Source organism: Oreochromis aureus, linkage group 15 (genome assembly GCF_013358895.1).
Source record: "Oreochromis aureus strain Israel breed Guangdong linkage group 15, ZZ_aureus, whole genome shotgun sequence".
NCBI lineage: Eukaryota > Metazoa > Chordata > Actinopteri > Cichliformes > Cichlidae > Oreochromis > Oreochromis aureus.
Window position 1 is genome coordinate 325,001 of NC_052956.1, and position 272,500 is coordinate 597,500.

At 43.5% G+C, this 272,500-nt stretch overlaps 11 protein-coding genes, 1 long non-coding RNA gene and 1 other non-coding gene across 42 annotated transcripts in view; 6 read left to right on the top strand and 7 right to left on the bottom strand.

Moving 5' to 3' along the window:
• Positions 1-56,774, bottom strand: part of disp1 (dispatched homolog 1 (Drosophila)) — a 114,903-nt gene extending 58,129 nt beyond the window's left edge. The window contains exons 1-3 of one of the 5 annotated variants that reach the window (XM_039598813.1): positions 56,748-56,774; positions 51,899-51,972; positions 25,728-25,805 (exon numbers count right to left, since the gene is read on the bottom strand). The gene's annotated coding sequence lies outside the window, so the exon portion shown is untranslated. Of the gene's footprint in view, positions 1-25,727; positions 25,806-51,898; positions 51,973-56,029; positions 56,186-56,747 lie in introns of those variants that run through there. The other 4 variants (XM_039598812.1, XM_031734163.2, XM_039598814.1 and 1 more) reach the window with 4 other exon arrangements.
• Positions 56,775-61,624: 4,850 nt separating this feature from the next.
• Positions 61,625-88,936, top strand: hmbox1b (homeobox containing 1 b). 11 transcript variants are annotated; one of them, XM_039598923.1, is made up of 11 exons: positions 61,627-61,946; positions 63,908-64,600; positions 73,800-73,885; positions 75,321-75,431; positions 78,980-79,133; positions 79,349-79,431; positions 79,822-79,917; positions 81,182-81,276; positions 83,120-83,203; positions 83,359-83,420; positions 84,948-85,059. In XM_039598923.1, exons 2-10 carry the CDS (start codon positions 63,921-63,923, stop codon positions 83,380-83,382), a joined length of 1,413 nt encoding a protein of 470 aa, XP_039454857.1. In that variant the 5' UTR covers positions 61,627-61,946; positions 63,908-63,920; the 3' UTR covers positions 83,383-83,420; positions 84,948-85,059. The 11 variants fall into 11 exon arrangements, 10 of the variants coding, with proteins under 10 accessions (XP_039454855.1, XP_039454856.1, XP_039454857.1 ...); XR_005608375.1 differs by lacking the exon at positions 83,359-83,420 and adding an exon at positions 85,719-88,936 and having other exon boundaries at positions 61,629-61,946; positions 84,948-85,578; XM_031734153.2 differs by lacking the exon at positions 83,359-83,420 and having other exon boundaries at positions 61,629-61,946; positions 84,948-88,936.
• Positions 88,937-96,871: 7,935 nt separating this feature from the next.
• LOC116315762 (kinesin-like protein KIF13B) lies at positions 96,872-129,728 on the bottom strand. Of its 6 annotated transcripts, XR_005608429.1 has the most exons (43): positions 129,587-129,728; positions 129,377-129,472; positions 129,028-129,110; positions 128,072-128,165; positions 122,588-122,600; positions 122,416-122,476; positions 121,974-122,066; positions 120,852-121,032; positions 120,626-120,713; positions 120,386-120,520; positions 119,703-119,815; positions 118,959-119,070; positions 118,387-118,599; positions 118,179-118,289; positions 117,288-117,422; positions 117,015-117,145; positions 116,316-116,402; positions 115,993-116,183; positions 115,253-115,466; positions 114,989-115,151; positions 114,623-114,769; positions 113,669-113,818; positions 113,387-113,509; positions 112,997-113,170; positions 112,755-112,912; positions 112,282-112,414; positions 112,034-112,177; positions 111,923-111,952; positions 111,748-111,847; positions 110,385-110,520; positions 109,764-109,819; positions 109,566-109,684; positions 109,265-109,441; positions 109,078-109,170; positions 107,815-107,967; positions 107,498-107,575; positions 107,249-107,305; positions 105,552-105,648; positions 105,261-105,340; positions 100,422-100,487; positions 98,377-99,709; positions 97,933-98,239; positions 96,872-97,808 (listed from the first exon to the last, which is right to left on the bottom strand). XR_005608429.1 is itself a non-coding variant. In XM_031734160.2 (42 exons), the coding sequence occupies exons 3-42, from the start codon at positions 129,095-129,097 to the stop codon at positions 97,986-97,988; spliced, it is 6,054 nt and encodes a 2,017-aa protein (XP_031590020.1). In that variant the 5' UTR covers positions 129,098-129,110; positions 129,377-129,472; positions 129,587-129,728; the 3' UTR covers positions 96,872-97,985. The 6 variants fall into 6 exon arrangements, 5 of the variants coding, with proteins under 5 accessions (XP_031590020.1, XP_039455170.1, XP_039455171.1 ...); XM_031734160.2 differs by having other exon boundaries at positions 96,872-98,239; positions 110,385-110,511; XM_039599236.1 differs by having other exon boundaries at positions 96,872-98,239.
• A 258-nt stretch (positions 129,729-129,986) lies between these two features.
• elp3 (elongator acetyltransferase complex subunit 3) lies at positions 129,987-150,561 on the top strand. Its single transcript, XM_031734158.2, has 15 exons — positions 129,987-130,150; positions 130,624-130,723; positions 132,433-132,571; positions 132,895-132,965; positions 133,122-133,185; positions 134,021-134,089; positions 134,636-134,790; positions 139,360-139,521; positions 139,637-139,763; positions 144,556-144,749; positions 146,097-146,187; positions 148,068-148,133; positions 148,222-148,449; positions 148,582-148,663; positions 149,718-150,561. The coding sequence occupies exons 1-15, from the start codon at positions 130,129-130,131 to the stop codon at positions 149,807-149,809; spliced, it is 1,662 nt and encodes a 553-aa protein (XP_031590018.1). The 5' UTR covers positions 129,987-130,128; the 3' UTR covers positions 149,810-150,561.
• A 3,556-nt stretch (positions 150,562-154,117) lies between these two features.
• Positions 154,118-163,936, bottom strand: si:ch211-63o20.7 (uncharacterized protein LOC566836 homolog). Of its 3 annotated transcripts, none has more exons than XM_031734173.2 (4): positions 163,751-163,936; positions 162,629-163,393; positions 161,312-161,537; positions 154,118-155,539 (listed from the first exon to the last, which is right to left on the bottom strand). In XM_031734173.2, the coding sequence occupies exons 2-4, from the start codon at positions 163,367-163,369 to the stop codon at positions 155,295-155,297; spliced, it is 1,212 nt and encodes a 403-aa protein (XP_031590033.1). In that variant the 5' UTR covers positions 163,370-163,393; positions 163,751-163,936; the 3' UTR covers positions 154,118-155,294. The 3 variants fall into 3 exon arrangements, with proteins under 3 accessions (XP_031590033.1, XP_031590032.2, XP_039454342.1); XM_031734172.2 differs by lacking the exon at positions 163,751-163,936 and adding an exon at positions 163,538-163,709; XM_039598408.1 differs by lacking the exons at positions 154,118-155,539; positions 163,751-163,936 and adding exons at positions 160,770-160,944; positions 163,538-163,716.
• An 8,967-nt stretch (positions 163,937-172,903) lies between these two features.
• On the top strand, positions 172,904-199,391 carry pnocb (prepronociceptin b). Its single transcript, XM_031734152.2, has 3 exons — positions 172,904-172,977; positions 191,054-191,309; positions 198,531-199,391. The coding sequence occupies exons 2-3, from the start codon at positions 191,172-191,174 to the stop codon at positions 199,182-199,184; spliced, it is 792 nt and encodes a 263-aa protein (XP_031590012.1). The 5' UTR covers positions 172,904-172,977; positions 191,054-191,171; the 3' UTR covers positions 199,185-199,391.
• Positions 199,392-201,073: 1,682 nt separating this feature from the next.
• Positions 201,074-216,235, bottom strand: znf395b (zinc finger protein 395b). 2 transcript variants are annotated; one of them, XM_031734171.2, is made up of 10 exons: positions 216,091-216,235; positions 213,734-213,912; positions 210,794-210,921; positions 210,062-210,174; positions 208,996-209,198; positions 208,774-208,874; positions 207,382-207,667; positions 202,736-202,828; positions 202,434-202,540; positions 201,074-201,937 (listed from the first exon to the last, which is right to left on the bottom strand). In XM_031734171.2, the coding sequence occupies exons 2-10, from the start codon at positions 213,863-213,865 to the stop codon at positions 201,826-201,828; spliced, it is 1,275 nt and encodes a 424-aa protein (XP_031590031.1). In that variant the 5' UTR covers positions 213,866-213,912; positions 216,091-216,235; the 3' UTR covers positions 201,074-201,825. The 2 variants fall into 2 exon arrangements, with proteins under 2 accessions (XP_031590031.1, XP_031590030.1); XM_031734170.2 differs by having other exon boundaries at positions 207,382-207,670.
• A 4,852-nt stretch (positions 216,236-221,087) lies between these two features.
• paqr8 (progestin and adipoQ receptor family member VIII) lies at positions 221,088-230,554 on the bottom strand. 2 transcript variants are annotated; one of them, XR_005608441.1, is made up of 3 exons: positions 230,168-230,497; positions 224,802-224,935; positions 221,088-222,986 (listed from the first exon to the last, which is right to left on the bottom strand). XR_005608441.1 is itself a non-coding variant. In XM_031734168.2 (2 exons), exon 2 carries the CDS (start codon positions 229,202-229,204, stop codon positions 228,140-228,142), a length of 1,065 nt encoding a protein of 354 aa, XP_031590028.1. In that variant the 5' UTR covers positions 229,205-229,236; positions 230,168-230,554; the 3' UTR covers positions 227,984-228,139. The 2 variants fall into 2 exon arrangements, 1 of the variants encoding a protein (XP_031590028.1); XM_031734168.2 differs by lacking the exons at positions 221,088-222,986; positions 224,802-224,935 and adding an exon at positions 227,984-229,236 and having other exon boundaries at positions 230,168-230,554.
• Positions 230,555-233,302: 2,748 nt separating this feature from the next.
• Positions 233,303-240,115, top strand: mcm3 (minichromosome maintenance complex component 3). The gene is made up of 17 exons (XM_031734157.2): positions 233,303-233,530; positions 233,773-233,885; positions 234,902-235,110; positions 235,214-235,344; positions 235,434-235,672; positions 235,767-235,875; positions 235,964-236,117; positions 236,860-236,991; positions 237,301-237,509; positions 237,599-237,773; positions 237,854-237,980; positions 238,063-238,213; positions 238,481-238,621; positions 238,707-238,810; positions 238,904-238,977; positions 239,395-239,488; positions 239,582-240,115. Exons 1-17 carry the CDS (start codon positions 233,456-233,458, stop codon positions 239,778-239,780), a joined length of 2,436 nt encoding a protein of 811 aa, XP_031590017.2. The 5' UTR covers positions 233,303-233,455; the 3' UTR covers positions 239,781-240,115.
• A 3,661-nt stretch (positions 240,116-243,776) lies between these two features.
• On the top strand, positions 243,777-247,203 carry il17a/f3 (interleukin 17a/f3). The gene is made up of 4 exons (XM_031734169.2): positions 243,777-243,862; positions 244,186-244,391; positions 244,481-244,624; positions 246,701-247,203. The coding sequence occupies exons 1-4, from the start codon at positions 243,854-243,856 to the stop codon at positions 246,822-246,824; spliced, it is 483 nt and encodes a 160-aa protein (XP_031590029.1). The 5' UTR covers positions 243,777-243,853; the 3' UTR covers positions 246,825-247,203.
• A 2,348-nt stretch (positions 247,204-249,551) lies between these two features.
• The window catches only part of stmn4 (stathmin-like 4), a 28,241-nt gene continuing 5,292 nt past the window's right edge, over positions 249,552-272,500 (bottom strand). For 2 of the 5 annotated variants that reach the window (XM_039598617.1, XM_039598616.1), the window contains exons 3-7: positions 254,113-254,186; positions 253,797-253,892; positions 251,953-252,158; positions 251,167-251,358; positions 249,552-249,696 (exon numbers count right to left, since the gene is read on the bottom strand). In XM_039598617.1, the coding sequence (XP_039454551.1) occupies positions 249,637-249,696; positions 251,167-251,358; positions 251,953-252,158; positions 253,797-253,892; positions 254,113-254,125 (567 nt within the window). In that variant the 5' untranslated portion in view covers positions 254,126-254,186 and the 3' untranslated portion in view covers positions 249,552-249,636. Of the gene's footprint in view, positions 249,697-251,166; positions 251,359-251,952; positions 252,159-253,796; positions 253,893-254,112; positions 254,187-255,520; positions 255,622-261,445; positions 261,564-268,083; positions 268,103-272,500 lie in introns of those variants that run through there. The other 3 variants (XM_039598619.1, XM_031734165.2, XM_039598618.1) reach the window with 3 other exon arrangements.
• trnas-acu lies at positions 253,167-253,248 on the bottom strand. Its single transcript has one exon. It is a non-coding gene; the product is annotated as a tRNA-Ser (tRNA).
• LOC120433079 overlaps positions 267,000-272,500 on the top strand; it is a 10,862-nt gene continuing 5,361 nt past the window's right edge. The window contains exons 1-3 of one of the 3 annotated variants that reach the window (XR_005608303.1): positions 267,000-267,479; positions 271,192-271,239; positions 271,389-271,557. This is a non-coding gene — a long non-coding RNA (uncharacterized LOC120433079). The remainder of the gene's footprint in view (positions 267,480-271,191; positions 271,240-271,388; positions 271,558-272,500) is intronic. The other 2 variants (XR_005608304.1, XR_005608305.1) reach the window with 2 other exon arrangements.

Sequence of the window (272,500 nt, forward strand, 5' to 3'; positions counted from 1 at the left end):
GTACATTCTGTTGCTCTTGCTGGCATGTTGAAATAAGACGTGTAGTTTAGTCGTATACAGCAAAAAAAGAACAAAATAATCAGGAAACATGCTCCATACGAGGACGCTTTTTATTTAAAACCCAGGTTTGTTCAGAGATTAAACACAATGGTCAGCACCATCTTCACTTTCTATTTGTGGTCTCCAGTCTGAGAAGATGCTTTGTGATCAAGATATGGAGAAAGTTCTGGAAATGCTTTCATGTTTGCTTGCAGGCAGCTGATTCTTCTCAGCTGCCTGCAAGCAGATTATCGCAGGGGATGCTGGCAAGGCAGAGGGTCGTACCTGGCTTTAATTTCAGCTGTCCGACAGGATTAGGCCACAGTTCATATACTGAGCTGTAATCATGTGCAGTAGTGATGTGCTGGCTCACAGCCAGCCCTGGGGCCAGACAGGGCCTAAGCCTTCAGGGCTTTGGAGTCATCATCTAATAACAACTGTTTACTAGTTCATTGTTCACTGTCATGTACTGCACCCTATCTTTTGTGAAAACGAACCTCACTGTTGCCTGATCGAGTCCAAAATGATTTAAGCAGAAGACAGCACCGATCCATTTAAGCACTGACACTCGGTTCAGATTCTACTAAGACCAACATTAATAAAAATGTGGAGTAGAAACATGTTAAAGTCCCAGTTTGGGGTTTCTTTCCCAGCCGACGCCGAAGCCTCGTCTGCCCACATGGAGCTAAAGACGGAACGACATCAAAGCCTGCTTTGCACCAGGAAGGACGGAGGCCCCGGTGTGGCCCCTGAGAACACTGCACACAACTCACTGAGGACAACAGGTTTAGAGGACGGGAGGGGAAAAAGGGGGTGGGTGAGAAAGAGAAGGACGCAATGTTTCCAAACCATTTACGGCTGTGACGTGACAAGATTTAAATTCACTGTTTCCCAAGCACTAATTATAAACGTGGGGGTCAGAATGACCATCATTTCCCTCCTGTTGTGGATCTGAAAGCAAGTACGACAAGGAGCAGCCCGAACAGCAAGCTTGTTGTCTCTCCCCAAAAACCTCAAACAGCTGCAATACAGAAAAAAAACGAGGGAAGAAGAAAAAAAAGCCTCTGTGCAGGCTTTGTCCCGTAAGTTTAAACATGATCCCACTCGCACCCATGTTATTTAAAAGAACATTAGGAGCGATCTAACAGCAGAGCATGCTGGTCATAATGAGGTTTGTCATACACGCAGGAGGTGGCAGGTAATCCTAGAAGCTCACTGCAGCTACCTACAGTGGTGACAATGTGTGGCTGATGGGGGAGAGGATGAGAGACGATGAAAGAAATATTAAGAAGTACTGGAGTGATGATAACAGAAAGAAGAAAAAGAAACTAAAAAGACTGACTGACTGGACACCTAAGATTGGTGGGGGGGGGCATAAAGTCTGAAGGACCCAGAAACCCAATCCCTCCAACACCCCGGCTGTGTGGATGGACATCTCCCACCCAATGTACAGCGAGGGTCCAGTGAGCCCTGATTCGCTGTACTCCAGCTGACGCCTTCACATTTAGAGACAAGAGCCTTTCTTCTCTGCTATCCACGGCTCCACATTTTACAAAACAAACCTCGATTGTGCGCTCGTGACGAGCCACATGTCGCACACATGTGCACTGGGCTTGTTGCAAGGACATGGCCTTTGGCAAATTGCTGTACATTTTCTTTGTAATGTTTCCAAATAAAGGCGCCACTGCAGCTTTATGTGTATATGCAAAGTTAGCTGCCTGATGGCTCAGTCACACTATGGTTAAAATAGAATGGAAACTGGAAAAATTGGTGGTTTGATTTTTCTGATTTTTCTGAGGAGCTCTGGAGCAGCCTTTGTCCTCCCCTGGCTTTTTTCTTTTAATGCTCCTTTCCACCACTCTGTCAATAAACTGTCAATAAAGTCCCTGAGAAACGTCCCAGCCTGGGAAAAGAGACACTTTAGTCCAAACTCCTCTCTGTCGTCGATCAGAGGGCGAAGAGCCGGGATAGCTGGGACAGAGTAAAGAAGGGAAAGCATGCAAACAGGTTCTTATGAAGGAGAAAGAAGCAGCAGCAGAGGAACAAGAACCTGGCAAATTAGGAGCGTCTGCAAAACACAGCACAGAGGAAGCAAAGAGGGCTTCGTTTGAGAGGACAGAACCATCGTCTGATCTCAGAAACAAATACAGCAATAAAGAAAAAGGGAAAGTCGGAGCACGGCTAGGAAAGAGGCAGAAACATACGTGTGTGTGCGTGCGTGCGTGCGTACGTGTGTGTGTGTCTTCCCCATCAGTATTGAAACTGTTTAATTCTTTCACATATTTCTGCTGCACCAGCGACGTCACGGCTGAATAAATCGGTCACTACTGATCGTCTTCATCACTGCAACAGAGAGCAGCCTTCACGATGCCGTCTGCAATGGAGGCGGCTTTCCAAGATCAGCCTTCTGAAAGAGAGACGATTACGGAGTCTCTCCATTTGAAAACTTCCAGTAATATTAGAGAGTTTATAGAAAAACACAGGAGAGGCCGACCAATCACAGCTCTGAAGTCTCAGGGTGATGTTTGAATAGCTGTAGCAGCAGTTTGTGGCGGGCCTTCATGTCAGCTTCTCTCAGGATCTTAATCCAAGACTACAGCAAGACTGTAACAGAGACATATACTCTCCATAGAACAACAGCTAAAGGTTCAAACTAACTGTTACAAAAAATAAAGAATAAAAACTACAGTGACAGAAGGAAATCAATTCTAAAACCTAAACAGAAAATAGACGACTACAGTAACTCCATTATCATTTCATCTTCATTCCTTACAATTAAAAGCTCATGTGACTGATGTTAATGTCTTGAACTATTGACTGTGTAAACGTGTAGTTTAAAACACCAACATCAAAATCATATTTAGTAATAATTAAGCTTTTAGCATATGATTTATAGGCAGGTCATTGTTTACCAGCATAGATGGATGTAAATAACAATCACAAACAAAAAGCTCATAATGACATGAACCCTACCAACCATCAGATGGCCACATTCAATTTCCTTCTAACACACACATCCCTATTGCATTTCTGATGGTTCCAAATTGTTGAGAATTTTAAAGAAAACGTTTTTAATTCGTAACTGTAAGTGTGACAAGTTACAGTACGGTGGTCAAAGGAGTTTGCAAAGAAAAGCGTCTGGACTTCTTTGAGTTGCTTGAAGACGTTTCACCTCTCATCCGAGAAGCTTCTTCAGTTCTAAGGTCAAATGGCCGAGAGTCCCAGATTTAAACCCAGTGGGAGTATCCCCCCAAAGAGGGACAAAGGACCCCCTGGTGATCCTCTAATCACATGCGCCAAGGTGTGAAAGCGGGTGTGGGACCTAATCAGCCAGGGTTTCGGGTGAGCTCATTGTGAAACCTGGCCCCACCCTATCATGTGATTTCCTGAGGTCAGATGGCCCAGGATGTGAGTGGGCGTTAAGGCGTCTGGGAGGGAACTCAAAACTGGATTATAGATGGCAGACAGTTGGTGTCGTAAACCACCGCCTCTGTTCAAAGATGGTCGCTCACAGTGGACATAGATGGCCTCTTTCACTCCTCTTTCAAACCATCTGTCCTCTCTGTCCAAAATGTGAACATTGGCATCCTCGAAAGAGTGACCTTTGACCTTTAGATGCAGATGGACTGCTGAGTCTTGTCCTGTGGAGGTGGCTCTTCTATGCTGTGCCATGCGCTTGTGAAGTGGCTGTTTGGTCTCTCCAATGTAGAGGTCTGGGCATTCCTCACTGCACTGTACAGCATCCACCACGTTGTTCAGTCTGTGTTTTGGAGTTTTGTCTTTCGGGTGAACCAGTTTGTGTCTGAGTGTGTTGCTGGGTCTAAGGTAAACTGGGATGTCGTGCTTGGAGAAAACTCTCCTGAGTTTCTCTGATACACCGGCTACATAGGGGATGACAATGTTGTTGCGTCTGTCTTTCTTATCCTCCCTCGCTGGTGTCTGATCTTCTTTTCTGTGCCTCTTTGCTGACTTTATGAACGCCCAGTTAGGATAACCGCATGTTTTCAGTGCTTCCTTTACATGTGTGTGTTCCTTCTTTTTCCCTTCAGGCTTAGAGGGAACATGTTCTGCCCGGTGGTGTAGGGTCCTAATTACTCCAAGTTTGTGTTCCAGAGGGTGATGGGAGTCAAAGAGGAGGTACTGGTCCGTGTGTGTGGGCTTCCGGTAAACTTACAGTACGGTGGTTTGTAAAACACAGTAAAATAATAGTGCTTTTAAAAGAACGGCGAGGACGAGCGTCGAAGCATTTTAACATGCACAGGCCTAAAGACAGAAACTGCGATCAAACTGCGTGATCACATCCATGTGTCAAATTTCTCCAGGGGCCTCAGAGGGCAGGACATTGGACGGCCTTGCAGAGGAAAAAGAGAGGACAAAAAAACCCTGACAATTTTTTGTACTGTTGCAAAAGCAGGAGGTGGTGTGAGATCACATCCTGCTGTTATAAACCTTTTGGCAGAGGTGAAGGTGTGGGGACGTGAAGAATGAAACAAGCTGTGAGAAAGGAGGGTGGAAATGCTTCAGTGGGAGAAGTGGAAGAAAGAGACGCAGTGTCACGGAAGTGTCACCGCCGGTCGCGGCCGAAAGGCAGACGGAGACGGCCCGGAAACTTCTTGATGACATCGACGGCTATCCTGTGCTCTGAGAAGCTTCATGCCGCCCTCCTCATCTCAATCAGCTGAGCTTAATATACGAGCTACTCTCCACAGAACATCTATAACACGCCCGTGTTTCTCCCACACTGGTTTCCATCAAGTGTTCACATCTTCCCTGCTCCAGTTTGTAGTTTTGTTTGCGTCTGACTGGAAGCCTATCCACCCAGGACTGCCACAGAACATATTTCTGGTAGCAACAGTCTGTTTTCCCGCTGTTGGTATGTTACTCGCCCAAGATGCAACCGCCGCAAATATGCAGACTTCTGAAATGTGTCATTGCAAGAGCTCAGTCTGCTACACAAGCCTGCCTGAAAAGGGGTATCGGTCCACTTTGAGCCATTTCCAGGTTAACTTATACGCTGACAGGCATAACTTCATATATATCACATATATTAGGGAGCCCTATCAACCATCTAGCTTCACTGCTAGTTTACTGAGCCTTTCATCATTTTCTGTAGTATGTGCTTACACAATGATGGATGCTCAAATTAAATCTGTTTTCTGCTTTTATGCCTGGATAGGCATTTCTTTAAAAGGTGATCACAGGCCGCACCACAGACCACCTTCCACAAACTGTATATAAAAGATGGCTATAGTAGGTCTAAAAAAAAAAGAAAAAAAAAAAGAAAAAAAAAAGACTGTTTTCATTCTGCATTCTTGCTAATGTCATCCCTGATGGACAACATCTCCCACCCCATGCATGAGACTGTGACAGCACTGAGCAGCTCCTTCAGTGGGAGACTGCGGCACCCACGGTGTGGGACGGAGAGATTTCGCAGGTCTTTCCTCCCCACTGCTGTCAGACTCCACAATAAAGACTTTGACTGATCAAACACACACATCCACACGTGCAATAATACTAATGTGCAATAATCCTTTCTGGCATCGTTGTATTTTTACTCAGTTGTATAAAGCATTTGTATTCTATTTTTATCTTATTGTATATTTTATTCTATTTTATTCTACTGTATATAGTATTTTATTTTATTCTATTCTGTACAGTTGTGTACTGTATTTATTCTTATCTTATTTTATTCTAATTTTTCCTTCACAACTTTTGCACTGTCCACTTCCTGCTGTGACAAAACAAATTTCCCACGTGTGGGACTAATAAAGGTTATCTTATCTTATCTTATCTTAATGGGCCCTAGGGGGCGACTCCACTGTTTGCAAAAAGAAGCAGCAGGACTGCCCCCAGGTTTATGTCCGAAATATTTTCACTTCAAGTATCCTGTAAGTGTTTACAGTTGTGAAGAAAAGTTACATGTAGATGACTTTCCCAAAGAAGAAAGCACACGCTGACGCTAAATATGGACTTTTTTTTAAAACAATACCATTCAAAGACGTACGTGTATATCCGTGTACGAAACTTTGCACACAGCAATTATGAACATGTTTTTGAAAAATGTTCATTATTAATTGCAGTTCTTTCGATTTTCGTAAACATGTTTATTTTTCATCCCTCTGTCACTGCTATGTTACCTTCTCCATCCTCTTTAGCTTGTTTAATGTGCATCACCTTCCAACCATAGACCGCAAGCGGAGGAGTCAGAACCACAAATACATTTTTTAAAAGTATTTAATAAATCTGATGCTAATAAATATTTATAAGATTCTCTTTATAGTCCTGCTAATTGTGGTAAGCTATTTTTTGTGTAAAAGCAGTTAATGCTGAGGCAACATTAGCTTAATAATAATAATAATAATAATAATAATAATAATAATAATACATTTTATTTGAAAGCGCCTTTCAAAACACTCAAGGTCGCTGTACACAGTAGAGTAAAAAGCAACATAAAAGCAAAGCGTTTACACAATCATAAAACATAAACAAAGTTAAAATAGTCGAATGGAGAGGTTATGTGGGATAAGCTATTTTGAACAAGTGGGTTTTGAGTTGGGACTTAAAGAGAGAGAGGAGGTAGAGATATTTCTTAAATCAGGAGGTAGGGAATTCCAGAGTCGAGGAGCAGAGCAGCTGAAAGCCCTGCTCCCCCCATGGTGACAAGACGGGGAGGGACGGAGAGTGAAAGGGAAGAAGAAGATCTGAGACAACGAGATGGGGCGGTGATGTTAACCATTTCAGAGAGATATGGAGGAGAGAGATGATGAATAGCTTTAAATGCGTACAAGAGTATTTTGAAATTGATACGATACTTGACCAGGAGCCAATGAAGCTGCTGCAGAACAGGAGTGATGTGGTGGATAGAAGGAGTCCTGGTGATGATACGGGCAGCAGAGTTCTGGATGCGTTGAAGCTTGTGGATGGATTTTTGAGTAAGACCAAAAAGAAGTGAATTACAATAATCAATCCGGGAAGTAACAAGGCTATGGACAAGGATGGCAGCGGCATGTGGGGTGAGAAAAGGACAGAGACGATTAATGTTGCGCAATTGAAAATATGCAGACCGAGTGACATTATTAATGTGTGAATTGAAAGATAGAGTACTGTCGAGGATGACACCCAAACTTTTCACAGAGGAAGAAATGGAGACCGGCGAGTTATTGATAGTAATAGAGAAACTGTTGGTTCTGGATAATGTTGATTTAGTGCCTACTAAGAGGAGCTCGGATTTATTACTATTGAGTTTAAGAAAATTAGAAGAGAACCATGAATTTAGTTCAGCTAAGCAGAGGGTGAGGGAGGATGGGGGAAGAGCAGAATCGGGTTTAGTGGACAGATAAAGCTGGGTGTCATCGGCATAACAGTGAAAATGGATATTGTATTTACGGAAAATATGTCCAAGCGGTAGAAGGTAGATAATGAAAAGAAGGGGCCCCAGGACAGATCCCTGGGGCACGCCAGTGGTCAGAGGAAAGGGCTGAGAAGTAAAGGATTTGAGTTGAATGAACTGAGTGCGATCAGACAGGTATGATTTAAACCAGGCTAGTGGAGTATGGGAGAGACCGATGGAGGCTAGCCTACTGAGAAGAATGGAGTGAGAAATAGTGTCGAAGGCAGCGCTCAGATCGAGGAGGATAAGAATGGAAAGTAAACCGGAGTCAGCTGCCATAAGAAGATCATTGGTTATTTTTATAAGTGCTGTTTCAGTGCTATGGGAGGGGCGAAAACCAGACTGGAACTGTTCATACAGATTATTATTAGTTAAATGTGAGTGGAGTTGTGTGGCAACTATTTTCTCAAGAATTTTAGAAAGGAATGGTAGATTGGAAATAGGCCGAAAATTCTCAAAATTATTGGGATCTAGACCAGTTTTTTTTAATATTGGGGTGATGGCGGCAATTTTGAGGGAAGCAGGAACAGTTCCAGTGGTAAGTGAAAAGCAGATGATAGAAGATATGAGGGGAAGCAAAGAAGGTAGACATGCCTTAACCAAAACTGTAGGAATGGGGTCTCGCTGACAAGTAGAAGGTTTTGACTTACAGGTGAAATCTGAAATATCAGTAATCGAGGGGAGCTGGAAAGCAGAAAAACAGTGTGATGGGAGAGGAATTACACAGGAAGAGTGAAATGGAACATCGGAAACCAGGTCTTGGTGTATTTTGTGAATTTTCTCGATGAAAAATAACATTCAAGAATCACAGAAGGAAGACGAGTAAAGGTGAGTAGGTAAAAAATCTGGTGACCTGAAAGAAGAGTTGAACAGTGAAAACAGTATCTTAGTTGAGTCATCATTTGAACAGATGATGGTGGAGTAGTAAGCAGATTTTGTTTGATTAATACACTCCTTATAATACAGAATGTGATTATTAAACATTTCCTTGTGGATATTCAGACCAGTTTTCTTATAAAGGTGCTCAAGTCGTCGTCCTTTTGCTTTCAGGAGCCTGAGTTCAGCTGTGAACCAGGGTGCTGACTGAGAGAATGATAGAGATTTGGTTTTGAGTGGGGCAACAGAGTTTAGGATACTATTGAGACTAGAGTTATAATAGGAAACTAAGTCCTCTTGGGTGAGCAGGTTATGAAAATGCAAATGGCTAGAGAAAGCAAAAGAAAGAGTATCAGGATTGATTTTCTTAATATTCCGAAAAGAAATGGTACGAAGGTTCTTGGTTATAGAAAAGGTCATTTTGACATTGAAAGAAAGAAGCAAGTGGTCAGAAATTAACAGTTAAAAGGAGTAAGTCCAGAGCAACAAACTAGGTCCAAAGTATGGCCCTTAGTATGAGTAGGAAAGTTTATGTGTTGTTTAAAGCCAAAACTATCGAGGCAGGATGAGAAGTCTTTGGTGAGAGGATGATCACTGTTATCCATATGAATATTAAAGTCTCCCAGGGGTATTATATTAGGGGAAACAGTAGCTATGTGAGTCAGCAGATCAACAAAGTCACTTATGAAGACAGAATTAGACTTTGGAGGGCGGTAAATAACAGTTATGACAGTTGGAACAGGTCCTGACAGTTGACAAACAATGGATTCAAAGGAACTGTAGACAGGTACAGACAGGTACAGCTTGGCTTTAAGCAGGAATTAGTGGATCGATCAGAAACAGTAACAGGCAGAAGCTGAACTCTAATTTTCAACAGGTTTAGTATTTGTTTTCAGACCCTCCACAATGGTAACCATCGACGCTCACACATAATAGGTCGTTTCATGGAAGTGACGGCCAATCAGAAAAAAGTCGTCTTTATAAAGTCGGAGTTCAGATTTTCTTATAAACTATAAATTGAAAAAGAGAAGAAAAAAAAACTGTCAATGAAAAAGTGAGGGAACATTTAAAACAACCAACTGTTCAAACACAGTCGGCTAGTAAGAAAGCAACGCCGCTGTACTGTGCAACATGCTGTGAGCAACAAACAAAAACTGTTTCCTGCCGTGCTCGGCTTTGGCACAGTGTGTCCCACACTGCAATTTGTTGAGCTACACAGAGGACACTTTAGTTTTTATGGCCTTGTCCCTTTCGTACAGCAGCGGGCAGAACACAGCCCTTGGCACATCACCGCAGTGCCTGAAACAAAGATCCTGGTGCCAAAGCAAGCGGAGTGACTTCATCCTGTGTCATCTTACTGAAGGACAAGGGAGCGCTTGGAGGGCCCTCTGAGGTTTGAGGGCTGTGCAGAGCTGGGTAGGAGGGAGCTGAAATGGACACAGAGTCCTGGCTCAGATAGCTGGTGTGCTGTATGTGCAGAATCAGAATCAGAAGACTTTATTTATTGGCAAGGGGCAATTAAGGGGCATGCATTCTCACGCACGCTCTCATGTTGTCCTCTTCACATCTCTCTCATTACCCGTCTCTTCATTTGTCTCGCAGCTTCTTTTTCCATGACCTGAGTGAACAGGACCAAACAAAGACGCCGTGTGTGAAGCAGCTGTAAGACAGCTGATTAATGATTTGATGAATTTTACATTTCTCTTTCTCAAATGACATTTCAGTAAATCTTGATTTAGCTGATCTAACTTAATATTTAAAAGTATTTAATAGTGTGAGTGTATTTTTTAAGCACTCTAGTCTGTTGTGGTGTTTTCATGACTGACTGTTTTCACTTCACTGGACTGTATCACTGAGGGCGGGAAGCGGGGGGTTATTTTGTCATAGTTTGTTTTAAATCTCAGTGCAAGCGTTTACATTGATGTTACTGATTCTTGTCTTTAATATGAATTTGACAAACCCAACACTCCAGGAGCCATTAATGTAAAAACTAAGAACCTGCACAGATACACTGCACACAACACAAATGTACAAAGTAAAGTGCTTTAAAGATGATGCTCATACACTAAAGACAAAGAAAGATTTTTGGTTGTGCTCGCACAGCTGCTGCCAGATAAGTGATGGGAAGTTTAAAGACAAGCACCGAGGGCAAAGGTGGGTCTAATTTACAGCTATAGTGTTTAAATGCTGACTAAAGAGTTTGATGAACGCACTAAATGGACCACACTAGTCGCCTACATAGCTGTAAGGTTTGTGAATGCATGTGTCATCTTAGATTTCTGTTAAATATATATTTTAAACAAAGAAAACCTCTGATCTGCTCGTCTGTACAAGAGTCACTGCAGCAGATAGCTTCCCATGTTTAATACTAACCACAACATACATCTGCTTTCTCTGTCACATTTGACTATTTACTGTATATAAAAGATAGAAGCAGCCACCGTGACATCACCCGCCACATCAGAAAGTCTCCGGTTGAGCAGCTTCAGTGTCAAAGGACAAAATAAACGAGTGAAAAGAGAGAGAGAGGGTGTGTGAACGTCGGCTTTGCCTGGTGGAATATCAGCAGAGCGTAACCATACCAAGGCTACTGCTGTTACTGCTGGATATAGTTATATTGTTACTTGTTACAGTTATTTGATATTATATTTTGCACTATCCTACTGTATATTACTGTACACTTCTATTCTATTGTACATATTGTATATCTTATTCCTCTGTTCCTCTGTCTCTCTTGCTGCATTGAGCATGTGTATGACAAAAGAATTTCCCTCGGGATAAATAAAGTTCTTATCATCTTATCTTACCACTAGGGTTAGCCAAACTCAGGCATCATATGCACGCCTGCAACATTATACACGGCGCAAAATGCCGCACAGCTCAGTAGCAAACATGCAGCGTTTTCTTATAAAAATACTAAATATATGTTTGACTTTGTTCACTTAAAATGTACGAAATGTTTTCTGTCATTTAGGATAGTTAATGAGCCCAAATTTGTTTCTTTCCTCTTTCTTAAAAGACCAGTAAATAATGAGCACGAACTGCTCTGTAGACTCGAGACAGTGATATACTCACTGAGAAAGCCTTCACTGAAAGTACTGGGAAAATACTTCTCACAGACATCGATACAGCTGAAGTTATTTTTCACTGGAGTTAAGCATTGACTTTACTTTTAAACCTAAAGCTAAATATAAGCTTTTCCCTCAGCACCATAGATGGAAACTTCTCTGCTCTGAACACCAGAGGTGAATCGATCATATGGACACTTGGTTGCCCGAGAGCACTTCAGCAGAGCAGATCTGCAGCCAGGACCGCTGTCGTGGTTGGGAAGTGGCTGCAGGATGGTGCCCAAGTTCCTGGTTGTTGGCCACAACACACACCCTGGGTTGCAGGGTGTTCTCCAACAGTCACTTAAGGCTGACACTAAAAGTGACACCCATGTTAAAGTTTCCAAAGGCAAAGCCTGATGGGAAAAAAAGAAAAACTAATTCTGCCATAATTTTGCCTAATAACTCACAAAAATGGATTAAAGCTTAGAGTAAGGGGCGTGGCCACACTGTTGTCAGTTTCACCTCTCAAGCACGCCCGTGATGTCACTCCCTCATTATCTGAGAAATAAATCTTCTGACCAGAACATCCAAACTTCAGATCAGGCTCAGTCTGTTACTGATGAACTTTACTCATTACTCTGGTTCACCTGTGGATCCAAAAATATGTCCAAAAAGCCACAGTACAGTCCAAAAATATGAATCTGTGATTTTATGGTTGCTACATCTATCTTTTAAGGCCATTCCCATCAAGGCTGACTGCGTTCCCCACCCAGGACTTTCGGCCTAGGTAAAACGCTGGAAGGATAGTAGCGGAGAGTGGAACCCAGTTTCTCACTGCAGGGACTGAATACAAACTATCCCACATTAAATTTAGTGCTTAGAAGAGCTCCTATGCATCCAGCCATAGTGAAACATGGGAAAGAAGACAAAAAGAAAGGCAGGAATTCTTTCATGGTTGGACTGGGAACTGTCTCTCTCTCAGGGTCATTCGTCTCTCCTCTGTTTGTCAGCCTCTCACATACGGGAGAGTGTGCACGTGTGTGTGTGTGTGTGTGTGTGTGTGTGTGTGTGTGTGTGTCAGGTCAGGTGTTGAGTGTCCAAGTGAGTACCAGCAGAGCGTAATAGAGACGGGCTGGGAAAGCAGCAGGTCTGACACCAGTGGGCTCCATGATAAATGAGAGCTTTGACAAATGGACCTTAATCCCATACATGCACTACTGCTTCTTTCATGTGCAGTGTAACACAGTGACTGCAATGCTGCAAGAGTGCATGATTTAAAAAAGAAAAAGAAAAGCGTCCATGCCTTACTGTACGAGATGCTTGTGATCACAGAGTTATGTTAAAGACAAACGTGCACTGAAACAATAACGGTACCCTGATTCCGCTCACGACAGCCGCTCTGCAGCCGCTCAGCCTCGACGGGCAAAAACAAGCTCGACATCAAAAGGAAAACTGATACAGTACCAAATGGTGAAGAAAGCCTACAGGTGTGTGTGTGTGCGCGCAGGTGTGTATCTGTCTGATACCCCTCAGCCCCATGCTGCTCCCACAGCAGACACGAGCCGTGGGACACATGAGGGTATGTTTATCTTTGCTGGGCATGTAGGCGCATACTCATTGGACCGAGGGCCTGTTTGCAATTTTTACACCCCCCTTTCAATGTGAGAAAACAAGTTGTTATTATTATGACTCAAATGGTGGGTACAGCTTTTTGGTACAGGGAAGCGGGGCAGCACAGAGGAACAGTAATGCTCAAAAAATGAAAATAAGTGGAAAGTTGTCCAGTTTCTTTTTGCCAACGCCGACTTTATTAGCTGTCTGTATGTGTCCATAAATATTTATAAACAGTGTAAAATTGCTATAAAAGCAGACAAGGTGGGGCCCTGAAAATGGGGGCCCAGTTTTGCCCCGGCATTAATCTTAGAGTCATTAACATTGAGGGGGAAATCATTAGTGACAGGCTTATGGAATTACATCATGCTTCAGGGTCAGTGGGGCTCCCCAAAGGCATAATAATGGGAGGAGAGGTACACCAATGATACCTGGAGCCTCTAGCTCTGTGAGCGCTCGAGTTGAATGTATAGTCAAACTGGAATGAGGGCTTTTTTTGTTTGGTTCAAAACAGCAGACAGGCAATACAGCAAGTTTACAACAGGGAAACATCCTGTATTAGGATGTAGCTGTGACAGTGTGGCCACTCTTCCAGTTGGTATAATATACCCAGTGGACTGTGTCTCCACTTTGGGAAAAACAAATATTAATAATACTGTGGTTTCAAAATTGTTTCATTTTTTCCTAATTTTGTGCCAGTTCACAACACAAAGGCACAATAATATAAAGAAACAACATGTAAAACCCTACAGTACTACAGACAAAGCATCAACGATCACAGGAATCACTGCTGGACTGGGACCCCATATTGGGACTAACATGTATCTTTATTGTGGTCGTATTTATTCTTTTTTCCCCATTGTAGGCAATAATGTGTTTTCTTACTGAGTCTAAGGATAATTGTTAAAGGGACTGAACTTAAAGTTGTACTAAGTCAACTAAGGCCGAACACATTTATTTAGGGGTTCTTATTCTATACTATCCTCCCTAGCAAAAGCATTGATTTTATTTCAGTTTATTGGAAGCTTCACTGTAGAGTGTTTACAGTGCTGACTGAAGTGAACGAGTCTCTTACTGTAAAAATATAAAACTGCTGTATCACGTTACAGTACACTACTGTCAGCTGTTTGGTTGTCATGCTGATTACCATGAATGTGTAAAGTACAGTAAATGAATACGATTCCTTCAGCTGACTGCGCTCTCCATCACAAACACACGAGTTTGTCGTATTTTCTAAACTTTGAAATAATCTGCTATCGTCACGATTGATCCGAGTCCTGCAGAGTTACATCAAGTTTTTAAACCACGTTGTGTTCTGAATGAGATCGACGTCTGCAGGAGTCCAAGAACAATTAAGGTTTTCTATTCTCGCATTTGTTTTCTTGGTTCTGTAAGCACCTGGAATTTTATCAGGTACCTCTTGTCTTTCACAAATTCTAACTTTTATTTTATTTTAGTCATCTATAATCATCATTCCTAGAATTAGCTTTGTGTCAACACTGGAAACCGCATCACACGTTCACAACAGAGAGTCAGTTACCACTGAAGCGTTTCCAAATGAATGATTTGAAAATTTATATTCATCAAGTCTTTGTGCTCATAACTGCAGAAACACAATCATTAAAGTAATTATCGCTGTTGAAAATGAAACAGTTTGTTGATGGACCTAATATCCTGCATCTTTACAGCTAATTGGTCCAATGTAGAATATACTGTAGTCCAACAATCCACAGATTTATAAAACATACAAAACATCAAGTCAAGATTAGCACCAAGAAAAGCCTTAAAAACAAAGTGTCTCATAAACTTGCAGCTCTCTGGCAGGCACCAGCCTGATCTTTGCCAACCATTCATACTCGGCCATTTCACACCATATCTGACATGTTAGTGTTTCATTATGGACATCTGCCAAGAAAAATCTTACTGGGCCAATTAACAAGCCTACAGAGAGCCGTGGCGTGCAGGCAGGCGAGCAGAGTTGATGATTTGATTTACTCGTTGCCTTTGTGAAATGTGCTGATTCACCAGTTTGATGAGTTTTCTGTCACGCAGCATCACATCAGCACGTGCCAGAAATGTCAGAAAACATCACTCAGCAAAACTCTTCAGCAAGCTTCCACATGTGAAGGAGCATTTTGACAGTGCTCACCGCAGATATCCTCCCCCTATATACTCAAACTCCACCATAAAGCACTCAAAAGTCCAACGTGTCCAACTGCAACATCCAAGTTTTTTTTTTTCCTTTTTACACATTAGCAAAACATAATGTAGCAACCAAGCACATCCAGCAACCCTATACAGAGCTGCGAGGAATGTTTAACTGCCTTCATTACTGCTCGTATTGAACGAGTGGGGAAGCACCTGCTCGCAATCCACTCTGTTACTCACTTAAGCAGGTGTTTCCTTAATCATATATTACGTGACACGGCTGTCCAGAATATTTCAGTGCAGCTGCATGCATGCTCCTTGAACACTGCTTTGTAAATGCACATCAAGTTCTACTTGCAACATGACGTGTCCCTTCAGCCGTCTGTTCTTTTCTTACTGCTCTTTTTCCCCTCCTCTACATTTTGCTCCGTCTTACTTCCTGAAACTACACCGCACAGCCAAACTATCGGCTATCTGTGTCACCAGCTTCAGGCCGTTTACGTCGCTCGGAGACTGATGGTGCACGGGAACAGAGACCGCCTTCAGCACCGTCTTGTTTTCTCACACCTCCCCCCAACATGTAGCTATTAATTGTAATGTAGTGTCCTGGAGTTTAATCTTAATGAGCAGAGATGGAAACAACATGAGGCTCAGGAGAAAAAGACAAATACTTCAAATCTTTTTAACTACACATTAAATAACTGTTTGTATACAGTGGCACCGTCAGCTGAACAAGTTGGCATTAAGCCTAAAACCTGGCGGTGCGGCCTCAGCGTCAGGCTTTCAGTCTTGGTAAGAAACACATGGAGAAGAATTAAGTAGAAACACCCTCCCACATATAGGATGCTGTGCATCACTTTTCCAGCCAATGGTTGGACATAGTCATTAACTCCTCACGTGTAGCATCTTGTATATTTACTGCATCGTTGGCAATTAACAGTTTTCTCTATTCCCACTGCTTCAGCTTCTCCTGTCAAAGTTGAGGTAAATTTAACTCAGATATGCAAAATAAGCAGTTAACTTTGGCTGCATGAATATGACGGAAAGGCAGAGTGGGTGTTTTTGACCATGTTGCAAGAGCCCATCGTCAACATCCACAGCAGGAAGAGACTTACAGCCACTTACAGCTCAGAACAGGACGGACACTTTGTTGTGACTAGAACAGAAAAACTGGTGGTTGCTCAATCACTGAGCTGCTCAGTGATTGTATTACATTTTTTACAACAACAAGCTGGTCACCAAAAAGCTGAGTGTGCAATAAACAGACTGCATACAAGAGCAAAGTGCACCAAAGTTGATTTGAAAACGACAGCCAGCTGCGAGCTTGCAGACCTGGTCCCAATCTTGAAGCAACCATTTCAAATGGCAACGGCATCACGAGCTCGATGCACACAGTCCAGATAATCTGGTCTCTAACTGCGGCTTTGGAGCCACACTGGTGATCCAGAGACACGCAGCTGTAACAGTTACAGATTTATGCACTGAAACCTTTTACAGCTTTTGCTGACTTTATTTATCTGGGCTTCAGCTGAAATACACTGTGAGCATATTTGAGCTTTTAGGGAAGAACACAGCTGTATTTGATGCGAGTGTTTGGCTCATAACGAATATTATTTGCTCCCTTTTGTCTTCAGTTCGACACTTCTTGGTAACAAAATGGAGAAACAGAGAGGAGCTCTATACCAATCTCTATTATTAACTAATGGTTAGTACAGAAAGACAAAACAGAACAAGAGTAGTTTGAGTAAGGCCTTCACTAAAGACAACTGTGAAGCACTGAAAACATCCTTTATGTCAAAACTGAAGATAAGTTGAGATTAGTTGATGGAGTTCTTAGACAAACTCCAGTTTTCAAAGATTTGAGTCTGACAGTTAGTCCAGCACAGCCGGACGTTCCTGTGATAGAACAACTTGCAGAGTGTTTATTGGCAAACCAGTCAGAGTCTTGTGCTTCCTGAAGCCCATCTTTAAGCCTCGACTGACATCAGCCGATCTGTCGGCCTTGCGTGAGCTCAGCTCAGAGCTTCTTTCTCCTCTGAGCTGGCCATTGTTGTGGGGGCTGATAAATATTTACTCTTCCCAGCTTGGCAGGGAAATGAGTGGGAGGAGAGAGGGTCCCATTGTGGCAGAGGGGTCAGAGAAGCTGACAAGACAGTGGGATCCTTCCTTCCCTACTGGCACCTACAATCTCAATACACTGAGCTGTGAGGCGGGACAGATCCACTGCCACTAATCGATTGTGCTGCGGATGTCTGTGGATGTGTGATGGAGAAAAGAAGGGGGGGGGGGGGAGGAGACAGTAAAGAAAGTGAGCACAGAAACAGAGAAAGAGCAAAAGGCCCGGAGGAATAAGAGAGAGGACAAGGGTCTGCTTTGAAAACCGTTTACATGACACCACCAGAGGAACTCACAGGACAATACAGCAAAGAGGATCCACAACAGGACACAATGCAGAGTGAAAGAAAAGAAGCACTGATGTTATTAATGCACATATCCCTCCAGGCTTCATCGCCACACTTACGGCCTGTATTTGTATAGCGCTTTATTTAGTCCCTAAGGACCCCAAAGCGCTTTACACGTTCAGTCATCCACCCATTCACACACTGGTGACGGCTAGCTACATTGTAGCCACAGCTGCCCTGGGGCGCACTGACAGAGGTGAGGTTGCCGGACACTGGCGCCACCGGGCCCTCTGACCACCACCAGTAGGCAACAGGGGTGAAGTGTCTTGCCCGAGGACACAACGACCGAGACTGTCGGAGCCGGGGCTCGAACTGGCAACCTTCCGATTACAAGACGAACTGCCAACTCTTGAGCCACGATCGATTACCCACTACTCAACAAAAGGAACCATCTTTCCAAGCCGAAACAAACAAAGAAGGCTTAGCAGCCCAACTTAAACTGTCTCTGTCAGAGCAGTTACAATGTAGGTGCAGTTACAGTACGAACCAAACAGGCAACAGGAACGGCTGCTGGTCTGTGGGAAATCCACAGAAAGGTCAAACCCCTACACCTGTTCATATTTGGATCATCTATGTCCATATATATCTATATCTGTAGGTATACAGCTGTACTATGTCTAACTGCTGTACAACTGCATATATGGGCTGTGTCCTGTACACCACATATGTTCACATACAGGTCAGCCAGGTGTCAAACACAGAGCTATAGGTTGAGTTGCCTGCTACAAAGCAAAAACCCCCTCAGTGCCTGAAACAATAAACAGAGCTGAGATTTGCACTGATCTGAAGCGCTCACTGTGCTTCACGCCATTTATCATTTCCTCTCCCGTGCCCAGGATAGAAGATGTCGGAAACCAACAGAGTTTGTGAATTTACAGCAACACTTGTTGGACTGAATTAAACATGAGACTGCTCAAACTAGGATGAAAGAAACAAAAACCACAAAGAGACTGAGTGAGTCTCACTTTACAGGCTTTCACTGATACACCAGCGACCTGCATTTATCGCAGTGGTGCTTCAAATCAAACCCGGTGAGCTGTCCACATGCTCGAAATAACACTTTGAACAGTTTCAAATTTTGAGGTATAATTAATGAACTGATCAACGTCAGAAAAACAGCGGTGATGCGGCTTCTCGCTCTCGTACTGCGGGGTCTTTTCCAATATAAAGCACCTTGAGCCCACTGTTTTTGTGATTTTGAGCTATATGAATTTAATTTAATTGAACTGAAATTTGCAATTCAAAACACAGCAACAAGGTGTGAGTGTAGGGGATTAACTGCTAACAGAAGGAAAACAGCGATTACACCAAGTGAATGTAGCCCAAGTTAAATTTAGGCCTGATGATTTTAAGGTCACAGCGGCGTAGCAAACTACTCGACAAGCGGTAGTGAAACTATTAAATGTCCAACAGACACTGGAAATGGAGAGCATTCCCCTTCAAAGTAAAAGTTGCAACTTTTGAATTTAGTTGCTCCATTTAAAGCGAGTTTGTATAGATTTTAAAATAGTTTTATGTTAAACTTAAGTCCACTTAATAGTTGTACAAACCATAAAAGTATCACCACAGACAGGTCGGAAAAGTCCGTGCTGAAGTAACTCAGATTTGTTTTTAATGAGGAGACTCCGTGTGGCCTATATGTTTGTGCACTCACTCATTTTAGGCCATCCTGAGTAAAACATCAAGTCTATTAAAAGTTAGAAAGATTATCCAAGCTATGCTCAGTGGCCAACAACATTTCACACATCACAAGTAGGTAGGATTGGGGTTTGCCAATAAGAGCCAGATGTTGCTCATCTTTCACCAAGATGGTGGCAGTGAAATGCGAAGCTTCAAAACGTTACTTCAGGTGATGTCACAGTGGCTACATCCATCTTTTATACCAGAGGCAGCACAACTAAAATGCCTATATATCCATCCTGAACCTGAAGCATTTGGGATTTTTGGGAACACAAATATCAAGAAACATCCATCAATATACAGATCCAAGTCTATGTTCTTCAGTATGTTTCGCCTCTGAAGCTGGACACTAGATGGACAGCTTGAAGATGCTGTCACACCTCATTGGGACAAGTACATCTGTAAGCATGTATTAAATGTGTACTACACATCCATTACTCTCTATGCAGACATTTGGCAGGATCCAACATCTGGTATGACTCCATCTGTACTGCTGATTTCATTTGCATCATTAAATTCCCATCCAGTAAATATAGTGTATGTTTTTCCTTTAATAACCTCATAAGATAAGCCCAGATAGGTCATGCCTCACATTTTTCATATTACTGCAGGAAATGCTCAGATATGAGAGTAATACAGTAACATAATTAGGATTTCATCATGATCCTTTTCAGAAGTGAATGTATGTGTAACATCTGATGTTAAATCTAATAAACACACATATTCTAAGGATTTATTTGTCTGATCGTAACAGGAATAGAAGACAACATGTTTCAATATTAGCAGTTTCTCACACACATCTATTTTCCTCTCAGATGTGGCTTCATTACACAGAGAAAGGTTAATCATTAATCAAACTCAGCATATTTCAGGAAAAATCATATTCTGGCTGGAGAGCTGCCTCCAGCTGAGCTTATGCACTGATGTCATTTTACTACACCTGCATCTTGTTATCGCAACAATTGTTGTTTTTCTAACGTGTCCCTAACAATCACATCAAGAAACACAACAGATTATTAAAATCAACAAATCATAAAGTTTAACGAAGACATCATCCCGAGCAATCGCAGCTGAAGCCTCTAATGAAGCCGACAGCAAGCGACTGGCTGCCAACGTGAGGCCATCGGGCACGATCTGGCTGCCAGAGGCAGGCGCATTGTAGCACAGACAAACATCCCCAAACCATTCATTAGGCTAATGAACCCCGGTGGATCACCAGAGGCCTCGGATGACGGAGCAGCAGTCGTTTACAACTCTCCACGATCAAAGTTAAGAAAGCTCTGTTTTGTGTGTTGGCCGAGGGAGACACAATGAGTTGGCTGCCAGGCTCAGCCCAAACGTACAGTCAGCCTAGTAATCAAGGGTTCCCATGCACGAGACAGTCAACACAGCTGCTCGTGCAGAGTGGGGAGGGTGGATCTGTCGCTGGTTACTGGAAGACTGAGTGAGCAAGCTAAGAAACATTAGTCCAAAGCACGAAAGGATTTTAACGTCATCTCTAGACACCTTTCTTTGGGTTGTGCGTGTCTAGTGTTTGGCATTCAGACAAAACCAGTGGAAAGTGCTGATGAATGGAATCATTGTTTTGGTGATTAAGTTTGCATGAGAGTTAAAGGTCCAGGTTTTCTTGCTAGTTTTTAAGGCTGGATGGCAACCATCCCCAAAAGACCGCTCACATTAAAAATAAAACTAGCAGTAACCAAATGAACCATCAGAGACACGTATGCCATGTTGAGACCATTTGGTTGGGTTACAGGCTAAGCTAAAGGATTAGCTACCGTCATCAATTATTACCCACACATCACAGTGTAAACATACAAATCAATAAAAACACGCCTAACTGACCTACATTATTGGGCCGGCCTTAACACACTGCTTTCAGCGGTGCAAAAGTATTTCATTTAAGAAAGCAAGATGGAGATAATGTTGTTAAATATATTCCAGTAAAATCACAATCAATTTCTTTCCACAAGTCAAAATGTAAACAGTACAGGCTCTACTCCAACTAGGGATGGGTACTGGTATCCGGTGCCATAGTTCTGACATAAACGGTAGTAACCAGACCGAAAAGCAGCCTGCAACAAGTGCTTTAAGGTGATACTGTGCAAAGGAGGTAACACCTCGAATCTGATGAAACACCTGGCGACGCATAGCATTTCTTTTAAAAGCCGAGAAATGCACCGTGTTTGATAGCTTGCTGCAAGACCTCACAGCGAGCACATCTACTGGGGGTGTGGTGCCTGTTATCGGAACCGGAGTTAGCAACATCCCCCAAAAACCCGAAGAGGAGAGTCCTGGCCCCTAGCCCTGTCAGCGTAGCAGAAATGATGAGGATGATGATGCAGCAGCAGCCGTTCTCCTCTGGGCGAGTAGCTTCATGTTGTTTGTGTGTAATTTACGTTGAGTAGGCTAACCACATTATTAAATCAATGCATGTAAGGTGAACTAGCAAACACCGTCGTAGTTACATGCGGCTGTCTTCTTGTTTGATAGAGTGATACCATATATGCCCTATAGCTGCAGAAAAGGCTAACATTGTTATCTTTTTACAAAAAAAAACAAAAAAAACAGCTAAACATGAGAAGTTTTAGGACAAAGGTTGTGTTTTCCATTGTTTAAGCACCGGTTCCAACCAAAGGAGGTGTGTTGTATCAACAGAAAAGGCTAACTTGGTTATCATTTTGCAGAAAAAAAGAGACTGCTAAAAATAAAAACATAAGAGGTTTTTGGACAAAGTTTGTGTTCTCTATTCTTTAAGCACCGGTTCGAGCACCGTTTAAGCACCGGCACCATTTCAAAAGTACCAGTTTGGCACCGGTATCGGATAAAAAAAGTAGCTCCTTGAAGGACGACAATAAAATAATATCAGTCCAAGAGAATACAAAGTTCTTTCAATATGAATTCAAAAATGTTTGTTTTCACTTTAAGTGATAACGCTGAACAAAAAGTAACAAGCCTTCTATTAAAAACTGCAGAAAGTACAGAAATTTGTGTAAATAAGAAGTTGTCAGGAAAAATAAATAATAAAGTACAGATTATAGTGTGGGGGTTGCTGGTGAATGGCAGATGACATTGTGGCAAATACTATGTTACAAAGCTACAAAGGAAATGGTTAACGCCAAAGTTCACAAAATGTCATTATGTTTCACAAGACACATCAAAACACATTTCAAAGCTTTCACAGTGCAAAACAGCCAAAGGCAGCTTCCAAAGGACAGTAATACCTGTCTCCAAATCATCATTTGTAATATCATTTTAATTCCCTGCCAAAGTTGGCAACACCGTTGTTTGCAGTTTGTGTCTGTATTGTACGGAGCCCCGCAGGGGACATGGAAGAAAAAAAAAAATTACGATGAACTTTTGCGAGATCTCGCAAAAGTTTTGCGAGATCCCGAGTTTGTTTTGCGAGATCTCGCAAAAGTTCATCGTAATTTTTTTTTCTCCCATGTCCCCTGCGGGGCTCCGTAGTATTGCACTGCCTTGAGGTAAAACTGAGCTGCTTATCTTGGTAATAAATCTTGAATAATAGCTCATTAACTTTTAACTTAAACTTTAATTTTTTTTAAATAACAAATGAGAGAGCACATGCACATACATCTACAAAGACAGAATGTCATCTGTTGCATTAGCAGAATGACTGAGCTACAATGGCAGTCTATTACATTTTGTTTCAAAGACATTTTATTCTTGTGACATGTATTACTACCAGAGTTGGCCACATTAAGTGGGATTTATACTTCTGCATTAAATCTGCACCATAGGTATGCTGTAATAGCAAACCCTTCAGAAATCCCTCATCACTGCTCCCTGAGCTTAGATTTACATGTCAACATGAAATCATACATTGGACAGTAAGTATAGATAGAGTTGATCCTCTGTCTATACCATTTTTCTCGGTGGGGATCCTTTGTGAACGGTCATACCCCACCACACAGTGCTATGACCACAAATCATTGCAAATGTTTTGAAATGAAAATTAAGTTTCATTTGCACATCAGCATAGCCAGAAAGTAATTTTAAAAATATCAAAAAATGAGAGACATGTTTTTCCCAAGAGAAACCATGAATCCATCGTAGGGGTGTATGGGGGCACTGTGAGCTGTGAGCCATGGATAAACAGCTCACTGACCCAGTTGTAGCGAGGTGAAGAACAAACATCCTCACCTTTAACTAGAGGCTTGTCAGAACTCGCCATACACAGGCAGGGGGAAAGGAAGAGGTCCAGCAATAGCTGCGTTACAGAGCAGTTCTTCACTCCGTGCATGTTTTCCTTATTAGACTGCTCGTGATTACAGGACACTGATGAAAGGGTCCCGACTTTTCCCATTATGATTGTTGGTTAGTTAGAGGTGGAGGGATTTTATCCTGGGATCAGGAGAAATGCTTTTAAATGGTTGCTGACATGATGACGTCATGTAGTAAAGCTGAAATTAGGACCTTATGAGTATGCCTTCTTAAAAAAGAAAATACTGCACTTGAATTGGAAAAAAGCCCTGATTAAACACCAGCTTACAGTTTTGTTGTGGACATTGTTAAAAAACTGAACATGTTTATAGGCAGTTACAAATAACAGTTTGGTTTATATCACTAACTTCCCTCTTCATCAGCTTCTTCATCAGCTGTACACGGCCGATAAAAAAACAGGAAAACAACTTGTAATATACAAAGACACAAAGTCTGTAGAACTGTATCCATGGTTTAACATTAACACCTGTGAGAATAGTGCTGAACCAATCATGTGGTTGTAATATAATTAAATATATTGCTATAATATCCGTGTGTGCGTGTTATTCATTAATGATAAAGTTCTATTATATGTTCAAGAGTATATTTATCATGTTCAACTTCTAATAAAGTTATTGTGATGACATTTTTCCATAATTACCCAGGCTCAGTCTACCAGCGTACTTTGAGTTACTCCCAATCTCATCATTTCAATGCTGATTCACTCTGAAGCATTTTAATGGAACTACAGAACAAATATTACTAATTACTAATGTGGTTATTTGAACTGTTTCATTTTCAGTGTGCAGAAGTCTTGAGACAGCCCTTATTGCTCTACATTTTGGGTGCCATACCCTTTTCTCATTTTTAAAGTGATCCCGAGCAACAGTTCTGCAGGATTTTCTTTGGAAACCGGCAGCTTTTTCACTCATTTATGGTCCAGTCCAGACCGTTTTCAGAGGAATGTGGGGTTTTCTTTTTGTTGGTTTAGCCATTTAACACAGACCTAAGAATCATCCAGACATAAAAACTACATCTAACTCATGTCTAAACACAACACTGTAGATTCTTCAGTTTAATCTATGAAAGGTAGAAGGGAGGCTGCAACAAACAGGTTTGTTGGAGCGATTAAAAAGGAGGAACGTCAGCACAGACTGAGCTCTACAGCAGTCTGTAAAACACAGTGGAGGCGTTTCAGTCAGAGGTGTTGGCGAGTTCAAAAACACTGATGTCATTATGAATGTACCATCAGATTTTGACACTACAAATCATCTAGAAAGTATCTGATTGACCCGTGGCTTCATTTTTTGACATAACAATGACCCCAAACACTCTGCGTGCAGTAAAGCACGCCTGGATAGAAAACAAGCACACCGTGCAACACCATCAGCCATGGATTGGCCTCCCCGGAGCCCGGACCTTTACATTACTGAAGCAGAGCGGGATCATCCTGACAGAGAACTGAACAAAAGCAGCCAAACAAAAACGAGCGTTGAATGTCCTCGCAGAGGAGAAGACAACTATTCCTGAAGATGACTTCACACATGAGAAGCAGAGAGTTCAGGCTGTGTTAAAGATCACAGATGATCGTACCAAATATTGACTTCCAAGCTCAGGTTTTTTCCTCATATGTATCTACATTCACTATAGCGCCACACCTGTTCCCGTCTTCTTAAGCTATAGCTTTTTTGCACACATCTCTGTTTCACACCTCCATTTTCTATCTTCAGTTCTATTTCTATTGTATATATTAATCGGCATCTGTGGGTGGGCAGCAAAGAAAGAATTTCATTGCACAGAGAAACGCCTTTTTCTCTTGTGACACATAACAATAAACTCTTTGAATCTTTGAATCTTGAATCTTAGCAAAACATGTTAAAGAAAAAACACAAACTGATGGATAAAACTTATTACAGGTCATATGTGTGATGCACCCACACAGTTAGTTTAGCCTGCCAGCCTTAACTCATACCTCTGCTTCTTGGTGGGAAATATTAAAATACAGACGATAATGAACATCACATTAGCCGAGTTAATAAAGCAACATTTGGCAAAGGGAGCACTGTGCAGACTGATCGTCACAGTCATTTTGGGTTTAAACCACACTCAGTTACTGAATGAACACTGAATGAAGGAAATGTACAACAGGACGTCCATCAGAACTACAGTTTGATGTGAACTTTATGGTGTGCAGCTTTGCACAGTAAATACACAATTTACAGTTAAAGGCAGTGCTACATGCCTTACCTGCAGGATGACAATGCACCGTGCTCTGCATTTGTTCATGCGGTCACACTCTCAAAGCCCTCAGAGATACCGGTCAATCTGTGGACACACAGACAACATTGACAACATTGGCTCCCTTTGGAAAGAAACGACTCCACTGAGTTAAAGATCAGCAGAGCAGCAAGTACGATCCATCTATGCCTTAAACAGGAAAGACCACTGGTGCCAGTTTTCCTTGAAAATCACTGCTGGAAATAAGCTTGTCAAGGAACCCATGGAAGAAAAAATGTTTTAAGTGTAAGACAATAAAAAAAAAAAAAAAAGTAAAACACAGAGACCGAAATAGGCAAAAGTCTATTCCTTCCCCTCGAACTCGAAGCTGAGAGGTCACACCACTCGCAGGTCTGTTAATAAGGTCTGCAAAGGTCACTTTACTGTGAAGATTAGGCCCACTGACAGAAGAAAAAATGCAGCTTCATACCCCGGAGATTTTAGGTGATGATTTAACAGGTACAGAGAAGTTTAGATGAGAAGGCCAGATAGCAGGAAGCAGGACAGGAAGGCATTATCCTGCCCCGTGACGCCGGTCCTGGGAGGTTAGCAGGTAGCCTAAAAACAAGGTCATGATATAACCTTGAGTATGTGCAAGGGCTCAGGAGAACAGAAGGCCATTCAAAGGCAGCATATGTTTCACATCAGCAGTTACTAAGGTGTGTGTCGATAGAGAGAAGAGAGTGGTCGCCACAGAGGGGGCTAAATATGGACGGATAAGGAGAGCAAGCTTTTAGTCCGTTTAGAGCAATGGCCTCGGGTTAGACGGACCCATTTATCCTAACATAACAGCTTAAAGTTTCTCCCCACACTCCAACAGTGGAGGGGTAGCAGCAGCAGTCTTAAAGAGAAAACTGTTTTCTACCTCAAAGCTTCCGAAAGGCTCAAAGACAATTAAAGCATCGCTTCTTTTCAATGAAGAATATCCTTCCTGTTTTTGTCATTTAAATACATTAGATATGAAGGCGCTTCACTGCAAATGTTAAAAATAAAAATCATGAGGTTGAGTTGGTAAATATTCTGCCCTTTGTCGCTACGCTGTTGCGTTTTTCCCTGTTGCTTACTGTGATCATGTGACAGCCTGTTGGTGTGGAAAGAGCTCAGACATGCAGACATGCATCTCGCAGACAGTTCCCATCAACCCCAGGTCGCTGCTAGGCTTTCGTCAAGCATGCATACACCAATTAATCCAATGGCTCGAGTCACAGTCAACTTTCATTTCCACAGAAGTCGCTCAAATCCAAGGGATCCAAGAATCTCCCTCCTAGTAACTCGCAATTTCTCCAAAATATAAAGGCAGAGGCGCGTTTGAAAAGGCACCCTTCCAACGTTCATCAAAAAAAACTGAGTCACAGCTTCACATAGAGGAACTAAATGGGACAACTCCCAAAATTCCTACCTTTTCACAAATGTGAAAATATTCCCTTTGAAGTGCTGAGGACACTGTGTTGATTCAGTGGCAGAATCCTTCTCCCTAAGCCGCTATTTGCTTTAGCGGCGATGACACAAGGGGAGGAATTTGAGCAATGCGTGAGCATCGTAGACTCATTTCCTCTGAGTGAAAACCATCTCCAGACAGACAAGTCGGCACTCAAGTCTTTATTCCAGCTTTGGTTCCGGGTCAGCCAGTCTCCGACTGACACAGTCAACTTTTGTGTTCCTGCATTGTGTAAGACAGACGTGCTCAAACTAGGACTGAACAGTTACAGTGAAAGAAAATGATTCTGGTCACCACCTAAAACTGAACTCAAAGCCCTTTATACATGCCACTTTGCTCCCTATCCAACATTCACACTCCACTGAACGCGTCAGGAGCAACTCAGGATTCGATGTCTCGCTAAATGTTACCCAAGGATGCTTTGGCAGGTACACTGCCCCCTCCCCCTATAATGCACTTTATTTAGAATATAAGACAAAATAATCAGGCCCCATCTTATCTTAATGACCTTGTAGTACCATATCACCCTATTAGAGCACTTCGCTCTCACACTGCAGGCCTACTTGTTGTTCCTAGAGTATTTAAAAGTAGAATGGGAGGCAGAGCCTTCAGTTTTCAGGCCCCTCTTCTGTGGAACCAGCTTCCAGTTTGGATTCAGGAGACAGACACTATCTCTACTTTCAAGATTAGGCTTCAAACTTTCCTTTTTGCTAAAGCATATAGTTAGGGCTGGACCAGGTGACCCTGAATCCTCCCTTAGTTATGCTGCAATAGGTGTAGGCTGCTGGGGGATTCCCATGATGCATTGGGTGTTTCTTCCTCACTCACTATGTGTTAACAGACCTCTCTGCACTGAATCATACCTGTTATTAACCTCTGTCTCTCTTCCACAGCATGTCTTTATCCTGTCTTCCTTCTCTCACCCCAACCGGTCGCAGGAGATGGCCCCGCCCCTCCCTGAGCCTGGTGTGAGATCAGCACAGTCTGATACCTACAGACACTGTATTGGATCAGAAATGTGAAAAGCTGGACTGGGTTTGCAGTTAAGTGAGAAGCCGTTTGAAAAGCTGCAGGTGTGAAATTCCGACCTCTGAGCTTCTGCTGTTAGTTTTGCAGCTAGCAGCTGGTCTGGTGCTACTGATGCTCAGTAAACACAACTAAATGTTGGCACTGATACCCAGTCCAGCTTTCTAAATCAGAATCAGGGTGATGTCTGATCCGTGTATCGGATTGGTGGAACCCTCACTGTGACCTTAAACAGACACTTTTTATTTGAGTTTATCAAAATTCTTTAAAAAAAATCTTTCCCAGGTTACAAATTCTTGTCCAACCTGTCGTGGCAGATGGCCCCGCCCCTCCCTGAGCCTGGTTCTGCTGGAGGTTTCTTCCTGTTAAAAGGGAGTTTTTCCTTCCCACTGTCGCCAAAGTGCTTGCTCATAGGGGGTCATATGATTGTTGGGTTTTTCTCTGTATGTATTATTGTAGGGTCTACCTTACAATATAAAGCACCTTGAGACAACTGTTGTTGTGATTTGGCGCTGTGTAAATAAAATTGGATTGAACTGAAAATTAATTATTTCACATTGATCAGCTTTAAAGAAAGGCCCCAGCACAGATCCACACTCACAGGCTGCTTTCTAAGCATTTAGCCGTAATTTTATTCACAATCACTTTGGGCCCAAAAAGGATGAATGCTGATCTTCGTGAGTGGTGCTCAATCTCAGGCTACCAATTCGACTGAACTTGTTCTGGAGGAACTCGTCTATCGCTTTATTTTCACAGATGAGTCTGAACCAACGCGTTCTGGAACGAATTCAGCCTTTAGTTTTAATCCCATCACTAAGTTTAAAAGCCTACCTTTACACACTCTGAATACTTTGACCAACGTGCTAGGGGTAAAAGCCACAGATGAATACCCACATGTATTGTACTGCAAAGTACAACAACAATAAAGGCCTTCTGATTCAGATTCTGACATGTACAGGCAAGCACGTATCCACCCACATACACACCTGTCACCACACTTTGGTGTGGGTGGAGCATTTATTCTAACATCTGGCCCACATAAACAGCAAGCTGGGATTCAGAGATCACAAAAGTGCCATTTCTATCAAAAATGTGTGCTCGAGGAGAGTAACAAAGAAACAGATTCCTTTAACTGGGTAAAAGTTACCCAGTTCATACCTTTGTTTTCATACTGCACAACTTTCATGACAGTTTCTGAACTTTTCATTTATGCACAAGGTGCCAGATTACGGTATCAGTGAGAGGGAACTGTCACGCTCAGCTCACCGTATACACCAATCAGGTATAACATTTTGAGCACTGACAGGTCAAATAAATAACACTAGTTAACACTAGTGGGTGGGATATATTTGGGACCAAGTCAACATTTTTGTTGACGTGTTGGGTTAGGGGTTAGGGTTAGGTGTTGGAAGCAGGAAAAATGGGCAAACGTGAGGGTTTAGTGACTTTGACAGGCAGACGAGCTTTAAATGGGTAACCTGTATTATGTTTTTTCAGGGTCACTTTACCTTTTAACCTCTGGCAGTTCACCACTTTTACCTTTGCACCCTTTCAAGCTATTCATTGGTCTGAACGACTTGAATTGCAATAAATAACTGGAAAAATTGGGGTGTTGTAAAACTTTTGACCACTAGTGTGTATTATATGGACTTTGCCTCTTTGGATTTTTAGTTCTTTCAAAGGTGACAGAACGAGACTGCAGATAAAAGTGGCAGAAATGAGCTTTCTCTGAAGGGTGGACGGGCTCTCCAGCACAGGGCGAGGAGTTCAGCCATTCAAGAGAGGCTCCACATTGAACAGAGCCAGCTGAGGTAGTAGCCTCCTGGGTAAGGTGTTCAGGAAGAGGCCCCTGGGTAGACCCAGGACTCACTGGAGACATCGTCTCTCTTGACTGGCCTGTAAACGCCTCAGGGTTTTCCTGGATAAGCTGAAATTTGTGCATCATTCATAATGCACCACACTTTTCAGTTGCAATCTATTTGTTTTTCAAATGTTAATTTGTCAGATTTTAATAATACGTGAACATATTTTTGATATTTCCTGCCATGTTTTCATATTTTTAACATCAGTTTTCTTCGTGGTCGATATAGTGGAGTCCATGCCTCGACATGTGACGTTGGCAGGAGACCAGCACAACATGAGACAGGTGGCCATAATGTTATGACTGATTGGTGCATCAATGCTCACAGATTCCTGTGTTAAGATGGACAACTTATAGCACGGTACAAAAAACTAGCTTTGCCTCTATGGATAGTTTACCCTCCATCACAGCTGAGAGGGGTGATTTTTGTTCTTATAGCTGGATGCTGTACTGAGGGCCACGGAGTCTGCGAGACCTCGTCCACTTCTCTGAGTCATTACAATGAGCGTCTTCTCTGTAATGACAGAGTAATGAGTCGATATGTCTCCACAACAGAAAGCAGAGCTGCTGTCAGCTGTCAGGGTTAAAGCCCGTATCAAACTAAGCTAACAGTTTCTGCATAAACACAGCTTTTACTTTATCTCCATCACGTGACAGAAACCACTGAGGATGAGTGCAGCTGAAGACGCTCTTTCCCTCATGCTTAAACTTGTCGAACAAGCGCTCCGATAAAAGGACCCTTGTTGGCTTTTCATCAGTTTTGCGAACCCAGGAAAACATCTGAGTTCACCATCTCTGTATCAGCCCCGTCTCTCAGCTGCTCGCTGTGTGTAAGAATGGTTCGAGCTTCATGTTAAACTAGCCTGTAGCATCTTCATGTTTACAGGAAAAAAAAAAAAACATAAAAACAGAGCTGGCTCATTGAAACAGGGAGAAAAAGTATATTTTAGCATTTCTGATTCCTTACTGGGTTAACTGGCGCATCCTGTGCCTGAAAGTGCTTATATACTCACGGGCAGCAGCATGCGCTCAAGGATCAGGCAGACAGAAATCAGCCCTCTGGTGTCACATGAGTAAAGGAGATGTGCTTCTTGTTTATATGTTTCTTTTTGATGGATGGGCAAAAGAACAGGCCAGACAATGCGACGTTGCAGCCGTGCAGCTGTTCCTGTGTGCCTTCGCAGTATTACTGTTTGTGTTCCCAGGAGGGACGAACAATGCGCTTCCAGGTCAGTCTCTAACCTGCCCTCTCATTACCGAAGGTCATCCTGTTGGAAACACAGTGCTGACCTCTCATGCCAAAGGTTACTCTCGGAAAACGGGGATTGGGATAAAAATGGGGGGAGGGTAAAAGGAAAGGCAGGAAGTGGAGAAAGAATTCCCTCACCTTGACTTCTTGGGAGCGGTTCATCCAAGTTTTATCTGGAGTTATTTGGCATTTCTTAAGGCCAACAACAACAATGTGATTTCAATTCTCCTCAAAAGCCCCTTTTAAGATTTTCTTCTGTTACAGCCCGCCGCCCCCCCCCCCAGGCTGGGGGTGAATGCCTATAGATGGCATTGCGCTTAGATCCCAGCGAGCTCATTAGCTCTGACCCGCTGTTGTGCTCACTCAAACCAGACCGACGACGTGATCGGGGGCTTGGAGCCTAAAAACACTTCCTGTAGTTAAGCCTGGAAGCAAAACAGAGCAGCACCACAGATGATGGTGAGAAAACAAGTGATACCCGAGAGTGCTGAGATGCTGTGAGTGCAATGTAATCGAGACTTACGATTATGTACAGTAGACATGAACATGATGGGGTGGGCTATTTGCTGGAGGGTTTCAACATCTGGATCTTGTATTACACGCCTCTGCAGTTTCTTTTTTTTTAACAGCCCTCCTCTCAGCTAAGCAACAACCCTGCTCCCTGTCCATCCACAGGGCTCCCCTCTTCTTCTTCTTTCCTCCCATCCTCTAATCTTTATCCTTCTCCTTCAGGCCCATGTGAAAAATCCCAATTATCAGAAACATGAGAAGTGCAAACGGTTGGACGTGAACTTGGAATATGCTTTAAAAAGAAGGGAAAAAAAGCCCTTAACAAGAGCCATGCTGAAATGTGATTGAATGCGTCAGCAGGTCATAAAAGGCCCCCTCAAGATCAATGTAATTATGAAAGCTTTATGTGGAGGACTTTCCGGACACGGGAATGACCAGCAACAGGATGAGGAGGAGGGTTCTGCCAGCATTATGTTCCACCAACAGAGCCCCAGCAAGTGAAGAAAGAGCAGCTGCCTCCCATCAGCAGCTAGAATAGAGAGGGGGGGGGCACACGAAGAAAAGAGGCTTGTAACACCTGCAGCAGGGTGCCACGAAATTTTCCTACGTTTGTCCGGCCTCTCCGTGATGCACTCTATAAATCCCTGTGATTAGCTACTGTAGCCGGGCTAAGGGCCACTTAAATCAAACTCCACAGGGGAAGTTGTGGGGTTAGGGTTAGGGTTAGGGGGTTAACCTGACCTCCTAGCTTTGGAAATGTGATTTAGGCCTAAGTGATTATTACAAAAACAAAGCCAGCACTGATTCTCTAACAGGAGAGGATGGGAGGAGGAAGGGTGTGATGGAGGTGTATGGGAAGAAGAAGTGCACGTGACAGCAGCGCTACAATAGTAAGCTATTATTTGATTCAGGAGAAATAACTGCCTGTTATTAAGCTATTAAGCAATGCTGAACCTACAGTCGATTATGCTCCAGCTTTCTGGGAAGGCCAAACAGCAAAACACGACACAGATGTGAATACAGGAGCTAAGCCAGCCAGTTTATGTAGGTAGTGTGGAAAGTGTATAGTCTGTGGAGTCTGAATACTAAATCAGCACATTATCAAGTTTTAAATGGGGCGGGGGGGCTTTGCTTTGTAAATCACACTCAACATGGGGGTGTTACAGAAAATTCCACAACATTAACCTGAAACGGTTAACAAACGAGAATGTGCTCGACCCAAACGACATCAAGTCCACAAATCACAATTAGGCCACCAAGTGAAGCGGCAAGTCTGCAGAGCTCTGTAAACCTGCTGGGATGGCACAGCTTAGGCCAGATCACTGCTGCTGACAGCTGACAGAGGCCAGACACAAGTGCACCCAAGTGGGACAGAGAGTAAACTGCATTTCTGCACAGTAAGAACAAAACAACATGACCAGCAGACGCCTGTGAAGAATATTTTGCAATAATTCCTAGATCTGTGTATATATGAGGAGACAGAGATATGGCAGAACAGTCTGTGCAACACTTCACTGTGTCTTTATCACAGTTTTTTATAGTGGGAGTTTTAGTGCATCCAGGCAACACAGAAAGCAAAGCAGATCACTTTTTGGCCATTTGGGTGCATGGCTCCTTTAAGGGTCTTTTAACATGCGCTCCAAAAGATTACAAAATGCATTTAAGGTCTTGAGTAATAGCACATCTATCATATTTATTGTCAATCAGTGACAATATGACAGCAAATGCAGGCGTAACGAGAAGGAAACTCAAAGTGGTGACACAGCCAAGGCCGATGCCTACTCAGCAGTTTTAGAGAAAGTAATCCAGATGCATCCAAATTTGATGGGCGCTTCCTGTCCACATGCTGCACCACTTCACCACGTTTACTACAAATTACAAACTACAAATACAGAGTCTGTAGTAACATTACTCTTTAGATTCAAGATTCAAGGTCAACAATATACACAGTATACAGCGTACCGAAATGCCCTTTCACCCCACCCCATGGTGCATTATAAGAATATAAGAAATATATCTCCAAGAGATATAAAACTAGAAATTACAAATAAATAATAACTTGCTAAATTTGGGTAAAATTAAGAGCTAAAAAGGTACTATTACTAACTATATCTATGTACAATACACAAAGACAGGACAGAGACAACACCAAGTGGATTGTGCAGTCGGTATTGAATACCAGGTTCAAGTCATGGTCAGGATATTGTAGACGAGACAGGACGAAGACATGTGCAAGATGCAAAATGTGCAAATATAGCATTATGTAGCTGTGTCCAGTAACTATGTGACTGAGTGTGCAAATAAGCATATTGTTCTCAGGTCTGTGGAAGTTTGTGTTGTTTTTGAGTCCTTCGGTGAGTAAACTAAAGCTAGTCAAACTAAAGCTGAGACAACAGAGTAACAGAGTGATTAAATGGTCAGAATTAATACTGAAAAGTAACTCATTCATTACATTTCTTAGACTATCTAAAATTGCAATCTTTTTGCTTTTATTACGTTGGAAACAAAGTATCTTTAGGTTTCAGATTCTGAAACATCACACCTGATGAACGTTACCAGTTTTCTGACATTCTGCAAAAATGAATGAGCCTATAGATGAACTGATAAAAAGGGAATAGTTGTACTATAAACTGGCTAAACCACACTACAGTGCTAATGTTAGTCACACTGAGAATTTTCTTCAACATTTAGGACATTAAGGGCTAGCTAGGGATACCGCTGTCTTCTTCCACACAATATTGCTGGATGACCTGTAAAAAATAGCTGCTGTAACAGACGTTGACATGTCAGTGAGTTGAACTGAATCCTAGTTAAAAATGTTACCCTCTTTCAAAACTTAAAACGTAGTTTCTTACTCGCAGTAGCGTTTTTCACGGCTCACTGAGCTCAGCTCCTTGTTCAACACTCAATATTTCCCTCTGGTGGCATGTGTGTGCACTGCGCTACATTACCTGATAATCACCTCCACTAACCCTACACTTTAATATGTCCTATATGGCCCATGACTTAATCTAATCCTTGATCTCTGTGGTCTTTCAGAAACACTTGCGTGCTGCTCATGCACTCAAAAAGTAGTCGTGCAGGCTTGTCGTCGATCTGAAAACAATACAAACGAACAAAATACCAGATCGACGTTAACAAGCCTCAACCCGCTAACTCAAACTTAGAAAAACACATAACTGTAAGTGTGCTCAAAAACTACAAGGACAGCTAGACAATCACGTATTGTCTCACACACTCACACACACAATGCAGTTGAATGCTCTTGACAGCAGAGGACATCCGGTGAGATGAGTGAGTCTGCGCTTGGAGACAGGGGTACTCTGATGCATTCACAGGCAGCTATCTGGCTTTAAGCCACATGTTGCAGAAAGGCTTTGGCTTCTAAAGATGACAGAAAAAAAACAGACTGGTCCCTTTTCTATGAAAAGGAATGATTTGATTAACTAAAGAGGACGATCTGAAAAAATGGATCCATATTTAGAGGATCATTTCTTTTGCTTCCATATCAAGTGACCCCATCTTCCACGGGACAATAAAAAGAGTAATCCAACATATGTTGCTTTTATTATAGATATGTTCTGGTCCAAACATTTATGTCTGCTAAGTTTGCAGAAAATTACATATTTTATGTTTCCAGTAAAAGCAATTTGTTTGGGGGAAAATAGGAAGACCAAGTAACTGGCATGGGAACAAAAATGAAAAAAAACTCCAACGTAGCACCGACAGAAAACACGGTAATGGACCTACTGTTGGACTGCCAAGTGATATTTATAGATAATGCAGTGCAAACCAGCAACAGCAGTGAAAAAAAAATTACACACACTGCTAAATACTGAATACCCTGGGGTAAAGAAAACGAGTTAAGCACTACCAAAAATGATGCCGTTTCTGTCACTTTGTTGTGGTTTCTGGGTCTAAATGTCACACTGCTCCCACTCTGGGTGGAGACATGAGGTGCCAGTAACAGCTGGAGTACAGTTATTCAAAAAAAACTCTGCATTTTAGTTCCCAACTCTATTAAACATTTAGCCTAAATGAACTTGAAGGCTGCCATTCAAATCTGCAGGACACACTGTCGGGTACCTCACATCACCTGCCCAATGTCCAATGTCCACTTCAAGCACATTAATTCAACTTAACATAAAATCTGACAGCAGATTAAAACCAGTGTTGTGACAATCTTTCAGCTAACTACATGTTATTTTATTCTGAATTTAAGTTTTTCCTGGAGCCAAGACATTAGGTTTGGATGCAGGGATAATAACACTTACAACCGTGGTAGGAAAAAAAGCTCACAGAACAACTGAAACAGGCAAAGTCTTTCCCACAAATAAACATTACCTGGGCAGGCTGCCCGTGTGTATTTAATGGCCATTGGCCACCCAAGAAAATTAGTTGTTTATTTATTTATTTTTATCTGTCTGAGAACAACGCGGTCTGTCATCGATTTCCGAGACATAAACAATCCCCGCACTCAAAGGTTCAGAATCCAAGTCACTGCTAATTACTGGCAGTCCTCAGCATTATTCAGCCGCATCCACCTCAAACTGCAGCTTCTTCTGCTCTGGAGATCCTGTTTCACTGACGCTTCAAAGCAGAACAAGGACTGCCGTCTCCTGCAGAGCAGGCTGATGATACTGCTCACAAAGTGCTTGTACTTGCAGAGGAGAATCGTATGAAGCCCAAAAGCTTTTCTCAAAGAGCACACATATGCCTGTATCTATGGTGACAGTGGGGAGGAAAAACTCCCTCCTAATAAGAAGTAACCAAAAGTGCCTTACTCTAAAACAACAGATTGGAGAAATTCATGCGGAGAATTGGAAAATATGAGAAAAAGATACAAGAGTTAGCAAGACAGCTCTTACATCCTACAGCCACCCAATACAAATCATGCAGTGCAAACCACAGAGCTCAAGTCGTGGGGGCTTAAGAGGTGCCAACACTCGAGTGAGCGGCATTAGTAAACCTTCAGATTCCACAGCTGCCAGCCTGAAGCCGACCAGGAGCACGCTGAACCACTCAGAGCTCCACTGCATCCACAGGACGATGAGCCTTAGTGAAACACTAGTTAAAACACAGAAGCTTACCTTTACCCTCATGGACTCCTCCTCAATCTACTCCACAATAAGCTGCCAAGGAACAAGGAAATGCAAGCCAAATGTTCCTGCAGTTCAGTTAAGCTGACATGTATGGTGTGCATACTGTATGTACATCCATGCCTGTGTGCATGCATATACTGTATACACCATATGTGATTGTTCGCATGCAGGTGCGTCCATATAAGACCTCGGCATGCAGCGCAATGAACATGCTTTTCGTCAGCTTTCATCCACATGGAAGACGGGAAACTCTCTGGCTGAGAAAGACAAATATCTGGGTCTTCAGTAGTGGGCTGCATAAGCAAAACATGATGTTTTTTGCCTGTGTTTGCTTTAAGTTCAACACAATTCAACTCTGATTTTTGGTTTTAAACAATGAAAGTCTGCAAAAACAATGACTGTCGATATCTAAAGCTAGCCCTAACAGCTCTAAAGCAGCACAGACAAAGAGAAGGAAAGAAATGATACAAAGAGCAGAAAACGGGAGTGCGTTCAGGAACGAGCAAGAAAGAGTGTGGCTGAGAAGGAAATGCACAGATGGATATAGGAAGGAGAGAGGCACTGAGATACAAAGAGAAGGAGGGCGTCAGGTTAACCCAGCCTGCTTGGCGGGAGCTCTGCACGCAGCCTTTTATTCCAGTTTATGGATGAAGTCAAGCCAAGCAAATGTCTTTGTCATGTGAAACAAAAGTAATGGATGGAGCTCACCCTCTGCTGTAGCCCTCTTCCATCAATTTCTCCACCCTTCCATCCGTTTCTGTGATCTGATCCCTACAACAGACCCTCCAGGGCTAGAAGCTTGGGCCCAGGCCAGGATTGCTCTCCCTGGGAGCACCTTCCCACCATCAGAAACCCTCTCTGGTCTGTGTCACTAATGAAGTCTCTCTCAGCTGTTCTATGGCAAGAAAGCAGATGGAACTCTGGGACGATATAAAACACGACAAAGAGAAAATAAAAGGGACCGATATCTCATCGGTGCAGCCTTTCTACACCACCAGCTCATCGTTGCATGTTTACGATACATTTCAGCTTTACCACAAACTGAGGTCAGCTGTTGGGAAATTATGGTGACATAAAGTCCTGTCATAGACTCAGCAACTCAGACTGAGATTAGCTAAAGAAGAAGCTCGCACTACCGTAAACTGAAAGCATAATCACTGTTAAACTGAGCTGATGTGAGACTAGTGAAATTAAATTAGACCTCAGTCACACAGGCCTAGAGACCGGTCAGTGACCTGCTTGTAATCAGCGGTCACTAAAGAGAAATGGCTGATGACTGGTTAGTATCCAATTATTTGGATTAAAAAAAAGAAAAACCCCGGAAAAATCAAACTTGGTGTGAAAAAAATTAAATGGTGCAAGTTCCTCAAGCACAATCAGTGCGAGTCCGAAAAATATTTTTAACACGCAAAGTATCTGTTCAGACTCTGTATGTCTGCTGTATAAAGACCTGAAGACACAACTTTTACTTTGAAGATCTTGGCATCTTCTCTGCAACTGCGAGCGAACAAAGCAATCACAACAGGATTCAGTCAGCGACAACCAGCAACCACTTGCCAACTAGTTAGGGCAAAAAATGTCTTCCTGAAGTCACCTACTGGCCTTTAGCATTAAAGATGGACGACCTGACTGCACTTCCTCCCACGGTACAAAAATGAAGCCAAAATTTCCCATTTGTGGGAGCTGCTGTGTTGCACTTTTGCAGCCAGAGTGTGCGCAGTAGGGACTTGAGTGGGGACATCGCAGTCCCGCCCACACACCCGCTGGGCGTCTGACCCCAGTCCCATCTGGGTTTATGACATGTACTGCAGCTAGACACCAGGGGGCGGTAGAGACATTTTGCCTTCATTTTTGCAGTGCTGTTAGGTCGTCTATGTTTTCTACAGTCATCGGTGTTTAGGTTTGTGTGTCTGAGGCCTTGGGTAAGCTGCTTCATTTTTTCTTTGAATAATTAGTGTCCACTGACCAAAACACGTCCAAGTGGTACACAGAGTATAAGTCAGTCTCTCTGGAGCCAACCACACAGTAGGTTTTTGTTTTTGTTTTGTTTTTTAAATTGGAGTAGCACCTGTAGGGTGGGGGCTACCAAAAATGGTAGGCTAGTTACCATGAGTTTTTCTTTATTTATTTATTTTTTAAATATAAAACCAGCCTGAAATGAGAACTGCTAAGCTAAAGGAGTTGTGCTATTCTGAACATCTTGGGGCATTAACGGTAAAGTTCACCCCTGAGAATGATCATTTCTGGAGAAGTGTTGCAGGAAGCTTGTGGTGCCAGTTTCTTTATAGCACATTATGACAGCCAACAGTTTTCCAGCAAAAGCAGTGCCGTGAAACAGCCATCAGGGCAACAGCACAGTCCGGGGCTAAGAACCTATCAAATGTACTGATGTTAAGGCAGTGATGAAAAAGCCAGATGAGGAAAGAGTTTGTCCGTCAGGATCTGAATAAGTTCTCCATCTGTGATCATTAAGTCCAGTTTTCCACTTGCACTGCTTCTCAGCTTGGCCTCAGGGCACAACAGGTCTCCATTATGAGTCTCTATAGGGTCCCTGACACGAACAGCCAAAGGTTCAGTCAAATAAAGTCGATACTGTGTGACGAGGTTGAGTAATGACCAAGGTTTCATAAAGGTGGTCAGCTGGGAACTGACAAAAATGACAATTTGAGTTTTGCAGTTTGGGAAAACATCAAAGTGCGAGTTGAAGTATTACAGGCCACACCCCTCGCATCCTGATTTTTTAAACAAGTCCTTCTTTGCATATCGGGAAACAAAGCTGTTCACACAGAACGGCTGATGGATTAGTCGCACACTGTTTTCCACTTGCAGTGGCTATCTTTGTGGTTAGTTGGGAGGTGAACTGTATATACTGATACTGGCACAGTCACCTGTTAGTAATGATTAAGGAGAGTCGAGCATTGGAGGAATGTGGCCTTGTGCTGTCCTTGGGCTTACAGGGTGTCCACAAGGTGGCACAATGTGTGAGGGGCAACTGTGTGCTAACCTTTTATCAGCTTAACTCTGGAGTTAAGTTCTTATCGACTGTGAGAAATATCCCTAACCACAAAACCCACAGTATCCAAATTCAAAGCTTTTAGAGTCTTGGCAGTGGGACACAAAGAAAGGTTTGCATGTCACCATCTCATTATGGAGGAAGTCTGGGGAAGTCATTCCTGGTTCTCAGGATTCAGAAAAAAAAAATCAACAATGACTTTTTGAATTATGACTTTTTTCTCCAAATTCCGGAGACATTTTTTTCCCCGGTTGTCTCTTCCGTAGTTGACAACTGGTAAGACTCAAATTCCACACCATAAAAATTCCACATATTCATCACTGTTTTACACTGGCTGATAGAACTTTCTTTATGAGGTTAAGGTGACATTGGACAGTTTTCCAATTCATCAGCTGTTCTTCCTTTTTAATCGCCAAACATGAATGATGTGGAGATGGCTGAGTAAAGAAACGTCTATTATAAGGACTGCAGTGGACCGGCCAAGTAATGGAATTACTTTAGCCATTTTGAGACATTTGGACATTGGCTGGCTTCAGTAATCAGCTAAAGTGACACCATTCTGTCATCAGGAAGTAGGTCACCTTCAATCTAAAACACTGGCAGACGATGGCAGCTATTAGTAATCAAGGAAATATGTCAGGTCGATATGACTGAATGGACAAAGAATGGTTAGGATGTCAGACCATGGAGCTGAAGCACTGAAAAGGATGAAAGATGCAGTGACCCAATATCAGGTGTGGGGGAAATAAATACATAAATAATCAATACAGCATAGCGATATTTAATTATCATTTGTAGAAACAAAAAACATATACATATATCTGAAGTGAGAGAGACTTTTGCAATATCTATTTTATCCAATAAAATTAATGTAAAAAGTTTATTACTCAGCATAAATATGAAAAATCGAAACAGAATAAATAAAAAGTTTTCCAATTCGAATCCTGACCTTGACCTCAATGAAATGCTCCAGTGTGACATGGACCTGGCTGTTCAATCAAAACAGAAATCCTGAACTGAAGATGGGGTAAGGGCTGAAACCAGGTAAAAAGTCTGAACGTGATCAGAAGACAAAGACGAAGCACGTAAAGCTTCTGAGGCCCTACTTGGAATCTGCAACAGGCAGGAAAGACCTCCCCAAACATCATGATCCTCTCCTCAACATGTTTTCATGTTAGCCTAGCACAGACCACCTGACTCACAATCCACACACCTCACATTATAACTTAATTCACTAAACCATCAACCTATGAGTAAGAGCACAGGCTGCCTCGTGAGAGAAACATGAGCACGGCGCTGTGTTTTCTCAACAACCTGTCCATGTTTCTCTCACTTTCAACTCAGTTTACCATTCAGGCCCCAGTGAAACCAGTTCAGAGGTAACTAAGCCCAACACTGGGAGGCATATGAGCCAAATATGATTCAACAAGGCCCAGAACTTCAGGGCCAGGCCACAGCAAGGAACACGTGTCCCCGGGAGAGGCCTGGTTGCTCCCTCAGCCGTTAACGTTCTCCAGTTTGTGCAACAAATCCTAATGAGACTTCTCTCTGTGGGGGAACTGAGGTCCTGTCTGTGGGGATTTGTCTGATGAGCTACACAACCAAGGAAAGATGTAGTGAAGAAACATCTCTCTCTTACACATGCACACTCACAAAATGAAAGACTGATGAGGTAAGCTAAATGGCTTTGTGCAGGCCAAAGAATGGCAACAGACTAAGAATGGGTCCAGTAAAAGAATGAAAATACTCACAAACAACATGTGTGGTTTAACGTCACCAGGAAAACACAAGATGACGCCGTACCCCCTGTAAGGTATTAATTCAGTTCTATTCTCTTTATACAGCGCCAAATCACAACAACAGTCACCTTCATATTGCAAGGTAAAGACCCAACAATCGCATGACCCCGTATAAGCAAGCCCTTAGGGACAGTGGGAAGGAAAAACTCCCTTTTAACAGGAAGAAACCTCCAGCAGAACCAGGCTCAGGGAGGGGCGGGGCCATCTGCCACGACAGGTTGGACAAGAATTTGTAACCTGGGAAAGATTTTTTTTAAAGAATTTTGATAAACTCAAATAAAAAGTGTCTGTTTAAGGTCACAGTGAGGGTTCCACCAATCCGATACACGGATCAGACATCACCCTGATTCTGATTTAGAAAGCTGGACTGGGTATCAGTGCCAACATTTAGTTGTGTTTACTGAGCATCAGTAGCACCAGACCAGCTGCTAGCTGCAAAGCTAACAGCAGAAGCTCAGAGGTTGGAATTTCACACCTGGGGCCCGTTCTTCGTACCTCGCTAAGTAAGTTAGCCGGATTTGAATGTTGACGATTTCGCGTGATCTTGGATCGTTCGGTTCTCCGAAGCTCATCCGGTACTTTCTGTCATAGCAACAGATCCGTAAGCGTAAACCTGCTCGGGAGCAGGTTTACTTTATGTAAACAGGATTAGATCGCGGCCACTCAGGTATGTCCGCTGCAGTTATATGAAAGCAAGAGCGATATTTCGCCACTGTTTTACCATAAATAAATATTATCAATGTAACTAAAGATAATGCAGCATTTGATTCTTTTATTGATTCCATACAGATACATACAGGTCATTTCGAAAAAAGGGAAATGTACTATTAATCATTCTATTACATGTAGTAGATCATGTCAGATGTAATTCATATTTTAGGGTAGTAATAGTAAATTACTACGTGCAATCAAGATGAGAGACCCACGACTATAAAAGCGAAGATGGATTTGGGAAGTCTGTCGCAGCCATGTCCTGTCCGTTTGTACGCGAGCAAGGAAGGTGCAAGATTGATAAGGAGAGTTTACAGAATTTAGCGTATATTGCGGGATAGACAGGATCCTTTAGCTCAGCGCGACGGTGTGCTCATAGGGAGATATTGATTCTCCGTCAGGGTATATATATATATATATATATATATATATATATATATATATATATATATATATATATATATATATATATGTATACAGTTAAGCCCATAATTATTCATACCCCTGCCAAATTTTGACTTAAAGTTACTTTTGTTCAACAAGTAAGTTCTTTTTGAGCAGAAATGACACAGGTGTCTCCCCAAAGATAATAAGGCGATGTACAAGAGGCATCATTGTGGAAAAAAATATTTCTCAGGTTTTATTGATATTTTAGCAAAAGTATCATGTACAGAATTATTCATACCCTTCTCAATAATCAATAGAAAAGCCTTTATTGGCTATTACAGCAATCAAACGCTTCCTATAATTGCAGACCAGCTTTTGCATGTCTCCACAGGCATTTTTGCCCATTCATCTTTAGCAATGAGCTCCAAATCTTTCAGGTTGGAGGGTCTTCTTGCCATCACCCTGATCTTTAGCTCCCTCCACAGATTCTCAATTGGATTCAAGTCAGGACTCTGGCTAGGCCACTGCAAAACGTTACTGGTGTTGTCTGCTAACCATTTCTTCACCACTTTTGCTGTATGTTTTGGGTCATTGTCGTGCTAAAATGTCCACTGGTTCCCAAGGCCAAGTTTTTCTGCAGACTGCCTGATGTTGTTGTTGAGAATCTTCATGTATTGCTCTTTTTTCATGGTGCTGTTTACTGTGATTAGGTTCCCTGGTCCATTGGCTAAAAAACACCCCCAAAGCATTAGGTTCCCACCACCATGTTTGACAGTGGGGATGGTGTTCTGTGGGTTGAAGGCTTCTCCTCTTTTTACGCCAAATGAAGGAAACATCATTGTGACCAAATAATTCAATTTTTGTTTCATCTGACCATAACACTGAAGACCAGAAATCTTCTTCTTTGTCCAGATGAGCATTTGCAAAGGCCAAACAAGCTTTTGCGTGCCTTATCTGGAGAAGTGGCGTTTTCCTTGGTCTGCATCCATGGAAGCCAGCAGTGTGCAGTGTCCATTGGACTGTCTGGCTTGAGACATTGCCACCAGCAGAGCCCAGATTCACCAGAATGGCCTTGGTGGTGATCCTTGGATTCTTTTTCACCTCTCTCACTATTCTCCTGGCCAACACAGGTTTCACTTTTGGCTTCCGACAACGTCCTCTGAGATTTTCCACAGTGCGGAACATCTTGTATTTTTAATAATACTTTGCACTGTAGCCACTGGAACTTGAAAACATTTGGATATGGCCTTGTAGCCCTTTCCTCACTTGTGAGCAGCCACAATGCGCAGCCGCAGGTCCTCACTGAGTTCCTTTGTCTTAGCCATGAATGTCCACAGACCACCTGCAGAGAGCTGCTGTTTTTCACCTGTTGAGTTGATTAAAACAGCTATTCCCAATTAATCAGGGTAATTGGGATGCTTTAGAACAGCTTTGACTATTTGGAATGGTATGGAACTTTGGATTTTCCCAGAGACTGTGACAGTTTGTGAAGGGTATGAATAATTCTGGACATGATACTTTTTGCTCAAATGTAAATAAAAGCTGTGAAATATTTTTTTCCACAATGATGCGTCTTGTACATCATCTTATTATCTTTTGGGAGACGCCTGTGTCATTTCCAGTCACAAAATAACTTGCTAGTTGAATAAAAGTAACTTTAAGTCAAAATTTGGCAGGGGTATGAATAATTATGGGCTTAACTGTATATATATATATATATATATATATACACATATACACACACTTACTGTACTGTATATACTTACTCCCGACTTACTGTGCATGCTTCAGTCACCCCTTGCATGGGAACAGGTAAAAGTGATGGAGTGTTATGTCAAACTACACACAAAAAACCCACAATGTCAATAAATGTCACAGTACAAAAAGGGGTGTGACGAGGGGTGCAGGACCACCACCTGTCTTTATTTGCTCTGCTTTTTCTTGGTTGCTGTTATAAACAAACAAACAGATTATTCCAGGGTCTCTTGTCATAGACTAAAAGCAATATAAGTGATAAATATTACCATTCTGTGGAATATTCTTATATTTCACTTTACTTGTTCCCATGTTCTAGTGGGTCCTGTTGTGGCTCTAATGTGAAAGAGGATATGATGTAATATAATATAATATGGTATAATATAATATCACATGATATAATGTAATATCATGGATCACTTACGAGTTTGATTTGTCAGCAACTTTCTGCCAGCCCTCTCTCCTTGCTTTTGCAGCCTTTGCAGTGTTCCCCTGCGTTTTAATTAAACTCTGAAACTCCTGATATCCCTCAATCAAGAGTTCTTGGTCTGCTGCCGTGAAATACTGAGCGCACTCCTTCGACATCTTCGCCGACCAATCACAGGGTTGCCGATCAATGTTTCTACTATCGATGCGTAGCCCCTTTTAAGCCACCCAGTGATCTCAGATTACTTCATCCAGCTATACTAATCGTCAACAACAGGTGTGTTCGGAGAACCGGATTAGCGAGCTCAAAGTTAGCGCGATGATTTGATCTTGGATGTGTTATTTTATCTTGCATGTAGTAAGCGAGGTACGAAGAACGGGCCCCTGCAGCTTTTCAAACGGCTTCTCACTTAACTGCAAACTTTAGCAAACAGGGATGACCCAGTCCAGCTTTTCACATTTCTGATCCAATACAGTGGCTGTAGGTATCAGACTGTGCTGATCTCACACCAGTGTCAGATTAATTATCCCTGACTGTGGGGAAGTGACTGGGAATCATTCCTTTATGTGTAAAGACACAATAACTGTTGGTATTTATTAGTGATATGATACATTAGACAGGCCCAGGATAAACAAAGAGAAAAAAATAAATGGTGCTGTTATTCATATCTTTTATTTGCAATGGTCTTATTTTGCTTCCAAGTAAGGGGCTGCAGTCTCAGTAGCTTCTTTCTTCCTCCTCTCACAGCCTGAAATACATGTTTTATTTATTGTGGTCCTCCTGACATTTAACACCTTGTTAGGGAGATGGACAGTAAATATGTTGTTGAATGCACTTTGTTCCACTTTATTTCATATTCATGAGGTTTTGGTAAAACCTGATTTTGCCTTATAAATAAAAGAATGATTCCCGGTCTACATTCCTAATTCTGGGAACACTGGCCTTGTATCAGAAAATAAAATGGCAACCTGGTCTTTCTGGTTCAAATCAGCAAATTTTTACAATATTTTGTGTTTGATGTTTTGTTTTTTTAAATGCATCTGTCCCAAATTACAGCTGCTGATTCATAATGATGATGAGACTCTCAGGCTTTTATCTATAATGAGACACTCAGATTTCAATCAGATTTCAATGTGCAAAAACAAAAAAGTTCTAAACTGGATGAAACTTAAAAAAAAACTAAAACATATTAAAAATATTTGACATAAAAGCTAAAATTATGACAACAATCTTTGGACCATGACACGAAGGTGTCAGAGAGCCCCTCTGTGAGTTATCATTAGAGTACCACTTGAAAACACTAGAATTTTGTTCTATGTGGATGAGTGAATAGAATACTAATGTTTCTGTTTTTGCACTACACTTTCTGTGGCCACAAATTTCATGTTACAAAGTATCCGACATGCTTTATTTCACAGGATTGTTAAATATAAGTACACAACATTGAGAAATGACCACTAGCCATCTTTTGAAATGTGAAGTTTTTTTTATTAATGTGCACTCAAATATGGGGCTTTTTTTCTCTATATTTTAACTAGCCAATTATCAGACATTTTTAATGCATCTGTCCCAAATCACAGATCCTAATCCATGAAGCTAGTAAGAAAGGCCAGTGAGAGCTCAGGCTTTTACCTTTAATGGGTTTTGAGCTAGTCGTGTTCAAACATGGCCTCAGATTTCAACAGTTTAAATGTGATATACATCTTGGAAGAGAACTCTCTCTTCTCTGCCAGCTAACTGCTTAAAACGACATGACGAAGAGCTGAAAGAGCTCAGGGAAAAGTTAACTGACCCATTTTCAAGAAGATACTTTTGTTCTTTCGTATGTAATATTGTAGGGTCTACCTTACCTTGTTGTGATTTGGCACTGTATAAATAAAACTTTACTGAATTAATTTAGAGGCACTGGTCCATGTGACTGTGGAGTAGTGCTATGATATACTGTACAAATGTCCATGTGGGGTTGATATTCCTGAAAACTCAACACAGACCTTACTGACGAATGTGCGCGGGATGGGAAAGGCTGCTGCTCGGGGGGGCTCACTCCACGTGAACCACATGACTTCATCCATCTTGTCGGTACCCTTCCTGTTTGTAGCAAACCTCAGTTTAAAAAGAAGAAGACAGACTGCCGTCCACTGCAGTGATGCACTCTGACAGCTCTATCGGCTACAGTCGGACTTTTTTCCTGCTCATAAACGGGTCAAATAAAGTAGTGGCACAAATGTGCAGCACCTGTTCCTGTTGCCATCCCTCAGTATGTCAAATATAAAAACAGTGACAGCTGTGCTGCTGGCAGTGATACGGCGACGCTCTGGGCTGATGCACGAGACTGGACTACTGTAATTGGACTACTGTAATTCACTGTTTACGTGTCTAAACAAAAACTCCCTGGAGCGTCTGCAGATTGTCCAAAATGCTGCAGCAAGGCTTCTGACAAAAAGATCTAAATACTCTCATGTAACACCGTTGCTTATACAGCTGCACTGGCTCCCCGTTGAATTCAGAGTCCATTTTAAGATACTGGTTCTGACATTTAAAGCTCTTCAAGGACAAGCACCAGCCTACATCATTGAACTTTTACAGCCCTATGTCCCTAGTAGGTCTCTGAGGTCTTGTGATCAGGGCCTACTTGTTATTCAGCATACTAGGCTGAAAACCAAGGGTGATAGAGCTTTTGCCACTGTGGCCGCCAGACTGTGGAACTCTCTTCCTCAGAACTTAAGATCTGCAGACTCAGTGATTACATCTAAAAAACAGCTAAAAACACATCTTTTTAGAATTGCATTTTGTTAACTTTTGACTGTTTTTGTTTTATACCTTGTGAAGCACTTTGTGATCTTTTATCTAGAAATGTGCTATATAAATAAAATTTTACTTACTTTTACTTACTGAGATGAGGCTCTTTTCTCTTTTTCAAGAGCACTTCTTCCCACACAGGGCTCTCTCCGGGTCAAATAGCTTAAAGCTGAGTGCAGTGGCCAGAGCCTGTAATATTTCATATATGCTTTTCGAGGCGCAGCAGGCGCTATCGATCTCTTTAATCTAAAGCCCGGGAACGAGAAGGAAAAGGGACCATCAGGCAGCCTGCTTTCAATTACGAGCTCCATAAAGACACGCAGATAGGAGCTGATGTGATGGATGGTCTGGGAGAGGCAGTGATGGGATCCACGCCTCTGTCTGCTGAGGCGTGAGTAACCCTAACAGGAAAGAGAAAACTTCCATTCACTGCTGCTAAATCAATATTGACTAACTTCTAAAAGTGGGCTATCATTCACTCAAGCATTAAAATACACTTTAGTTTATCAAATGAGCAGAAACAACAGGAAACTGCGCAGACTTTAACCTTAACTACATGTGGACCAATAGAATTACAAAGGCCCGTTCTGAGGCAGGAAAAAACGCCGCTATGTAACAGCTGTAGCAATGTGCCAACATTTCCAGCCCAGCCAACCAGAGAGAGGGAAGAAAAAGACCTACACCAATCCTTCTGCATTTCCACTTTTTTTATGATGTGCAAATTAAAATATCCCTTATAAGTAGATTCTGACCCTAACCCTAGTCATTCATGTACTGAGGAGATAAAGGCGGATGGTTAGGCAGCTGGAGCCTGCACGCTGAATTACTGAATAACAAAGAATGCATGAGCGAGAGGCTGCAATGGAGGAGGCTGGCAGATCAGCAGCAGCCATCAGACGGATGCTGTTTTAAAAAAAAGGTCATGTATCCAGACAGTACGAGACAAAACAAAATCACCTGATCAGACGCCACGCAGACGTTTTTCTACAGCGCTCTCCATCTTCTGCGTCTCAAGACAAACGACACACGGTGATGAACCCTTTGAAAACACGGACGTCGCAACAACTTTCATCATTCACTGCTTTTGGCATCTCCATTAAAAGCTCGGGCACATCTGTCCTCAGTTTAACCAGAGGAAAGAATTTAAACAGAACAGATGCATTCTGTTTAAATTTCATGCCGACATCTCGTGTCTTGTGAAATCCAATTTTACTGCAGCAGACATTATAAGATCGATGTAAACGATAAACCGTTTGCAGGTTTCAGATTTACGTAAAATCGTGTTGACATAAAAATCCAAAGGTAATAAAATATTACAGCGTCTCAGCATTAGCGTGTACAAAAGGTGAATTTAGTGTTTAACCTAAGAAGAATTTGCAGCTGACCTTTACAGCACTATGATGTGTGCATCATATACACTCACAGGCCATTTTGTTAGGTACACCTGTTCAGCTGCTCCTCTGTGCCATCCAATCACATGCAAGATGTGGCTGCTTAGCACCAAACAGACCAAACTAACCTGCTGAACACAGTTTAGATATTTCACTGTTAGTGGAGACCAAAAGAGCGTGAATATTGGACCAACGATGTAATGCCTACTAACATGACACAGAATCAGGGGTGTCAAACATAAGGCCCGGGGACCAAAGACAATGCCGCCCACTGGATGGCTTTGGGAAACGTGAAAGCGTGCATCAGAGGTTAAACAATTAAATGACAGAAACGTTCCCGTTTCCAGTAATACAGAACTTTGCAGTGGGGGGTGTTGTAGGTTATTTTTTGGGTGGGTGGGGTGTAGAATGGGTCCACAGTTTAAGTTTTCAAGGTTTTGCTGCTGTTTTTCCAGGAACGTCTTCAAATATAGTTTATGCTGCCCCCGTGTAGCCAAAAAAAAAGCCCATAGGTGAATCGTGCAGACCCGTCCATCTGATCTTTGGCTTGGATTTCATCCCCAGTAAAAGCAAAATACAGATCCATGTCTTTGACAGCCAAGATAGCAGAAGGCTTTTCCTCCTGAGAAACAGAACAACTACTCTGTCTGTTGGATATCTTCAGTGGATCGAGCCAGCCTGCCTGTCAGCACCAGGAGACACAAATCTATACTGTGCAGCAATCTGAAGTCTCTACAAGGCCAGACGAGAGATCAGGCACGCTGGTGCCACACGGTTCCTTGAGATCCACTAGTGTCTCCATCATTCAGCTCAACATCAAAGAAGCCAGCGCCTTGCGTTTGAATTATAGGCAGCAAGTGTGCAGTCATGCTTCCGGTGGCATCCAGCTCCCAGCCCGATTAACCCCTGTGCCACGCCGAGGAGGAAAAGCAGAGGATACGGCCCACAGCAAGGCAAGATAAATTACAGTGCCAACAACTGCACATCAGCAACGATGCTAAAGGTCACGCGTTTGTCATCGGCACATTTGACGGCTCAATCAACTGCAGCTCCAGTCTAAGGGAATGAACAAGGCAAGGCAGAGCAGGTTTAACCTCGGCCATGTTATCTGTATAACGTCATGATACAGAAATGAGCCCACCTCCAACCACCTGTCTTCCCTTATCCATCTCGTATCCATGTTTCCCTCCACACAGACTTCACATGCACAGGGTGAGCTATAACGGTGGCCGTCCATACACGCCGTCCTTTTTCTGCTTATAACATTCGGGGTCGTGTTGTGCTGAAGCCTGTTCCTGCTGCCACAGGCTGACAGGACAGCCAGTTTACACAAATGTAATTTAGCAGCTGATTAAGTAAAATGCAACTCATTTCAGGGGTTTTTGTCCAAGATCAGTTTATCGGAGCGTCCCTCTACATCAGTCCTAGTTTCTCGTGCGGCCCCTTGGGGTAATGAATTGCCCACCCCTGCTCTAAAGGAAATAAAGCAGTTTACAAGGAACACAAAGGCTTCAGTGCTCTTTGTGAAGATAGTCTTGTTACTTGGGATTACATTTTTTCCCCCATCCATGCATTCATGCAGCTCTACCATTTATTCTTTCGCCTGTTTGTGCATTACCTCACTTTCCCATTTCCCCTCTTAACTAAATGCCTGGAAAAATTCCAGCACATCATCAGCAAACAGACAAAAGATAATTCAGTCCAGCCTGTTACTGCTCACATGACACATGGGATTCATTCTGAGGCAATGACGATGAATCCTGGCGTTGTGTGCAGAAGGTAAGGGCAGTGAACAGAGAAAAAGAAAACAAAGGAACAGTGATAACATTACACATGCTGACGCAGAACACGGCTATTCTGTTAACTGATACTGGCAAAAGACAAAAGAGGAAGTAGTCTATTGATTTCCACATTCAAATCAAAACCACACGAGAAAACAGGGGCACGTTAAATGTTTCCAACACGGACAAAAAATAATATGCTGATACGGTGACACAAAGATAGCACAAAGACTGATTTAATAACATAAAGGTTGGCATGGAAAAGCTACGGGGAAAAACTTGCCCAAAGTGAGACAGCAAGCAGCTGTTACAGCCAGCTGTCCTGACCAGTTGTTCTTAAGAGTGGGAGGCCAGGATGGGGGGATTCAGAGACATTAAGGAAAGACGGAGGGATACAAGAAGCAGGCAGAGATGCTGATGGCTGACAGGGAAGGAGGAAAGTGGAAAAAGGTCAAACAGAAAGGATAAGAGTGTTCACCTAGACGCAAGATTTTGGAGCAGGAAAAACTCGGAAAACTCTTCTGCGACTTTTTAAATGGCAGAAAGAAGAGAAAGCTGTTTTGTGAAATCCAACAGAACTGATCCATAATGATCCATAAGCTCCGCCCACTTCAAATCCAGATATCTTCTGTAAGCGTCACAGAAACACAACAAAGACACAACCAAAGAAAGTATTGTTTACAGCCTTAAATCTCAGCAGGACATCACACACAAACCCTACAGAGGAATGACAAGCTGAAGAGTGACCCCTGGTGGCATTTTCTCCACTGTGCAAGACGACAATTCAAATACACACAAGTTAGTCACGTGATGTGTGAATCCTTGACATTAGAGCCTGTGTGTGTGTGTTCTTTGCATATTAGACTGTTCAGTGGTATGTGTAGGTACTTACTGTAAACTCCTGGGATGAGCACTGTGTGTTTCCTTTGCTTTCCTGATCACAAAGAGACGAGCTCACCTGGCTACCTAACGGGGAGAAGCATTGACAACCTGATTAAAATCAAATCACTTTTTTTTATTGTCACGTCACATGTGCAGGTACACTGGTACAGTACATGTGAGTGAAATTCTTGTGTGCGAGCTTCACAAGCAACAGAGTTGTGCAAAAATACAATAACGTAAAACAAGCAAAATATAAAAATGGCTAATCTAAAAAGTAATAAATATATGTACAATATATAAAGGTATACATGTGCTACTCGTGAAAAAATAAAGAAAAAGTAAAATTAAACACAACAAACAGCTGTTGCTTGGGGGAGCTCGCGACGAGGCTGCCATACTCGGCGCCATCTTTGATCTTAAAGAAGAGTACAGAGCATCCACAGCTCTTTACTTCAAAGATACCTCTCCACATTCTCCTAGAGTAACTTTGACGACTCACAGTTTAAATAAGTTATTGTAGATTAATAATAATCTACAAGCTGGGCCTCTGTACAGCCAATCAGTTCATCCACTGTCTGCAAAAATGCTGCAAAACTGACTGGACAGGGGTGTAAAGAGCAAATGGGCCAAAGCATCCTGCAAAGGCAACCCAAGCTTTTCTCAAGGCAAACATGCATTATACAAGGCTGCAACTGCTAAACTCTTAATGCATTACTTAAAACCACTGAAACACATACGACTGCTGTGTTGGTGCACAGAGGCAAACATCACAAAATAAATGAAATATTCCACTTGTCTTGCCATTTTACTTTCTGTGCCCTCGTCAGACAGTCCGTGCAGACGTCTGCATACCTGCTGATTCTTCCTTCGTTTGTTCCCGTCTGTGGACGTGGACCGTGGACTGTGCCACAGGCAATGGAATTCAAGCAGACTTCACAGGAGTTTACCAGGAGTGACTATTTAGCCATTGTTCCTGTGTAACCAGGGCTTTGAGCTTCTCTCTGACCCGTCTATCCCCCATGTTACACTGTCAGCTGCTGTCTCTGTACCCCTATTTAGGTCGAGCAATGGTTCCTAACCGAACATAAAAGATCTTTGCCTTTCACTTCCCTCTTGTGTTTGTAAAAAGTATTTGGCTCAAGAGCTCTTGGTCACGTTCATATGACGTTGAGAAGCTATAAAACAAGGATTAGCTCACTAATGCTCGTGAGAAAAACACTTTCACTGCAAACTGTTGACAGAGAGCTGGACAACCAGAGCATTTATACACACAGCATTAAAAACCTGCTTTCATAAATAAAAAAGGGAAAAGGGGGGATAGCTTAACATCTCAAATATTTCTGTTTTCTGCCACTAAGCCTAGACGGGCGAGGACTTATTGGGTAAGCCGCACATTAAAACTCAATGTACACATCATATTGTCAAAGGAATTTGCAAAGAAAAGCGTCTGGACTTCTTTGAGTTGCTTGAAGACGTTTCACCTCTCATCCGAGAAGCTTCTTCAGTTCTAAGGTCAAATGGCCGAGAGTCCCAGATTTGAACCCAGTGGGAGTATCCCCCCAAAGAGGGCCAAAGGACCCCCTGGTGATCCTCTAATCACATGAGCCAAGGTGTGAAAGCAGGTGTGGGACCTAATCAGCCAGGGTTTCGGGTGAGCTCATTGTGAAACCTGGCCCCACCTTGTCATGTGAATTCCTGAGGTCAGATGCCCCAGGATGTGATTGTAGATCAACACATTATATTGATCTACAATCACACTGACACACTGTCATTGTTATGTAGATGGTCTTTCCTACTTGAAATCAACATTCATGACAGAATATTTGGCTCATCTCAAAATTCAGGCATTTTCAAAGCCCCATAGTTATGCGCCACGTGCCACGTTGGTTTAGAAAGGTAAGGGAGAGCTCTTCAAGGTGGCACAAAATGTACTGTTTTCCTTCAAGTTCAAGGAGTTTATACGTTTCTTCCTTTTAAAAGAGTGTCACTGATTAATTGATAAATTAGCCACAATCTCTGAGACTTTACAAACTTAATCTTTAAGTTGTACATTTTTTCACTATTTTTCATATTTGCAGCATTACACAAAAAAAGGAAATTAACAAGCTGAGGTACACAGTAACATGGATTTCACTCAAAAGTCTACTTATTACATTTTTCCATATTTTTCTTTCGTGTTTCTCGTGGTTGGTCAAATTAAGAATCTCCAAAATTTCAAATGATGCACTCATATTTTGTGCTAAATTTATGCTCACTTTCAGACTATTTTTTCAACTCTTATCTCTGTCTGATGTCAGTGGGAGCAGATATTCCTACTATGGTCACTCACACAGGCATAAGGCAGCTGCTGTTCAAACCTTAAGTTTGCAATAAGCAGCCCAGCATCATAAAGCTGGCTCAAATCAAAAGGAGCTAAAATGGCTTTTTTCAGATGGGATCAGGCAGCTGCTGCTCCACATATTTGATTTGGAGACTTTTTTACACCACATGGCTGTACTGACACATCCTCCCAAAGGATCTGTGTCTCCACCTTTCATCAAATGTTTAAACCAGAGGAGCTTAAAGCAAATAAACTCAGGTGCAATGACACAGAAAATGCACTTCATTTCCCAGCCATACACTGCATACTTACTGGCCACTTCATTAATTACACACCGCTAGTACCCGCCTTTAAGCTTAATTCATTGCAGCAAAGATTCAGCATCAGAGGTTTTGGTCCACACTGACACCATCACACAGATTGCAGCAGATCTGTCAGCTGCACATGTGTGACGAGAATCTCGTCTTCCACCAAAGTTCTAAAGGTTCTCTACTGGATTGAGATCTGATGACTGTGGAATTTGAGTACAGTGAAGTGTGAGATGGTTTGTGACATGAGACATTATCCTGCTGGAAGCGGCCACTGAAAGATGTGCATATTGTGCTCATAAAGGGATGGAGGTGTGACCGATATCCCCATGCTGGTGTTGCTCCAGGACCAACATAGTCAATGCTGGCCCAGGTTCAAAGTTGCAAGTGATCAATCTCGTTGTTATCATGTCACAGGGGCTAAGGTTAGGTTTTGGTGTGATGGTGATTCCACCTAGCAAAACTGTGACATCACTATAATGTGATTGGTCACTTGCAATGTTGAATCTGGACCAACAATAATTATGATGACCCGGAAACAACATCAGGTCTCACTTGATGGGCAACAAACTCAGGCAGGCTGTGGTTTTGAAACGATGCTCGACTGGTCCAAACTGTTCCCAACAGCCCACATGACACAAACAAAGACAGTTAAATCACGCTTCTTCCTCACTTTGAGATTCGGTCTGAACTTCATCAGGTCGTGTTGATCATGCCTACATCCCTAAATGCAATGACTTGGTCTCATGTGATTGGATGACATATTTGCCTTAATGTGCTTTTGAACAGATGTACCTAATGAAGTGGCAGGTAGGCATAAACAGTCTATAAATGCAGGAAAGGCATTGTTCCTACTCTGTTGAGGTGTTCAAATAACTCAAGCAGCGTCTGTCAGACAGAGAGAGCATCATCAGTTTCAGTCTGCCAGCACAGTTCCTGGAACAACACGGCAAACACCGTGACAGTGTCCACGGTCCTCCGTGGAATGGAAAACACACCTGTGCTTGTACAGCTCGACTTTACAGACCAGCACACTAATAACAACCAGGTACACAAACACTTTGAACACGTTTCACTCCTGCTTCTTTCCCTTAGCAACAGCTAAAACTAACACCCCGTTTCAAATTTAAAGGGGCGGGCTTTACAGCTTTTATGGTCACCTCGGGCTCAGACCTGTCCGCGTGCACATTAACAGCCAAATGTGACGTTATCAGCACAGCCTCGGCCTTATGTCAAATCACAGCTGATCCCGCGAGCTAGCGTTAACCACAATGAAGCCCAAAGCGTGAACAGCTCGCTTGGCGACAGGCTCTGTCATCACGCCTGAGAGCTACGAACTCCACACAACCTCTCCCGAAACAAACACAGCACAGCGCCGGTGTTTGCCCCCTCGGTAGGCGAGTTAAGTTCACGTTAGCTGACTGACGCTGCTAGCCAGCTAACCTCGCTGACCAAAACAGCTGGCTAAACAACAGCGGCTTCTCCGTGGTTTCTCTCCCAGCCCCATACTCACTCGAGCACCCGCACGGTGTGAAGGCAAGGCACGGGGCTAGTGCTGACGGCCGACAGGAGAAGTATTCCCGGGTTTCTACTTTAGTTCCTGCGGATGCTGATGTATCCAATCTCCATGCATCAAACCATGTTGGGTGGGCAGCTGCGCACTGAGTTCTTGTTTGTACTATCAGGAGGTTTCTGGAAGGAAATGTAGGAAACTTGGAAGGGCACTAGGAGGCGACTGTGTACCTCAGCCTCCTATCTCCTCGGAGTATTTTATTTGAGCAAAAGTAGTTTTTCAGATATTAGTGTCTGTCCTTCTGTTGGGAGCTCAAACAAAACCGTTCAGAAGCAGTGAACAGAAAATGGCTCGAATAAAAGCGATCAGACAGAAGCGTTCACTTCACTCTGGACGCAAACAAAGAACGCTTCCATGCATGCTGACTCAGCAGGGACAACGTTTAATGAGAAAAGTAACAGAAAGCAAGAATGCGGCATTGCATCATATTCTAGTTTTTGCGAAGCCTGGTGGCTGATTTTGTTTTACATGCACAAACACATTATTTAACATGAACAGATGCACACATGGTACCAGTTGGTGGCATAAATATTCATCAGGATGTGCAGTTTTTCAAAACATTTAAAGCTAAATTACAGAAGCATCAATAAGCTGTATATAAAATATGGAAGATGCCATCGTTAGGTCATTTATAGGGTTAGAAAAAATGAAATCTTACTCTTTTGAAGTCAAGAGCACTGAGCTCTTGCCTGCCTGGACACTGTATGCTGTTGCCTAGTAAATTGTTGTTCCTATGGTAAAAAATATGTTCCTTTCTGTCTTTTGGTAAATTAGTGGGAACCCTGATTTACCAAATGAGCTTCATGTTGTATCCGGTTCCTAGTTTCAAGGCTTGAAAAGAGCAATAGGAAAGTGTTTCCTGATATCAGCAAAATGGAGATATCACACTTAGTCTACTGCACTGTATATATATGTATATATATATATATATATACACACATATATATACATATATATATATATATATACATATATATACACATGGTTTTATCCTTCAAGCTCGGGTCCTCTACCAGAGGCCTGGGAGCTTGAGGGTCCTGCGCAGTATCTTAGCTGTTCCCAGGACTGCGCTCTTCTGGACAGAGATCTCCGATGTTGTTCCCGGGATGTGCTGGAGCCACTCACCTAGCTTGGGAGTCACCGCACCTAGTGCTCCGATTACCACGGGGACCACCGTTACCTTCACCCTCCACAAATAATATGGAACATTTCTTCATTATTTCTTCACTCTTCATAAATAACAACCAAGTTCCTAACCGTCACAGCACTGGGTCTGTGACCCAGTGTTTTGTGTTTGTTTAAGTTATATTACTTGATTATTTGTTATTGATGGCTTTGGTTTTCTTGGTGGTTCGTATTATATTTGTAGTTCTCGCTCCTAGTTTCGGTCACTGCGTCTTCCCTGTGTTACAGTCAGTCATGTCTCAGTGTCAGGCCGGTGGCTCTGAGTCTGCATCTTTGCGAATGTGTGCTTCCTGTTTTACTTTGATAGTCTGTGTCTTATGTCAGTGTATTCCGCTTAGCTTCCTTTGTCTCGTTATGTCTGATTTGTCCCAGCTGTGTTCCCACCTGTTCCTCAGCTCCCTTGTTAGTCCCTGTGTATTTAAGCCCTGTTTTCCTTTACCCTTTGTTGTGTTGTACATGCTCACTGCTGTGTGTTTCTCCTCATGTGCTGGTTTGTTTTTGTATGGTCCAGGCTAAGTTCTAGTTTTCCAGTGTTTCAGTCCTTAGTTCATATGTTCAGGGTTTTTGTTTGTTTTTTCAGAGTTTATGTTATGGTGGATTTCCCAGCAATAAAGCTGGCATTTTCAGTTAATCCTCCTGTTGTGATTCCTGCGTTTGGGTCCTACGTCCTGCCTGCCACACAGCCAAACCGTGACACTAACAACAAATTGGGGAACAAATACCAAAAGAACTGTCTCAGTTAATGAGGACATCAATAACGATACACTTGTAAGCTTTCAGCCCATACCCACAAGTTTTACCATCTGTACTGAATCAGGTGGAAGCCAAGAATCATTAACTGTGGAGAAAACTGGCGAAAATCAAAGTACCTTTAATAAACACAAGCTTTCTTCTGCTGTACATCAGGGTCACCTCGTAATATACTTTGGATGCTTCAACTTGAGTACAGCTAGAATTGCTTGATCATCTGAAACCTGTTCACACCGTGCTTCAGAGTAGTGTCATCCTCATAACAATGTCATGTAAGGTCAGATCATTAGCTTGGACTCTGGAAGTTTTGATTTACATTATAAAAGACAGACAGTTTTTATTTTTCACCACACAGTGAGACAGAGTGACTCTCACGCAGCTGCAGCAGTCACTAAAGAACTTGTATTACATATACATAAGTACATATGTAGTATGGATAAGCCTTTTCGCTCAGAGAAACAGACTGGATTCCTGCAAGAATCCTGAGCTGTCAGGGTGACATGGTGGTGCAGTGGCTAGCACTGTAACCTCACAGCAAGAGTGTTGGTGGGTCAAGCCCGCTGGCTGTACTGTGTGGCATTTTCATGTTGTCCCCGTTCTGTGTGCTCCTGCCTCCTTCCACAGTCCAAAAACATACATATTAGGCTAATTTGTGATTCTAAGCTGACAATATGTGTGACTGTGGGAGGGAATGGTTGTCTGACTCTGGTTAGCCCTGCGATAGACTGCCGACCTGCCCAGGATGTACTCTGCCTATCGCTCAATCACATCTGGCAAGGGCTCCAGCTACTACACAATGCTGAATTGGATAAGCAGTAATGAAAATGGATGATGACTTTAGATATGTAGTTTTTATGTCCCAGTAACCATTAAAATTAGATTTCAATATACTTCAAAATAAGATACTCAAATAAGCTCCCTGAGACCTTTAAAAGTGGCTGATGAGAACTAAACAGCTTGTGTCAGACAGCGGGGGGACTCCATCAAGGCCCAGTATGATATAAATAAGGATTATTTTGAACTTTTGAATCATGCAAAGCTACTCTAGAGTCCAACAATAAAAAAGGAGCATCATAGATCTCACTTAAAGCAGTATTTCAACTTTGTTACAGCTCACATCAGTGCACTCATTATAATAAGACACGTTGAATGCATTTTAAAAATAAAATACAGACAAAAACAACATGACAACTACAAACTGATTCCTTCCTCAAGCTATTTTTGGACAGTAGTTGTCACATGGGGGCAGTGTGACTACCAGACTGTACAGGAAATTGCTCAGATTCTGCAAAGCAGCATTTACACTGCCATCTCTGTGGTTCTCCGGCTGTAGTGAAGCAGTAGTGCTCCCATATAGCTTGCTGTAAATATGCCAAGCACCTTACATGAGTCTGTTATGCATTATTCATGAATGGTAGGTCATAGACAACCGCTTTAACTGCATTAGTATTCATGCTATTCTATTGTGCAGCACAAAGGTTTCAAACAGCACAGACTATACTTAACGCCTCCACTGTGGCAGATCAAGTTTGACTGTCTTGCACAGAAGCACTCGTTTGTCTCGTTCCCAGCGTGACCACTCGGATCAAACTGTGCGTGAGCAGATTATCATATATGGACCTTTAGCTGACACAAATGGTGCTCTTCTGCGTCTTAGTTTGACACAGTCTAATAAATTTCTCTGATTAAAACTCAGAGAATGAAAAATGTAAGTGCATCTACTCTGCTGAAGCAAGGCAGGTGCACACTGAGAAGAAGAAAAACCCCATAATGGTTAACTTAAATGAGCTGTGTTTTTCAGACAAAGTGTCTAAGTGATGCACATGTCAGGTTAAACACCTGGATCCATTCCCCCTCCAGAATTAAGCAGCTTTAAATGTCCCTTTATGGCTAATCTTTAACTGTGAACAGCTTGTTGACATTCAGTTTGAATAAATTCTGTAATTTATCAATTTTGGACCAATTCTGTTGAGGAAAATTATTCAAAAGCACCTCTAAACTATATACTTAATGCAGTTTTGAGATTACACTCACCAGCCACTTTATTAGGCACATCTTTTCAACTCCTCATTCATGCAAATATTGAATCAGCCAATCACATTGCATCAGCTCAAAGCATTAAGGGGCTGTAGACATGATCAAGACGATCTGGTGAAGTTCAGACCAAGTATCAGAATGAGGAACAAAGGTGACTTTAAGGGACTTTAAACATGGTACAGTAGATGGTCCTAGATGGGCTGGTCCGGTTCAGACACTATTGTTCTACTGGGATTCTCCTGCACAGTCATCTGTGGGGTTTACAGAGAATGGCTGCAGTTGTCTGGGTGAGATTGTTCAATTCAGTTCAATTCAATTCAATTCAATTCAATTCAATTTTATTTATATAGCGCCAAATCACAACAAAAGTCACCTCAAGGCGCTTTATAAGTTGATGTCCAAGGTCAGAGAAGAATGGACAGACTGCCTTGAGCCAGTAGAAAAGCAACAGTAACTGAAATAATCAGTTGTTACAACAAAGACATGCAGAAGAGCATCTCTGAACACAACACATGTTGAACCTTGGACTTGATGGGCTACAGCAGCAGAAGACCACACCGCGTGCCACTCCTGTCAGGAACAGGAAACTGAGGTTCACACAGGCTCTCTGATATTGGACAAGATTGTCCAATTGATGAGACTCTACTGTGACCTTCAGATGGCATTTTCAGAAAATGATATAAACAACCTGAAAGGCTGGAAGCATTCGGCTTTGTATCAATGGCTCAGGATGGTGTGGGGGATGTTTTCACTTTGGACCCCTCAGGACCACCTGAGCTTCATAAAAATGTCACCTGGTATTGCTGCGGACCATCCCTTTATGACCACAGTGCACCCATCTGCATTTCTTACAGTTTAAGTCCAAGGCAGCATTTCTTTATCATGTAAAAAACAAACTGAGATGTATTGCTTTAATCTTTTTCTTTTTCTAAAACATCCCAGGGCTTACATGTGTGGTTGACCATCTTCGCACTCACAGAAAGAGTCTCACTGGTCCACCTCACTTCAGATCAACGCAGGCTGTTATGTGTCCTACGATGTAAAAACATTTTGATATCCTTGAAGCAGATTCCTGTTTTGCTCCACTCGCGTTGTTCCTGTCCTTTTCTATTCTTGCAGTTCTAAGACTGGATTCCACATTTCATATAATCTTGATTATTGAGCCTGCTTTCCTTCATCCTGGGTCATTGCTACTGATGTGTGCTCCAACCAAAGCTGTTTAATTGGCTACTCTTCTAATCCCTCTCCTTGGGTCTGATTACTGGCACCAACTTAATTAGGGGGGTTTTCCACTTCATTTAAAGACTAAGTGGCCTTTACCTTTTCTTTGATAGAGTAACAAGTAGGGGCCCCTGTATGGTCACACTGCAATTGAATTTGTGTGAGGTGTATGGAAACGCGTCGCAGCGGTAATGCGGTTAGATGTGCAGCCGGCTGGTGGCTGCCCGGTTGGCCGATGAGGTGGCACGGGTCGCCTGGTGCAGCTGCTGCGGGGTTAGGGAGAGCAGCCGTTGTGGCCACATTAAAAACTGCATCACTTTTTTTTTGTGACAACTGTAGATCAGCGAGCCATCAGCTCCCCCTCTCCCTCGTTTCAGGGATTTGTAGTCCTTAGCATGGGGAACGCCGCCGCGTGTTAGAGCCCTTTGCGGGAGTGAAACTACAGTTCCCTCAGAGCTGCTCGGAGGTGTTAGTTGTCAATATGGCTGTTGTCAGACAGACAAAGCAGAGAGGCAAATAATTCGCCTCTGATTAGAAATCCTTGGAAAAGGGTCGGACAGGGCACTGTTCCCAGCTGCTTCATTGCTCGGCTGCAGTAAACGACACCGCGCCTCTTTGCTTCCGTTACAAAGTTAAATGGTTAAGTGGACGATTTGAAGCCGAGGTAAGTCCTGTTACTCGGCTCTCTCGACACAGAAAGTGATGTTATTAATATCAAACGCTCGCTAGCCAGCGACGGCGGCTAACGTCCGCTAGTATCGGCGTTGGCACGGCTAGCGTTGTATGCTAATCATCGCACGAGCCCACGGCGACCAGCGTAGCCCACCTCAGGTGGCTAATCGCCCTCCGCGATGCCAGGGGGGCTGTTGTCAGTGGGGATTCAGCCTCGGGGGGCAGTGAAGAAAACGAGTGCAATCCTCGAGTGTTACGGAGGGCTCGCCGTGCTGGGTAATTTTGACGTTAAATCGGGGCGGTTTGTCCGTGTGCCGCACGGAGCGCTCGCTAACGTTAGCTTTCGGGCAAAGGGCGTGAAAGCTGGCATCAACAGCGCTTCGCCTGCAGCGCTGAAAGGCGCGACGGATCTGTGCTCTCACTGCGGGCCAGCAAAACAAAAACACATGGAGGGAGAAGAGATACCGCCAACTGCGGGGCGAAGCACTTTAAGACTGGAAGCGTTTAGAAAGCTGCGCTGTCAAACAAACTAGACTTTGGTTAGGAGCATCTGATGCGTCTGACCCGTGTTTAACGGCACGGACACCGTGGCTGTGTTTTTATTTTACTGTAGTTTTGCTGTTGGCATGACAAACACTCAATCTCTGAGTTCGTGAACTTAGCTGGGCTGTTAGGGGATATCGAAGCCCGATAGGAATGCAGACAAAGGGAAGTTTGCGTTAAAAGCCAGCTCCATCTTTAACTGATTTACTTACGTGCAGGGTGAACTCTGGCTTCTGGGTGAATGGGTAACTTGCCCACTTGGTCACAGTGGGCATGAATTCAAATGTTCTTGTTTGTTGGTTTGTTTGCAGCACACATTTTGCTTTCACTTGCATGTTTAAACTCACTAATCCAAATTCAGCGGTCTTCTGTTGTGTGCAGCCCGTCTTTCTGGGGTGTGACAGATTTTGACTCTGCTTGGTAATGATTTACAGCATTAGCAGCTCACCTTCTAAACACCAAGGACTAGTTAATGTTCACCTGTCAGCGCCGCAGAAATAATGTGCTTAGACTCAAAGTGACCCTTTACTGCACGTGTCTGAAATCCTGGTAATGGTTTACGTGTCAGTCTCCCCCCATTAGTTGTCCTTTATGATAACTTCAAATGCAGTCAGAAGTCATTTATGTTTCCTCCCCCCTCCCCTCTGTCCTCCGCACAGTTTGGAGAAAGACAGATGTAGAAAAATGCCAGTGACCCCTTTTAAACCGTTTATCATATCGGCACAGGTCGGGTTGGCACAGAAGATGGAAAATCTGCCGCAGTCTGATTCCAGTTGCATTGATTTTGAGCACAGCAAATTGCTCATGAAAAACATACAGCGTGGGTGGTGCGCAGAGCCGGGGATGTATTGTGGCTCTTAAAGACCGACAGACAGAATGTTAAGATAGCATCAGCTGTCAAGGTGACTCTGGCACTCTGCGCGTGTTGCCTGCTGCTTCCCAAAAATAGCTGATTTTTATGCCCTGCCCCTCCCCTCGCCTCTTTTTCTTTCACACTTCTGTCTCTCGCGCTTGTCTTCCTTTACTTCTCCGCTGCCTCTTTATATTTTCTTCCTGCAGTTTTTTTATTCCCCTCCCTTCCCACCCGTTTTATGCTTACTTTATCCCTCTAACTCTCCTCCGCTACCTTTATCCTCCTTCCCCATCATTCTCATGTTTTCTCCCCATCTGCGACTGCGTTCCTTTTCACTCTTTGCTACTTAATCCTCCCATTTCCTCTGTCACTTCACCATCCCCTCCACTGCCCGACTTGCTCCTCCTTTCCTCTCCTCCTTCCTTTCCTTCTTCACTTACTTTCCTAAGGATTCCTTCCTACTTTCCTCAACTTGCCCCGTCTGCATTTCCTGTTTCCTTTCCTCGCCTTGTGTTCCTCTGTGTTTCTCAGCCTGTCTGTATTGTGTCTCATCTCAGCAGCAGCAGCAGGATGTCTGAGTTCAGCGAGGAGCCGCGCTTCACTATTGAGCAGATAGATCTGCTGCAGCGGCTGCGTCGCACCGGCATGACCAAGCAGGAGATTCTGCATGCACTCGACACTCTGGACCGGCTGGACCGGGAGCACGGGGACAAATTTGGCCGCCGCACCTCTTCCTCCTCCTCCTCCTCGTCCTCCTACGGCGTAGGCGGGGCCAACAGCTGCACCAACAACTCTGCCTCTAATACTACTACTACCACATCATTCAACAATAACAACACTGCCTCGGCAACCACCACCTCTTCAGCGTCATGCAACGGTGGCGCCATCAACAGTGGCGGTGAGGGCGGAGCCGCCGATCACGCAACCGCTGCCACCTCTTCAACGACCTCCAAAATCTCCACAGCCACGCAGACGCAGTTCAACAGCGCCGGGGGACTCTCGCTGTCTCCCAGCAACAGCTACGACACGTCCCCGCCTCCAGGGCCGCCACCGCCCTCTGCCATCCTGCCGTCCCCGGTCTCGCTGGTGGCCCTGACACAGAACGGCCGCGACAGTCTAGCTGCCACCCCCAACGGAAAACTGTCTCCGCCACGATATCCGGTGAACAGCGCTGCAGCGACACGAGCGTTCGGGTTTGAATCTACAGAGGAAGATCTGGATATCGATGATAAGGTGGAGGAGCTGATGAGGTGAGTATGAGCAGAGAAACTTTGTCGAGTGTGTTTGTAGAACTGGGAAGAATAATGCGTTCTAGTGCACTGCACAAAAACGTCATCAGAGGGCCGTATGTAGTATTACCAGGCTGCTGAGCTCAGTAAGCTGTGAAAGATGGTGACGGGGAATAATACTGTGGGGTTTACTGCTAGTGAGTCGCTGCTAAGATGGTGAAACTTCAAACGGCTAGTCTGAAATAATCATCGACACGCCTCTCAGTCCAGCGTGGCGCCATCCACAGCTGACCAAAGCTTTAAGAATCTGTTTAGCTTGTTTATTTGTACAAAGCTCATTTGAGTGAACACACAGCAGTTAAGCAGTGGGTTCAAAGCTGCCCGGGTCCTTCCTGTGGAGAGTCTGCATGTTCTCCCTGTGCATGTGTGGCTGCTCTGGTTTCCTCCTGCAGCCCAGAGTTAATTGGTAATTCTAAAATTGGCCGTAGGTGTGGACTTGAGATGGAGAGAGTGTGTAAGTGTATAGAATAGAGCCCTGTGTGATTGTGGCTTGTAGTGTAAAGCTGTTTGAATGGTCAGGAAGACAACAAAAGCACCATGGAGACGACTGTCCTGTCCATAAAGCTTGAGGGCTTTTCCCCTTTAACATTCTGTACCTCTTATATCATATTGTGATGATCATGCCCACTTGAGGGGAATCTGGGGGCTCTATGGCATGGATCTAACATACAGCTAACAAAAAGTTGAATTTCACAATCAAAAGCTTATTTTAACAACTTGTGGTAGCAAGGTGCTGTTGATTCCTGAGACACCTAAACATAACAGTTACTCTGAGGTGTCCACACTCCACTATAACACACGTTATACACTCTTTAAAAAAACCTTGGTTTCACTTAGAAAATAGATAGATGGAGGTAACTTCCAACAGTGGGGAGCTGTGCCTCGTTTGGCCCACAGGTGTGGGAGGGCTGTCTGTAATGGCACAAATAAGAGGGTAAAACAGGCAAAACGGCACGGTTACACAGTAATGGGCTCATCCAGTGACGTGTGACATACAAATGTCGTCATTTTCAGGGTCAATTTCTCCAGTTTGTGTTGCAGCCTTTCTGCCAGCGGCGCTTTAAGGCGGTATTCATCTAAAGTCGCGAGTTTGTCTGGGATGGTGCCCAGGTACTAAACGGCCGTAAGCATGGACTCCAAAAACCTCTTCGGCAGTCTCGTGCCAGTAAGGAAAGTCTGAGAGTTGAGTTTGTGGTCTTGGCAGTCATTTTCACACACGCCTGATTGTGCACACTAGTGTGTTTCTTAGTTTGTCTTCAGCTCTATTTTTGTATTGAGCTCTATATTTGTCAGTGACCAAGTCAGTTCATCATCTGTTTATCTTCTTTACTAAAGTAATAACTGACCTGGAGGTGTTGAAGATGGCGTTCTTTTTTTTAAGGTTGCATGTGTGTGAAAGCGTCTCTTTTACACTGTGTCGGTTGGTTGCTCATTGCTGTTCGCTGTCACTGAAAGGATGAAATGACAGGGAGAAAAAAGTTGCTTCGGGCTGGATTTCACAGTGAAGGAAAGTAGAAGTATATTGAGACGAGGCATTCACTGCCAGGACCGGTGCTCCCTGTGTCCTTGCATCGTTCCCTCCTCGGTCTGCGCTCCTCACCGCGGTCGTTTTTATGGAATCTCGCTGACGCATAAACAGACTTTTCTTCTGCCTCGGCTCTGATGTTAGCAGGGAAATAAATCAAATGATTTTTTTATTGATAAGGATAGAAGGCCAGTGAGGTGCAGAGCCTTTTCTCCTTTATGGTTAAAAATAAAAACCCAGGCTGTGGGTTACATATAGTCAAACACAAACCCTTTAAAGCCCACCATAGACCCAAGTCTGCCGGAGCTTATCTTTATATTTTTACATGCTGTAGTGCCATTTCTGGGACCATGTCAAGTTGCTTTACATCAACTACATCAACAACTGTTATATCCCAAATTGTAATATATGTATGCATTAGGGTTAGGTAAGTTCACAGTAACTACATAAATTGCTAAAAAGTTCAATAAACTGCCAAATAATGTAAAATCGTTTTTGTTTTTTACACATATTTCCAATTACAGTAATTTCACAGGTAGATCCCTCAAAACTGTAAATGCAAAAAAGTTGCACAAAATAGTTTCCAACCACAGGAAATTTATTTTGAGCGTCTTCATAGTTTCATTTTTAGATACACCAAGGAGAAACAGAACAAGGAAAAACAAAAGTAAACATTATTGTGCACAATTTGCAAAAAAAACATCATCAAAATAAACGATTTGCAGTTTAAGTTCTAAGAATCCCAGAAACTATACAGAAAGGCAAAAAGTCAAACATGGTGGACATGCAATGGTTCGCGCTGACGTTAAAGTGCCGGGAACAGCTGATCGGATCGGCAAAGCGCGTTTCTGGAATATTATGTTTTTGTTGTTGCCGGCACTTTTTACACAATTTTTGCAAAGCCATAAAAACCGCGGCCTGGGACAGGCTGAATGCAACTAACTCCTCATGTTTCAGATGCAAAAGAAATATCGCGCTAGCTTATGTGGTTGCAATTGTACTGGCATTTAAAAATAGTTGTGCAAAACGGAGCGTGCGTGCTTCGATAGGCCTTAAAGGGTTAAAGCTGTCAAGTCTGGCTGTGTCTACGCACTGGAAACTGCACACACGAAAAGCCTTGTACACATGGGTTTCCATGTGCTTCTTGCTTTCTAGGAAAAGGATTCATGTTCAAAGATTTCAAATATGAGTTACCAGAATTAAAAATGTTCTTAAAAAAAAATCTCTTGTTACACAAATTTACCTTCACTTGGAGGTAATTTTAGAAAAATGGAGGCGGAGAGGGCAAAGACAGCAGTTCATGTGTCTCATCCATCTCATCTACTACAGCTACATCTAATCTTAGTTTACAGTTTGTTCATACAAAATGTTTTTATGGTGAAGTCTGAAGCATTTGCGAGCAGCGTTATCTAGAAATGTTTTTAGGCCAAATATCTGATATGATTTCAGGAACCTGGAATTTCAAAAGCGAAGCTAAAGTTTGACACAATCGTCTGAAAAATGGATGGTACAGACAGCAGCAGCGTACCTGACGGCCTGTGGGAAGGAGGCTGAAATCTGTAACACAGCAATACTATGAAACGTCTCAAACCAGAGAAATGCTCTCAAAGACATTAGAGCTCGAAAATGGAGAAAAAAACAAAACAAAAATGTGATATTTCAAAAAAAAAAAAAGTTGCGCTGGCCTCGTTCTCTCGTATTTAATGCAAAAGCCGTTTCTGTTTGCAGGGAGCATCCGTAACACTCTAATGATTCTTCATGCTGCACGATCTGTCTCGTGCACCGGAGCTGTTGTATCTGATCTCACTGAGTCAAAGGTGGTTTAGTCTGAAGGCTGAGTGTTCTGCTTACAGGAATTACGTTTTCATATTCAGTCATGTTCAATATGAGCATGCACCACTGTAACAGCACAACTGCAGACCAGTAGTCCTTGGACGAATTCTGGACGCTATACGCTCGTCACACAGAGATGCAGCATATAGACTGTTACACATGTACTAAGAAGAGTGTTGGACGGGGCTGTGACGGGCGCCGGGCACCGCGGGCTCTTCTATTTCTGGAGCTCTTCACGTATCCGTGACGTCGCCCTGTTGACAAAATCTGTCACTGACAGACTGACAGACGCACAACCACCTGCCGACGTACTCCAGATCTGTTCAGGGACCCGAACACACACACACACACACACGCAGTGAAAGCAGCAGCAGCTGCGTCATCACGACTGCTGCATGTGCCCTACATTATCTGGCAGCGCTGTTCGTTCCAGCACAGAGGAAGTGGAAATGTTTTAGCTGCATCACATACACCAAAGTTGTCGTCCTCCTCGATAATCCCCAGAATTTCAAAGGGTTCCCTGGGAAACAGGAGCCAGTCATATTTGTACTTTTTACTTTTTCTATAAGCTTGAAAAAAGATACCAGGGAGAAAGAGCCAACCCATCTCTGCATTTGTAATTCCAAGTGCATATAACCTGTTTCCCCAGCTTGAATATGAGAGTGCTGTGCTTGTCTTCATGCAGCCTAGCCTGCCGGGGTTAACGCAGACCGTGAAAGAAAACATAAACTTTGCAGTTTAGTCCCGTCTAAATGACCTCCCTGACTCGGGCATTTGCTCTGCTGTCGTGAAACTTGCCTTTCCAGCTCCCGTCACTTTGACATCTGACTTGAGGAAATGTTTTGCTGTAGCAGCGCACCCGTCTGCAGTTCAGCTGCGACACAAATGCAGATCTGTTCTCAGATTCTTACTATGAAGATGGCGGACTAAAGAGATCGGGTTTTAATACCGGATAAAGTAAAGTAAGTAAGTAAGTAAAGTTTATTTATTAAGCGCTTTTCATAGACGGGTAGTCACAAAGCGCTGCACACAAAGATTAAAATAAACAGTACAATAAATAGCGAAATGCACAATATACACAATATAGAGTTTAAATGTAAATTAAAAATGTAAAAATGTAAAAAGCATTGGTCAACAGAAAGCTTGTTTGAACAGTAAAGTTTTTAACTGCTTTTTAAAGGATTCCACAGAGTCAACCAAACGTAGTTGTAGAGGTAGACTGTTCCACAGCCTTGGTGCCACAGACTGAAAGGCTCCGCCCCCTTTCGTCTTCAGTCGTGTTCTGGGAGCAACCAACAAACTCTGAGTCTGAGAGCGGAGACGACGAGCAGCAGTGTATTTTGTGAGAAGCTTGGATAAATAATCTGGGGCTTGGCCATTTAGTGCTCTGTACGTTAAAACAATAATTTTAAAACGAATTCTAAAATCTATTGGGAGCCAATGTAAAGAACATAAAATAGGAGTGATGTGAGCTCGCTTGCTAGAGCGAGTTAGTAGTCTGGCTGCTGCGTTTTGTATAGCTTGGAGGCGAGAAAGAGATGATTTATCCAAGCTGGTAAACAGGGAATTACAATAATCTAAATGCGATGACACAAATGCATGGACAATTTTTTCCAGTTCAGCTAAGGAGACCATATGTCGCAGTATAAATATTCCTTAAATGAAAGAAACAGGAACGAGACAGAGATTTTACGCATGAGTCAAGGCCCAAAGAAGAGTCAAATATTACTCCAAGATTTGAATATTTGGCTTAGCAGAAGAAACAGAAAGGGCAAGAACCTGACTGATTTTAGAATATAGATCAGGAGGAGCTATGATCATGGTCTCTGTCTTGTTCATGTTTAAAACAAGGTAATTGTTAGAAAGCCAATCAGAGATTTGAGTTAAACGCTGGACTAGGGTGGACAGCCTATCCAGCTGATGAGGCTTAAAGGACTTGTATAGCTGAATGTCATCGGCATAGAAATGATAAGACAGGTCACTAAAAGACTGAATAATGCCAGCTAAAGGAAGCATATAAAAAGAAAATAATAATGGACCCAAAACTGAACCCTGTGGAACCCCGCAGGTTAGGGCAGCAGTGTTGGAGGAGAACCTATCAGTCCTAACAGAAAAGGTCCCGTCTGATAAGTAGGAAGAAAACCAGTCTAAGGCGGTGCCAGATATACCAGCCAGAACCTTCAGCCTGTTAAGTAGGATTTTGTGGTCGATGGTATCGAAGGCTGCGCTAAGATCTAGCAAAATGATCACGGAACAATTTCCTGCATCAGATGCCATTAGTAGATCATTATGGACCCTTAAGAGAGCGGTCTCTGTAGAGTGCTGCTTTTGAAAGCCAGACTGAAAAGGGTCAAAAATCTGCAATCGGCATAGTAGGACCTGAACTGATTTTCTACAATTTTTTTCTAGTAATTTACTTATAAATGGCAATCTTGAGATAGGACGATAACTACTAGGGGAGGTAGGATCTAGATTCTGTTTTTTAACAGAGGGGTTACCTCAGCATGTTTAAAATAGGACGGAGCACAGCCTTGCCTCAGTGAACTGTTGATGATGGATAGAAGTGTGGGACCAATGCTGGTGAGAGTCCCAGACGGGACAGAGGGAGGTAATATATCTAAGGAGCATGATGAGGATTTCATTTTACCTATTACTGCAATTAAGTCATTGAGTGTGATTGGAGAAAAAGAAGTAAATGACCCGGGACAACAACTGGCATCTTCATAAGGGGAGGCACTTGAGGAGATTTTGGATCTCAAGTCCATCACCTTATTTACAAAGTAATTGAGGAAAGTGCTGAAGTCTTCATCAGAAAGTAACACAGCATGCTGAGTTGGAGGAGAAACAATACTATTGATGGTATCAAATAGAATTCTTGGCTTATTTTTATGACGATTTATGAGATTATTGAAGTAAGAGGATCTGGCCTCTTTGACTGACTCATTAAATAAGTGAAGAAGAAGTTCTTTGAATTGTTCCCGATGGACAACCAGCCCAGTGGACTTCCAGAGACGCTCTGCTTTTCGACAGGAGCGTCGAAGACCACGGGTTTGATTATTTAACCAGGGTGTGCAGGAACTAACAGTGCAATGACTAGTTTTAAAAGGAGCAACCTGATTAAGAATGGCAAGACAGTGTTCATTAAAAGAATTAATAAGGATGTCAACATCATCAGAAGAAGGTTTAAAATTAAAAAGAGAAGAAAACTTTAAATTGACAGAGTCATCAATAAAGCGCCTGCGCCTAATAAAACTTTGGGGAAGAGACTCTGAATTGACAGATACATTAAAAAAGACTGACTTATGGTCGCTAAAAGCAACTTCATTTAAGTTCATGTGGTCAAGGGAAACACCACAGGTGAAGACCAAGTCCAGAGTATGCCCAGCTGTGTGAGTAGGACCTGATACATGCTGAACAAAATTGAAAGAGTCCATAATGCTCAGGAACTCCTTAGTGGTACTGTTTGATGAGTCCTCTGCATGAATATTGAAGTCACCAACAATGATGACCTTGCCCAGTTTAATCGTGGAAGTTAAAAATTCTTGTAGGTCTGACAGAAAAGACGCAGCAGACCCAGGTGGACGATAAATTAAAATGCCGTATATGGGCTGTTCTCGTCCAATTTTTATCATAATCATCTCAAAAGAGTTGTAACAGCTTGAGGAGATCATCTGGCATAAAAATGTCTTTTTAAAAATTAAAGCGGTTCGACCTCCTCGTCCAGATATCCGAGGTGCACAGAGAAATGAACAGTCAGCAGGACAAAGCTCTAAAAGATGTGAGACTTCATTCTCACGCTGCCACGTCTCAGAGATAAACATAAAATCAAGCTTCTCCGTACAGAATAAGTCATTTAAGATATAAGACTTGTTGGCAATTGAGCGGGCATTAATTAACATCCAAAGAGACGGCAGCATTCTGGTCTCTCCTTAGGAGCAGAGCACGTGATGGATGAGATTTTTGGCTTGTTCCCTGCGTCGCCCACAAAGATGTGCATCCTGTGAGGCTTCAGAGCAACCCGAGCCGGCATTTCTGTCGGGACGGTATCGTCAGAAAACCGCTCTAGTTCAAGCTGATCTCCTGTAAGAGGGAAGAGAAAACAAGCTTTCTGTTGTGCACCTCTGGAAACATTACATGAAACTGCATTTCAGTTTGATTAGCTTTTGAGAGCAGAGGCTCGGTAGTTTTTCAGGCCAGTTACATTGACAGGTACAGTGTTCATAATCTATTAAAGTGCGCGTGTTAGCCGCCTCGTCTCTTCCTCCTCTAAGCACTTCACACATGAGCTGTCTCCTCCTACTGCTGTGCTGTCCTGCTGCCTTCAGCTGCCCTGTGTGAACTGTACGAGTAAGAATAGGCCCATCGTCAGCGCCGCACCGACCGCCTCGCTGCTCATTCACGCTGCCTCTGCATTAGATTACACGTCCTCTTTAGAATGACCGAGAAGTTAAGTAGCGTTCAAAAGCCCTCGTCTGCTGCAGGGCTCTCCAGCTTCTCGCTCGGCAGGGCTGCGGGGGCGTGACACGAGGTCTCAGCCTGTCCACGGTCCCATGGTGCCCTTCCCCATTTTTCTCACTTTCAAAGTGCACACTTGCTTCTGTGCAGGAGTTTGGCCTTTGAGTTGGCACCCAAAACATCCCCCTCCTCTCTTCCCCCCTCATCCTCAGTCTTGTAGCTTGTACAGCAGCTCGTGCTACATTGATTCACTGGTGTCGATACAAGCAGCATTTTTTTTTTTCTTCAGGCTCTAATTTTAGCCCGCGCCGTGAGAGGCTGGTGTGGATGATATTGATGCTGGATGTCAAAGAGTCGTGACGCAGTTTCATTTCACAAATATGCCAAACAGAGCGCTTAGGACTTTGATGCGATTTCCATTTTGACTGTGTGAGCCTGGGATAGCGGCTGGTTCAAAGGCTGCTGTGATTGTATGGTTTGTTGGGTGGGGGTGGGGTGGGGGTGGGAGCCTGCTGGAAACCCTGTCATGTAGAGAGAAGGGGAAAAAAACCTGAATGCACTTTTAGATTTAGACATCTGACAAATGTTCAGTCTGTACTAGACGGGAATGAAGCTGAGACATACCGTGTGTCTGTGTGTATATATGTATGGATGGGAGGGGAATGGGCTTGATGCCAGAAAGCAGGGTGGGTACACTGTGTGACTACACATCCTGCGTTCCTGCGAGTCTCTGCATGCTTTATATATATTTATTTATTTTCCCGCTGCTGTGAAGTCAGATAGCGGAAACATGCCCTTTTAAATGCATTTTGAAAACATAGATTACTGGATTGCAGCTCAGCTCTTAGAGCCACTGCCTTCATGTTCATCTGAAATGCAATGCTGATTACGTGGAAGCCATAAAAGAAGAAGAGGGGAAAGCCACAGTACAGCGATAATGCTGTCGACGTGCGGGCCAGACCAAAGAGGAGCTGCGGTTTCATAGGTTGGCCGTGACTAGGTGCAATAAAGAAACACAGATTGAATCATCATGAATGTGTTATTGTGCAGAAAACCAGACGAATGGCTTGTTCTAAATGAGCACAGAATTGGTGACAAAAGCATTAAACATGTATGCATTTCCCCTTTTAAGCTGGGTAATTATGCAGCAGCTTGCCTGTGTAATTCCACGTGAATGGCACAACAATGAAAGCTGTAATTCACTTCATATATTTTTATAGCCGTCTAGCAGCCAGACATTGCCCCAGCTTCCCAAATGTATAATAATGAAGCTGTTTTCTTTGCATTTCTGCCTTGTGTCGAGCTGCAGGTCATGAAGCGCTATCACTGTGTGCTCTGTGTTTGCAGGAGGGACAGCAGTCTGGTGAAAGAGGAGATCAAAGCCTTCCTGGGGAACAGGAGGATCTCTCAGGCAGTGGTGGCGCAAGTTACCGGTTAGTAACTGACAAACTGACACGCTCAGCCACGTCACCCGTTTTCTGTTGCCGTGCCACGTTCGCTCCTCCTCACTTTTGACATTGACGTTTGAGGAGCTTTGTGTTATTGTGAAAAGCTTGTGTCCTGACCCTGAAGACATGTCCGCCTGCCGCGTTATCGTTAACTTGGGCTGCCCCCTAAACACTGACAAAGCGCCTGATTTCACACATCTCTGTCAGTGGACCTTTTTTGTGTGTCTGCGTCTTCTCACACAAAACAACACAAGATCACTTTTACACGTCGTGCTGTTTCTCACAGATTGGCGGGATGTTATGTGCACGCTTCCTGGAATTCATTATGAAGTGAGTCTGTTTGTAGGTTTCTTCTTTGAAAGTAGTTTGATAGCAGTATGATATGCTTCCTCTCATCCTCCACATGAACTCTGTCTCCAGCATCTTGTTCAGCAGTCCTTGTCCTGAGTTCGGTGCATGAACCAGATTTCCACCTGCTGCAGGTTCTCAGTGGTGACCCTGCAGTGCTGCTGCTGCTGTGCAGGACAGTGGAGCTGGAGTCTGACCGCAGCATCAGAAGCTCGTGGATACTGAGCCTGCACACAGCTGTTTAGCTGCAGCTGTAAGGAGAGTGAGGGGGTTAATATCTCAAATATTCTCAATATCTAAGGCCCGTTTCACACCCATGGTTTGGTTTCCCCTTACACAGGAATATGTTTGTGAACTTATCAACATGTGAGAATGTTTAGTCCTCTTATTGGCCAGATGTACCTGAGAAACAAAGTGAATATAGGAGGAAGGTGTTCTGGATTGGTGGAGAACATGGAGAATTTTACATTCATTTCATGGCTGCTGCCTCTGCAGAACTTTGCACCCTTTGGCATCCCAAAATGTAAAGGATACACGACTACGGGAAGTAACTTAAATTTCCACCGTACGCCTGTAGTTGGGTCAGATCGAGGTCGTATCACGTTCACACCACAAATAAAAAGTTCATTAGGAACCGCACCAAGAGCCTTTGGAGGAGTTAGTGTGGTTCCTGTATTACAGCTGACCTGTAGAAGAACACACCTCTGCCGTTGCACACATTGTGGGTTTGTTGTTTTTGTGTTTTTCTGCAGGTATTTATTAAACTCAGACAAAGGAATTTAACTAACATTACTGCATTACTCAATAACCAAACAGGTGCTGCAAAATCAGGCCAGAAACCCTGGCATTTAAAAAGTCATACAGCTCAAACTCTAACTCCCAGATCCAGCGTCCAGCAGCGTTTGATAAGTGATGGAGGAAGACGGAAATTCTGAACTTGTGTGAGAGGAAACGCTGTGTGGTCCTTTTTCTATTCTCCTCTGTGTCTGTTGAACTCTTCCAGTGCTTGTCTACACTTTGTGCTCTGTGCAAAAACCACTGTGTTGTAATTTGATGTCTGGCTGCTTTCCAGGCATCAGTCAGAGCAGGATCTCCCATTGGCTGCTGCAGCACGGCTCTGACCTGAGCGAGCAGAAGAAGAGGGCTTTCTACCGCTGGTACACGCTGGAGAAAACCACACCAGGTACATCTGGCTTGATTAACTGGCACAATATGTTTTGGCGCTTTGCCCTCATTCGACAGTTGGCAGTTGAGAGTACGTGATAGTGGGGGAAGGGGTGACCCTGCAGTTCATGTGTGTCGCTCAGTGGAAGTAAATCGGAGACGATCTCGCTTCCGTATAAGATCTGCTTTTCACATGTTTTGAATCTTTTGCGCCAACCGAATCTCGAAAACGGCCGTCTTAGCGATGCACACGTACACGAATAGCACATTTGACTGCGGCTGTTGCTTAGCAGCACACACTCTCTTGTTAATTTGTCATTTCTGCAGCAGTTATGAAGGATCAAAGCAAACGGAAAGGCTGTTTCACCTCCACTGAAGTAAGAAAATGAGGAGAGCAGAGTAGAGTACAGTCAGCACAAACAGCCTAAGTTGATGAGAATCGGGGAGGAGCAGCCGACTAGGAAATGAATAAATAATTGTTTTGACCTGAGCATCCTTCACTCAGAAGGCAGCAGAGAGGAAAAACGGAATGAAGATGGAAGAAGAAAAAGAAACCTCGTAGTGAGCTCCGCATCAGTGTGGATGCCCCATCGTCGCCTTCACGTGACATCGCTACATTACAAGCTGTTCAGAAACATATTTTCACTTCTTCATGAAGACGAGGTCATTGCACCGGAGATCGGTTCACCACCACTCTAATCTGAGATCTGCATTTGGCTTTGATTGGTGGACAAGGTGGGAGGGGCCAAACTTTTCTGTTGATGATGAAGCCATAGCGTTAATCTTGGTAGGAGATCTCTAAGAGCCTCGAGGTGCACCTTTCCTTTTTAAAACTTAAAAACCACACATCAAACAACAACAAATCTCTTTACTGAAAACAGGGGTCTCAAACTCGCGGCCTGGGGGCCACTTGTGGCCCACATCACCCTTACTGGCTTACTACTGTGTACACTTCTGTCTGCATATACGCACACAGTGGGAGTAGAAGTGCTGCCACGTGGGTTTATTTGGTCGTTCAGTGAAAGGCTTCAGTTTGTTCAAATCTGTGTTCACGTTTGTTTGTTTTACAATATTTGAAGTTTAAAAACACAAACACTGTTTTCTTCTACGTGAACACCAGAGTGGCCCTCACATGAGACGACAGTGCCAGCAGTGGCCCTCAGCTCATTTACGTTTGACAGCCCTCGTTTAAAGTGTTGAAAAAACTGTTTCGTATTTGGCCTCGTGGCTTTAAGCGAAGCTACAAATTAGCCTGAGTTCCCACACAGTTGTTGCCAGTGCTAATGGGGACAGAAGGTATGTGTATTTATGTGCACAAATGTCTCCCAACATATGTCCCAGTTAATTGTTTTCTTCAAAACTTATTTCATGAGTCGGTCCCAACAGCAAAGATGTAAAGATAGCAGCAGAGTTTGCCTCACTGAGCTCAGCGTGGAGGCAAAGAAAAGCAGCACCGTAGGAATAAAACTCACTGCCTCCACTGTTAAATGTTGCTGTGATAATAAAGTAGTGAACATCTTGTGGTATTTGCAGAAATGTTAAATGTTAACAAAAACCGTTTGAAAACTTGCCATTGAATGTGGAACTCGGAGGTGCTCTAAGAAAACTGGAAGAAGAGCTCCAACAAGAAGGGACTACAGGAAGTGACCCGGCGATCAGCCAGGAAAGTAAAAAATCTGCGTCCAACTTGAGTAATTTGTAGCTGTGTAGTATCAGTTACAGCGTCTGCCCCAATAATCTCACTCAAGTGCTTCTCTGTGCGACACAGTTCCTTTAATTATGAAGTTAAAGTAAGATAGAAGTACCACTGCAGTACGAGAGGCAGGAAGGTTTCCTGTGTCGTCCTAACTGATGACTATCTGTCAGTTCTTCCATATTATAGTGTTTTCATCACTATATTATGGAATCTGCTCACTTAGAGCTTAGCAGCAGTTAAAGATGTGACTTTATTGTGTTAGATAAAGAAATGTAAGAACCAGTGATGTTCATTTTAGAGAAATGTGGCTGTCAGCAGAACAATAATGGTAGTAGCAACATGTCCTGTGTACAAAGCTAGAAATGTATTTAGAGGCAAAGTTCTAACTTTTTACTTTATTTGAATTTTTCACATATTTACTGAAGTCTTCAACATTTAGTTTGCCATGTGTTATCTTTCACAGCTGTAGTGAGTTTGCTCTGTTTGCTTCACTTTATCCAGGCTAGATCTTTTTCAGTGACCTTTATTAGACTTTGATATACTCCTTTGTAAAATATAGAGCAGTCAGCCGGCGTGTGTTGGCTGTCCTATAGCATAAAATAGGCTAATTTGATTGGTAAATTATTATATACAAGCTAACTTCCCCCTAGCTGCTTCACCAGTTAATGGGCCCCACGATCGTCATTATCTGTTTGATGTTAAACAGCATCATTTGACTTCAGCCCAAAATCAGTGATGACAGCACCATAGATGATACAGAAGATGACCTAAGCTAACGTGGTGTTGGACTCCACATTTGAATGCTTTTTGGTGGTTTTTGTTTCTCAGAGCCAGAAGTGTGGATGAAGTAGTGGAGCACTACATGATCAGCTGACGCGCCTTAGCTCTCAGGTATAAACTGTATGGGTGCAAATCACAGGAAGTACAGTGCCGACGGGTTTCTATTGGCTAAAAGCTGCAAGAGAAGCACCAGATATGTATCTGTTTAGGAAAATCCCTGATTAAAATAATCAACATTTGTGTGGGCCAGTAAGACTAAACAGGAGCCCAGGAACAGTCTGAGCGCTACATCACACTACTACACCAAAAATGTTTCCAAATTCTCTGCAGATTTAAGATTTATCAGTTTCCTCGAGCTCTTGACCTTCAGGGAGGTCATCTTTGTGACAAAAAAACCCATTTGTTGTTATCAAGTAACTTTTGGTTTGCTGCTGTGTGCACAGTCATCCTGAATCCACACCGTAAAGGGTTAACAGGCGAAACGAGAGGCTCGACGCTTCCTTCAGATCCAGCGTGTACAGGCGTGCGTTTGCTGTATCGCCCTAACCCTAGGCAGCAGACGTCCCACGCCTTGTTCTCTGCAGCATGTTCCTCGGTGGAGCCCCGCCAACACCGTCAGCTCTGGAAACTGCTCCAAGCTATTTATGGCCAGACTGAGCCCGGCCGAGCCCAGCACCCCCCCACACACGCACCTCCATCGCTGCTGCAGAGAAAATTGACTCCTCATTCACGGCTTTCTGATAAACTGGCACCGGCCAGATGATCCGGTTCGGCCTTGTTAAGTGTCTGAGCTTTGAGTGTAATGTCGCGAGGTTTACGAGAGAGCTTTCTCACTCGGTTTCCTTTCTGCTGCGGTCGTTACCTGAGCTGATGTGACGCGAGTTTGGTGTCAGCATAACTTGTGAGATTAACACAAGACACGTTTTGCACGAAGGACTCTGGGCTCTGGCTGCCAGAGCGACCACGATCCTCACGCCATCACCATCTCTGCGCTGCTGTTCTGTCTTTCTGTCACTTGTGCTTCCAAACCACAGCGACACCTGCAGACTTGACACGCTGTCGGTTGTAACTGAGTAATCCTCCTGCTGCAGGTGCCACTCTGAACATGCGACCAGCTCCATTACCTCTGGAGGAAATGGAGTGGAGGCAAACCCCGCCCCCCCTCACCACCGCCCCCGGAACCTTCCGCTTGCGTCGGGGAAGCCGCTTCACTTGGAGAAAAGAGTGCCTGGCTGTGATGGAGAGGTGAGGTCCAGAGGAAGTGTGCAGAGATGATAGATGGTAGGAGCGCTTCATAACATCGCTCTTATTTCCTCAAGGAGTCAAAGAAACGGTGCAGCCAGCAAAGCCTCGCACGCACTCGGCTGCACCGCGTACACGGCAAACAGCAGCCGCTCCAGTTTGTTGACATCGTCCTTGTGAAATTAATTTAATCACTGTGACTCTTGTGCTATTTATAGCTACTTCAACGACAACCAGTATCCAGATGAGGCCAAAAGGGAGGAGATAGCAAACGCCTGCAATGCTGTTATTCAGAAACCAGGTAAACCAGCAGGTGTACAAAGCTACACGCATTTTGTTACCTGTAATGAGTGATGGCTTCGTTTGCTGGCTACAGAACTGCGTCTGCATTGTGCAGATATTGAAGCAGCTTGGCTGTAAAATGCATCATGTGTGAAATCTGTGCTCAGATTGACACAAACAGTCACTTGGACTTAAGGACGGGGTGATGTCCCGACGCTCGTTTTGAGACGTAATTCATAAGATAATTATGACAACGTTTGACACAAATGTCTTAAAGCATCAAATGACAACATCAAGACAAGTCATATCCAAACGTGGCCACACTCGGAGTATTCTTCTGTCAGAATCGGCTTCCTTATCCCAAAAAAAGGATTCAGATATGGTGACGCTGTGTTTGTTTTTCCTCCAGGGAAGAAGCTGTCTGATCTGGAGAGGGTCACTTCTCTGAAAGTTTACAACTGGTTTGCCAATCGTCGCAAAGAGATCAAGAGACGTGCCAACATTGGTAATGTAGCTCTGTTTAATTTAGTTAATGAAATGTGTGTTACCGTGTTCCTCCCAGCTCACCAGGTGTCTGCCATGACCTCTGCAGGAGGCCGGCAGTAAGGAGGACAGCTGTAGGCTCGGAGGATGTTCAGATCAAACTGCTCCAACCAAACTCGGGTTCTTTAAATATGCCGGCAGTAGAAAAATTTTTTATCAATGCGTTTATTTATTCTTTCAGATGTTTGAGCTTTTTAACATTTTGTCAGAAGCATTTTAATCAATGATGCAGTATTTTAGTTGTACGGTTTCTTTAGCGAAGCTCTGGGTGAGCCACCTGCTTTTGTTCGGTTGTTTGGGGTTTATGCACTGCTCCAATAAAGTCTGGACTTTGGTCACTGCAGCTTGACTTTATTTCCTCACTCCTTCTGTCATTGGCTAGATTCGCTGGCGTCGCTGGGGTCGCTGTGTGACCCAGTGTGGGCCGAGCTTTAGCTGTCAGACTGATGATGGGCAGCAGCAGTTGCTTCTTTCCTGATTGGCATTGTGTCACCTGAATGCTCCAGACTTGCAAACTGCCGACACTTGTGCTTTTATAGATGGGCTCACACCTGCTGTTGATCAGCACCTGGCTGCTTCTTACCGTCCTCATTACGATGGAGGCAGTAAGGCTGGACTCACACGCTGCTTCTGCTTTGGGGCTTAGTGTGTAGTTCTGTGGTTGTCTGAGTTTAAGATCTTCTAATGACCATTTTTATTATGACCTTATACGTAAAACCTTGGACTTAGAAGTGTTTCCTTCTTAGCGTGACGGCAGCTGTTCAACAGTGTAACGGTGAATTCGATCTGTCGCTCTTTTATATTTGTCAGCCACTTGTTATCTGTTAAAACTTTGTATTTGGGCCTTCATATGTACACAATATGCATCATTTATCTTTCAGTTTTGTTTCAGTTATCTACTTTCAACACATGTAAACACTTACATGATACTTTTAGCAAAATAATAATTCAACTATTAAGTTGTTTCAGCCAAATATTTGCAGTATTACTTCTTCCAGCTGTTTACTGCATCCTTATAGCAGCCTGGTGATGGTTTCTTCCTGAAACCATTTACTTACTACTTTCAGACAGGTTTTTTTTACTTTGGAGTATCGTTTCTTTCAAATGTATCGGGGCTTCTGTACAACCTCTCATTGTATCGCTGGGTTGGAGTCACTGCTCTCTCATGTTTTGTAGTGTTGTCAGTGATGCATCATAAGTCTAACGAGCCATCCTCTTTCTCCAAGAAGCCACAATCCTGGAGAGCCATGGGATAGACGTCCAGAGTCCAGGGGGACACTCCAACAGCGACGACATCGACGGGAACGACTTCTCGGAGCAGGTAGAGCGAGAATGAGCATGTGATCGTACTGAGAAAAGGCTGAGCAGCTTTCTGTCTTCCAGCTTTGTTTTCATAATTGATCCATTTTATTGTCAACAACAAGCACGTTGGTTTTATTTTTGAAGCTCCGAGCTGCTCTTGTTACTGAGCTGTGATCTTTTTTTTTTTTTACGTGCTGCTCATTTCAGCTCTGTTGACCGTACTGTCTAATTGGGCTCTGTCTCGTTAGTGTTAATAATCCCAACAGGCAGCTTGCAGTGCACCCTGAATATACAAAGCACTTCAAGTTCTCTGTTGTACATGATTGAAACTTGAAATGCATCAGTGAGCAAATGTTCTTGCCCTCGTTTTGTCCTGTTACCAATGGAAACATGTCTGCTTTGTCTGGATTGAACACACCAGCTTACTTATGATTGCTCAACATGCAAATCTCAAGCAAAAAGGTTACATTTCAAAATATAAAGTAGTGGTCCAGCGTTTTGGAACAGCCCAATTTTTCCAGTAATTTATTGCAGTTCAAGTCATTTAGTCCAGTGAACAGCTTGAAATGGTACAAAGGTAAATGGTGAAACACCTGAGGTTTAAAACAAAGTTACCCAGAACTGAAACATCCTACAGCTGCTCCAACTTTTCTGGATCACTTCCAGCCCCCTCTGTCTGCAGTGCTGGAGCACACCGTGGTACCAGACCCTCGGCAGCATCAGCTGAACAGTGTTGTACTGCAGAAAGTAGAGTGTTGCTACAGAAAAGGGGAATTAACCATGGAAGAGACAGACCATCATAGAAATGTAGGTCTTTGCCATTTCTCTGTAGGAAAGTCACAGTGTGAGTGAGTCACTCAGAAACTAACTGTGACAGGAAGAGGTCTGCAGAGCCAAAGACACACCTGAGTCAGAGGACAAGTGTCTGAGAGCTAACAGCCTGTGTGATAGGCGGCTCACAGGACAACAGCTTCAGGCACAGAGTAATAGAAAGGCTCAGTTTCAGCTGTGAGGGGAAGACTTCGAGCTGCAGGTTTGACAGGATGAGCTGCAGCAAGAAAGCCATCGGTAAGACGTCAGAATAAGACAAAGAGGCTTGGTTCCACAGTGAGTGGCATCAACTGTCAAACATGGAGGAAGTGTGATGGTCTGGGGCTGTTTGCTGATCCAGAGTCGGTGACTTGTACAGAGTGAGAGGCTCCCTGAACCAAAACAGCTACCACAGCATCCTGCAGCACCATGCAGTACCCTTTGGCATGGACCTAGTCTGTCAGGGGTTCATCCAACAGCTAGATGATGACCCACACATAAGTCCAAGCTGTGCCAGAACTACCTCAGGAAAAAGGAGGAGATGGTGAGCTTGGAAACATGGAGTGCCCAGCGCAGTCTCCAGACTTAAACGCCATAGAGCTGGTTTGAACTGGACAGAAGAGTGAAAGCAAAGCAACCTACAAGGTCCACATTTATGGGAACTTCTGCCACAGATATGGGAGAATATTTGATTTCTGTTGTAGACAGAATGAGACGGCTGTGTTCAGCTGTTATACCTGCCAAAGGTGCTACTCTGATGAGTCAAAGGTTAGAATACACTTTGGTCTATAAACTGATTCCATGATTTCTTTAACTCAAATTGCTTATCTGTCAGAGTGCAGTGAGACATTAAACTGCAGGATTTTCACAATAAAAGGCTGAAAAAGTCGGGGAGTTCTAAGACGTTTGACCGGTAGTGTGAATGTGTTCCTCCTGTGAAGCACCGCTGTAACAGTGGAAGAGAAGAAGTCATTGTGCAGATTTTACAGTGCTTCTCAGACTTCAGATGACCTGCTAGCTAACGCAGTAACTCTTTGTTGAAATGCCTCCAGGCCTGTGACCTCCCCTATTTTGACAAAAGACCTCTCAGCCGACCTTTTGGCCTTTATCGCCTGGAGCCCACCTCGCCCACACAGGTATCCCACACACAGCAACACGCTGAGGCGCTCATGTTTGTTACCATAGATTAGTGGATTGGATTTTGATTGAGGAGCGAATCATCAGACTTTGTCATGAGTTTCCCGTGTGTGTGTGTGTGTGTGTGTGTGTGTGTGTGTGTGTGTGTGTGCAGTACAGCGCTACAGCACAGCTGTAAATGAGGCCAAAGCAGAGCCACAGTTGCGTCAGACTGAGGTTAGAGAGGTCCCTCCATCTCCACAGTGCTCTCTCACATTTCTGATGAATATAGTAATCAGACTGCATGTCACTGAAAAGTTGATGACATGCTCGATGCCACTGATTTTCGGGCTCTTCTCAAGCCAAAGATGAACGTTTATTGTTGAAGCTTTAAAATATTCATTTTTTACAGTTAAACCTTTAATGTACAACAGCCGCGGTCCAAATCACAAACCACTCTGAAATCACAGTGACAGGTTTGACCAAGAAACATGAACTACATTTCAAGGCCAGTTTGAAATGACTGAGGACATTATGGATCAATTAATATTGATTGATTATTGTATTTAGCCTAATTGTTTTCACATAATACACACAGCAGAATCATTAAATGAATGAAGCTGACGGTGATATTAATGTGGGGATTTTCTCTGGATCAGCACGTTACTGAGTGACAGAAGGATGAGGTGTTGTAGACGATCCCTGCGTGTGATTAACCACATTAAACAAACCGTGAATTTGAATCCAGCTCTCAGTTCAGCACAGTTCACTGCACTGGCTTTGTGTCCATTTGGACGGGCATTTGGCTTCAGAGAGTGAAGAATCATGGGTACCAGCACAGACATGATTGCATGAAGTCCTTCCAAACAAAAGCGGCGTATTTAGCCCGACAGGGGTGACGCTGTGCATCAGTAGCTGATTGGTTGAACAGTGGGCTTGGACGAGTTCACCACAAAGGGGAAAGCTTAAAACAGCAGCATGAGAAGCTCAGACAGCAGCTGCAGTATTGCTCTGTTTCACTTTGCTCATGCACAAACTCTTCGTCTTGGATCGACTCCTCAGCAGGGGCCAAGCTAAAGAAGCAACAGCCCTAGCATGAAAGAGGAGCCCACAGAGCAGGTGTGGTTTAACAGTACGCAGCTGCACCTGCACGTGATGATGACGTGCAAAGGATAGCACAGGACCTGGGTGGTCCCTGGGTGGGGTGTGGCTGACAAAGCTGAAGTGTCACAGTTATTAGGAAATGAAGGGTTTCTGTCCACTAAAATGAAAGCTGGGGCTTAGTGAGCTGTGAATTAGTGCTGTAGTTGCTGAGGGGGAGTGTCAAGGGAGACATGGGGTCAAATGCATGCAGTTTCTGTCATAGTTCAGTTTTGTGCACACCTGTTTGCTTTGCCTCTAATTCAAATTGGCAAAGCTGTGAGTGCAGTGTGTTGCTGTTAGTGTGACTGTGTGGAGACTCTAGACTCTCTGTAGTCAGTTTGAGGCTGCAGAGATGAACATTACCTCCTAACTGGGGATAGACACCTCAAGCAAAAACACCAGGCTTTCCGTAGAGAGCCACTACTGTCACCTTGTGGTAGAAGTATCACATTACATGCTTTACTTACTAACTTACTAACTTACATACTTTTGTCTTTTTAAATGACTTCCTTTAACATGTCAAAATCACAGGTTTTCTTTCCTTACCTCTGAGGTAGACATTCTGTTTCCTGTCATGACCTTTGTCCTTGATGTTCCTCCCAATGCTCCTCCCTCTCCCAGGACGACAGCGCAGCGCACAGCGAGCACCAGGACCCCATCTCTCTGGCTGTGGAGATGGCTGCAGTCAACCACACCATCCTGGCCCTGTCCAGAACCGGAGGGGGGCCCAACGACATCAAGACGGAGTCCCTGGAGGACGAATGAACCGCACAGGACCTGGGACGGAGGAGGGGGGACGAGAGAAGGGGGAGTGTAAAAGATGGAGTTGGGGGACTGAAAAGAGACCAAAGTATTGCTACTTAGTAAAGCTTCAGCATCTGCTCCTCAGCCAGCCCCTTACCAACTCTTCCTTCTCTCCTGGCCTCCCCCTTCCTCTCCCCTCCTCCGAGTAATCCTTGTAAACAGTAATTACCCCCAACCCCACCTTACTCCATATATTGACACAGCTGGCAGAAATGGGTGACTGTAGGCCCCGTGATCTCTGTGGAAATGATCCACAGAAGAAAAGGCGGCTCCCGCAAACCCCTCTAAACGGCGGCTCTTGTCCGGGAGTGTGAATTCTCTCTTCCCCCTCAGTACAGGATACCTCTTCTTTCCTTACCTCGTCCTTGCTCCCCTTCTACTTCCCTCTCCAGCCTGGTCGTCTGAGCCGATCCTCAGTCTATCTCACCTCAACGTCAACCTCAGAAAAGTAATGTGTACTGTATATATATTATATACATGTTTTATACATATATATGTATATACATATATATGTATATGGTTCTTATGGTTCTCAGTCTCACTCACCTCATGGTGTGCTACCTATCTACCTACTTACCTGACCCTCAGATTCACCTCATCATTGTGCAATTCATCAGAAGAGCAACCTCTGGCCTAACATCTCGGGAAAAATGGACGAAGAGATCTTCCTCTTCTGCCTCTCTGGCCACAAGGAAGTCAGCAAAAATGATATCAGAGCTGCGCCGGCACTTTTGTCCTCTGTCCATTCCTCAGTAGAATAAATGGCTTTTGGTTTCCTTGCAGTAGAGCTGCTAGGTTGGATAGAAACGTATCTGAACTTTCTGTAGTAGCCTTACGTTCACGCAGACAGACGTTGTTTTTTGCAGTACAAGCAGGTTTTCATAAAACAGGGATGGGGACTGTGAATCACTGCACACACTGATAATGGCAAACGGTATCAAGGTTTATATCCAGCAGCAGCAGCAGTGATTCGAGGTTCCTTACTTGCTCTTCCTCTGGTTCTAGGTCAAACAGCAACTGGACTTTGTCATTTCTGTTCCCTGTGACACTATTGTTAAGTACTAAAGACTATGAGGATCAAGTTAAGGTCAATGTGATAATCGAGCAAACTTTGTAAGCTATCTAATAAGACGAGTTATGCTTTGTTTGAAACGTCATCCATGCCAAAGGAAAAGAGAGACGCTAAGCTAATACTGATCTGAAAACAGTGTTAAAGTCCATCCAAAGTTATTTATACCAACTCCTTTGGCCTACGCAGGTTTATTTCTTGACTCAGTATAGGCTTGACACTACAGCAGGCCTGTGTCAGTAAAGGTAGGTATTAGCAGCCAGGCATACAATGATAAAAAACCCTGAAGCTTTTTACTACTTCTGTGACGCTGCCTCGTTATAATAGTAATGTGCTTTTTCTAATATCAGAGAGAGCAAATTAGATCAACTCCACAGTGAAAATGGTTACAAATATCAGAAACATGTTTGAGGCTTCTTTCATCTCTGTAGCCTCGGAGAAAAACTTGCATCTCAAAGGGAATCAGAGTCACCGACTCCTAAAGAGGTGATTTTTCTTCTTTGCCCTGATGGAAGGATCTCCAAAACCATCTCTTATTGAATATCACTATGTTGTGAGGTGGGTTGTTCCTGTTCATTGCTGTGGGACTCGACTGTTTATTTTCTGTATTATTTTTTTAAAGAAGTTATTTCTGTATGCCAGATATGTCCTAGCACGAAGTAGAGCTAGAAGCTAGCTTTGCTCAGCTTAGCCACAGGACAGAAGCATTAAGGCCAGCGTTGTCTAACGGGGACAAACCAAATGTCTAAAGCTTATTCTTGAACGTGTGACATTTATTGCGGCTTTTCTCTGTGGCTACTTGTGGATCTTTTAACCCTCCGGTTGTGTTGACCCCCCACCCCCTTACTTTAGTGTTCCCGGTCAAAATTGACCGGTCAGTTTTAACAGCTCTTAAATTAACATAAGAAACATTTTTCACCACCAAATTCAGTTCAGTTGGTGGGTCAATGGGTCGTTCAGTAAGTCGTAAAAGGGGGTCTTTCATTTTGTCATTCAGTGGCCCATTCAGGGGGTCAGAGGCCAAAGGGGGGGTCGGATTCCCATTCATTTTCTATGGCGGTCACATTTGACCGGGAACACCACAGATGTAACAAAGTTGATTAAAACACTCAAAATTCAACGAAAGAGGTGCTCATCACTTTTATATGTTCAAGTGCATAGTCGTAAGGCCTCGAGGCAATCGGATGTAAAACACAATATTTATGAGGGTTTTTTTTAATTTGTAAATCAGTGAGATTTGATCCGAACATGACAGGAAGGTTAACTCCGGCCTGAATGCTAAACTGAAAACTAGCGTTAGCATTGACTGTTAGCTTAAAACATAGAAGAATTTTTGTATTTTTCTTTTTAAGTTTTTGCCATGTTTTATGTGTTTAATCAGTACAAAACGTCAACCAAGTGCACCTTTTTTCCCTTTTGGAAAAAGCCTGACTTTCTGCTAAGCTAAGTTAAGCTAGCTTCTAGCATTAGCTCCATAGAGTCATAACGAAAATTTTTTAATTACATTTCCCACGAAGTCAGACTAGTCCCTGCCTTAGCGATGGTTTTGGAGAAAGAAAAGAATATTCTACGAAGCGGGATTAAACAAAACAGTCTCCCAGAAATTTAATGCCAATCCTCAAGTTTGTGATAGTTTGATTTGGCTGTTGGTGATCATGCACCAAATAAGTTCACAGGTTTAATACTGTGGTTAATGTCTGGTTCCTGCTTGTACACTAACTTCCAGTCCTCAGCTGTAGTCTAGTAAAGCTTTATTTAATTGTCCTGCTTCAGTAAGTTCAAAGCTGCAATACAGTGACTCTCAACTGGGACCTGAAAAAGCTCAAAGCTAAAAACAGTATGTATTTATACTCATTTTTTATGGTATTGTACAAAAACAAATAATGTTTTGGAAATGAATCGTGCTTTTTTCCTAATTATTTTTCTCTTTTTTTAGTTCTTATTATTTGATTGTTTTGTTCATCCCTTATTTGACTGAACAGCAGTCTCCCCGTTTGTATTGGATATAGTAAGCTACTTTATAAAAAATAAACCATGATGCACCTTAATGAAAATTAGTATTAACTAAAATTAACTAAGTATTGATGTTAACTAAACTTGAAATGTAACTTTTAACCAAAAGTCCAATTTCCAGTATATGATGGGGAAAGAAGAGAAATTCCAGTCGAGCTGCTTCATGTCATTCTAAACTAAAGCCCCAATATGTTCCAGTCTCTTTGGTAAATAACACCACACCAAACTCCCTGATAAAATCTCCAGTTTCTGATTTGAACAAGAGCACAAGCGTGTAACCTGTGTGCCTGTTTTTTGACTCGGACAGATCGAAGCATTCATTCGTGAACTGAGCGTGTGTCTCATTAAACTACTTAAAATAATTAAACTACTTGAAACAAACACTTTTTTTTTTCCCTTCTAAAGATTTTTGGGGGGAGTTTGGTGTGATGTTCCCCTACAAAGAACTGGTGAAATTAGTCTTGGGTGATTGTGGGTGGGAGGAAGAAAAGTAAGGCATGCATTCAGAGATTATTCCCACTATGAGACACTTTTAAATGAACTGCCTTTGACAAGTTACTTTCCAATGCATTGGGCCACGGCATCTCGTGGCCCAATTAGCAAGTATGAGTTTTAATCCGCTAGTATTGAAGCTTGACAGAAAAGTTCATGGGGTGGATGGAAGAACCCTCAGGTGCTCACAAAGTAGATTGTGCTGTTTTTCCTTTTTTTTTTTTTTTTTTTTCCTCCAGAAGAAAACTGGAACCCAACTCGACACGGGCACTTCCCCACTCGCTGTCATGCATACTCAGTGGTAGTGCTTGCTTTGACGGGGCGTCCTCTCTCGTGGTTGTCAGGGTCAACATGCATATGTGTCCTTCTGTGTCCCCTAGTGCAGCACCATCCACTTCATCCCAGTATAGCTCAGAAAAAGAGGACTGAATGCTGTTGTATCAATCTCAAATCTAGTTGCGTTCAAAGTTACTGTATTGCCCATTTCAGAATTTAGTGCCTTTTTTGGACAGTAGACTGTTCTGTAATTAAGATGTAGTATATATACATTTTTTTTGTACAGTTTCTTTGTTCATTTTTTTAACTTGTGTTTATTTTAGTATGATATATATAAATATATATATAATGTACAAGAGAATAAAGCTATATCAATGAGAATGTGTGTTTATGGTCTTGCTGGGTGCATGTATGCAAATCTATACACAGATACAAAGTACATGAATCAAAGCATGCCACTGATGGATTCTTTTTTTAAAGAGTAAGTTGAAGGTGCAAATATCCCCATTCAAGAGCCAGTAAGTCTCAAACAGTTGACTTGTTTTGTGTTGGAACATGCTACCAGATAAGTGCCAGCTTTAAAAATTCAGTTTCAACTTGTTGCATGACTGCTGAAGCTTTGAACAACTACTGCTGAAACATCAGAAACATCTGAGTCATTTAGCAGAAAACTCCCTTACTGCTAACTAACTTTGAGCTTAGCAGTGTAGCATAAAAAGCTGGCAATGGCAATGAGGAAGGTCCAGAAACAGGACAGGGAAATCTGAGTTTTTCTCCAAAAGTGGATGGAAGTTTGGCAGCCACAGCAGATGTGAGGAAGATAAGAGACTGTGATGAACAGGTGTCACAAACAGAGCTTCAACGGCCAAGCAGATATCCTTGGGCAAGATGCTACAAGTTACTTTCCAATGCATCCATCAGAGTTTGACTGTGTGTTGATGTTAGATAGAAAGCAGCTATGGAGAAAAAGGACAAGAACAATGTGTTTGTATGAGGGGGAGAATAAAGTAAGTTGTATGTAAGCGCTGAACCACAGCATCCTTTAACCGCTTGCTCTTTAATGTGGAAAGTGATTGTTTTCCTATACAACAGGTCAGTTTAAACATGAAGGTTTGGCTGAGTCATGGAGACACTTCCAGGTTATTTCTTCCAGGTTAGTCTTTTTTCCTTAGGAAGGTTCCTATTGCAATGCAGCTAATGACTTTTTAGACCCTTAACTTCTCCTCGCAGAGCTTCAAGGGATCTTCCAGGATGGTGATGATATTTTCGTCAGACTTAAATTGGTCATCAGGCAGTGATTTCATACCTGTTGATCTCTAATGTGGAACTTGACCTGCACCAGCCTGAGTTGGCTTCACAGCATAAAGTTAGTGTGACGGTTGTCAGAAGTAAACCACCTTCATAGTACAGAAAACCCAGGATCAACCCTGAAGTTATCTGGATAAGTCAAAAATCCTGTTTCATAGGCCTCTATACGATGAAGAAAGACTTTAAGCCTCATAATGTCCTCCCGATTTCCATACACCTGTGGTCCTCAGGGGTCAAAAATGTCCCCACTTCATTTGAGTGTTTTTTAAAGTATAAAGTATAAATTGTCAATCAATTCAGTGTTACACCTTAGTTTTACTTAAGACCAACACATTAACACAAAATTTACCCAACATTTTACATTTGGGGGCCACCAGACCTTGTTTACATAAAGTACACTGTGTTTTTGAGCTAAAATAAAACAAGAAAATAAAATATTTAAATGTTCAGATAATTTTGACTATCTGACTAACTACAGAGTGCTGTATGTTGAACTTTAGTGAGAAAGTTTTTTTTGAACCATTTATAATTTTTAAATGGCAGCACATAATCACACCTGTGGTCCTCAGGGGTCAAAAATGTCCCCATCTGGTTTGATTGATACTTAATTACTATGAAGTGGATTTTTCCCCACTTTTAATTCAAACTTAATTCAAACATTCTGACACATTTTTTTTATTCCATTTCAAATTTAAGTCTGATAAAAACCTCATAAAAATGAATTTTTTCTTTGTTTTCGGGTAAAAAATAAATCAAATCATCAGTTATTGTGATTATCGTTTCACAACCAGAGTTAGTTGCTTTAACAGATGATCACAGACGGGTTTATGTCAAAGTTAATTTAGAAAGTTGTTTTTAAACTACTTCAAGTTTTTTACTGGCAGCAAATAATCACATCTGTTGTCCTCTGGGCTCAAAAATGACCCTGTTTGCTTTGACTGTTTATAAAGCCACAAGTATAAAATATCATCCATCTCTGTGTTTCAAGGTTTTATTCAACTTTATTCCAACTCATTACCTGACAGTTTTCTATATTTTGGCATGGTAGGACACCAGGGCATGGGTCTGAGTGAAGGCAAACTTTCATGTCCATATTTGACACAAGTGCAGGAGAAAGCTCAGGTTTATTCCTCTGTACTGGTCCCATCATGGACAGCTTTCTTTTCTGCAGTTGCAGGCAAGGGTCATATACAGTAAACAAGTTGTTACAGGTGATTGTTTTCTTTTGGAAACCTGCAATGTTAGGGGCAACTCGCGTGTCCTGACTGCAGGCCAGACGATTTGCCATCGTACACTAGCATGTTCCATGTACAGCTGGACCTGGCATCACATACTGCCCATGTTTTTATCTCATAGTTCCCGGTTTACTTGGGATGTTCTGTTGGAATGGACAGAGTCCTCTGAAGGGGACTAGGTGCTCATACAGTCACATCAGTACCAGGATCTTACATCACAGCAGGAGAAACACCCACTTGTTCCATACACCTCAAATGGGAGCACGTTTGTGTCATGAACGATGATCATCTATTGTGTCTTTATCAAGAAATTATATCCTTTTTGTGCTTCTATGATTAATCTCGTGTCACCTTTAAAACTTCTCTACCAGACTAAGGATGTCATAAACTGGCCGTAGCGACTCTACTGGATGCACGGCAGTAAGAATCAACATACCCACATATGCCTACAGCTGCATTCAATCCATTTTTCTTCCTCTCTCGTTGTCCCTCCTTGTTCGTCATTGAGTTGGCTGTAGAGCAGGTCATCTGCTAATTGGATGGTTGTTGGTTCAGTCTCTGTGTGCTCTAGTCTGGAGTTCTTACCAAGGTGTCCTTGGGCAAGTTACTGAACCCCAACTTGGTCTCTGATGCATCCATTGGCATGTGAACGTTAAAAAGCAGAATACAAGCAGAATACACTGTGTATAATGCTTTCTGTACTCGAGTAGAAAAGCCAATGAAGGAGTATGGGACCTGGCATATGTGCTTGGACTGTGGTAGATTATCTTTCTCTGTGGCACATGAGAGAGTCAGGCATCGTCTGTCACTGGGAAGGATAGAAGACCAGATCAATGTTTCCTCACATTACTGCAAATATGCCTCCGTCTCAGCTGACTCCTCTTTCCTGCTTGATTTTTGTCTTCATCATAATTGAAATGGAAGATGTGTAGTCCTCTGACACATCTCTATTTCAGTTTCACATTCTGAAAACTCAAGAAACTTCAAGAAGCCCAGTCACTTTCTTTCCAAGCTCCTCAGACTACCATGTCCTGGATGCTTGAGAACCTACTTGAACATAGTTCAGATTCTTCATCACTTTTCTTCACTTCATAGCCTTCTTCCACTTCTGCAGGTGGGTGATGTGCTTTTTCAGAGAAAGGGTAGCATGTGCTCTAAATATTGACAATATTTTCTATATCTTCTAACCCTGGATCTTCCTGAACATTGATTCTCCCTCCTCATTATACTAGAGGACAATATATGCTTTGTCCTACTGGTCATTGCTTTGCACAACATGGTAAAAAAAAAGTATGCTCATCAAAGTATGCAAATCTCTAGTGCAATGGAGGCTTGTGAGCATATTTTCTGTGCATGTATTATTGTAGGGTCGACCTTACAATACGAAGCACCTTGATGCGACTGTTGTTGTGATCTGGCGCAGTATAAATAAAATTTCATTGAATATAGAGCACCTGCCTCCTCATTGTGCTGCCTGTTGTTGTTGTTGTGGTTGTTATGACCAGTGCTTGACCCCACACATCAGTGATCCAAGATCAAAGATGTTTGAAAGCAGTATGGTGTGAAAATATGGCCTTTTGCAACACTTTGTACTTTGGGGTCATTTTTGTCCACGAGGACCACAGGTGTTATAAAATCCAATAAAAACCCCATAAATAAATCAAATTACTTAAAACTTATTCCAATCATGCATGGCATAGTAATAACTTCTGTTATTTTCAGACCATTTGATGAATAAAAAACATATTTTTGATAGCAAAAGATTTCTGTAGAGGACAAAAATGACCCAAGGACAACACAAGGGTTAAGCTTATCTGGGTAACTTCTGGGTCCACCCTGCGTTTTATTTTACAATTACTGTAATTTATTTATACACGTATAGAAACATTAATATTTCTATATGCTTCTTTAATGACATTTCAGTGTACTTGCAGACAGAACTCTGTAGCTACACTGAGGCTACTCCTGGCTAATCGATCTTCCCACCCTCACATAGTCACAGTTTTTCCATCAATTACATCGTCTAGTAAATGAATTCATGGTGTATGCCAAATTTTCCTAGTTTTGGTCATGAGTTATTTAAAAGTACATTTGTTCTGTCACACACAAAGAAATGACTTGATCAACAGCTGATAAACAAAGTAACCTTAAGAGCTTGAGTACTGCCTCATATTTATAAGATTGCACGTCTAACTTGACTTTTTATGCATCTGAAAAGAAAACAGAAGATGAAGTTCAGTGAATTGCATTATTTAGCCTGCTAAATAAAAAAGACAGAAAATAAAAAGAGACAGAAATACAAGTTAAAATTTTGAATTTGTTTTATTGATTTGGTATTTTTTAACAAATTGCTAATCAATTGTATTTAAATAGGACCCAATAACAAAAGCTGATTGAAAGTGCTTTATATTATAAAGACCCTACAGTGCAAAAGAGAAAACCCCAACAATCTGATGATCCCCTATGAGCAAGCACTTGGCGGCAGTGGGCAGGAAAAAACCCCTTTCAACGGGAGGAAACCTGCGGCAGAACCAGGCTCAGGGAGGCGGCCATCTGCCGAGACCGGTTGGGGACTTGAATCCACTTCTTATCAAATTTCTCTCTTGCTACGACATTTTTGATGTGATGTATTTAGGTATTGGTCTGAAAGAAAGAGATGAATACTGAGTTGGTGTTCAAAGCCACCATTTCAAGTTGTGCGTTTAAACGGCTTGGTGATGGCTTTGGCCAATGCAGTGAAAAACCTGACAACGGCAGACGACGTCTTTTTCGGTTTTGACAGATGTTCAATCAAGCTAGTCGCAATGAGTTTTACAGCTGTGGATTTCTGTAACTCCAGAGCAACCTGAACACTTTCTACACCCCCAAAGACATCGCGCAGGTCTTTAAGAATGTGCTTTTCAAGATTTTTAAGGTTTTGTGGAGTTATAATAAGTTCTTTATCCTGGAGTTCACCCCATACTTCTTCCAGAAGCCAACTGTGGATGTTCTCTGAGCAGCCACAAGTGCACATGGTGTTTAATTTCTTAGCTATACGGCTAAGTAATTTGTGAAGGATTATTTTAATGTAAGCTTTACGTGCAGAAGCATCTGGTACAACATGGTCAGGTTTTGGATGGGACGTTGGGATGCTTTCTGTGATTGACTGTGGTTCTGTCATTGACTGTGGTTCTGTCGCTGACTGTGGTTCTGTCGTTGACTGTGGTTCTGTCGCTGACTCTGTGCTAAGTATTGTGAGCATTATGCTCTGACTATGGCTCTCAGCCTGGGTGAATAACCACCATCTCATGAGTGCCATGAATACTTTGACCTTTCTGTTGACGTATGTTCTTCTGAAACGATCAGGTAGAGTTTCAGGTGCCACGCCCTGTAAAGCATGGTGGTCGAGCATCTCTGTGAGCTGCTTGGTGAACTTTTGCCAATAGAAATGTATTTAAATAGTTAAAGCTCAACGGTTTTATTTTCGCTCAGATCTTTTATGTTCTGAAGCAGAAAATCAACATCATGAAGTTTCAAGTTTTATTGTCATGTACAGATAAACAGTGTAGCCACATTTATCCATAATGAAATTCTTTGGCTCGTGCTCCTCAGCTTTACATAAGCATATAGAGAGTGTGCAGTTATATAAAGAAGAAAATAACAGAAAGTAGTAGTAATAATAATAATACTAACAATGAAAAGGAGAGAAAAAAGTATTAAATATTAGAGAATTTAAGAAAAGTTGGTATTTAGAAGAACAAGCTGCTCCACCAATTCACTGCTTTCATCTTTCCCCTTTCTCTGAAATGCTGCCCTCACGTTTTTGGCCGTGTGAAGAATTGTTGCTTTTGTAAACTGCTTCCCAAAGAATGCTTTGATATTACCCGAGTTGTTTTTTAGCGGTGGTGTGGTGGCGATCGACTTCAGATGGAAAAGAACAGCCGTGCGATGCGCATCTGTCTTGGGAGAGGACGTTGCTGAGGAGTACAGGTAATTTGGCATTCACATGGACAACAGGCTGAACCAGAGGGGGTTGAGCAGGCTCTGTTCCATAAGGAACCTGAGATCCAAAGTGCTGGAGAGTTTATGATCAGGAAGGCTGACTCTGTGCCTGGCTGCAAGCTGGATATTTCTGAGGCTGTGGGAGAGCGGAGGTGACTGAGCAACAACCTGTCATCCATCAGGCATAACCACGACCACCTTCTCTATCACCAAGGACTGATACAGGACATCTGTCATACCACACACAGTAACTCCATTTCTGTCATCACGTCTAGGTTTTCAAAAACATCTTATTTCGTTATTACTGTTTCATGTTCTCTAAGGAATTTCCCCAAATATGGAATAAAGTATTTTCTGCCAGAAGTAACAGTTTATATGGGCAGCGGTGCAGTCTGCGTAGAAACATGTCATGTGTGTTGTACACGAGAGCAGACCCAAGAACAAGGAAAACTCCAAACTGCTGTCAGTGTAAACACTGAGGTACTCGTAAGGCTGAACCTGTGCAATAGATGGACCGCAGATGAGGCGGCTGTGATCAGCGAGCAACAAAATTCCTCATTACAGAGAAGCAAATCTCTAAAAATGTCAGCATCATGCGTGTGTTTGAAAACGTGGTTCTGTGAACACTTTGCTGAGCTTTGGATGACGTGTAAAGAGGTGAGCTGACAGCCTGGAGGACCAGAGATAAGGCTACGTCCACACGTACCCGGGTATTTATGAAAACACAGATTTTTCTGTGCGTTTGCACCTTTCGTCCACACGTAAACGGCGTTTTCATATGAAAACGGAGATTTCTAAAAACGCCTGCCAGGGTGGAGATTTTCGAAAGCTCAGTTTTTGCATTTACGTGTGGAGGAGAAAAACGGAGAAAACGCAGCGTCAAAGGTGTGCGCCTTTTTTGACGTCACACTGTGCGCCACGTTATTGTTTCGGTGAAATGAATTTCTACAATACTGTTAATTGTACTTTCTGCAGTGTTTAAATGCTTACATATACACAGTTATTGTCCCTCCACACATACGACTCGGTTCTGCTTCTATGCCCCATCTTTGTTTACTATTCCCACCGAGGCTTCTAGACTTCTGATTGGCCAACATTTCTACACGGTTAGGAATATAGCGCCACCTGCTGCTTTGGCATGTTCCTAGCAGCGTTTTCCTTCATTTCTGCGTTTACGTGTGGACGGGATTATTTTTTTTTTTAAACGAAAACGGAAAGTCTCCGTTTTCAAAAATACCCGTGTACGTGTGGACGTAGCCTAAAGCTGCACCACTGTTTATCTCTCTCTCTCTCTCTCACACACACACACACACACACACACACACACACACACACACACACACACACACACACACACACACGTAGAGCAGAATGAAATTGATTTATTATCACTTATAAAAAAAGTTGATCTTTAAACAAACATTCAAGCTTGATTGTTTTAAATGCAAATGTATAAAACACCTTACTGCACAACAACTAACACGACATTAAAACCAACACAATCCTCACCAAACATCAACAGGGAAAGTCACGAGTAAAGTTCTCAAACACCTTTGCGTGAAACGAATGCAGATTCCTGCATCTGCTTCACAGGAAGAGAAAATATAGATTTAGAACTGTTGCAAAATTCCAGCAGTAGCATTTTTGACGAGTGCAATTATTTTAACCAGCGAGTCACACATCAGAATAAACCCCTTTATTCCTACACAGCGTGATGGGACGTGTCCAAGTCATTTTTCCAAAGGCTTTATTCAAAGCATTTCAAGGCACAAGAATAATAGGACACCATATAGTCATACATTACAAAACACACATCTGGATGTCTGGGCTCATATTTGTTTATCTTTGGAACTGCACAAAGGTGACAAGAAAGAAATCGGCTAACCTTTGGAGTTGGAAGATCTACTCACTGACGGGTGTGATTACTGCCTGCTGTACATCAATGTGGCTGGGTTTAGGCACTTGGGTAGTGTGATTGCTAGCTGAGGGGAAGCATGCTTCTCAATCAGCGGCTTGGCAATTAAAGGACAGGAAAAAAAATGTATCAGTGTATAAATGATGAAGCTAATTTTTCGTATGCACAGTAAAAAGGAGATGGTGCCTCCTGTGAATCTGTCTGTAGCCTACTTCATGCGTACTCTTGCTTCCTTAAACGACATGTACAGGTCGCAGTGCTTTGATTGCAATTTAATGCCTTTTGAATAAATACATTTATAAAAGGTTAGCGTGTAAGTATCTAAAAACATTCACATTTTCAGATAAAACATCCAATGTTTGCCAAGTATGTCACACAGGAATGGAGTCCTGTAACAGAAAAAGACAAATCATCCTCCAGACGAGAGCGTGGAGTGACTCATCCAAACTTACTGTCAAACCTCCAGTAAATCGGTCTAAAGTAAAGCAGATACCACTGTGCCAGTAGGCTTACCCTTTTGTCCCATATGGACAGTGATGTGCTGGTGATGCCCAGCAATGAACCATTTAAGTGTTCCACGACTTGCGGTTCTCCCCCCTGCTGCGACTGGTTGATCCGGTTCCACCTTCACCTTTGGCCAGAGCTGTAAGGGCTGCCAGGTTTGGGCTGGACCCCGACAGGTTGGCACTACGGCGTTTTTGTTGCTGCTGGCGATGGCGTTTGGCACCGCCACGGGTTACTCTGTCAGGTCTTACCAACACCCCGTAACCAGGGTTGCAGTGGAAGTAGTGCTTACCAGCCACTGACCCATCGTTCTTTCCTGAAAGATCGAGGAAAATACATGAATCGTAAAAATAAAAAAGCAACAATGAGGTTTTAATTGGCAGTGCATACATTTTCATGAAGAATGAGAACAGATCAGATTAATCAAAGGTGTTGGGTCTAATCTAAACCTACCTGCTGGTACTTCAAGTTCCACTCCAACCCAAATCCCCTCTGCAAAATCTGTGGGTCCCAAATATCGCACGGTACCACTCTTATTAGCCCCCACACTCACAAACTCCCCCTCTTTCAACCACTCGGGAAGAACAGCAGAAGCAGCTGTATCTCCATCCTCTGTGTCAGAGATGATTTCCAGATTTTCCTTCGGCACCGAAACGTTGGGTCCTGTCCCACAACTTGAGTGTTGGTCCACCAATGTGGGTTTATCATGCTCCTCCTCACTCAGAATCTGCAGAAATGACTTGAGGTCTGAAGACTTCACTTTCTGGATCTTGAAGGGGTTAGCTACTGAGGGACCTGATTTGGGAGAAGAAATGGGGCCTTTGGCAGGTTTGACAGAAGCTGCTGGCTGCTGAACCTCACTGGTGGCTGAGGATGAGGGTAGGAAGGAGGCACCATTTGTTTCTGGAACATCAGAAGTTGATTGTTGCTTGGATGAAGCTTGAGCACCCAGGTCTACAGGCGGTCCTGGATCAGGACCTGAGGCTTGGATCAGGCTTGGAGAAGGATCTTGAATAAAGTCTGAAGCCGTCTGATCTTGTGTGGGCTGCTGGGGCTGCGGGACGGTTGATTCCAAACGCCTCTCTCCTTCTTGAGCGGATTGTTGTGTCTCATTAGAAAGCGCCAGTTCACATTCTACTTTATTTGTGGCAGCCACCTCGAGATCTTCTTTTGAAGCAGTCTTTGGTTCACTGTGGTCTACATGGCGCACTTCTGTCTGATTGGTCCCATTTTTTCGTGCCACCTCTGAATCTTTGTGCGTCTCTGAATGATCTCGTTGCTCTGATCCATGGTCCTGTTTTTGTTCGGTCTGGTCTGGCAACTCTGCTTCTGCAGCTGGATCAGATTTTTCGGCCTCCTTTAGCTGGTCTGATAGGAACTGATTTGGTTCTTGTTGACTCGGCGTAACATCTGGTTTAGATGGCTCCTGATCCAAACACTCTGCATCTGCTTTCTGTTTCAAACTCAGTAATTCCTGAGGCCCTGATTGGTCTAAAATAAGAGTGTCCGATTGTGTGGTGTCAGAGAAAGGAGAGAACTTCTGTGTCACAACATTTTCCTCCTCGTGCTCATCGAGCACCGTTTCAAAGCCATCCCTGCTACCATATGACGAAGGCAAGTCCCAGCTCAGCGTGTAGACTTCTGACAGCGTTACTGTAGATATGCTGGTTGACATGTATCCACTGGAAGCCTCGCTCACTGGGCTGGCGGTGGAGTCTTCAGTTTCTGGGATGATTGGAGGTGGAAGAGGCACAGATCTGGGGATTTCTGTTTCATCAATGGGGACCTGGGGGCAAACCATAGAAACGTGGTCTTAGTCAAAGAGCGTCTTTAAAATTTGCCAGTTTCCAAAAATGGAATTGCCACAAATTCATTTCCAATTTCTGATTATAACCACTCCTGGCCAGCTCCTGGTTAGTCAAGCCTCAAGATGAATGTTCTTCACCATCTCTGAGGATCTGACTGAAAAACTTACCTGTCAATCACAAGGCCAACCTGGCCTCAGTTTCACTTTTTAAACATGGAAGCTACATCATTGTTATTCTACAGTCTTTGTACTTGGACCCAGGTTCAGTTGGGTTAGGGGTTAGGGTAGCAGAAATGTTTGAATAACAATGACCAGCAGATGTTACTGGTATTAAAAATGAATGTATTCCCCATATAATCACAGAGTCCTGTTATCGTGCAGGTGAACCTGTCGTGTTTTCAAAGTAACACAAATGTCTAAAAATATTAAAAGTGAAGATTCTAAAAAGACAAACAGCGCTGCCAGAAGCCGTGTAGGCTTTTTATAACTTCATCCAACGTTTTTGTACCACGGCATTTACAGGACAGCCGATGATGAACCATGGGCGAGATTCGGTTGACACAGACGGCATTACTGAATACACTTGACCAGTTTTCTGTGTTTGGAAGAACAGATCTACACAAGTGTTAAAAAAAAAAAAAAAAAAAAGCACCCACAGTATAACACCATCCGGGTGGGGGCGAGGACTCACCGCCTGCTGCTGTTTGCTCATGTCCTCTTCAACGCTGGCCGACTGCACGACGATGCGCGGCAGACTCTGCGACAGGGTTGGAATTTAAAAAGCAAAGTTAATGTGACTTCAGATAAAACATCTCAAAGCTGCTAATTAGCACTGAAGGCTTTTCAAGCTGATTTCAAGATGCAATCAGGGGCCAATCAGCTCTGTCCGCTTCAAACCTGAAGATCAATAGAAGTCTGTTCATGCTACAGTGCATGATGTGGTGATTAGCTGCTGTGGGAGCATCAGAAAGACAGAAGGACAGAAACAAGCACCTGCGAGAAAACTGAACCTGTGATGGTAACAATGAGGCAGAGAGTGTAGGCTGAACATCGACCTGCTACGCTCTCTCTGGTACTACGCTGCTAGGACTCATTAGGCCAGCTGACCACCTGCTGCAGCTGGAGATGATTAATCATAATTATAAAAGATGTGCAATCAGATTTGTATGTTCATGTGATAAAAGGAATCATATTTATTTCGATAATGGCGTTTCGAGATGTTGATACGAGATCAGACAGTGCAATAAAAACATTGGTTCATTAGACTCATAATCATGACAAACTAGTAAAACAATCAGTATAATTGCACCTTAATTATAATTGCACCCATCATCATTGATCCCTGCTCAGTATTCAAGTTACTGCTTCAAAACTCAACATGATCCGTCAACTGATTAAGCAGAAAGAAAACAAAACCCCATCTTGATCTTTAAAGGATATGTGTGCTTAGCAGACAGAGGATTTTAATCATGACGGCTGACTTCATGCACCCATCTCGGTTCATCAGAAACAAAGCTGCTCGATTTGGGACACGTGGAGCTTTGACTGGGAGCAGATCGACGACCTACGTGGTCCGCAGGTCTAACGTCAGAAAGTAGGTCAAACAGGTCTATCCTACCCCTCGCGTGCTCGGGAAAATAAACCTGCAGGTCAACACAACACATCAGGTGCACAACAATGGCTGCCTCCTTTGCAGCTAACACAGACGGATGCTTATTGTGCTTTGATTTCAATAACGAGTAAAGCAATCTCCATGTGTCTGTGTTCTCGACAGTCGTTCATCTGAAGCACTCCAAGCCAGGAGGTGCACTGCCGAGGAGTAAATGTAGTGTTTAGTTTAGGCTGTTGTTTCTGGCTGCTGTGCAGCAATCAGTGAGAGGAGCTAATCACCAGTCACCAGGAGTCACTGTCTAAAGTGTAGCAAAGTCACAGTTCAGTCATTATGTGAGCGCACACTCCTCTTTGGAAATAAATGTGCACCAGCTATGGCGTGCACATTTGCTGATGGTAGGCTGGCTTCACTGCATATCGTCTGTGGGAGTTCCTGTTTCAGGAAAATGTTGGAAGGAGTGTTTTTAACCGAATCAAAGAAACGTGATTTCCTAAGGTTTGCAGCACACAGTTTACTTGGAATTGTGCTTCATTTAACACAGCATAATGTGCATCAACTAATTGCTGAAAGCTGTGAGTCAAAGTTTTGTCCTGGAACTCTTCATCCAGTCGTCACCCTGAGCGTTTAAAGCCAGGCTGCCTGTGCTGCAAGATGCAAATAAATCCTTTTATTTTCAGGTTTTTAGCCACATTTCTGCACACAGTGCAGCAGTGCAAACAGCCACTTGTGTATTTTACTTCTCTTTTGTTGTTGCTGTTGTCTACTTTAAGGTATTGATGTGATGTGTGGTAGATCCATGTTCCAAATGTAACATTAAAACCTCTGCATCAGCAACAACAATGTGTGTATTTAACAGAGACTTCATTAAACTTCCAACAGGTCAGAGTGTGATCGTACAGCCGTAACACAGACTGAATAATTCCCGCACTCCCTCTGAGACAATTGTTTCATCCGGAGAGCGTAGACTTCCTGATTTAACAAACGGGCTTCGTCTTGGTTTAGAAATTACGACATTTCGAGTCGATGACTCAAACTTTCTACTCACAGCAGTTCAACATTTCAGTAGTTGGTGCTGGAAGTGCCGATCAATCTCACTGACAACCACAATTTTAGCCAACAGTACTTATCATCTAGACCAGCGGTCCCCAACTTCCGGGCCACGACCCGGTACCGGTCCGTGAGTCGTTTGGTTCCAGGCCGCGAGAGTTGAGGCTCAGCTGTGAAATTTATGGTTTTCAGGGTTTTTATTGTTAACTCGGTGTCCCTGGGTCTTTTCCCGTGTTTTATGAATAAATCTTCCTTTTTTTGGTACCGGTTTTATTTTGTTGTATTTATCTGCGACACCTTAAAGGCCGGTCCGTGAAAATATTGTCAGACATAAACCGGTCTGTGGCACAAAAAAAAGGTTGGGGACCGCTGATCTAGACTACGAATGTCTGCCGTCTAACAGGACAAACTCCATTTCTTTATATGAAAGAAATCTTTAGAAAAAAGTGTGAGTCATAGTTAATGAATAAACTTTTACGCAGACTTAATAAATTAGTTTTGTTGATTTTATAACATCAGTCACTTCTAAGGTCCAGAGATGTGCAAGCCGAGCATCAAAAGTTCAAAGTACAGCAGTGATTCATAGCAGTATGCAAACTAAATGACAGCTCTGCAATTCATTTAGAGCCCCAGACATATTCATACGGGCCATGATCATTGACCAAATTACCCTTTGGCAGCCCGCTATTATTTGCGTCACTCCAAGCTTTTGTTTTGCGTTGACCGTTGTAAACATCTGTGGCAGGAAGATGCTAATTAGTGCAATATTCTCAACAACGAGCACCAGCGAGGCCTGCCGGGTTTCCTTTCCAACAGAACATCACAGCACATTATTCCCCTGATTAGCTACTCTCCACAGCTCAAGGGCCAATCAGCCAAATGAGACGCTGGAGTGTTTGGCTGCTATGAAAAAGCTGCATGATTGCAGAAGAGCAGATGCTGAGCAGGTTGAAGGAGCAACATGTTAGGATAACAAAGTTCAGCGGCTCTTAATTAACCCTGATCTACGTACAGAGAGCGCCTGAAGCAGACGTGCTCACAAACATCATTCGGTACGCGAGTCGGTCGGGACAGCTCAGCTATTGTTCTGACTCAGACACAAGACTTCAGTACTTTAAAGTTATTGGCTGAAAATAAAACCATGTTCGTTAATGGCTTCCTTGTTCACTGGAGTCATTACAGTGCATCGCTTTGATTTGCCAGTTTCTTATGTCAGATGCTCTTCCTGACAACGCCCGAAGGATTTGTGGTTTACACACTCATCTGCCTTCACGTGGTAGACGAGTGTGTAAACCACTACGCTCCATTTTATTAGCACTTTATTATTAGGCAGTTGAAAGAAAGATGCGGCCATCATGGCGCCACATGTTGGTTCATTAACTGCTGCCTCTCGGGTAGTGGAGTACTACACTAACAGCTAGTGCTAGCTGGCTTATTAGCAAAGCCTGTCCATAAACTGCACACCACACGGTCACCTGGTAATTAGTGCCACTATGAGGATTTCACTAATTATATTTGTCACATAATTGCTTTACAATGTTCCAAAAAAGCATCAAGTCCAGTGTATTGACTTGAATTAGGTTTGTGAGGTGGAGCCAAAGAGATTACAGAATGATAAACACAGCACTGACAGAACTCGGACATCCTAATAATCATCGCTGTCCTAACCGTTCCCTAAACAGGAGACATGTTAGCCAGCTGCCTGAAAGGTGATGCGTCTCCTCTATCGGGCTGTAGTAATGTTGGCCATTTTAATATGGACGTCAGCGGGAATTTACTCTGTTTTGTCGACCACATTCCTGCCAAAACAAAACACTCAGTGTAGGGCAGGGGTAGGGAACTCCAGGCCTCGAGGGCCGGTGTCCTGCAGGTTTTAGATCTCACCCTGGGTCTACACACCTGAATCAAATGATTAGTTCATTACCAGGCCTCTGGAGAACTTCAAGAAATGTTGAGGACGTAATTTAGCCATTTAAATCAGCTGTGCTGGATTAAGGACGCATCTAAAACCTGCAGGACACCGGCTCTCCAGGCCTGGAGTTCCCTACCCCTGGTCTAGGGCGATCGTGGCTCAAGAGTTGGTAGTTTGTCTTGTAATCTGAAGGTTGCCGGTTCGAGCCCCGGCTCCGACAGTCTCGGTTGTTGTGTCCTTGGGCAAGACACTTCACCCCTGTTGCCTACTGGTGGTGGTCAGAGGGCCCGGTGGCACCAGTGTCCAGCAGCTTCGCCTCTGTCAGTGCGCCTCGGGGCAGCTGTGGCTACAATGTAGCTTGCCATCACCAGTGTGTGAATGGGTGGATGACTGAATGTAGTTTAAAGCGCTATACAAATACAGGCCATTTACCATTTAAAAACTATCAAAAGCTTTTATTCACAACATGCTTTTCTTCTGCCTCGAAATCTTAAAACAACGAGGCAAAAGGTGCACTTCTTGTTTATTTCCTTTACGTCAGGGGTGGGCAATTCCAGGCCCCGAGGGCCGGTGTCCCTGCAGGTTTTAGATCTCACCTTGGGTCAACACACCTGAATCACATGATTAGTTCGTTACCAGGCCTCTGGAGAACATCAGGACGTGTTGAGGAGCTAATTTAGCCATTTAAATCAGCTGTGTTGGTTCAAGGACACATGTAAAACCTGCAGAGACACCGGCCCTCGGTGCCCACCCCTGCTTTACGTCATCTACCGTACATTTCTGTTTCCACAGACATTAGCTCTGTTTCTATGGTAACAGAAGAACTCTGACTGTTGATGAGGAGATGGCGTGTTCAGATTCAGGTAGCAGCGATGCATAAAACTTTAAATCCCTGATAAGGATGCAGGCCGAAGACAAGCTTTAATGCAGAGCACAATAAACAGACTGAATGAGTCTACCTGCTGATGGACAGCTGTTTGGTCTCTGCCCTCTTTCCCACCAGGAAGCAGCGACTTCAGCAGCCTGGGTACGGCCTTCACTAAAGGGAGATAAGAAGCAGTAAAGCCTGAATGCTGTGCAGAAGAAAGAAGAAGAGATGGAGAAGGGGGGCAGAGAAAAACCAAAAGAACCAAACCATTTTTGAGAATAAGATTCTTAAAGAGAGAAATTTTGCCCCAGACTAAAGCATCAGATGCACAGCTGATGACACCAAAGGTCACACACAGGGCTTTTTTTTTAAATAGCTGTACCAGTCTCTGCGTTCAGATTCTGGGACAAGGAGCTGGGAAGTGTGCGTCTGGAAGGAGGAGGCGGCGCCACAGAGAGGTCCTGATGGCTGTCCCAGGCCTGCAGACACGATGACAGAAGAGCACTTCAGTCTCTGTGGGACCAACATCCACTGGCTACCAAACACAGCTGCAATACAGCTCCATCCATTCATTCATTACATTGAGCTAAATCTTCTATTAATACACAGAGTTTTAGGAATTTCAACCATTTTTAGTTCATGTTTGTTACCATTTGTCCACAGTGTTTAAGGCATAAGTCATTCACTGAGGTTAAACAGATTACTTTTATATCCTTAATAACAGTATGTAATAAATAGGGGTGGGTTTAAAAAAAAAAAATCGTTTTTATTTTGAATAAAACAATATTGATTTATTAAATCCTGAATCGATTTTTAAGTATAAATGTATTTTGGCAGAAACAGCAGAATCTCAAATTAAAGCTCACGGAACCATTTCATTAACCGCCAAACAGCTAAAACAGCAAACGATTAAAGAGCAAGTAAACGGAGCGTGGATCGTTCACCCGACGGCACGTACGCGAACACGCCGTCGCTGCTGAAAGCCGACTCACAGATTCTGAGCTGCAGGTTTCGTCACTCTCTGACCAACATTGACTGAACCAGCAGCAAAAGAAGATCCAAACATAAAACAGTTCAAAAAGAGTTATAAAAATATGATCTTCTCGAACTGTAAAGGAAAATATTGAAATTAAGTGAATGTCTCTATTTAAAAAAAAATATATAAAAAATTCATGATGTGATATTATAGTATATCAGAAATCTGTTCACTATTTTTATTACAAATTATATCAGTAAGGAAGCTGACTAAATATTAACTGATAATTTATGGCATTATTTTTTTTTCTCTTATTTTCTTTTCTAAATGTACCTGTATATTGTTTACATGTTTGAAATAAATTACCAATCAATCAAACTACGCTTCACGTTTGATAAACATCGCCATTGATTCTCTGACTTTTTTGCTTCCACCACGACTTCCTGCACAGCTCTCTCTCTCTCTGTGTACAAATTTACGATCAAATCTCTGTTTTCTGCGTTATTCGCTTGCTTATTACCCACCAGTCTACCGTTGTGTACAATCAGCTGCTGGTTTTATTTTTTCCCACAAATGACGTTTGACAAAAAGCCTCATTTCTGAACCTGATGCCAAATTGCAAAACTCTCAGCTGCGTCTCTGATCAAACCTCTGTCACTTTGCTCTGCTTCACGTCAGCAGCTTCACGTAATGCGCGACCTCGTGAACTGGAATCGAATCAGTTATAGAAATCAGTGACGATGCCCCAGTATTAACATACATACTGGTGTCAGGACAAGCAAGGCAACCACTGCTTGTCCATTGAAATCCTGTTCATGGTCATTCAAAGCACAATAAGGATTATTATCCCGGATATCCTCTTTAGGCAAGTGTATTAGTAAAAGCTCTGACGCACGTGTCAGCGCATCTTCGAGACCCAATCAGATTCCACCTTCTGTATTGCTGCAGTATGAATCCAGACATGCAAACTAGTGCTAGTATTATTAGTATCATCACAAACACGCAGTTAATTAGTATGAACAACTGGAGAGTAATGAGGTTGTATTTACCTAAGAAGTACAAACAGTTACCAAAGAGAAGGGTAGCTGACTTCAGTGTCTCACCTTGAAGTCCTTGAGCTTAAGAGGGGAGGAGCCAAGATCCAGACTGCTGCCTGACAGCTGGGTCAAAGGTTAAGTGGTTAGAGGTTAGTGAGGCAGATTAATGACGAGACTGGTTATTGACAAAGGCAATCAAGAAAGAAAACCCAGAATATAAACCAACCCCAGGTGATTCCCTGCAGCCAATAGCAGAATAAAGAGATTTAACAACGGCAACACCGAGTGAGAAGACAGTAATGTGAGCCCTCTTACCCGGTCGATGTTTGGAGAGCTCAGGCACCGTCTGGCAGCTTTTCCTCTGCCAGCCAGCTGTTCCCTTACAGCCACCTCCTACACACACACACACACACACACACACACACACACACACACACACACACACACACACACACACCAAAAGTGTGTGTAATTAGTGGACACAACGTCACAGACACACTGCTTTGTGTCAATGATTAATCAACTGGGAAATGTTGGATTTTAATTGAGCTAATGATGGATCCCAGTATTAATGTTTTAATATGTGAATTTTCAAATCTGCTTCACATCTCAGGTGAACCACATTTCCAGACCTGTCTGAGCCTGTCCAAAGTCAGGATGTTCTCCACAGCCAGGACACTGCGGAGGTATTTCTCGATGGCTGCCTCGCTGTCGGCCGACTGCTCGTCCTCTGCGCTGGCGGCCAGCCGGGCCAGCATCTCCCTGTCCTCTGGACCGTGGATGTCCTGTGAGAGCAGGGATTAATACAGTAAGAGGAGGAGGAAGCTTCATTCACTCTTTGTATTATAGTGAGAAATAGGGCAGGTATTTATTTAAACCCAAATAACATCTGATCTGCTCACACACAGGACACAAATCCCTTTATATTAAAAACACGTTGATCTGGTTGCACTGCTGTGGTAGCATCACGCCATGTTGATGTTTACACGTTTTAGAACAAACACCATACTCTACATAAATCGTCATGGTAACGTGCTACCCCAATTTCAAAATCCGATGTTGCCTTCTTCTTCTGAAGGCAACATCCGCACCCGCACGGCATCCACAATCATGCCCCGCCATCTTAAATATGGGACTGGGTCCTGACTGGAGGCTGTTGGTGTTGGATGTGCACAGAATAATAAAAATGTACAGAACACAACTGGGTCTGCCGTGCATGTTCACAGTGACCTCTGACGCTGAGGTCAAGGTCACAGAGATTTGAACCTATAGTATCAGTATGTAAAACACCAAATACATCTTCACCTCTTCCAGCAGTTAAAACAGCAAGCAGCAGGTAGATGCTGCTAATCAATACATCCGATTAACTGATCATCAGCAGGTGTGAGCACTTCTATATAAGCTAGTCTTTTGTCACTTTGCTGGTCTGGAGCTTTCCGGTGTGTGTTAACTGTGGAGGAAAGACTTCAGGAATGATCTTAGAGAAGCAACTGTGGCTGCTCATCAATGTGGAAAGGGTTCAAAGGTCACTCCCGAAAACTTTAAAGCGCATCACTCTGCTGTGATAAAAACGTACAGGACATTGATCCTTCCCAGGAGGAGCACATTCACCCCGAGGTTGGAATGTTTAAGTTCATGATAGGACAATTAGGAAAAGCGTGAACATGTTTCAGCTTATTCGGAAGAGTTTCCATGAGAAACTTCTCTCTACAAAGAATGTGGCGTCTACTTCTGGAACGCCGGGCTTCATTCATCCATGTGCGTCGAAATGTTCTTACTCTAAAATTACCACCAGATTCAAGAAATGTGCACGCTCACCATTTTTGTTCTCACTGCAGTTTAGCTGATTCCCTTTTCCTTCCCTCCTGAACACTAACATGAATCCTGGTACTTACTCCTGGGATGTTAGAAACCACTTCAAAGGTGATCCCACAGCCGCTGACGGTGCTCCGCTGAGACATTCTCTTCAGCAGACTCTGGGCAAAACCCTGCAGCACAATCACACAACAACACGTCAGCTGATCTCCTCAGGTGGAGGCTGTGAAGCATACCCATCACACCATCTAAGCTACACACACCCACCTGTCTCCCAGTAACACTGACACAGATGCGTTTCCTGAGGACCAGCTGCATGTGGGCCGGATGGCTCAGCTGCACCACCGTGCGCAGCGTCAGGTACACCCTCTGGTCAGCGGGCGCCACACGACTCAGCTGGGGGCACTCATGGACTGTGGAGTCCCAGGACGCCTCGGCCTTCACCTGTAATGCATTCACAAGGAAATGACTGGCTCAAGATTTCCCTCCATCTGCATCTGGTAGTTTTAATGCCCTCTAAAACAGGAAGAAGAAATCTGAGGGAAAAGTCCTTTTACAGCCTCCTCACCTCTGGATCATAGTGTTTAACAATATGAAGGTCAAAGAAGTCGTCTTCATCTTCCCCACTGAGCAGCGCGTCCTGTCCTCCGGCCAGCGGGGCCGACAGACTGGACTGGAAATCGTCGGCTGGAGGGAAAACGCACACGGTGAGGAGCTTCAGCGGCTGCTACGAGCACAGGTGGTGTTTACCAAGACAACAACATACCACTGAGATCCAGAAACAGGACAGGAGTGTGCGTTTCCATCCCAGGTACAGGGACCCTGTGGAGAAAGTGATCAGCTGCTAAAGTTTGTTCCCTGAGTGAAGATGGTGACCGCTCGATCTTTAACACCGTGAGGACCGTGGATCATTCGACAGCTTCTTGTAAAAGCAGTTTTTAATAGTAGGCTCAGTCACTTACAAACATGCTACAAGTAACCATTTATTGGTTGTTGTATTTGTTGTCATTAACTCAATAACTGAAATTCAGAGTAATCCAAAGAATAAACAGTCCGACATCTTCAGGATCAAAAGTCACAGAAAATAAAGACAGAATGAATCAATTAAATTGCTTTTTGGTCACATTAATTTAGATGAAGCTTTGAAATTTTAGCTTGTAAAATAAAACAATAACATTGAAGACTGTGGTCTGGGTTTCTGCTTGTTCCATCACATTACAGATAAATTCATTTTCTAAATACAGGAAAGCTTTTTGGAGCTGCATTTCTATATTTTACCAGAAAGTTTTTGTTGCTCATTTTCTTCTGTTTATTTTATTGTTAAAATTGTTGTTTAGAAAACACAGATCATGGAAATTGTTGAAGAAACCCAATAAAACCCACCCACCTCTCTACTGGTGCTCCAGGAATACCGCTGCCAGCAGATGGAACCATAACGGCGTTCCGTTCTTCGGTGAGGGTCAGACGACACTCCAACAGCTGCGATTCCCTTTCAACATCATCCTCCGACTTGTCTGCGCGCGCTCGCGGGAAACGAAAGCAGCAGCAGGAAAAACGTCACACAAACGCTTAGTGGTAAAAACACTGCTCCATAAGTTCTTCAAGGTTTTGCAGACAACAGATTTTTATCATTTTTTATCTATTAATTTAATCTTTAATTTATAGATTCACTCACTGGTCATTATATTAGGTACACCCTTCATATTAGTGCAATAATAATAATAATAACAATAATAATAATAATAATAATAGTAGTAGGCTAACACTGCAGCAACATATTTAGAAATGCAAACACGGTGAAGGTGACCTGCAGAATAAGGTCACAGCAAACATGATTTACATGACTGAAATGAATGTGCCATGCTTATTGGCTCATGGCTGGTCTGAGGATTTTAGACTTTCCTGATCTACTGGGCGTTTCCTCACACAGCCATCCCTGGAGTTTAGTGGCAGCTCTCTGGGTGATGCCCGACGAGCATGGACAGCGACCACCTGTGCCATCCCTCAGCTTGCTGGTGGACACGCCTATCGTATTTATTCTATACACTGCCTTGTTCTCCAGTTATTGCTCTCACAAGACTTTCAGAAATCATACTCTGACCTTTAAATTCGTCCAGTTTTTTAAGTAGATGCGTCTCACCCTAACCCTCAGCTCATTCTCGACACATTCACAAACAAAGATGTCCGTGCCACCCACCCAGCTGGGTGACAGCAGTACCCCATCAGCCTTTTACAGCTCAGGGGTAAAAACTATAGCATATCTGAATGCACAACACATGTAACCTGGATGTGCTACACATTCACATGGTTGGCTCAGAGGTGTGTCAGAGACTGTTGGCACACACCACATCCTACGTCGAGTATTACTGCTGCGTCCCTGTAACCATCACACAGCACCCATCTGCTGATAGATGCTTCCAACAGGTTAATGGTTCACGCCACGAACCTCAGATAATCTGAAACTGGCTTCTGGAACACAACAGCGGAGTTCACCATACTCAGTGACCTCCATGGTAACCAGATCTCTTTGCACGAGTTGGATGTGCAGCAGACACATAAAGAGCAACGGTGTGATGTCATCACGTCAGCATGGACTCAGATCTGTGAGGAATGTTTCCAGCGCCTTGTTGAATATACGACATGCAAAAGTTTGAAGGCAAAACGTGGTCTAACTCGGTACTAGCAAGGTATACCTAATAAAGTGGCCAGTGAGTCCCCTTTCTGCCCAGCCCTTGTGTTTCCAGCTGTACCTGCTTTACAGACGATCTTCTGCAGCTGTTGGTCTAAATACTCCTGTCTCTGAGTCAGCGTGACCAGCCACTGTTCCCTCATCCTCTCCAGGTCCACCTCCTGCACGCACACACAGGTGAGACAGACTGGAACAGTTTCCTCTCCATTGCACGCAGACTACACGACCTCTCTTACCTGATAGCTGTCCATTTCTTCATCTGTGCCCTAAAATATAAATTCACACACATTAACAGTTAAAAGGCTAAAAACTGAAACCGTACGCAGTCTGAAGAACGGCGTCCTCACCTGTTTTGGATCGTTTTTGGGGAGACGCACCTGTCGGACCTTTACATCTCCAATAGACACAGACAGGATGGAGGCAGCAACGAGTGGCATGGTGCCCGAGTCTGGCACTGGACGAACCTCCACCTGCACTCGCCGAGACTGTCCCTGTTCAGAAAACAACAGTTACAGGCGCTCGACTCCTTTCTTCAAACCTAATCCCACACACGCACACACACACATATACACGCACGCGCACGCACACCAACTACCTGTCTCAGCTGGAAGATTCCTCCTGTGCGGACATCTTTAGCAGGAACAACTTCTACAGCTGTGAACTCTCCCGCCTCATTCAGCTCCATCACCTTCACCCATAATTCAAGCTGACGGGTCACCTCACTCCACCTGTGAGAGACCGCACCATCAGGGCACAGCAACAAGGACACAACACAAGAAAGTTGCTTTAAAGGCATTAAGGAGCTGAAAAGGCTGATGCTGCACCAGATCGGTGCCTGAAATGTGCATTCTATCTGAAGGCCAGCAGGTGGCGACAGCTGTGGTTGCAAAAGCGCTCCCTGAAGTCGATGAGGCGACGACTTCCTGTTCTGACCTATTTTACATATAAAAAATAAACATATTCCAATTAAATGCCCTCTTGTGTTCATGTTTCTCCTCAAATCTCCCTTTTCAGAGTACTGAAGTTTATTTGCTGTAGATGTATGTAGATGCGCTTGTATTGATGCACCTCTCCCTGAGGGATCTGGTCTTGGCTTGGATCACTCCCAGGTCCCACAGTGCCAGATTCCTGCGATGGTTAGCCTGTTTGTGACCGTACACTTCGATGGCCACCGCCCCCTCAGCCAGAAATTCCACAAAATCTTCAGATACCGGCACAGATAATTCCTGAAGATGACACGAAGCACGTTTTCTGTTAGTGACAACTCACCTGCTGATCGCAGCTTTTACTTAACCACAGAAACGCTCCACCTTGGTGCTGTCAAACACTACAGTACACTGAGGGTCTCTGGAGGCGGACGCCGAGCTGGAAGAGGCCACCTCTGGAGCGGTGAACACCGGCTCCTCCTGCGCCCAGAAGTGATACTGGCAGAAGACAAAGTTGGACAGGTGGCGAGGAAGTCCGGTGGCCTGGAGGATTTTCACCTGGAAGAGATGGACTAGGATGAGCAGAAACGCACCTCATCCGGCTCCGACTCCATCATACGGGGCAGAAACACTCGCTTTAAGTGGAGAGCTACAACAGGCAGGATTATGACTACGTGTCCTGCAGAGGGGGCTAGCAGAGTTTCAGAGGGGTGCGGTGGGTTTCTGCAGTGTTTGCTGGACTTTGACCAGTTAAAGAAACTAAAATCATCTCACCACGCAGCAGAGTCTGCGCTCATCTCCATCTGTGCTGCTCAGCTGCTTGTCATGACCGCCTCCACCTTCCTCTTCGAGGCTCTCTGTACCGCGCCACACTTCGACGTGAAGCCGACCTGCCACCTGAAACACACACACGGGCATTTCAGCACCATCAGCTAGCTGCTAACTGTCCGTTTGGCGCTGTGCAGGTAGTTCCCACTTTTCTAGTTCATCAGAGGGAAAAAACATGGCTGCTGTGGTTGACAGCGAGATGCCGACGTAAACCCAAAGCAATCGTACCTCTCCCTTCTGGTTGATGATGGGCACCGCGTACTGCAGTTTGACGTCGTAGAACAAGCAGGCCAGGAAGACGTTGGCCACACCGATCAGGCTGTGATTCTCTTGCTCATCGAAAAATGGGTCGGCACGTTTGAAATAGGAGCGCATCACCTCGATCGGGGAAAAAGGAAGCAAAAGTTACTGAGAACGTATAATCCCTCAGGCCATCCACCCAAACATCTGTACAGAGGTGCACCAATCACAGAGAGAGACCACTCCTCAACATGCAGACTGGACGAACTACCCCCCCCTCTCGTTCTTCTTCTTCTGTGGTAACTCCTGTTTCATTTTACTCCAACAAACTGAGTGAAGGACGAAATTTGCTCCTTTAATCTGCCTACACCAGGCTTAGCCAACTCCAGGCCTCGAGGGCCGGTGTCCTGCAGGTTTTAGAGCTCACCCTGGCTCAACACACCTGAATCACACCTGATTAGTTCATTAACAACTTCAAGACATGTTGAGGAGGTCATTTAGCCATTTAAATCAGCCGTGTTGGATCAAGGACACATCTAAAACCTGCAGGCCCTCGAGGCCTGGAGTTGGACACCGCTGGCCTCCACTGTCACATCGACATCAGAGCGAGCTGCAGGCTCTAATACTCAGGTTATTGTTACCTTATTAGGTTATGAGACGTTCCACTTAGTGATAGTTAAAACTTTCACAGAGTTTTGTTGCCTCAATCACAACTTTCATGTAGTCTGTTGTTGTTAGCAAATGCTAAATTCAGCAAAAACATTCATATTTCTCAGTTTCACATATGTTGTGCATTTTTTTCCTTCCACAACTTCCCAGCTTTCCCACAAACGAGCTTATACTTCACTCTGATTAATGAGCGTTCCTGCTGCGTGGCTTTCATCAGTTTTTGATGCATGCTGCGTTCTATTTGTGGTCGTTCTAGTTCGTGTCTCCACTCACGGGATTGTCTTCGTCCAGCTCCTTCCACTCCTGGTAGAGCTCCCTCATGTCCACCAGCCTGTTCTCCATCTTCTCCAGAGCCCAGATCTGCTTCCCTTTACCTTTACGCCGCACCTGGATGGCCGGCTCGCTCAGCACTGCATCACGCTGCGGCGACAGGAAAACCAAACACGGCTTTAACAAACGTGACCCTGTCAGCATTTCCATCCTCACAGTCGGATGCTGCTTTACAAGTTCAATCCAAGAGGACTGAAATGTCATTTCAACACTTTTCCTCATCAAATGTTGCTGCGACTGAACTATGAAGCCTTCATCTTTATCAGATACCACGTTTGTTTTAAAGCAGCAGACGTCACCCTGCTGTACCTTTCTGTTGGCGTCCAGGTTGGCGGCCGGTATCTGCAGAGTGACCAGATACTCTGTCCTTTTGTTGAGCTCCTCAGCAATGAAGCCGGCCTCCTGGGCCAACAGCCTAGCCCGAACGATCTGCTCTTTAAGTCGTCGCAGGCTGCGGGTTATCATGGCCTCTCTGTAACACAAAGACACGATGACAGTCAGCCACACTGTGCAGAGGCTCCTAGATTTCTTCTTTGGGGACCTATCCAACAGAGAGAACAGCGGTAGCGCCACCTGTCCTCGCTCCAGCGCCGCACACGTTTGTTTGAGCTGGCTGACATCACGGCAGCAGTAGCACTGCCTGGGACGCCCGATGGTTTCTCGGGGGTGACTCGCTGGCGGAGCTGCTGCAGCTCCTGTTCATACATCTGCCTCTGGCGCTCCAGAGCACAGCGCTTCTCCTCCTGGTGCTGCTTCTCCAGGGTCTGCAACACTGACTGCAACGGGTCTGGAGGAGGACAGGGGGAGGATAATTGAGAGGACACTGATTATTCTGGCTTTTGATTACAGACACTCTGTAGGTGTGAGTGTGAGAGTCAGTGGCCTCTGGAAGTATTGCAGACACACAAACGCTGATAAACACTCAAACCAAATCGACCTCACTAACAGATAAAACCCTGTCGCAACTGGCTTTGCCTCCCAGTAAGACAGTAAAGGCACATTTTTTATTGTATTTGACTTTGTCTGTTCTTCACATTATTTATATTTTTACATTCATACTCTACACTGCATTCACTCCACTTCCCAGCAGCACACCTGCCAAGTTTGAAGTTACAGGGTATCAACAAAATGCTTCAAGATTTTTTTCCTCCTTTTAGGTCAAAAAATAAAAGAATTTTTCAAAAAATGCAAAAAAACCAAACAAACACTTTTATTAGCTCATCTAACAAATGGCTAACCATTTCTTACAACGACGTCACGATTTAAAGGTAACACTTTGAAAAAACCTTCGCCCCTCTGTTACTCTGACTCACCGTTGTTCCACACGCCTTTCATCATGACCTCGGCCTGGGCGAACTCGTAGCCGAAGCTCCTCTCGCTCGACACGTCGCTGTACGCATCCAGCTCGCCAACCTCCAGACAGTCGCTGCTCGAACACTTTGTCATCGCGGCGCCCTCCTCATCCTCGCCCCCCTTTTGCACCTTATGCCTGGGCAGGTTGATCCTGTGCTCATGTGTTGATTCGCACAGAGGAAAGAGCGAGCCGGACAAAGAGGAAGAGAAACAGTTTGTTACCACATGTAACAAATGTTGGTGTGAGAAATACGACGCCGCAGATCCAGGTTCAAACACACACCTGAAAAAGTGGTTGTTCCCCCACAGGATCCTGTCGCCATGGTGAAGCTGCACGGGATTCACGACCTCAGTGCCGTTCACGTACGTCCTGCAGAGACAAAGCACAAAGCAAACATTTGATGTGTATCTACAGAAACTGAAACCAATGAACTCTCCCAAAAACATTAAGTATAGTTTTAGGTTGTTTCATTATTATTAGAGCACACGGCTCTGATTCAACTCATAAAAACATTTTATTTTAGTCGGGTCTGGTATATCCTGGTGCTCTACTACACAGCACGTGGAGCAAACCCAGGGCATCTTTTCCTTAGATGGATTCACTCAGTCTAAGATCAGCAATGAGGGCGAGCAGTCACATGAATGCGGATTTAACTAAAATCAACCCAGGGTTTCCAAATGTAGCGTGTCCATATAACCAGACCGGAGTTTGCTGCATGTGATCAATAACCAACATGGACGGAAACAATAACATGATAAAATATGAAGCTGTTAAACAGAACACAGCTGCTGTCACCAAAGTGCTTGGTGGCAGCTCCACAATGCTCGTCACTGCTGCTAACATTTAAGGCATTTTGCAGGAAAGTCTGTTGTCTGCAGCTGTGAGATTGACCTGCAATCCAATTCAAATTGAACGCAGCTTTGTGAGCATTGCAATGAGCCGGTCTTCTGCAGTATTGTTTGTCACAGGCCAGCTACATACTTAGCATTGCGGTGAGGAGTGAGCTCCACGCCGTGGCTCTCTGTGACGTCAATGACACAGTGTTCTGCTTGGATGGCCATCCCACACAGCTGGATGTCCTGAGAGTCGGCTGAACCCACGCGTGTGTGATCCTGGATACAGGACAAATGGTCACTTAATACTCTGAATACAATCACAAGCAAAACATCTGCTGTTTGTTAATGCAAACATCTAAGCAGCCAATCAAATGGCAGCAACTCGATGTATTTAGGATGGATGGTGAGTTTTTAGTACTTTTAGGTAGTAGACCAGCAGCTCGTTGAGGGCAGGGTCAGCGTTGAGGTTGACCAGATAGCACTTCTCGTCGACCACTCGGATACCAGACGACTGCAGAGAAATGCCGAGGCTCTCCAACTGCCTCTGACGCTCCTGCAGAGAACACACGTCATGTTCAACACAGGAACTAACCGAGTGATTGTTCTGATCTGTCGCTGCTTGATGAAAGAAAAGAGAAGTGGCTGGGATACTTCTCTAAACATAATCTCCATCATGAACACAACAGAAAAGACTGATGTCATGTGTCAGCTCAACAAATGAATGCATTCTGAGTTCAACGAGAGTTTTTAAAAATATATTAATCTGGATAGAGATGGAAATTCAGCGCGTCCTGAAAACTGAAGCCAAGCTGAAGCGTTAAACTGCAGTTCCTCTAACGGCCACTTGAGGCTGCAGGTCTATGGGCTGGTACAATGACACCGTTACTACCACTTATGGATGCTTTCGGTTCATTTCAAATCGCTGCACAGTGGCTCAATGTATTTTTTTGCCTTATCCATTTGAATACTAGTAAAGCGTAGATGTTGGGGATGTGACCCTCTCCCAGTGAGGTGACAAACAGCTGACTGAGGTCACTAACCCTCTTAGCTGTGCTGTCGGTGTCTTTTGGCCCATTTTATGGAATGATGTGACCAACAGCATGGCCGTCTGTGCGGTACTGTCCGTCTCAGCATTGGTGAAATCCCATTATTTAATTAGTTTGTAGTTTCACTGTTTAACAACGTTTACACCTTCCTGTCAAAGCCTTTGGCGTTATCAGCTAACGCTCAAACACTGAGGATTTAAACACTATGAGAAAGTCACGGTGACGTGTTTTGTATGCGCTCTTGTGTGTTTGTGTGTTGTTACCTGTGCGATGGCCTCCGTTTTCCTAAGTTTGTCCTCCCAGGTGACCGTCATATCTTGGATGAGTTTCTCCGACTCCTCCAGTCGCTCCTTGAGCTCGGGGGCCTTCATAGACTGAGAGTGACAGCAGCTTCATTAGACTCTGGATGTATGTCACTGGATTATTACCCATAATGCTCACTGATCAGTCACAGGCTGAACAAGGCCAAACCTCCGCTTCGGTGAGCTGCTCCTTCAGCTTCTCCACTTCCTCTCGTAGCTCGCGGATGATCCTTGCATTGGGGTCTTCGTTCACCACGGCGTGGTTGATGATGTTCTTGGCCCGGTCGGCGTAACGAAGAGTGGACAGCGTCTCGTCGTAGTTGTCTGCTGCTGGGCTGATAGTGGCCACCATGGCGGTGCGACTGTTCCCTCCGAGGCTGTCCTGCGGGTACAAGCATTGCCTTAAATTCAGTTATTAACCCCAAACTCTGAGCGTTACAGTAATGTAATTAAGCACGATGACTTATGAGCACACAGTTTGAAATCTGGGATGTTGGGGAAACAACATTTCACACCATTACAATGCTGTCTGGAGCCAAATTACAGACTGATTTGAAAATCCCAAATTAAACACCCAAAGCTGGCAAATGGAGCCTTTTTCCAACTGAGCAGAACTAATGAAACAGCCGAGCCTTGAAACATCATAAAATGAATTCATTTGAGGCAAAAGAAATGCCTCTGATGTGAGTTTGCAGTGCGATCTGAGGCTGCATACTTGAAAACAAAGTTCCTTTCTTGTACCTTGAGCAGCCAGGTGAGCACAGAGTCTCTGTAGGGGACAAACTTGCTCTTGTTCTTCCCTGCTCCATGGTCAGCCAAGGCAGAGATGACTAAACCCAGAGTGCTGAGAGATCTGCAGGGAGGGACAGAGAGGGCGTGTGATGCTAAGATTAGAAGTCCACACATCACCTGAACAATCTCAGCTTCAAAAGACTGAGTTCATCTAATAATGTGAAGCACAGACTCAAAGACCGCTGCTATCAGTTTGTTAGCCAGACGCTTCTGCAAAACATCTTTAATTGTAGAAACTAAAATAAGCTTCCTATTCAGGGGCGTTCACACTGGTGACCCAATATCAGGCTATATCACACACATCCAAACCATTTCAGCACTAAAGATGCTCAGAGACGCAGAGAAACAAGACGTTTCCGGTAACTTCAAACAAACACGGGTGTCTGGATGCTCTAGAGCCGAGATGGGGAACTCCAGGCCTCGAGGCCGGTGTCCTGCAGGTTTTAGATCTCACCCTGGGTCAGCACACCTGAATCCCACCTGATTAGGTCATTACCAGGCCTCTGGAGAACACACACATGCTGAGGAGGTCATTTACCCATTTAAATCAGCCGTGTTGGCTCTAAAACCTGCAGGACAGCGGCCCTCGAGGCCTGGAGGCGGACACCTCGGCTCTAGACTGAAGATAAACCGCAGCAGGCAGTAAAACCAGCTGTGCTGTCAGTATCACAGGTTTATTTTTTGTGCACTCACTTGTTGATGTTGCTGCCTTCTTTCAGCCGCTCCCCTGCAGCTCCAGTCTTCGCTGCCCGCTCACTTCCAGCCAGATCCACCAGACTCAGCTTGCTCACCTTCTCCCCGCTCGTCTGCAGCAAACACACGATGACCCACAGGAACTCATCGAGCTAGAATCTCTCATAGCTTTTGAATGAGAACGACTTAGCAGACAAAAGACAAATAAAATACATCTGGGTATCGCAAATGTTGATGCAAATTATTATTTTATACCTTTTTTATAGATGTAACTGAAAAATAGGACACATGATGTGTTTTGGGGACAGAATGCTAACAGCAAAGTGCCAACAGATACAGACACAGACTGGTTTGAGTGTTTATACTCAAATACTTCATAATAGGTCAGTGTTGGTGGCTTAACAACACAATAAATAAAGAAATAAATTCCTCCTGACGTTTGCATCACTCTTTTTGAATCCAGTCCTGGGACCTGACCGTTGTCAAAGAAAGTGAAATATGAAAACACGAGGGCTGGCTCAAGACTTTTGCACAGTACCATGCCGGTCTGGCTGGTCGACTAACATCTGTTCAATGTGATCAGCTGCTTCTCTCAGTGTTACATGTTTGGACTTTAAATAAGACGAAACGAGTCCCCTTGAGTTCGGACGCGGTGTGCACATGCGAGCGAAGTGTCTCTTTACCCCAGACCGCAGGTCCGTGAGCGTGTGCGTGAGGATGATGTTGAACACGGCGTGCGACCTGCTGCTCTCTTCATTCATGTTTGTGGCCGCCACTGTGCGAGACTTATTTCCCTCTGACATCAGAGACTCGATGTCCTGTTAAACACCAACAAACACACACACGCTGTCTGCAGCCACCGTTATTACTTTCTGCTCCTCGGAAACCCGATACAATAAAAAAGAAAGAAACAGTTGGTTTACCTTGTAGCTGGTCACAGCCAGACGGGAGAGACCGTCCACGTAAGGCCCCAAAACTTTGTGCTCTCTGACTTTCAGTGCTTGTCGGCTTCTGCAGAAATAAGGAGACAGTCACAGCTTTGAGTCCTTCAGCTGCCTGGACTTGTTAAGGGAAGCACTGTGGACCCTGAATGTTGCATGTTATTCTAACATCCCAGCAAAATGACGAGGGAGGGTCTCAGTATCTCACCCCTTCGGGTCGAGCAGGTCTCGGACCTTCTCGTTGTAAATCTCCATGTAGGAGACCTCCACAGTGAAGCTCTCCCCTTCACGGGCCTCCTTCTCAGTCCTGCTGAACAGCGAGCTGCAGAGTCGAGGGATAAGACCGGGCTGCTCTGACGAGCCCATCATGGTGTACGACTTCCCAGAACCTGAAGACAAACAATCCAGACGCCAGTGAGAGACAGAATGAATCACTGGTAATTTAATAATCCTGGATGCAGCTAATGCTTGTATCCATGATTATAAGACTACAAATTTAATTCATTTGGGAAAATTCAGCTGGAATAAATGAAGCTGCCAAACTAGAGACAGGTGAGAGCGCTTCATGTCTGACATGTGAGTGTGAAGGTCTCAAACAGCATCCCATGTTATTCATTTGTAATCACACAGAGGGGACTGCTGAGCCAGGCTTGGTGTTTAACACTGCAGCTGGGCATTCACACTGTTTGACAGGCGAGGCTTATGGGAGCTGTGGGCAGGGAGGGGCTGCTGGGCCCAGCCTGCCCGAACCTGCGTCTGCCCATTAATCACAAGTTAATCTACTTGTTTTTGTTCAGCAGATGGAAAAATGGCAAAGAAAATGCCATCCTGACAATATCAGCCACAGCATAGTTACTTAATGTAATCAGAAGTAAAAAACACCAAATGCTGTTTCTGCTCCAGTTTAACTTCTGCTTAAACAGGCAGAGCTGTGATGGTAAGACGGACTGCGCCATCTCTTTCCTCCGGAGCCAATATGTGCAGCGCAACAACAGATCAGTACCCACGCGTGTGAGCACGAGTCTGCTCAGGAAACACTCGCCATTCAGACAGAAAAAGTGCGAAACAGGTTTCAGAGTATTCACAGGTTACTGCGGTGTGAAGTACAGAAACAACGCACAAAGCTTTGCAGTGACTGCATGACCCAAACTACTGAGAACTAAAATCCAAGTCACAAACAGTCAAATCCTGTTCAGATTAAACTCGCTTCATTCAAATCCAACCGTAGGAGGAGCGGCGATTCTTGTACAAATGGAAACGTGATGCTGCGGTAGGATGTGCAGTTCCTCTTATTTTTACTTATTTTAAAGTTGTTGTTCTGAAATGTTACCCGTCTGCCCGTAAGCAAAGATGCAGGCGTTGTAGCCCATGAAGGCATTGTCCAGCAGACTCTCCCCAAGGCACTGGAACACCACGTCCTGACCTGCACACAAAACTCAGACTGTAACTGCTGAAATCAGCAACGACACAGAAACAAAGCTGGTTTTCTGGAATGTTTCCGCAGCCCTGAATAGACACGACGAGCATTTTTATTCAGACTCCAAACATCTGACGCAGGCTGGTGAATTATTACAAACTTTTAACACGAACGAGATGCCAGAAAGAATAATTTTGCTCTGTTTTCAGACTAAGCCACAACCAGTGTGACGCAGTGTGTAACCCCTTCATCCCAGCCCCCCACAGTCACTTTCTTCAGCTCCATAAATAGTTCAGAATATCAGGAAACACGTTGGTGAACAGACTCACACGAACCACTGTGAAAATGTACCAACCTGCAAACTTGTCTTTCTGAGAGTCGTCCATAGACCAGAAACAGTAGTCGTACGCAAAGACCTGCAGAAAACATGCGACACACATGTCTGTAATGTGCACATGGAACCATAAACGTGTGATTAATAACTCCATCACATCAACATTGGAATTAAAGTTGGATTAAATATTTACCTTGGGCTGATTCCTGGAGACAGAAGAGAAGAAATAATATTGTTATTAATAACTTATTTGTCATAATTCTCTGTAAAATCTTTAACTATGGACGTGCAAAGGACACGATGGTGTCAAAATATTGATCTCACACACAGATGCATGTACACGTGCACACGCACGGTTGCAGGTCAAAGTCAGAGGAGAAAGGAGGTTTCAGGGTCTTTGCTTTTGTAGAAAGGTCTAAATCAGTCATCGGGTCACTAATCATCACTGGCCTCTGAGTCCAGTCACTGCCCGAGACGCCGGCCTCGGATCAGCCTCTGCATTCACAGCACTTTCCTTTCAAAACACTGTCACTGTGTTTACCTCAGCCAGCGCAGCATCACATGCATCAGCCGCCAAACACGTCATCGCGTTGCATCAAGTCCACGTCATATTTCATTACCATACATGACCCGTTCTCCAGTGCAGCCCTACACTCATGCAGCATTTCATCCCACGGCATCATCAGCTGAGCAGATGCTTCCAGCCTGCCCAGCTGTGAAAAAAAACATTCCAGGGTGAAGATGCGCTTCTTAATAAGAAAACTGCAAAATGTTAGTTACCTGCTGTTACTAATTTGCTCATAGTAATAATTTTGTGTTGACATCAGGATGTTTTTTGTGAAGCCATTTTGAGAACTGCTTCAGCTAGCTCATCCAAACCATGTCGGCCAAATATCCGTCGGGAATATGGAATTTCAAAAACGTAGCTGAAGACTGATGTGGAATTCTGAGAGTTTGATGGAAAACATGATGGCACGCGATCTTCTGTCACAGCAGTCCTCTGCATGTCCTCCTTCAGTGTATATTTGAATATTTAGAAAATCGACAGATGTTGTGATGAGAGCTTTGGCTTCATCTACAGAAATAATAAAGCATTTGTTTAAACACTCATTTGGAATAACCCATGAGACATTTCTACTAATCCAAGATAAAACATGAAGGTTTATTTTTCAATGTTATGCTCATTTTAAACCACATCACAGAGGTTCAGGAGACAAAGGCAGGGGGAGTATTACAGCTGAATGCTACTGTTGCCCCCAATCAGTCAGATATTTGCTCCATCGTCTTCATAATGGACCCGTTATTCTCGCATGATCGTAACTCCAGCACGCTTTTCACTCGTTGATTACAAATTTCTCCAAAGTCAATATTCCGTCTTCAGGGTTTATTCCTTATTCAACTTGTCCAGAGCCTCGGGGCTCTCAGCCAATCACGTGCGCCTGATGACATCACACACTGTGACATCACACAGACACAAGGGAAAAAAAAGTGTGAGAAACTGACCCTTTGAACTCACTGTAAAAAACAAACAAAACAAAGAATGAAGTACCAGAACTTTTCCTGTAATTGTACACATTCATCACGTCATTTCATTGGCCCCGCCCACTTAAGATCAAAGTAGCGTGTATGTCCGCCACCATGTCAAATGAGTTGGACATCCAAGGTTTAGGTCAGTGTGAGGCCCGAGCTGCAGGCTCGCAGGGATTACCGCCACATAAACTGACCTCATTCAAACCTTTGGTCATGTTTAATAAACATCCACTGAGTGTGTATGCATGGATATATATGTCATAGAGAAACACAAGAGCCTACTTTAAAAGCTTGTTTTTCCTGCAACCATGTGCTAAAAACACAAAATCAGTTTCTATCTGCTTCCTGTTATTGTCCTACTAGAAACAGGCTGACTACATATTTAAATGGGATTTGTGCTCTAGGCTGATGTCAGTTGAAGAGCTTCCACATTGGCTGTAAGCTTGTGCCGTTTTTCTGACAAAGCAGAAAAGCAGCAGGATTGTGAAGGAAAATTGAGGCTTTCCTGTCTGCAGCCAGTTGGAAGATGGATGTGCAAATCTCCAAGAAGAGGAAGTTCAGTGCAGATGGTATCTTCAAGGCTGAGCTCAATGAGCTCCATGCTGGGGAGCTGCTGAGCACTCTGGGGCAGAGGCGGGTGTGTGGACGGTCAGCTGATCAAAGGCAGAGGTCCCCCGAACAACTGCACCGAAACAGCAAAATCAACCACATCCTGCACGAACAGGATGCGGTGGGCTTTAAGGCAAAGCTCAAGCTACATCAGGACTCCGGCACAGACGTGACGCTGCCCCCATCTGCCAGACACGTGAGCTCAAATACAACAAACTGCTCACTGCACTCAAAACCAAAGCGTGAGTGTCAAACTCCAGGGAGCACATGTGCCCACCACACAGGAGGACGCAAAAGCCAATCATATAACAGCACAATCAAACTAACCCTATACAAACAAAACAACACACAAGTCTGTATGCAATAATCTGGCAGCAACTGCAGCCACACTGAGTCACTAAAAGTAAAGGTTTGTGATCTAAAACCACACACACACACACACACACACACACACACACACACACACACACACACACACACACACACACACACACACACACACACACACACACACACACACCCCAACGTGGGGTTGAACATGGCTGCAAATTCAGTCGTCACCACCCAGATTAAGGAGCTGTAGTGAAACAAGGCCTCCCTGTGAGAGACTTGGCTGATCCATAAAAGAGCAGCCTTTAGTCCCGCTCTCTCCTGGGATGGTGAGGACATTCCTGAGATAACTGGCCCGCAGCTCCAAGGAATCACTGAAGGAGGACGACGGTAGGTCAGCAAGTCTGTGATCAACAAAGTCTGGGTTTATACAACCGGTGATTTACAAATCAAAAAATGGAGACGTCATAGTGAAGACATAAAATTAAATTTTGTCATGAAGTTTGATGTTTTAAAATCCATCCCAGGTGGCATTTTCTTATCAGATCTTATATATTAAATGTCCTCTTAGAGCATACGAGGAAACTCATGAAAATAACTGTTAGTCCTCCCACGGTATTAATGCAGGAACAGGGTTTCATTAATCTGACAGGCCCTGCTGTGCTGCTGCCTCCCAGGGTGCTGTGACATTAACACCCCCTGAAGCAAATCAGCTGAACCATCAGGCAGTGAGCTGAGTAAGCACAAACTTTACAGAAGAGGCCGTCTGCTACTGCTATAACGCTTTACAGCAAACAGGGAAACTGCAGTAGCACAGACACGGATGCCTTCTGCTTTCCACACTTTGGCTAATCAACACGAAATGCACACAAAACAATCGGTTTGTTAGAGATGCTGATAGCAGAACACCTGCAAATGGCTAATATGATCAAATCAGCTGATAACGTCGGTCTGCCACTTTGGGCTTTTTAAACAGGCACTAATATCGCTTTACATCTACACCCTGTTTATTATGAATTCAGATTATGATCCTACTGTATAATGATGGTAGCATGTGTTTAGATGTTCTCTCCTACAGGAGCGGACCAATCATGATCAACCTTTGCATAAACACCCTGTGAGTGCCAACATCTCTGAGTTATACAGATATTTTATACAAATCCCAGAATCGTGTGCATTTGTACATTTGACAGTTCGATTAAGCACCAGACTGAACGTCAGGTCGTGTGTCACAATCCAACGTATTATAGCATCACACTACAATGTCTGCAGTGTTTGTAACGTCCCAGTGAGACAGCAGTGTTAGGACTGCAGACCAGCTTGTGCCACAGAGGCTAAAGAAGCAGTTTAACTCCAGTCGGCAGGAAGGTTTTGGAGAGGTCCGCGAGACTTGAGAAGATTATGTGAAATGCTAAAGCTATTGTATAGACCAAATTTACTGACTGGATAAATTAGGTCAAGCCTTCCATTAGGAAGAATAACATTTACTTCTATAGTAACAATATTGTTGATTCTTGTTAGTTTGTTAATGTAAAATCTAACTAACATGAGGTAAAGATGAGTTTACCACCTCCACCGTTCCCGTCTGACCTCTGTGCTGGTCTGGGACCATTTGTGCCTGTGCCGCACTGAGCCTGTAAAACATGTTCATACCGAGCCCCAAATGGGGAAACACAGCGCCGCTGAAGCGTGTCAGGACAGAAGAAACACACAGATACATACGCATGAAAAAATGCAAAGAATCACAGCGAAATATGAGACTCGAACCTCCTTACAAAGGCAGTGATTCATTTAGTCCATGTTTGCAGGGGACTGATTGCCCTAAGGCATAGTTACATGCTGAACAGGGGAACCTGAACAAGAGCCAGGACCTCCAGGGAACATCTCCCTGCACCGCTATCACTCAGTATCTGGCTCACTGCAACACGAGGAGAGGAGGGTCAGACTGTAAACTCAACCATCAAAACAAATACAGTTTAGTGTGTGAACAGCAACGCATTGCACCGGTGTGACTTCTGACATCATAAACACGACTGGAGTTACAGAAAACTCCGACACCATTTCCCTCTGCTTCTTCCTGCTCCTTCAAATGTGTGTCAAACTACCTGAGCAGGGCTGAGCCGGGACACACACGCCCTTTGTAAAGAGTAACGATGCAGAAGGAACAGACAGAGGAGGGAGATTTCCACGGAGCATGGGTGGAGTTTTAGATTTGAGCCCTATTCCAAACGACCGGGCACCAACCTGAAAAGCTGGTTAGATTCTCTCTAAACTCACCTGACGGTAATTAAATGAGTGAATCTGTGATACTGTCAGTCCTGTTGTTGTATACATATTACAACACACTCACAGCCGGGAATCTCACTGAACTGTCTGCACTTGTCCAATGCAAATAGCTACTCATAAAAAGGGAGAGATGGTCATTAAAATGGTGCAAAGATGAGGAGATGAGTGTTGTTCTGTAGTCAGAGGGCCTGATGAGGAGCTGTCACGGTTTTACCCTGATAGCATGAACGGTATGATTTCCGGCTGACCCAGGATATCTTTGCTTGTGGCTCCAAAAAAGTTGCAGCTACTGCAATGGCTTTGTGAGCCCACAGAGAGGTCACACAGAGGGGGGTCAGTGTAAGAAATGTAGGTGGCTGTATCAGTGAGGGCATCTGAATGTGATTTTGGTCATCACATTGACATATTACAACTTCTGCTTCTACAAACCAACAGCAAAGAAGTTCCAGCTTTGAATCATAGCCAAAGATTCAGTAGCTATCATCAGTCTACAGAAAAACCAGAGTTTATTAGATCCATGCTGCAAATTTCAATTTAAGACGCTCTGAATCACACCTATGGTCAAGCTCCAAGTCCTGCTCCAGCCACCAATACAGGTCCACGTCTGAAACACAGCTAAACAAGTTGTGGCGTGCTGCTTAACTAAAGTTTACTTTGTCAAGTGTGATGTCATCAGATTGATGATCCCCAGCAGCGTGACTCAAGCCGACACGTCTGCTCAACAATGTTTCCTGATAAAGAGATGAAGCTAAACAACTTGTGTGGCTAACCAGGGAGGCTCCACTGTGGACAGGATCAAAGCAGGATTACATGTTGTTGTGGTGAAAGTGGAACAAAGGAGAAAAAGTAAACCTCACAGCATCTGAAATTTAAACAGGTTGGCTTCAAACTCACGACTACTTTCTTGCATGTAACAGCTTACCGGGGGTCTGCTGTGTTCATACTAGTGACGGCTGGATGCAGAACTGTCTGATTCCCATCCATCTCCACCACACATTTGGTTTTCAGGTCTTTTTCTGGATAGTGGAGAAAGGCAAGATGTGAAATGTCCAAAAACAAGCTGCACAGTCTTCATAATGCACTGTTTAAAAGCAGCAGTTCATATACTGGGTGTCATAACTTTCCCTAAAAGTTACTGAGTCACTCTGCAGAGTAACAGGTGGCATGCATGCGCGTGGATGCGTGTGTGTGTGTCCATAAGCTCCAAACAGGCCAACAAAGGGAGGGAGGAAAGAGGTTTTATTGAGGGTGATTCATCCAGTCCTGCACAAACACTACGACCAGTTTAACTCCCTGTGCAGACATTAAGGAAAACCAGGGTCACACCTTCTCTTCCTCATTCCTACCTGCACTGGAAGGATTTTAAGGCGGAGACAGAGCAGCAACTTCCTGTCAGAGTAGGTGTTAGGGCATATGAGTCACAAGGTTGTATTTTATCTTTTAAAATGCTTTATTATCAGCTTTCATTTGAGGACTCTTAATCAGAAAGTGATAGCTAGACTTAAAAGTTCAAAAGTTGCTGCTGCAGTTAGCTGACACTCCAGTCCAGCTCAGCTGTTGTCAGAAGTATTTAGGCCAGTGACAGTGCACAAAACAAGTCTCTGCGATCTCGACATGCCTCCGGGCACTTATGTGGGAGGATATTTGAATTCAAAGCTTAAATTTAAAGACATAAGAAGTGCGTGTATACTTCAGAGCTTGAGGAGAAAACCTAACCCTGCACTGAGCCTTACTGTTTACCAAAAGTTGAACGAGAGCAAACACGGACTCAGATATGGGTGAAGTGCAGGGCTGATACTTCCCTTTGAAGGTGGACGGTTGCCTTTAAAAGGCTTCATTGAAACCAGCGAGTTAGCCATGAACGCCGTTTGTACTCACCTCTCCTGTTCATTGGCCGCACACGAACAGCCACCTTTACATTGGAGTCACTGAGACTGTTGTCATCCATGGTGGCACCTGACCTGCGTCACATGAATTAAAAAAACAAAAAAAAACAAAAAAAAAAACAAACACACACCCGTGAAATGACTTGGCGTGTACTTAATATCACACATTGTGAGATACCACTTATTTATCCGAGTGACACCTGAACACAGCGATTAAACTGCGTTCATTTTCTAAATCACTTTAACTCCAGTCAGTGACTGGTGAAGTCTTCCGTAAGAAGATAACAAGGTAAATAAAAGAAAAGAAATAAACCCTCCATAGTTCAGAGTAACAAACTAACCGTGTGCGCAGTGGTTTGCCCGTCCGACTCCCTCCTCTCCTCTCAGGCACCTTCAAGTAGTGACACACAGCAGCTAGCCGGACACGCTAATGAGGGCTGCATGACAGCAGCACACAGGGTTAAATACTTTCACATTTACCGCCGATAAAAGTAACCGGCACTTGTACACAGCACCGTGGAAAGCCCCTGTAAGGTCTAAGAAACACTTACGACAGTCCAGGGTTCACTCCCACAGCTCCTCCACCTGTTGCATTTCCTGAAGACTTCCCGCAGGAATCAGTCAAGCCATGTCAGCTCGCAGCTAAAGGGATTTGCTGCGAGACTTAAGTCAGAGAGCTTCCAAGTCCGTCAGCTGCTCCGCGCTCACGCGGACCACCGCTATGAGACGGAATTGAGCGCCGCTCTGTGGACGCACCTGTCGTAGAGTCTGCGCGCCTCCTTCCAGCTGCGCTTATTCAGCACATGTTGGGATGTTTTCGCGAAACAGTCCCACTCGGTATTAAATAAGGCAAACTTGCCGTTGTTTTACTCACGAACACATTTACACGTCAATAAATGACAGGTTAAAAACTGCGAAAGTGTGTTTACGTTATTTTGCGACAGCCGCTATCGCCGCACGACAGGTGCCGTGTTCGGTCGCAACGTGGAGTTGTTTACTGTTACTCCAGAGTGCTGTCGGGCTTTAAAGACAGATGAAGAACTTTTAACAGACCTCCTTTCGTAAATAATTGGACTAGGTGACTAACTGTGAAATGGGGAAGCCAAAGAAAAAGAGTGAGTGTGTGGCAAAGCGTTTAAAATATCGCAAACTGCTTTCTAAAGTGCTGAGGGTGATTGTAGCTTAAAGCTAATGCTAACTGCAGGTCCCATAAGATGATGACAGAAGCTGCATAACTCGGTAGAGAAGAGTTCAGGAACTTTTCTCGTTTTAATAAAGATCCGTTACACTGCATATTGGGCTGTAATTCACTCCGTAAAGCTGCATTTTAGAATTTAGACTCCTGCACATTATAAAGATGTGTATATACTGTATATTACTGTACACTATTCTTATTGTATATATTGTACATCTTATATCTATTTCATCTGTTCCTCTGTCTCTCCTGCTGCTTTGAGCATGTACATGACAAAAGAATTTCCCTCGGGATAAATAAAGTTGTTCTTATTCTTATTCTTATATAACCTGCGAATAAACCTTCAAACTGCGATGACAGGAATCTCACTATGCTGCTCTTGTTCTTGGTCAGGTGAACTGAGCCGAGCCGAGCTGATGATGATGACCATTGCCGATGTCATCAAGCAGCTGGTTGAAGCCCACGAGAAGGGAAAAGACATCAATCTTAACAAGTAAGTAATCTAAACGATACAGTAGACATACAGCATGTGCAACAATAGTCTGTAACCAAGACAACAATGAAATGGTCCCACTAACAGTCTACCACAGGCGTGGGCAATCTCAGTCCACGAGGGCCGCTGTCCCTGCAGGTTTTAGATCTCACCTTGGGTCAACACACCTGAATCACATGATTAGTTCGTTACCAGGCCTCTGGAGAACTTCAGGACATGTTGAGGAGCTAATTTAGCCATTTAAATCAGCTGGTTGGTTCGAGGACACATCTAGAACCTGCAGGGACACCGGCCCTCGTGGACTGAGATTGCCCACCCCTGGTCTACCGTCTGTGTATGTGATGTTGGATTAGTCTTAATGCTCTTTGGCACAGAGCTCCACTGAACAGCACTGCTGCACTGACACATGTCTTTATTCTAAAAAATGTGCACTGTAGTTTATTTATGAACAGCTCGACAACAACGACCGTTTTCTGTGTTGGGCTATTGCAAAAATGCACGTGTAAGCCATCCGTGTAAGGAATTAGAAATTGGTATCAGCTGCAGGAAACAGTCATGTGATTACTGTGTAGATTACATACGCTACATATTACAATAATTAAGAATCTACTATAGATGGTAGATTTCCCCCCCTTACATTTAAGACATGGTTCTTTCTCTGGGCCTGTGGCCATCTAAGTGCTGCAGTCCTGAGGTGTGAGGAGAGGAGGGGACCCAGTGTCTTATTATTCATGCAAACTTCACAACCAAACATCTGGTGTGTGTGCATTAGTGCATTTGGCATGGGTGACTTGTACATCTGTGAAGAGCCCCACAATGCAATATGATTTATGGAGGTTTTGAAGGAATCGATGCTGCCATCCAGATGTCAAACAAGACAATGCTAGACCACAATGTCCAAAAGACATAAGCACTCAGTAAGACATTAGCACATTATTGAACAATAAATATGACAAAGGAGCAGCTGAAACACAACATGTCGAGGAACAACGAGAAACCTCTTCCTGTCAACACCAGAGCCGTTGATCTCCTCAATGGGAAAGCTGTGCCTATTCCAACCTTTTTTAAAAGCTTTTCGTGGCATCAAATCAAGTTCAAGTTCAAATTTTATTCGCCACATGCAGGTTGCCCTGCAGTGGAATGCACCCGCCTCCCGACCTTACACACACAACACAGACATCACATTGGGATACAAGTCGGAGAACGGCTACATTACAGAAAACCACTGAAATGTACACTACAATGGGAAAGTACAAGAGGAAAAAAAGAGACCTCTACTCATGCTGAGCTCCTATGGGAGGACAGCATGAGAACAGGAAACAAAAAAAACTCCTCTGCACAGAAAGCACATAGATGTCCACAGCACACCATTATGGAGCACGTGACCAGCAACAGGGTTGGGTAGGGGGTGAGGAGTAATCCTAGGCAAACACAGCAGCCATCCTGCCACTGCGCCGTCTCTCCAGCGCGGGCCCAGACCCGCCGTGTTCTCCAGGAGGGAACAAGCATCGAAGGCGTTTGGAAAGGGAGGGGGGGATGAGTGAGTGCTTATCAGTGTAAGTGTATGTGTGTGCGTGTCCAGAGTTCAGCTGAGACAGTGTCCATCGCCCAAAATGAGTTTGCATTAAAGAACAATTTTAATTAGTTTTTTGTATAATTTTCAGTTGGAGGTGAGTTTTAAGTGAGTTGCATTTTGTGTTTTCAAACAGAGTTAAGACTCAGGCCTCAGCTAAATATGGACTTGAAGCTCAGCCCCGATTGGTGGATATCATTGCGGCTGTCCCACCACAATACCGTCGAGCGCTGGTGCCCAAACTAAAGGCCAAACCTATCCGCACTGCCAGCGGGGTAAGTTGTGTTTCTTCTGCCGTCTATATCTATTTCTGATATTTCAGGTTAAGGTTCAGTAAGGCTGAAATAAAATGCACTAAGTGTCATGTTGAGTAATAGTTTGGAGTCACATGTTAGCAGATTTGTGTGTGTTTATGTCTGGTATAGTCTGAACACAGCGTACAACACTGATGAGGTTTAATCCTTCAGCTCAGCTTTAGATGGACAGTGAAGATTACATTTGGAAATGCATGAACGTTCAGACTATATGGAATTATATCTCTCACAATACCTAACCACAAAAATAGGAGCAGATTTAGTAACTTGTGTTTTTACTGCAGATTGCAGTCGTAGCTGTGATGTGTAAACCTCATCGATGTCCTCACATCAGCTTTACAGGCAACATCTGTGTGTAAGTATATTTAGTGGTCATACTGTGGTACACAGAACAAACCCTAAAGCCAGATAGATGTGAAACCTTTGACATGTTTGAGCTTGAAGTGCTGACAGCAGTTTATTGATAATCAGATGTGTATTAATAATCAGTTTTTTGTTTTTACTCTGGCAGCTACTGTCCTGGTGGACCGGACTCTGACTTTGAGTACTCCACACAGTCTTACACTGGCTACGAGGTGAAGCACCTTGATTTCATCTACTGTGTATACCTGGATGGAAAGTTTGAAGCCTGATAAAGTAAAGTAGTTGTGTCCTCAACCCAACCTGGGAGCTGTTTCCACAGCAGCCTCCAGTCAGAGAGCAATGTGCTCGATCAGAATGAAATGTTATTGTCAGGTCTTTAAGATTTATGCCTGATCATCCAGGACTTAGTGAGGACAAAGATTTAAAAATGAATTCTGGATTTATCCTGGAGCCAGTTTAGAGAAGCTGCGGACAAAATCGAATCGTGTCAGTGCTCTCGCTGTGTTTGTGTAGAGACCAGAATTTATACACATGTGCATCGACACACACGTGTAGCTACATTTCTAGGGAAGTTCACATCACGTTATGATGTCGTGTTTGAGAATTGTCTTTGTTTGTTACTTCCCTACAGTGAAGAACCCAGAGGTAGAAATCCGTTATAATAATTACAGTAATCCAACCTAGAAGTAACAGGTACATGAAGTCGTACCTTCAGCATCATGAGGCAGGATGTTTGCAGAGATATTGTGCAGGTGAACAAGAGCATTCCTCCGAAACGGTTTAACATTCAGCTTAAAGGACACGCTCTGTTCAGAAATGACTCCCAGGTTCCTCACAGTGTTACTGGAGGCCAGAGTGATGCCACCCACATACATCAAGTTTTTATATTTTGTGCATTGATACGTTAAGTCATGTTTTTTAATTTAACCCAAAAAACAGATGTGTAAGGTTCTTAGCACAGAACCCTGTGGAACTCCATGTCTGTCTTTTGTATGTAAGCAAACGTACGTTAAACGTCCTTCCCGCTTCTCCCCTTCTTTCTGACAGCCGACTTCCATGAGAGCCATCCGAGCTCGTTACGACCCCTACCTACAGACCAGACATCGAGTGGAGCAGGTCAGTGATTTTCTACAGTGTACTTTTAAAAAATTGACATTGTTTTTATTTTTCGTGTTATTTTGGCTTTTCCTGAAATTACAGAAGCAGGAAGCACCTTAATCAGGTGTTTCGATTGACCCGCCTGCGTTTAGCACACGTGAAATGTGTCTCTGTATGTGGTCTCTAGATGAGCCGTTTCCACAAATCAGCCGGTGATAATATATTTAGTGTGCTGTAATGACTGTCGAGGCTTTCACTGACCCTAATTATGCCATTATTTAAATTTATGGGCTCATTAGTGCTTTGCAGCAGAGCAAAGTCATTCATTGGAACAGTTCATGTGGATCTTTTTTTAAACTGGACACAGTTTTCGTCTTTTCCATGGAGCTTTGCCTGTGGGAGGTCCGGTTTATGTGCACTAGCTGTTTAAAGTTTAATTCCAGTTCATTTTTTGAGGGAACAAAATGATTGTTCGGCTGAATAATGGTGCGTTGCTGCACTTAGCTGAAGTTGCAGATAAGTCCATTGCTTTAATGGTACCCAATCCTCGGGTGTGATTTGCAGCTGAAGCAGCTGGGCCACAGCGTCGACAAAGTGGAGTTCATCGTGATGGGCGGGACCTTCATGGCTCTGCCCGAGGACTACAGAGACTACTTCATCAGAAACCTTCACGACGCCCTGTCAGGACACACCTCTAACAACGTGGCTGAGGCTGTCAGGTATTTAATGAAGCGTTTAGCCTGTGTCCCTGTCTGTGTCTCACAATAAGACCAGAACACAATAGTAGGATCTCTCTTGATAACAGAAGAAGGATGTTAAAGCCGTCACATATGCTAGAACTACTGAGAATAACAACAGTAGCATGTTCTCGAGATGTTTGGACCCTTCCATGCTAGTGGTTGAAAAGTAAATGGCTGCTTTTGTAGCGTGAAAACATTTCCAATGAGATAATGTCGAATTTAAAGGTTGGATTTCATGTTGGTTTCAAAAGATCGCAGTGAATGATGCAGAGATTATAAAGCGGCCGACGTCTTTGACACGGGGATGTGTTGATTCCTGTAGTGATTATTAGAAAGAGGTTTTTGCTGTAGGCCCTGTTTGTACGTTCAGTTGTTTCCCTGAAGGCCACTCGCTCCTGCAGCCTCTGGTCTCAGCTGCAGTGTTTTTACCATCGTGTTTTGCTGGTTGTAAGGTTGTAACCACAAGAGGGAGCTACTTTACCATTTTCAGTATGTCCCTGAACTCACTGAGCTCTTCCCGCCTTCTGATCATCTCATTTTAGTCTTACTGTCCATTTGCTTGTTGACATCAGTCAAACTATTTCCCTGAGTCTTACCTGAAATCTTCTGTCACCTGTTGTTTGTGTTTGACCTCTTCTGTATATTTTGGTGGTGGTTTGAAACATAACTTTTAAATTTTGATTAATTACTTGATAAGCCAGTTTTTTTTAGTGCCGTTCTTGTGTCATGTGGCACACCTCAGCCTTTCCCCGTCTGTAACAATGGCTCCTGCTCTTTCCTGCCGTCTCTCAGGAAAGAAGAGACGGTCTCTTCCGCTGAGACCATGTCGGGGCAACAGTAGATGGATCAGCTGATTGCCCAGACGCAGCTCTGTCTTCTGACCAGTCCAAAGTGTGGACACAGCTTTTCATTTAATGGTTTTTCTTTATTTTCATGATTATTTACATTGTAGATTCTCTAGATTGAAACAAAAAATTGTGAAATAAGCCAGAACATGTTTTATATTATAGATTCTTTAAAACAGCCCCCCTTTGCTTTGATTACTGCTTTGCACACTCTGGGCCTTCTCCATGAGCTTCATGAGGTCGTCACCTGAAATGGTTTTCCAACAATCTCGAAGGAACCAAAGATCTCAGATGTGGACTCATCAGACCAAAGCACACTGGTTTCCCACTGGTCCCACTGGTCTAATGTCCACTCCTCGTGTTTCTTGGCCCAGACAAATCTCTTCTGCTTGTTGCTTTTCCTTAGTCGTGACCATAAAGGCCTGATTCACACAGTCTCCTCTGAACATGTAGAGATGTGTCTGCTGCTGGAGCTCTGTGTGGCATCTATCTGGGCTCTAATCTGCTGTTAACCCGTGATGAGGCTGGTGACTCGGATGGATTTACCCTCAGCAGCAGAGGTGACTCTTGGGCTTCCTTTTCATAAACATGTGAGCCAGTTTGGTCGTAGCGTTTGATGGTTTTTGTGACTGCACTTGGGGACACATTCAAAGTTTTAGCAAGAAACTCCACAAGTGATCCCTGACAGGCACACCTGTGAGAACCATCTCAGGTTTGCAGCGCTGTCAACCAAGCAAAGGGCGGCTGCTTAGAGGAATCTGAAATATAAAACATATTTAGAGTTATTTATCTTTTTTTTTCTTTGCTTCCAAAGATCTGGCTTCATATATTTGATGTCTTCAGTTTGTATTTACAATTTAGAAGCAATAAAACCACCAAACCTGTGACTGCTGCTGTACATCATCATGTCTGTTTCCTCAGAGGCTGCGCTGCACACCATGCTGAGGTTTGGCTGATCATTCTTTGGGAATCACCGTGTGTGTCACCAAACGTGTTAACCTTGATTACATGTTTATATAATCAGCTGAAAAATAAAAATAAAGCCAGTGCAGCATGACTGTAGTACTGAGACTGAGAAAAGAATAAGCGAGGCCACTCTGACGAGTCCTCTGCTTTTACTCCCATCGATTTCTCACTCAGCCACTTGTGGCCAGCTTTGAATGAAATTGTCCCGCAGCTACTCAGTATGGATGAGTAGCAACGCCAAGATGACTCGGAGAAGATTCAGAGTCAAGTTTATAGAGATGATTGGACCAAATAATGGGTTTTGTCTGCGGTCTGAAGCAGCTGCACCAACCTGTTTGTCTGCAGGAGCTATTTGCTTTCCTAAAGTCCGATTAGGCCCGAGAGGCTAGTTTGTGTGATTGCGTGTCTCTTCTGATATATGTCGCCTGTGTGTACACAAGTGTGTTTGCGGGAAGCATGTGAAAGTGTGCCTGAATCTTCCCTGCACTTCTATCAGCATGCTTTGTTAAGATGCTAGGATTACGGTAATTGCAGTGGCTGCGTCTGCTGCTCAGGAAGCAGGAAACACTCGGTTTTGCTGCCCTTATCTCTGTGCCTCAGTGTGTGTGTGTGTGTGTGTGTGTGTGTGTGTGTGTGTGTGCATTTGATGTTCACGTCTCTGCTTCTCACCATGCGCACCCTGCTCCTGATCGGATCGCAGCAGTGAGATACCTCGAGATAATCGCCCAAGATAATAGACTTTTTATTGATTCATCTCACACAATCTGATCATTCTCTCTGGAGCATAAACTCTTGTAATTGGTGTAAATCAGCCAGCAGACTGTAAAAGATGGACGTTTATTGCCAGCAGATACAGAGTCTGAAGGAATATGAGCCAGTGTGAGGGCAGCTAATCGTCATCAGAGCAGCTGGAGTGGAGAAAATGACACCTGGCCAGTGTCACGAAAAGAGATGTGTGTGTGTGTGTGTGTGTGTGTGTGTGTGTGTGTGTGTGTGTGTGTGTGTGTGTGTGTGTGTGTGTGAGAGATTTCACTCAAATAAGTTTGAAAGTAGCACTGGAGCCAGACTCGATGGAGCTCATGTTGTTTCTGTCTCGAGATAACATTTGTAGAAGACGAGTGAACGCGCTGCGTCACATATTGCTCCGTTCTCCGTCTCAGGCGTCCTTGTAGTTCTTTATTGCTTTATTAATCAGCCTGAGCCACATGGCATGCAGGGAGACATAGTTTAGTGAGCAGTGTGGCCTACTGTTAATATTTAATGGGTTAGCTTTTATGATCATTCTGCATGTTGTTCCAAATATTACTGAAATGGAAAAGTTACAGAGCGTATAGCGGAGTACGTTGGGGTGGGACTGACTCGGAGATTCGAGGTGTCACAGACCAGGGCGGAAACGACCCTGTCAAAACTGATGCATTGCTGGAGATCAGTCAGATGTGAGCAACAGTGTTTGGTATGATCACAAACACAGTCTGTCAGTGCAGTGAAAGCACACAGAGTCAGTCATGATCGGCCTCCTCAACATAGCTGGACAGACTGAGATCATCCTGACAGAGAACTGAGCAAACATGCTGTGAGTGAAGCCTGGAGAAGTGTTCCTGAGAGAGTTCAGGCTGGGTTGAAGAATAAAGGTGCTCATACCAAATGTTCACTTTGAAGACCATTAAACTTGTACAAACTCTGTTTTTGCCTCATGTACTGTATTTTCATGTTTTCAATAAATCACTGCACCTCAGAAAGAAATGAGGGGCAACTCAAGACTTTTCACACAGCACTGAAAATCATAAAGAAATAGAGATTATTCAGCATTCAAACGAAGGGTCTGATTGAATATGTTATACAGAGACAAAGTATTTAAATGGACGAGCCAGTCGGGACTTTCTAAAGTTTCTGCTTTTCTCAATCGAATGTGTGATTTCTGTTTGATGCCAAGACTGTTGACAGATTTCACTTAATATGAACGAGATGTTATCAGGTTCACTCAGATTTGAAATGGAAGAAGTCTCAGCAGGACTCTGTTTAGATTTCACTGAAAGTGTTTGTGGACTTTGCAGAAAGATTAGACTCACTGACTTTGTGGCAGAGTTGCAGACAGATCTGAATCCAGGTTTATAAGATGGAATTGTTTGTAATAAAGCAGATTTTCATCTGGACGAACCACGAGCTTCATTTGAGATGTTACCTGGCCAATGGCTGCTCTGACTCATGCAGTGCTCCCGCGTCTCCTGCCTCTCATAACCCTGAGAGCCTCAAAATATATTTTAATTATCTCAAAAGTTGGCAGATGTATTTGTTAAATCCATTTTAAAGGGGGTTAAAGACAGCTTCAAACAAAATGCTTGAATCCAGTAGGACCAAACACATCCCTTAATAAGTAAATCCTGATCATACCCAGTAAACAAAGTGTCAGTGACTTGCAAACAAAACACTTGTTAATGTCTCATTTAGCATTTTCCCCTGTCATGCATTTTCTTTATTGGATTAATCAGTGTGTCTTTAATGTGAGGTTAGTGTTAACTGTCGGGATAATGAGCCGAGCAAACTCGCAGCCTGTAAATTGATGTTGCTAAATGGTCCCAGTAATATGTTTCCTTCATATGGAACAGCTCAAACATTTAGACTAAATAGTGAAATTAAAAAGACATTATCACACAGACATGAAAGCGATATTTTAAAAACACCTAATGAGCAGAAACGACATCAGCACAAGTAACTGGGAGCGTTTTTTCTCCTGCAGGTACTCTGAGCGCAGTCATACCAAGTGCGTGGGGATCACTATCGAGACGCGGCCCGACTACTGCCTGAAGCGGCACCTCAGTGACATGCTGGGCTACGGATGCACCCGGCTGGAGATAGGAGTCCAGAGCGTCTATGAAGACGTGGCCCGCGACACCAACAGGTCCGTGGGTGGAGCAGGGAGAACGTAGAAGTAAAGTGACAGCAGCAGCAGCAGCTTTAACGGGGTTGCAGCCTGCAGGCTTTAACAGCTACTCTCTGCTTGTGTGTTTGTGCAGAGGCCACACGGTGCGAGCTGTGTGCGAGTCTTTCCACCTGGCAAAGGATGCCGGCTTCAAAGTGGTCGCCCACATGATGCCTGACCTGCCGAACGTGGGCATGGAGAGGGATGTGGAGCAGTTCATTGTGAGCGTTTTTCTTTTTCTTTAGCACAGTTTTACCTTCTGAGCTGAAGGTGAGAACAGATACGAGGAACGAGTGAGGGTCGGTAGGTTATTGCTTTGTCAATAAGAGGGAACCACGTCCAACCAGGGCGAATGGACTTGATTTTAGAAGTTAAATGATGGCAGCCTTTTGCTTGTACAGTGCTGTGAATCACTTCTCTGCATATCTTCTGCATATACAGGAAATGTTGTGAGTCCTTACAGTAATCGCATTATTTTTGAGGCCTTGTTGGCGGCCTCCCTGGCATATTCTGGTCGCTATGGAAAAATGTGCATTCCCCGAGCAGCTGGTTGGTGGTTGCTGGAGGTCGGTAGCTTTTCTGGGTGATGTCAGGCTGAATAAGAAGGTGCTGCACCAAAAATGTCTTCTCGACTGCTTTGGTCACCAGCAGATGGCCACGGTTTGGATGCAAGGTGCCGACCTCTCTGCAAACACAAAGTGATGGTGAAACTCAAAAAAGTGAGACACAAACTTCAAAGTTTTGTCCTTCCTGCTCAAACAACACGTTTCAAAGACGCAGCTTTTACTTCCACAGCTCTGTGTTTGTGCTAACGAGCGTCCAGCTGCAGACTGCCATGACCGTCTGCTAACGGCTAACATGGTCATGTGAACAGGCTCAGGGGGGTATCAGCACACATTTCTGGGGGGGTTGGGGAGGGGTCCACTTCCTGGGTAACTTACATAATTTTGAATAATGTTTTAAGTTTTACTTCTGTCATCCTCGTCTTCTTTTTTTAAACAAGCACGGCAGTTACAAACAGAAATATACCAACACGTGGACCTTCAGTACAGGCTCCGCCTCGCTGACTGACATCAGCACAAATATGGCGGTCAGTGTTTATCACGGATCATGTTTTGCACTGACTGAATGTTAAAAGATGGTTTGATTAAAACGATGAAAGGTGTTACCGCAGATATTTTTAAACTGAAAATTAAAGACAAAAGCATAATGTAGAGAAACAGAAAGCATCAACTGCTGGTCACATGATTATTTTGGACTTCAGCGTTGGCCAGGATTGAATCCCTGATTGGATATTTTTATGGATCATCTTCATAAGAAAAGTTTTAAGCAGACAGAAGTGCGTCGGCGTGTTCTTGAGAAACAAAATGAGTAAAAGCTCCAGACTAAAAATAGCACGTTTGGTTGATCATCAGGTTTATTGTTTGTGGGATAAGTAGTCAGACCTTCCCTCTTCTGCATGGCATCAGCGTGCGTCATCTCACAGTACCAAGTACGTCCCAAAATAGACCCGAGAAGATGGCGACTGTCACTCACAGTCGATGGGAGTCTTGTCAGATGTCACTCAACGGCGGACTCAGTTTGCTGCTCTGATTGGAAACATGGCTGAATGCGCAGAATCAGACGGGCGCCTTCCCAGAGCGCCAGACTGTAGGGTGTAAATGATGACTCGGTTTGAAGCTGCGTGCGCTCTGAGCTCATTCCACTTGTTTTGAAATCAGGTGATGAAAATGCAACGAAGGAAAAGAGCAGATATGACACTGGCTGTGTAAGAACCAGCAGTGATATTGATTTCCCCTCTCGTACCTGATTATTAAACCGTTTTTGTGTTTCGTTTTTAAACTGCTGCGTCTGATACCCGGCTCGCTTTGAAGCAGAATCTGATACGGACATGAAAAGATTCCAAACCTCCGTGGTGCTCTGAGATTAGCTGCTTTCACACTCAGCTCAAAGTGAAGACATGTTTGAAAAAGATGTTTTAATCTCAAATACTTAAGTTTAAAATGTCAGAGTTTGTAGAAGCCTTGGCTAAGAGCACAGCTGTTTGGTTCTCACAGGTCCAGGGTTTTTTGCCCTGTATGCAGGGCATGCTTATGGACTTCAGTTGTGTGTGTCAGTCCAGTCACTGAGTGTACACAACAGCTGCCACCCCTGAGGAGCCTGTGTGAGCACTGAGCGGCTCGTTCAGCAGACTTTTACAGGAAGGAGGTCACTCTTACCAGCAGCTGTCAGAGGGCTGCTCATCCTGCTCATCAGCTGTGTTCACTGTACGTTTCACCAGAATCACCCCCCCAACACACACACACACACACGCGCGCTATATATTATAATATATAATATATTATATTATATAATATAAACTATACATTCTATAGTTTATATTCCCCCTGCTATAACAGCTGTGTAACTCCCAAGTTTCTCATTGGTGGGATAATAAAGGTTTATTCTATTCTATTCTAGAACACCTCTGGCAGCAGTAACTGGAAGGAGTCATGTTTCGTATCATTGGTCTCTGATATCTTGGTGGGGGACATTCGTCCCACTCTTCTTCACAGTTCTGCTTTTATTGTGAAGGTGTGAGGAGTTCATTGGCAGGTGCTACTATCCTCACCTTCATACAGGGAGGACTTTATTTCAAATATAATTATATGGCAAGTGTCTGTGAGTGGAGCGACTCATGAGAGCAGAGTAGGATTTCTCTCCGAGCAGAATAATGAAGGTGTGCAGCCGTGAGAGCGTCTGCAGTCTGCTGCACATCAGCTGTGGGCTTCACTTTTCTCAAAACAAGCAGTTAAAGTTGTGGAAACCCCACATACATGTGTGTTTACTGAAGCCGTCATGCCTGTGAACGTGTCTCACATTGTAAGGTGGAGGGCAGGACTGTGACAGGAAGCAGACTAAGTGTGTATCTGTGTGTTTCCTTCCCTGTAGCGTTTCCTCTGTCACTCGTCCTCTGTGCCGTCTGTGTTTCTCCCAGACTGCCCACAGTATTTTCTCTCTCTCGTCTCCTTGTTTGCCTCTTTTCTCCTCCCATTGTCTCTCACTTGATCTCTTTCTTCTCTCTCCTCTCCAGTTGTAACGTTCCTCTTTTCTCCCGTCATCATTCCTTCGCTCCCGTCTCCTCCACCAGTCCTCTTCCTCTCTGCCTCTTTTATCACACTGACACTTAAATTATACAACTTGTGTGTGACTCCCCTTTGCTCCTCCTCATCATATCTAATCTTCCATGACACCTGTCTTGCCAGTGAGTGGAGGGTAAAAAATATGAATTTTCACTCCGAGATCCAAACTAAGCATTTCAGGATCCTTTTCCTGGAATCCATAAAAATCCGAGCTAACGCTCTTACTGACAGAGCATCCAGGAATAGCCGGTTTGAAGGATGGGAAGAAGAAATGATCAGAAAAGGTGGAGGAAATGGAGAAGAGAGGAGTGCGTAGATTTGCATTAAGATATTTCAGGACACATTTGGTTCACTTTAGTTTGCTTAATACATTCTGCAGTCGCACACTGTGGAGTACTTCCTTTGTAGTAGCAGGTCCTTATTTTATGTCTTCACCACATTTTGTGCCAGAAGAATATTTCAAAAAGGCTGAGCAAACGTTTCCATCCCAACAGCAGTACAGACTGTACATGACCGAAAACAGGTTCAATTAGTTCATGCAGAGCTCAAAAAGAAGATGAGTGGACTTCTTTAAGTTTATTAGGTTGTTAAAGCTCTCGTTCAAGAGGCTCCTTCAGTCGCAGGTGTTTAAATAGGAAGCGGTCGACCCCTCCAGGGTTTAAACTCCGGGAGCTCGTTCAGGTTCTTGAGACTACGTGACCAGACGGACGGGGATCAGCCGCTGTCTGTCTGCTACACTCATGTAAAGAAATATAAGCAGTTGTGTACAAAATTAAAAACATCTTGTAATTCAATAAACAGAAGCACCAGATTTGGTGCCAACGACTTAAAGCAGTTGGTCTCTCACATTTTAGTCCTGCACGAGCCAACTTGGGCCAAGTTTTATCCATCGGCCTCACGTTTGACGTCACTTTGGTTTACAGACAGCTGCTAATAAAAGTCTGATTGAGGCCTTCTGTTTGCGAACATTTGGAGGCGGGGTCTCCTCATTGTCTTTTGGGTTTGCATTCATCTCGACCAATCAGACATGCTTTCTGTTATCTGTGGCTGCTGTCTGTTATAATGACCCCGCTGCTGTCTGCAGCATCCCAGAGCAGTTTAAATCTGCAGAGGGCAGCAACAGGAGAACTTTGCACATCACGCTCGTTCTGATAATGAAATTCGATTACAACTTCCTCCCAGCCTGAGCTCCTCCCTCACTTATCTCCTGTGTACAGATGCTCCTGTTCTCAGGGAGGCATCCTAAGAAGGTTCTTCTCTACCAACCAACAGAAGCTGTGAATTTACAATCCAAACCAGTAGCAGGTGCAGACTCGCCATCCCGAGTCCCAGGTCTCCTTCTTTTAGTATCGAAGCGTTGCTATTTATCGGATCGGCTCCCCCTCCTCCCTCACCTCCCTCCCTGCAGCTGCACTGCAGGGCCGTGTGGGACATGTCCTCGTGTGATTATGAGCTGTGACGAGAGAGGGGGAGATTATGAGATACCGATAATGCGGCCTATTTTGGAGAATGCGCCTCCATTCCAGATTTTCACGGTCCTGATCATGATAGCGAGCGCAGAGGGGAGGAGAATGACTGGAAATCACACCGACTCCTCTTACTGCACAGACCCAGACATTTCTTTCCTCCCACTGAATAACTGAGTGTCAGTGGATGCTGCTTTTAGCCGGGCTCATTGCCTCTGCACAGCGCCCATTTTTCTTGACCCGTGTGGAAAAGTCACATAAATGAAGTCAGATCCTCCTTTTCTCTCTGACCCCGTTTCCTCAGTTTAAAGAAGCTCAAACGTAGTCTTTGCTTTATTCCAGAAATAAAACTGTGATGCAAAGGTGAATTGTTCTCTGTTGTTAAGCCGTGAGTTTAAAGTGCAACATGGATCTGCTTGTTCCAGGAGTTTTTTGAAAATCCAGCTTTCAGGCCAGATGGGCTGAAACTGTACCCCACCCTGGTCATCCGAGGCACGGGTCTGTACGAGCTGTGGAAGACCGGCCGGTACAAGAGCTACACGCCCAGCGCTCTGGTGGACCTCGTGGCTCGGATTCTGGCGCTGGTGCCGCCCTGGACACGAGTGTACCGAGTGCAGAGGTGAGCAGATACACTTGATGGTACGTAAGCTGTGTGCATGATTCTCGGGAATCTTAATAATTCCAGCACTTGGCTAAAGCCAGGTCATGCTTCAGAGCAGCATCTGTAGGTGATGAAGTTTAACGAACTCTCTGTTATCAGAAGAAAGCCTTACAGATGCAGTCAGTAATTGTTTGAGGTTATTTCATAGAACAAAGATCCTAAACTCATAAATATGCATAGGACAGCATATACAGCTTCCAACAGGTACATGTGTTCTCCAAAACTTTGAATGAATGTAATGAAAATGCACAGAGGCAGCCAGCGGTTTGTGGAGGCTGCTGTTAGCGGTCGGAAGTGACTCACATATGAGCCTCACCCAGACAGCTGAGGTAAACCGTGGTCTCTCACTCACACACACACACACACACACACACATGTCTGGTTTGCTATCCTGGTGGGGACATCCCATTGACATAATGGTTTCCCTAGCCCCTTACCCTAACCCTAACCATTAAAAATGAATGCCTAACCCTAACCCTTACCCTAAACCTAACCATAACCTAATTGTAACCCTGACACTAAAACCCCATTTTCAGTGTGAAAATTGCTTTCAACCCCGAGGGGACCTGGATTTTGGTCCCCACGGTGCAGAAAGTCCCCACCAGTATAGTAAATGTCAGATTTTGGTCCCCACCAGGATAGTACGAACCCGTACACACACACACACACACACACACACACACACACACACACACACACACACACACACACAACAGGGGAAAAAGAACAGTGGCCAGTTTTTCAGGTACCTTTGTGCTAAAAACATCAAAATACTGCAAAATATTCAGTGGATTGTATTTTATTCCTTAAATATATTCAGTATCATAGTGTGTGCAAAATGTCTTTTTTTGGGCCATAACTGAGTACAATCCAAATGTAATGACATTTGTCATTTTACAGCCACCACAGCGACGATTATTACAGTAGAATCTGCATCTATCTGTTTTATATGTCTAATAAGAATTAATTTAAGGTGTGAACTATGCAAAGCTACAGGAATGGAGTGCAAGAATAAAAATGTGGAGATGAAGCTGAGATGAACCATGAAATGGTTTGTGAATGCTTGACCCACTGGTGACCTGTCCAGAGTGTGTACCCCCCCCCACACACACACACACACTGGAAAAGGTGGATGGTCGTTTGAATGGCCGTTACATTAGAAGTATTGGTGGAAAAACATGACAGCAGAGCTATTTCTGTATAAAAAAGAAATTCTGTTAGTATAGAAAACCATGACTGCAGTACTGTACCACGATGTGGAGTGCCTCTGCTGCTCAATCATTTCTTGTATCGTCCGCCCATCAGGGACATCCCCATGCCGCTGGTGAGCTCTGGCGTGGAGCACGGCAACCTGAGAGAGCTGGCACTGGCCAGGATGAAGGACATGGGCACTGAGGTGAGACTGTAAGGCCTGACATGCTGTGCGTCAGCTTGTTTTAAGGAAGGAAGGCTAATGGTTGATCCGACAACAGTTGAACTCGAGTGGCGACAACTGCCAACAGGCAAATGCTGACTGTGAGAATAATTTTCCCCCTGTAGCTGTTGTGGGTAAGATGACAGATTAAAACACCTCACAGGTGTAGCTGAGGACTGTTGGAGCACAGAATTGAGTACCCTCCCTCCCAGCCAGCCTCCTCCAGCATTTATTGAATTTATGCTGGAAAGTAGAAAGTAGATTAGAACGTGGGTACAAGTCCAGCCAAGCTGAAAACACCAGGCTGGGCTGCACATGCGAGAGTCAGCAGCTGCAGAGCGTCGTTTAAAGAGACTGGATTTAAAAAGCAGCCTTTGTCAGACAGCGAGAGCTGAGCTGAAACGCCACCACAGAAATATACACGGCAGCTCTGCGTTGCTCTTCCCAAAAACACCAACTACCCTCACGCTGCACTGTAACGTCAGCCGTGTGTGGCTGAGCTCCACACACGGCTAGAAACCAGAATCACGCTGCGTTCGATGTCACACGTAGCTCTGCGCTGTTATGCTGATGTTGTGATGCCAAATTATTCAAACTTGACCTACTTCTCTTGTTGACGCTTCAAACTTTTCCAGCCGGTTTGCAGACAGCTGGCACAAAGTTTTCTTAATGCTAAAAATAAATCTGAAAACAGAAGCTGCTCCTCTTTGTTCACCTCATCTCGTTTCCCTGTTTTAAACATAACTAACGCTGTGATGAAGTCTGCAGTTCAGGCTGAGCACTTGAGGGCAGAACAGCTGAATGAAGGTGGAGCCTAAATGACTCGTGTCAGACGGGATGAATACGAATTGGTTTGAGCTGGGAGTCACACACATTGACTCTACAGCTGAGGTACGTATTCCCGAGAGGTCACCGTAGCGGATGGATGTGCACGTTCGATTTTAGGAAAGATGATTCCTCCAATTTACTCGGGCTTGGAGCCAGCGCTCCTTGAGACTGGACTCGAGTCTCCTCCTGGCCTCGACCTGGGGATGCGTCGTGTTCACCACTGCACAGAGCCGCTGCTACGCTGGGCTCCTCTAGAATCCAAGGATAAAACTTTGAGGCTGGAAATGAGCAGAAATGGTCCCCCTTAAGACACGGCTGGCCATCCTTGAAACAGAAAGCTTTAAAGTTCGAATCCTTAAGATTTCAGGCCGGTTTAATTTGGAGACACAGCGGTTACCATGGTAACAGCAAGTGCCCTTTATCTGTCCTTAAACAGCTGCTGACAGCAGAGGAGGGACTGGTGTATTTACGGTGCTGCCAGCGAGGCTCCAGTTTGATTTTAGGCATTGCTGTGGTCTGACTTCATGTTGCACACGCCAACAGAGGTCCTCACATTACAGCGGGGACACGCTTTGGCTAACCAGCTGATCAGTATTTACACAGATAAACAGTCGAGCCCCCCCACACCCCCAGATCCCTAATGGGGCTCCATACAGTCATCAGTGACTTACGACCATCTAACACGATAACACCTCCAGCAACATCTCGCTGACGTGTTGCTTTTTCATCTTTCTGCACACGTCTCACCTGTGGAACACCTGTGGCTTCAGTCGTGGCATAGGTCTGCGTAGGAGCAGGTAACACCGCAGCCCACAGTCAGTCTATCGTTTTGTGACTGTGTGCAGTTAGACTGCAGGTCCAGACGTGGAGTCAGATTTAACTTGTGAGAAATCTGAGATGATAAAAGTCTGTTTTATATCCATATAAGCTGCATGTGCAGGAACATTACACTGATGAGCTGTAACAGCTGTGGGGTGATTTGACTTTCTGATTTGTCTGTGTGTGTGTGTGTCTGTGGGTTTGTGCGCCTGCAGTGTCGTGACGTCAGAACCCGGGAAGTGGGCATCCAGGAGATCCACCACAAAGTCCGACCTTACCAGGTAACCGGCGCCCTCACTCGCAGTCTGAGACGAGCCGAGGAGACGTTGTGGTTTCCTACTGTTCCCTAACACAGATGTCTGTGTGCAGGTGGAGCTGATACGGAGAGACTATGTGGCCAACAGCGGCTGGGAGACCTTTCTCTCCTATGAAGACCCTGAACAGGACATCCTGATTGGCCTGTTGCGGCTGCGCCGCTGCTCTCCGCAGTCCTTCCGCCTGGAGCTCAAAGGAGGCGTGTCCATCGTCCGTGAGCTGCACGTGTATGGCAGCGTGGTCCCCGTGAGCAGCCGAGACCCGAGCAAGTTCCAGCATCAGGTTGCTTACACTTTCACACACATGCACACGTCATGGTTTTGCTCCAAGCCTGTCCGGGTTTTTCTCCACACCAGGCGAACCTCAGAAGCTCTGAATGTTTTCAAACCGATTGTATTTGTGTTACGTGTGCAGGGGTTTGGCATGATGCTGATGGAGGAGGCTGAAAGAATCGCCAGGGATGAGCACGGCTCCTGCAAACTGGCTGTTATATCAGGTGAGTCGTTCAGCGCATCAGCTGTGAGTCGGCACAGACGATGTGAACTGTTCTGACACAGAAAAATCAAACACTTCAGTTTGTTTTTATAAAAGTAGACAATCTTTAGTAACTGTAACCACGGAGACCACAGTGAAAGGAGGAAAAATCTTCACCCTTCACCAGAAACTTGATGCTTTTAATCTGAAGGAGCAGAGAAGTGTTTTTGAAAATGTGGCTGACACTGAGTTCGATCTCCCTTCTACACTGTAATAAATGACTACCGTAAATCCCGGACTACAGAGCGCACCTGATTAAAAGCTGCATGCTCTAATTGTAGAAAGAAAATCAATTCTGTACTTGTACAGGCCGCACCGGATTTTAAGCCGTATGCGGTTCGCTTGTAATATGAGATATTTACACAGAAATATTACACGTGAGGATTTTTAACGTTCAATTTAATCCGTAAGGTAACATAAACATGGTAACATAAACGTTATGGTAAGATACAAAAATACATACTGCAAATGCTTTTTTTCCTCGAACAGCGCCTGTAACACGGCTACCTTTAAGTATACGTACGTATCGGTAACACACAAATTACGTTGCTTATGGTTTTTTTACGGAACAGTGCATAAACAACATTACAACGTCTCTTAACAACTGATAACAATATATACCGTATATATACTACTTATCATTTTGATTGGTCTACTGTTACCAGGCAAAATGTTTTTGGCCACATGAAAAAAAATATGCATTAGCCGCACATCAGTATAAGCCGCAGTGTTCACAGTGTGGGGAAAAAGTAGCGGCTTATACGGTACTTATTTTTTAAGTGCTGGTTTACACATTCGCCTAACAACAGAAAGATCCCTGGTTTGATCCCGGGATGAGACTTGGCCAAATCAAACAGGGGGCCCCGCCCGGTGTGCTGAGGCCTCGTGAATAACACAGATTTATCTGTGATGAGCCAATAAACTCACTGCGTGTGTCAGACTGAGAGATTATCAGGAGCCAGTGATGTGAATGTTTGGGTCCTGTGACACTGAGAACGCTGTGATTCATCCTGCAGGTGTAGGAACAAGGAACTACTACAGGAAGATGGGCTACGAGCTGGAGGGACCGTATATGGTGAAGGACCTGTACGGGCCGGGAGCGGACTGAAACGGATTTTATTTATCAAAACAGCACTCTGGGACACGAATATTAACGTGATGGTGTTCTGCAGTATCGGAGGAGGTACTGGTCGGCTTCTTCTTTTATCTGGAGCACACCGAGGCCGCCGCCGCATTTCTTCTGTTTTTTAAAGATAAGGAGACGTACCAGAGGATGTAAGGAATTAGGGAACGTTATCTAGGGTGAAGCCAGCCTTGTGTTTTGAGTTCAAATTAAGATTCTTTAAACGTGCAGTGTCATCATATGGGCGTCTTTTATTTAAAGTTTCCGAGTCTCCCCCTTTTCTGTAAACACGGGTCCCGGGTCGCACCGCTCGGACTCTTTCACAACAAGCAGCACTGATTCACTTTGACGTGGAACAAGAGCGAACCTGCCGAGGCATTTTTAATTCCACTCCAATGGTCCGTGCGCGCAGCGGAGAAAAATCGGGATATCTGGGTATCCATGAAATAACCGTTTGCCTGGGATGGAATGAGACGCCTGCATCACGGTTCCAGTTAATCATGTTTATGTTGCAATCACATAAAAACCCATTACGAGGGGAGCGTTCATTAACGGTTGGCGGCGGATGAACGAACAGTGGAAAGTGTCCTCGCCGGGCAGCTGTTGTTTTGATTTGTAGGGCAGGAAATTGAATATTAGTGTTACATAAAAGCCTCTCAGTTAATCCCGTTTCTTGTGTTTTCTGTCATGCCTTCTTGTCTTTTTCTGGAACAATAAAGTATATTTCAGTAACTGTGCTTGTGAGATTTTGAGTTGTTGTTGCAGGGAGACATTTGAGGCGTTAAAACCAAACGACAGAAAGGCGGAAAGCTTCCAGAGGTAAAGGTCACGTCCTATCAGAGGCTCCGATAATGGGATCCTCACCGCCGCGCGTTGGTAGCAGACCCGTGCCGAGAGCTCATTTGACAAATCCTTTCCGGTCAAGTCTCCTACCTGTCTCGCTACCTGATGCTGTTTCAAACCACAGTCACAGGAAAGCGTTTGTCATCAAACATAGCGATAAAGGGGGCTCACATGGAGACCTCTGCCTCGTGTAGGATTCGACTGCACGGGCGACTGGAGCTGAACGGCCGCGCGTAATTTCCTGGACGCGGCCGCTGTGTCGTGACTGCGCTGTGTGTGTTGGTGTTGCAGTTCTGACGCTGTGAGGTATACGCCACACTCGGGCTTTTCTCTCCACGCTTGTTCACTCCTTCTATCAGCTGTGAAATCTGAAAGGACGCCTCCTCCTCCCCCGCCCCACCCCGCGCTCCTACACTGTGCGGAGTCGGGTCTAATCTTCTCTGCGGCACGAGCCGAGGTGCAGCCGGCTGAAGGTGACAGAACTGCCCACTAACATTACCACAGTGAGAGATGAGAAAGGCATCGAGCTGTGGTGAGGTTGAAACTGCTTTAGACCCGCCCGGCACAAAAGTCGAATTTAAGTAAACAGATGTGAAGCTGTTTAAACTCTCACAGTGGAAAAATAACGACAGAAGCAGGCCGGTAATCCTGTTTTCAAGCTGATAATTAAAATCTGGTTTGAAGTGAGAAAATATTGAAACCTTTTGTCTCAGCTGAGCTCCCGACCCAGAAGAATCAGGTGCTATATTTAAACGATGAAGAGTCCAGATCTGTATCATCCAAACTCAGATGTTATCACATCCTCTGAGAAACTGACGCATAAATTTAACTTTAATACAAAACTTTTTTTCTTCACATTTCTGAATCTGAGTTATGTAAAAAAAAAGAAAAAAAAAGAAGCTCATCAAAATAGTTTAATTACCAAACGCTGGTATTTACAAAAAGGATCGTGTCTTCATGTTGGTCCGGGATCAACATCCTGTTGTCTGAGCCATCAGTTAGCATTAGCCAAGACTTTAGCTAATGCTAGTTAAATATTATCACAAGCAAACCGACACGAGCATCGTAAATTTGGCTAACAAGAAACAAGTTCATCATATATTTATCAATAAGAATGAAGAAAGAAAACAACAACAACATTATGGTTACAGAGACAAAACGAACATGGGGATATCTGATTGGCTGGATCGGGACCTCCCTTTTGATATACCTCCGCCCTCCAACTGCTGCTCCCTGAGCTTTATCAGAGGTTGCTTCCTATCAAAAGGGAGTTCTTTCTCCCCACAGTTGCTCACAGTGAATTGTATAATTGTTGAGGTTTTCTCTCACATTCTGCAGGGTCTTTGCATTATGCATTACCCCAAGGTGAATATGATCGTGAACTGGTGAATAAATTTAAGTTGAATCACAATGTGGTAATCTATTTACATCCTGTTCACGAGTTCACATTGTAGTAGAGAAGAAAGCAAAGTCTCAGCAGAGAACTGGAAACCAGCTTGAGCTCACTCTGCCCCCCCACCACAAAGTCTCATCAAAATTCATTCAAAACTCTTAAGTGTTTCCAGTCAGAATGACTCAAATATTCGACCAAAAGTTAATTCTGAGTTTAAAAAATGAAAAAATATGCAAATATTAATGAACAGAAACTATGCGAAATTCTTTGCTGAGAGATCAGAATAATGCAGCTGAATGCACTGAAGTAATTCATCCTCAGCAGTGAATCAAAATGACGCTGATAACCACATTTTTATGACCCTGATATTTAGAGCTCAGACTTGAGTGTCTCAACAAAAGCTTAACTCAACCAAATGTTCACGTTCTGCTTTTAGCATTTAGCTCAAAGCCCCGTGTTGCCCACGGTTTTATTTGAACCTTAATTTGTGGGAAAAACTGTAACTAAAAAAGATTTTTTAATCAAACAAGTTTTACCAGATTTATGCTTTTAACCTTAACACTCACAGTACAATGAAAGAGTTAGTGCGCCTCTAATGTTTCTTCCAGCCCACACTTGCTGTAAATTGATCCCTTCCTAATGCAATTCCAATTTTGAGTAATGGGGGATAAGAGCCTTTGGCAAGTACAAGTTAGCCAAATCAAGTTGGCGTTGTCTAAAGATAGTCTGTTTAGCACTAAATTCCCTCCTAATGTTACTGTCATTCAGTAAAGACATATGAGGGAATAAAAGATAACATCTAGGAAAAAAACCCCCTCATCTGCTGAAACCTCATCGGTTAACATTAAGACGCAGTGGGCTATAAATATGAGCTGTAGATTATGGTTCCTATGTACACTCTGGCTCGTGTGTACGTGAAAAGTGACACAACGTTAGTAATTTTGCTTTTGTGCAACACTCGACTGGATTTGAAACAAAGGATCTGGTAGCTGCTCACAGGACTCTCACTGTGTGGTCCAAAGCAGACTTTACGAGGGACCAGATTTGGTGCATTTACAAAAAGAACAACTAAAGGAATCCTTTAGAAAGACTGGAGACAACTTCTGCTGTGGATGCTTGCAGAGTTGTTGACATGAGATCATCTTGCACTGGCTGCACATCCATTACGGGACTCTCCTGATCTCCCACATCCCAAAGGTGCTCTGTGGAGGTCTTTTGAGTGCTGTGAAGTCGTGTTCAAGGAAGCAGCTTGAGATGATTTGAGCTTTGTGACAAGGTGTGGTATCTCGCTGAAAGCAGCCATCAGAAGACGGCATGGTCATAAAAGGATGGAGCGATACTCAGATGGGCCCGCACCTTCATACACCCGCCAGCATCCCTTAAAAGGAGGACGGATCCATACTTTTGTTTATGCCAAATTCTGATCCCGTCATGTGAATATTAGCGAAATTTGAGACGTGTTCTCAGCAACATTTTCAGTGTTTTATTGTCTACATGTGCTCTGTAGGCGGATTCAAAGTTTAATGCATTTAGAGATGCGCTTCTGCACGCCATGGTTCAAACTGAACTTCTGCAGGTTTGCTTGATGACGTCTACATTCCGGAATTTATCGAGTTGCTGCCATGTGATTGGCTGATTAGATATGCGTTGGCAAGCAGTTGCACAGGTTTACTCAGTGACTGGGTTTACTTAATAACGTAGCCGGTGTTTTTGATTCTGTTTTCGGGGATTTGTGTAGAAGACATTTAATGTTCCACCCGCACAGGTTCTGTGGTGATGAGTCAGAGCGATCCGTCCTCTACAACCTCTGTGGACAAGGGTTCAAAGGTCGTGTTTCTGATGTACTGGCCTCTGTCAGAGACAACCTCGCTGAGCTCAGGCGCTGACAGTCACCTCACTAGCTTAAATCTCTACTTCCCTCTAATGTCCGAGTCTCCGTACGCTCAGTGTAACAGCCTTATCGAGCAAAGAGTTCATTTATTCCACAAGTCAATGTCTGACTTTAACTAGACTGCAAGCATGAATTTTACATGAATAAAAATCCCCGTTACCACTGATTAAAGAGGTTATAAATTCATCTTTATTTAAATTACATGAGATTAACAAGAAATTTGGGACACACTTCATGTTATAATCGATCTCCATTCGTCCACGCATGTGACTGAGACTGATGATCACTAATAAACAGTGTGAACACTGCGTGGATATGATCAGCAACAATCCACATGCCTGGCTTTAATTTCCTGTTCAGGAGAGGACGTTAGTGATCGTCCGTCACAGCGAGCCTCGTGCTGTGCAGCAGATATGACACAAGTTTGAAAATCCTGTAAACGGCTGACGGGGTCACTAACTCAAAGCAAACGGGTGAAATGACGAAGAAATATTTACAAATGACAAACTCGAATATTAATATTTGAACCCACATAGGCAGGAAAAAAGACGCTAAGTGTCTCTGAGAGAAAGTAAACTGATGTTTACACAAAGGAGGTTATATTTCAGTGAAACAGAAGAATAAATAGACGTTTTGTTCTGAAGATTCTGGGAACGTTTGAGTGAAACATGCCCGCACACACACACACACACACACACACACACACACACACAGAGAAAAATTACAGCTTAGACACAATACTAGTATCACAGAGTTATTTCAGCACACACAGCATTATGTAGTCCGATCCACGCTACACTGATGTGCTATAGATTTAAGCCAACTAGTTTTATGTCCTTATAGCTCATTAGAGTCATACCTGGGATAAATTAATAATAATAATAATAATAATAATAATAATAATAATAATGTGGAAAGAAAAAACCTTTAAGACTCATTGAGCAGCAAACCTGTTCATGCCAATTCAGTCATACTTACACACACTACAACTGATTTTCTGTGTCAAGTGCAAACAGGAGATGCAGTTAGAACCACCTGATCTCTACATGGACCTGATACTATGTTTATCTGCACCACTCACAGGGGTCCAGTGTCAGCTTCCCACTGGAGGATCTGCTAGTTCTTTCCCGTTTTCCCTTTATATGGCTTTCCACACAATTTAGAAGCTGAGCTTGTGGTTCAGGGAGAAAATTAGCACCTGCAATCCCAGATAATCATACACATTTACCATCCCTTTCTCCCTGAGGCATCAAAGTGCCCGCTGTTTGAACAAGCAGGACGAACTGCAGTCTGGGCTCCTTACAGTCGTTCAGCCCATTACAGTCTTTCAAGTGTACTCCGTGTCAGTGGGAATCCTCTCTCAGAGCGGAGCGCACCCTGGCCCCCAGCTGGTCGGCCGTCGGCCGGGCGTCCGGGTTTGAGGCGAGCATCTCTAAAAGCAGGGCGCACGTGGCAGGGCCAGGAGGGGGGGGCAGCGGGGGCGCTCTCTTAAACTTCATCGGGATGCACAGCTGGAGCTCTGCATTCTCCCACAGAGCCTCTCCCAGCGGCATCAGCCAGCCTGAGCGTCCCTTGCACACGTAGGCGCCTGAAGAGGAAACGAGGAGGAAGACGGGTAGGTTAGACACGGCAGAGCGCCTCAGACCTCAGTGACTGTGAGACGCTGGTGTGGAATATTACCAGGAATTACTAACAGGGTGTGCAAGATGTTCAGAGCACGATGAGACATGCCTTATTAATGAGACATTCATGAACTAATCAGAAACAACATAATTACAATTAAATAACAATAAGGAAAAATGTGGAACACAAATGTTTAAATTAAACTGACACTGGGATGTTATTAGCTCTCATAAATTGCTTTCTTTGTGGAGACTATTTGTGGATGCCTCAGTAAAACTATTTCCCGACTATGTGTCTGCGTTCCTTAAAAACTGTGGCAGACTGTTAGTATGCATGTGATAATAAGCTTGTGTGACATTTCTTATGTATGGGTCCTTTACAAAGAAAATAAAGATTCAATAAGAGCTTAGGGCCAGCATGAGTTACTCCTTCACAGGAACAATCCATCAAGGATCACATGATGAACTGAGGGCTCTGATTGGCCCCGTGTAATCAGCCTGTCTTAGAGTGCTATGGCATAAGAGGCGGATCATTATTAGCAAAGATGAGATTAGGGGTGGGCGATATAAACAGTATACGGTAGAAAGGATATAAATTTGGCCAACGGTAGAGATTTTGATTATACCGCTCTACCGCGATAGTGCATGTTGATGGTGTCATCAAGCTGCGCCTGTTTTGGTCGACAGCATTGCAGCGGCTGCAAGCAAAATCATCTGCAAATTATGCCGGGCGACAGTAACAGCAAAGAGACGAAGCACTTTTGGAATATGGGGAAAGCCAAAACCTGCGCTTCCTCCACTTCCCTACCATTGATTCATTAATGTTGAATTCTCTCACAGCTGCTCTATTCCCATGTTGTTGCAGTATATTAATGACTAACCTCGTATTGTGGATGGATTATCTCAGTTGTTCTGACTTAAGTTTGGTCCGTTTATAGCACACTGTCATGCAATTGCATTTGTCCCCAACCACCAGAAACCCTCACGTTAACTTTTATCGAGTGGAAAAAAGTTAGCGGCCATCCTTCAGCTTCACTGTGCTAATGTTACGCTAACGTAGCTGTTTTGCTAGCGAGCACGTAGCACATCATTATATAGCAGCTAGCCCAACTTCAGTAACCCTACAAACGTCACTGCTGTTTAGTTTTCTGTCTTCATTTATGTTGGAAGTGATAGCAGAGCTGTACGTTTTCAGGATTGAGAGATTTAGGAATATCTCAGTCAGAACATGCTATATCATGTTTAGGTAACTAGCGAGCTAACTTACGCTAACTTCTAACTCCGTTAAATGTAATAAATTCTATTTTCATGGATGCCTGTATGTTAAACTTAATTGTTACACCTGGTAAAGCAGCAACACTGATCATTTTATTAAAGATGAAAGAATTTAGACAGTTTTTAACTCTCAGTGATGCCGCAGTGATCGTGTGACTTTGGGACCTGAAGAAGACGGAGTTTAGGACCCAGATTACTTCGCAAGGCTCCTGACTAGGGCAGCCGTAATGCTCCGACAATCCATCAAGCGGTGCAGCTTACCAAAGTCGTACTAAAACATTTTTGACAGATTTGAGCGCAGTGTACTACATAAAATCGGTTCGAGGTCAGTAAGCACAACCAGAATTCATACATAAGGCACACTGTCGATTTTTTAAAAAATTAAAGCATTTTAAGTGTGCCTTATAGTGTGTAAAATATGTTATACAGAAGAAAAGAATATATCGCGATATATATCGTTACCGCACATGCTTCAAATTATACCGTGATATGGATTTTAGGCCATATTGCCCAGCCCTAGATGAGATGAAGTTCAGGCACCGGGCCCTATTCCAAGGTTTAGCTAACATGACCCCGAGATGAGGGAAACCCGTAAAGATTTCCTCCCATGGTTCTAGCTCTGACTCCACGGACAGTGATCCTGTCACACGTCAGTTTCCTTGGAATGCAAACACTTCCTGCACCTCACCTCACAATAACTGTTTACATTAAAAATGATCCGTGTAAAGATTCAGACACACTGATGGTGAAACGAGTGAGTGTTTTCATGTTGAAATGTGCTCACAGACTGTGATTCGGTCACTACATGATGTCAACACTTTGAAAGGTGCTCAACGTATTTCAGTGGGTCCACTGAAGAGCCCGATCTGTCAACAGGTGTTATAGGCATCTACTGCTCTATCATTATATACAAGTGTGTGTGCTTGCTTCTGTGGACTGAACCTTTGTGATTAACATGGCCATAACCCATAAGCAGAACTTCCTGCCTCTGGTCTTCAGAATCAAAGTTGAAATATTCATTTGAGCGTCTTCCTTTCACACCAGAAGATTTTGATAAGTGTAATCAAGTAACCATAAGATAAAAATGTGAACTCTGATCACTTGAACTGGTCATTCGTCATCATTAGACATAAGACAACTACATTATTAACAGAAAAATGAGATTAATGGAGGGAAACTAATCCAAGCAGCATCATTAAAACACATGCACTGCAAAAATTTTAAAAAGCATCGGTTGGTGCTTTAGCTCAACACCAGGTTTTCGAGGTAGTGTGACCAAAATCATAGAGGACCCTAAGCTGACACATTATTCATACAATTACTGAAGCCCGAGGTCAACACCGAAGTCAGAGTAACGCTGGCCTGAGTCAGAGCCCAGCAATCATTTCCTAACCTGACTGAGCAAAAAGCCATAAAGGCTTTTCAGGCCTAAAGGACAAGCACAGGAGGCTGAGTCTGGCTTTTCTGTGATTGGTTCCTCTCCGCTCCCCTGCATCGTCGTGTAAGTGTGTGGGCGTGCACGTCCTCACACACACTAAAGTTAAATGATGGAGCGTTATTTCTATCTTTGAAACGCCTTCAGCTGAATCTCCCTTTTTTCTCTTTGTGATAGCTGAGCTGCTAAACGCTACTTTTTTTATTAAAGGGAAAAAAAGTATCCACTCACACTACTTCCCATAGTAAACATCTTATTTCAACATAATGAAGCATCAATGACTCAGGGAGGTTCTCGGGCACTAAACTTGAGGATAATGATTCACATTGCCCCGCTGCTCTGTCTCCTCTCAGCAGAATCGGGTTTGTGTGAACAAAATGAGACGTTGGTGTTGCAGCCATTTCATTACTCTCTGAGAGCAGAGTGCAGAGCAGAACAGCTCTGCGTTATTGTACATCGAGACGCTGCACCAGCCGACGGCCACACGGGATTCTGACAAGACATCAAGAAAAGAAATTAAAATCTCACTGCAGAGCTCCAGCGCATGGCTCGGTGCCCTCCTCTGCTCGAATCAAACTGCCAACAACTTTGGAGACTTTATACTTCCAATTAGAGCAGGGCGATATGACCAAAAATATTTATCACGATATACATTTGAAAATTTGCGATAACGATATAACTGACGATATCATTGACACTAGACAAAATACTTTACAACTCCACAACTTTATTAGTGCAAAAAACCCCATCAATGTATTTTCACTTAAACAAGCAGCTGTTTTTTATGTGCATTAAAGTTATATAAAAATGTAACAGTGCAAATTCCTCGCTGACAGTTTAACCAAAAGGCATTTCCAGTGGAAACTGGCCGACATATCCTCAGCATAACCATGTAGAATATCCACAAACCTTAAAAAGAGGTTATACACACACAACACGGTAATATTATGTTGAAGCACAGTACGTATCACTCCGCGAGGCTCCTGCCTGTGGTAGCCGCAATGCTCCGACAATCCATCAAGCGGTGCGGGTTCGTAGCTTAGCAAACTCGTACTAAAACATTTGACAGATTTTCGAGCGCCGTGTACATAAAATCGTTTCGAGGTCAGTAAACACAACCAGAATTCATACATAAGGCACACGGGATTATAAGGGACACTGTCGATTTTCAGAAAAATCAAAGGATTGATTTTAAGTGTGCCGTATTTTCCAAACAACACGGTAATAACGACGGTCCGCTAGCATGCGCGCTACAAAAATAGTGCTTTGTTGTGTATCTGACGGACGAAAGCTAAGCCAGTTCCACACCACTGAGGTTGCAGCATTTTTACAAACCAATTCTGGTTCATCCGTTTCATTTAACGATCCACTTTCGCTCTTCTCATTCTCCGTCGCCGCCATGTGCGTATGTAAACATAGGCACTGCGCATGCGCGTTTTACCCATATTCTATCGCGATATTTCATTTTCCTATCGTTGCCCAAAATTACACCGGTATTACCGTGAATGGTATGATATAGCCCAGCCCTACCTACTTCCAATGTCACGGCATCAAAGTTTGATGACAATGCTGACGTACGAGAAGGACAAATTATGTTGTGATACACAAATACCAACTCATCTGTCGCTTAGGAAAATATAAGCAGCCTTCTTTAAGGGTATAGCAACAGCCTGAGGACTCATTTGTGTAAAAGTTCGTCTGGGATGCATCAACTGAGCTGCCGCTGACCACAAAACCTCTCACATCAGAGACTGTCAGATGCAATTAGGAACCAGTGTGTAACACAGGCACTCATAGCTACGCACCGTCATGTCATTAGCATGGAAACGCTTCACGTGAATGAAGAAAAAAACTTTTCTACAAACCTAACTGGACACTTGGCTACGTGTTAACCCAGCCGCCCCCAACCTTTGTTGCTCCATGGACGGTTTAATGTCAGCCAGTACTTTCACGGACCGGCTTTTAAGGTGTGGCGGATAAATACAACAAAATAAAATGATACGACCGAGACAAAAACTGTGGGGTTTTGTAAATATAATAAACGTGAATTCACTGTGTAACTTTATTAGCAGCGTCCTCCTGAAATGCACCAACAACATTGAGAGTAACATCCTCCTCTCTGCCCCTTAATGCTCTCTGGTCACTATGGTAACACATAAACATTTCTTTCAAAACAAGACACACAACTACAACACGGGAAAAGACCCAGGGAAACAGAGTTAACGATAAAAAACCTGAAAACCACAAATTTCACACCCGAGCCTCAACTCCGGTACCGGTCCGTGGCCCAGGGGTTGGGGACCGCTGTGTCAAGTTACACGTCACACCTCCAAATATATGACTTATATTTGATATCATTTTATATCCCATTATTGGGAGGAGCTGGCAGAAAGAAAGCTGGAGTCTAAAGTTTGTTAATTTTTTACGAATCATGCAATCAAAGTCAAATCAAAGTTTGCTAACCTTTCCACAAAATACGTTTTTTAAAAGTGCTTTTATTTCTCCTGAAAGTTACACTTGCACCACTTTGCTGTTGTGGGATTCTCTCAGAGATCTCAGTTTATGTCTGAATGCTGCATCTCCCTCTTATCATGGCTCTTACTGAGTGGAGTGGGCAGCAGTCACTGTAGAGAACCAGCGATCATTAAAACTTCCTCAGGTCTGGAGCAAAGATGAGAGAATGGACGAACACACAGATTTCTCAAATTATTAATAAGATGGAAGGCTGAATTACATAACGTCAGCTTGTATTAAAATACAAGGTACTATAATCCACATCAGCATTGCATAAATCATCATTCATCTTTTTGCCATTTAGATTTATGATCGTACCATCCATGCTTGATAAATGAATGATGTATAGCAGCTGACACTTTTAATATGTGCCACTTAATTAAGGCAAACTGGATTCAGTGTGATGCATCATCACCGGGCTAACCGCACACTCAACCTTTCCCACCTTCCTGCGAGCGCGCCAAATGGTGAGGGAGAGGCTTATGGTGATATCTTCTCTCAGTGAGATGCTTACCCAGTTGTTCCTGAGTCGTCCCTTCTTCCAGAAAGGTGATTCTCTCCAGGACCGCCCAAAACATCACGCCCAGAGAGAATATGTCTGCCTGGGCCGTGTAGGTCAGCCCGCCCCACACCTCTGGAGCCATGTAGAAGTCCGAACCACAGGTGGAGGAGAAGTGCTGTCTTGTCAGGCCGCCATCCACGGAGCCCTCACTCATTTTGCTCAGACCAAAATCTGCCACCTTGGGTTTAAAGAAGAAAAAGAAAAACCAGCACGCCTTTGGTTAGCTTAAAGCTTGGGCATAGTTTCATCAATGCCACCAATAGTTTTAGAAGGACAGTAAAAAGCGCTGTCCATTACTTTTTATTGTTTGGCTTAGAACAAAAAAGAAAAAGAAAGAAAAGCTGTCACGAAAAGTTTTTCAAACTTGACTTTCCCCCCCCCTCTACTAGCCAACTGGTAGAAAATTAATCAACCGTTGGGAAGATGGGAAACATACATATGCTATGATCATTTACATTATATCTTGACACGCTATTCTAATCTGACCTTCTATTCTATACAGTGACACTTTTATTTGGTGCTCAATCGAACAATGTGTGGGATGAGTAAAAGTATCTGTAAGCACCAAAGAGATGTTGGCAGTCACAGTGACCAAAGTTTCATCAAGACTCATCCACACATCTAAGATGAGAACTTACAAAGACATGTGCTCTGATCATTACAGAATGATGACTAAATGTTAGCAGAGAGTGCTGTTTACATGTGATGACATCACTTTTGGCTGTTGGACATGCTTCATGACTTTCTGATGTTCTGTAGAGACGTAAGTGGCAGATCAACAAACAATGAAAGCAACCTGTAGCTGCATCTTAATTTAGAGTTTCATTTGCTCCAAAAATAAAGATAAAAACTCACCAGATAATCTGGCATGTTTGGGACGATGTACATTTGGCTTTTATTAGTTTTTAAACTATACCTCTTAAAATAATGGATTTACATGAACACTCATCTGTGATTTGACTTTCACTAGAATCTCACTTCCTGGCTGCACTGCTGTGCCATAAATATTTTCCCTCTGCTTTGTATATAATGTGTTCATTGCTTAGCTATAAAGAGATCAGTAGAGCAATTTTGTTTCTACTTGTTTTCTTCATATTTTACTTTGTTATGTTAATTGTGTCTCAAGCAGACTGCTGCTGTGAAAAGCAAATACCCCCTCAGAGAGCAGAACTATTAAGCACTAATGTGCCTTCAAATTTGAACAGTGTGACTTTTCAAACAAAGCTTGACGCCACTTGATCTGAGATAAACACCGTCACATCTGCCCACCTTGACGACGGGGCCTTTTGGCATCACACACACCAGCACATTGTCAGGTTTCAGGTCCCGGTGGGTGATTCCCAGGCTATGTAGAAAGGCCAAGGCGCTGCACAGCTGTTGCACCACGCTGTGGTTACGCTGAGCATCCGGGGGCCTGGAGAGCAGGTACTGATTCAAGTCTCCTCCGTCACAGTACTCCATCACGAGCCACAGGGCCAAGCAGCGCAGCGGCGCAGTCTGCTCTTCCTCCCTCGGGGCCGGTCTCTTCCTGACTCTGCTCTGAGGCCTTTGAGGGGTTGTGGAATCAGATGCATTTGATTCATCCTTGTTCTGGAGATGAGCTCTGGCCTGCACAGTGTTAGTCCTGTCCTGTAGTCTGGAGCCAGAGTTTGTCCTCCTCCTGGTGTTAGACTGAGGATTGGTCCTTTCCTGACTTTGCTTTGCTGCGACCACACTTCCTTTCAGCACGCTCTCAACCAGACGCAGGGGCAGTTTCCCTGGTTTTAAGGTCTTCAGGCTCCTGGACCCCGTCTGCAGGAGGCAGCTGTGCAGTGCAATGACATTGACATGGTTCCTGGCTGTGGTTCTCATGGCCCACAGCTCTTGCAGGTAGAGTTCAACACACTCTGGGTTGCTGCAGGGCAGCCGCTTAATAGCCACCTTCTGTCCAGTTTTGGCCATACGGCCCTCAAACACCACACCGTAACTGCCTCGTCCCACCTCCCTCTCTAAGGTGTAGAGCTCCTCCATCTCTCCCGGAAGCTGCTGTGTCTCCTGACAAACACAGATTAATTTTATACAATCACATGCAAGTGGTCGCTAAAGTTAGCACACCGTAAACAGCGCTTTAATATGGTAAGCAAGCGTTACATTTAACCACATCGTCCCTCGTAGCTTATGACAGGATAAAATACTGACCTCAAGTTGACGTTCAGGTTCGTAACGAGTCAACATACTAAATCTTAAAATATTGTTTAACTGAAGAACAACCATGAACTGTATATCACAGACAATAACGCTTCCGACTGACCGTATGAAGTTGGTAACCGACGGTGCGTTTAACATGGCGCAGTCTGTGGTTTAAAAGGGAAACGAAACACGAAGCTCTTCCTACTTTGATTTCCAACTTACCCGGAACACTTCAGCGTCTTTTATCGACTTGAATCCTCCGTCTACTCGACTGGAGGCAATTTACACGAAACCATGTTCAACAAATACGAGTTTCTTTGTTGTTGTTGTTTATGACACACAGGAAACACAGACGAAAATGTCATAAACTTCCGTGTCTAAGTTCGGAACATCCCGCTCTGCCTATACACGCATCGTCATTGGCTAAGAAACCTCAGTACCGCGTTGTGATTGGTTGAGCGCCAAGTCCGAGACGTGTAATGTGATTCGAATTGTCCGAGCTCCGCCCACTTTGGAGTTCAGAAAGGGAATTTGTTGTCAAAAACGGACACCATTATTTTGATGAAAACGAAGCCCTAGATGGAGCTTTTATTTGAACGAATAACAAAAGAATTTGTCTCTGTAAACGCAGAAACACCGAATTATATGGTTAGTAGTTACAAATGGCTCAAATAAAATACGGCTCTGGTGTTCTTTGTGTTTGATGCAACCGAAATTGTAAACAGCAAAGTCGTATGCACAGAACTCACAAATGGACAAATCCACCTTTTCAAAGCGTTGTTGGCCATAGTTTAATGACTGAATCTCAATCTGTGAGCATGTCGAGAAGATCGTCGGACGGTCTGCGGCTGCTTTTAAGACGCAACTTTAAAATACATTTAATCCTGTTTTAGTCTGAAAATCATTCACATGAACTCCAAGAAGTGTGACAGACGTTATATGACTGATTACAACATGGCATAAGTGATCATCACACAGGGTGTTAGGTGTCTAAAGCTTTATACAGGTATGTTTTATTTAAACAGCAACTGCTAACGTACACTAAACGTTTCCTGTGCAAAGAAACTGAATGACGTTCTGACAGCTGCTGCCAACAGAGTCACAGAATAAGAAAAATATCGATTTAATTCTTAGTGAATAATAAATGAGATGTAATTAATGTCTCTGCTCTGAGTCTGATTAGTAATTAATTGAGTAGAGGTAAACTTCTGCAAATGAATTCCCTCTGAGCTTTGAGAGGAACTTCATGAGTGAGGAAATGAAGCCAACAGTCAGTCAGCTGCTTCAGGTGCAACAGGAAGGAAGGAGTCAGAAAAAACTCAAAGTTTACTGAAGAAAACCATTCAGCATTCCAGGTCAGGTTTACAGAGTCTGTTACCCTGGTAACTGACTGGTAAGTGACTGGAGCTCTTTCTGGACCAGAAAACCCAGAGTTTCCCCCCTTTCAGGATGAACTAACTTCACTAAACCTGCTTCTTGGAATAAGGCCCTGCATACGTCCTAAAGGTTAACCCTGCGTTTCCTGTACTACAAAGGTGGTTTGTTTTTTATGGTAATTTGTGATGCAAGCTTAGCTCACCCCAGACCAGGTTATGCTATTGATTAGAAATCAGCAGTTATGAAGTCACAGCTGTATGACTTGTGACTGTATGTTTATATTTTTTTAATATTATCAGAGCCAGACTTTTACTCAGATAGTGATGATAAAATGGTTATTAAAAATCTATAAAGAATAGAAAGAAATGTAACAGTAACAATGTTGCAAATACGAGAGCAGCTTAATGCTGCTGAAAATCATTCATCCTGGAATTTATTACACAGAGCAGTAAAACAAATATTTAAATTTCTGTTAATATTGTTATCGCTGAGTGCGCTCTCAGGGCTTCTGTTTAAGGTTGGACATTAGAGCGCTGAAACTTAAGCTCTCAAACCAGGGGTGTCAAACATAAGGCCTGGGGGCCAGAATGGGCCCAGTGAAGACTCCAATCTGGCCCATTCCACAGCTTTAGAAAATGTGAAGCAGTTTCTTAAGTTTTAACTGTATTTTTACAAGTTGCTGTTGATAAAGACAGCCCACCCCATTGCCATTCATACTACACCAATGACTTAAATAACAGATAAACAATTAAATGACAGGAAAGTTCCTGTTTGTTTGCTATTAGTACATCTATAGTAAATTAACAAAAACTGTAATTTTATACATTTATTATGTAGTTTTACTGGTCTATGGCCCATCATTTTAACATCCCTGAGCTAAACGTTAAATGTTAGTCTTCCATAAGCTAATAAAAGAAATGTGGCAATCACTTTGGGTTTTGAAATAAATTTTACTGATTGAACAGGTACTCTTTTTGTTTTGTGTTTAGTAGCAGTGTAAAGGAGACTTTGCAGCAGATTAGAGGATAACAGCATTTACCGATTTTCTGCATCACCAAATTAATACAAGCATATTCCTGTGACAATGTCATGTACCAGTTGTGCTTAATTCATTGGTTTTAGTAAGGTAAACCTTAACAACTTGCACTTTTAAAACTAATTCCCCCAGGAGAGAATCTGCAATGCACTTACATAAATTAAAGAATTCTTATTTTGCTATGTGTTTAGGATCTCCAAGTTACCATGGCGATGTCACCAGTTAAAAAGAGAGTCACTTTTGTGAGACAGAAAATGTCACGATCGGTGCAGGGACTCAAGCGCAGAGCGGGTAGTCAGTTCCAACACAAACTTTATTTACAACACCAAGTGCAGAATATGTACAGTGGGGGAAAATCCGGGGAGAGAAGGGTCCAAGGGAAAACACTCGCGCACTCGTTCTCTTCTCTTACTCCAACTCACACACAGCGGGGAAGTCGCAGGTCTGGGGAGGAAAACTATCGCACAGGGAAAAGGCAAGTTACTGAAAGTCACTAATCTCACACAAGCTAACGTCACAAGAGCTGAGAGGATCACTAACGTGTCAAGCACAATCATCCAGCGATGAGAAGGTCTGCGTCCCGGCCTTAAATGGCGGGCACATAATGGCAAATAATCACGAACAGGTATGTGGGCCAAGAGCGGGAGCCTGCAGTGAGCTCCGGCCAGGCAGAGCGGCAAAGGAGAGAGAGAGAGAAACACAAAACACATGTAGCCTTGCGGGGCCGGCTGGGCGGATACGGGGACCATGACAGAAAACTGATTTGAGGCTTGAGTAAGTCGTTGCTTCTTTGTGCACCTCAGGTGTCTTGCTTTGGGCTTAACTTCCTGTCTCATTTATTGTACTGATTAGTTTCAGCTGTGTTCCTTTCCCCTCCTGTTTCCAGTGTTTACTGTTTTGTAGGTTTCTGTCACAATGACTGCATTTTCCTAGATGTGCCATCCGGTACTTTGGCTCCCTGGGGCTATTTTGGGTTTCTGCTGTTTTTCGCTTCTACTTTTTGGTGCGTTGCCAGCTTGCATCTGCATTTACCATGACAGAAACCTTTCCCTTCTTAGTGCTTTTAATTGCCCAGAGAGAGAATGAAAAGTAAAACCTGACCGGAAGTGTTTTGAACCTATTTGTTAGTCCTCACTTTTCAGTACCGAAAGGCATTTTGTTAAAAAAATAAAAACGTGATGGAAGTGCTGAGAATACATTACTAAAGAGAGGAATCTGAATAGTCTATTAGAGGCTAGGACAGTTTTGTAATCAACCTATTTAATTTGTCCAAAAAACAACAAAAGTGCCCCAAAAGTACCAAACTTCCCTTTTTGCTGCAGTTCCATTTAATCACAAAAGATCCTGTGAACAAAACACACACCTATACACTCTTGTAGAGTGAGTGGGTGCTACATCAGTATCGACTGTTTTTGGCGGAGGGATGGCAACTGTGGTGATGACAGATAACAGCAGGTGTGTGTGTGTGTGTGCGTTTTGTTCTTCGGGGAGAATATAATAGGAAGCATAGTGATTCACTGCAATGAAGCACACAGTGAAAGAAAAGAGCAGCTCAGAAGTGCATGTGTATGCGATCCATAGCTTTTATCAGTGATGCCAATCATGAATACTCTTCATTACTTGAGCAAGTTGGAGTGAGTCACACTTCACTTGTGCCCTTTACTCTATTGTCATATGACTTGTTTTGATACATAGCTGGATGAAGACACCGGGCACCGTACAGGGCGTGCTGAAGTATTTTGTGGGAACCACACAAAGCATCATGAATTCAATTTCCCAGCACATTCAATAATGCCAGGCATCCCCAAAAAGGTACTAATGAGTCTAATAAGAATTATAGTTTTAATCACCTCTGCTTTCACTCTAATGGAATTTCTGTGGGGGCTTTGCTTGCTAATTAAGCAGTCCACCAACCAGAGGGGCAAGAGTAATTATTTCCTTGATTGAGGTCAAAACCCTTGCATTTAATCCCGAGGTCTATCCCGAGCTTCCCCGCATGAAGAGTAAACATCGGTAAACATCTTCTCAGCTTCCCGTACTCAATTTCACAGCCGTCACTCTGACAAATAATGGTTTCCCTCCTCCGTAAGCCAGCCTTTCATTGAAAAGTCTGCCATCATCCTCATGTCTTTATTGCATAAAGTAAATGTCTTTCTACTGGCACCGGGCTGATTGCATATAGTGGCTGTGAGGAAAGAACACTTGCTGGGTTTCAAATACCCCTTTTGTAGCTGTACCAGGACTGAAACAGAGTGATCTGGATGGAGTTATGCAATGAGATAAATATAGACAAACAAATGAAATACTGCCTTATGTCCTCTTGAATGCTTACGCCCCGAAATAAAAGTTTTCTGAGGATTTGGTGGTTGACACTGCACATTTTTCCCGAGCGGAGCTGTAATTCTTCTTCCACACAAAATTACGATGGCTTTTGGGGTGGAAATGTAATTCTTTTCCAGGGAAAAATTCATTTTCAGGCCTGCTGTTAATAACAATCAGTTGTGCCTTGACAGGTGAAAACCTCGAGTTGCCATAAACCAGCCCAGAGTTCCCCCCTCCTTTGGTTTCACATCACTGAGTTTCATTGCAAAGCAGGACGGTGGAGAGGAGGAGATGAAAAAGGAAAGAGGAGCTTGACTTGAGATGAACGAGCCATACATCGGTCAGTTCTGGCCACAGCTATCAGTGACGAAGCCAGAAATTTTTGACAGGGGTGTCCAGGTGGGGACCATTATTTGTACTGGGGTGACACTGAGGTCATTTCTTTTTCCTCAAATTGCTGTAGGTCCAAGTATTTTGGGTCTGACACGTGAAGTGTGGTACTGCCAAAAACTGCAGATCCTCTAACGGCCACTTGAGGCTGGCTCCAAAAGTGAGTCACACCCCAATTGAAATGTGTATTTGTAGATTTTGACCTTTCACCCTGGTGGGTGAGATGTTTCTCCATACTTCATGAAGTATGCTCACTCTACATTTTCTTTGTGCTTTTAGTGACTTTGGCCTATGGTGGCCCTCGGTTCTGTCTGTGAGAGTCTTTTGGGAGTTATTAACTCCATCTGGCCTTTTTAACACCTAAATATTTCCCTCAGTGTTTGAAGAAATCATCTAAACGTGTTCTTGTGCAGGAATTGAAAGTGAATGTTTATTCTAATTAAAACAAATGTATTTTATATGCGCATTTATAAGCTCGGGTTGGGAGGTGATGATGTTTTGTTATAAAAATCAAAGTTTGTTTATTTTGGTTGCTAACAACAACCTTCTGGAATAATTCTGGCTGGAAATTTGATCACTTTTCTTCACAGAATTATTGGACGTGGCTTCCTGGCACAGAGCTCACTATAATCCACAAACATCAGTAGGTTTGAGGTCAGGGCTTAAGGAAAACTATTCCAGAAGCTTAATTTATGCCTGCTTTATCCAGTCCAAATCCAGTTTTGATGTGTGTTTGGGATCGCTGTCCTGCAGGAACAACTGTATCCAAGTTTCAACTGTCTAGCTCAGGGGTGGGCACCGAGGGCCGGTGTCCCTGCTGGTTTTACATGTGTCCTTGAACCAACACAGCTGATTTAAATGGCTAAATTATCTCCTCAACATGTCCTGATGTTCTCCAGAGGCCTGGTAACGAACTAATCATGTGATTCAGGTGTGTTGACCCAAGGTGAGATCTAAAACCTGCAGGGACACCGGCCCTCGGGGCCTGGAATTGCCCACCCCTGGTCTAGCTGGTGACTTGAGGTGAAGATTTCGGAGATTGTGCAAAACAGCTCCAGAGCATGATGCTACCACCTCCATGCCTGACAGTTGGTAAAGTGTCCTTATGTTTGAAAGCCTCACCTTTACGCCTCCAAACATATTTATTGTCATTGCGGCCAAATTGATTAATCTTTGCTTGTGTGACCATAAAGCTGTTCTCAGGAAGGTCTTTGTCTTGTTTATTTGGGCAGCTGTAAATGTCAGTCAAGCTCGAAGGTGTCAGTTCTGGAGCAGAGGCTTCTTCATGGCCAGCTCATTCCATGGTGATGTTGTTCCAGCAGTTTGCGGCTGATGATAGGCTTGACCCTTTGACTCTGTGTGGGGGGGTCAACAGTAAAAAGTCATTAAAGATGCTGTACAATCATAATCATTCCACTGTGGAAAAAGAACAGTTTATAGAGAACATTAAAAGCCCCAAATTTCACCACATTCATGCCCATGATGAGTGCATGTGGACATCAATCAATCAATATTTCATTGCATCTCTTCATAAAACAATCAACTGTTATTGCACTAGTTACTCCAATATACTGTACAGCTTCAATGCTAAGCTCTGACTGTTTTCCACACCAATAACTAATTTCTAAGGAGGGTTATTTATGTTCCTAATCCTTGTTGTTTAATAAATGATAAAATTGGTTTCTTTCAGTACTGGAGCTGACTTGGCTCTACTCCAAATCAGAAATACTGCATACATTTACATCATCTGAGGAAATAATAGTATGTACAAATTAATAATTTATTTTGTAGACGATGTGAATCAAAAAAGACACAAGAGCTTCAAAAACCACAGCAGTGTACATGAGAGGACAAACACACCGTGTAAGATGAAATCCTATATCATTTCATTTTACTGGCTTCAAATTTGCAAATCAAAATCAATACATAGAACAGACTTCTAAGGTTTTAATGTGATGTGGTGCCAAGCTTGGCCTTCTTTGTCATCAAGGTAATCGCTGCTTCTTGGCCACCACAGGAGGCGTTTATGTGCACTGAACAGCTGGTGGATCACAACGATATCAATGACAGACAGACCCAGCAAAAGGCTGCTTGTTCTTCCAGGCTCCTTATCTCAGTCTAACCAAGGGCTCTGTCTATAGACCCAATTCATCCATCACTATCAGACCTCACACAGGTTCAGAGCCAGCCTTCACATTTTCAAAGGAAGCTGAGGCTAAGAGCAGCTCAACGTGAAAGGAAGTTGAAGTTCAGGTGTTGAACTTCAGAAGAAAGAAGAAAAAAGTCATTTTCTTCAATTAAATGTATTTATAGACAAAATTATTGCGTTCATAATCAGCTGCTACTGAACTCTAACATTTGGCCACACTATTTAAAACAGCCCTAGGAACTTACCAGTAGAACATATAACCAGAATGAAGCACTTTAACAGTTACAGGATGGATTAACCTACCTGACTTTGGTGGTCCCTCCTCTGTCCATCAAAATCCAGAGTTGGTGAAATATCTCAACAGCAATTTGATGGATTATCACAAAATATGCTTCACACATTCATCATGGCCAGGTGATCACCGCTGTGAGAGTGGAACGTCCCATTATTTACTCTTTGCTAAAGACCGACGTGGAGCCTGAACCATTCAACAAGATGACTTTCATTACGGAGTATACACAAAATCAAGCATAGCATTAATTTTAGCCATCCGTCCAGAATATACATATATCTCACACTATTTCAGTTGATTTAGCCTGCACACAGTCTGTGCACATCTGAAAGCCACTTTGTAACCCACCTCTGCCCCAGCTCGTCTCATCTCCTGGGGTCTTGCTGGTGCTTTCCGTGCCTATACATCTGCCCATGGATGGGAGAGGAGAACCAAGAGCATCTACACGTTACTGCAAATGGAAACGTGACTCTAGGAGCGGTCCCGTCTGAACCACAGTATCGATCCTGAGAATATATCCATCCTATCTTGTCTATAGATAGCATAGCAATTAGCGATTATTGTTATTATTACATCTTCTTGGTGCAGTTTCCTGTCACTCTCTTTGAAGGCAGGGACTCAGACACGATTCAGTAACTTTCTATCCGACACCAGGATCAGATCAAAATTGGTTTGCTAGGCAAACATTTGCAAAACAAATGTCATTTTAACTTGCCACAGCTAAATGTCTTCATGTTCAACCATTACATGCTAAACATTATCAGTATTTCTTGCACAGCATCACATTATTAGAATTCCCACTGGAACCTTCTTCTTCTTCTTCTTCTTATTGGAAGTTAATATTTACTTCAAACCACCATTTTTTTTTTTCAAATTACAGTGTGTTGGTCAGTTTAGTGGGAGAGTAACTTAAACCTGTCACACCACACCCACCCAGTGGAGTTCCCTGGACAATTTTAGTACAGGGCTTTTTCAGCTGGTCACATCTGGCCGGATCGTCTGCTTCAGATCAGCCACAATATTGAATTTTCCCACTTTCAGTCTTTTTATGTCATTGTTCTTCTTTCTGTTCATTCATCATTATCGCCTTATCAAAACACACGACATAAATTAAAAGAGAAAAAAGAAAGCTCTCAGCACCGTGGGACAAACTTTCAATGCCCTACTCCAACCCCAAATATCTGCCATGACTCATACCTGTCTCTAGGCCCTGATTGGCTGCACGGTCTGCCTGTTGACTGCCTTACACTGGTCATTGTTCCATAAAATAATATACTGTTCAAGGCCCCACTGCCACCAACAAAAGGCTTGTTATGTTACTCTTTTCCAGCTTAAACAACTTTATCGACCCGTGACCTTCGCCCTCCATCCGTGACGCTGCTTTTCTAACTCATAGTCAAAAAATCATCCAAAGTGCCATCGTCACCCTGACCTTGGCAGGAAGCTGGTGTCGAGGCCGTGGGCTTTATGGACACCTTAGACATGGAGCTTCTGGATAAATCTTATGATGATGCATATTTTTAGAGCCCCATCAGTTGGCTCGATGAAGACGAAATCGGTGTCGTAGGCAATACCTCCTACGTCAGTGCGGGCCAACCGTTTATGTGTATGGCCGGGGGTTTGTGCGTAACTGAATAGGGGAATCCACCCCTTTCTCTAGCTCTCTACGGTGATGCAAGTGGTGATATACAGGAGAAGGGAGGGAGGTGAGGGGGAACTGGAGGGTTGAGCCAGGAGGGAAGGGGTGTGCCATTATAAGAAGCCTCAGAGGAGGCATGCACTCAGTTGTTGAAACCCTGAGCCTAAGGATACGAGCTGAGCCAGCCAAACTCTGCTGTAGCCACAGAAGGCAAAGACTCTGAGAAACGTCTTCACACATCCAGGTAAGCAAGCGCTCGATTGTGACTTTATTTATGCGAGTCTACCTGTGTAGCGAGATTGTGTTGTTACACTTCCTGGATTATTTAAAGGAGACAATAGTTAATTAGGAAAGGACTTGTTGTGCGTCCCATGCACTGTGCAGTAATCCTGGGGGAATATTGTTGTTTAAGGCAGCCACTGTCAGGATTCACCTCCTACGTCTGCCTTTTCCTTTCTACTTTGTCTCTCTTTGGCTCTGTGATTTTGATTTTGACTTAAGAGGTGATCCTGTAAATAATCCTCCTTCACCTGAAGCAATCTTTTCCATTACCCAGTTTGTGTCCCTACAGCTCTAAAGGTAGCACAGTTATTGTTAGTGGTAAAGGCACCACACCTGATTACTGCTTAATTAACCAGAGAGAGAGAGAGAGAGTCCCAGATCGTGTGGAGAAAGCACTTAGTCACTCAGCAGCTTTTGGCATTGGGCTGACGTCTGTGTGATTTTAACACAGCTAACAATGCAGAAGTGGTCAATTCAACACAGATGATTTAGATGGAGAAGAAATCAATAAACTATTTTTCCTGTTTTTGTTTCTTTTAAAAAGAGAAAACAGCACCAGCAGGTTAGTTTGATCTGATTGAATAAAACATTAATATTAAGAAGCTGTTTTTCACTTTCTGGAGTCAAACCGTACTACAGAAAAACCTCCAGAAAATCAGCTGAACGTGGTTATTATGCCAAGCGCGTGATAATGATGATTCTAATGATAATGGTAATGAATGTGCATAATCTTTGGCCATTATCAGTAAAGACGATCCTTGCAGAGACAGGGAGAAAATGGGTGGTTAATGTGCCATTCTCAGAGAAATGTGTGCACATGAGGGGGATGTTTGATGGTTACAGGACAGAGGCGCTGTTTTAACTGTTTTAGAGGTATACCCCCCCCATCTCAGTGTATTCGTGTTTAAAGATTGTGCATGAAAGTAATCCCATTTCTAAACCTGACTGTTTCTTCAGATCTGAAACAGGTTTAATCTATAACTTGTTTTATTGCCAAAGCATGTCACGATTTCATTTGCAATTTATTTTATTTTTGTAAAGAAACAAAAAAGAAAAAAGCATCTGCTGCCAGTGCGTTACGAGCATCCCTCCCAGTAATCATCTGAAACAGCTTTTAGGATTTCTGCTGCCTACGCTAAAGATTGAACTGATTAAAGCGTTTACAGGCTTTTTAGAGCCTCTCTGTAAATATTCATTAAGATTTCTTGCCGTTTATTCATATATATGCATATTAATGGGGGTCTGTTTTATAAAACAGCAGGTTTACCTGTTATCTGTTGCCCCTGCGCTGCTACATGTACAACTATTTTGCAGTTCAACACTTCTTTTTTTCTTTTTCCTCACTTGGATAAAAGTAAGGAGCTTGTGTGGCCGTGCTAGATTGCTTTCCCTGGCTCCATGTCCAATGGATTCGCACAGGTGTCAACGCAGCTTAACAGCGACCAGATCAATGATGACACAATGTCAGCTGCATAACACTCTGCAGAATTTCAGCTGTAGAGCCAGAGCCAGTGGGGAATTAATACTGCAGAACTGAGTGCATCATTAAGGGCGTAATGTCCCTTTTGTGTGAAAACCTTTCATTTTTCTTCAATATTCTTTGTGGATTCACACATTCGATGTTTTCAATGACTGTTTTAAGCACATTCTTTCATTTTTGGGTCGCATCAAACTAAATAACCTGTACAGGTTTGGGGAATGACATGGGAGCGTCCAGGTTTCCCTCCATCTCCCGCACATCCAATCCCGGCCCCAGCCTCAGCCGATGTACTACGCTCTGCTCTGCACTGGCGTAATATTCTTTCCGGGCTATTAATGCACCTTGATGAGGGGTGTGATTTTTCCCCCACTGTGAAGGACATAAGCGACGCAGAGAGTGATTGCTGAAGAGATGTCACCCACGTGAGCGTTTAGCCCCAGGTACAAATCTATTTCCAATTAAAAGAAACCTGCTTGAACCACTGATGGAAACAGTAGCAATGATATGCTCAGCTGATCTGATGTGATGGTGATGCCGGGAAAGAAACCAGTAATGAACGTGATGGGTGCAACATTTCCCCACTTAAGATCTGGGAGAATTTTAGTGAGAATGTTATAGAGAGAGAAACGCACCTCCTCAATCGGTGTGCTCTGCAGTCGGCATTTGATAAGATTTCCTAAAGATCAGAAGCAACGAGAGATAACATCGTGTTGTTTTCCAGCAGCAGGAGTTCTGATTCTTCCAGCAGATGTGAAGAAGCAGAGATTAAGAAAAAGAGAATTTCAAAGATAAAACCAAATCTGGAGTGGCGTGTCATCACGCCGTTCCTCACAGGAAGCTGCACTCACAGGATCGAACCCTTACCCTCATGGGTGCAGCGTGGAGGAGTGGTGTCACACCCCCAACCCACACACTCCCTCCTCAAGCTCTTGATATGTGACATCATCACAGCACAGCCATGGGCGGTGGGGGGGTGGGGGGGTCTTGGACGTTGTCTTCATCACTGTATTATTGTATACAGCACTGGATTATTTTAAATCATATGTGTATTAAAAGCACTTGTGTTATTAGTATTTATAATAATACTAAGACTATAATGACTATAACGCCAAGTAAAAACTGGAGATTTAATACTTCACTGCTTAAAGATGAAGACTTTATTAAATATTTTAAAAAAGAGTGGACTTCATATTTAGACTTTAATGACACTCCCGGAACATCAGCTTCTGTTCTATGGGAAGCAGGGAAAGCTGTGATGAGAGGTAAAATAATTTCTTTCTCATCACATAAAAAGAAAGAAGAAAACAAAAATATTCAGGAATTAGAAAAAACCATCAAATCCCTAGAAGAAGCCTACGTGTCCCACCAAGATCAGGAAACATTGAACAAAATATGCAAAACAAAACTAGAATTAAATGAGATAATTGATAAAAAAACAAAATTCTTAGTACAAAGACTACGCTTACAAAATTATGAACATAGTAATAAATCCGGTCAATTTCTAGCAAACCAGCTAAAAATAAAGAAAGAAAAAATAACTATATGTGCTGTTCAAGATTCATCTGGGAACACAATATATGACCCGAAACAAATAAACAACATTTTCAGGGATTTCTATAAATCGTTGTATTCACCACAAATAAACCCATCTAAAAAGGAAATTGATCAGTTTTTAGACAACATAACTCTCCCAAAATTATTAGACACTCAAGCAATGGCACTAGATTCGCCACTGACGCCAGGTGAACTCCAGGAAGCCCTGATAAGTATGCCCAATAATAAGGCTCCAGGCCCAGATGGCTTTCCTGCAGAATTCTACAAAGAATTCTGGACGATTCTAGCACCAGTTTTATACAGAACGTTGTTGGAAATCAAAGAAAATGGCAGACTTCCATCAAATATGAATTCTGCAAACATTAATCTCCTGCTAAAACCAGGCAAAGACCCTGTATATCCCTCAAGCTATCGTCCAATATCCCTTATAAATGTAGACCTCAAAATAATCTGCAAAGCTCTCTCAAAGAGATTAGAGAAAATAACCCCCTCTTAATTCATCCTGACCAAACTGGTTTCATAAAAGGTAGGCACTCATCAACTAACACACGTAGATTACTTAATTTGATAGACTACTCATACAGTAAAAACCTTGAAACTACAATATTTTCTTTAGATGCAGAAAAAGCGTTTGACAGAGTTAACTGGAAATTTCTATTTGCAACTTTACACAAATTTGGTTTTGGATCTTCTTTCATCAACTGGTTAAAAATATTATATAATTCCCCAACAGCTTGTGTGAGAACAAATGACCAGACATCCTCCAGCTTCTGTCTCCTGAGGGGCACCAGGCAGGGATGCCCACTCTCCCTTCACTGTTTGCAATTTTTATCGAACCACTAGCAGCAGCAATTAGACAGAATTCAGTAATTAAGGGCATAAAATGCAAGAACGTGGAACATAAAATCAGCCTTTATGCGGATGATGTGTTACTCTTTCTCCAGAATTCACAAACCAATATCTCTGGGGTGATTGAACTGATAAACTCTTTTGCAAGAATATCAGATTACTCAATTAACTGGTCAAAATCTACAGTCCTTCCGATTAATTGCTCCTTCCATAATTCCTCTTCTACTCCACTGCAATCGGAAATATAAAATATTTAGGTATTAATGTTTCTCCCAAGCTTGCAGATCTAACTAAATTAAACCATATCCCACTTTTAAAGAAGGTAGAAGGTGATCTGGCTAGGTGGAAATGTCTACCCATATCACTCATGGGAAGGGTTGCCGCTATAAAAATGATGGTATTACCAAAAATAAATTATTTATTCTCAATGATCCCAACTAAACCGCCATAAGATTGGTTCAGATCTCTAGATTCATATATGTCCAAATTCCTTTGGAAAAATAAGCCCCCACGTATAAGCTTAAAAACATTACAAAAGACCAAGGATAAAGGAGGATTAGAACTACCTAACTTTCAGCACTACTTCTTAGCCAACAGGCTTCAGTTTATCTCAGGATGGCAAAAACATACCCTCTTAGATGAACCTTGGATAGATGTAGAACAAGCACTTTGCAATAATCTAGAGATTTCAGATCTACCATTTATCAGCTCAAACATCCAACGACATGAATGCTTCAAAAGCATCAACATCAGCTCTTCTCTGACAGCGTGGTGGGAGTTTCTGAAGTTGACAGAGTCTTCATTAATCCCATGCAAACGTACACCTATCTGGAACAACCCTGACATATTACAAAACAATAATATGATAAACTTTTCAGATTGGAGTGGTAAAGGAATCAAATATTTAGAACATATACTAGAAGGAACAGAATTTATTTCATTTGACAGACTAGTTACACAATATGGGATCAACAAGAAAAGATTTTTAGAATATCAGCAAATTAAATCCATAATAAAAAAGAGATTTAAACCGGGTCAAGATGAACTACAAACACCACCAAGTGTGGTTCAATTTCTTACTCTTAAAACCCCCAAATTACTATCCAAAATATACAGAATGCTTTCTAAAACAGATGAATCAATATCACTTCCTATTGCAAAATGGGAAGCGGATTTATCAGTTAACTTTGACCAAAACTTCTGGTCTCAGATTTGCTCAAAAACCTTTCATCTAATTAGAAATCCCAGTCTTCAATTAATTCAATACAAAATACTACATAGAGTGCACTATACAGGTCATCGGATGTTCAAGATGGGCTTTACGTCTACCAACAACTGCTCACACTGCCAAACCAATTCACCGGACAATTATATCCACGCTCTTTGGTTCTGTCCACCAGTTCAGAAGTTTTGGCGCGAGATATGTGAAGACTTATCAAAGTGTCTGAAATGTAACATTCCAACCGCCTTTAGTATGTTTGTTGGGCAGCTTAGATAATGTCACTCCGAAAAGAATATAGCCCATATGGTTTTCACTGCCCTATGCATAGCCAAGAAAACAGTCCTCATGAACTGGAAAAATAAAAATAATCTTAATTCTAACCAATATAGAAATTATTTATTAGATTACATTAGTCTTGATACAGCCTCTGCCACCACATCAGATCAATTGCTCTGGGCTCCTTTGATCAGCTCCATCACCTAGTGGGGTGGGGGTCTTAGTTTGGTCCCACCTTCACTGTTGTGATTGGTGTGGGGGTAGGGACAGGCTTAGGGCATCAGGGGTTCCCGGGAGCATCTTCCTTGGGGGCTCAACCGGGAGTAGTAACGGTCATGGCCAATTAGGGGCTCTGTTGGCTCTTAGGTGACGGTTTCCTCGTGGCTGCGTGCAGCAGGGCTAGGGAGGGTCTGTGCTGACGGACGTGGGTTACTGACCTGGTAGCCTGGCTGCCCCTGGGTGGGTCCGGGATGGGCGTGAGGTTCTGGGGCACTCCGTCTCTGGGCTGGGGCCCTGGCCAAGCCTCAGGGGCTTGGGTCCTGGTTGGTGTGTTGCCGGGGTTGTGGGCGGGTGGGTGTATGGGGCCCAGTCCTGGCGCAGGGTGCCGCCTGTGCATCGAACCACCTGGGGGCGCTTCAACTGGTGGGGAGGTTGTCAAATCCTGCAGGAGATTTCCTCTCTTCAGGAACTCTCTCTGCAGGAGGGGAGACTACAGGAGAGGTGGAGGAAGATCTCAGCCTGGGCGTCTATTGTCTTGTGTAGTCTGGAAGATGAGTGGATGATGGGGTGGGTGCAGTTTTCTCTGTGGTGGGGTCGGGTGGACTGTCCCGGGCTCTGTGGGGCTGGGCGGCGTTGCTGCACTGGGCCCCGGTCCGGATGGGCCTGGGCCCCCTTTTCCTGGCGGGTTGCAGAGTATGGGGTGCCTACTGGGGTCAGCGGGGAGCTGGCCCCAGGAGGGGTCACTGCCCCTCCTTCCTTCCCTCCCATCTCCAGCTGCCTCCTCTTCCCGCTCCACCACAGTCACCCACACATGCAGGGCCTTGGGGTGGGGTGTGTCACCAGGGTGCAGAGGAGACATCCCCCCTCTGTCCCCTTCTGGCTGCCTCTGCCTCAATTTTATCCCACAACTTAGACATTCACATTACTCACACTCTCATTACACATACATATAGGATCTTGGGGTGGGCACGCTACACGGATTCCAAATTACCATCAGGGTGTACACCTCACCCCTGGCGTCGTTGCCCACCTCTCAATTTTAAATACACGTGAGACATTGAGGGCTAGCAGGAGGGGCTATACGCCTACCTGCTGCTCTGGCAGGTAGCTCCATGCCCTCCTGGGTTTTAAATGCACCTTAGAACACACATACATCAACACTACATATGAGCGGGTGGAGGGAGGTTTGAGTCTTCCCACACCCCCGTTCTCTGCGGCCTGCTGGAGGCGGGGGGCTAGGAGGAGGAGTTGGCCGTCCGACTGGGGTCTGGAATGTGGGGCCTCCCTGCTGCTGCGGAGTCGGGCAGTCTGCTTCTCCCACCGCAGGGAAAAGGGTAACATCACCTGGGTCTGGGCGCAGTTCCCCCTCCAGGGGCAAGGGTACCTAGACCCGGGGCTTAGAGCACGCTTGGGAGTGTGATTGTGTGTACAGCGTCTCTTTATGTCCGTCTCCACGTTGGGTGAGTGTTGAGTAATTGTATATGAGAGCATGAGGGTGGGAATAGATGTTTGTATCTGTGTGTGCCTGTATGTCTGTGTCTATATGTCAGGTCGGGTATCAGACGCCACCTCTCTGGGGACATCTCAGGCCCTCCAAGGTTTGAGGCCCATCTCCCCCACCACTTCCCCTGCCGGTGGCAGACGCCTCAGACATCGGTGCGTTGGTGGTTCTTTGTGTCCGGGGTGGGCGCCCAGGTACCCACCGGCTCACTCCTTGGCGGCTGCTTATCGGGGCCTGGAGCCTGGGGCTCGCTCGGGCCACCTCGGGATGGGGTGCCTCGGCCTCGGCCCGGGGCTCGGTCACTCAGGCACAGCTGGCTGCCGGCGGAGCTCACGGGCACGTCACTGCAACCCCCGGCTTCTGCTCCGCGGCTGCTGAGTGACCCCTCATCTGGGACTCTCCTCAGCTCTTTCTGGGATAGTGGCGCTGGCTGCCCTCTGTTGGTCTTCCTTGGTCTCTTGTGTTCTGGGGGCCTCTGGATGTCTGGAGTTTTGATCTCCTCCATACCTGCTTCATGCCCTGGAGGACGGGGCAGTGGCCCCCACACCCTCTAGCAGATCATTACATGAAGGAACCTTTTAAAAAACAAGCGTTCATGCTCACAGGTGCACACACGGGTGATCACACACACAAACTACACCCTTTTGGCTCCTACCTCAAAGCACACTGTGCGCTGTCGATCTCACGTGCTGCACAATAATGTTTAATATTTAGTATTTACTGTCATATTCACATAGATCATTGTGATCTTGTTTATTACTCTCGTTTTCTTCTGCTTGCTTTCTTTTTTTCTTTCTCAACAGGTGATCCAGGTGATCGATATATGTATTTTTTGTCTGCTTATTCTGTTGGTTTTGGTTTTGCCCTTCTCCCCGTCCCTCTTCTCAGCTGTTTTTCTTTCCCTCTTTCTTTCTCCCTTTCTTTCCACCAGTCAAGTCTGTCCCGTATTCAGCAAGTGAAAATAAAATAAACAATAAAAGGTGAATCAAATGGACCATTACGGCAAGGCTGGGATGGTCAGTTTGGTAAAGTAAATCCGTTGGGCATCTTTCTTCGCCTTTAGACAATAATTCTGATGGCAAAAGAACCAAACGGGACAGGTTAAAAAAAAAAAAAAAAAAAAAAAAAAAAAAAAGCACTTGTGTTATTAGTATTTATAATAATACTAAGACTATAATGACTGTAGCACATGGGTGTGTGTATGTTTGTGTATTCCTTCTCCACCAATCCTGATCAAACCTTAAATAAACATTGGTTATGGCACCGCGAGCGCTCACATCCATGTGACACATGTAAATGTTTTATATAAATCCGATCATCGTCTAATCCGGGACTTTACAAATGTGGACGTTTGTTGAAGTTTAGTGTGTGCGTGCTACATTCGTTACACAACATGTTGTAACAGTCGATGCAAATTCGTAATCTGATTGGCTGATGATCAAGTTATTGAAATAACCAGCTACAAAAATGCTTAAAGTCTGGAAAATATGATGACAACAATATATGGATAACAGCGACAATATGAATATTAAATCTATACATCTAATTCATCTAATTCTAATTTTAACATATTCTTCATTTTGCATATTTATATTGGTGAAAATATGGTATCTAACAAATTTATTGTGTAATCACAATCAGTGTTTTTCTGGTCAGTTTATCAGCATATAGATCCTGACCTAACACCAAAGCAGCATGTAGGGCCGAAGGGTTTGCTAGTAATAATAAAAAATGACAGAAATACTAAAAAAAATATACTAAAACAACAGAAATGCAATCACAGCTTCATGAAAGGCTTTTTTGATTAAAAACCAAACATTTATGAAGAGTTTTAAATGACAGCGCCAGTAAATCTGACAGTTCTGCATGAATGCAGTTAAACAGCCTTGTGCTCACATGTTTGAGGTACCCCATAATAACTTCACTGATTGGACATAAACACTGTATGTGCCCAGAATAACCATTATAGAAAGCACTGCTTACTGGACAATGAAAAGAAACCATCACAATACAACTTCACTAAAAACCTAAATGTCATTATAATGAGAAAGTGAGTTTTTACATGATGTTTTTGCGATGCTGTGTTTAATGTAAGCATCCTGACACACACACCTGTTGACGTCGCCTCCTTCCTGCGTCGCTCCCTCTCTCCTGTTGACCTCCTCTGCTCTCCGGGGCGTCTCTTTGTCCGTCTGCCTCCTTTCATAACACACTACCGTATCCTGCCAGTTATATCACTCTGGGATGATAAAAAATGCATATAAATGTAATTACCTGTGTAATTACCTGTGTAATAAAAGCTTCAAGACCAACAGAGGGATTTTTTTCCACAGCTGACATCGTTGCCACCTGATCATTCTGAATCAGTTTTAAACTTCTTGGGGAATTTCTCACGGCACTTATCGTTCTCACTTCCTGTACTGTCACCCCATCCTACCAATGTCCCTGCCTACTCTTGACCTCTTTATGTTCCCTGTAACCAGTCAATGTGTTTATCTGTGTCACAATAACATTTTTTTAAATGGTGCAATGGGCCAGGTAATAGTTCCAGTCCTGAAATCTGCTGCAGCCATGACAGAAAGTCCAAATCGGATTAAGAGCATTCTCTCAGATTAGTCGTTTTAGGATCTGCCAAGGCACAACTGCAAGCGCACCTTCTGCTCCTGCTGGTCTGAACGGCGCGCTGAGTCACCCACGGTTTATCTGTGGCCGCACAGGCTGGATTTCCACGGCTGATGATCCAGTGGCTGTGTGTGTGTGTGTGTGTGTGTGTGTGTGTGTGTGTGTGTGTGTGTGTGTGTGTGTGTGTGTGTGTGTTTGGAAGAGTAACTTGTTATCAGTGTTTTGACAGTAGGGAGCCATATGTGGTGTGTATTTCAGTGGAGTTGCACTGCGGGGGGGTTTGTGAGGCTGCAGCTGCGGCAGTGCAGCAGAATGGCGCCGCGCTAACTGAAGAGGAACTTCAGTTTTGACTTTGGGATTTTTAGACAGAACAATTATCAAACGAGTGAAAACAGTCACAGAATATTCTTTAATTATAAATCTTATCTTTATCTTATTGGTTCGACAACCAATAAGAATTTATTTTTATCAGCGTTGGAATTTTAAATGGGAACATGAATCGATCATAACGCAGTGAAGACTAAAAGCCCTTTGCAGTGTGGGCTTTGTAGTAGTAATAACAGTGTTAAAAGTGGGGGGAGTTATGTTCACATCCACCTCCATCATTTTATTCTTGGACTCTTCTAGAACAGGTGTTCATGATTCATGTTTAAATATAATCCTTATTTACATTGTACTGGACCACAGTCAGTCCATCCACTGTCTAAAACAAGCAGTTCTAGCTTCTCTCACGCTCTCTTCTGATTGGCTGCCCCTCTCTGTGCGAGATGACCAGATCCACTCATAACTAGAACTAGTAGAGTGACAATAACTAGACTAACTACTAACAGAAAAACCCTTAAAAGTAATAAAAATGATATTTTAACTAAAGAATCTGAGATCAAATGAAATTGTGGAGGGAATGTTTTAGTTTTTGACTCTTTCTGTCAGCACGACCAGATTCACAATGAACATTAAAACCAAATGCTTTTTGTTGAAGATAAGAAGTAAACTGAACAGCGGTGAAACTAAACTAATAGGCTGGAAAAAGAAATCAATAATAACTTTGCTCCAGAGTTTTTATCTACTGTTTTGTGTATAATCACATTAACACAACCAAGGTTTAGGACGCTTCGTGTTTTTGATCTAATCTGAAATACAGAAACATGTCCTGGAAGTACAGACTAGAAAAAGTGCAGCGAGTAGTTTGTAGTTATTAAACTACAAAAACATGATGTCATAATGTACGATGAATCTAATGGAGTTAAATTCAGCATTCGTAGGTTTCAGGCACATTTGTAAACACAGTTTATTTTTACGATCAGAAAAATGTCATTGTGGTGACATGAGTGTGTTTCCTGTCTCACTTCACTCAGACCAGAGAAACAAATCCCACGTTCTCTGCAGTGGGACTTCACCACGCAGACAGTGTGGCTTTCATGTGCTCAGGGTTTGAGATTTGCATCTTCACCCTTAACACCTTCGCCTTGCTACAAAGGAGGTGAGTGGCAGTCAGTTTGTTACCGTCAGACGAGAGACATTTAAAAAGCCTTTCTTTCCAATTTTTGTATTTTCATTTAACAGATTTACTTTCTATTGAAGCCTTTACCCTCCTGAGTCTGCATCATCTAGAGCAGCTGAGATGCAACTTCTGGAAAAAAGATGTTGCTGTTAAATTTGTGAGCACCATGAAAGTTTAATTTGTCTTAGCTACAAATGAGTGTGTTTGTGTATTTACACGAAGTAACCCTATAAAAGATTGTTTTGTGTGCATTTGTTCACATGCATCTAAAACGTGTATGAGAGTAAGACTTTTGAATCAGTATCTTTGTCTTTTCCACACCAAACCACACTGGACCATTATCTCAGATCAACACATTTCCCAGAAGTGACTGGAGAGCGTAAGGTGATAAAACAGTCATAAATCTCAGGATATGAAGAATAAATCTAACGCCATTAATGGTCCGTGAGATTTAATAGGCAGAGAAGAAATTTTAATCATCTCCCCCCTTTTAAGTGACTGCATCTTCATGCAATCCATCTTTGATGGCTCCTGGCTCCAGGTTGATCTTAATGACCAGGAGTTAAGATCTCCAACCAGTGGAAAAGGCTGGAAACCTCTGCAATATGTCTGTAGAGATAACACATCAGCTATAATTCATAAATGTGGAAAAGGAGAGATGTTGGGAGACGAGTGCAGGAAGAAGGGAGGCAGCGAAAAACGGGAAAGTACAGAAGATGCAAAAAAGGGAGCAAGAGGGAAGCTGAGAGCGAGGGACCTGTGGGTTATCTATGCATTAGCAGACTCCATTGTGCTCTTCAGCTTTATGCAGACACCTAATGGATGAGATGCAGTGAGTCAGAGCTTTGTCAGACGAGCATGGAGCTTTTCTTCCACCCTGCTCACATTTGTGACACCGTGGATGCCCTCTCCACCTTTTATTAAAGCTGCTAATGCTAATTTATCCCATCGTTAGCTTTATTAATTCACTTCACTTTGCAACTTTGTACACAAAGTACAGGATGAATCCCCCTGTTCACTTGCTGGAAACACAAGAGGGTTTTTTTTTTTCAGAGACCATATAAAAAGTATTAGCATAAGGAGGACGGCTGTGTTTTCATGTGGATTTAATGAAAATGGAATGAGAATTAGCACATCCCAGTCTGAGGCAATGGTTCTCAGCCAGGAAAGGCTGGAGTGCCCACTCCAGCTTGGGAATAGTTTCTGCTCCCAAGTGGAGGAGCTCCAGTATTTTTGGTTCTCCCTCAAAAGTCAGAGCGAGTAGAGCAGGAGGCTGAAAGACAGACTGGCACAGTGTCTGTGTGGATATGGATGCTAAACGCGTTGATCTACGCTCCTACCCCCCCACCCACCCTCACTTATGACTATGAGATGTGAGTAATGATCAAAAGATTAGGACTGTGGATACAAGCAGTGGAAAATCTTCATTTCTTTTGGAGGGCGTTGTTTTCTGTTCACCCTAAGAGACAGGCGAGACCTTAGACCTGGACAAGTGGAAGAAAATGGATGGAAGTGCTTCCCTTGTTGAAGCAGTGCTTGTGCCATCACATGTGCACCCTTCAGCCTTCCTAGGATGTGACCAACAGGCCTGACCGTGGAACGTAGAAGGCAAACATCTGATTGTGGATGGTAACTGATCGTTAATCTGCCCACTTCCTTTCACACAGTCTTTGTTATCTTGGACTGCAGCGATCTGAAATCCCTGCGTCGGTGTCGTACATCAGCACGATGGCGTTGGTCCAGAATCAACAATGCACCTGACCAATGATGTTAGCTGAGCATTCAGTTAGCATCAACCAAAGAGATAGCTAAGGCTATTTAAGGCAAGCCAACACGTGTACTATAATGTGAATAACAGCAAACATAAATTGTTAACATGGTTATTAAACTGAATAAATTATAAGGAAAACACCTGAAATACTTTGCATGTGTTCTGGTGCATTCACACATAGCTAGTCTGACCTGATTCTCACAAAGTGCATGGTTAAACAGTGTTGCCCATCCTTGTTAACAAAGTCTATGAATGAATAAAACTAAAGCCCTGTCACTTCTTTTTTTCTTTATGTAAAACTAAACACACCTTTATGAGCCTTTTTTGATGTAATACATTTCATAACAGACTAAAATAAAAAAAGATCTGTGCTGAAACAACACTGAAAGGCACTTGTCTGCTCTTTGAAACAATTTGATTACCTTCCTTCAACAAAAAAGGAAAAAACAGATCACTCACCTGTTTCTGACCTCCCCGCTGCCCTTAATGATTTTCATTATGTTTCTTTAAGGACAGTAAACAGGTGGAAAAATTACAGCATATGTTTCTGCTTGTTCATTTTCAGCTCTGACAAGAAATGTACTCAGATAACAAAAGCAAATGCATGAGAGCGGTGGCCCTTTTATGAGTGTTCTGATTGCTTCCTCTCTGATTCAAAGGGAAAAACATTTCTCTTGAGAACACGTAAGACTTTCAGGGTCTTAGTTAACTCTAATGGAAGCTCAGGACAATATATTTGTTTTGGAAAGAACTGGGTAAAAGCATTCATTTCAGCGAGATGGGAAGAATCATCTGAAAAGTACAGGGACGTCAGGCCCCTTCGTTAAAGCCCATTTTCTTTTTGCTTTCATGTCAGCGTTCGTTAAGAACGCCAAGGTTTTTTATATTTACACACGATGAAGCCCTGTTTTCGAATACGACTCTCTCCCCGGCTCCAGTGGTGTTGGGAAAAGGCTGTGTAGGGGCCTACCCTCCCAATCAGCACTGTGCATATCCTCCCCCTGCACCCCGTTAACTGCCTTCTCTGGAAATGATATGAAATGTTGAGGATAACTGAAATAGTATTCAGAATTATAGGTGGCTAAACTGGATGACGGGGAAGCGAATCATTACAGGAGATAGAGCAGAGAAAGGAGTGTGTTGGTCTGTGGCTCAAAGTGTCACACAAATTGAATTTGATGTGATTGAGATGTGGATAAGCTGTGACTCCTGTGGCCTTTGGGCACGGTGGCAGGTCCACGCACACCGGGGAATGCTTTAATGTCGACTGCTGCAGATTAATTCATGGTGTCTTTTTAGGCGGTCCACAGCTGTCCCAAAGAAATGCAAACATCATGTTTCCAATAGCAATTTTAGTGGTTTAAAGGTGTTTTATCTTTGTGAGGTTCAATGTCAGGAAGTTCACAAAACAGTCAAGTACTAAAGGTTTTTAGGGTTTTTTGTGGAATTAAAGGTTATCCTGCAGGGATCACAAATGCCTGTAGAAAATGATATTACAATCCAGCTAATAGATGTCATATATTCTATCTGCTTATCTGGGTCCAGGTCCCCTTACAAGGCCACCTCCTACAGCTGACTCCTTTCAGTGTGGAGGAATGGCAGCTCTACCCTTCGCAAATGTTCTCGCTCACTTTGCTCATCACTTGACTCAACTGCTTTCAGCCTTCATCAGTTAAATTATATCCTCTACCCCTCACTGATCTTCAGTGAGCAGAGCTCCGTTAATAATCAAAGTAAATCCTGTATTAAATTTGCAGTACTATTATTACTATTATTACTATAATTACAGGCTCCATCCTGAATGGTAATCTTCATTTGGACGCACAGTTGTTTGGTGATGTATTAACGTACGTTGTGATCTTAAGACAAAATGTATTTGTATTTAATATTGTGGCGAATCACAACAACAGTTCTCTCAAAGCTGTTTAACACATTGCTGCGTAGGCTTGTCTTCTAACAGCTGTAGAAATGGAAATGTGACTCACACATCTGAACTCACTGCTTAACTCAGTGTGCATTTCCACATGGATGCACCGGATCTGTATTTGCTGAAATATTCCCTCATTTTAGGCCAAAATGGAGACACACAAATCGCAGATGCATGAGCTCCTACCAGAAGCAAACGATAAGAAAGTGACCACGCTACGGGAATGATACCATAAAACACACTAAACTTTAAAGTGTGTGTACTTCACCTAAAACCTGTTTAGAGAAGCAAATAACAGCGCTGGACTTTTTGTTAATGGGACAAATTACAGGGCATTAAGGGGTGTGTGAAGGGAGGGAAGAGGCGTCCAAGTGATGCAGGAAACACTGACGGCAATCACGTCTGTGACAGGCCGATCAGTGCAAATCTTTACAACCAGCTCACTGTTACATCTGCTACACAAATCTCGAGACCGCCCGGTCCATTAATATCCACAAAGATTGTTTTTCTGTAATCGTAACAGCCTTCATCCAAAATGGCCAAAGCAGCAAGGAGTGGTGGTAATTTATTCCCATCAGAGCTTTTAGGAAGCCTGATCACCAAAAAGCAGGCGCAGGAAAACAAAACAAAAATCTTGAAAATTTGTTCAAACTCCAGAAAAATACTGATCTCAAATATTTCTGTACGACTTTAAATCAAACCAAGTCATAGCTGAAAAATTCGTTTGGCGCGCCCGCTGACGAGCACGTGGGTAATTGCACACCCGGAGCGGCGCAGCGGCGTTCGTTACATCAACTTTTCAGAACCCCTCATGTGAAGGAAGCTCAAAGATTTTCTGTTTAGGCTGTAAATGTGTTTGTCAGAGTCGAAGCGCCGCTTTGACTGCAAACAGCTTCTTCACAAAATGTATTTTCAAGGCTTTTTGAGTCAGTTTGAAGCGTCCTGACTTAAACGAGTGACCGTGCAGCATCGGGCGCTCAAATGAAACTCATTTAAAACGTTGATCTTATGTAACACTGTCCTGACACGGTGCAAACACTGGGACTGCTCTACATAGACTGCATATCTGCGTGTAACCTCAGAGATATTCAGGTCCCAGCTAAAAATTATAATAATGTTTTTAAATGAGCCTTTGAATGTGTGCAGGCCGACGAATGGAGGTCCATTATCTAGTTACCAAAACATTTCACTAAAACCATTATTAATGATGTGAACAAAAACCCTTTTAACAGCACATTCATATGAACACGCTGTTTGAATATAATTAATGTGTGAAAGGTGGATCTTTGTGATTCTGACGCCTGTCGAGGGCCGACACCATCACTTACATTTTCCTGGTTTACTCGTTTGTTCGACTTGGCGAGAGCTGCTTACAGGAGAATCTAACCATCTGAAATGGGCTTAGTCAGCAGGCGACCAAACGATGTTTGCAAAGCAAGCAAACAGCTCTCCTAATGATTTCCCATAAAACCGTTTCTACTTGTGTAAATGGGCTGGAGTCACACACGACTTGTTTCATATGCTGCTGACTACGAGTGGTAATGTAACAAAGTGGAAACACTAATATTGTCGTCCGACTCCTAAAAAGCTGGTACGCTGTTTAAAATGTAAATAAAAAGAGAAAGCGGTGATTCCCATACTTTATTCACACGAGAACACAGAAAGCATATCTAACGGGAGAAAATCAATCATTTTAGGAAAAATATTGGCTCATTTTGAAGTTGATGGCACCAACACGTCTGAACAAAGTTGGGAGAGTTTCCCTCTTCTTTTAGTTTGTAAATGGGAACCGAGGAGGCCCACTGGGGAGAGGACTATCATCCCAGTCTTCTCTGACTCTAGCTGCTCTGCAGGTCTGCACATCTTCCCCAAACTTCCACGACCCCCTAAGTAATCCTGCACGTGCAAACAGCTAGTCAAGACTTAAAGACTCAGACCAGCAGTGCATCTAATTCCACGAGAAAACTGCAGAACGTCCTTAATATCCTCCGTCCTTTCTACTGATTCACATACGTGACTGTGGTGTGTGGTTCAGTGATCGGTGCTCCCCTTCAGTTTTATTACACCTGTAAGATTTTTAGCTCTGCTAAGCAGGTTTTGTTTTTTGGTTGCAGACATGTCCTTCTCTCCGTAAACGTAATAGCGTGAAAGGTTTTGATTGAATCCTGATATCATTTTGTCGAGGTGTAGAGGAACAATCCAAACTTTGCTCACATCTTCAAGACCTTTAAGTTGACCTTAAAGACTTACTGGTGGGAAACCTGACGAATTTAAAAACTGTGATTCTTACAAGTGTGGTGTGTATTGTCGATATATAGCAAGTACTTCATTATTAGTATTTCTTATTTGACCTCTGACCTCTCCTTTAAGGTCAACAGATTGAGTAGCTCCAGCAATAAAGCTGTTACTGTGTGAAAAACAGAGAACCTATTTCCTAAAGTCTTATAGTTTGGTGAACACGAGCACGAGGGCTTTCAGCCTGCAGACAGAGTGTGGAGTATTTCTATTGAGCAGAAGCAATCTATGCTGCTCTGCACTGTTTTTCTCTTTGTTATTGCTGTTATTGGGTGATTCGGTGGTGAGTGGCAGAATAAATGGGGGTCAGACAGTTAGAGCCCACAACCAGATGCCGGGGTCTAGCTCACCAGTTATTCTTCCTCAGCCTGCACGCGTCCTTTCACACATTTCTTCACTGCTAGCATATTTTTGCTTCAACATGGACTCTAATGCCCATTTTATCATCGTCCAATCACACTGTTGTGTGCAGATTTCTTGCTGCCACAGGAAATGACCTGTGTTGTAGTTTCAAGCTAATCTGTGGAGGAACACATCGGCTCTTACTAATCTCCAGCCTGCGGTGTATGATTTCGATCTGCGATCCAACCCTCCAGCCTGCACAGGATGATTCCTGTCCACTGGAAATTGCCCGTTTTATCATTTATTGCCTCAGGTTGTGCTCTATCTCTATCCCACCCACACTGTCCATTTCCTGTTATTTGATGAACACTCTCCCACCACCAACGCTTTGACTGGCCGGCCAAATCCAACAAAATTATCCCTGTGAGTTGGAATTTCTGCAGTATTCCTGTCAGTCTGTCCGCTCTCTCTCCCCGCAGGCTGGAGCCAGATCCCACAGGTTTTACCTCCCAGATCCTCCAGCTGCTGACTCCTTGTTTTGAACTCTTCTGCTTGCTGGGCTCCTCTTTGTCGCTGCCTGTCTGGGTGCGCTGAGCGATGAAGATCCCTCTGTGGTGCCTGGTGGTGCTGCTGGCATGTCTCTTCACCCCTGGACGCAGCGACTGTCAGGGGCAATGTATGGCCTGTGGACTGCTCCTGCAGCAACAGCAGCTGGAACAAACCTTCAACACCATGGTGAGCACATGTGTGTATCATTGTAATTCTGTGTGAATGATCAACACCGTGGCGCGTGTCAGCACCCTGATGGGGCCATGATTGTGATCCAGTGAGTTATTGATAAGAGTGTCTTTGTAACACATCGTGTACAGTTTGATAGTGTGTGCTTTGTGTGTGCTTTGTTTGCTACGTAATGTAACTAGTTACGTTGTGTTTTTGCGTTGTCTGGTTGTCATTGTGCATAAGCTTTCTCTGTGTGCTGTCAGCCATTTACATTGTTGTGTCTTCACCTCAAAAACAGCAAGAAGAGTATAAAATATTTCTTTTTTCACAAGAATTAAGGTATGAAGCATATTTCAGTCACCAAAACATCCATCCAAAATATTATAGGGTTATTCATGCAGAGCAGAATTGTGGTGGCAACAATAATTAAGAATAGAAGAAATCCAGATTTCATGTCACACACATGCAGAGTCTCGATGAATGACACCATGTTCCACTTTGTACAGTGCTGACACTGGAGCTGCTTCTGCTAATTACTTTATTACCTGCACAGGTGACAGGAAGAAACAAGCAGGCTGAAACTGCGGGAAAGGACGTACGGGGAGCAGGGCGGTTATGCGGTGGTTATCACTGTGACAGGGTTCTAGGTTGGAGCCTCGTGTGGCTCGGTCATTTTTCTGTTGTCTCATTGCTCAGAATCAAACACAGGCATGCCGGATTAACTGGTGAAGTGTGGACGTGTGTCTCAGTGACTCCCCGTCTCTCCGTGTCAGCCCCTTTATGGACTGGTAGCCCGGCCCGAGTGTAACTGTATGAGATAGATGAAGATCAGGGGATAACTGAAGTTTCTGGAAATCATGATGCGGGGATATAACGTCTGACAACCAGACAAGCTCACATTCACACTTATGACCATTTTATTATTGGAGATAAAGTATCTGAATTTCCAAACGCTCCTTCCGCTTCTCATCTATAAATGTTCCCCCCCAGTTTTACAAGCTGTTCGTTCTTGTTTTCGTGCCCCCCCCCCCCTTCTATTTAGTACATGGGGCTCTGCTGGGCCCGGGAGCCACCGCCAGTCCCCTTCGAGGGCTTCCCCAAACCGCAGCTCAGTTCATACCTTCTTCTACTAAAACGCTGCCAAACATAAAATGAGGACGTGAGCCCAGCGAGTGAATTACCAGTTAACCTAATGTGTATGTCCTTGTACGTTTGGAGGACCCAGAGGGAATCCATGCAGAAGAAAGGTCCCTGCTTCCCAGCACATTCAAACACATGACCACCGTGTTAGGCCACCCAGTGCTCAAACAACAGCCTTACAGCCAGCACGGCTAAAAAGCATAAAACTTTAGATTTCCAGTTTAATAGTCGGACATTCTGGGGTAACTCTGGTTTCAGCCTAAGCTGACTTTCCCTAACCACAGTGCATTTTTTAAGACAACCATGATAATTATTCATTATTAGCCTATTTTTCCCACAAAGCTTGCTTGATAAAAATGTAGAAGTTAAAAAAGCAACTGGACAACCAGGACAATGTTAAATGACAGACAGACAGACAGACAGACAGCACTCTTTATGCTGGAAGTGCTTCTCATCTCCTGTGTGGACAGGTGTCAGTGCAGAGTGCCAATGTTCTTTCTGTGCCAATGCACAAATGGCAATTAGTGTTATAATGGGTGGTTAGTGCCACACACACACACACACACACACACTTGGGTCATAAGAGCCACACTTAGACATACACATAAACATAAAATCCTAAAACCTGAAAAAAAAGACTATATTATTTTTCTCTCATAGCGTTGGGGTTCGGTGATATGATGGAGACACTTTCATGCAGAAGGGATTAATTAGTGTTGCTTCTCTGTGAGTACCTACAGCACTTGCACAGTTCTTTGTGGCCATCAGGAAATACCGGCCTCTACAGTGGGAGGATGTGATCGTTCTCTGAACGGAACCCAAAACTTCCACGCGGCACAGAATCTCATTTCCAAACAGTCTGAGAAAAATCAGTGGGTAAAAATAGGCGGTGGGTGTCCACGAATAGCTGTAGGACGGCTAATTTAGCTGATAATGATGCAGAGGAAAGACAGCTGGGACCTTTTTGGGAGTTGTAATAGACTGCCTCTCAGTATCATCAGCCTGGGCCTACATCGCTGACTGACACATTTGATCAGCACCTCATTGTGTTTGCCGCCATCCCATTGAGCCACAGATGGAATCCACGGAGCAATTCCATTGTTTCCCACTCCAGACTGAGAGTGTGTGTGTGTGAGGCCGCCGCTGTTTGCTATAATGTCAGGACCCATTGATTTATTTGTGCGCATACCTACACGCCCGTGCACGTATCCACACACACAGATTCTACCACCACATTCATTACTTACTGTCATTTTTATAAATGCCAGCTTTTGTTTACATATGTGCTAATTACCTGTGATGTGGCTCTTAGTCACAGAGTTTTTTGCCTGCTCTCGTTTGTAGTTCAGCTGTGTGAAGGTGAGAGTGTAACCAGGGTTACTTTGTCTGTGTTTGTCATTAGCTGCCAGACTTTCGTCCAATTAAAATCATCACTCTGTCTCATTTGCAAACAGCCACAGCTCAGCTGGTTCCTGACACACCTTTGATTGTTGAGGCCCGGGGCCTCATGCTGAACATTGTAAAGATCTGCCACACTCCCGTATGTATGCTATCAGCCTACGTTTAAGTGTTTTTTACACAAAACAGTCAGAACAAGGTGAACAGCTCTGCTCTTGGCTCCAGCAGTGGTTTATATGCTACACAGCACAGCTGTTCTGACTTTGCTGCACAGCATGTGGTGTCCCAGGTGGTTAGCTCTCAAGCCAAGCTGGGTCCAACTGCTTTACTGGTGGAAACCCAGTTTCGTCTTTGCAGCTCAAGAAACAAATTATCATCAATAGTGCTGCTTTTTCATACAGGAATATTAAATTTCACTTAAGAATTTCTCACACACACACACACACACCTCTCTCTCTCTGTCCCTGCTCACCCCTGCGGGCGGTCTATCCTCCAACCTCGGGTCCTCTACCAGAGGCCTGGGAGCTTCAGGTTCCTGCAGTATCTTAGCTGTTCCCAGGACTGCGCTCTTCCGGACAGAGATCTCCGATGTTGTTCCCGGGATCTGCTGGAGCCACTCGCCTAGATTGGGAGTCACCGCACCTAGTGCTCCGATTACCACGGGGACCACCGTTACCTTCACCCTCCACATCCTCTCGAGCTCTTCTCTGAGCCCTTGGTCCTTCTCCAGTGTCTCATGTTGCTGACATTCGGTATCGCTGTGTCTATCACTACACCCATCTTCCTCTGCTTATCTAAAACTACCATGTCATCGAGATATATATATATATACATATAATTTATTTTTGAATCTGAATGTATTATATATTATATTATATTATATTATATTATATTATACTATATCATATTATATTATATTATTTTTATTACTGTTATTTGGTTTTCTAAAACTACCATAAATCACAAAACACTTTACATGTGATTGTACAATACAATCACATGTAAAGAAAACCATACAGTAAAGGTGCAGTCTGTAATCTTCCCGTATTCCTCACATTTCCTTGCTGGAGAATCTGGATTTTTTCTTAATTGCAGTGAATTTCTCCTCTGAGGCTGACAGATCATGTACTCCTTCTCTTTCATCTGTTTTCTCTTTTTTTAGTATGTTACTGTTTTTCATATCAACTTTGATGATATGATATTGATACAATAAATTACAATAAATGTCTGAACATATCTTTCACTGAAACAACCTTTAATGGGGTTTGGGATCAGCAAAAAGAAATATTTGATATATATTGATATACTATTGATAGCGATAACCTTTGCTAATCGTCACCCTGATGGAAACGTTTTGGAAAGGTTTACGGTTTCTGGTTTCCTCTTCGCACACGGTTGGTTCGATTTCTTCAGTGGGACTTCGCTGCCTGAACGTCTTCCCTTTCCCTGAAGAACTGTATCTGTCCACCACATCACACAGGAGGCAAAGTGTGACTTCTCTGGCTCTCCGTCACATACACTATTATCAGTCACTCCTCACAGGAACAACTCTTTTGATAAGATGTTTGCAGATGGCTTGTGAGCATAAGCTGGCTCATAAGATGGCCTTTGGCCTTAAAGAAGGCATCTAGGTGGGCCTTAAACTCTGTCCACCCCAAGATTAGGTAGAAAAGTAGGAGCTTTTCTGCTGCTTCTCTGATCAGTTAGTACATCAAAATCTCAACACTGTAGTTAAGAGCCAGCCCTGACCCACCTCCTCTGTGAGAATTAAGCCTTTGAAGGGAGCTCCTCTTAGAGAATTTTCTCAACCGTTTTATCCTCTTGTCCTCACGAGTATATAAATCGTGGACTGTGTGCATGCACACATTTCCTCTCGCTCATAAACTCCTTTAGATTGCTCCATTGATCCGCAGCGGAGAATCCCCTGGTGTGCTCATTTCATTTACGATGGATAATTAATTTCCGTTGATAGATTCACAGCGAAACTCCCTCTTCTCTCCTTCCTTTGATGTGAGCAGGTTTCTGATAACAATGCAATTTATCTCGTTTGAGCGAGATTTGACGAGTAAATGGGATTTGCTTCTTACCTCAAACTGAAATCAGCAAGCTCGGGAGTTTGGGAAAGGGTGAAAGAGAAGAATACTGTGACCTACTGTCAGCCATATATGGATGCAAAATATAGGTGATAAATGTATTTGGATTTACTAAAAAAGAAAAGGCATTGTTGCATCAAAAAAGCTTTAAATGCACTTCAAATATCTTCATTGGTCCTTGAAGTCAGACTATCAAGCGTCACGACTAGGACAGGAAAGTCATTAAGACGAGGCGGTGATTCAGCGCTGACAAAGTTCGCTCTATACAGAAAAGTTCAATTCCAAGTTTTTAGGAGAGGAAACATAACGTCTTGAAGCTGAAGAGTCATTCGGAAATAAATAGTTGTCAGCAAAAGACATAATTTACCTGCTGTCCTTCAAACAGCCTCGCACTTTTCTCCAATTTTGTGCTGTCAATCATTTTGCAATAGTCGATGTCACATTTGTCAAATTATGGATGTGTCAGATTCGCAGATAACTTGCTGAATACAGCAGGAACGAGGCCCATTAACTTCTGTGACACCCAAGCCATCAAGCTTGTTCAGCTGACGCCTAGTAGTGCACAAAAACTAATATAGTAATGCCATAAAATAATGGCCATACAATTTTTTGTATTTGGCTATTTGACTAGAAGAAAAGATATTTGATTAAAATGCGTGGCTAGCTTTTACATTTTGCTTTCTTTTTGGCTGTAAACTCAGTCCATATTTTCACTGCTTGGGGACACAGGAAGCAGTCAGTAGTCTCATTAGACTGCACTTTTTCATACGAGAAATAGTTGAATTCACTCATGTAATATAAACGGTTCAGCTTATGGTCAAAAACCCACAGATATTTATCACCTGACTCTCATGTGTGGGCCACATCATTTTCTGTCTCATGAATCTAACTTTGAGCCACAAAAGGCAGCTTTTTCCCCCATGAACATGTTCATACATGTACCGTGTGTCGTATTCACAGGCAGTATAGCAGATGGATGTAGCCACTCCTCAATGTGAAGCTTCAGCATTAGTGTTTTAGGCAGCGCAGGGTTTGTCTTTTAGAGCCAGAAGTGACCTTAAAATGTTTGGAGAGTTGATTCATCAGCTAACGTTAGCTAGCTTGGCTAGCTAGCTGAATGAATAAAATGCACAGAGAAGCATGCTTGCTAATTAGTGCTAAGTAACAGACTGTACCTCAGCAAACCATTGTTTTAGTTCGATATTCTGTTAGAAATGCTCCAAAAGGAACCAACAGCAAAGATAGACAGTGAAGAGCTCTGGTGTAGTGACTGTGGTGGACAAGGACAGGAAAACATTAGCGGACTCCAGCTGCCTATGCTAAGCTAACCAGTAATAACCCCCCACCAAACATTACCTTCTCGGCATGAAGGCATACTGCAGCTCAACGACTGTCACCGCTCTACTTAACCTAGCTTCAACAACTCTTCATGGTATCGCTCATCAAATGTTTTCCTTCTGGAGCTCTAGTTCTTGAAAATCAGGACCAGTACACTTCTTCTGCATTCCTCAGCCATCCTCTCAGTTTCCAAGATAAACAATTTTTTCTGGCTTTTCTCCCTCGTTAGGCTCCAGCTTCACATAAAACCCACTAAGCCTTTTCCTTTGCCACCTCTGTCTTTGTCGTACGTCTAGCCCCACAGGACTATCCCACTTCTTCTTTGCTTACCTCTTCCTTTGAATTCTTCCCTGCACGTCCTCAGTAAACCACCAGGTTCACCTCCCCTTCTTGATGTCCAGAATCATGCTGCAGGCTGCCATCCACTGCACCCCAGCTACACCACCCCTCACACCACCTTGCAGTTTGTCTTTCAGACTGCACCTTTGTGCGCCTTCCTCTCTTATTCAAAACCATCTTCTTCTTGAAATATGTGGTCACCACAGCCATTTACATCCTTTTTGCAAAAGCTGTCCTTCTGCATTTCTCTAAAGAAATACAAAGCCCACTGTCTCACCCCAGGAAACGCTTCATCGTGCTAACCTTAGAATCCTTCTTTGTAGGATTCTTTGCCCGTAGCTTTAAACTTTAATAAATATAACGATCCAAATTACCGCTTCTAACAACTAGCAACTATAACAGCAGTGCTAGCTAAAACTGTTTAAAGATCAGGTCAGGAATATCACACTGCTATGTTTGCTAAGCAGTGCTTGAATGTAGGAAATGCAACATGTGAGGAAACAACCAGTAAGAGATCAATGGGAGAACTCATGTTCCATCAGAAATAACACGCACATGTTCAGAGACAGCCAGTTTATGTGTGTTAGACTTGAAATCAGGGCGTGTCTGCTCTCTGCTCTGTTATTTGCCCTTCCCCCTTTTTTAGCGATGCTCTTTTCATGATTTATGTTCTAAGGAAAGAAAATTTGTGACTGTAGAAAACGGAGATATTTCAGGCCTTGTCAGTACCGTTACGTTCGACCGTCATGTTGCTCTGGTGTGTGGACTAAACACCTGTAATTATTTGCCAGGGTCTTGAGCCCATTATTCTTAGTATCCTCACTGTCACCTTCTTTCTTAGTCTTCAAAGACTTTGGGATCTTTGTTGTGTTTTCATCAGTTAACTTCGGATCACCTCACCACGTCGCTGTTTCTCTTCCCTCTGCAGGTGTGTTTGTTGGAATGCGAGGGTCGCATCTCCTCTTCGCTGACGTGGGAGGTATGCAAACGTGCTGTGAAGCTATCGCTCCATCCTACACTTTCTGAAGGAGGTGCTCTCTTCAAGAGAACGGGAGAAGAGCTGGAGCTGACCTCTCTCGACCTGAACTCTGACAGTGAACTGGTGCAGTCGACAGCTGCGGAGCGTTTCCAGGAGGGGGATCGGGATGAGACACCCTTCGAGGTGCGCAGCGTCCAGTATGACTCATCGCTGCTGGGATCCTCTGAGGAGGGGGAGGGCCTGCAGAGTCTGGATCTCAGTCTGACGGATGAAGAGCAGAAGCCCAGAGAGGAGAGGAACGTGGAAAGCGATGGCCAGCTAGAGGCCAATGAAGGTGAGAGCTCAGAGGGCATCGCCTTATCTAAACGCTTTGGCGGCTTTCAGAGGGGGCGCCACGCATACAGGAAGCTGCTGGGCTCATCAATGAGGCCGCTACAGAAGCGCTACGGCGGGTTCATAGGCGTCCGGAAATCTGCCCGCAAATGGAACAGTCAGAAACGGGTCAACCAGCTGCTGAGGCAGTACCTGGGCATGAGGAGCAACCGCAGCGGCAGATTCAACCCCATGCCCATGAGCCGCTTGTGGAGGCAACACAAACTGTAAAGTGTTTCCGGGGCACCGCCTCTGGTTACCTCAACCTGTCAACCATTTTTTTTCACAGCAGCTCACTCCAGTTTGAACTGTGACGTCATCAGAAGAACAGACTCCGCCATCTTGCTGCGCCTCACTTTGTGTCTCCAAGTAACAAAGAATGTTTTGACCGTGATGTCGTTCCTATTAACCACATTTACATTCTGTCAAATAAAAGAATTCGAGAAGTGCAATTGAATATATTTTTGTGTGTCGGTATAATAAAAAGTGGCCAAATGAGACTGGAGAACTGGTTTAATTGAAGAGTTTGAAAATGATGTGGAAAGCACTTTGATCCATGTTTGGCTGGAACATGAAGTCCGCACTTTGTTTTTCTCTTTGGAATCATGGACTACCATAAATCAGGGTCCCGCTTTGAAAAAGGTATTCCTAGATTTAGGAATAGTTGGCTCCTATACAGCTACTAACTGCTCATCTTCCCACGTTAGAGCAGACACAAGATCAGATGATTTTATAAATCAGATGGTGAAACTGCTGAAGCACCAACTATTAATTAATGATATAAAAATCTAATTTCCTGCTTAGGAAACTTAATTAAGTAAACACACTGAGATAAATTGGTTTTCTGGACTCTGACTTTATTAACACTGACAGTAAAAAGTGTTTTTTTTTCTATTGTATTCTGTTATTTCTGCAATAAGGTGGAAGTTTTTATTGCAAACTGTTCCAGTCACGAGTTTCTCTGAGAAATGAACGTCAGGTTTGCGTCAGCGGAACAATACTGCCCTCTAGTGTCCGAGGATGTGGAAGTCTAGGGATGCCTCAGGTTGAGGCCCTTTCCCAGGAGTTAGACTGAAATTACAAATTAACATAAGACGGCGAGATAACAGAATATAACATTTTTGAGTGAAAAAGGACAGTAGTGTCCAGTAATAATAATTCATAAAAATGATAATTCTTTCCTTTTTGGTTTCAATTGTGAGAATCAAGTCTGAGAATAGAAGATATTCTGTATATTTTGATTTGAGGCAAATTTGAGATGAGCTACATGAACATTATTCGTCTCGAGAGTCTGTGCATCACATCCTCCAGTTATAAGAAAAGTAGCTCAAACTGGTACAATCAGTTTTTCAACAATAACTAGGAGAAGGAGCGCACAGGGAGCTCTAAGAAGAGTCGATAAAGGCTCTGTTAAAGTCACTGTAACAAAGTATGTTGGCATCTGAGCTGTAATTATGAACAAATATCAGTAATATTGAGGAGTAGTTTCTCATATTTAAAAATAAATTCTCCCTCTTTTACGGCCTAAACCTGGATTTCAAATGTTAACCCAGCCTACCCACTAACAATTACAGCTTTCCCAAACTATCCTTTAATTGTGAAAATGAGGGAGCAGACCTCAGGGGTAAAGCAAGTCCTCCACCTGCTTTCAAACACTTCTCCACCCGAGGGCTTTTTCCTCCTCACGGCTGTTTAAAAGAAAAGATGGAAGATGAAAACTGCCAGGGATCATTGGGCATCTACTGCACTGTGAGACAGGAGAGGAGGTCCAAGGAAATGACTCATGGCATCCACTTAATGCAGAGAGGGATGAACTGTGCACGTCAGCTGTTTGGAAGTGTTTGTTGTTTCTCCGTGATTTTGCATATTAATAGTGTTTCCCGACGGTGCTGATCGTTTCTGCAGTGTGTGGCTGATTGCAGAGAAGATGCAGGTGTGCACGTGCATGTGTGTTTCTCAAAGAAAGAAAAAAAATGGGAATTTGTGAACACGTGTACATGTCAGCACATTTTTACCATCACACCATTGTTCTGAGTCTTGTATGGTGGAAAAATCAATAAAATGTTTGCTATTTCCTTCGTGGACTGTCGTGCAGAACAACAAGAACAACAGAAAGCAGCTCAAATTCTCAGTGCTTTTTAATGTGTTTGACAATATATTTCCTCTTTTTTTATTGCTATTGCAAACTCGTTCCCCTCACACTCGTCCCGCTGCCGTGACGGCTTCAAGGAACAGAACCATTAACACTGGTCGTACGCCAACACACGGGCAGGAAGGAAATCCATTTCATGGAAAGAACTTTTAGCTTATTCTCGTGAGTTTATATTCCAACAAAGTGCCAAAAACATGAAAATAATAATAAAAAAAAACATCTGCCCAATTCATGGGCTGAACCAGACGATTAAAATAATAATAATTAAAAAAAAAAAAAAAAAAAAAAACGGTATAAAATACTCGTACGTAACTCAGAGCACACAATATAATGTACATCATAACCACTGTGTAACCACTGGAAGAGAAGATCGGAATAACAAAAACAGCCAAGTCTAATAGTGGAGCTACAGGAGTAATATGACCTTTGGATAAAGAGTATTGTAGGCTTAGCACATCACGTAGGTCAAAGTCAGTCAACAGTTAGCACCATCGCAGACTTCAGTTTTCAGGATACAAAGATACAGAAAAAGTCCAGAAGCATTCCTTTAGGAAAGAAATGAAACAGGTTGAAAGTAAAAAAACACACATGTAAAACAGCTGATGGCTCTCGGGCCCTGATTTATATTCTCTTTTTGATAAAAGTCTCTTGTTGTAACGCATCCGTCCGTCCATCCACGTCTCTCACGCTCTTTCTCTCTCGCCATCGCCCCGGGTGCTTCTAGTCCGGGAAGCGCTGGCAGGCCTTTTTCCAGCGGCAGGCGGTGCACCACTGATCCTTGCGCTCCACCCCGTACACCTTGCGGCACTTCTTGGCCTCCCCGCGGCCCTTCCTGCAAAGAGAAATGAATCGCGAGCGTCAGAAAGGCAAAAAGGGACAACAAATGAAGACAAACTTTTCTAGGCAGGAAGGCCATGGAAATGTGATGTACGTAGAGGACAGATACTAGAATCAACACTTGACAAAAAGCTCTACTTGTAAGCAGCCAAACTGAAAACTTAGGATCAAAAAGTTTCATCAATAACAATTTTTACCGGTTACCCAACTTAAGCCCCCCCCAAGCCTTGTCTTCCTGTTAAAAAGAAGTTTCTCCTTCCCACTGTCGCCGAGTGCTGGCTCATGGGTGTGGTCTGACTGTTCGGGTTTCTCTGGACTATTACAGGGTCTTTACTTTACAATACAAAGTACTACCAGGAAACTGTCCTGATTTGGACATTTATAAATAAAACTGAACTGAACTGAATTAACATGCACATTAGCTTAAAAAGCTCCACACAAAGAAGCCGAGCATTAGCTCTGTTTAAATGTTAGCACCACGAATGCCTCACCTGAAGGAGCAGTGAGTGCGGGAGGGCGACACACTCACTGGCTGCAGCCTGTTCTGCTGGAGCCATTGTTCCCCGACGCTGACGGACCGACAGCGAGGTTTCACCATCTGAGGACACAACCAAAGATTAGGCACAACAGCAGCCTCTGGTGGAAGAGTTAGACAGTGTGGCCACTGCACATACCACCAACAGAGCTTTTGAAGCCCCCTGCCCACGATGAGTGCAACAGTATCCAATATCGTGGACATGGTAATGCTCCCACCTCACCCCTACTATATGTAAAGATACAGACAAAGACCCACCGGAGTGTTACTGTGGCTGAGGCCAGGGGTGGAGGCGGTCCAACCATGACTGCCAGGGCTTCTGGGGGGCACAGAGAGGACAGGGCTGCAGGCCTGGGGGACGCAACAAAGGACAGACAGATTCTTCACATGTGCAGGATCTCAAACTGTTTAATATAAAAAGTTTAATGTTGGGCAGCAGAGTTGAGCAGGAAAGACATGAACACACTACAATACAGCCTATTATCACTTTAATATGGCAGCGTTAGCAAACATATACTTACATGCACATTAAACTGACACGCCTACAGTACATTAGGGAATAAATCTACCTGGGCTCTCTATTGGACCTGAGTGACAAGGTTTCAATATTGTAATGTGTATTTATATAAGCTACAAGCGTTAACATAGCTAATGTATCTAATTAGCCTACTGTTGCTATTAGCATTTTTACATGTGTAAATTTATAATAAAAAAAAGAAACTTAATGGAATAAAGAACCAGGCAAATATTATAAATGAATACAGCTTAATCTTTTCCCATGTTAAAGTCCAATATTTACATCGTGTTTAGCTTTTATTTAATATTTACCAACACTAAAAATACATAGCTTTTTAGCTAGCTAGCGTTAATGGCAACAAGATAACTACTACGGTTTCAATGTTGTGTAAAGTGAAGGAGAACTGCACAAAATACTGCAGGTTTGTCAATAACAATGCCATCTTTCATATTATATATCCACCTGTCATTTATTTGGTTTGCTGCTTTGAAAGGGTGAGGACTGGGACAGTTGGTGGTTATGACGTTAGCAGTTTTACACATTAGCTTATTTCAAAACAGAAACAGAGTTATCCTCCTGTGTTGTTTTATGGACATGTGATAACGCCACCACTGCGCCACCACACCATTCTTTTCTATGGCTCGTATCATGGACTAATGTTTCCCTCTGTGGCCAATGCAACATGAATTTTGTGCCATTCATGTGACTTAGCTGTCAGCGCATTGTGCTCGTTATGTAACGATCAGCATTCGGTCTTTTTCTCTCCTCACGTTTGGCTCTATGAGTGTAAGGAGGATGTTTACAGACACACACAAACAATTCAACAGACACAAAAGAGAAACCACAGTGACTGTGAATGATAAAGCGCTCCACACTGCCCTAAAACTCCTGTCCTTGTGTCCGATATTAGTTACGATTACTTAAATGAGTTTTAAAAACCTCTGGCCGCCCATCTGGTGCACCTTTCTCGTCCAACATGGTTCCAACCTGAGAATGACTTAATAAGTATTCTCATCTACTATCTGCAACTGGTTAGCTTAGTTTAGTTTATGATAAAGTAGCGTGAAGCCTAGAAACACGGTGGGAACAGGTAGAAAAAAAAAATAAAAAAAAAAAAATTCAGGAATTTGTATCTCCTGCCGGGATCAAACCAGAGGTATGGAAATGTATAAAACACTTATGGAGCCACCAGTCCATTAAACCCCACAACTAGCTTTGACAATCACTGTCATAAGGAGGTAACTTGAATAACTAGCACCAACATGTCATGTTCTCCATTACGACAATTCAAGAGAACTTTGGTTGGCTCGGAGATGAAATGCTGGTTTGGTAGCGAGGCTACAAATACACACAGCCCTCTATCACGTGATGCATACTGCTCCGACGTGCTACGGTTATGAGTTGAGTTACGCCGTGTCGCAAGTTTTGTGAGGTGCTTTTGTGATATTTAATGGATCGGATTACATTTTTTATTTCTCTCCGATATCCGATCCAGTAATTTAGGTCAGTATCGGACCGATACCGATACGTAATATCGGATCGGTCCATCTCTAGTCTATACCAGAGACAAAAAAAAAAAACAGTGTCAGTGTCAGTGGAGCGCAGTGGACAGACATGTGGAGCCGCCAGCAGCTGTGACACACAGAAACACAGCACCGACCCACAGTTCAACCCACGCGCTTGGACCGAACTCTCACTCCAGTGTCTGCCTGCATGAAGAAAGACAGATGTGGCACAAACTAACACACTGCCTAACATTCATATCACTCTTATTGCTTTTTAAAAAAAAAGTCTGGCAGGAACATTTTTCAGAACGTGTACATCGGATTCTAACCACCGTACTTTTGCACTGGGAGATGTTAGGTGGTGTTTTTCTGCTTTTTTCAGGCGGTTAGAGTCTCGTCTCCTTGGGAAAGCGAGCAAGCAGACAGCTTGGTCTCTCACTGTCACAAAGCATCCATTTACAGGCTCGTGGTACAGGGTAAATGCAGGTCACCAGTGAAATGTGCTGCTTTGTGATGCATAAACAAAGTTGTAGCTCACTGATTCGTTAGAGAGGGGATCTGCTTGGGGGCCTTGGGTAAAGAGGACGTCTGCAACAACACTGTGACCATGTAACACGAGACTCGTGCACAAAAACTGCAGTAAAGTTCACGTCCCAGCTGAGCTATTTCGCAGAATGGGAATCTAGACAGTTGCTTCTGTTTCCACATAGAGTCAGAATTCCTGAAAAAATAATATATTGAATTTGTTCAGAGGGCAATGGGAAAAAGTGGCATTTAGAAGGTGAATTCCAGTTCTCATGCACTAAATCTGCAGCATTCAATAATTCATGCTAACAAGGAGCATGCTGTCTCCTTACATTGCCCTCAAACAATTTCATTCCCCAGAATGGCGCCTTCTTCTTGGCAACTCCAGTTCAGCGAAGTAAACAAGTAATTATTGAAATTATAGCCAGCTGAACAGGTATTTTGTGACAAAACTTACATGACTGGAAAAAAAATCCCCTGAAGCTAAACAGAGTCAGAATGATTTAGTTTGAACAGCCTGCAAAGACCATTTAGACGACATCCAGGCATCGAAAAGCTAAAGTTTATACTGGGGCTAGCTTCACTGTTACAGCTAGACAGGAATGATTCCCAGTTTTACAACTGGATTCAAACATCTACAGCCACCAGAGGTGGGAAGTAATGAAGTACAAATACTTTGTTACTCTACTTCAGTAGAATTTTCAAGCATCTGTACTTTAGTTGAGTAGGTTTTTCTTCTGACATCATTGAATTTTTACTCCCTTCATTTTTTAAAACAAATATTTGTACTTTTTACTCTTTACATGATACACCTTTTACGTTCAGCTGTATCTCTTCATACTTATATGTAAACATTTAGCATGTTTATACTCAGGGGCCAGAATGATTGCAGGGGTCGATGAGCTGTGGTCGCGGTACTTCAGCATCTAGCTAGCGTTATTGAAGAGGGTCGGGCATAAAGGGAGTAACATTGTTCTAAATGGAAGGTCATTTCTATCAGCTCAACAAATATCAGCAAACACACAAACTGTTTCTGTTTGCAGTCTGCTGCACGGTGTGTTGCAGCTAAAGAGACAGAGATGAAGAAAGATATAAGAAAGACAGGAGAGGAAGAAGAGAGGTCACTTCTTCACTTCCTGCCACCATTGATCCATTACAGTTTGCACCACGGACGATGCCGCACACAATCCTGTGCCATTTGGACTCTGGCAGGGGAAACTATGTTAGGATGCTGTTTGTGGACTACAGTTCTGGATTCAACACAATAATCTCCTCAAAGCTTTTCACCAAGTTGAAGGATGTAGGACTGATCACTGTGTCAGTGGATCCTTCCTCACTGACAGACCCCAATCAGTGAGGCGTATGAAGTACACTTCTAATTATAATAATCATTTCTAATTATATCTTTATGACAATCACTGTCATACAGAAGTAACTTGAGTAACTTTGAAGATAAACTAGCATAGCGTGCTACAGACCTAGCTAACATCATGGCACATTATCTTAGCTCTCAGTTTTGATACTTGAAACAAGCCCTCACTAGTCTCAGCTGGTCTACCAAATATTTACAAAAACAACCAGCCGATTGCTGTAACAGGTAACTGAACTCGCACGTGATCAACTTTCTTTCCCCGTGAAGCCGTTTCCTCTTGCAGAGCAGAGCTAGCCTTTTCCAAGTTATGCTAAGCTAAGCAAACTTACAGCCATGTGACAACAGTTTTCATTGGCCTCAGACACAAAGAATTGTTCCGCTTTAACATCAGTCTCTGAGATCATTGCGGACAAATTTTCACTGTATTTTTAAAAAACAATATTACTTCATTGAGGTTTGCAGACGTCCATCAATGCGCAGCTCTCTTAAGATCCCACCACAGCACTTCAGTTGGGCTGAGGTCCAGACTTTGACTGGGCCTTTTGTGACCCAGATGCTGAGAAACTTTAGCAGTAAGGGAACATTTAGTTTTCCTCAGGACTGCACAACTTTATCAACCCCCATGTGTAAAATGTCTAAAAACACACCCCACTTGTATGCAAAGACGTAAATAAATAATTCTTATTTCAGTTACATCTTAGCTAAAATGTTAAAAAAATGTTTTTAGCTTGTCAACATTTCTCTGATTGGCTGCCCCTCACAAACAGAAGGTTTGAACTGTGGGTGGAGCTTCAGTACTCACGTCCAGGTCTGTGTGCCATATTGGAGCATACTGACGACCATATTGGGGATATGGTGTCTTACTGACATCAGAGCCACGAGCAGAAACTAAACTGACATGCTCGTACGTACACTCATGTCATTATCTGAGACTTTTAACAACATGTATGAGTAAAAAGTCGGAGAGCAACAGCGCTCTACCCACCTGATAGAGGTGCTCCGAGTGAATCTGCCAGAAGCTGCTGGGCGCCGACTGGCTGAGCTGACTGGGCCTGCTCAGGCCTGGCCCAGAGCTGGAGTTGGACCTGGGTCTGTGAGCTGGGAGGAGCTCTGAGCCTGGAGGAGAACCACAGGACGCCCAGCTGAGATGACAGGACGAGGCCTGGCCCAGAGCCTGCTGGGCTGGACCTGGACCGGAGCTGGGATCGACAGTGTCACAGGATATCTTGGTGTAGTAGAAGTCCTCCTCTCGCTGGGACTGGTCTGACCCACTGCTGTGCATGTGTGGCAGGGACACACCAGTGGACACACAGAGAAAAAGAGTGAGTAGTGTGTTTGCAGAGTTAGTGAGAGCAGCACTTACTACGGCCCAGACTGAAAATCTCCCTTCCCCTAACAGAGCAGAGCTCTTCCACAACCTGAAAATTTTATTCCCTCCTGTTTTTTTAATGTTGTTTCGAAGCTGAGAAATGTTCCAGAAGGCCGACCCGTCTGGTTTCGAATTCGGCTCGGACTACGGCGCACCAGCGTCCACGCACAGCTGAAAAACGTCGAACTTCAGCGTGTCCTTAAAGTGACCAATTAATACAGATCAACGATGACTAGATTGTCCTTATTTTTAGTGGATTATGAACACTAAATGATACGGCATATAAAGCATCATATAAAGTATTTGTATGTACTTTAACACAGTATTGTTCAACCATGAAATAACTGTGAAGTGACACAATTTTAAACAACGAAAGATGAAATATTAATTTGTGTATTTGAACAAATATGGAACTTTCCTATATGAACATGGAGCTACATGCTACAGTCTGAGGATGAACATCCGATCTGATTGGCCAGGAACAAGTGTGTGTGCAGTTATTCTCACCACAGATATTATATTTTAATTTCTACCATTGTCTGCGAGTGGGAGGGTCACAATAACACCACATGGACTAAATGAAACACATAACATGTACACATGTGATTGTGTAACTGCTCTTACTTATGCCTACGTTTCTGTACAGTCACAGTGTGTTTTCGCCTGAACACACACAGGAAATTAAACTGAATCCCAGCTCTGAATGTGCCGTTAGATGAAAGCCACACCTTTGTTAATTCTGATCATAATAATAGATAATTATAATACGTTCTTGTTTTTTCACACATTTGTGTCAAATCAGGCTCCAAAGCCTAAGTCGCCTCGCCGAAGTTCATCCTGAGCCAAGAAAAAACTTTTTACTTTTCTCTGCTTAGGGGGATTCAGTGCCCCTCCCCACCTGAGCCCTAATTTATTGTTATTTTTTAAATCTACTTTAAGCAAAATTGTTCCCACATCTCTGCTAAGAGTGACTGTAGATGCATGAAAAGGTTCAAAGTGCCAGCTCACCCCAGATGCAGCACACGGATGTGTCTTTTTATGCCGACTGAAGACGTGAGGACTTTGCCACAGCTGGGCCAAAGGCATTTGTACACACTTCTGACGGAGCTCTGCGGGAGGAAGAGCGCAGAGGAGGGTGAGCGTGCACAGAGACATGTCCAAACTGCAGAAAGGCTGTGCTGATTATAGCGCCTTCTTCAGTTTCCCCCGTGTGTCGAAGCAGCCGTGCACCTTTGGTTTTTTGGCAGCGAGCTCCTCCCCCTGCTCCAGCTCCATGTGCAGGCCTTCGTCGGGGCTGCTGTCCATCTCGGTGACGGACGGTGAGGGCGCCGGGCTGACGTTGCCGTGGTCCCAGCTCCAGTAGCCGCTGCTGCCGCTGTCGGAGAGCTCGCCTCCGCCGCACTCCATGTCAGCGGGTGAGGATGATGAGCCGGCTAGAGGAAGGAACAACCGTGTGTCGTGAGCCAAAGAAAGCCTACAGTTTGCCACAGAGCTGAGAGAAACGGACTCCCGCATTAAATCGGTGTCTATAAATTTAAACCTTCTGGTTTAAATATCAAATATTCTCTGTTGCTTTTTGGGATGGAAACAGCTTCTCGTGCTGCGTGCCCTCTGCCCGTCCCACAGTGAACCGCAGGCCTCCTGTGCTGCTGCCAGCCCTGTGTTTTCAACATCTGTTTACTCCCTCCTTTCTGCTCTGTTCCCTCTTCACACATGTTTTGTTTATGGCTCTGCCAAAACATTAAAAATAGCAAGTAACGTTTATCAAGCTAATAAATATGGAAGCTAAACGCCGATTGAATAACACACATGGATTGGAGCTGGAGTGAGTTGAGCCCATTTTCTTTGTGTCACAGTTGAACAGCTGTGTGTCAAACAGCTGTTTGGGCATCGAGCTTTAAGAGTTTCTGTGCTCTACAACGTCTCTGTTACAGCAAATATTATAAAAGTTAGTTGAGTTATAAACTATTAATAGTTTACTCCATGCTGTGTCAAACTGTTAACCACCTACTGGACCAAAGTCCACATTATTATAACTGAAGACTGGACAAATAAAACCCGTTTATTTTCTATAAAGCTTTATAAAGTTACAGCTCTGCTAAAACCTTTAATGACGTGCGTGCCAGATTTGTGAACTTATGTTCACCTCTTCCTGTTAAAAGGAAGTTTCTCCTTCCCACTGTCTCCAAGTGCTTGTTGTCTGATTGCTGAGGTGACTGCTATTGTGACTTGGTGCTATCTAATTAAAATGAAATGATCTGAAATGAAATGAATATGTGGCTGAGGAGATACAGACCAGGTCCAGGATCTGTTTGTGGAGAGCTCTGAACCACGGGGCTGCAGGACAGACTGGTCAGGACCATGGCTGCCATGATCTCATCCATCTCCACCGACTCCGGGCTCCGGAAGCTAAAGATAACATACAGAAATATTCCGGTAAAATCAGGTTCGCCCTCACATACTCTGACCAAGCAGCAACATCTGAAACCAGGAGCCAACAAATGCAGTTCCTCTACTGGCCACTTGAGGCCGTCTCAAACGAGTCGGTCCCCATTATAGTCCCATATTAAAAGGCTCAGTTTTACTGCAGACACAAACGTGTAAGCTTTAGCCTGTATGGATAGTTTCCCTCTTCATAACAACAATACAGGGGTCAAAACTGAATGCTGGTCACGGGCAGGTGATAGGTGGCAGTGACCTGCTGCCCTCGGCTATTTTTATGCGTTTGCTGCCTTTTGGAGCATTTTTAATGAAAACACACACGTCTGTGCTCGAGCTTCTTCCAGTGACTGACATTCTGCTGTTTATCATCAGACTGCTGCTAACCACTTAGTAGCCTGAGGTGCAGTTTGCTAACCAAGTGTGTTAGCATTAGATGCTAACTTAGCACGTATAGTAACTTGTACCTCCCAAAACAAAGAAACAAATCCACAACACGGCTAACACTGAGCTTTCAGTAAATGGTGACATTATCTTTTCTATATGCACACGTACAGGCTATGCCTCGCTGTGCCTCGCTGTGCCTCACCTGTATGGTGCCTGCGCGGTGACGAGGTGCATTGTGGGTCCCACATTTTGCAGCGGAGCAGCCAGGTTGCTCTTGTAGCGGCCGCTCTCAGCCTGGACGCAGCTCTGTCCGTAGCTCTGTCCGTACACCTTCAAAGCGAGGCAATGACACAGTGAGTTCCTCGTTCCAGCCTGGAAAAGTTGTCCATTTAGTGCAACGGATCAAAAATCTCACGGTTTTACGTCACGGATCGGATCAATTTTCGGATCAGCAAAAAAAAAAAAAAAAAAAAAGAAAATTTTAACATTTACTTATTTAAGTATTTTTGCCTGTTAAAAACATTAAACTCAAGACTCATATATATATATATATATATATATATATATATATATATATATATATATATATTTAAAAAAACAAAAACAAAACAAAAAAACACCCAGCACCCCTGCATGGGCGGTTTATCCTTCAAGCTCGGGTCCTCTACCAGAGGCCTGAGAGCTTGAGGGTCCTGCGCAGTATCTTAGCTGTTCCCAGGACTGCGCTCTCTTCTGGACAGAGATCTCCGATGTTGTTCCCGGGATCTGCTGGAGCCACTCGCCTAGCTTTTTTATACATATATATGTGTATATATATATATATATATATATATATATATATATATATATATATATATATATATATATGTGTGTGTGTGTGTGTGTGTGTGTGTGTGTATATATATATATATATATATATATGTATATTTCTGTATAGTTTTGATTTCATATTTATATCCTGTTCATAGCCTGTACATAGCTTGTACTCACTACAGCCTGTACATACTTATAGTTATAGAATATTCATAACATACTTCACACTGTGTACATTATAACATACCATAATAGACCCATTTCTGTAATATACTTACACATCTCTATTATTGCTAATATATATTGTAATATATCTATATCAAAGCACTTTGTGGATGGATGCAAACTGCATTTCGTTGCCCTGTACCTGTGACATGTGCAATGACAATAAAGTTGAATTCTAATTTATTCTAAATATGTATATATATATATATATATATATATATATATATATATATATATATATATATATATATATATATATTATTATTATTATTATTATTATTATATAAAAACAAATTAAGGTGCAGTATAAGGCAGTACAGGGCTTTGTATCTACCACTCCGCTGTGATATAATGAGCGGTCACGGTCACGTAGCTTTCTGGAGCTCCACCCATTTGTAGTTGGGCAACAGAAGATGCCTGGGACAGTTCAACCATAACTTTAAACTTTTCCTGCTCATACATGCTTGGAACGATCTTGCCACTAAAGTGGACGCGCAACGGGATATCATAGCGGGGCTCAAGCAGGTTCATCATAGTTTAAACCCCTTGTTTTACACAACGGAATACGGCCTCCCGTCTGCAGCTAAACACCCCAGTAGCTTTTGTAATAGCTTTAGCCCGGTCAGATTGGGGAGCAAAGGGCTGCTTAAATGCCGCAAACTCCTCTGCTCCTCCACTTGGACCGCTAGCGCTGGCCATAACTACCGCTTGACAGACTGACCACGCGCACCAGACACATACTTTTTTTCCTTCTTTTTCGAATCTTCGGATCACGTGCAGGGATGGGTATTGATAAGATTTTCAAATTCAAATACAATTTTCAAAAAAATTGTAAATGTAAAATAATAAAATAAATATTCTTCTGTAGCAATAACAACGTATAACATAAATTATTCTGTAGCAATTACACAAGAATATCCAGTAATGTCCCTGCTTACAATTAAACACATTCACTTACCGAAAATCGGGGGCATCTGCTGTGGCAAATGGGTGCAAGCCTTTGACCACAAACTTAGTCACTGCTCGGTGACATTCGTCTATCCTGGCCTGAAAGGAGACGCTACCGGTAGACTGCAGCGAGAACTGCCAGCCAGACTCTGTCTGTCTCATCATGGTCACCTAAATGCACAGTAATGGCAGGTTTTGTAATAAGGCAGATCGCGCTAACATAATATGCACTGTTAGCTGATTATTTACCTGCCGCATTAACGGGAGAGGACGTGCAAACGTTACCGCTGCTGCTGGGTTGAGATTCACGAGTCCGGAGCGGAATTAAAAACACGACATTCATTTAAGGTCATCGCGTGTTTTATGAGCAAATGCTTTTGCATATTCGTAGTGTTTCCTCCCTTAAATGAAATATCTACTTTGCAAGTATTGCAAGTTGCCCTGTTGTCATCCGTTCTCGTAAAGTATGACCAAACTTTTGAGCGTTTGAGCCGCTTAGGCGCCCTGCCAGGTAAATGACGCTCCGCAACGTGGTGACGTCATTCGGGGTGACTGGAATCGATAAGAGAATCGTTTGCAAAAATGGCAAACAATTCCAAGGAATTGAAACAGTGGGAACCGGTTCTCAACAAGAACCGGGTTTCGATACCCATCCCTAATCACATGCGTCCCGAACCGTGGAGTGGGATCGGTTCGGATTACGGATCAACCGTGATCCGTTGCACCACTACCATTTAGTGTTTCGCCCTGGTTCAACAGAAACCATCCACTCAGCTCGTCAGTGGACGCTGACACGACAGACAAAACACTGTTCAGGCCTTACATGGGTTAAGCTGTTTACATGCGTCTGCGGTACCCTGCTCCTGAGCCCCGCTGTCTCCATGAATAAAGCAGTTAAGAGAATATTTCCTGTCCATCTGTGGCGTCCTGCGCGCAGACGGCATAATTTGCCAGTGAAACAGCGTGCAAAGGAAGTGGCTGCCAGCCTCTGACCAGGCAGTGCATTACATCTAACACAGTGGAAAGAAATAATGATCGCATCAAGTTCTTTCTCAGTTTGGGTTTGAACTTTGGGACGCGTACCTTTTTGCTTATTGTGGTTCCAATGTGCCCAAAATGACAACAGAATACATGTCATCTCTGTCAGGCTTCTCACCAGAGCATGTTGCACGCCAGGCCCGTTGCTGCCCTGCGTTGTCGTAGAGACGCATGCCTGTCGTCCCACCGGGCAGGCCGCCGTCCCGCCTGGCCCCGCTCCAGCTCTGTCCTCGGGTCCCGTAGCTGCCATTGGTGCTGCCGCGCACACTGAGGGACTCGGCACAGTGTGACACCTCCCTGCACACAGGACGCCAAATGAAAATATGTCACGGTGTTACTCATCTTCCCACAGCCACGCAGCTAAAGTGCACCTCAGCGATGTCGGACTGTGACATTAGAGAAAACTTCACCACAAACGAACGTCCTTCTGTAACTTTGGTCGTAATTTCTGCCCAGCTTCCTTCTTAAAAGGATTAAATGATGAAGGTTATTTTCATCCAGGGAGAATATGCTCGCGGTGAACCACGGCATCAAATGACAAATATGCTCGGTGAATAAATATGGGGATGTAAACAGACGGCAGCTTTGCTGACGAGTGACTGTTGGCAAACACTCGTTCCATCTTGCATCTCTGCGCCTCACAGTGCAGCGCAACAACACCACAGGAGATCTGAAAACGATTGCAGGGAACGCAGACTTGAGTGGATTTCGATCTGATCACAGTCTTGCTGGAGTTTTGCTGTCTACTCCGACTCTGTAAGACTCATAACGCCTTACAGAGACCTAATCTGGCATTTGGGTAGATTCAGTGTGGCCTGTAGCCCACAGAGGTAAAATGGGGGCAATGCTGCATTCAGTACATGCAGGAATAATCCAGATATTTTGGTGACTTTAGTGTGGATTCACAGTGTTTCTGTGTGTTTTGGTGCTTTATGACAAAGTCAATGACCAAAATTTTCTAAAGAGTCTGCATTTTGAAGTATATTCATGCTTACATCAATAACAATACAAAAATCTAAACTACATGTGTAAAAGATCAGAAACAACATGGATTTCTCCGTGATTCAGACTTTTCTCACAGCACTAAATGTTAGGGCGGACCACCTCTGTGCATTTCTATGGGAAGATGTCGGCCCAGAAATACAGCAATGACTCAGTTTGAATGTGAATGTCACAACTCCACCACAGGACCACCTTATATGGGCCACATTGTAGGTCTGCCATGACATTTGGGCACACACAGGACTCAGATCAACCCTCGTCAAGCTTGTGTCATGGCTTCTGGGCCACATCTGGCCCACGCAACACTCAGCAGTGCGATAACTGAACCATGAGAGCCAAAGGTGTCCCAGACTGAGGTGCAAAAGTGTCGCTTACCTGGGTTCTGTTATCGCTTTTCAGATGAACATGTTAAGCTTTTAGCTTATTAGGATCAAATATTCATATACAGAAGCCGGTGGCAACTTTCTTACTTGAGTTATATAAACTGCTATAAAAGAAGAAGAAACAAGCAAAAGCAGCGTACAATAATAACATCGAAGCAGTGCATAAAAGAAGCTGGGTTTAAACGGTAAGTATACAGTTTCATCATGTATCATATTTTGCTGTATCAAAAAGAAATCCTTGAATTATTTACAGAACTGGAAATGTCTTTATTCACTTGCATGTAAATTGTAAAAGTTGTTTACTGCTTAGAAATCTGCACCAAAGAGATATAATCATCTCTCCCATTCTTTTCTGTGCACCCAAACGCAGCACAAAACCCGATTTTCCCCACCTTTCCACCAATCAGCGCCAAGTTTCAGTAGTAAACAAGCGGCACCGTGTGGGAGTGCCGCCGCCGCTGATTGGCTACGCCGGGGCTTTCAGGAACACACCCCCGTTCCAACAACGTGTTCAGACACGAGTTTCGCCGGGAGGGACTGAGCCGGACCACAGAACACAGCCGAGATTAAACTCGTTTTCAACGCAAAGTCACGTAAAAGCACGGCGTGATGATCCCGGTTACACGCGAGACACTTGGTGCAGTGATGAATTTCAGGCTGGAACGCACAAACAGTGACGTGAAAACAACAACACAAATGAGGCCATTTCTGCAGTCGTATTAAGTTCGTGTAGTTTTCACGCATTATATTGCAAGGCAGTAAAACCTTAAAAACCCCGGGCGCGTGCAGTCGCACGCACACGACGCTAAAGCTGCAGATGAAACAACAGCCGCGCTTCCAGCTGAACGTGTCGCCTATTTGGGACTAAAAAAGATGCGTCATAGAAAAACAAGCCGCAGTTTATGATCCCGCAATTACATGACTGATCTCCACCCGGCAAGACTGGAATCCGGAGAAACACCCTCTCCCTCCCTCCCTCTCTCCCTCCCCCACCCGGCTTACCCCGCGCACACACACAAAACTGTATGTTGGCTGTTTTCTGCAGCGCAAAACAGCCTCTCCGCTTCTAAAAACAGCGCGTTTTACTCACTCTGTCGGGGGGGGAAGTCCTCCGCTCAGAGCTGCAGCTGCGGGTCGTCGCTGCCTGGTAGTCCTGCCGCTCGCCGGGCTCGTCGGTCTGCCGGAGGAAAAGGGGGTTGGGTCCGTCGGATACGCGCCTACGTGTGTCTGCTCGGTGGACCAATGCCGGGGGTGACAGCTGGGCAAGAGCGCAGAGATATGAGCCTGCAGCGCGCCGTGCACAAAAGGATGATCTAGGTGAGGGGTTACCAGAGCATCATCATCGTCATCATCCACTCTCTGTCTGTCTGTCTGGAGCACACAAATCTGCTGTGTCTCAACATGAGCACCACAAATGGACCCCGTCCTTAAAAATATTTTTTTTAATTTTTAAAGCAATTATGCTCGACATTTATGTAATTACTCTGCACCGCACCAAGATGCAAATCTTAAATATCAAAAAATGACGAACATATATTCCATAAACCAGAAAGGTCACACAGGCATCTCCACAGAATATCTGTTATCAATCATTTGTGTCAAACATATGGCCCGCAGGCCGTATCCGGGCCATCAAAGCCTCCAGTCGAGCCCACTGGAAGGCTTTGCAGAGAGTGACAAACACTGGGACTTTTCACTGTGTTTGCAGGAGGCAGTGATGCCAGGTCAGGCTTTGAAAGGCTCCCGTCACTTTTAAGTAACTCTTCATTTCCTGTAGAGGCCCAGAGTCAGAGATCTGAACTATAGTTGTGGAAAAACCGAGCTGTCACACGCCATCGATTTGTAAATGGTTGGTTAAATACACGTTACATGTCCAAGATGTGAATTTTAGATTTATCTTTTTTTTTAAACAAGCACATCTTTTGTTTTTTATTGGTCCGACCCACTTAGGATGAAACGGTGCTGCATGTGGCCCATGAACTAAAACGTCTCCATATGGATGTTTTGTTCGGATCGTAGCTGCTATGATTCCATGCTGGACGTGTAGCACAGCCCAGTGATCAGATCCCCCACTAACTGTTTATTCAAATGAAAGAAGCTGAAAAATGCACGGAGCGTATCGGACACCAGCTTCACACGACAAAGTGCCTGAATACAGATCAAACAGGACTTGCATGTGTGTTTTAAGCGTGTGCTGCAGATCCCCTTGCCTGTGTGTGTGTGATTGTTTCTGTGTGTTTGAGAGGCCGGATTAGTGTCGGCTGTCTGCACCCTCTCCACCAGACATCCAGTCAGCAGGGATTTTAGGGTCTGAGCGCCTACACTGTCACAGAGAGAGTAACCCAATCCTATAGTCCCAATATGATTCCTAAACCAGACAGAATTCCTTCCCTGCTTTATTTCAGCCACTAATGCCGCTGTGTTCCCTTCAAGGGCCGCTGGCAACTGCCTCTCCTGGTTAGCCAGATCAAAACCGACGAACAGTGCACAGATTAGTTAGCAGGACCTACTGAGTGAACAATTAGAGCAGCAGGATTTTAACACTGTGCTGCTGTGCAATAGACAATCTAAGGGTTGTAGTCAGGGAGAAAATGTAGGAGTCAGTAGGTGGTAGCAGAGTCTGCAAACTGGTTGAAATATCAGGTCATCCCAAAATGAGACATCCTCTATTTAACGCAATGGTAGCAGACAATGAAGCCTACTTCTGCCATGCTAGCAGATGAAAATGCCAAGACTCTGATCCTGTAATGTTTATCATACCTGCCATCTTCTCTTTTTTGGCTGTCAGATTAAAATCCAGTGGTGACGGGGCTTTCTCCATCGCTGCTCCGAGACTCGGGAACAGTTTTCCCTCTTTTATAAAATCCTCTTCCTCTTTGGAAATCTTCAAATCAAATTTGAAGTCCCACATTTTTCTCTCCTACCTACCTCTCTGACACCACTTTTATTCAGTTTTAGTGATTCTGGTCTTTTATCTCATTGGATGATGTATGCATGTGTATACATATACACATATTTTATGTTCTTGTGCATATGTGCATGTACATATATATTTCTAACAAGTGTATATGAGAGTCATATATACATATATGGATGTCTTACAATGTTTTTTATCTTATCTGTTTCAATTCTTTTGTATTGGATTATATTATCCCTGTTCAGCACTTTGGCCAACACTTGATCTCTTTTGAATGTGCTATATGAATAAAACGGACTTGACAGATTGCTAATATTTTGTAAATGATTGTATTTTAAATCTTCTGATCAGTAAATTATGTGCTGAGGATTGCACTGGTGGCCTGGCCTGTCACGTGGAATGTTTTAAAAATGCATCCTGCTGCACAAAGAAGCCACAGACCGACCTGTGCCTGCTCCACGGACCCATGTGAGCAAAGAGAGCGAGAGTTACAGGAAAAGACTAGCAGCAATGTGCCAGGATGGCACAGCCATACATGCCATTGGAAGGTTTGCCGTGTCTCACAGCAAGAGCGTGGACAAGATATCAATAGATGGGCCATTACATGAGTGGAGCTGGTCACAGCTGTAGAAAAGCATCAACCCAGGAACATGATCAGTAACTACTCCTTTGTGCAAAGAACAGGGGGAGCTCTGCCAGAACTCTGACCTCCAGTGGGCTACTGTGCATGTTTCTGGTCAATCTTCCGACCCAGTACTGGACCTTATGCTCCACAGTGGGTCCTGGGTTCCTCCTCGTGTGGATCAATGCCTGACCTTTTGTTGCCAGAGGACTGAACTAATCATTTGATTCAGGTGTGTTGATGCAGGGTGAGATCTAAAACCTGCAGGACACCGTCCCTCGAGGCCTGCAGTTGCCCACCCCTGGTGGAAGTATTTGATAGCAGTGTCTCCTGGTGAGCCCTCCCCACTTCACACCAGTTGCTAAAACACAAACATCTCAGCATGTATAACTTACATTTTCAAACCCCGAGCAGACGATTAAGAGCATGTTGTTTGTAATAATGATCGGACAAAACAGTTTTCCACATCTTTAATGTACAGTGCCAAGATAAGCGTTATCAGTGATGCCGGTGCTGCCTCATTAGGGTGTGTGTCATTTGAACACTTGAGTGGATTTACATGGTAAAGGATGGTGTGACAGCAGGCATTACAAGAATGATAACTCCACCCTGCTTTGAGATGTTGTGACCTTTGGTTCACATTAAATCGTCTGCAAATACAGACTCCACTCCAATCATATCACCCGCTTTGTTCACAGAGCTGGTAATGCTTCGAGTCATCGGCTAAGCAGAGAGGAGCAGAGATACAAAAGTATAAATGAAAACAGAAACACGAGGTGAGAAAAGTCCTTCTTATCACAACACGTGTCAACATCTGCATAGAGAAATAAAAGTCACTTTCATTTGTGACGTCCACCCTAAACTCTTCAGCACTCATTTGAAAATAGCTAGCAACAACATTAGCACAGATTCAAAGAAGAATATCAGTGTCAGACCTTTTTTGTCAAATGTGAAGCTACCGATAGCAGCTGGTTAGCTTAGCAAAAGGAAGTGAGAGGAAATGGTTAGCCCCGCTCTATAATAAAGCTTTCAAAGAGGCAGAGAACATTTTTCACGTCTCCCTTCATATTCCTAACACTAATTTGAGCTTAATCAGCCATGTCTGACTCAAAGATGTACACGCCCCCAAACGAACCTGCTTATGCTGATATTCAAACACAAACTTGGCTGGTTTGGCCTTAGAGTCATTTGACACTGCACTCAAATATTTTTACATACTCACCAGATAGCTAGCTAGCTAAAAGCCAAAAATACCCAGCAGCAGCAGAGCTTGAACCACAGACAGGCCGAGCTGTGTAGCTACAGTGTGAAGTGGCCCAAAGAGAACGGCTCGGTGCTGTAACGTCATTCTCATCCCACTGTTGACGACAAGACCAGGCCCAGAAATAAGGCAAAGCACCCTGAACCCTGAGATGAAGTAAACGTAATATAATCTGTTATTAGCTCTAGCGGGCTTGTTTTAAGGCTTGGTGAGTCTTTAGCCTTAGCATGAGAATCTGTGGACACATGATTTCAATCATCTTAGTGTATTCTTAATGAGAAAGCACATTTTTAAAACTAATAAAGTAGATATAATCTGTAATAAAGAAACTAAAGGTGGCACTTATTTAAACCAATCAGAAAAGAGCTTCATAACAATTACATGATTTGGTTGTTTCCCTGTTCTGAGTGTAGTTAACACACTGCAGGTGTAATTTCCCAGCTTACTCTGAAGCTAAACAAACATGACAACTAATGAAATTAACACCAGTGAGCACCAGTCAGAGTGAAATAAGCTCAAAGACTTGATAGATGCGCCTGTGACGGACTCCTTTAATATCTCAGCTTCAAGATTTTATGATTTTCACACTCTCACAGTAAATCAGTTCAGATAACTGCTTATATTTTCTATGTGATGAGTGGATGTACTAAAGGCAAAGACAGGAAAGTTCAGCTTACAGAATCCAGACGTGTACAAAAGCTTCCTGTTACATAATGAAGACTTCAGGAAATTAAACAGCATCCAAATAAGTGAAGGTCTGATTTGTTAAAGACGAGGTATGGATGGTAGCTCGAGCTGGCAGAGGACAGAGCCAACTTTCCCTCCTACCCTTCCTCTCCTTTTTCCGTCCATCTGTGCATTTGGGATATGATCAAGTGTGGAAAACTGGGGTTTCTTTGCAGTGGGATGTTGTGGATGATTTGTCCCTCTTCCGGATTCTTGGCTCAGAATTTGGGAGCTTCTGTTTTCTGGGGTGTGTTGTGTGGTTGGGGTTAGTGTTCAGGAGTATAACTGGTTGTTTAACTTGTTCCTGCTTTAGGCCTCTGTGTTGAGAGAGTGTGTGGAGGCATGTTTTTGTGGTGTCTCCATGTTGAACCGCCTGAAGAAACTAGGTCTGGGAAAAATCAGATAAGAAAATGTAAGTGCAAATGTTCATTTACATGCAACTGAAATGTCTTAATCTGTGGTGAACTCACCGGACGCATTTCCCGACTGTGTGGCAGTCGTTCCATTAGATCCTCCTCCTCCTCCTCCTCCTCCTCCTCCTCTTCCATCAACATACTGTGATGGAGCAGGACCAAAGAGTTAGGACAACAAGGACATAATAGAGTGATGTAGGAATGAGTCCTGGAACCAGGAAGTGAGCTGGCATTTTTGCACTCTGGAAATTTTTAACATTTTATCTTGCGCCATAAAAACACGTAAGAAAAATCGCGTGGTCCTTACCGGGTTCCCAAATGATTGAAACAACGTGAAACGAACAACACCCCGTCTTTATTTATTTAACAAAACGAAACCAAAGTCCAGACAGAAGGAGCGTGTGAGAGAAACCGAGTCCAGCTGGTGGATGGACGGCCTCACACTCGTCCCTAGAAGACTTTGGTCTAAGAGGAGCTCGTGATTGACTCGGCCAGGTCATGTGGATACATCCGAATCATCAGCCCTCCACCTCTGGCAGGTGGTATGAGGTGTCTGAATCTCTTCCTGTGCGTTATGGCTCCACGTTAGTCCCACACTGTTTCAGTCGTGTTGTTTTTGTTGATGTAAATTTGCAAACTTGAGCAGTGCTGCCCTAACAAACCCTTCTTATTCAGTCATGAACGTGCTGATGGAAACCTGCAGAGTCTGAGATGTTTCTCTGCGCAGTGCACAGTCTGATGTTGGGGTGAACTTGCTTGTGAATAGTCTTTCTAATTGTTTCAGAATGGTTTTATAAGTTGAATATTTAGAGCGCGGTCTTATAAAATTCAGTTTCCTTGCAGCATACAGAGATATTCATATTCTCTGCTGAGCTGATGAGCAGCTTATCAGGAGGTTTGCAAGATTTTGGAATTCACCGTCGACACTCACAAAGATTACTGGCCACAGCGTAGCAACAAAACAGTTTTCCCCTCGCAGACGTCTGTGGCTGTCACAGCGAATCAGTGGTCGTGGTGGTATTACGGTTGCTTGACCTTTCATGGCAAATTTGGGTGGTTTAAAATGAAGTGCTAATTTGGTTATTTTGCCCTTTTGTGTCTCATTGCCTCTGCACTTCTGCTGACAGCCGGCCCTCCAACACATCAGCCCATATCCACGGTTTAATGTGTTTGTCTAAGCTCACTGCAGCATACTGAGATTGTTTTTTGAAACATCTTAATCCAATCAGGGTTTTGCAGGTAACTCTCACGAACATGTGAAAAGCCTTAATAATCTTAATCTCTTCCTGACAATGCACAACAGCGGTCAGTCTTAATCCTCGGAGACAGCGCTGTGATATTGAAAACAAAAGGTCAGCGCTTCCCTGCGTCACTTTAAAGAGCTGTTTCACTTTTTTAATGGAGGCAGTGCACGTCTGTTTCCCTTTCATCTGAACTAAAATAAGTCTTTCTCCTTTTTTTGGTTGTTGTTTTGTTCCCTGCGTTTGTCTCTGCCAGTTTGCATTTGTCACGTTTTTGTCTTGAATTTCTCAGTAAAAAACTAGAGAACGCCGCGTGGAGTCCTTGAAGTTTTTATATTTGAATGAACATCAACATTTGCATTTAATCATTTAAGTAACATCCTGCAAATGCAATGAACAGAGGAGCAAATGTTACAGTTGAAAGTAATCATTCATATTCTGGATTTTGGTATGAGTTTGTTTTTGTCTTGTATCTTTATTTCAGCGCTCCACATATGCAGTAAAAGTCTTGTTGTAGAAATTTCAGATAAAAACAAAAATGATTTCTGTCACATAATCGATTATTTGCATCTGTCCCACACAGCCTGGCTCTAATGAGGCCAGTATCACTGTCTCACTGTCTCTGCCTTCCTTTTGATTCTTGATAATTAGCCAGTTATGGCTCATAATTGGAAACTAATGAACTGCAGCAGGTACTGCGTGCTGCAGTTAGATACTGAAGTTGGTTTCTACTGATGGGAGAGAGAGAAAACAAAGAGCCAGTTCATACCGCTGCTCCGCTCACGTCATAGGCGTTGCTGCTGCTCCTGCAAACGACAAGAAGGTAAAGTGGAGGTCATTAAGCCGTATGATGGCATGCTACTGTAGATTTGCTCCTTATCCACACAGAGAGCAAACAAAGGAGCAGAGTCCTATTTACATGCCAGTGTGCCATTTTGTTTTATGGCTGAAAACTCTGTCCATGTGTCATCGTTTTTTTCTCTCTGTGGCTCTCCTTCTACCTTTTTATTAAACATCTCGACCACGACTTATAAGTCCATAGATTTACCAGTCCCATTGTTCACAGCTGTGTGCTCGCTCTCACAGCCTAGCCCCAAATCTGATTTAGGGTTCATTCACTTCAGTCTTATTCCTATAGTGCATTTTCACAACGGCCGCTGCCTCAAAACTCGGTTAGAGTTTTAAGGAAAAAGCAGAAGCAGACATTTTTGAAAGAGGGCTGCCTGGACCACGAGAGCTAAAGCTAAGTTCAGCTGAGGAGAGGATACATTCCTCATTTAGCTGCTTGATTCGGGCCAAACTCATGAGAAACTTTGATAAGAATAAAATTAATTGGAAATTTAGCTTCTCTGGAAAAACTCCAAAATCACTCGGACTGGTTTCAGATTGCTTTGAGAAAAATTGTCTTTCATAGTTTGCTTACACTCGCATTCTTCCTAGTAGCCAGCAGGTGGCGACTACTCTGTCTACAGAACAATGGCGCTTAACCTCTTGAGGTTGAAGAGAAGTTCACAAGTAGTTCATTTTATAAATTATGATCAGTTTTAGAGTCAGAAAAGACAAAAACCATGAAAAACTATACCAGTGGCTAACAATGTGTCAGTGAAAAGCTGTTAGCAGATCCAGATCCAGACTTTTCTCGTCATGTCCAGTTTCAAAGAAAGCGATGGCAAAAATCCATAACAGTGCAGATGTCCCATCTTTTATATACAGTCTATGGAAATGTAAGACTTGAGGCCAGATTTGGACTTGCTGGTACAAATTTGTGAAAACTTTAATGTACTTTGGTAAAACTGGAGTCTGGATTCAGCTCGTCCTGTCTCGAGTTTTGGGACTGAACTCGCAAAGACATCTGACTGGACTCGAGGAGTTGAGATTTTCTCCTGACGTGCCTCGATGGGTTTCTAAAAAGCAGCTTGTCTAAGATCATGCACTGATCTGATCATCTATCGTTCTAAAATTTCCACATGTATCAGTCCTGTGAGGATGTGAGACCATATGTACACAACTCAGTCAATAAACAATAAATTATACTGGCGCCATATTGTTGCCATGCTTTATATAAACAACCACTCATCCTGATGCTCCTGTTCATGTCCAACTCCACTAAATGAAAAAGCAGGTGATACGAGTGTTGTTTCGCCGTGCAGTTCGTCACTTTCACCGGTATGTTTGGCATGTAAACCACAATGATGGGCGTTTAAGCACATGCACACACTAATGTGTGTAAAACTCTCACCAGGCCTGCACACACACACACACACACACACACACCTCATCGAGGTCATTAGGGTAGTGAAGCTTTATGAGCCCAGCCCATTTGGTGCAGCTGCCAGACCACAGAGTGATTTCTGTCTTCCTCTTTCAACGGGCAACACCCTTCATCAGAAACCAGCTATCGGGTCTGACAAGCTTTGGGAGAGTGATGAATGGTGAGCAAAGTCTACAGACAAATGAACTGAGAGCCAACTAAAACCAGACCGTGTTGGTCAGGTCCCCAGACACTGCTCCTGGCTCCTTTAATTCCCAGCATATTCCAAGCCATTTAACCAGGTAAACAACAGGAAAAGAGACAAAAGCATCCAAATGGATATCCCATTTCATCGGCACACATTGCTCACCTGTTACACTTGGCGCAAAGAGCCACAAGAGTGATGCTGAGGACGAGGAAGGCAACAAGGGAGATGACGCCCACCTCTGGAGAAAACCAATCCAGTACACCGACCGTCCCAACCGGAGCCATTCTTGAAGTGTCCTATAAAGAAATAAAAACACAACAACATTAAAGGAGCTGTGAAGTAAAGTTCATGTGCACACAGTGGATCGCAGCTATGTGAAACTCCTGTGAAAGAACCATAACTATACCCTGTAAGGCAAAATAAAACTAAAATCAAGGGCTCACAGCTTACGTTGTGTGCTGCTTGGCTCTGTACTGTCACTAGCTGCTCGCAGTCATTCAACTGCCTCTGCTTTATGTGGCTCAAAGCATTCAAACAAGTTAGGGAGGGACCAGTTATCCAGTCTGTTATGAAGGAGGTGCTCGTACAAGCCCATAAACAACCTATTGTCTCGTTCATTGTCTCTGAATAACATTTGCGTCTGTCATGCCTACGGATTCCAGAAAAGCTGGAATGCGCATTTTATCAGAAAACTCCTGTCTGACTTATTTAAAAGAGAAAATAGATGAATCCAACAGGAAGCTGTAGTGTACAAACGATAATAAACAAAAGCAGCTGTTTCCTAGAAAACACAGCAGGTGGTCACAGGCCAGCAGCTGCTTCAACCTCTAATCTTTACGCACTTTAACTATACAGTCATCTTCAAGCTATGGCAATACAGTGTTTTGTGTTTTTTAACTCAGGACCACCGCAGGCACAAGAAACGTGTTCTTCATATGTGCTGTATTTTTATATGTCGGTAACATGGCTCTTTTCTGGGGATGTGCATATGTGGAAAGATGCCAGCACAGAACCATCGTGACGGGGTCAAGGCATGAGGAGGTGGTGGTGGTTTGGGTGAGGGGGTTGCAAAGTGGCTTGCAGAGCAACTGTAGAGTAGATATAGCAGATAAGCAGCATATTTCCTATATGAGATTTTCAGCAAAGATGTTAGCAGTGGTGCGATGATGTGTGTGATCAGACTTTTTATATAATCCTGTCGACTCTGGGGTTTCAGAGGATATACTGTAAACAGCCACAAAAAGACACACATGATAGTTTCTCCATGTTTCTCACTGTGCCGGCAGCTGATTGGCCCTGGCAAATGAAATTATTCCCACAAGGGTGTATTAGATAAAAAAAGGATCTTTGTTCTAATGCAGAGCACTGTTTGGACCTGGATGCAGACTGAAGGGATTATTGTGCTTATGTGGGCGGCAGTCTCAGCTGTGCTCGTGGAATTAGAAAGATTAATTTGAATAGGGTTAAGACTTAGTCATGAAACTAAGGGATCATACAGAAGAGTGACTGCTGGAGCAGTTATCAGGGCCAGCTGAATGGTTGGGCACTAAATATGTTTCATTTTGAAACACAAACACACACACACACACACACACACACACACACACACACACACACACACACACACAGGATATGCCACCTTTATGAAAGTTTGACATAAACAAGTATTCAGAGAATTGCAGTGATGTTCCCCCGCACATGCACAACACCCACACGTCCTCGCCTCACCACCCCGACTCGCATATCTTTGTGAGGAATGACACGAACACCAAGCAATGCGCCCACGCCCATTACCTGTTTAACAGCCCCATCCTGTCACGATGGCCTCCCGGAGCCCCGCTCAACAGGCAGTCTGCACCTCTCAGCTATTTTCCTTTTACTGATATTCACATGAGATATGCTCAGCAACACAAAGGGAAATCAAGAGCCACTCTTCCACAGCACTTCAGCTATTTGGACCATAGCCACAAATGCAGCAAACAAATAACTCCTCTTTGCTTCCATTTGAAGAAATAATAAGTGTAGAAGATCACTCATTATTATTGAATTTCTGCATACAGAGCTTATTAACAGGCTGCTGGGACACATATTTGGGTTATGTATTTCAAATGACGTATACTTAATTGCTTTCGTCCTGAGACTTCCAGCAGAAAGATCGAACAAGTTCAGAATCGTTTGGGAAAAAGGTCCAATTGTGCCCAAGAGCTACAAAATCTGCCCAGTAGCACTTTTAAAGGATGCAGTGTGATGTTTGTCATGTGGAGCATGTTTGCTGTGCACAGGAAACGTGAAAAGACATAAAGACCCATCCAAAGGAGAAATCAGCACCGAGTCTTTATGGATCTGCTTTGGGACAGAGATCAATCAGCTAACCTATCACAGACAAGTCTACATGCTAGACAGCCAGTGCACTCACAATCAAATGAATACAGGTAAGGAATCAAATATTGTTCACTGCTGCTAAACATAGACTTTCAACCTTAAAAGTAACCCAACTAGAGGAAACCACCGTACCAGCCAGGGTCCAGCACATAACCCTGTTTAAAACCGCAACTTTTCATTCATACGATCCTTTTCTAAGAAGTCAAACAACCACATATAAAGTGGTGACTCATTCAACCTGATAGCTGACCTTTGTTACCTTTGGACAAAGTCAAATCGACTCCCTCCCTCCTCTTTGAGATAAGCTGACAGTAATGAGGGCGGCATGAATTTTCTAATTAAACTGGAGTAGAAGAGCCTCACAAAATGTTGAACTATTCCTTTAAAAGGAGCCTGACTCTGGCTCCCATTCTGGGCCGTCTCGTAAACTCTCACAGGGGGAAACTTTCTTCACATAATAGATACAAAAGGTGTGGCCGCAGCCTTAAAGTGCTCGACATGCAGTCGGCCTAGCGGAACAAAGAATGGCCGAAACCTCAGATACAATAACCTGGTTTCCTCAATGGGAACGAACAGGGTCGACAAGATATAGTGTTTACCTTCCATTATAGTGCCTATAAACACACGTCACTCACAGCCCGTTCCACACAACCTCCAAAGTTTATCATGTTTCTGGTCTCTCACGTGAATTTCAGACGAGGACAAAAGCGCATCGAGTTGATCTTCTCTGGACGTGATCTACAGTATAAATGTTTGTTGTTCTCGATACGTTTCCAACAGCATCCAGAGACTATTTTAGGTTATCGTGCTACTGGATTACTCTGAGCCTCTGTGATCAGTATCATGGGAGGGTGACTCACTGTGGAAAACTTTACTCAGCTGTAGTTAGCAAATTATGGCAACTATTTCTTTCATGAATCAGCAGTTAAACCTTCAGATATACCAGACCGGAAGAAGTTTGAGAGTATTTTATTGTTCAAGTATTTCAGTGATAAGATACATTTTTTTATTTTTATGTTTTTATAGACAAAAGTAAATATATGGATTTTTAAACACATGACTTGGTTTTAATATTAAAATTATGATGATTTGCTCTTTGATTTTTCTTTGTTGCGCTCTCACTCGTCTTTACTCTGCAGTGCCTTGCTCATGTGCTTCATTGGGATCAGCGCCGTCAGGATGCAGCACACTAACAGGACGGGGAAGGATACGCACGCCCACCACAACTGCCACTCCCCAAATAACTCCACCACTGTATCCCTCCGCTGGGCGTAGTCCTGGAACAAAGCCTCCAGCTGGGACAAGGTGCACAGGGACAGAAGCATGTGGAAGATTTGGTGACCCTGGCCTGCAAAGTCACAGTGGCCTGGAAAGAAGCGCTCCGGGATGGGGCAAGAGAAGAAGACTGCAGACAAGAGGAAGCAGGCGATCTGGAGAGCGTGGAAGGGCAGCGAGGGCTCCTGTGACCAGGAGACAGTGAGCAGGCGGTGGGCTATGGGGCTGATATCCAGCACGTACGCTAAGCCGGTGGGGATCAGCTGGCAGACTTTACGCTGAGGCGGATATGGCCGCCTGTACCTAAACTTGGCATAACAGCAACCGGTGCAGGAGAGCCACCCAAAGAAGGCGGCGCCAGGCAGAAACATCACCCCGACGCATTCTCGCCACGCTGGCTCAGACGCGTAGAAATAGTGGCCGAGCGAACACCCGTACTGATACACGGCCACACCCACGTAGTCCAAGAAGAAGAAGAAGTAGTGTGCGCGTTCAGAGTGAGATTGCAGGAGATGAGCCGCCACACTGAGGTACAGATATGTGAGAGATGACACCAAGAAGAGGAGCAGAGGTAGCGAGGCCGTATCCAAGGTGTACCCCAGGGTGTCTACATTGGCCCACCAGCGGAGCAGCAGGACAGGACCGGCCAGCAAGTGGGTCCACACGTTCAGGGACTCATTATGTTTCTGGAAGAGGCTGAGAAGATAGCAGCGCCAGTCTTGCTGGACAGGACGGTATCCTGACAGGATGTAGGGTTCCCGGAACAGGCTGGGTACGTGGGAGGCAGTGACGGTGGGGCTGGGTGATGGTAAAGAGAAAGGGAGGAAGTCTGAGAGGTGAGGGAGACGACGCAGGTGCTTGGTGCTCAGTGTTATGGTGCTGAGCCGCTGCAAAACCTCAGTCGACATCTTGACGATGAAGAACCAGAGGACAGAGCACCCTGTGGGAGAGATTAGATTAATGCAGGCCTTAAAGCAGAGGACTCGACACGTTAAATTACACCTCACAGGAGCACGCGGTGTGCTTTGATGTCACATTCTGAATTTTTAGATGCACGAATCTGCGCTGTGGATCAGTGGCAGGAGGGTGGGGATAAATCTAAGATACAAAACAAAATATAAGATAAGATAAGACTTTATTGATCCCACGACGGGGACATTTTTGTGTTGAGGGGATCAAAAATCTCACAAAACCAGCCAAAAACATGCCAACAGAGACTGGGCTGGAAAACCCTGAAACCAAGCCGCTGCAGTTCACAGTGTTTCCACTGTTGGTCCAGGCTTGGACTCCTGTGACATTCCAATTAAGAGCTTTCAGTCGCCAAAAGAAAAACAGCCAACAGGAGATCTTTAATTATGTAAGCCAGACATTCTTCTCTTTTTGTGTCATGTGCACCGGAAAAGCAGCTATGCAGTCAAACCTGTAACCATGACCCACCTGTGGTGGGAGGAATGTTGTCACAAAGCAACCCGGCACCTCCACAGACAACACGCACACCCTCCCATCCAGAAGCTGGATGGGAGCAGGATCTCCTCCTAAAAGGGTGCGCCCCTCTCTGCTGGTGACATAACAGCTAAAATCTTCCTCTTTTCCCCTTGACCATGAACACCGGCACCCATTTAGAGCTTCCGAAGGGCCTTTTGACCTGAGCCGCTTTATGTTAGGAGCCCATTCAAGTTTGTCCAAGGTAACCCCGGCCGCACGTGCGCTTTTTTACGCATTAAAAAAAAGGGAAAGAGGGGTAACACGTTGGTTTCCCGTCTTTTATTTCAACATTAAAACGAAGAAGCTCCATGAGCCACACAGAAAAAATAGACCGCGTTTCTTCCATCATACATATATTTATATGACGACAGAAAAAAGAAACATACCTGCACCACAGGACACCCGTTGCCCGTCTCGACTCACGCGTCACTGCAAGAAGGTGGAATAAAAGGTGTGCAGCAGGGCTTCTTCTCATACAAACACAGGTGGGGAACTACCACATGCTGGTTTAACAAGATGTTTCCGACACTGCAGGGCGGAGGGAAAAGGCTTCAAACTACTGACCTGAGAGGCCGGAGAAATGGAGGGGTGGGCGGGGTCAAAGTGACCAGAAACGCCCTCAAATGCAGTCACCAACGCTTTGAGGGCTGTGACTGTTACTCTCCGGAGCTCAGTGTGTCCGCAGTGTTTGCATTCACCTTCTCATTAGAAGACCAGTTTATCGGCACACTTATTAAAACACGTGCGTAGCTTGTTGTTATTATTTTTATCTGGATTGTTTTTGTTTTTAATCATTAATTATTATTAAGTTGATAACAACTGTTTAAGCGACTGAAGGCACATCGTGGCCAAAGCCTTGTAATGGTGACACGATAGAGGTCAAAGTTAACGTATACATGCACGTATGTGTCTCCATCTACTGTTCTGCACTGCACACTGCACTAAGACGGTTTCCCTTTGGTGTGCACTCAGAGGTAATGAGAATGTGACAGTATCCTGGTAACCTGAGGTGATCACATGTCCCACTATATGTGGCCAACATATTTAACCAAAATCAGGTCTCATTTGCTGTTATTAGTTGACCTTATTATTTCATTTGTTCTGATTCATCCATCAGGACATATGAGATTTCCATTTAGATTTATTTAAGTGCCATGTTTCCCACCTTTGTAATGTCTATGATGGTTTATCCCTCACACCCAAACTCTAACCAGTGAGTGTAACAAGACCATAAGACCACTTATACATATATTATTGTATTTACTTGGTGAGGGAGTTGCACTCACATTAACTCTTTGTCCTACATGTGATCATGCTGAGTCGGTTATAGCAACATTTTCCACACCTGTGCCTCGGAGCACAGGTGTGAAGTTCCAGGGATTACAGTCAGTGCTGTGAAAAAGTATTTGCTCCATTCCTGATTTCTTCGGGTTTGCATTTTTGTCACATGTTTGAGATCATCAAACTAACATAGATGGCCAAAAACAGAATGCAGTTTATAAATGATAATTTCATTTATTAAGGAAAAACAAAATGCTATCCAAACCTGCCCTATATGAAACAGTAATCGCCCCACGTCAAGCCATCACCTAAAGAAAGTCATTAACACGCAAAGGTTAAAAAGTATTTTCTAAGGCTAAATCTAACTGGAGAAAACTATAAACAGTGGTGAACCAGCCTACCAAAGTTGCTCCAAGAGCATCAACGACTCATCCAGGAGGTCACAAAAGAACCAAAAAAAATATCTAAAGAGTTGCAGGCCTGACTCACCTCAATTTAGGTCAGAGGTCATTCAACAGCAAGAAAGAGACCGGGCAAAAACAGCATCTGTGGAAAGGAAGTATTTCAGTGTTATTGCTAACTTCTCCTAAGCTAATGTTGTGTTCAGCCTTTACAAAACAGATGAGCCATGCATGATTCCTAAACTCGTCCCCAAACACAGAAGCGTGTGGTGTATTTTCAGTGTGCAGAAAGTTTGAACATGAGCAGAAGCCCTCCTGAGACAAGTGACACGTCAACATTTGGTAACTTCCCCAGACAAAAGACACAAAACAGCCCGATGTGAGATGGAATTATAAACTCACTGAAAACCAAGCAATCAAAAAATAGGACAGAACAGGGAATCACGCCCACGTTTACACTGGAGGGATAATATTAAATGAAAAAGATGAAGAATTCTGCAGAAATGACGTGCGTGATGCTCAGAATTCGTTGTGTCATCCTTGTGCCCCACAAACATGTTTTTGGTTTCTGACCACACGTTGGTAATTTGACAACATATTAAGCAAAAGCACTAAAATGATTCCTGCAAAATTTCACCCTTAAGAAACAGTGAATGATTTTGGTGAGGAAATGATGATCACAGGAGAATAATTACAATAGCATGATCCAAATTTAGGATAATCTTTTGGGAACCTATTAGTCAGTGCATGATGCCAGTAATGGGCATTCGGATTAAAAAAAGAAAAAAGTAATTATTCTGATTATAATGCTGATGAGATATTCCTGATTGCATAGTGGACCAAATATAGCAGGTGAAATGAAATTTAAAGGCTTTAGATGGATATTGATGCTGATGAAAGACATAAAACAGTCTGTGATGATAGATAAAACATGTTATTCATGCCTGAAATGCAAAGCAGTGCAGATTAGAAGGTATTTGTAAAAACTAGCAGGCAAAACAACTGGTAAAGACATTAACCTTCCACAGTGAGGGGGACATGACATGTTTTTCCACTTACAGTGGGGAAAACGATTAGTTACACTGTGAATGGAAGTGGAATCCAAATAGACTCTTGTCCGTGACAGTCTTTATATTTTATGTTTGAGGACTCTGTGCTGGTGATGTTATTATAGCGTAGAGTCATTCCACACAGAATCAGTCAAATCTGAGAAAAGGTCCCGTATGACCTCCTCAAACTGAGCTGATGTTTTTCTTCAATAAATTTATTGGAGCTAATGAATTTTTCCAAAATGTAAACTCCAGATCATGAAAACCATCAAGTTCCTTGAAGTCTATAATGTTTGGTCAAAGCACAGGAGATGTCCACATAAAAATAAAAAAATAAAATACTGAAAATCACAGTATGTATGCAAGTTATTATTGTTCATTTTCGGTCCTATTTTATATGAAAACTTTTAATTAAATGCAGATTGTCTGAAAGAATGCTTAATGTTTATCAGTGGAAGAGTGAAATGTAACTTTAATTTGAAAGAACACATGCATGCTCCATTTGTCTTTCTTCTTATTAAAAGTCTTGCTATGTTTATATATTTGACACCAACTGCTTTATTTTTTAAAGCTTCAAATAAATGTCCCACTAAAAAAATGTAGGCATGTGTTTATGTCGCCATCTGCTGGGCAATCATGAAAAATCCCTTTTGTTCATTTTTAGCAGCCAGCCCCTTCCTGATGGGTTTTCGCGGGAGTTTTTCAGGGGGGACGGAGTCACGTGGTAACACGAGGCCCGTATTGGACAGTTGTACGTTTACCCGCCGACTATGTAAAGCGGTGCGTGCCGAATTGACCAATCGAGTGTCACGCTGAGCTCGCGGCTGGTACGTAGTGGCGCGAAAACCCTTCAGTTGTGCGGCTTGACTGAAGCGGAGCAGTCGGAGCGGAAGGCTGTGCGGCATTTTACCGACTTTTCAGTAACAATAACGAAGCGCGCATAATGGCAACCGACGTGGCAGATGACCGGGAGATGAGGGAGGCTCAGAGGGACTACCTGGACTTTCTGGACGACGACGTAAGTCTGTTTTTATTAAATTCGCCTAAAGTCTTTGTCTGGAGCTGAGATGACAAAACATGCGGTCACAACAAAAGAGCTGTAATTTGGTATAGTACAGAAAAAAAATGCTGCTGTCAGATTGCAGATATTAGGTATAAAAAGTCTGTTTTCAAAGTTGATGTTTTTCAGTCATACTCGTAATTTTAGTCGGTAAGCGACGTCATCAAACGTGTGCCCGTTTCTTCTGTGCATACCTGCAGCAAGACCAGGGCATCTATCAGAGCAAAGTCCGGGACATGATCAGCGAGAATAAGGCTCGGCTCATCGTCAACATCAACGACCTGAGGAGACGCAACGAGGCCCGAGCTGCAAAGTAAGACAGGAAAACTGGCTGATGGCGCACACGAAGCTGTGCTGGGCCCCACACGCAGGACTGCTTCACCCCCCAATGCTTGGCTTATTGCTTAAGATACACAAACGGGTACTGGTCCGATACAGAGAGCAGTGTTACTGAGTTATTACCACGAAAAGGTTTGAAATGTCCAAAATGACGTCATAGTTGATGGCAGTTGGCCTCCCTACAACATTGTGATTATGTTATGTTGAATGGTTCCATTAATCTTTACTGTTTTTAAAAAAATGAATATTTAGATGGAAAAACATGCTCAGTTTTTCTCTTCGTGCTGAGGCTTACTTAGAAACTCAACAGGTTTCAAAATAGTATATCCACAGACTGTATTTAAAGATGGCTGTAGCCATCAGCTGGGCTCAGACTGAGCCTTTGAGCTTCACTTACCTTTTTTGAAACTTGTTATAAGGAGCAAAGGCTGAATCTGGCTGGAAAAACTGAGGGATGCTCAGACTGGTGACCTCTTAAACACATCCAGGTTAATTCGGGCTTTGAATGGACCATGATTTACAAAATGATCACGATTTTGTGCTCAGTATAACTTGAAACAAGCAGCAGGGAAGTGTATACTGAAGCCAAAGTGCTGTTTGCCATACAGTTCAATACTAAGACTTTTTTTTCTGAGACCTGAAGGATCACTGCCCCCTACTGGCCAGCAGAAAGAATACAGGTTTAACGCAGCTTTACTTTATGTCCAAAACCAGACTTGATTCATACACATTCTTCTTCCTGTTGTCAAACCTTTGAGCTCGATTCCTGTTTCCATACTGAGTAAATAAAAAAATAAATAAATAAATAAATCAGTGTGAAACTCTGCACTTTGGGTGAGGAACTTGATTCGTTTTCCTGTTACTCCCAATTTAATGAATCCAATTAAAAACTAAGGTGAGGGGTTCAGTTTTAGTGAGTACAGGATGTCATAGCCCTTGAAAACACACGCTGAAAGCCTTGATAATAAAATCCATGGTTTGTCTTTGCAGACTGATGAACAATGCATTTGAAGAGCTGCTGGCCTTCCAGCGGGCCCTGAAGGACCTGGTGGCCTCTGTTGACGGCACCTACGCCAAGCAGTACGAGGAGTTCTTCATCGGCCTGGAGGGGAGCTTTGGATCTAAGCATGTCTCTCCTCGAACGCTCACCTCCCGACTGCTGGGCAGCATGGTTTGTGTGGAGGGCATCATTACAAAGTGTGAGTTTATTGGCTTTATTTATTCGTGTAATCTTTAAGTTTTACAAAGTCTGTATTAAAGTATGTGAAATGTTAATGCCTCCTGTTTGCTTCGTCCCTGTAGGTTCCCTCGTCCGTCCCAAAGTAGTGCGCAGCGTTCACTACTGTCCAGCCACTAAGAAGACGATGGAGAGGAAGTACACGGACCTGACCTCCCTGGATGCCTTCCCCTCCAGTGCCATTTACCCCACCAAGGTAAATGTGCCTCATTCTCTGTAGACTTGAGGGTGACCGCTGTCTTTATACTTATGTATTTATCTTGTTTCCTGTTTGACTTGACATAGGACGAAGAGAACAATCCTCTGGAGACAGAGTTTGGGCTGTCCATCTACAAGGACCACCAAACCATCACAGTGCAGGAGATGCCTGAGAAAGCTCCCGCTGGCCAGCTTCCGCGCTCTGTGGACATCATTTTGGACAACGACCTGGTGGATGCAGTCAAACCAGGAGACCGGGTGCAGGTGGTTGGGACGTACCGCTGTCTGCCTGGCAAGAAGGGAGGATTCACCTCTGGCACGTTCAGGTCAGCTGGAATAAAATGCTAACTTGGGCTTAATGGGTTTACCTCACTTGCCTACCATTTGTCTTCTAACCCGTCCCTTCTCCTTTCATCAAAGGACCATCATGATCGCCTGCCACATCAAACAAATGAGCAAGGAGGTGTCTCCGTCCTTCACTGCTGACGACGTGGCCAAAATCAGGAACTTCAGTCGGACTCGTTCCAAAGTGAGTCATCTTGGCTGCCTTCTCACACGTGGAGGAGTCATCCTAACTAAATGTGAAACTAAACCCTTTAAATCTTCGTCCTTTGTAGGATGTCTTCGATCAGCTCGCACGTTCCTTGGCTCCCAGTATCCACGGCCACGAGTACATCAAGAAGGCCATCCTCTGCATGCTGCTGGGAGGCGTGGAGAAGGTCCTCGAGAACGGCTCGCGAATCAGAGGAGACATCAACATCCTGCTCATCGGTATGAGGACATCGTCCTAGCTCTTATTTATATGGCACCTATGAAACCAGTTTGTTCAAAACACAACGGCCAATGTGGCCGATACAAGTAGAGTTCAAATGAATGAAATGGCAAAGGAAAGTCTTATTTCCTCAGGCCAAAGGCCAAAGGCGAGTCCTGAGGCACAAGCAAGCTCGACTCTACATTTAATTTCTCCCTTTGGAACAGGGAGAAGGGCCCCATGTTTAGGAACCACAGCTGCACACTGGCTGGAGGTTTCTGGCCAAAGCCAGATGTACTTTAAAAAGCAGTGGGAAGAGGAAAAAACCCACATTGGATTGGGGCGATGGTAAACCCTGCAAGAAGCTACACTCTGAAGTAGCTGTTGGAGTTGTAGCACTCAAGTGGAAGTGTGAGAGCGTTGGTTTAATTCAGGACTCTCTTCAAACTTTTATGGTGACTCAAATTGTTCTAAATTTCTGGCTACAAGCTTTACATTCATGGACAAAAGGCAGAGGAAAACCTGACCAATGCAGTTGGTAGAACTGAACAATAAAATGTGTTTGTGCCATAAATCAGTATCTGTGAGAGACACCAGTGAAAAGGGACCTAGACTTGTTCCTTGTGGTACACCACAGGGAATGGCTGCCTGTACGACTGTGCTGACTGAAGAGACAAAGACAAACTCAAGGACTCACACGTGAACATGATGGTAGTTTAGTTCTGATTGGGGTGGGGGTAATGGTGTGTTCGTGTTTCCCAGGTGACCCATCGGTGGCCAAATCCCAGCTCCTGCGTTACGTTCTCCACACAGCACCCCGAGCTATACCTACGACTGGACGCGGCTCATCTGGTGTGGGTCTGACCGCTGCCGTCACCACGGATCAAGAGACGGGTAACTAATGTCTCCCAATCTTGTTTGACCTAAACAAGTAAAGGACCTCTGTGTAAGTGCAGCCAGCACAGCTACATTACAGCGCGCCTCCACCATGTCAGGTCTTACTGTAGTCAGAAAATGTTTTACATCTTTGCTTTGTGTCGCCTGTTGTAGTGACGATGGATGTGGCACATGAGCAATGTGCTGTTAGCTACACTGTTTGTCCCTGTTAGCATGAGCTAACATGAGCTAACGTGTTAAACACGTGGAAACACCTGCTCTAAGTGCATTTCTCCCTGCTCAATACCAACATTTGTCCTCCGCCAGGCGAGCGGCGTCTAGAGGCTGGCGCCATGGTGCTGGCGGACCGTGGCGTGGTGTGCATCGACGAGTTCGACAAGATGTCCGACATGGACCGCACAGCCATCCACGAGGTGATGGAGCAGGGCCGTGTCACAATCGCCAAGGCCGGTATCCACGCCCGTCTCAATGCCCGCTGCTCTGTACTGGCTGCTGCCAACCCCGTCTACGGCCGAGTGCGTGACCACACCCACATCTGTCTCTGCCTGCTAGTTAATTTTGGACGAGACCTTTAACGAAAACTCTGCTCTTCCCTTTTTTGCAGTACGATCAGTATAAAACCCCCATGGAGAACATCGGCCTCCAGGATTCGCTGCTGTCGCGTTTTGACCTCCTCTTCATCATGCTGGATCAGATGGACCCTGAGCAGGATCGTGAGATCTCGGACCATGTGCTCAGGATGCACCGCTACCGTGACCCCCGCGAACAGGAAGGAGCCGGTACTTCATTCGTACTAGGACCGCGAGATGAGACCGTTTTTGTCCGATTATTAAAACAACAAACACGTTGTGTGTTTCAGCCATGGCTTTGGGCGGGACCGTAGACGTCCTGGCGACAGAAGATCCAGATGCTGCAGTCGAGGAGCACGAGGAGCTGCAGATCTATGAGAAGCACAACAACCTGCTGCACGGAAGCAAGAGGAAGAGGTCTGAGAGCAAAAACGTGCCTTTGACTCCTGTGTTAATAACATGCCACTGCAACAGAATAGAAACGTTTGTTTTGTTTCAGGGATAAAATTGTGAGTAAGGAGTTCATGAGGAAGTACATCCACATCGCCAAGGCTGTGACTCCTGTGCTCACAGAGGAGGCGGCCAATCACATCGCAGAGGAGTACTCGAGGCTGAGGAGTCAGGAACAGCTGGGGGCCGATCTGGCCAGGGTGAGCGCGAGCCGACAAATCTTATGTGTACATAACCGGATATAAGACGTAGTAGTAAAACCCGATTGTTTCCAGACTGAAATGTTTATGGGAGCCCTGAGGTTTGAAAAAGTGGAGGCCTTTCTTGTTTATGCAGATTGTTTGCACATCTTAAATTGTTCCCGGTTGCTTTAATGGCTGCTGTTTGTGTTCTGGTTAAACCCACTGAGATGCAGATGTGCCCTGATGTGTCAGGACCCGGGTGCTAATCCTCATTCCTCTCCGCAGACCTCTCCGGTGACGGCTCGGACTCTAGAGACTCTGATCCGTCTGTCCACGGCACACGCCAAGGCCCGCATGAGCAAAGCTGTGGAGCTGCAGGACTCGGAGGTCGCAGTGGAGCTCGTCCAGTTTGCCTACTTTAAAAAGGTCGGTGTTGTTTCTGCGTTCTGCGCTGAGAGGTCGAGGACCTCTACCGTTCAAATTTATCAATCTTTTTTTTTTCTCTCTACAGGTTTTGGAGAAGGAGAAGAAACGTTCACGACAGGAGCGCGACTCTGATTCAGAGGAGGAGGAGGAGATGCCCACACAGCGTTCACAGCGAGCTGTGAGGAAGAGGTAGTGACTCATAAACCCAGCCCCCCATGTGATAAACAGCATTTTTTTTAAAATGATGCCTTTGCTTCAGCACTGATTCTTTGTGTCCTGCAGGGGGCGACGTGGCTCTCAGGGCAGTGAGCCCTACAGCCCGTATGACTTCAGTGAAGACCAGGAAGTCCCTGAGAGTGAGCATCATCTGTTATCACGCCACAGCGTAGTCTGTCGCCTCTTTGGTCTGAAATGACCTTTCACATCATCCATAATAAAGTTGGGATGTGATACCAACATTACTATCAGCACTAGTATATTCCTATTTACTGCACTAAAATAAAAAAAACGGGTTTAATGTGCTTTTTTTTTTTTTTTTTTTTTTTTTTTTTTATTTGACTCTTATAAAATTGCTAATTTGGCTCATTTATATTTAAATTATATTTTAAAAAAGGCAAAGTTAGTATCGCTGCCGTGTAATAAAACAATATCATTATGAATTTGCATTGCTGTAGGGAAAAAAGTCTTTAGTTCTGCATATTTCATGTTCTGGTTTAAGCAGGCTTCATGTTAGTTTCTACATCCCAGTTCTCACTTTGGGATTTGTTCTTCAGTTCAGGCTGGCACCCCGAAACCAGCCAAGCCGAGAGAGGACGAGCCCATGGATGCCTCGCTGCAGGCTGAAGATGCTGAGCTGTCTGCAGAGAGGTGTGTGTGCGTGTGCGTGTGCGTGTGTGTGTGTGTGTGTGTGTGTCTTTATTTTGAAATGTCATGGCTTCTTTCTTGTCTTTTCTACCCCAGGCTGAAGGAGTTCAAGTCGTCGCTCTTCGCCGTGTTCCAGTCTGCTCACGCTCAGTCGGTGAAGATGAGCGCGCTGATGGATGACATCAACAAGGAGCGTCAGAATACGTTTGCAGAGGCCGAGGTGCGTGCCGCTTTGGCTCGCATGCAGGATGACAACCAAGTCATGGTGGCTGATGACATCATCTTCCTCATTTGAGACAGAAATAAAAATTACTTGGACTTTCAAGAAGCCGTGGATCATAGCACGCCCCCCCGTCGTTCATCGGACACGTCATCTGTCGTCTTATCGTGTTTGTTTGGTTTCAGCAGCTCAGGTCTGCAAACTGGGATGAAGATCAAGTCTTATTACTTCATGCACTTGTTTCAGTTCAGTGGTGGAAACGTTGCCTTAGAGCGTCTTTGATTTCAAGCATCGTCACTGCTCCCGACGCTCTGTTTTTACCGACGTTTGTCTCTTCTGGACTTGTATATAGTTGACATGTGTTGTTGTGAAATATAAAAAAATAAAATGTCATTCTTGGTGTGAAAAAAGGAAAAAGGCTGTTGATTTAACACTGAAAGCGCAGCACCTGTGAATACATGTGGGGGAAGGGGCTGCATGTCTGGTGCTGGTAATCTCTCCTGCAGGTACACAAGTGTTTACAAGAAGCATTTTAAAATCCCCGATCAATCCACACCTCAGTGTGTGTGGGTGGCACCTCCCACGGTCGTCACAGACCTCAGAACTGTTTAGGAAATCGGCGTTCAACCTCACCCTTCTCACTTTTTCATTCTGGTTATGTGCTCATGTTAGTTTCTCAGGTTTACCAAAGGTCAGATGTGGCAACGCCTCACAATCACTGCTCGGAGAATAAACTGAACTGCGGCTGTGATCGTGCTGAAGATAAGAGTCGACCCGCCTCAGCAACAGCGTTGCCTCTGCCACCATCCAGGACGCAGGGCCTTGAGGTCTGAACGCCTACGCCTGATTCATACCGTTACGCGTCAGGCTCCTGTGTCGCCGTCGTTCCTCGTAGCTGCAGCCTTTGATTGTAACAAATGGTACCGGGTTTGTCCTGGTGTCCTCGTCTACACAGAAAATAAAAGTACGGGTGAAATGAAACCGTAAAGCTAATTAGAACATGTTTGTTTGGTGTGCAGACCACAGACTGCAAACAGGAGATTTGGTTGCTGTTTGCAAAAACCCCAAAGATAAAAGCAGAGAGAGATTTTTATTAACACAAATATGGTGTTAATATGTTTCTTTTCTTTGTACTTTGTGAGGAAAAGGAAATGTGTGCAGCATTTTGTATGAGTACATTTCTTATTCAGCACTGAACTCTTGTGTGAAATGTCGTGTTTGGGATGTCTGCACGACCCCGATCCATGACCGAGCCTCTACTGTGTTTTACACACGGCTGCAGACGCTCGCTGTTTTACCTCTATCCTCACCTCCTCGTACATCGCGCTTTGGATCATCCCTCCGTACGACCTGTCGCCCAGTTTTTGTGTAATTTGGTGAAGCTCAGCTTCTTCCTTACTCAAGAACAGCTTCGTGTGAGCCTCCGTCCCACTGACAGCATTTCTCTCTCAGATGTTTTGCTGGGTGTTTCTCCTGTTTGTGAAGGACGTGACTTCAGGATACTGTTCATTTCTACAAGGACTGGATTAAACATAAAAATCCGCCAATGAGAAAATAGTTCTTTGAAAGACCTTCAGAAATCAAAAATATAAATACATTAGGGCAGACTGAAGACTTTTTTTTTTACAGTACTGTAAATGACTTTGCGGTGTCATTCTTATAAATCTGATATCAAATCATTTATATATAAACTTTACGTGTACCACGTTTGTGGTTATGGTAAACCCAGCGCCTCATTTCACATAAAAAGCGTGGGATTCATTAGTTGACCTCATTGACGTGTTTTCAGTTTCCATTGCACGAGTCCATCACCGACATCAGCGGCTCAGCGCTGTTCTGTAATTCCCTTTAACTCACTTTTTTTGTACGTAGCTTTCAGAGCCATCCTTGTGAAAGAAGCTGTATCAATAAATAATCTTGAACTTGGGAATAATTATACTGTTTGACTTTTATATAACCCGCCATAACTGAGAAATACATTTGGCCGCTTTGTCTGAGTAAGGAAGTGATGCTTGTTCAAAGAACATAACAATACAAAAAGACCAGAAATAATCTGTTCATCCTAAATTCACTGAGACTTGAATCGGGTCTTTTATGTTGAGTGTATGCTTACTGCATAAAAATGAGGCTGGATGGAGTTAACACTGTGTCACTGGTTTGTTTCAACCTTTACACTAACTCTGTACAAATTCATTAAATCCCATGTAAATGTGATCTCCTCTACAGACGTAACCTCTGACCAACAACGTGTGCAAATATTTTAATAATGTTTGTTTAGGCTACACTCGCTGACTGCACCATAAAGTGAACAGCCTGGCCATAATTTCACTTCAGTTGATATCGCTCTAAAACACTGTGTTTGGGACATTCAGGCGTTGGTTCATTTTTAAAGGTTTGAAACATTAGAGAAACTCAGCTTGTCTTTAACTGAAAAGTTTGACACAATGGGATAATATTAAATTTGTTATTTTTTTCATAGTGTGTCAGTTGAGAAAACAAGTGTCTGTCTGGTGTCTCAGCTGTAAATATGACCTAGTTAGCTTTGTTAGCTTAGCTTGGCTTGTTTTAAAGACTGGAAATGGGAAAGTCCTTAAGTTAATCACAGCACATTTAAATACACAGCCTACCTCAACATGGACTGTTTATACTTAAGGTACAAATGAAACAACCAGAATGTCGGTTTTGGCAGATTTGAACTACCATAGCTTACCACAGCTTTATGCTAAGCTATGGTAAGCTAACTATTCCTCTTTAATTAATGAATATCAAGTAATATCAAAATTCTCAACAATTCTTAAATTGGTAAGACGGCCAATAAATGGACCTTATAAATATGCCGTTCCTGGGACTGCGCTCTCCTGGAGATCTTGGATGTTGTTTTGGGATCTGCTGGAGCCGCTCGCCTAGTTTGGGGGCCACTGCACCAAGTCCTCCACTTACCACCACCAGTTTGTCCGTCTGTATCTGGAAGTTCGACGGGATCTTAGCTCGGTCGTTCTCAGCCAGAATGATACTTCTTTATTTAAAAATGACGTTTAAAAACCCATGTTTAATTGTTGAGTTTCTATAGTACTGTTGGTTTGCCTGGTTTGCTTTTACCTGAACTATTCGGGCCAAACTGGCGCTTCTAAAAGCACTTTACATGAAAGCCAAAGAGCTTGGAAAGAAAGCTTCTTCGGTGTTCTTCAGAAACCATTTCTCCTAACTTCACCATATGTGTTACACAAGGAGCGAAGATCTTATCACATGGCTTGCATTTAAGATGTATGTTGATTCATTACCAGAAGCTGTGTCAGCATTTCCTTGACCTACATTGTTTAGAGTGAGTTTGTGCGTAGGCGTAGTCACTAGCGTACCATTTTCTATGTTTCAGAAAAAACAGAAAAAGTTGATGCAGTTCAGCTTAATTTGTTTGTTTCTGTTTGTTTCTTAAAGTGATAAAGTTACAACTTGATGTGAGTCGAGATAATCAGAGCTCTGTGGTCGTGATAGGCACACACACACACACACACACACACACACACACACACACACACACACACACACACACACACACCAGACAAATAATTGTCACTATTTCACTTTGCTTTTTGATAAACAAAATTCCCTGCAACTGCATTTGAACATTGTTATCACATTTTACACCTTGAATTTGACTTTCTCACATCACTGCTTACTTTGTTGCTGAACATTTCCCCCAATGAAACTGTGAAGTACTATATAATTTTCCCAACAACTTCAAAAAGACCTACAGGTGCAGGACAGCTTTTGCACCTTTGTCTGACACCTTCTGAAAGTGTCAACATTGAACATTTGTGCAGGGGAATTATACTTTTTGTGGCAGGTCAAAATGGGGTCAAATGAAAAAACCAAGGAACCTTAAGAGTTTTGAAGATTTCATAGTAAATGTGCTACATGATGTAATCACACATAATAACACGCACAGTTAGTCGGCACGGAAACAAAACTCTTTTCGAATATCAGCGCGCGTTTCTTCAGAATCGGTGACAGTCAGAGCGGAAATGCATCTCACATGTTGCCAGCACACCAACTCAGTGTGCCGGCGTATAAACGCTGCTCCACTGCAGACGTTACAGGATACCAGAGGAGGGCTTCACAGTTACGCTGGGCTTTGAGGCAAGACAGTCATGCTGCTGGTGAGTCGAGCTGTTTATCCTTAACTTTTATCGGTGATAATTAAATTATGACCACTTTTATACAACGTAATGTAAAAAAGTAGCACATTTGATTTCTGAACACTTATTTCATAACGTTGTCCCAAAATCAAGATGCAGACATTTTTCCTAATCTGTAAAGCATGGCAGTGATTAAAAACACAATGTGTTTGGATTCATTCACTGATTATCCAGCCAACTAGGAACTGGCAGCAGTGGTAAAGTTATATTTTCTTTACTTACATGTGTTCTAGCTGATAAAGCACTTTGACATGCTGTGGCCTGCGGGCTCTTGTCTTGCTTAGGTGTTGAGAGCTTTGCTGGTCCTGAGTTTGGCTCCCCTGCTGCACGGCGCCAGGAAAAGCCAGTCGGTCTCAGCAAAGCTGGGGCCCAGAGCTGGGCTGAAGGGCAACAGTGTGAGGTTGGTTATAGATCCTTCAGTGCTGCCGCACTTCACCGCAAAATCTCCCTCAAGCATCGCCAACATGTCTCTGTCACCGTGGACGTACATGTAAGACATTGCTGTTATTCATCTATGTTTCACTGGGTCATGTTAATCTTTAGGTTACAGTGTTTTTTCTCTGACCCGTCCGTCTGCAGTGACTCGTCAGTGGACTCTCGTTTGCCCAGGCATATCTCAAACGCCCAGTGCCTCACCACTGGCTGTCTGAGTCCACAGGGAGGAGGGGAGGACAGAGCCCTGGAGGCTAAACCCATCAAGTATGAAGTTCTGGTCCTCCACAGGTGAGCTGCTGTGGAAAATACTCACTTTGCACCTGGTTTTGTTCTCATCAGAAGAGCCAGAATTGCTCTTGTGTTCAGTTTCAGTTCATTTGCAGACAGCCCCGCCTTCATCATAAAGAAAATAGAAAGAATCCAGATTGAAGCTCGTTGAGGAAGTCAGTAACGGGCAATTTGCAGAGCATTTTCCCCTCTTAATCTGCTGCCTTTCCTGTCTGAAGCCAGCCAGACTGTAATTGTTGCAGTGTTGCAAGGACAGAGTGAGTCACGCACAAATACATAAAGAGACAACAGCCAAAGAACAGCAACAGTAATGTAGAAGCTCAGTGCAGGGATACAGTTTTCACCATCATCGTCGGTGAAAGCTGTTCTACCAACGGAGCGCATTCACAGTCAAACACGGCGCTGGCGCTTGTTGGACATTTCTCTCCGTGCTTCACGTCCTGATATGACTGCGCAGGTCTCAAACAGGAAGAAGCAGCAGGTCTTTCCACTTAACCTAGAAAACAGGAGCCACTGGGTGTTTCCATGCCGACACCGACTGACCACATTTTCTTCCTCACAATTTATTTCTTAACATTTTAAACTTTTTAAAATCATCAACTAAATTCAAAAACTGTAGATACATTACAAACTGCATCCAATGTTTTTAAATTACTGTGTGGTGTACAGAGATCACACGGACTTTCTTTAGTTTTCAAAAAATGGACTCGTTTTGTTTCAAATGTTATTTGTTTGTTGTTCAATAAATTCTGTGTTTAGTTTGTTTGTCATAATGTGATGTGTAACATTTGGCTTTCAGGGTTTTTTTCTCTCCAAAACTTTGTCATGAGTGGTATCAAAAATACTTTCCCTTTTTTTTACTATTTAGTACGAAACTTTACTTTTTAAAAATACTTTACATTACAGTATTTACAATATTTAATAATTTATGATACTACTACTACTAATAATAATAATGATAATAATAAATTAATACCCTGTCATTAGCCCTTTGGTATTTTTCCTTTACTTTTACTGAGTTTACTTTTTAATTTCATTATTTTTAAAACCTTTTAAGTATTTTGAAACACTTTGTGTCCTTCTGGATATAAAATGAAATGTAAATCTTTTTGAATCTAGTAGAATGTCTTTAAAGAAATCCCAAAAGGTTGATTGTGTTGATCTGGACGTCACGTTTTCAGTGGGACGTTTCGTCACTCATCCAACTTCTTCAGTGAAGAACAGAATCCACATTTTGGGATTTCCTTGCCTGGATGATTGAGCATCAACACGTCTTTAAAGATCGTTTTCTCACACGTTTGTCACTCGGACCTCCTCCCAGACATCAGCGAATGAATGTAGGCGTCTGCTAGCTGAATAATGTCGAGGTGTTTTAAAAAAAATAAATAAAAGTTTTGTATTTAGATCAACTATATTCCTCAATTTTCCATAAGATCCAATCAAATGAGTCTGCAGTCACCAGGTATTACAGTTTGACAGACACAGTTTTAGAGGGTCCACGTGGACCCAGTGGGCGACGTGGATTCTTCAGCCTAATCTGTAATCTGTAATCCGGAGCTGTACCATTTTGTGCTTACTGTCACCAAATATAGCTCTATATCACCTGGGCTGTTTGGCACCTTTGTCATGCTGCAGAACCAATCAGATTCCTCCTTTGTGGCAATCTGTGATAAAAACACAAACATCGTGAAAAACGCAGTGGAGGTAATGTGTTAGTTAGTAGGTCAAAGGCATTTCTATAGAAGAAGCAGAACCACAGTATTCATACTTATGTACGTTAGGGTTTTTCACTGTTATTTCCCATATAAACCACAGTCAAGACAAAACAAAGATTCACTGTTTAGAAAGTCGTTGCATGGCTTGCAGCCTTTGCTAGAAGTAAGTGCATCATAAAAAGACCTCAGCACAGCAGCTGCTGCTTTCGCTGCATTAAACTGAATGCAAAATACGTGTAACTGAATTAGACTGAGCGCCTTCATTTCATTTATTTTTCCCGCATTATATAAAGCCCCTTCAAATACAATGCTCTGTAACCTTTCAGTTATATATTTACAGCTCTTTCCTGCATCACCACAGGGTCCTCAAACCGTCTAAGAAAAAAGGGAGGCAGGCGAGGAAGCAGTACATCTTCACACTGGGGACAGAGGTGATCACAGCCGGCTGTACCTGTGTGAGGCCCACTGTCATACCTCAGGGGTAGGAAGGCGACGACTTGTGATGAACGCATTTCTTTCAGCACGCTGTTTTTACCCTTTACAAAGTTGCTGTCTGCAAGTTTGCTTTAAGTTATAACAGGTTCAGCTATGAAAGCAAAATGTGTAACATGAAAGAGCCATTTTGACCTCTGTGATGTGTTAGTGCTTGCGTTTTCCCCATCTTAGCTGTTAGCGCACTAGCTGCAGTAATTAGCAGTAGGGCTTGCTTTGTGACTCTGATAGCTGTGTATGTCTGCCCCCTTGTGGTCGCGAGGGCTTTATTGCAACTTTAATTCGGAGGTAAATCAGAGATGGTAGACAAAAGAATGTGAGTCTTGAATTGTTGTTGACATTATTTGTACATGATAAATAATATTAATTTTGTGGATATGTGTCTTTTTTATATTTGTTCCTATTTTATTCCTAATTTGGTATTTAGCTTTTTGACACACATTTTATACTAACTGTTTTCATTTCATTGTAAACATTACAATTCTTAATTAAAAATGTGTATCTTTAATATCTGAATCAGCTGTGACACAAATAATAAACTCAGGTCAAATTATTTTTATGTTAATGAATTCATTTCACAGTATTTTTAACGATAGCACTCGGTGGCTTATTTTGTGTTGGTCGCTCCTCTTTTTGTAAAATATTATAGACTCACATACATTTAACTTTCATTTTAAGCGAAATATTAATTGACTATAGTGGCACTCGATGTCCATCTGCAAGCTGCCTTGCAACCCACCTCCATCCCAGCTCATCCTTTCTGCAACCAACTGCTTATGCGATACCCCCAGCCCCTGGGAGACCACCTTTGACTGCTTTTTCCCTTGTAGGTAGCAGCTTATCTCCAGTCAGTCACTGACTTGGACTGCCTGCACCAAACTATGATTCAGTTTTAGTCATAATTTAAGCACCTAAACTCTTTTAGGGTCAGTCTATTTTTTGCCAGCTGAAAATATTGAAATCTGAAGTTGATTCAGTCGACTAAAATATAAATCCATAAAAGTTTGTTGTGTTTTTACCGAGAGTTGCTCTACACGTTTTACAAAGTGTCCGATTTTCTTTGACTCCAGTTGCGAGATGTGTCCATGTGTCCACTCTTTGCTTTCTCCTTAGCGTCGACATTTTTTATGCATTTTCATAAGAGCTAGTTGTACCGCCCCCTCCGTTTCCTAGGGACTGAATCGTGTGCGTAGGTAACTTTGCTACACAAGGAGCTTACTTCTGATTGGATCACTTCCAAACTCCTCCCACCTTTCTACATGACTTGATTCGATTCGATTGAATCTTGTATCTCCAGATTCTTCTCATCTCGTTTTTATTCAGTGACAAAGTTTCGGCACATTTCATCCTAGCTTTTCTACAGATTGCATGCAGTTGCAAACTGATAGCAGACTGAATGTCTTATGGCCGTTTTATCGCCACCCTGGTGAACCAACGTCGCCTTGCAAGTTGAATATGCAGAGTGGCAATCATTTTGATTGTGCTGTGATATCCCAGCTACCACTGTTTGTCTGTCACGGAAATCAGTGTAAAAAATATCACCAGAGTTGACCAAAAATTGCAAATCTGAAAAGTATGAGAAACAAAAGAAAGTTTGAGTTCAGCCAAGCTGCTTTTATTGACCATGCCAAATAGGTACAATCAACCCAGCCTTGAAGATATACAGCAACACACAGTTACAGCAAGTACAAAGCCCATGTCACGACTCCCCCGTTACAGCGCAAACATTTGAGACACTTCAATCAAATCAGCATGACCAAACCACGTGAGCACATTTGATCCTCCTTTTAATCTTTTAGGTTTGAATTGAAATCATAAACAATCAGAAACACCAGCCAAAGCAAGTCGGTCAGATCAGCCCTCACGAATCGACCCATCGAAGCCAAAAATGCGTCCAGACTTGCAGTCAGTCACCGCTTCACCTCCTTGTAATGTCAATGTTTTTACTGTATATGTCCGCTGTGTGCTTTGAGTTGTGCTTAATGAAATAAGAGTGCAATCAGTGCTCTAAGAGACTCAAATGCATGTCACTGATCTACGACTACACTACAGCTAAAGTTTCACAGAGAGCCCGACCAATGCAGAACACAGCAAAGCTGCCTATCCGCCCCCCCCACCCCCCACCCACCCAGAGCACTGTGGAAAGAAACCTGGTTATTTGTTTCATATTCATAAAGCATTACTGAGATTCACAGATGGAGTGAAAGAAACAGTGAGAAGCATGTGGACCTGCAGGGAGATCACTTTGTGTTTTCATATTTAAAGCTGGTCCTGTGTATTTAATGAATCCTGGTTTTCAGTAGAGTGGAGTTGGTTATGGCTGAGTGAGGCTCTGAAACAACATCACTGGGTCCAGTTTGAATAAAGCACATCACTGATTTTCAGGTTTTATGAGGTAATGCTCATATACTTAGTCTAATTGGAGAGAAACTGTGTCTCTAGCTGTGCCGCTGCCAAGAAAAACACAGCTTCACTAAAATCATCTTCTGATGCTGAACACAGAAAACAGGAGCTGTAATTCTTTTTTTTTCTTAGTCATGATTGGATGGCTGTCGCTCTTTAAAAAACATTAGTGCTGACGTCCCTCCCCCACCCTCCCCACGTTCCTTTAGAAAAAAAGAGAAATTTTAACATCAAGAGTGGCTAAACTTTGTACAGCTTGTTCAGAATCATTGCAGCATACATCAAATATGAAAACCCACATCTGCCCCTTATTTGAGTTGCTGTTGAGTTCTTTTTTTAATGCGCTGTTTTTCCCCCCTTTTATTTTTTTCCTCGCTTTTTCGGTTCCCTCGTGCCATTCGTCTACCGGCAGGCCTCCTCCTTCATCTCCTTGTTCTTCCTCACTTCCTCTGCATGTTTGTCCTGCCAGACACAGAAACATCAGCGCCATTATCATTTAGGAAGATATTTTCATTAACGAGGGAGACGCTGGTGTAAAGATTTGAACAGCCAAATGGGACCGAGTGGGGAAGAACTAAAAAAACTTCCTTTCATTGCACTAATATTCATGTTTGCTGATCGGGTTTGTGAACAGAGCTAAACCAGAACAGAAACGTTCAGCTGAAGCTTCATTTACACCCCAAAAACCCATTTTTAGCTCTCAGTGTGTGTTTGACATTTTGCTAAATATGTCTCTCATGTCTGTAACTTTGTAGCTGAAGCAGTAAAAACATGAACTTGTTGATGTTCACTCTGTGTTGGACTAAAACCAGCAACGCTTCATTAGTGTCGCTACAAGTTGCCTGGCAACTAGTTTGGGTTCAGAAATAACACACGAGACAGTAAAGAGTCACATTCACAGTTTGTGATACACATGGACAAATATCAGAGCGTAACTTCTTCATTACTGATTTTTACAGGAAATGTAATGTTTCATCTGAAGCTATTAGCTGGCTGTGAGAAAAAATATAAAACTGCTGCCCTCTAACTTAAAAGCTGCCATAATTCCTTTTTAGCAAGAGAAAAAGAAGAAAAACATTTTCTTTATTCAAAAGTCTAATTTAAAAGACTGTTTGCACTAATGTAGCAGCTCAGAGGGGTTAAAAGTTCCTCCTCACAGACTCCCACGTTAAACTGTCCAACTACGCAGCACCAAACAGTAGGTTTACAGCCCAGTACAAAAACAGTCCCTTCCATATTAACTCTACGGTGGGTCAGTCTCATCCATCTGGGTACTGATCAGGCTTAAGGTTAAGGGCGTGGCTATATTTCTGATTGACAGGTGTGCTGATACAGGGAGCTGATTCCTGTCTGCTAGCAAAAGCAAAATAAAAAGCAGTTTCTATGTTACCCCAGGATATCATTAAGACTGGACGAAAAGAGAAGCAGCAAAGTTTCTCTCTCCAGAGTTAAATGTGTTCTGTTTGTCTAATCTGAGCAGCAGAAAAAAACACAAAAAGGATGTTTTTATACTGCTTTATTTTACTAAAGTCAGAAATGGGCCAGATTGCCTCCATAGTTAATGCACAAATACATGTGCATATATAAAACATATATGGTTGGCCTGGTCTCATAAAAGTAAAATTAATATGACATTTGTGACAATGCTGTGACACCTACAACTGACAACTACTACCAGTTAAGTGTCATATGTTAAAATGACACATCAGCACCACAAAAACCTTGCTCAGCATTATCAGCGCTGGATTTTAATATTGTTACCTAATCTGCCCCCCCCAAACAAAAATAATGGTCCCACATGGAGATGAACCCTGGCCTTCTGTGTCTGTCTGCTGTGTGAGAAACCACACAAAGCAAGCATTGTTTGAGATCAGTTTGCAGACCTCTCCTCTAACCGTCGGGAGGCTTGGGACTTAATCGCTGCCACGTTACCTTCTCCTGCAGCCTTTCCAGCATGGCTGCCAGCAGAGCCTCCCTGTTCTCCTTGTTGGCCTCCATCTTCTGCTCCAGCTTCTCCTTGGCGTTCTTGATGAAGTTGTTGTTCTCCTCAAAAGCTTTCTGGATCACCTCGCGCTCGTGCTCTCTCTTCTCCGCCAGGTGCTTCAGCAGCTCCGCCTCCTGGCACTGGAGGAAGATGGAGAAGTGAAGGCAGCTGCTCATCCTTTACAGAATACTCAGACTGCAGGTGATAAGCAGGATGTTTGCAGTTTTCACCTATTTCAACAAAGTTCAACTGTCAAACACGTCCTAGTTGAAGGGTACAGGCACAAACTGAAATGTGTGCGGTTGTCAGTAGCTGTAGTCTTTGTCCTAAGGTAGGTCAAACCTCATAACTAATACGTTAGATCACTGTGAGCCAGTAAATCCAAAGAAATTGGAATTACCTTGTTTACAGAGAGCGGTCTTCCATCTCTAACAGCCATTTCACTCTCCTGACCTTTCCCCTGTCTGTCTCTTGCCCTCACTCCATCATCCTCTCTGATGGATGAATATGAATCATTGTCTTTGTCCCTGCTCTTTCATCTCCCCCAGCTCAGTTCCTTCTTTCTTTCCGTTCACTCCAATATTCCCTCCCACTTTCCTTTCATTCATTTTAAGCCTATTTCCGTCTCTCTGATAAATCACACAAAGAGTGCTAACAGATGTTTAACAATGCCTGAACGAGCCACAAACAGCGGATGTTTTCTGGTGGTTCAGATGATGCGCCTGCTCCCTCACCTTTCGCCTCTCTTCAGCCGCCTCCAACTTCTTCTGGATCTCCTCCAGGGATGGGTCGCGGCGCTGCGGCATGGAGGCATTGAGTTCTGGCAAGCCGTCAAAAGACGGGGGCTTGAGGATGACCTCGAAGGCCTGGCCCGATGCACGTTTGTTCAGCTCGATAACTTCTACATCTTTGATGACGCACCAGGCCAGGTCCACTGCATCTGTGTTGGTGGATAGCAGCATTTACTGTCAGAGCTGAATCCATAACCTGATCTTTGTTTATCTTTAACATCGCCATCATTTTATATTTTAAAACATGGAAACACGTTCAGAGAAAAGTACAAGAACAAAAAGATCTTCCCATAGAGTGAGTCCTTTCTGTGTACTGGAGGATGGCAGAGTGATAGCAGCAGGGTTGTTTTTGCCTCTTTTAAATATATATATATATATATATATATATATATATATATATATATATATATATATATATATTTAAATAAACAAACACAAACCCTTCCTCACAGACACAGCAGGCGAGCCAGCGTTTTGTTCATCTGCATGACTCAACTTAAGGTGGACTAATGTACTGTATCTCGAGGTTAGAGAGACGAGTCGTCCATAAATGAGATCAGAGCGACTGAACTCACTTTAATTGAATAAAAAATGTCAACGTGTGCTTTAAAACTAATCAACCTAAATGCCTGGGAATTTTTACAGTTTCATACAGATTAGGGGGTTAATCAATAATTTTTTTGCATCTAAAATCAGTTTTGTCTTTTCACAGATCTTTAATGGTTTGGAAGGCATTTAAATCATAGCTAGATATTTAGAGTTGGCGCCATAAATAAATAGAGGAATGTGTCTTTATGATTACACAATGAGATGCTGCTCTAAACATAAAATCACATATTCCTGGGACAGAGCCTTGGGGAACTCCGCTTATAATAAGGAGGAAAGAGGCCTGAATGCTGGCTGATCACCGACTGTGCTGAAAACTCAAACTTTCACGTTTGTAAAAGTATAACGTGGTCAGCTGCACCAAACACATTTAAAACCATCCATCCGCTTCCGCTTATCCTTTTCAGGGTCGCGGGGGGCGCTGGAGCCTATCCCAGCTGTCATAGGGCGAGAGGCGGGGTAACCAGTAAAGAGATTATAAAGGTGCCTCGTGCATCCAACATGTTTTATCGTCACTATACACACACACAAAGAGATGGATAAGAAATCCCCAACAAGGATGGGATTCGAACCCACGCGTGCAGAGCACAGTGGATGAGTAGGCCATCGCCTTAACCACTCAGCCACCTCGTCTGACAGCTGGTGTGAGACTGAAGCATAAACTCAGGCTGAAATGTAAAATGTAAATGAATTTAAGCATCTGGTTTACTTTGAGATTGGATGTTTTAGTTTATTCAGAGATCTGGAGGAAGAACACAGAAAGTGTTTCACTCTGTAGAAATGATGCCAAAACTAAAAATACAAGTTATGTATTTAGTTTGAGTTTGCAGTCACTCCTGATCTGTTATAACTTTAGATAGAGGGAAACAAAACCACTTCTTGCTCACTTTTAGCTCCAAAGGTGATTATTTAGAAAGACCCAGAATTAGGACAAAAGAATCAGCGTGCGTCAGCACTGACTGTGGGCCTGGGTTTACTGCAGATCTAATAAGACATCTGTGGATGACATGTTCTTGTGTTTGTCTGTAGTTGCTGAAGAAGTTCCTGGTATTAGACAGACAGGAAGAGAGGAGCTGAAGTTTGAGGAGCATCAAACTCCAGCCACAGAGACTAGTGTCTGCCTTTTATAAGTGACTGTACCCCTAATAAGCACCAGTGCTTGTGTAAAGGAGATTTTTTACCTTCTGCCTTGTAGGTCAGGTTTTCTGCAGTGCGTGGGTTCAGGCATGAGCAGAACAGAGACACCAGGGGGAGCTCTTTGACCTTCTCTTTATAGGCTGAGGACACACAGAAGATCAAGCTGAATCATGAGCACACAGTCGAGGACTGACGATGTAAGTCATCCTCATTATGTCTTAACAGCAGTCATAATAACGACACGCTGCACGACACAAATACTGCACATTCATATTTGAACAGATCGGTCGCGGTACAGTGTTTAAAGCAGAGGAGCAGGGGCGTGTGAGGAGAACGGGTTTGTGCTGTGACTGCATTTACCTGCCAGAGTCATGGTCTCACTGCAAATGTAACTCTCCAGGGATGCTGAAGATCCTCCTCACTCTGTCAGAGAGCTGTGCAGGGACAGAGACAGAGAGGACTGAATGCAGGAGCATCAACAGGCGCACGATGCAATCTGAGAAGGAAGAAGCTGAGGAGACAACAGCGTGAGCCAAAAGTGTAGAGCAGCCAAGTCATGATTATTGGCCTTATGCAAAGCTGCTCTAGCAGAATCAGAATAAAAAGATAAAGGCGGAGCATAATGCAAAAATCCCACCTGGGAAGTAAACTTTAAATGAAAGCGCACATTATCAGCTCATGTTCTGACCCGACCTCTGCAGGCAAAAACTATTCTGGGTAAAGATCTCTGATTTCCTCAACAACAGTTACTTGACATGTAGAAAAAAATACAGTACACACATACTAATAGGTTTGTACTTTTTCAGAGTCAGTCGGGTGTTCCTGCACTTTAAATGTTGTTGTTTCACCATTAAAAATGGAAAAAAATAAAGAAAATGTGTCTCTATCAAAACTTCTATCAAGCTGGTGAATAATCATTTCTTTAACTCTGAACTGTTTCAATGAGCCTGATCGATAATCCAAACAGACACGCTTTTCTGCATCATCGGTGCTCTAAAACATTTTGTGTGCTAATTGCATAATCTCATCCTTTCAGATTCTGGGAGTGCTCTGCACAGCTTACTGTCCCTTCCTCGGTCCACTGCACACACTAATTACATTTGTTTAAATCCTGGGAACCAGTATCAGTGGCATGAGGATACACACCCACTCACTGTGAGGTCGAAAACAATAAAGCGACATTTGAACGTCAACAGACGTGCTGGGCTCCTTGATACAGGCCTAATTGAGACATTTGCTATCTTCAGATTTTTTTCACTGTGTTTTAAGGTAAGTGACGGAGTTCCCACCGACCAGTGACAACATCACCGTGGCTACATCCGTCTTTTATATTTGATCTCTATGTATGATGTTGTTCCTTTTAGATATAGTTGAACTCACCATCTTGAAAACCCAGAGAATGGAGCTTTGTGGGATACATTTGAGCCCAAATCATGACTTTTTCCCAACCTTAAACTTGCCTTTACATAATAAAACAAAAGCAAATAACAAGTGAAGTCTAAATTTAAAGGTGTTCCAAGTTAGAGTCGATGCTCTGTCTTTAGACTGAAAGTCAGATGCACTTGGAGTGATGTCTACCCCACCTGTGACCCCATTACAGTCAGTATTCGTCAGTCTTGTTAGTTATACTCAACTTATCATTTAAAGAGTGCCTGTATGTGTCGACTGGCATGTGTCACATTAATGATGTCTGGTCCCACCCTGTTAGTCTCTTAAGGCCTCAGTCACAGGCTTAGAGACTGGTCAGTGACAAATGAGTATGTATTACCTGACTGGTTGCTGAGTGGTTGCTGGAGATTACTGGCAGTCACCACAGTCACCTGTAGTTCCCTAACAAACCAGCCACATGTAGTGAAGCTTGACAAAGTGTGATGCTGACTGGACACCACTTAGTGAGTAGTTGCTAAGGCTTGTAGACAAGTTGCCATTCCCCATGCGAAGTAGGGATGTAGTCTGCTAGCAAGCAAACCTGTATCCCTGTTGACGATCTAGCAATTTAGCAACTTCCTGCAACCACTCACACCAGTGATATGTGACTAGGATTTAGGCATTTCTAACAGTGCGTGCCAGGAAATTTGTTCAACCACTTGCAACCAGTTGGGGAATACTGATTTTTTTCTAGTGACCAGTGGTTTCCACTCAGTCTTCAACCAGTTTGTAGGCCCGTTGTTCGCTATAAATTAGCATCCTATTTAATATGATGGTGAATTGATATTAAATGATGCTAAACACTGCCAGCACTAGCGCCAGCTGATAACTCCCCAAGCTCCACCTTCTCATCTAAATGTGATCACATCAGCAAAACCGAGATAACACAAATGCTAAACTCAAAGCTTTAACATTTTTGTAAACAGCTGAAACTACCTAAAGTTTATTTTATTGTATGTTGGCTTTTTATCTCGATGCGCTGTCATTAACAAGCAGTAAAGGTGCTGGATGTGTTTGAACCTTGACGAAAGCTATGCCAGTTGAACATTTACTTAAGCTGGGCAGACACTGTGCGATTTTTTCAGTCGCGCGATTCAGCTCCTGCTCAAACTGCACGATTGACTCGCAGGGGTTAGAAGTTCGTAGGTCACGATGCAGGGTCTCACACTATACGGCCCGATGCTCTGATGCGACCTGAGTGCTCACACTGTGTCCATAAAAATGAAGGTTATAACAGAAAATCTGTGCTCGCTCTCCCTCTCTGTCTCTCACTCACACTGACACCACCACCATCAACTTTGCTAAAGTGCTAATGAAAAACATTGATCAGGCAGCTGTGATTGAGCAGCAGTGTAAATCCAACTATTTTCACGGTTGTTGTGGTCGTGATAATTTTGTGAGGCCACATCGAAAAGGCTCGGATGAGCTTTCCAAAGTTCTACAAGTGCCTCCATCGCTTGTGTTCAGATCACACGCTGCACTGCTGTGCTACTCCGTCTTTTCACCGACGTTTATGTGTTTGCGCGTGCGCAGTGTGAGCGGCTGCGGTGACACCCTCACGACGGTCGGGAGGATTTCAAACAGGTTTGAAATCCTCCCGACCAAGCGATTGATGATCGGGAGCTGGTCATGAGGTGTTAATCGCTTCTCGTTACCCCACGTGTACTACACGATGCACGACGCACGATGAAGGCCAAACTCGGGCCGATCACCAAAACGATCGTACGACTCAAAAATCGTCTCAAAATGGGCCAAAAAATTGCACAGTGTAAGCCCAGCATAAGCCCAGCATTAGACAGAAGCAAATGAGCATATTTCCAAAAAAGTGTCTGTCTGTCTGTCTACAGATGAGCCTGTCAGCGAGCCTGAACGTCCGTCTCCACACAGAGACAGAAGTGTCCTAATGAGACACCCTGCATTCCCGTGGAAGACAGATAGCTCATTATACTGCAGTGAGCTCAGGCTCACCTGGCCACCCCGACACGGGTCCCTGAGGGACAGACAAGGACAAACACATGATTTTGCACACCAGCGCACACACATACTAATCAAGCAGTAAATGAACTGCTTTGCTGCACTGTTGTAATGCACGCACACACACACGCACACAGGACACACACAGCTGCTTCTCATATTATGAAACCAGCCAGGTTGCAGATCAATGCCCTGCTTCCTGCAGGAGTAAGACTGTGTCACTTCAAGTTTGGGAGAGAGACAGAGGGTGGAAACATTTGGGTTGGTGTTGGTGGAAATTTTGCTGACAGCTATAGGCTGGTGAGGTTTTTCATTTTATGACTGTATGATATTCACTGAATTTAAATTTGAATCTCTGCTCCTTAATTGGTAGAGTCTTAAACAAACGAAGAAAAAAAGCAAACAAGCCCCAAAACAACAACAACAGCGATGTAATGTATATCCCCCAACTAGTCGTAACTGTAAGTTGCTGCTCTGGCTGGTTGAAATCTGTTGAAGGTTCTGCACCTCCTTCTTCTCCGGGTGGTGGTGCTTTGTTTGTTAGCAGTGTGCCTGTAGTTTGGCCGTAAACACTTGCTAACTATTAGCCGAGCAGTAGTAAAACTTGAAAGGGTGTGGTGCAAAACAGAAAAGCCCTCAAATGTTATGGCTCAGAGCTGCAGCCAACATGGTTACTCAAGGAAAATGGTTTGCAGTTTGTGTCACACTGTTCACGGTTTCACTATAACTCACAGATTATACTAAATCACCACCTGTGTAAACTAGAGGCAACCACAGCAACATGCTAGTGACCAAAGCAATCACATGTATGTTTTTGCCAACTGGTCAGGGAATACACATATTTTCCCAGGGATATTTGGGCCGCAAGGGAAAAACGGGGGTCACTGAGCAGTCTCTAGGCCCATGTGACTGGAGCTCTGGCTATCATTTTCCCTGCGGCAGCCATCAACCTCAAACAACCTTTTGTTACTAGTCACTGAATACTCATGTTGCCCTCATGACCGATCCGATGATTCTGGATCGGTCTCATTTGATCCTCCATTGAGACCATTGTCACATGTACAAATCCTTCCCCTTTGACCTTTGCAGAGAGTCAGGTAAAAGAACTGATGCTATTCGTGTTTTATGCTAAAGATGGAGCTAACAGCCAGTTAGCTTAGCAATGAAAAGGTAAAGTCCCCAAGAGTTGACTGACTCAAAAAGCTGACAAGTATCAAACTCATTCATAATTTATTGGTTTTATTGGCTGTTTCAATAAAAATACAGGTAAGTGGTAATTAGCACCGAGCGGAGCCACGCTAGATGTTTCCTTTTGTTTCTGGACATTGTGCTAAGCTAAGCTAGCATTGTCAGAATGAATGATTTGTCATATTTCAGAATATTTAACATTTTCTAGCACTTTAATATTAAAATTACATTCAGTTACTTATTGATTGGCTTTCCAATAAAAAAGAAAGATTGTACGACTGTGCTATATGTTTCCTCAGGTTTGAAGAGTTTTTATTACTGAGAGACTTTAAGCCTTCTGGTAAAATTAACATTAGGTAGGGTGACCAACTGTCCTCTTTTCCCCGGACATGTCCACGTTTCACGTTCTGTCCCCTGGATACACCGTAATAACATGGGAATGGTTGGTGATATTAAAGTCCTGTTTGTGGCACATTAGTATATGTGAGGGGGCAAACTCCTCAAGATGGGTGGTGACCATGGTGGCCATTTAGAAGTCGGCCATCTTGGATACAACTTTTGTTTTTTCAATAGGAAGAGGGCCATGTGACACATCAAACTTATTGGTAATGTCACAAGAAAAACAATGGTGTGCTTGGTTTCAACGTAACTTTATTCTTTCATGAGTTATTTACAAGTTTCTCTTTGTTCACAGCCATTGACATGTCGAAGAGGAGTGGATTGAAATCGTGTTGATATCTGGTGAACGCAGTAACCGGGTCATTGCAGCAGATTTCAATGCAGGACACCCTACGAGACCACCCATCTCCCATGCTACAGTTAGCAAACTGCTTGCTAAGTTTCGTGAAACTGGTTCAGTGTTGGATTTACCAAAATGTGGAGGCAAGAAAACTGTCACTAATGAAGAAACATCAGTGGCTGTCCTAGCTTCATTCAGCAAGAGCCCACAGCGTAGCACTCGCCGCATGTCACTGGAGAGTGGCATTAGTCGAACATCCCTTCGGTGGATATTAGCTACTCACAAATGGCACCCTTACAAACTCCAGCTACTGCAGCATCTCAACGAGGATGACCCAGATCGGCGCACAGAATTTGCAGAATGGGCAAAACAAAAATTGGAACAGGACCCTCAGTTCACGCAGAAGATTTTGTTCAGTGATGAGGCAAACTTTTATGTGAATGGTGAAGTTAACAAACAAAACCACCGCTATTGGTCTGACACTAACCCACATTGGATGGATCCCTCCAAGACTGTTGGAACAACAAAAGTGATGGTTTGGTGTGGTATATGGGGTACAACGATAGTGGGTCCATTCTTCATCAATGGAAACCTCAAGGCCACTGGATATTTGAAATTGCTACATGATGATGCGTTTCCCTCTTTATGCACTGAAGCTGGCACGTTCCCTGAGTTTTTCCAGCAAGATGGTGCACCACCACATTATGGGTGCCAGGTCCCAGCATTCCTAGATGAACAGTTTCCTGGAAAGTGGATTGGTCGTCGTGGGCCAGTTGAATGGCCCCCAAGGTCTCCCGATCTGACCCCCTTAGACTTTTATCTTTGGGGTCATCTGAAGGCAATTGTCTATGGTGTGAAGATACGAGATGTGCAGCACCTGAAACTACGGATACTGGATGCCTGTGCTGGCACTTCTCCTGCGGTGTTGCTATCAGTGTGTGAAGAGTGGGAGAAGAGGGTTGCATTGACAATCCAACACAATGGGCAGCACACTGAACACAATGTGTTCAAGTTTCTGACCACTTTATAAGTGGTCAGAAACTTGTAAATAACTCATGAAAGAATAAAGTTACGTTGAAACCAAGCACACCATTGTTTTTCTTGTGACATTACCAATAAGTTTGATGTGTCACATGGCCCTCTTCCTATTGAAAAAACAAAAGTTGTATCCAAGATGGCCGACTTCTAAATGGCCACCATGGTCACCACCATCTTGAGGAGTTTGCCCCTCACATATACTAATGTGCCACAAACAGGACTTTAATATCACCAACCATTCCCATGTTATTACGGTGTATCCATATAAATGGCCCACCCTGTAGTTTAGCTGCATAAGTCATATAAAACCACTTTCTCCTCCAAATCCTTCTCATCTCACTGAATTTGGGGAGTCGTTTCTGAGAGTCGATTAAATCTGTATAAAAAGCTTCTTACCTTATTATCGTCCTATTTCAAAACGTTCTCTGAAATCGATCGGCATGGTCAGCACACGTCTCGCTCAACCACAAACACACATATTCTTTCAGCTGTGATTTGTACTTGAGCTGATATTTGCTTTTCTAACAGTAGTCGTCTCATTTCCATTTTTCACAGCACTGAGCTCAAGAAGAACGTTTTTTTGTTTCCATGGGAGCAGAATTTGATGTACTACTTGTCATTGTATTTCTTTTTTCTAATATTATAATATTAATAATGATAACTCTGTACTTGTGTCATCACTTAGCATTCTTCATAGCAAATACCAGGATTGATCAGACTCTCGGAGACAAAACATTCCTCTGACGTTGTTTTGTCTTTACAGATATTTGTCTGTGAAGGTTCTCAGTCATCCAGGTCATCGTAGCCCTGTGGGAGTGTTTTTCTGCTCATACAAAGCTGCGCTGCATCATTTCACTGGGATATTACTGCTACAGCAAAGAAACTCTGCAGACTTAAACCTGATCAACCATCCAAGACAAATCTGAACTTCTGATGTTTCTGAGCACATGATGCTGCCTGATGCGCAAACACATAAAACACCCTCCATTTTCTCCCCGGTCTCTCTGTCTGCCTCTCCTTCCTTAAATCAGACACAAAGCTGCCTTTGGACATATGGAGAATCAATAATAAATGATGTCTCACACTCTACACTTTGACGATACACTCAGTTCTCTCCCTTTCTTTCGCCTATCAGCAGGAACCTTCGCCACCGCATCATCACTCTGCCTTCCTCATCCTCAGCCCGTTCCACCCCACGGACACGCTTGAATACACGCACATGCAGGTACTGCTCATTTATGCCATGAAACTTAACCTGAAGAACCCAAAGTGGCACACAGTGCAACACAGATGTGTGCAGCTGTGTGTCTGGCGCTGCAGACTTACCCCCCTCTGTACGGCGTCTTCTCCGCTGCTGATGGTGAACCAGTGACTACGGTTACCACGTCTGGCTGCAAGGATGCAGGCGCCGGGCAACAGCATCAGCAACAGCATCGATGCTGCCTCCATGACATCACCATGGAGACACCTCATTGGTCCGAGACACTGCCAGCATCTGAACCTCTCAGCCAATGGCAGCAGACAGGAAGGATGGTGGGGAGGGACGTCAGCTCTTTGTGTTGTACTGCAGGGTGGGTGGTGGAATCAGTGTTTTAATGTATGGTGCAGGAGCGTGTGTGTGTGTGTGTGTGTGTGTGTGTGTGTGTGTACTGTGCATGAGAGGGAGTTCAGGGAAGTAGTGTGAGAAATTGGGGGAGCTTTGTGTGTATGAGCCTCTAAGTCTATCTCAGCATGGGGCCCAGATAGGAAGCACGCAGGACTCTAAATTATTTAGATCCTAACTGTAAATACAGGAGCAAGAAGAAAACTCGAGCATATGTCGGTGTATCGCACATATTTGTGTATTATTATAACTACAAATACTAGTTCTTCTAAGGAGAAAACTAAAGAGGAAAAGCCTCAGAAATGCTGTTATTTCCCAATGTTTCACTGCTGTAATCTACAAACAATATGTACCTACTGTATATGAGCTTTTAATCATACACCTTTTCCCTTCCTACTTGGCATTAAGGCCTTCTTGCAGTGCTCCTAGTGTAATATATCCACAGCAGTTTATTCCTGTAAAAATTAACAGCACATTCTGGACAAAGAAAAAATCCTGTATTGCAGTTTAAGGTTGTATTGTAGCCGACTGTAAATGTTGGTCCTTCCAGGCATCAACATTCAGCTCCACTGTATTCACAAATAAAAGTACATTACTGTATATTTACAGTTTTTTACATTTTTTTAAATGTATTTATTTTTTGCTTAGTGTACTGCTGTGGACTTTTACAGCTACTGTACTTTACGCATGTTTTACTGTAATGCAGCCGTTCTGTGATCGCTGCCTCTGTCTTTGAACCTCAGTATAGTGATCTTTATCTGCAGTCTCAGGCTGAAACACTTAATACAAAGTAACTTTAAATTACACATTTTTCTTTCATGTTTAAGGAAGGTTAAAGTTTTTAGGCGTGACGTCTACAGGCACGCCTTTTTACGTATAAACTGAAAAGTAAAAATGACAGGGTGGCTTCGTTAGCTTAGCATCACTCTGCCACGTGTACTGTGGTGGTGAGTACTGGTGATCTGATAGCCACACTAATGTATGTGATGACATCATTTCCACTTAACCGTAATGGTTTTATCTGCATTATGTTTGGTTAAAAAATAAAATTTTTACAAATTTGCATGTGAGAAAACACAGACAGTCATACGTACTGTAACGCGTGACTGTGATCTTAGGCTCCTAATGTTTTTTATCCATATCAGATCACCTGACGTTTTTACGTTGCCAACCAACCACCTAAAACGTACTTTTGACTGCATTTTATATACACTGGGTTACTGTAGCAGACAGTGCCACGTGATTATGCAACTTCACACCTTTTCCTGATACGACCCTTAAGCAGTGTGTACACTACTCTCTGTGGCCACGCCTACAAATGGCAGCTAACCTTCCACTCATCACTTTTTTGTTTCTGCAATTTAACACCTTATAAAAGCATAGTATGATTTTCATAACAAACAGTATTAGTAATTTATGTTCACAGTTTATACATGAACTCTTGTGACAACATCATGTTGCCTAGCAACCACCTACAAACCAGCTAAGATGACCCATTTGTTGCATTCATGTAGCTACACCATCCTGGAAAAGCACAGTGTGTTTTTCATTTTAGTACAGCATCATGTCAAAGATGTAATATGTATCATTTAATCATAATGATAAGCTTTATCATGTTGCCTAGCAGCTACCACGGCCTAAAATCACAGAGCAAACAATACTGTAGCATGTTCATGTACATCTGTGATATCAGCTGACCGATCTCAGTCGAGCTTTAGCCTGTTGGTGTCATTTTAATCATTATGATTACCATATAATTGATGTTGTGTGTTACTCTATTAAAAATTCAAAGTGAAAGATGTGCTGGATATTAATGATGCTTCATTAGAATATCTTGATACATTTTGACGAGACAAATCTTGACAAAGCTCTGTTGTTGGATCCCGGCAGCCACAGACTGTCACTGAAAATGACAGTGACCGTTGTGTTATTACTGGCCTAATGTCACACCAGAGTCGCTCTGGAAGGGCCTGCGAATCCCAACGTGATGTTAAACACTGTTTGCAGAGTGCTACTGCACTTGGTTTCACATTAGTTCTGCTGCAAAGCTGGCATGAAAAAGCTCGGAGCTCATCTCCTTTTTGCCCCGGGGGAACACCACACCTACTGAAACTGTTTTCAAACTTCTTCCTGTAGTGGATCTGAACACCAGTTAGCAATGCTTTTGTTATAGCTGCTTCGGATGATGTCAGTAACAAGACGGCCGTTTTAAATAGCTATGCTGTCAAGACGTCAGAGTAATAAGGAAGGCTCGACAGTAGTAAAATAAAATGTAAAAAACACGGCTTTAGGACAGGACAGTGAATACTGAGAAAACCCTCTGCTGATGCAGCTCACACAAGCAACATGATGTCACCACACCGTCCACCAGCACATGAAAGAGCTCACGGCGCAGCAGGAGAGAGAGCGATACACATGAGGTCACATTAGGGCGTGTCCCGCTGTCTCCTCTTCTCCCCGCACCGGCCGCCGTGCTGACTGTAAACCAACCTGTGACACTGGACATCACACACATCCTGGAAATGAGCTCATCAGAGGAGGGGGGAGAAAAGAGACACAGAGAGGAGTAGGGAGTGGTGGAGGAGACAACCCCCAACATCAAACAGATTATTTCAGTGATTCTGGGGGAACAAAGATAAGAGGGAGGGCCCGAGCAGGGGAGAAACAAGAAGTGCCAAAAAAAGAGGGGAGCCGACAGCGAACACCCACGGGAGAAGCTGGGAGAGGAGTAGGAAAAATGCTCCTGGGGAAGCAGCAGGAAGGATCAGAGGTTTTACAGAACATGAAAGCCTGTGTACGCTGGGACGAGCAGGAGAAACGGACAAATTGAATCTTTCCTCCATAAAAAAACAAAAACCCATCTCTACCTTCAGTTGCTGGTGACCTGATTATCGTCTTCTTCACAGTCAGTTTTCCTTTAAAGGCTCAGAGTGCACATACGTTTTTAGATGATTTTGATGCTCAAAAACAAAATAAGTAGGCAGAGAAGGCGGTATTCATCTTCAACCAAACTCATATCCTTGTAACCACTTAAGGACCTGCAGTGAATGCACACACACTCTTCCCCACTATCTCTGCACTCTGCAGGTCTGCAGACCCTCGTGGCCTGTAAAATATAAACAATTAAGGCAGCTCAGTGGCAGCAAGAGAGTCTGACATCATCCTCCCGATGAGATCATCCCATAAAACTACTGGCCTTACTCATTCAGCTAAACGTGAATGTGTGTGTGCGTGTGTGTGTGTGCGTGTGTGTGCATGTGTGTGTGCGTGTGCGCGTGTGTGTGTGTGTGCGTGTGCGCGTGTGTGCGTGTGCGCGTGTGTGTGTGTGCGTGCGTGTGTGTGCATGTGTGTGTGTGCGTGTGTGTGTGTGTGCGTGTGCGTGTCTGTGTGTGTGTGTGCGTGTGTGTGTGTGCGTGTGTGTCTGTGTGCGTGTGTGCGTGCGTGTGCGTGTGTGCGTGCGTGTGTGTGCATGTGCGTGTGTGCGTGCGTGTGTGTGCGTGCGTGTGTGTGCGTGTGTGCGTGCGTGTGTGTGTGCATGTGTGCGTGTGTGTGTGCATGTGCGTGTGTGCGTGCGTGTGTGTGTGCATGTGTGCGTGTGTGCGTGTGCATGTGTGTGTGTGCATGTGTGTGTGCGTGTGTGCGTGTGAGTGTGCGTGTGTGTGTGTGCGTGTGTGTGAGTGTGTGCGTGTGAGTGTGCGTGTGTGTGTGTGAGTGTGTGAGTGTGTGTGCGTGTGTGCGTGTGAGTGTGTGTGTGTGTGTGCATGTGTGTGTGCATGTGTGTGTGCATGTGTGTGCGTGCATGTGTGTGAGTGTGTGTGTGCATGTGTGTGTGTGCATGTGTGTGCGTGCGTGTGTGTGAGTGTGTGTGCGTGTGTGCATAGCTGGACTGGCCATCGGGCATACCGGGCATTTGCCCGGTGGGCCGCTGGCGATTTTTTTGTTTTTATGGGCCGATGGATTTTTTTTTTTTTTTTTTAGGAAGGGTATATATAATGAAAGGTGTTGGATTGGCCAATTGGTCATGATCGACTCTGGGCTGGACCAATTACAGCCGAGGAGGCCGGATGCACCCTCCCCCTTGTTTAGCAATCTTATAGACGAACTAAAGAAAATGGAGGACAAAAAAAGGAAAGGAGGTGTTTATGAAAATATCACTGAATCTATCATTTATTAATTTTAATTTTAATTAATGATCATGTCTCACCTCTAGTGTTCTTGGTCTTAATTTAAGGTTTTTCCTATAGCGATTGACAGATCACGTGACTTTCGCGCATTGCATGCCGGGAACTCGAGGCAAAACAATCCAAGTACCGCATCAAATGCAAGCATTTGCAGCACCGCAAAACGTTCATTCTCTCGTTCCAATACCTTCCTGGTTTTTCTTTGCCCCCCAAAAAAGGAATGTACAAAACTAAGGAGAACAATGCCGGACCGTACAAAGACAGACTCGACGAAAAGGCAAAGAAAAGATACGAGGAAAAAATCAAAGGAGTGAAAGGGTCAGACCATTAGGAGCACACAGAGTGGACAAAAGATGTTTGCGTGCTGCCCAACTTTCACCACGCTCAGATTTACAATTATATGTTTTATCCTGTGAATAAAAGTATATGTTTTTGTCAATGTACCGTGGTAATAACAGAAGCGAAACGCAATATTGTGTCAGGACAATTCACTATTTATGCACAATAAATAAAGGAGCATAGCGCGACAATTTCTGTTCAGCGCCAGACTTGCTTGTAACCTATATCACCAGTTATGTTAAGAAAAATGAGGTATTAACTACTACAAAACACTGACCTTTGTGGGAATGCTTGGGGCAGACTAACATGTGAGCTGGAGTGTTCTGAGACGTTATATTTGGTATATCCAGGCCATCCGTCGGCTCTTACTTCGGAAACATGGCTTAAAAAATTTCTCTTCAAGGACGTAATCCGATAAAAAAAAAACGATCTCTTTACCCGTCGGCTTCCCGTGGCTGTCATGCGACCGGCTATTGCAGTTAATAATACAACAGCTTCTTGCCATTTTTTGTGTTTCTTTTTATCGCTGTGTAACTGAGTTCAATTGAAAGCCTGCGTGCGCTAGTACCTCTTGCCTCAAGTTCCCAGAATCCTTTGCGGGTTTACCCCTGAATGACGTCACATTTTCAATCTCTATCCTGGTGGTCCGGTCTCTAGTCAAAATGCCCGGGCCGATTTTTTGTCCCAGTCCAGCCCTGCGTGTGTGTGAGTGTGTGTGCGTGTGCGCGCGCCCGCGTGTGTGTGCATGTGTGTGCGTGCATGTGTGCGTGTGCGTGTGCGTGCACATGTGTTTGTGTGTGTGTCTACGAGAGACCGAGGTGTCAGTTGTAGGACAATCAGGTTAGCTGTAACAGACTGTGCTGTGATGAGATTGAAGCTGAAGTGCTTTTAAAAGCATTGATTTGGACGCTTATCGAGGGAAAGCCACTCCCACACCAAGTGAAGAGTAATCCCTTTTTCTCTGAACTGCAGAAAAGTTAAAGCGCTGTTCACCTCGGCTCAAACTAAATTTAGCTCCGTTAACAGAAGCTGTAAAACAGAATGGGTAACATGAGCACATCCTTTCCATTCTGTCACAGCGCCGCTAATACCAGCAAAGTTGTCCTGGCGTGTTGTGCAGGCTTCATGCTTGTTCATGTTACACTTGTCAAAGACAGCCTGTCTGCAACCGGCTGTTACCATGGAAACAGAGAACTGACGAATACAGCGAGAACGAGGTGAATGACTACCAGAGAGAGTGAGTATTTGCTCATGCACTAACTATTTTTGTGCACAGGTTGAAAACACCTTGGAAACTTGTTGGTTTTAGTCTCCAGCAGCAGCTACAGCAGCCTTGTGGAGCTGTGTGATGCCTTAAATATGTACATGTAGATGCTGCCTTGGCATTTCATTGGAACGCCTATGGAGGCAAAGATCGTTACACAACTAAAATCATCAGCATTTGCTAAAAATTTCAACTGAATGTTTTAGTTTGTTACAGATGCTACACATGTACAACACAGGACAGTTAAGTTTACATAAATCATAGCCGTGGATTTTCTCTAATTTAATGTTTACAATGAATATTAAATCCCGCAGCTGCTCTTTGGCTCTAAAATGATGTAAAATGTACGCAGCAACAGGATTGGACATTTTGAACAGGTTAGGCTGAACAGTGTTATACAGTCAGACATACATGTAAGAGCGCTGTGTGCCGAGTGCGTGCCATAAAACAGACTCATGTAAATGCTTTCAGACTGCGTAACACAACAACACAAACTGCTATTTCACAATCAGATCTTCTTCCCTTTACATAATATAAGCGACAGCTTTCTTTAGCATTATAACGCACAGTAACATACCATGAAACAGCTTCTCACTCGGGGAATGTTGTTCCCTGTTGCTCCGTTCGCTGGAATTTCATCCAGGAATGGGTCACATGTCAGAGTCTGAACAGGATGAGGCCACACAGGCGACTCTAACCCTGATACTTACTGTGTACACCTACTGTTTTTGTCATCACACTGTTTTTAGAAAAAAGCCTTTCAGCTGGAGATCCTGGAGCATTTTATGTATTAAATTACCAGCCTGTTGTCGTCTGGCTGCAGAGCGTGCTAACTTCTTAAATACTGCAATTTCTCCTTCAAAATAACTGAACAATGAGTGAAACTTTAATTCAAATAAAGAAAACAGTTTAAAATATTTTGGCGAGTGAAGTCACAGATTATTAGGACTACAGTGGTTAGCTAATTCAAGCTAATTCAAGTCACTCAAACGATCACATGTGCATCTATTATCTGACAAATTAAAACATGATATTCTGCATGATAAATTACACAAAGAGCGCCGCCAACGGGTCTGTACAAACAAGACCGATGGCTATGGGAGAGTTTGGCTCCAACCTGCGGCTTGGATTTAGCATCAGACCTACAGCTCTGTGAGACTGACAACCAAACACAACCAGAGAACCAGAACCAGATATCCTTTCATATTGAACACATTCTTTATTTTAACTCAGCTCTACAGATCAGATACAGATCTAGCTGATAATATGTCCTTCAGCCACTGGCTTCAAGCAGAGATGATGAATGGGCTGCAGACATCTGGAAAGCCCCTTTTTTTCTAGCTCCACACTCACAGATTGGTTTCATTTTTGTATTTGTTGTAATGAATCTGACTTTGTGCAGCTCACAGTTCAAACTGTGTCAGCCATTTTAAGATGCCAGTGCAAGCAGAAGGTTTCCTGCTGTATTTTACCTACCGAAGCATCCAAGCTCAGGACGTCGGTAACGTCTGCCCATTTTTAGAGACTTTCTCCTTCTTAGGAAATCCAAATGGGAAAAGGTTCATTCCAAAATCACCATATGGGACTTTTTTGGGACTGTGGCTGAAATGAAACCCAACTCTAAACCTGGGCAGCTTTTGATGACCTGCTGAGGTCATCAGAAGGTCAGAAGGTCAGATTAGGATCTGAGTTGACCTAATCTTGTGCCATACGCGTGTTTTTCTATAAAAGTCCTACAAATAAAAAGATTCCAAGTGTTTTTTCTTTTAGTTGACGACTAAAAGAAAAAACAGTTATATTGTTGGTTTATGATCAGAGCCTAAATAAAAGGAATTTGCCAACAATCAGAAAAATCCACAAAAATGGAGGAAAAGGTTAAAAAATAATCATCGCTTTATGAAGCGCCTTGAGGCGACTTTTGTTGTGATTTGGCGCTATATAAATAAAATTGAATTGAATTGCCTAAAGTCAACAAACAAAACATGCAGATTCGACCCATCATCAGCTTCATCACGTCTTCATAAAAAAACAAACCCAGTGCATCTCATATCCAAGTTTGACTGTTTTTTCTATCAGGGAAACCAAATGTGCCTGTGAGGCAGATCATTTGTTTCCTGTGTGCTTTCCTGTCTTCCTGGATTTTTACTTATTTCCTGAGCATGCGGACTGATCCAGGACGCTTGAGTAGCTTAATGGGCATAAAACATTTGCAAATGACTTCAGTACAATAACATGGACATCATTAAAGTTGCTCGTTAAAGCATGAAGACCGTGTGAAGCAAACCACATGGAAGCTGCAGTGTGTCAGTGGGAGAAGTGCTCAGCAGCAGCTGCAGCCTGGTGTAAGGCCACTTTCATTTTAGCTGTGTGAGCGCCATCTTCTGGATAAACGTGGTCATGTTTCCTGATGAGGCACAGGATGTTTTAACCCGAGTTTGAACTTGTCCCAGTAAACCTCTTAAGCTAAAGCCTCGCTCTTTGATGATACATGCGATGGTGAACAGCTGTCTGTGTTACACGTTTGCCTCTTTTTGGTTTCCCTTCGTCTCCTCTCATTTACCAGAATCCCTCCGAGTGCTTCCCTTCAGGCCCAGAGTGAGGAGTGCCAGGTATCTTTTCTAATGTGTATAGATATTCTGGTTTTACTGTTGTACTCTCTTTATGATGCTCACACGGGCGGTGCATGTGTGTGTGCAGTTCCTGTGCAGCAGAGGTCAGAGGTGACAGCTTTGACTCCCCAGGGTGAGGTTGGAGCAGTCCTCAAAGACAATGCTGATATAATGATCTTCTATAAAAGTGACACAGGCTCATCGCGCTCTCTAATCTGCCTTCTGTGAGCAGTGACTGTGAGACAGTTTGCATTTCCACTAAACGTGATGAACATTTCCTGCGTTTGCAGATGATGGTGGTGAGGAGAGGAAGCAGAGACTGATGCTGGTTTTACAGTGTTCACAGTGAAGCTGCAGCTGTCTCTCCCTCTGCTGTGGGATGACTAATGAACACGGAGGTTTCTTTGTTGCTACCAGCAGGTCACAAAAACAGATCATCTGTTTTCATTTCTTTGGTTACATCTTTGAAAAATGGCAACAATGACACCGTCTGACCGGCGTGAAAGAACAACGGTTAGGTGGTTCTCAAAGAGCTCTTAGCTGAAAACTTGGCATAGCGCAGCATAGAGTGCAGTGTGTCCTTAAAAAGATGAAGCACAGCCACATGATCTGATGCTGTTGTACTGGCGTGTACTGGTCCCAGTAAAACAGATGAGTGCCCATAGCTCACTTTATTACAGATGCACTGATGTGAGCTTCCCTGCTGCAGTTAGAGCATCCAGTGCAGGAAAATGTTGTGATCACACACAATGATGGTATCATCACAGAGCCACTGGACACTTTCAATGACTCAGCATAAATCTCTTTAATGTACCTTTGAGCATTAGCAGTAGTCACCAGTGGCCTATCACGAGCTGCCCTGTAAGCCTATGATTGTATTATCTAAAGAAATGTCAGAATATAACGAGTGTTGGTTTCCTGAGTGTGTATGATTGTGCTGAACTTGTGTTTTTGAATATTGAATCAACAGATTATTAAACACTTTCTCTAACTGCTTTGGGTTCATCTAAAGTGAAATGTTAAGCTTCTCAAACGAGACCGTGACTTGTTCCATCACTGTCCTGGTGTGCCTGCAGATGCTGCTCCAGGGCTTTGGAGGGCTGTTTTCAATCTCAAATAACACTGTACGTAGAGAAGACCACGGCAAAGATGACCCACTTACCTCGCACTGCACCATCAGTTCACCCTTACATCCATACGGACACCATATGGAGATGGAGTCTCTTAGAAATCCTCAAATAAATCAGCTATAACTTTCAGTTCTCCTCTGCAGAAGCAGAGCAGGTCAAATCTATGACTGAAGCTGAAACTGACGCCCTGAATGTTGATCAGCACACTCCTCTCACTGTGCAGGAACGCCAACAATGAGAGTTTCTGAGCAGTAACATGGACACGATGGTGTTGATCTACTCAGACCAGAAGGACCGAAGCTAGCAATCATGGTGGGTAAATGCTTTTTCCTGTGCTGCCTTCAACATCTCAACACCACTACTACTGGTGTTTAAGATTAGTTAGTGTTTAACAAACGAGACATATTCTGCCATTCCTTATTCTCTGTCATATAATTAAAGAGGTTTGTGCTCGTTAGTGTGGTCGAAATATCAAATAGCGATGTCCACATATGTACAAGTAATGAGTGTGAGCTCAAAGCTCAGCTTCAGACTGCTCTCAGGTCAGACATTTCTTCTAATGTCGGCTCTGTACGCCCCCTGATAAGGACGTCCAAGGTTAGCGAGTTAAGACAACCTGTTTGATTCAGTGGATGAACTTCACTAAAGAGCTCCGCCCCCGGACTCTCTGCAGCACTGTGTGGGTGTTTCTGTCATCGTTTCAATAGGATTGGTTGTACAAACAGACAGTTATATTTTCTTATTGATAAATGCCTTTTATTCAAAGCCAATAGCCACAAACCTCGACTGTTTCCAATGACAATAATAATCCCGCCCACAGCAGCTGTATCAGATGAAGCGAGCGGCCACAGAGACTTTGGAGCAGCAGCTTCCTGTTAGAGTCACCTTCAAACACCACAGCCAGCTGCTGCTGATACACACGTGAACGTTTCTGCTGTGGTTCATTAACAACACTTTTAAGCTGGTTATCATTCGTGAAAAGCTCCAATAGGAAATCACTGACTGACTAATTAGAGTAGCATCATATGGAAACATATAGTTTTTATTTCATTTCAGACATGCTGTGGCGCTGTAAGGGAATGCAATGGAGACATCCGGAATATTAACAGTCCAGATTAAGTCAGTATTTTTAGCTGGAATAACTCGACTTGGATTTCCAACTCAGGAAGTCAGAGCTTCGCCAAGTTAACAATCCAAGATGGTGGCCGTGAACGTAAACAGCATTCAGACTGTAAGACGTCTGTGTTACAGCTGT

Excerpts from the sequence above, each read along its gene's own strand:
- znf395b (XM_031734170.2), bottom strand. The coding sequence starts at position 213,865 with ATGGCAGCTACGGGACCCGAGGACAGAGCTGGAGCGGGGCCAGGCGGG. Across the intron at positions 207,671-208,773 it reads ATCCGTGTGCTGCATCTGGG|CAGTGGGTCAGACCAGTCCC; the intron begins GTGAGCTGGCAC and ends ACACATGCACAG. Across the intron at positions 202,829-207,381 it reads ACTCGGAGCACCTCTATCAG|GCCTGCAGCCCTGTCCTCTC; the intron begins GTGGGTAGAGCG and ends TGCGTCCCCCAG.
- elp3 (XM_031734158.2), top strand. The coding sequence starts at position 130,129 with ATGGGGAAGCCAAAGAAAAAGA. Across the intron at positions 132,572-132,894 it reads CTATCCGCACTGCCAGCGGG|ATTGCAGTCGTAGCTGTGAT; the intron begins GTAAGTTGTGTT and ends TTTTTACTGCAG. Across the intron at positions 133,186-134,020 it reads AGTCTTACACTGGCTACGAG|CCGACTTCCATGAGAGCCAT; the intron begins GTGAAGCACCTT and ends TCTTTCTGACAG.
- pnocb (XM_031734152.2), top strand. The coding sequence starts at position 191,172 with ATGAAGATCCCTCTGTGGTGCCTGGTGGTGCTGCTGGCATGTCTCTTC. Across the intron at positions 191,310-198,530 it reads AACAAACCTTCAACACCATG|GTGTGTTTGTTGGAATGCGA; the intron begins GTGAGCACATGT and ends TTCCCTCTGCAG.
- hmbox1b (XM_031734153.2), top strand. The coding sequence starts at position 63,921 with ATGTCTGAGTTCAGCGAGGAGCCGCGCTTCACTATTGAGCAGATAGAT. Across the intron at positions 79,134-79,348 it reads TGCCTGGCTGTGATGGAGAG|CTACTTCAACGACAACCAGT; the intron begins GTGAGGTCCAGA and ends TGCTATTTATAG. Across the intron at positions 83,204-84,947 it reads AGCCCACCTCGCCCACACAG|GACGACAGCGCAGCGCACAG; the intron begins GTATCCCACACA and ends TCCCTCTCCCAG.
- si:ch211-63o20.7 (XM_031734172.2), bottom strand. The coding sequence starts at position 163,684 with ATGTTAAACGCACCGTCGGTTACCAACTTCATACGGTCAGTCGGAAGC. Across the intron at positions 163,394-163,537 it reads AACCTGAACGTCAACTTGAG|GAGACACAGCAGCTTCCGGG; the intron begins GTCAGTATTTTA and ends TGTGTTTGTCAG. Across the intron at positions 155,540-161,311 it reads GACGACTCAGGAACAACTGG|GCGCCTACGTGTGCAAGGGA; the intron begins GTAAGCATCTCA and ends TTTCCTCTTCAG.
- mcm3 (XM_031734157.2), top strand. The coding sequence starts at position 233,456 with ATGGCAACCGACGTGGCAGATGACCGGGAGATGAGGGAGGCTCAGAGG. Across the intron at positions 237,981-238,062 it reads CACGGAAGCAAGAGGAAGAG|GGATAAAATTGTGAGTAAGG; the intron begins GTCTGAGAGCAA and ends GTTTTGTTTCAG. Across the intron at positions 238,811-238,903 it reads CAGCGAGCTGTGAGGAAGAG|GGGGCGACGTGGCTCTCAGG; the intron begins GTAGTGACTCAT and ends TGTGTCCTGCAG.
- il17a/f3 (XM_031734169.2), top strand. Across the intron at positions 244,392-244,480 it reads CTGTCACCGTGGACGTACAT|TGACTCGTCAGTGGACTCTC; the intron begins GTAAGACATTGC and ends GTCCGTCTGCAG. Across the intron at positions 244,625-246,700 it reads GAAGTTCTGGTCCTCCACAG|GGTCCTCAAACCGTCTAAGA; the intron begins GTGAGCTGCTGT and ends GCATCACCACAG.
- paqr8 (XM_031734168.2), bottom strand. The coding sequence starts at position 229,204 with ATGTCGACTGAGGTTTTGCAGCGGCTCAGCACCATAACACTGAGCACC.
- LOC116315762 (XM_039599236.1), bottom strand. The coding sequence starts at position 129,097 with ATGGATGACAACAGTCTCAGTGACTCCAATGTAAAGGTGGCTGTTCGT. Across the intron at positions 113,510-113,668 it reads TCATCAACCAGAAGGGAGAG|GTGGCAGGTCGGCTTCACGT; the intron begins GTACGATTGCTT and ends TGTGTGTTTCAG. Across the intron at positions 113,171-113,386 it reads AGCGCAGACTCTGCTGCGTG|GTGAAAATCCTCCAGGCCAC; the intron begins GTGAGATGATTT and ends CATCTCTTCCAG.